Genomic DNA, 207049 nt, shown 5'->3' on the forward strand with positions numbered 1-207049 from the left:
CATTAATTCGAACTATACTTATATCATCTTATATACACACCGGATAAAAGTCAAATGGTCTTGAACATAATACATAATTTTTTTCTTCGTTCTCTGAGATCATTTTATTAGCGATTAATCAATATGATGACTTAACTATTTTGATATTTATTATTTATTTAAAAAAAAAACTAAGAAGCATTTGAATCTAAGATTTGAAATTCTTAATGTAAGCACGAAGGATCATCTTTTGTAACAAACCTCGCTTCAAAAGCGCGTTCCCATTTCTAAGTCTCCCTTTATAAGGGCAAAATACAACGTAATTACTTCAAACCATAATCGCACTTGTAGCTTGTTAACTTGTTATTTCTGACTAATCGTGATTTTCACGCAATCAAAATGAGATTCCAGAATTCTTGATCCGGTTCCTGGCAAGCGTGACTCAACGAAACGCTTGTCCATCAAGATCAGGTGCGCGCGGGAAGTTATTAAAATCGAATTAGAGTGCAATCTGGCAAAAAATCGTCTGGCAACGATCGAAATCAATTTTCCCGATGCACACGCACTCGAAACTCGCGTGCAACGCTAAATGAATACGCGTTATCGAGCGGCGGATGTTAGAAGGAGAATTTCTATGGCGATTACGCTCGTCGAGAAGAAAAATTAGTCATCGGTGCGAGACTAGCGATTATATGAACGGTAGTATAACTTATTAGACAGTAGATTTATGATCGGTATACTTAAGTCGTGTTTTCGTTACATACACTCGTAATTGCGATTCTGTTAAGTCAGCAGCTTGTTATTAGAACAGTGTATAATTAATGGAATTCTGTCTTCTCTATAAGAGTTTCAGAATTAATTAAGAAATAAATTAATATCTTAATTTTAAAATTTCGATTAATAGAATCTTAAAATTGGAATATTTATATGTAATTTATTCTTTAATTAATCATTTCTTATTAATTTTTTGACATAACATGTAAAATTATAGAGAACTAATGACAAAGATAGTAAAGGAGAAGCCTTTTATCGAAATATTATAATTAAGAAAATCAATCTTCATAAAAAATATGATTTTAAAATTCTGAATTAAATAACAATTTAAAAATTAAGCTATTATTAAGCTATTATTAAAATTGAGATATTAAAAGTATGTAGCGATGACAAGATTAAATCTACTTTTTGCTTATTTTTGTTCTTTCCTTATCTTCATATTTTCATCCATCATGCAAACATAAATATCATATAATTTATTAAACATAATACTAAAAATTTATTAAACATAGTACATAAAATATTAAATTATAACATATTAAACATATTAAACATAATCCACTGCTACAAATAATTGTTTATGCCAAATTAATGAATTTTGCTTTTTATAAATTTTCTGTGAAAGTATATTATTTCATAATTTAAAATATGATAATATTAAAATCATTCTATATTAATATTGTAATAAACTCGTACAAATTTATAAATTATTTTATCAAGTGATATATTTTCTTCATCGATCACATTTCTATCGAACGTTTCTGTGAATCAAGTCTTTTTTTCTGTTACGCATACGGCTTATACGTGTTGTATGTGTGAGTGATATGTGTGAAACCACTGTTGGGTATCTCCGCGTAAATAATAACAATCCACGTCGACGTAAAGACTTTATAAGCTGTCTTTTTCTAAGCGCAATTTGTGGGAGCATAACGCTTGTTTCTAATTACTGCTTCTCATCAAAACAATTAAATGTTATATATAATGATTTCCTTGTCGTTATCAGTATACTGTACACTTCGCTAACATTCTTCTGATAGAAAAAAGTATGAAGAGAAATTCAATCATGGAAAAATTAATAATGGATTAAACATGATGAACAATGCCGTAAAAAGTTTTAACAACTTAGCAATCAGTTTAAGTGTTTTTAAAACATATATAATTATTTTGATAATCTAACAAATATGTTTAGATGTTTTATCTAACTGAATTTTTAGATACTTCAGCAAATCGTCCTTTCCTTGTATTTAAAAAAGAACATTTCAAATAATCATAAAGTTTAAAAGCTTTGATGTAGTGTATCAAGAAAACATGATTTCAAAATTAGTGTGTAAAATTGAACAGAACTTAGGGTTCAGAGTTTATAGTGCCTGTCATAGAAACCGCATGTGGCGCAAAGCAAGCCTGGCTAAGATCAGACACAGGATCCCCCGGATAGACGTTGTATTGTCCACTTGCGAACTGCCTCTGTTCCTCATGTCACGCGGCCACCCACGCTGATTAGTCCATTATCATTGCGGTCATCACTACCGTCAACTCATCACTCATGTTTACCATTTCTCGGTGACAGTAGACAGTGACGATAGACTTTAACAATAGTATACTAAAGGCGTGTCATATCCTTTCAGAGCGCGCAGACTGCTAACGACATTCATTAAATCGTGTACTACATAGCAGAAGCTGTGCTAGGAATAAGCAGCGAAAGTGATTTAACACAAATTTTACAATTTAACACAATGAATGAGAATATTAAGAATCATTAATCGATTATGCAAGTCCTGATGGCAAAAATAAAAATCGGAGCGTAAATCGAATGTAAAGAGAGAATAATAGAAGACAAAGCTTTTAAGAAGAGAAAACTGAGACAGCAAAATATCAAAGAAGCGTTTTCTGTCCCCGATTATACGTTTTGTTGTCTTAATTTCCTAAGCCGATATTCATAGTCTTATTTCAAGACTGTCTTAAGTAATATCTTAAGATGATAATACGGTTCTCTGATGCATCTTAAGACTTTACTTAAGATAATCTTATAATATAAGAACTATGAATACCATCCTTAGAAGTTCATTTATAAGAGACGCTACTTGCAACAAAACTACAAATAAAAAGAGAACTAAAAAGGATAATGCAATAAAATCTCACAAAAAAGCTATTATATAATAAAATTCCAATAGTATTTCACACATAAAAGATATTTGTTCCCTAGCGTCAGTTTTAAATTTATCTGCAATGAAGATAGCAAACGGATTCATTCTCTATTCACGCGTTTTAGTGATGAATTCGCGAAAGTCGCGAATAATGAAAGCGCGCACGTTCGGTACAAGTGCTAATTCGCCCTGGTCTTCACTTTATCGTTTCGAGGCGTCGTTTCCCAGTCTCATGGGACAGTGAGGGTTCTTCCGTGAGTCGTGGTGACACGACGCACCCATCATCACCACGTGACGCGGGCATGAACCGCCGACGCGTGCCGGGCGCGTTTAATTTCGCTAAAACCTGGCGCGAATAATAAACTTGTCGGCAACGACAGCGACAGCCTGAACGCAAGGTCTACCATGGTTGTTCGAGGAAGAGCATTGCTATTTGCCGGGCGTGTGGGCGTCCACCGTGTGGGAGTGCCGCCGGACACGACGGAGGGAGACATCGGCCGAACGGATGAACGAGCGTGCCATATTTGTATGTGTGGGTTGTGGTTTCCTCCCTGGAACTAACTGAAACTCAGAATTCAGGAATCGGCACGATAGAAGGAACAACGATGAGAAGGGCAAGGAAAGTATTTGGGCGTAGGACGCGCGGTTCGATTAACTTCCTCATCTGGTAAATGCGCCACGACGCTGATAAGCTCATCGTAGAAGCGACAAAATTTTCTCTTGAATATGTTCTTTGGAGAGCAAATGGATGGAAATAAATTACGAAAGATCGAAAAGAGATGTACAGAAGTTCCAGCGTATAATGGTTGACACAATGACGCTATGTTAATTAATCCGATAAGTCCGAGTAAAGAAGTTAGTCTCTTAAAGAGATCAAACAGGACAACAACATTTCGCTAATTACTTAATCTTATTGGACGACACTTCGAAGGTTTCCTCGTAAAGCACTAGCATTATTCTCGAGCAACTTAATTACGTAAGCTTCGTGAAAAAAATGTTATTGACGCAAGTTGCATCTACGGTGTCGAGTATTCGTATAATTTTTATATTCATACTGCGAGGAAATTATTGAAAAACAATCTTTATTTACACAATCGCGTAATACGATTTAGTACGGTATGCTAAATTCTTGCTCTTCTTTCATTTCAATTTGCGATTCAAGTGGCTCGTAAACATCATCCTCTTCCTTCGGCTCTTGGATATCGAATATTGGCATCGGTTTCGACTTCCGAACCGCTCTCTCTATTTTTTGCACTACAATGATATCATTCAAAGTGCTTATAAAATTGTCCACTCTGCAGTCCTTAACGTTACCGACTCTTCCCGTTCTGCCACATCTGAAAACATACACATATTATAAATTATATACATGTATATAAAAATTCTATCATAACTTTATGTGAAAATTTGTGAGACACACATTTGTGAGACATGATATATACATAAATATTATGTATACCTGTGGATGTAATCAGCAGTGGCATTTGGAAATTCGTAGTTCAACACATGGCGTACCGCCACTGTATCCAAACCTCTAGATCCAGCATTTGTAGTACACAATACACAACATTTACCGCTTTTGAAGCTGGCATACTTGTTTTGCTTCTCATATAAGTGCATATCACCGTTCAAAGAAACTGTTTGTATGTTGCTATTATTTAGGAACATACTAACCCAATTGCAGGTATTACTGCTGTTGTTAAAAATAATTACTTGCTCCTTATTAGCTACTTTTGGTTTTATATATTTCAGAAGTGCAGCCGGTTTGTCGCTTGGACCCATCCTTATAAATTTTTGAGGCACGAGAATGTGATGCAATTTGTTTGATGTCACATGTTCCAACGATTCTACCTACAAAAATATAAATAAATCATGCACCCAATCTTAATGCTATCTTATAATTTTAAGAATATTTTGACGCTGTCTTACATTTATGATATCCTCTAAAACTTCTGCCATTCTTGAAGGCATTGTTGCAGATGCTAATGTGAATTGAGCACTGATTGGTAATTTGTTATCATCCGGATTTTGTACGAAGCCGAGCTAGAAATAATATTATTGCGTTTGGACATATATATATATAGGATTTCTTTAATATTAAAAAAATATAAACATACTGGCACTCTTCTCAAGAATACTTGCAGCTTTTCTTCAAACGTCTCATGAAATAGAGCATCTGCTTCATCCAATACAAGATGTCTAACCATGTCCAATTTATAAATCTTGGTTGTAGTTAATTTGCTGATGACTCCAAAACTAGCTATAACAATATCAACTTCTCCTATAGGTGGATCTAACATCATTTTCTTTGTTTTCCCACCAGTAATAGTTTTTGTACGAATACCGAGATATTGGCATACCTTTTTTGCTTCCAACTGAAGAAAAACGTGTGATTTATAAAAATCTGTAAATTACATTATATACAAAATTAATTTTACTGTCTGTGATACAAACTCCTATTTGAAACGCCAATTCTCGAGTAGGTGTTACAATTAATCCCAATGGACTATTGTATGGACGATTCTCTACTAATTCTTTCCATCTTAAAATTTCATCTATCATAGGTAGAAGATAAGTTAATGTTTTTCCACAACCGGTTTCTGCTGCTATAACAGTATTAGCTCCATTTAATATTTTGGGTATCCCAATTTTCTGTATTTTTAAAGGTTTCGTTATACTATATCTTTTCAAGATATCTATTATTTGTGGATTTAAACCCAAACATTCGAATGAATCATGTGCTTCTTCTTCTTCTTTTTCTTTTTGTTTTTCTTTTTCTTTTTCTTTAAATGATTCACCAAACGCCTCCTTTGTTACCTAAAAATTTCAAAGTATATGTTTTAAAATAATTAAATGAAAACAACACTGGAGAATAATAATGGAAACTTAATAAATTATAATATGTACATTCGTGAGAGGATATATGCAGAAATAATCCCCTTTGGATTTATAATGATGCCATCCTTTGCTAGCCAATGGTATCGGTTTATACTTGAAATATTCTTGCCCTTTATAAAAATTGAACTCTTTTCGTTTGCAGACGATTATCGGTACTTCTCCTTTTATATCTTTTGGTGCTTCGGTGCGCTTGATATAATTTTTCTTTTTAGAACCTCTTCTCTGTATGCAAAAGAATATAATATACATATTTGCTCCTATAATGAAATAACAGGCGAACAGTGTCACACTTACATAGCACCTTTGTAGTTGAGTAAACTGGATAAATACAGTTCTTTGATACAAGTTATAAAATCTGGAAAACATTTTTCAACAATTAACTTGTGCTTCACGTTTACACAACAAACATCGTCAAAAACATGTTGTAAGCACGCGGTGTATATCAAGCTATTGCCATCTTGAGTGCCGGTGATAAAAATTTCTTTAAATCGTGATTAGCAAATGATTGATTCATAAACACATAAAAAAGTACTTTCTAAAATATCGTGTATAAAATGTTTAATTTTTTTAGATATAATTATAGATATAATTTTAGATATCGTTTTATTTTTCTTTTTGAGGTTAGTCCCACTAAGGTGATTTCAACTATGAGGTTATTGATAATGCAGAATGTTTAGTGAGACTTCGGAAACTTTTAGTACAGAAATCTACAGTAATCAGCTCATCTGATAAGTCAATATAATTTCCAATGCTGATAATGTAGATAGTAAATTGATAAAACTGAGTTGTCAACGTGTACGTACAGATGGCTCAGCCTGTTCATTTTTGAGCTTTTCGCTTCGATGCAATGCACCTTGTACAATTCTGGTTTAGTCTCCTTTTATCTTTTGTTTTATCTTCCTGTGCTTTTATCTTTTGTTTTATCTCCTGCAGACAAAGTTTAAAAAGACAGAATTTTTAATAAATTTGTGTTATTAATAAGGAAAAAAGATAATTACAACTTTAATAAGTTTTTATTTTTATAACATAAAAGATATACATATAATTTTTCCTCTAAAAATAGAAACCAATTACAATGTTAAGAAAAAAAATTAGTATTTTAATTCAATAAATTAATATTAATAAATTTAAGAAATAAAATGATTAAAAATAAATTAACATTGATAAAAATGACCATTAATACAAATTATTGAAGATATAAATAAATATAAATTATATTAAAAAACATAAGTTATTTAAAAAATTTAAACTTTTTGAGAGTGGCTTAATAAGATAAACATGCAATTAAGGAGCACAACTCAAGATGTTCCAAGAGAGAAAGTAATGTATTTCGAATTAATATATTAAATAATAAAAATCATAAAAAATTAGTACAAATTTTATTATTTAATGTATTAATTCGAAAAATACATTACTTTCTCTCTTAGAACATTTTAAGTTGTGACTGTATATTTCTTAATTGTATGTTTATTTTTAAAACTTCGTTATATATCTTTAAATATATTAATCGATATTGCATTTCAAAGAACAAGCGCCGTATTATACTTTCTGATATGCAACTGAAGTAAACAATAAAAAAAAAAGAAATTATTTGTGATTTTAAAGAGATTACAAATTGGGACACTTCGATATAAATGTCTTATTATCATTTATCCATTTATTTTATCATCAATTATTCACTCAATATATTATGGACATGTCCCACATGTCATGTAAATATTGTAATCACTATTACAATAATTCAATCAAATTGGAATCACTATTATCAGTAACATTTGTTTTAAAATTACGAATTACGGCTAAGAAGATAAACCAGCTTTTTTTTTAACTTTTCATATACAAAATATATTACAAGATCAAAAACACTTCTGCGATGAAGTTCCGAAATTGCGCGAGAACGGATATCGTGAAGGCAAAAAAATTTCAGAAAAGAGATCATAATCTTTGTGATTCGTGTGAATCCAAGCAGAACACAAGTCATCATAGATCAGCATCTTCGTTTTCTTTTTTTTCAACATCCGGATATATATTTATATCTTATTTTAACTGCAAAAGTTTTTGAAGATTTCAACCTAAACAATCTAAACAAACCTCATAATATCAAAATAACTTCAAAATAATCACTAAAATAAATAAATCACGATCAACAAGTTTCGATCATTTACGTCATTTTATTCATTCAGTTTTAATGTTTAAGTTTTAATTTTGACTTGTTCTGTTTGAAAAGAGTCTATCCACGATCTCCGTAACAAGAACCGCGCTTTCTGCCGAAAGAAATGAAACCTCAGCCCTCGCTGAAGGAAGCGCGCGCAAAGAGCGTGGCACGCGGCCGTTTTCTTCGGATCGATGGGCGATTTCGATCGGCTGGCCGCCATCGCGACGCACGTCGGTGTTTCGACGACACCGTTTGGTGCGGAGGCGCCTCGTCGTCGGTGTCGCCGTCGCACGCAGGGTTGTTCGTTATTGTACGCTGGAGATGTCATTCTCGCGGTGAGGTCGTGCCGTGTGCGTCTCTCTCGTTTTTTCTCCGCTTGCAGAATTCACACGGAGGCACGCGGTTCGCCAGACGTTCCAGGACGGAAGTGGGATGGCGTCCGACGACGTCGAGACGCAGGAAGCGCGAGAGACGGAAGAGACGGCCGAGGAGGACCTAAGGATCTTCGAGACGCTCCGTATCTCCTCGCCTCGGAAGGTCAATCGATGGCACCTCACCACCCCTTCTCACACCGTCGCACGCGCGCGTCATCCGACGGTCACGTTGCACGCATACTATCGCGAAAGCACACGCACGCACGCCGTCGCACGCGCGAAACGTTGCTCTCTGCGCGCGTGCGATAGTAGTACAGTATATAGTATAATAGTACAATAATAAAGCCCTAAAGCCATAAGTCATAATGCGAGGCAACAGCGATAGTGGTAGAAATAGCGATAGCGATAGGAACAGAGAAGTGCAACATATTGAAATGCATATGTCAATGCACATAAAAACATAGAATAAGGCAATAGCGATAAATTTCCAACGAGTTGGAATTTTGTGTCTATCGCCTTATAGTCTATCAATCAGCGTTCTGATTTTTCATTCTATGTGTGCTATAATCTTGCAGAAACAGATGGAAGGAAAAATATATTACGGTCTATATACGAGATTGGGTGGCATTTTTATTTCTTTCGCGGTATTGTGCAACGAGAGACGATAATTACATATCGCTTATTTCTATGCTATTCCTAGCTGTTCTTGTTGCTGTTAATCTCACACTGTGTTTAGGGCTTAAGGATTGCGCGTGGAGAACCAGCAATGTCCGCTGGAAATTGCAAAATTAGAGTGTAAACACATCCCAAAGAACACCAAGTCAAGAGAAAGTCAAAACTTTATTTTCATCGTCATGCAAGTAAAAAAAATGATGACTTTTAGTTACAAAATTTGCCTGTTTATCGACATTAAGAATAAAAATAAAGTCATTTTGATTTTTTGTTAACTTTTTCTTGGATAGAAGAAATAAGGGATAAGGGATAATAGGGAGTTTTTGCAATATCGTTTATCCAGATGAACGCTAAGATCAGATTATTTTCTTTTTAACAACTTAATTAAGAAAAGGATAACACTTTAGCGTTCACTGTACCTGGATTCACGTTATTGCAAAAATTCCCCATTGATTTCAGCCTATCAGAGATCAATGCACAGCACTTTCTGATAGGTTCGAGATCAATCGTCTGTGAGTTTCTATTCCTTATTCCTATCATTGTGTCTGAACCCTAAATCTCCGAAATACTAAAGGGAATGGAATTCTCACATTCCTTGCTCCGCCATAACAAACTTTGTAATTACATGAATGCTGCGCCAATGATAGATGTACAATGCAAGTAATAATGTATAATTAAGGCTTATACTTACAATTAGGCTTATTACGCTGAAGCTTACTTATATAATTAAGGCCATCGTGATTGAGATCATGCTGGCCTTTTATGTGTATAATAACTTGAGCACGTACTCCAATATGTGTAACAAGTTGCTATCTCTTATTGCGAAATATACCTCGTAGGTACACAGAATGTCGCAAGCTCGAGCGAGTTTGTAGATACGCTATACCGTGAACTGCATCAATGGCTTATCGTCCCTCTGCCGTTGCATCACGTACATCCACATGCACATGCACATGCACACACGTATTCACATGCTAATCGCACGTGTGGTCACGTGCACATCCCGTATCGCTCGCCACAAAGCCTCTCATTGTATACATGCCTGTACGTACACGGCGTGTCCATCGAAGGGCAACAAATCGATAGCGGAAACGTGCGATATTGATCATACAATCAATTATAATTATTTGATTGATTCGCCACTTTGAGTTCGATCATCTGGTCAGCTTTCGGCGAAGCATATAGAGTTCCTCAAATAAGAATTTGGACATTGTTCAAATAATTTTTGATTGATTGGCCATGTTTCGGGCTACGAAGAAATTTAGATTTTCTCCTATTATTTATTATAAAGATTTATTTACTTATTATAGTGATAATACTATTCATGTGTGGGCGTAACAAATTATTGAATTAAATTCAGTTTTTATTATTAAATTACATAGATATTAAATTAATTGAATTTGAACATTTTTGAAAAGCATACCACAGTTTTTGAAAATACTGAATGATATTCACACTCTTATTTGAGAAATTTTAGACAAATCCATTCATAGTCGGAGAGTTTACGTAGCAGATTTAAGGAGTCAGATTTGAGCAATATAAACGTGTGGTGTCTGGCGACGAAAAGCTCGCAGCATTTCTCGTTCATCTGGGAGGTTTTATCTCGTGACACTTCTGCATTCTAGAAAAATACGGGAAACGCGTTGTTTTCTGTCGTTCTAATGCTGGGTAAAAAGAACAGGATTTAGATTATGCAAATTTCTGTTGGCCAAATACGCTTCCTTCTTTCTTTCTTATGCATCCAGCTTTTAAAGTAAAATTACTCTGTAGTGTAGAAATCACAAAGAATATATATGCGAAGCATCCCGTAAAGGATTGTGCAATACTTACGGATTATTCATTAAATTTCATCAATGAATTAAAAATAAGGAAATGCACAGAGAGTGATGTCCAATATTTTTTATTCATTTATTTCATGTGACACAAACTCTGTTACTATCATAACGAGACATGTAAATCATATTTATTTAATATTTCTAATTATGTAGGGAAAATCCTATTTCCAATTAAAGTGGATCTTGTTTAAATATTTCACGGTGTAAATTTACAGACATATTCAATTCTGCAAATTGCGTGCTGAAATATTTTCAATCTTAAAACGCAATCATAAACAGAACTGGAGTAGTAATATCACATATTAAATATTTAAGCACCGAGAATCGCTTTGAAATAGGATTTCTCTTACTTAATTAGATTTATTCTCATCAGTCGAATTTCGTATTATTATTATTTCTAATTGAGAATCGGGGGATTCGTGATATTCCTCGTTCGCTCGAGAATGTATCTTCCAACGATTGCGCTATTATTTAATTACACAACTCGCGCATCGAATTGCACGTGGGATTCCGTCACGTTCGTCATTAGCGCTCCCTTTCAGTCCCTTTCAGTCTCTTGCTCAACACGCGCGAATCGCAAGCGCATATCGACTCGCGCGTGAACAAGGGTTGCGTTGCCATAGCGTTGCATCGAATCGATTTCACCTGTCGCTGCTACCCCAACTGTCGACCACTCGCGCTGTCGCGTGCTTTCGATCTTAAGTTATCAGGCACGGCTGATAGAAGGGACTGACATGTCTTATTTCGGCGCGCGATTGGAGGAAGGGCTCCAATGGGGCCAGGATTCATCAAATCCAGTTTTATCGATGTCCCGATATTTTTAATTCGTCTCAATTTCTTTCTAGGTCGATCGAACACTTTGATTTTTGAGAATACGTGCATGCTTTCCTTTCGGGGACATTTTTGATCCTGTGGATTTTGGAAATTTATCTTAGCTTGCTCTAGTATTTTATTTATGATAAATGACGAGAGAAAAATTAAAAGCATTTTACTCTACTTATTTTTGCTCTTTCTTTTTCAATAAAAATTGCAAACGTTTTCTGTGTATATGTTATTGTTAATAATGTTATTCCATTTCTATAATTTATTTACAAAAATGTGTATGTACGTAGTAATTTAACGAAATGAAATGTTAATAATAAAATAATTTGCTAAATAATTCATTAATTAAATGCATAAAAATATGAATGTAAATTACTCTCGTTTCTTCTTGAAAGAACTGTTAATATTCCGATATTTTCCTTATCTTAATTGCGTACATTACTCTTTTTAAATTATCTGTAAATGTGATATGCATATAAAAATTATATTTATTTTGATTAAAGATACAAATGTATTTATTGATTGTTTAGGTATTGATAACTGATTATTTCTGATGTATTTCCCTTCTACAATCACGTGAAAGAATAGATCAATATTTTGTATTTGCTATCATATTAATATACCGATATTGTAACTTTAATTAGGAGATTCCGGCTTATATCAGTAATAAATCCTCTCCTGTTGCTGCCTGTCCGATCAATGTACGTCATAATGTTTAAAATATGTAGTTGTACAAGAGAAAAATGAAGAAAAACCTAAATAATTAAATAATATAATTAAATTTTTTTGCGTAATGTAATTAAAAATACAGGGATCCACGTTTTCGTATTTCGTTGTAATGCTAAATGGGATGCTTTAATATCTGGGGAATTTTATCTGTTTATATAACACACGCAATACGTTGTTTTTCATATGAAACTTCAGCGAAGGGAGTTCACTTATGTATTTTAATAAAAAGAAAAATGCTGATAAACCTTCATCGGCGAAATGCAAAAACCGAGTAAGCATAATCATGCACTGCGTTTATGCTGCAAATTCTGCTTACATAGAGCAAAATTCGAACTATCCGACATATATCGCTATTGCAATATCATGCTGATCGAACACGTTGGTATATTGCGTCAAAAATAGATACCATCCGACCGCAATTTTCTAAAATATCGTATATGCAATATCGTATTTTGACCATTATAAAAATCCTTCGACTTAAATTCACAAAAATAACATTGCTTCAATTATATTAAATATATTAAAAAATTTTCTTTTATATATTAGTCGAATATTGAAATTATTTCACTCAATATTTGATAGTTACTATCAGACTCTTTTTTTTTTTTCAGTGCAATTACATATCCATTTACGTGAACATTATAAAAAATTATATTGCAGGCACGTACATTCGTTTTTTTATTTTAATCGATCCTTTTAATGGACTGCAAGATTATAAGACACACGCGGGACATCAGTCAGTTTTTAGCGGAGATCTAAATTATTTTACCAGTATTGCATTTCTCAACACGCTCACGTACTCTCATTGTGATTTTACTGCGGTGTTATTACGGTTGCGCGAAATCACGAGTTCGCGCGTTACTCGCGAAATGACACTGCAGGAAACCGTCTCCCTGGTGGCAAATTTACAATTTTTTTTTTTTTATTTCTTTTTTGTACTAGTACGTGCACGGTGTATCTACCAGCGAGCGAGGGATTCGCTGTAATCCCATGCGCGCTTTGAGGTAAATACCGGTGGGTAAATAGGTCGGGCTCGCACGCTGATCGTTTTCCCGCACGGATCCCGACTGTCCCGAGACCATTAGGATATTTATGATTCGGTGGAATAATAGGTATTCAATATCATTGGACTTAACCACACCACGGAAATTCACGGTATTCCGCGGGTTGCGGGAATATGCGCCCCGTCAAAACCGTACTACCCTCCCACCCGCGCAACGAAACTATTTTCGGGTCATGCAGATAACGATAACGATCCCATTCGCGTATTTCCTGGTCGATGACCTGTCGCGTAATTAAATCGCGAGATAATTGATCGTGGCGAATGTAGGATCCAGATTTCAATTTGATTGCCGGGAAAATAAAGCGCGTTGAATTAAATATCCTCCTCGTTTAAACGCGCGATAGACATTATAATTCATCCCCTGAGCGAATGCAACGTTTGTGCGAGAGGGATTTTCCTTTTGACGTGATCACACTGATGTGCAAGTACTGGAAGCCTTTTTTAATCAGCGAGGAGTCGTCGAAAAGAAAGTAGGAGTTAGATACCAAATGAGCAATGATAACAACATCTTGAGTTAAATAACATTGTTATTTTTAACTTCCATCTATGTCAAAATGTGTAAATTAGTCCATTTTTGTAGTTAGTTTCAGAGTAAACATCGTCTATATTAATTATGCACTTAGTAAACTAAATTTAATACTTATTTTCTTGAGTTAAGTCAATCAAATTAATGTATTAGGTGTTGGAATTAATTCGTAGCGTTTTACAAGTGATGGGAAGTACTTTCATTAATGTATTTTTTAATGCTCATGTGAAATAAATAACATTCTTTCATTAAAAAACGCTACGAATTAATTCCAACACCTAATATATTGGATAGGAGCAGTGGCGACCTATAGAAATGATTAAAAATAACTGAAATTGTATCTAATTTAAAATTATGATTTTAACTATTCGTATTATATACACTCTAAATCCTTTAAAGTGGAATCTCACAAGAAGTGAAAATGGAGCTGGTCTTAAAAAAGAATGGCTCAATCTTCAATCTTTAAGGGCAAGACTTTTTAAAGTGAGCTTTCGCTCTAAAAGTTTTAGAGAGTACATGTCTTCGTATCTTTATATTCGCATTAGTAGTCAAAGTAGGCATTCAGGTTTACGATATGAAATCAATAGCGATCACCATCGAGAAGTATCATTGTGGAAACGCTGACCTGTAAATTTGAGAAGCGTATTCCATTGAAGCTGAGTTCCAGGGTAACATTCTTGCTCTGGCAGCTGACGTAGATTTCGCGAGCATAGATTTTCGCGTGCAGATACAAATACCTGGACGAGGTCGCGAAGGGCGACGAGGGTCGTGAGGGTTGCTCGTTCCAGGATGGTAGTGGCGGCATCGGTGGATTCGGGTCACGTAATCCACTGTCGTAGGCAGACGAAACTTTGCCATCGTAACTGTCTGTGCCGCGCGCATCCGATTGTCCTGGAAATTGGCGATGGTAGAGGCTTACCTTCGATGCGCGCCCTCGTTCTCTCTCTCTTCTCTTCGCGCAGTCGGAAACGTTATCCACGATTCGGACTTCGAGTGCGAACTCCGTTGAGTACTATCTGGATCAAGAGCACGGGGTGCTTCGGGAAATACGAAGCGCTGTCGCGCACGATCGTGTAGCGGAAATTCCTGCGGGAACCTGCGATATGGATCCGGCGGGCAACACGAGGTAGAGTTGATCATGTTTTTGAACGAGCCTTGTTACGTGGAGCGAGTTATGTCGACGAGATCGATTCGACGATGGGAATAATTGGCGAGACATGCTCTACGTAGAAACAATTTTATAAAATTATTGAAAATACTAACGTGTTTATAATATTACTGTATACTATTGTAATATATTTAATAATATATATAATATTGTTATTACATAATATCATAAGATTATAAGATTATTAAATTAATTTGCTTTTTAAATTTCTTTTAATTCACTGCGTGAAGAGAATATAAGATTCGGATTATCGTGCAAAATATGCTTTTTCAATGCACATACAATTCAATCAGCTTCAAGTATTATAGATGCACCAGTAATAGAATGAATACGTAATTAGTGAATTTCGTATGCATGAAAATACCTCCATTTACAAAACTTCGCACCGTGTTTATTTCACGATGATTCTGTTTCTACTTTTTGTTTGCACGAACTGAGATAGTTATCACGAAGTTATATTACAGTACGCTCGCGTTTGCAAATTCGCGGATAAGATCGAGAGAAATGGATAAAAAAACAACGGACATAAAAAGACTTACTTTTTACATGTTAAGCTTTAAATCCGTTTACGATTGTAATTAACGGCGAAACGAGTTTGAACGCGTGTACTTGGATTTAATTTTAGATCACAAGAGGGATTCGACGGGATATATTTAATTCCGTTGTAGATCCCGTAATGAGTCGGATTTGTTAAAAAGTAATTAATCGCGTCGAATGTAAAACAGCATAAAAAAAAATAAATAAATAAATAAAAGCAATTGGCTCCGCATGAATGGAGATCAGTTATCGTCGGTAAATATTCAATTAGAATGGCAATAATTGACGCCAAAATTGTCGATATAAATATATTTAACTGTATCATTGTGCTCTTAATAATTATAATATGATTCATCCGTCTCATTTTGAGTGACATGCGTCCTTCTAATTTAATTAATGACGATTTAATCATTCTGCAATTATTTATAAATTTAATGTAAGATTAAAGCATAACTTTTCAGGGGATGGATGGTGATCGGTTTTTATATTTAAAAAAAATCAAAGGTCAGAACTATCGTATTTTCAATCAAAGATATTATACTTAATATCATATCAATAATGGAATTTATTCTTAGAATATTATCGTCTCGAAGTAACTAGCGTGAAAGTTTTCTAATTCAAGCCAAGAATTTTAAAATAGATGATTCGAAATACCATTCTAAAAATAGCTGCCAACAAGCTGTAACTTACCCATCTTGCGACCGATATTCTCCGGCAATTTTCCAAACAGGTAGACAGATAGATAATAGCAACGAGGAATATGTTGAACTGTCTTGTAAAGTCTTCCTTCGTACACGTGGAAACTCAAATGAGTATTATTACGAGCCGCCGGTAAAGACGTCATCAGTATCTGCGATACTTGCGAATCCTGCAGTCTCTCCGAACGAGAGAAAGGTCAGAACTTCAGAAGCCGTGCCGCGGAAATCGTCGTTAATCTATTCCCGTTTAAAGCGTTTTGCCATTAAAGCCCTCCATCTCGCAGGGAGTTTCGAGAAATAAAATGACTCTTTACGATGAAATCTCCTCGCCTGTGATAAAATTCAACATTACAGTATACATTGTACGGTATAAGATAATTTAAAATAATTAGTATTCCGAGTATAAAACGTAATCATACTTGGAAAATTCATAAATGGAATCGCAATAAACAATAGTAAATAAGTAAATGCAATCACTGGTCGACTCACATTTTTGCAAGCAAGATTATTTAATCGTTTAATGTAGATTCAGACACAAATATGAATATAATTTAATGGCTATCATGATAGTTTCAATTTCACCTAGATAATTCAAATTAGCATTTGATTTCCTTTTATAAAAATCATTCGTGATATGTTGTATATGTGAAAAGTGTATAAAATATAAAGTATAAAATATATATGATACGTTCATATCGATATTTTTGATAATGAATAATCGAATACCTGGTTTTAGGTGGACCCAGATGACGCTATGACTCACGATTTAACGACCACTTTGAGGAGCGAGCTGGCGGCTCTTGAATATAAACGGGACAGGCTTATGTCTGAGGTAAACCGATTATCGTTTCACCGCTTCGATAATCGTTAGTAATCAATTCGATCCTCATTTAGCTACAGGAAATGAAAAGCACCGTGAGATCGCGGGACCAACGGGTTGTGGAGTTACAAATAGAGACGGATCAGCTTCGCGAGCAAGCAGCCAGGCAGAATGCCGTCATCTCCAGTCTCAAGAAACGCATTCAGGTTAATTTTCTTCCCTAACAAGCAGACGATTAAAGGGTTCTTGCGTTAATGGGCTTCAAGATAATTCGTTTCTTCCATCTCAGCTATCTTTCGTTAAAAAAGATAACGAAACTCGCGGAATCTGCAGTCGACAGATCATATATATATATCTTGTAGAATTCAATAACGATTTCAGGAATTGGAAGAGAGGGAAAGAAACCTCTATGCGTCCCAGGGCAGAAATGAGATCACGATACAGGGTCTGCAACGTGACGTGAAGTATCACGAGGAAAAGGTCCGAGAGTATGACAAAAAAATTCGACAATTGGAGCACAATATATCCGAGGAAATTCAATTGAAGGAACGGGCACGTCTAAATCTGCAGGTGCCATATGTTTCAAAATGCATTCCTCTCTACATTCCTGTCGACATCTCCATTTATTCCTCGTAGAAAAATCGTATCAATTTTTCCTCTCTGTATTCAAACTGTTTTTTTCGGTATATCCTCTATCTTTTCAGATATCTTATATCTGTTTTCATAAGATTTCTACTATCTGTTTTCATAGGATTTCGTGCGAAGGTTGGCACATGCATTGAACGTTGAGTACTGCGAGACGGTGCATCACAGTCCGGAGATGGTGATTCATAAAGCTGAGGAACTCGTGCAAGAAGTGAATCGTTTGCGAACAAAGAGCACAAATGTCGAGACGCAGTTGACGGGCGTCGAAGTAGATTTTAGAACCTGTAGGGACGCTCTTGATCGCTCCACTACGGAAAAGGAACAATTACAGAGACAAGTGTCAGTTCAGTTAATCGACATAGATCGTTTGCGCCAGGTATGATGGTTAGATTTGATTTACGATTAATTTTGAAAGGACCTCTTATTCGTAAATTTAATTATATAAACGCTACTACAGAAATTGTGAATGCAGCATTATTTTAATTATTTCAAGCAATTATTTAAAATCCATTAATCATCAAATACTGTATCATTTATTTTCCATTATTCCAGGAAAAGGAATGTCTGGAAATGCAATATAGGGTTGCTGAGAAAGACATGAATGATCTGAGAGACAAGCTCGTCAATGCGAATAGGAGTTTAACCAGCGCGACGGGAAACATATCCAATCAAGAGGCGCTGATTTGTCAATTACGAGGTAAATCACATTGATTCACTCTTGTATCTTAACTGATAATTCTTAACTGTATCATTCTTGCAGACGATCTGAAAGTTCGCGAAGAGAAGACGCAACGTGTACAAAATGAATTCCGTCACCTTCTAGAGTCGGTTGCGATTCTTGTCAGTACACCAAGTCGATTCGTCGAGTCTCACGAAAATGCGATCAAAGATCGCATTCGAGAAATTCTAGCTGACAATAAGGATCAGTTACTGGTAGTTATTTAAAAAAATAGAACGCACGTGTGTAACTTTATACTTTTGCTTGCAAAAGATCAAGATTTAAAAAATTTTAAAAACTTTTTTTATTTTGTCATTTAAATTGTTTAATTATTAAGAATTTCATTGAAATTCTGAGGAACTTTACATATTGAAACTTTTTTCTTTTTATATAATGTATACAATATTGCGAAATTCGCTATGTCCTTTTCTCTTTCTAGAAAATACAAAGTCTTCGAGAAAAGGTGAACACGGCGACGGAGTCAACGAATCGACAGAGTGAACTGGTCGAATCCACAATGATGAAGGTACGCAGTTTAGAGGAGGAACGCGCAGCTCAAGAAACTAAAATACACAAACTCGAATCTGAACTCACGAGCAGCGATCTCTCCAGAGAGTCTTTACGCAGAGACAAGCAGACGGTAATTTCAAACGCTTCTATCTCTTTGAAATGTTAAAACAATTTTGACACATATTATCTATAGAGAAGGAAATAACAAGGATTTAAAGACATTACAATTAACTATTCTCGTCTCCTTGAATTAATATAGTAAATCTTTATTTAAGAAAGTAATTTTAATCATTGAAACAATATTTCAGAAATTTCTAATTTGACTTTTTGGTGTCATAAATTTCCAACTTTTGAAAAATATTTATCTCTAAGCTAACGTATTGTTTATTCCTTGAAGCATTTTAAAGCTGATCTTGTAAACTTGTTCAGTTCATGACCTTTCTGGATCGATTGAGTAAGGCGATGCAAATGGATGAGATCTCGCAGGAGATCGGACTCGATCTTCAAACTGAATCATTGTTGGTACGAGCCGAGCAACTAGCCAGGTTGGAGACCGACAAACTAGTCGACAAGGTGAAGGGCGATCGATATTACATTTTTTTTATGCCGCTGTCACGTTGCTAACATTTTCTCCTTTGTTTTGTGTTTTTTTGTCGTGCAAATCGTGTGTACTTACCACACGTCGCAGTATTTGTACTCCAGCTACACGATCTTACCGAGGATTCGGCGCGAGCGATCATTCCACGAGCTTCCCTGTCTCAAAGAAGTAAGCCCTTGACGCAAGCAAAGCGCCTTAGAGAGAAACTTCATAGAATTTTCAGGCATCCTCTTCGTAGACATTCATTTCATTCCTTCATCGTGAAGCATCCTTAACGTAAAGAGAGAAAGAGAGAGAGAGAGAGAGAGAGAGAGCGCTTTTCATTCCTCTTAGATTTTCCGATATACTTTGCGGTTGAGTTGGACGCTGGTCGAGCTTTGCTTGCGACGTAATTGTTGCTTCAAATTGACAGTTTATCGGAAATACCGCGTAATGAAGTTCCATTTAATACAGCTTCTATGGTGCTGTCAATGACGCGTCGATATTGCGGTCGCTCTTTCCAACATAAAATTGGTCGGCGTACTAACTTTTAATTAAATAATCTCCGATAACGTGTCAGCAAAAACAGACTTTTCCTTTAACAGAACGTTCCCTCATTTCGTGAAAATTCAATTTGTATTTTATACATTGCTTATTTAACCTGACATTGCTTATTTAACCTGATAATAAAAAAATCATAATACGCATGAAGAAGTCATTATTTTCAACACAAATAAGCGAAAAAGGCTATATTCGGTCAAAGCAGAGCTTATTTAATAACTTTTTTTTTGTGTAAACTTTTACAATATTATTTTTACAATATTATTAAGCACCAAGATTCGCTTTGATCGTTAAAAAATTTTTTGGTCAATTTCCACTTAATACTTTTCACTATTATTTTTATGTCACTCGTCATTTTTCAAGACTTATGTGTTGGCAAACCCAAATTATTGATTGCACGAGGAACTAGATGATGTCGATATGTTTGCGTTGTGTAGTGATGGGTATTTGCACATTGCTACATTTGAGAAATTTATCGTCTTTGCCGCTAAGAAGAACTCGACAAATGTGATCTTCTTTTTCTTTGTTTCGCAGACATCAGTCGTTTATCAGTTGCAACGTCGCGTTCGAACCCTACGGGAGCAACTACAGCGCAGGGACCTGCATTTGGACCTTCTACGTAGGAAGCTATCTCTACAAGAGGACAGTGTGAGGATGAAGTCGCTGTTGCAAAGCGAGAGGGACGAGGCGAATATACGGTTTGTTTTAGAATAGTTTTATAATATGGGGCCGGTTGCAACAAAATTTTAAACAAACTTTGAATTTGTTTTTCGCAGATATATTGAATAATTTATAAAAACTAATATTTGCACAGAATTATTCTTCTTCTTTTTCTTCTTTCTCTCTCTCTCTCTCTCTCTCTCTCTCTCTCTCTCTTTCTTTCTGTTTCTCTCTCTTGTACATCACGCGAAAATAGATAATTACCGCGAGGAATTATGATGTTTGCGAAGACAGAGACTATCCATCTATATCCTGAATAATTAAAACTAACTATTGCTAGTGTTGCAATAATTAATTCGTGTTACAATCGCCTCTAATATTTACTTTCTATTGAACACGCAATGTTAGCGGATACAATTCCTATCGATTAACTGTTCGATGGGAGATATATAGAATCGCGGTTTATTGGAAAATTTTACTGACCGATAGTGCGTGGCTTTATGCATCCGAGATGTGGTGTGATTTTTGCACGCAGTGATCGCCGGTGATTATCTATAATTTCTGACAGTAGTTCGATAGTGGTTTATTTCAAATGTGTCGAATGTATCCCTCTACGTTCATTATTGTATGTTAGGCATCGTTTCTCTTAATGCTCGATGAGCTTCTTCCTTCTTTTCTTTCAGCGCAAAGAAACTGGGGAAACAAGTCGATCGACTTCAGATCCAATTGTCGGACGAAAAATCGAGGAATCGGGAATTGAGCGCACAACTGACAGAAGCCGCGGATTATAAGGTATGTAATTTTAAGAGTGTCCATACTTTTTTCACAATCAGATAAATCCGAGTGCTCCGAGGAATACATGTGGAACATAGTGCGGTCTAGTCACTGTAATTTCACAGCTGCATTAAACAATTGTTAAATCAACATCCCAATTTTTTCCGAAGTGCCATAGTATACATCCCGAAGATTTTTTCGCGCTTCATCAGAATTCACGTTAGAAGTTTTTAATACACTGTTAAATATATAGAGTCAAATTTAATTTAATGTTAATCACTGCTCCTACTAAATATATCGTTATTTTTTACCAAAACGATAATTACTATATAGTGTCAAATATAAGCATTGTTTTAGTATAAAATAACGATAAGATTGAGTAGAAGCAATGACGATTCACATTAAGTTAAATTTGTCCCTATAGATTTAAGTGTGGATTAAGAAAAAATGAATGAAAAATTATCCTAATTCATTATTACTAATTTACTAAAATGTGTCTTGACATGCTACTTAAATTCTGCCATTGACATCATATTTATAAAAAAATCTTTGAGGTAGGTATGAGGCACTTCGAAGAAAAAAAAAAGTGATTTATTGTTGAATAGCGAAATATATTGGCTGCATTAATTTTTAATGCATTCGTAAACTTTATTATTCCGTTAAGATTTTATTTGCTTTCAGTAAACGAAATACTTCATTCAATTTTTTAAACAATTTAAAATTTCTAGGCTTTTATAGAAAGGCTTTTATAGAAAGCCTCGTTAAATCGATTTTATGCTCGAGAACGTTGCGAAGTGGCGTACGTCGGGAAAACAAAATTCCCGAATAAATTCTCTTCGCAAACCGCGCGAGAAAGCCTTCATAATTTGCAGCCATCGATCAGATATTTTAACTCATTTTTCGATATTTTCTGCGAGCAGATAGCTGCGCTGGAACGCAGCCGGAAGATAGAGGAGCTTCAAAAACGTCTAGTCGAGAGCGAGATGTTGAGGACGCGTTACAACAGAAAGTTGACGATGGCGAAGGAACAGATGAGGACGACTGCGGAGACAGCCGATCAGGAGAGATCGATAAACGACCATTCCCTACAGCTCCTCCGCGACGAGATGGCTCAGGTCAAGCAAAATCTCTCCGAGGTCACGAGGCGAGAATCCCAGGTGAGATGCATTATTACTTTTGTACGTGTCAAATATCACCCGTGCTATTCCATCTCTTGAATTTACCACTGTCTATAAATCCGCGTTGACGTCCCATTAATGAAACCAAATAAAAGTGATATATAGTATTATTATTATATAAAAAGTAAAATAAATTTGTTAGTCGAAACGAATGCTGAAATGAATTAATATTAAGAAATTGCGTCGTTGCGTTTGCTTTATCATTCGGAAAACGCAAAAGCCGCGTCTCAATGCCAGATTGTATATTCGGCACGCGTATTGGTATTCACGTAATTCTGATTTATGATTGTATACGAATGCGGATTTGCGAACGATTAAATTACAAAAGAAGTCGCTGTCGAAACGACCACGAACGTTCGTTGCATCGTAGACAAACTGCTCCGATGCATTACGCATGTATTTCTTGAATTTCCATTTCTCAAAGAATACGTAAGTCTTTCCTAAACATTGAAATAATACACATTTTCTCCCGAGAAAGTGTATTTAAAGTTGCTTTAATTCTTTGCAAAAGAGCGTTAAAGAAAGCTAATTATGATACAAATTTACTTATTTTGCAGAAATCGTCTCGTTATTTCTCCGTAATCCACAAATACTCTGTTGCGAGTTTAAAACACTTTGATCTCTTATTAAAGAGGCAAGCGCCTTTAGCAAAGCTTATTTCTATTATTCCTCGGAGGTAAAGATCAAAAGAGACTCGTTAATTCATTGTAGCAATTTCAATGACTCGCGACGACGATCATTTGCGTAATTGTGATCTCTCTCTGTCTCGTTGGGCGCATAACGTTCGTTTAGAACGATTTGGAGTTGACTCTACATCATAGTAATTCGAGACACGTTCGCGCGTCGCCGGGCTGTAAAGAAGATAGCTCCTTGGACTTAAACCCGCGCTGCGGCATACTCCGTGAAAGGACTGTAAATCTTGCATGCGATTTCGCGAGGCTTTATCCCGTCGTTGCCGTAACTTCGCTTTTCGAAGCGTCGCGAAACTTTGATTTAGTTCGAACAAACGAACATTAATTATAATAAATTACACGTAAGACACTTGAATCTTAATACCCTCGTATTTATCACATAAAACTGTTAAAACAATTTTAAAACTTCAGAAAAATATGAATAAAGAAAGACAAATAGAAAGAGAAATACTATACTTCAAATGGAAAAAGTTTGGTACTCTGAAATGGTTGGTACTCTAATATAAAATAGTAAACTTTAATCAACAACGTACAATGTTATTAAATCTGCAAAAATAATTGGATTTCGTGTACAACATGAAATATAATGTAATTTAATATAAACAAAGTGTTATATTATAAGATCGTGATGCATGAATATACAATTAAGTAACGAAAGTTTATGGTATGAGCTTAATATTTGAATCTTAATATTTGAATATTTTAATTTTATACATATATATATATATCCAATTCTGTAAACTGAGCGAAATAAAATAATTTCGTTCTAAGTTATTTATATTGTATAATAGAAATATTCTATAACAATTGAAATGCTTACGTTTTGCCTGTATAGTTAGAAACAATTGTATAATCTATAAATGCGCAAAATTTGTAATAGAATAGTTGATGCTCGAATGAATCGCGCGACTGTCCGAGTACCTATAAATTACGAGCATGATTCAATTCGCAAATTGGTCATTTCCTGTCTCAGCTTCAGAGCTTCCGCGTCTCCGTGGCGAAGTTATTGTCAGAGCCAATCTGCACGCCCGATTACGAGATCATTTCGCGACTACAGAAAATGGTCGCAGCTCATCGAGACTTTACGATGCTCTCCCGTAGATACGACGAGCCTTTGGAAACGAGTCCTTCGAGATGCACCAGGTAATAATGAGATAGGATAGGCAAGTGCCATTGTATTTTTCACAATTTAAATTTTCTTTTGACTCTACCGATGTGTCACTTGAATAATATCACATGATTTTGTTTCCACACTGCTTCCAAGAAATATTTATAGAATTATTAGATGATTGATTCTTGCATTTATGATACATTTAAAACAAAATTTTGCAAATATAATCGTTACATGTAATACGTGATTTTTAGGATAAAAATAAAATTATTATTAATACAAATTTGCGCTTGTACGAGTTATACATTATATAATTTTTTATGTTTTTTTTCTACATCTCCGATTCAAGTACTTGCATTATTCTCGGTTCTCCTCGTTGCAGCATTCATCCAGTCCATCCGCCGAGATCGCCCGGTTCACGTTGTACCCGTTACGAGGACAGCGGTTTCGCGGACCCACCTGATCTCCACGACATAGACGATGATTATAACAAAAGGCCAGTGAGAAGCAGCCTTCTTCCGTGACACCGGCCAAAGTTCAAGTTTTAAGCATTCCCGGAGGACATTGTACGATCCCTATATTCAATCCACGTACTAAATGGTGACCTCGAGTTTCCGATCTCACGTAGGTGAATAACGTCGCGAGTGGGAAAACTGTTCCTCGCACAAGTGTCGTAAAGCGTTGCGTTTATTTTGCGTAAACGAGCGTCTTGTACGAAGAGGATCATTGTTTATCGACTATCGTCGCTTTGTGAATTAAACAACAGGCCATGAGATCGCTCGCACGTCGATCGAGCGTTGTCGATGGCTCGCCCCAGCATCGACTCCGATGGAGTAAGCATTGAGAAATATAATCATCGATCCGTGTTATTACAAGGGAATGGAAGAGGAAATCGACTCAACGCGTTCGCATGAAATCGCAATTTCGCACTAATTATTAACCGGCAAGCGTGAGAAATTTACAACGGATCGTGTGAAAGTGCGATAAACCAAACGTATAGAGCATTGGCTGTTGTAAACGAAAATTGTCAAAAGTGTTCAGTGAAAATCACGCGACTTAACTGTCGCGTATAGCTTAAGATAATTTATTTGGAAGTATTTACGAGCTGGCCGCATGGCGTAGACTTTGATTTATATACGAACAAAATAGCGAATAAAATAGCGAATAAAATAGCTATTATATACGTCGCTCCCGAAAAAATCGCCTGGATGTGCCATTTGAAGCAAACAATATTCATTAATGTGTATCAAGAATGAACCGTATCTAATAATAAGACTAACGTGTGAATCATGTGCAAATGTTATGTGAAATAATGAAGAATTTCTGTTTGCAAAGAAATCAGTTTGCGAAGAGTTGTGAAAGCAATACTTGGAATTAAAGACTGATTAATAGAATCTCCTTTTGTGAAAAGATTACAGTGTCTCATTACAGTGCCTCATTTTTCTTTCTTTGACTTTATCCTGCCGAATAAAAATGCAACTTGAATAATCTTGTATTATTACGTGATTATATACAATAAAAATCAATACGTGTCTGTTTTAAGAAAGGTATACACACACACACACACACACACACACACACACACACACACACACACACACACACAAGTGTTTTATAAAATTTTTTATAAAAGAATATCGTGTAATGCTTAATTACATGATTGTATTACCTGCAGCTGTTTTTAATCTTTCGCAACAGACAGATAGAAGAAAATAATTTTAATTAATTAATTAAATTTATGATCTTTTCACTAATTCATATGATTTATTTTTTAAATAAATATTATTTGAACAAATTTTCTTTGTACTTTATTAAAATACACACCTGATCTAAAAATTATTAAAATAATATGTCAAGTTAAATTTAAAATCTCATATGAGATAATAAAGTATTGAAATAATCCGATAGCCACTCCTACATTTTAATGATACTTCGACCTCGATACCGTAAATCGTTTAACGTTCCCTTTTAATCAATTTGAAACAATGCGAAGGATGTACAAACTGCGCTCGCACGAATCGTGTGAAACATTTTACGGTCCGATGAACAAAATTCTAGGCAATCTTTTAAATATAATCCTTTAAATATAATATAATCATTTAAATATAAATACTATTACGTTAGAATTATTTCACAGTTACAATTACATAGCATATGGTCTGATATCAATGATCTCTCGTTGATCAATAAGTGCAATCCCGATTCAAGATTGGGTTATTCATATTCCAAATCGTGTTATTAATTGACTTCATGATAATTACATCAAGCGCCGAATTGATGAACGAGGGATTTCCCGTTTGCGGTGTCTGTAGAGGGTTCCAATACGTTACTCGTTATACGCTCGCCACTACTGAAAGCTACTTCCGGTGACACGGTTCCAATTTCCATGATCGTCAATGAACGCTCGAAAGTGACGGGCAGGTAACGGTATATCTTCGGTAACATCGATTGGCGGTCTCCTATCATTGTGCGAGTCTACGATATTGCAATTATCTGATCGCTGATCGGTAAACCCTACAACTGCATAATTAGCTGGGAACAAGGTTGCAATGACGTTAAAATTGCTGCTTGCATCGTAACCTAAGTAAATTGTCTAGGACTTTATCAGGAGATTCTTTGTCTCTTAACAATTCACAGAAAGACTTTAAAAAGTTTTAGGATTTCTATTTAGGATCACTACTTGCGACACCTGCATGGAAAAATTCGTTTACTCTTACGTTATGATAACAATAATGTTTATGAGTTTTTCTTAATTTGGCTATAATGGCTTTCCTTATTCTCCATTCTCTTCTAAAGTCTTTTTAGGTCTTTTTTAAAAGAAGGTAACATGCAATTTCTCAAATAGTAGCTTTTACGAGTGAATGTATACGTTGATGGTCTCTCTCACGACCTCAGACAAACAGTGTACTTGTGATGCGAAATCTTCGCAAAGTGCAATAACCATGCTGCAACAAATTATCAGGAACAATCAAAATGTGTGGTCACGAAAAGGGAAAAAAAAAGAAAATTAGGTTATTTATGAATTCTTTCGGGGCTCTTTCTCGAGAGAATTCTCTCCAAAGAGTATTTTTGCTTCGTAAAAATCCTCCTGAGAGATTGATATTTCTTTCAAGAGATCTATTTAATATTTTATAATACAAATCTACAGATAGCAAATTATTTACAGATATTAAAAATCGATACAACTTGTCGCGGCTTTACTTACTTTTTCTTTCTCATTCTTTTTCTTCGAATTTTTTCTCGTTTCGTATTATTCCGTGATTTGTGATTTGATCTTCTTCAAAGATGATAGTTTTCTCACTTAGGTATGGGGAAATTCTCGCGCAATAAGCCGTTGACCCAGCGGCATACGTGAACACGTGACTAACACGTCTTCGTCCATGAATGATCCTGGACAAGAGTATGCAATGATAGAAGCATTCGACTCACGCAGTCTGGGTCAATACGGGGTTTAGAGTCACGTCGATAGTAGCTCGAAAGAACCGCAAGTAATGATTCTTCCTTTCACACAAAGTGGGACTCGCAGGAAGTTGGTTTAAATAATACTCATCGTTACTGGCACATGAATAATCGGGCAATATCATCATGCAAAAAACATATTAATGCGGCAATAATAACGTAAAACTACGGTCTCTCTAACGTATATGAAAGACGAATCGTCGTAAAAAGAAACTGTTTTGAATAATATCCGATACGATGAAAAATTCAAATAACTTCTAAAATCTAAACGATGTCAATGTCGATTTCTTTAACTCATTATTGCTAAATTTATTACGAATTAATCTTTGCAATTTTCTAAAATCACTCATATTTATACATCATGCTCTAATTAGGCACTGAGAGAAATGTTTAGTAATCATTTATTTAATATGTAATTTACAAAACTTTCTTACTTTCTCTAATTAAAAAATTTTATTGTTCTCTGATTAAAATTTTAATACTTTAATTCACGATTCCATAAAGTCTAATTAGAATAACACAATTCTAAAAAATAAGAAAATTCATTCATATCAAACATTTCTCCGAATGGGATTGAACTTGTATTGCTGAGCGTATCAAAACACAATGAATGTAAAATGCAAAATTGCGATTTTTACACAGTAATAAGGAATGCATAATCGTGGATATAATTCTCGCATTTTTTTTCAGGCCAATTAAACAAACAAAAGTATACCGGACGCATCATTATTCTATGCTTTCCCGTACTATCGTTGACCACGTGCTTTAACAGACTTAATTGTTCTTGCGCAATCTGCATTCCGTAATGTTCCAACGACATAATTTCACGATTACGTGCGACGAGGACTCGTTACGGAATTTATGAGCGAGTTGATTCATTACGTGAGCTGACTGCCAGCAAATTCGAATTGTTCCGCCACTTGCCTCTTGCTGTGATTTTTACAAACGAATTTTGTTCTGTATCCCGGCGTTCAGATTAATCATCGTTTGCCAGTTAGTGGCCGATCGTACTTTTTAATTGATCAATCGAATCAGACAAAATCACGCCTGTCATCGCCTCCTTTCGTGATAAGCGTGTGATTATTCGAACTTCCGCTCTTTTCGTGTTTTTCTGTCTGTACTAATCCGAATCGAGATATATTAAGAAATAGATCATAATGAAATATGACAAATAATTAAAAAAGCATCAAGTACAGAGTTGTTAGGGCGCAGAAATAAAATGAATATATAGAAAATTTAGTCATATGCGTATAATAACGCACAACGAAAAATATCTCGTATTAAAATCCTTATGGCTAGATGATAATAAAATCAAATAGATGGGTAATTTATTTAGAAAGTAAAAGATATTTGACGATGTGCATATATGCAGAATGAGATGTACATTTGTTAATTTCTTGAATGTAGACTCGTATATATTGAAGTTGCAAGACTCGAAGTTATGACTCATCAGTACTATTACTGATAATATACACTCTGCATGATACATGCCATTATATGTATGTGCTATCAAAACATGATTGCACTCATCACAAGTTGTATTTACGCGTCTATAGACGTTAAAGACATTTTTTAGCATGTCTTCGAATACGTTAGGTAATTTAATATCATACAAGCTCAATCTGATAGACACGAATGATCCTTAAAAATTCAATGTGTATAATTTAAAGTGTATAATTTAAGAAGTTCAAGACGTCGCAACAAATCGCGATTGCAGGTACTTTTCTGATAGAGAATAGCTACCGTAATGACGTTGTCGATTTTAACGTGTCTCTGCCAACACGCATTTGCGTGTCGCTTTCTCGTCAACTCTCGCATGCGTCCGTGAACCTTCCTAGTTGTAACATCTCGTAAACCCAATTGCGTCTCGCGGACTTCGTACCCTGCGCGCAACTTTATTGACCCATTAGCTATTTACGACTCGTTTTCTAAATATTCCTAGGAGCGGGCGTTTAACGCAATCAGCTGACGCATCTCTCAAATCGAAAGCCGTTTTCTCCACACATGTCTATGGTTGAGAAAGAGAAAGAGAGACCATGAATCGCATCTGTTTAAAATCGCCATGATGATTGGTTTCGCGAGACAGATTGACGGCATCGTTTCTGAGATTTTTTCTACCAACTGCAACTATGACTATTGTGCTAAAGATAGCTCGCGGGACTCTGGGAAGCATATGCATTTGCTGGAAAATACATGCATGCGAGAGACGGTAAAAGCGGGTTACAATTATTATCAACAGAAATATATCCTACATCGTCCTACATTTTCCGATACATATGGTGTCCCAGAATCAGTTTATTATCACAACTGAAATTAACTGGGAGGCAAATTTGTATATTAGAGATTTAATTGGTTAAAAATGTCCTTGATGGATAATCGTGCGATTGCTTTGAGGCTCCTCAATCAATTATTGACTTATACTTCTGTATTTATAATTAAAAGATTATGTAGTTCGCTTTCTCTTTCTTTCTTTCTCTCTTTTGGTTGGAATATGCATCGTTGTGTCTCACCAAATGCACATATAATGAAAACAAAATCTGTTTATTTAATCGTGATTAAAAATTTGATTTTTTTCGATTAAAGTAAAAGATAAAAATTAAAAATTTCTAGCAGTTTGATGGAAAAATAAGTCCAGTCTTGCTTCCAAGCTACAGAAGATCATCAGCTATCCTCGTGACCAAGTTCAGGGCTAACAAGATCTCGTCTCATTTCTCTCACTCGTTCGAGAATAAAAGATTTCTCTTTCCTCTGCGCAAGAGACGCGCTTCTTACAAACTCTTCTCTGTAGACTCTCCTACCTATTTTCTCACAAGCTCGACCGGCTACTCTTTACTGCGTTTTATTTTCAGCGGTCCAGGCCACTATTCATTTATCCTTGTTTTAATCCTTCACAACTTTGAACTTGTTTTTTAGTGTATGCTTCTTTTTTTCTTTTGCATCATCTACCATATTCATTTCAGATATTTATTGGTATATTCAACTTTTTTAAATCAAATTAAAATTTTAAATTTTAAAACAATATGGAAAAATTTAAAGATAATATATTTGATTTTATAATTATTCTACAGTAATATTTTTCAATATTATGACAGCAGACAAAAATGATACAATTCTTAACAAGTAATTATTTAAATTTCTTGTATATAATAATAAATATTTATAAATTATGTAAAAATTATCGAGTCATATAAATATATGAACTACACACATATATCATTTTATTTTGAATATTGTTTAAAAAATATTAAAAGATTATTAAAAATATTAAAAGAAATAATAATAATAATAAAATTATAAATGATTGTGGAAAAATATACAGAGCAGACTTTTTAAAATTAATTTTTTATGAAATGTGAAAAAATTGAAAATATTTTCGAATTTATAAACAATAGAGTATGTGAGTGTGTGTATGTATGTATATCTGTATATATATGTATATAAAATTATATAAACACGGAGATAACCCGCGAAATGCACATATGTAATTTTTTTATAAGATTTTTTACTTTTGTAAGAAGTACCCGTAGATATTTATACATAAAAATTTAATATAATCTATGAATAATTAGTATTAAAAAAACGGCAGAATAATAAAAAAAATGTGTTTAACAAATGTATACAGAAAATTTATCAAAGTTTATTTTTAATATCAATATGTGCATAACATTTTTGTGCATAATCTGTTGACATAAAAGTAGGGAAGTCATTTTACAGCAATTTTAACTTTATTGTGTATCAATAAAAAAATGTTTAAAAATTTAATGTGCACGTAGTGTGATATATTTTAATACCTCTATATATAATAGAATCGTAATTTTTTAGAGTATTTTTATTCGTGTAGTACAAAAGAAGGGCAAAGAGCCAATAATGTAACAAAGAACTTTAATTTAAATTGAAATTAAAAATTCATATAACAATTACAATTGACAAATACAAACATTTCGACTCCGATCGAGTCATTTTCAATGTTGTCGTAATATTTAAACATCGTTCTAAACCAAAAATATATACATGATATTACAATACTATTATAATTTTTAATCCCGTATTCTTCATTTCGTGTAGTACGCTGCGAGTCATTTTTTTCCCCGTCATTTATATCCGTATTAATCGGAAACATTTGATGTTTCAAGTTTCAACATGAAACATATATTTTGCTTTGTTACACTTAAAAATTTTGCATGAAATACACAAGATGGTTAATCAACTTAATAAATAGGACATTTATTTTATTATTGTATTTATTTGAAATTAACAAATATTTATTTTTGCAAACATAGTTGACAATATGTTATATATTAGACATTAACAAAATTTCATTACTTCTTATTTTCATTTATATATGTAACGATATTTTTGATCTTTGCATTTAGCATGATCTTATATTAAGGTTTCTTTTCCTCCTTCTTTTCTTTCCTACAATATAAATGTATATTTTTTAAATAAATCTCTTAGAAGAGAATGGAAAAGTTACTCTTCCGTTACCATTATATTTTATAATAACAATTTGATAATGACGTTGCAATTTTTTATGATTATAATGATAAATAAACGCTGAGATTGCGCTAAGGTTGGAAAAGTCACTTTAAAAAGTAACTTACATCGTTATGCGTTTACTTATCAAAAAAAGTAATTTGTAATGAATAATGATTCCTGCATACTGGTCACGGAAATGCTTACCACGCGGCAAAATGCGACGCGATAGTCAACACGCGAGTGTTAGGAACTGTAAGCTTATTGACTATCGCGTAGTAAGCGTTTCCGTGTCTAGTGCCATAACGAGTAATGTTACTCGTTTCAAGTAACGACTGAAAAGTAACGAATTCCAAATGTCGAATTAATTTTTTCAGTAGCGAGTAACTTTTCCAACTGACTACAAATAATCGAATGATTTTCCATCCTGATGTTACAACCATCCTTTAGTTACAATCATAAAAAAATTCGTCATTGTCAAATCATTCTAATGACAAAGTAATAATAAGGAAAGCAATTAGTAAAGATGTTAAAAAAATTAGTTACTTTCTCTGTCTATTAATTGATTTATAAAAATTGATAATATAAAAATTTAACATTAATATAAAAATGATATTAAAAAAATTAAAAATGTTATATCATATTACTTTTTTATTTATTATTACCTTACATTTCCCCATTTTTCATTTGGTACACGTTTCGGCTTGAATAACTACAAATATACATTTCTTAAAATTAATTGATTCATTGATAACATAAAATTTTACATTAATAAAAATTATGTTACAAGAGCCTTAAAATATTATGTCACATGTGATTATTTTTAATTTGTCATCTTATAAAATTTTTTAAATATGTATATCACGAAATAAAAAAATTACAAGATTAAACATGATTCGATAGTAAAGAACGTAAAAACATTTCAAATGATGTATTTTTGTGCAAAGATATAAACAAATCTTTTTAATTGTAAATTAATTTAATTTTTCATTTTCTGGCAACAATAAATGACAAACAATGGACAAATTATAAGTTATAGACTTACAAAGTATGAAAAAATATTTGATTACTTATCTTTATTTTTATATATAGACAATTGTAAATAAATGAATAATAAAATATTCTTAAAATGCAGAGCCGATTATTTTAAATTAGAGAAATAAAATTATTTATTTCTAATTTATATCGTAGATGCTATTCCTTATACTGACCTTAAATTTCTCTGTAAAGAACGTAAAAAATGTTTTTGGAACAGTTTCGTGATTAGTTTCAGTAGTTGTTTCAGGATTAGCTTTGGCAGTAGTTTCAGGATGAGCTTTCGCAGTAGCTTCGGTAACAGCAGTAGATTCTCCATTAGTTGAAATGATAATTGCGACAAGTCCAAATAAGAAAATTACAGTCTTCATACTGTTTTTTTCGTTTGAAATTACTGTGTGATATGTCATGTAGCGTCTAAAAAGTTAAAAGTTCTTAGTTGACTGGCAATTTATAGAAAAAATTGTGCCTTATTATCTCCTATTGACATAATAAAGCATATCAAGAATATAAAAAAAATTGATCGATGTAATGGCGTAAAAAAGTTGTATTTCTGTTAAAATTGAGTTTTATAACATTTTCATGATATCTTTAAATAATTATTTCTTAATAAAATAACATTTGCAATATTAATAGAATATAATTTATAAAAATATACCAAAAAATCCCCTTATATTTTAGCAATCAATAAATAATCATATACATATTTAAAATTAAAGTATGCTTAATTAAAAAACGAAACAAACTGTGTGACAGGTATCAAATTAATATACATATAATTAATATAAATATAAATATAATTTTAATCTATTCTGAAATAAAAGAACAGTTTTGGATTATTTTACAAGTAAATTTTATCAAATGTAAATATTGATTTGTTGAAAAATATTTTTATTTTAAAATATTTTGTAAGAACTTTTAACATATGTCTTCTTGCTTCTAACATCATCAAATTAAATATGATAAATTATTAGGTGTTGGAATTAATTCGTAGCGTTTTTAATGAAAGAATGTTATTTATTTCACATGAGCATTAAAAAATACATTAATGAAAGTACTTCCCATCACTTGTAAAACGCTACGAATTAATTCCAACACCTAATATAATAAATAAAAAGACAAAGGGCTACGAGCCTAAAACAATTATCATAAAATAACAAATTTGTATTAAATAGTTAAAAAATAAAATAAAACATGTCATGTGTGAAATTAAAAAACATGAAATATAATTTGATCGTCAGCAAGTGAACAAACACAAACGTTTCGATTCCTGTTGGATCATTTTCAATGTGACTCAAAGATAACAATGGAAATGTTATATAGATAAAATATATAAAAATTAATTAAAAATTTGCTCTCGGACGCAGTCCGAGATCAACCATAAAACTCGTTTCAATATAAAAAGAAAATTATATAAAAATTGTAGTTGACGACAATGTGTTCCTCTGTGATAAATTATATTTTTATGTGTTGATATAAAAAATATAAAGTCGTCTTTCAGCAATTTTAACTTTACAATTCTTTGTTGCATATCAAAAGATAAAATGCATGCACGATGTACACATAAAATTAAAAAAAAATATTTAAAAAATTGAATAAGTACATCGTGCGGAACGTGCATTATCTTTTATGTGAGACTCAACATCATTATTTCGTTGACAATATGTAGCAATTTAAAAATAGTGATTTAAAAAAACAAAATTATTATGAAAAACATTACTTGTAATCGACAAAATTGAGGATACTGATGTTTATTAAATTGGATCCCCCACCATCGAAAATCAAGTTCGGAATAGGTCAAAAATATAATGTTTTTCAGGTGCTAATTTAGTACCTATTCCGAATTTTAATTCCTCAAATTTCGTTTAGCAACAATAAAAAAAGGGGGCAAGCTGGACCCCTATAAAAAAAATATATATATTGTATAATGCATATATACACAAAATAAGTACATAGGGATTTTAGTGCTAATTTAATGCTTCAAAATAGAGTTAAAAAATTCAAATATAGCGTTAATTCAAATATTCCAACATGTATTAAACACTACACCGTCATATACGACACCTACATTTAGAAAGCTCGCATGATATTGGTGTGAAAACAATCTTTAGACATCATAGTATCAAAATACAATATATACATTTCCAATTTTAGTGCTCACTCTAAATTAATGAAAATAATTAATACGTCAAGAAAAGAAAGAGCGCGCGCCGTGCTCTAAAGTTCGTTACTTAATCATCAAAAAATTCGGTATTCGCATGATATTGATATGAAAACGTCCTTAGACATCGTAGTATCAAAATATATACATTTCCGATTTTACTTAAAGTGACTGAAAATAATTAATTTGTCGCGCTGCGGCCTAAAGTTCGTTATTCGATCGTCACGTTTATACCAAAATCATGGCGCATCTTTCGCGACTTATTAATTATTTTTAGTTGCTTTAAGTGAGCACTAAAATCGGAAATGTATATATTTTGATACTACGATGTCTAAAGATTGTTTTAATACCAAAATCATGCGAGCACCAAACTCTTTGACGAGCAATTAATGGAATTTAAGCCTCGTCATTGGTCGGAATGAGTTTATTACATTCATTTTATTTTTTTACGGTTAACAACAAATTGGAATCTTATCTTTCAAATATATATAAAATCATTATTTTAGATGTCAATACTTTTAAAAATATATGCACCACGAGCTCTTTAAATGTAAGTATCGTATACGACGGTATAGTGTTTAATATAATTTGTATTAATTTTTTTAAATTAATTTTATAAAAATTATCTGACAATATCATTTTTTATTTAAATATCTGTTTTTAATTTTTATTAATAAATTTTTGTATTAAGAATTCTAAAAAGTTCTAAAGTTCTAAAGTAATGATTTTTTTTAAATATGTGCTGTTTTATAATTATTAAAAAAACACAATTTTTTTCATTTTCTCTTATATCTACACTTAATAAAGTAATACAGTAGGAATAATACAGTAGGAATAAAAATATAAAAAATAACTTATTTATTTTATATGCTTTATTTATCTTATATATTTGCTTTATTATACAATTTTATATTTTAAATTGTGATATCGATAATAATAAAATCAGTTACGATCAAAAAATTTAGAAATTATAATTTTTACAAAATTGTTATGTATCTTTATTATGTTATCATGTCATACGAATAATATCTAAAAATATTATGTGCTAAATTCGTGCAGTGCATGTATTAGCTTTTCCAACACCAAGTCATCAGCTTCGACGTTATTTAGATTCAAAAATGTTATATTCTTCTATTAAAGTTGAGTTTCTCGCTGTTTATTTAACGTCTTCCTACAACACAAATATATTGTATATTAATAAAGCTATTAATTGATTTATAGATAACACAAATTTTAGAGTAATAAAATTATTAGGTGTTGGAATTAATTCGTAGCGTTTTTTAATGAAAGAATGTTATTTATTTCACATGAGCATTAAAAAATACATTAATGAAAGTACTTCCCATCACTTGTAAAACGCTACGAATTAATTCCAACACCTAATATGTTTAAGAAAAGTTTCAAGATGTTATATCATGTATTACAATTTTCTTTTTTATTTCTTGTTATTTTAGATAATTTTGTAAATAATATATGTAAAATAAAAAATTTGCAAGATTAAACATGACCCAATGGTAAAGCTGTATAAAAAAATATTTTTTAAGTATTTGTATTTTTGCGTAAAGATATAAACAAATCATTTTAATTATAAATTTAATATGATAATTACTTTAATTACACTATCCGATAAATTAAAAAATTTGTCACAAATCGGACAAAATTTTACAGATTTTTTAATCATTGGAAACGCATTCATTAATGAAACAGCTCTATCGCATCTTGAGTTTTCTTAGTTCACAGGTCACATTTTAAAATGCTATTTATAGTTCTTTGAGTTCAATTTTCCCAAAAAATCTATAAAAATAATTTTATGATCTAAATTCCATGTTAAGCAGTATTACTAATTTTCTTGCTAACAATGAATAATAAATAATTGACTTAATAAGTAAGAAACATTTTGGAATATTCCAACAACACTGTAGCAATATTGTAATCAAATTTTATAATTATAATCAATATTTCATAAGTTTATGAATTAAGCCCAGTTCCACAATTCACGGTTAACTCTTAACCGAGGTTCAACTTATTCATTGTCTCTTTCCAATTCTAAAATTGGAAAGAGATAAGAAACCGTTCAGAGAAGTTCAACCGTTGGGGAATTGAGTCTCCAGTAAGCAAAAAACATATTGGAACATATGTTGTAATATAGATTGTAATGTTACTAGAATATTCTCTGCTTACTAAATTATAAACTCACAAAATACAAAAAAATTTGTTTGCTTATCTTTATTATGACATATAAATGACTAAAAAAGTATTTAAAAAATATAGTCAAATTATTTTAAATTAAATAAAATTTTATTATTATACCTTAGATGCTATTGTTTAATATGATGTTTGGAGTGTTTAACATTGGTTGAATGATGTTGTGTTGCTTCAGAATCAGTTAATGTTTCAGAATTAGCTTCAGGCGTAGCCTCGGCAATTGGTTCGGGATTAGCCTCGGCACTTGTTTCGGCAATAGGTCCTCCATTAGTCGGGATGATAATTGCGACAACGAGTACAAGCCCGAATAAGAAAATTACAGTCTTCATCCTAATTTTTTCGTTTGAAACTGTTGTATGTTACGTAGCTTCTAAATTGTCTTCCCTTAGTGAACAGACAATTTATAAAAGAAGTGATATCTTACTATCAATATAATAAAGCATATCAGGAATATAAAAAATGGTTTGACTTTAATGACTTAAAGAAATTGCATTTTTGTTAAAATTGCGCTTTGTAACATCTTCATATCATTAATATCTTTAAATAATAATAATAATTCGATAGATAAATTTGTATTTAAAATCAAGGATGTAATGTATTTTACATAAATAATTAGTATTTTTGTAAAATATAAAAATTTAATGTAACTCATAAATGATATAAAAAAATTACGATAATAATTAATATGCGTTTAACAACTGCGTATACAGAAAATAAGTCAACGTTTAATTTTATTATTAAGCATCAATATATAAATTATATGGATTTTTATACGTGATAACTGTTAATATTAAATTATGCAAAAGCACTTTATATAACAATTCTAAATTTGTTACATATCAGTAAAAAAATGTTTTAAAAATTTAATATGTTTGTCGTGCGGCACGTATGTCGTGCATTATCTTTTATGAGTCAGTACCATTACTTCGTTGCAATCTATAAAAATACAGAAATCGTAACTTAATAAAATGAAACATCACAAAAAACATTACTTATAATCGATATACTCTTCATATCTTCTATAGCATTGTCTATTTTTTTATGATTTTTGTTATTCGAAAATGATAGATATAACTCACAGAAACTACGCATAAAATGACTAAATCCATGACTATAATAAAGTTACTCTGTCATTATCTATAATGAAGTTACTTCGTCGTTATCTGCCAGCAAATTATTAGTTTATTGCAATTTTATAAAAATAAAAGAAATGCATTTTTTAAATTTAAATGTTTTTAGTTTTTTTAAAAATTATGTTAATTGAGAATTTTAAAATTCTAAAATTGCGATTTTTAAGGCGTCTTTTTAATAATTATTTTTAAAAAAATTTTCAAATATCTCTTATTTGTACATTTAATAGAGTAGGAGTAAAATAAAAGCAATTTATTAATTTTTTTACGTTTTATTAATCTCAAGCTTGCTCTATCATGCAATTTTATATTTCAATGCAATTTTATATTTCTATGATATTTATAATAATAATATACGAATAATCCGAAAGAGGTATATTAATATATATAAAATATTGTTAAATTATCTTTATTCTGTTATCATGTCACCTTCCTACAAATAATATCTAATACTAAAAAATATTATATGCTAAATTCGTGCAGTACATATATCAGTTTTTATTTCAATCTCACGTCATCAGTTTTAGAAATATATATAAATATAAAATTTATTATTTTATTTACATTAGAATAGAAAATAATAAAAAAAACACAAAAATTTTATAAAACTGAGCATTATAAAACTCAGCGACTTATTATTCTTTATTGTAATTGTTGCTTTAGCTATCCTTATGACGACTGCAGAATTTGCAAAAAAGAATAGATTTAAGAGATCCAGTTCCTCTCAGATTGTAAGTCTTTAATATTATATTTGTATCTCTAATATATTGTATTAGTGAGGATCTTTATATGTACAGGGTGCGTCACCCAAAATCTGGAAAAATCGAACAATTTCTTTAAACAAAATGTTTTTAATAAAAAATTAAATATTACAAAAAATCCTTTTACATGGCACTTGGGGGATCCCTGTAGAGGGATATTACAATTATTACTAATCACAATTATTCGATATTCCCCATAGCTTGAATGATGGCCTCTATTGTCAGTCTGAAGCGTTCGCTGCTAATGTAGCGCTGTCTATGCCGACGAATGTTGCCTCAATAGTGGTCCTTAATGACGTCACATTGGGATGCCGAGACTTGTTTGTGACCCTTTCAACTACACTCCATGCGTAATAATCCAAGGGATTTAAATCTGGGCTATTGGGAAGCCAAAACTCCTTGGACCAAAACATATCGACGTCGTCTGAGAGCCAATTTTAAATCAAATGACTTATACGAGCCGGTGCACCGTTCTGCTGAAAAATATATGGCCTCCCGGACGCCATAGTTTTCACCCACGGCTTCACTACATCCATCAGAATGCGCAACGGCATTGCTCTGGGTCATCCGAAATCAGCGCTTGAACCCTTTCAATGATTGCGGAAGTCTTCGTGGTGCGTTCTTTCGAGTGACTTTTCTTCGCTGGCATACTGAAACCTTCGTTGGACTAAAGCTATATATTTTGTCACAACGTCATAAACGGTTGATCTCGGGTATCCAAAGAACCGAATTATTTCCGTTGCTGGGCGAGCGTCCAGTATGAAAGCCTTCGATGATCATGACTCTTCGATTATACTCCGCACTTGGTTTCACGGCCATTTTGAGAATATGACTGTTTACTAGAAGCATCAGGCTTTCTCGGATGCCAACAATAATCTCTGGCGGAGGCATAATATAGTGGAAAATTGAAATTGAAATTTGTCCGGATTTGGGTGACGCACTTTGTATGTAGTATCGCGCAGAACGCATTTAGTTACACGTAATTAGTAACTCTTCTTTGATACCACGTGAAATTCAAATTGACATAAAGTGTTTTAATAAAAAAAACATTCAAGATGTTTTACTCTCTATTTAGTCGGGTAATATGTTTTCTCTCATATTCATTGTACGTAAACTTATGGCAAACTCATATTTCTGCGAGCGTGCATTATCACGATGCACATTGAATTTCCCATTTTGCTTATTGCCAGAGAATTAATATTGCAGATATATTATTACTCGTTTAGATAGACGTATCGCTGAAAGTTTTAAACGTTAATGGCATTTTCCTTTGGCAACGGAAATAACATCGACCGTTCGAATCTACCCTTTTTATCAATTCTCTTGTACAGTAAACCAACGTGCAGTTCTACGGCAATTTAAAAAGGAATTTTCCTTTATGCATCATAAAATCACGGTACCAACGTTATCATCGTCAAACCATAAATTATGGTGTATCCGTTGTGCATTGGTGATAAATGATAATTATACCTTTGTAGTGATTCTGATGCTAGAATGATTCTTCATCGCGGCCCACGTATGCCATAGCTATAAATGATTTTAGAGAGCATTGTCGATTTCATCTAGTTTTGATTATGCGTTTACAAATCATCTTAAGCAACAACAATGCCAATATTAAATTTATTAGCGATTATTGTTGAAATTGAAAAATGAAATTCAGCAAAATACAATTATAATTTGAAGATATACAGTGAGTATACACAATATTGGATATATAAATCATTAATTTATTAGCCTTATTAATCATATAAAAGAAATAAAATATTTATAATATTTTATAGTATTTTATATTATGAACACGGAAATTTGTATAGAAAAAAATTGCGGAAGACAATGTTAATATAATATAATGAAACCTTATTTTCAATTTCCTTGATGATAATAAATTTTATTAAATCGATCAATGTTCAATTAATTTTGCTTTGGCAGAAAAATGAATAACTAAGAATTACGTATAATTTCTCTTGATATCAAAAGATAAATTATTATAAATGTTATCTTATTTATATTTTTAATATGATATTTTATACACGGTAGACATCACAGAAAATTACTTAAATCTCTTTAAAATAGTTAATCAGGATAAACTAATATTAAAGTGGATTCATCTTTATCTTGCAAATAAATGATAAATCATATGAATTGCCTATAAAATCTTTCATGCATATATACAAAAAACTTTTATAGCGCAATTTATTATAAATTGTTGAATAAAAATATAAAAGTAGAAAAGTCTTTACACGTTTTGAAAATATCAAAAATATAAAAGTAGAAAAGTCTTTACACGTTTTGAAAATATCAATCAAAACATCCAATTTTTACGAATCGTTTATTATTTATCAAGTAATGTGCACAAAAATAAAAATATTTTTTATAACTTGTATATGTGTAAAATAATTTGTATATGTGTGTGTGAAAAGGTTAATTTTACCTAAGTTATATTACATGTAAAATATAATCTTGACAATAATATTTTATTTGAATAAAAAATGTATGAATGTATATCACGAATTGAGTTAAAAAACAATTTTGAGAAAATATTATTTCACGCCAAATATATGGCTTTTTTTAAAAATAACTTTTTATACGCAAATTTATTTGTATTAAAAAAACAACGTAAGAGAATTGTATTATTACGATGTTATCAGAAATTGTGCACATTTCGTGAAAGATTAATTTTCTAGGCTTCCGCGCGTAATCTTTAAATTTGCTATAAATATTCACGAATCCTGCATGACGCACGCTTGTAGAACATTGAGGTGTCGATATTAGAGAGACGCTGTCGATTTGATCCCGGTGTCCTCGTTTCACCAGAGTAACATCCTGACAACTCAGTAACTGGCATACAATTGGCATATAGCTTTACATCTCTCTTATCTTCGTACTCCTTCCTACCTCGGAATGTGTTTGTACGCACCCACGTGTTCCTCCACACCTTCTTTTTTTGACATTTTACACGCATCTTTATGCATCGCAAAGGACAGAAATCCACGAGGAAGTCGCAAACCTTATGAACACAAAGTACAAATATAAATTCAAAAATCGCTACAATGACAAAACTTTCAAATGAATAAAAAATTTAATCGAGGAAAAAATAATTAACTCGGCTATAGACACTACAAAATTTAATTCAAGGTTGACGTGAATCTAAACCGCATATATGTGTGAGATACAATTACCTTCTTTTCCCTACATACGTTTTTAATGATCTTCCATTTAATTCTTTGTGCACACAAAGAATTTCTCGGAAATCTTTTTCAAAATCAATAAAGATTTGGATGATTATTGCACGATTCATTAGAAGAGACTCTTTTCAAGGAATTGATAAGAAAGTTTGCATTTGATTTAAGAGCTATCTTGTCTTAACTTTTCATAAATCGCTCCGCGATATTGAAACCGAATTTTCATGCTAATAATGATAAAGAAATGAGGCAGGATACAACGTATAATAAAAAAAAATAGCCCAAGATTAATTTTAATGTATTGACAATACTCCACGCTTTCACCGTGTCTAATAAATCTAAACTTTGATCTAGACTTTGATCTATCGAAGAAAGTATAATTAATGAAATATGGAAACGCCAGGATTTCTCGTAAATGTATGGAACATTTTCTTGATGCGTCAATAGTGTCATAAATTTACTCGACGTATCAATTATATTTCGCATCATTGCAACATAAGGATGAAACTGATAGTTGTACATCCGCTATTGATATCAATCAGATACTCTTATCTCGCTGATACAATTCTGTATGATATAAATGCTATTGTTCAAACATAGCATTATTCGGATTGATATCACTTCCGTGAAAACTTGCGGAACAATAAAAAAAATAGAATAAAAGAAGAAACAATAAAGAAACGTATATCATATTGCTACCTAGGATTACTAACAAAGATTATAGTTATAAGATATAAAAAGTTATACAGCATCGTTTACGTTTCAAGGAAATATCGATCATGCGCAGCGGAAGAAGAAAAAGAAGAGGCAGGAGAGAGGGAAAGAGAAAAGGAGAGAAAGAGAAATTATTATTCCACGTTCTAGTGCCTGATCAAAAAGGGCCGATTTTGCCAAATATGGGGAAGCAAAATTTGAAGAAAATTTGAAGCGGAACACGTTGACGCCGAGCAACTGGAGGCGGCAAGGATGCGCAAGCAACCGTGAGCATCATTGTTATTCCACTGCTTAAGCGTGGGAAGCGAATACCTTCATGCTCTAGCGAACACCCACAGGGTTCTCCCCTTTCACGACATAATCATTCCCTGGTTTTACCGTTTCTCGTATTGTCTTTGAGGTAATTTCGAAATAATTATTATCTCCGATATTTTCGTGCTGGAATTTACACAACAAAAATCCAAAATCCAAAATATTGGTCGATGCAGCTAAAATGTCGGATTATATTATTTGCGAAAAAAATTATTCGTAACAGCATTAAATTATAAATCAAATATACATATATGTGTGTATGTGTGTGTGTGTGTGTGTGCGTGTGTGCGTGTGTGTGCGTGTGCGTGCGTGTGCGTGTATGTGTGTGTGTGTGTGTGTGTGTGTGCATTGTATATTTCTTCATCCGTATATTAAGTTAAAATTAATATATATATAAATCAATAATCGTGTATTATCTTACTGATAAGTGCATTCTAAAATAAAACATTCTAGAGTAGATATCAGGCAATTATGTAATAATTTAAAGTAAGGCATTCTGCTGCTCAAGCTATGCGAAATATCATGTTTGAAAAGACTGGCGTTAATGAGCATGTAGTCCAATGATGGTTCAGCATTTCCGTATCGGAGAGACGATCTGCAGAACTTCAGGCTATTCAACGGGACATCATCAATTTTTCAAAAACACGAACATTTAGAAATAAAGTATTTATGATTTAAAAAGACTTTAAACAATATATAAATTCGAATGAAAAATGATTTGAATAAATTATAATTATAAATTTTAAAAGTAATGAATTTTTATTTTTATTATGTATATAACAATATATAGACACATTGTTATATACATGAATTATTAAAAATAATGGATTCTTTACCTTTAAATTCCGACATTTTGACTTTAATCCAATATTATGCTATATTATATAGCATATTAATAATGTCCATCGACTATTCGTTGACCGAAACAATGATGTAATTTTTCATGTTTAGATATGCAAGGACCTAAAGATTACATATATCTAACAGAAAATTACTTACTTCCTTGTAATAAATTCTCTAAACAATTTTAGAAGTTTTATACTTTGTGCAAAAAGAGGATTTCCAAAGATAATATAATATCGGTCGCTGCGAGTTTATGTAAATAATTATTAGTGATATCAATTGATATCTCTGTCTCAACGATAAACGATAAATGATAATTTATAAATCAATTCTTTATTAATCATTTCAAATCCGATAAATCTCAAAATTAATGATAGATTTATATTTAAAAGAATTTTCTCGCAAATCGTTTGGACAATCACGAAAGTCGATCGTTTCATTAAGAAAAGTTGAATATACGCTTTTAATGGATTAATAGACATAGACGTATAAATGAAATTGAAAGGTCCTAAATGGGAAAGATTCCATGGTAGAGAAAAAAGAAAGAAAAGAAAAAGCCGTGGGAGACAAAGAGATAAATCAAGCATTCACCAGCTCGCTAATAATACTTTTAAATGATTTTTCTTTAAGCTTTATTTTCGAGAAACTTATAAAGTACGTGAAAAGAAATTGAAAGGAAATTCTGTCAGTTTCTTTGTAGAAACTTTAATTAAAAATAAAAAACTTAATTTGTTATATTTATTTATTATATTTGTATCAAGATATAGCAAATATAAAACTTCATATCTTGTATCGATCAATGATATTCATATCAACTATATATTTAGTTGTTCGATGAGTATAGTTTATGATTTTTATTATAATTGTGGTGATGAAAATGAGGCGATGAAAATGACATATAGCACTACTTGCGTTAACCTAACGGTCTTTCTCGCTTGAATGCACAAAAAATGGATGTTACGTGTACTCTTTGCAATGTTAACTATAATTCGTAACTGAACTTAAAATGTTTCTTCGCGCGCCAGTCGAGCGACGTCACGCTTAGTCGTCCATGAAAACGATTGCTAAGAATGTATCCTCAAATTTATCATACTATTTATATAAATAAGCACAAAAATTATTAGATATTACTTTTTTTCTTTTGTACTAGATTTATCTTTATTATTAAAAATCTTTATTTTTATTATTCATTATCATTATCTTTGTTATTAACCTTTATCTTTATGATTAATGTTCTTTATCTTTACTATTAAAAATCTTTATCTTTATTATTAGATATTCTCTAATTATTGACGAAGAATTGTCAAAATGGATAAGTAAAAATATTTAATAATTATCATTTTAAATACATTTTATCAGAATAATTGTACTTATAATGTCAAAATAGTTTTCAATATTAATCCTAATATAATTCTAATAATCCTAATAAATTTGTTAGAAGTATTAATTAGTCACTAAATATAAGTATTAAAAAAAAACACACACACACACACACACATTAACAAATGAGAATAATTATTTCACGCAACTATTGCTGATTTGGTATTTTTAACTTTTTATATGACAATCAATTCTATTAACAGAAATCTTTTAAAGTCGGAACAAAATAAATTCGTAACAAATTCTGATGTGACTAATATAATTTAAAGTCATGTTTGTTTTAAAAATATCAGCATACAATTGTGACATAGTCATAAATCAAATCTGCTTTATCTTACAATTACTTATAATTTATAATAATTATTCACATAATAAAAATCAATTATTAACATATTTTGCTACTCTGTAAAACTAATATTGTATGCCTACAAGAAAATTATTTTTGTTAACTATTTTTATTAATCTTTAATAAAATTTTTTAATCAAGAGAAAGTAATTTATTTCTAATTTTATTGTATGTTTCTTATTTTTACTTGCGATAGAAATTATAACTGCAACAAAAATATGATGATTATCTGATAATTCATTTTTTTACATCTTAATTGAGATTAACAGCATTGAGGGAGGTTCATGCTTGCGATAATCCAAGTTTATCACAGCCAGTGCCAGTGTAGTGAAAATTGATGATAACATTGTAAGGTATAGGTTTCTCGAAGTATCACGACAGTTACTGATTCGACGTATCTGACAACACATCAAAGATGGCAAAGCAAGTTCACACTTTTATAATCATCATTGTAGTAGTTACATCCACTATTTTATACTCAGGTACGAAATAAATTTTCGATGATTTATTTTATTATATTATTAATGTTGTAATTAACAAAGAATGAAAAGTTTTAAAAAAACATCATTTTATTATAATAAATTATGATCATTACAATAACATGTCGTATAATAATAAAAATTTTTCTTTTAATTAATAATGTAATTCTTAAATTTATTTTTCCAAACAGAAGAATATTAATATAAAATTATGAAACTATTGAAAATTTATTTGTCTCTTGTCTATCATATTTTCTTCTTTTTATTGTAGTACTTCCTGATTTAAATGAAATTTAGGGAAAAATATTTATGTTATAAAAGAAATTGTAGTAATTTTGCTTTTTTCACCATTAACAAATACATTAACAAAACGCAATGCCAATATACGTCTTGTGCTAATCAGTCTCCTATATAGTCTCTAATGCTTTATTTGTATTTATTTGCTTGTGCTTATTTCAGATGCGTCTTAAAAAATTTGACAATAAACGCTATCATTTTTTTCATATTTCATTATTTGATATTGTTACTTTATATATAAGGATAATAGTTATAAAGTCTTGATATCAATAAAAACTGTATAACATGATCATATAAAAATATTTTCGTTAACTTGTTCTTTTAAAGGAAGTGCATTGAAATGTTATCAATGCAACTCGCTGGAAAACAAGGACTGTTTAGAGGGTCCACTGCTAGATACAATGATTATAGAATGTAGATTACCATCAACGCCAACGAGCAGCAGCGCTCCACCAACGGGCAGCAGCGCTCCACCAACGGTCAGCGGTCCTCCACCAACGGCCAGCGGCCCTCCACCAACGGCCAGCGGCCCTCCACCAACGGCCAGCGGCACTCCACCAACGGCCAGCGACTCCCCACCAACGGCCAGCGACCCTCCACCAACGGCCAGCGGCTCTCCACCAACGGCCAGCGGCCCTCCACCAACGGCCAGTGACTCTCCACCAACGGCCAGCGGCACCCCATCAACGGCCAGCGACCCTCCACCAACGGCCAGCGACCCTCCACCAACGGCCAGCGGTCCTCCACCAACGGGCAGCGGCGCTCCACCAACGGGCAGCGGCGCACCTTCAACGGGCAGCGGCGCTCCACCAACGGGCAGCGGCGCTCCACCAACGGGCAGCGGCGCTCCACCAACGGGCAGCGGCGCTCCACCAACGGGCAGCGGCGCTCCACCAACGGGCAGCGACGCTCCTCCAACGGGCAGCGACGCTCCATCAACGGGCAGCGGTGCTCCATCAACGGGCAGCGGCGCTCCACCAACGGGCAGCGACGCTCCACCAACGGGCAGCGACGCTCCTCCAACGGGCAGCGGCGCTCCACCAACGGGCAGCGGTGCTCCATCAACGTTCAGCGGTGCTCCATCAACGGGCAGCGGTACTTCACCAACGGGCAGCGACGCTCCATCAACGGGCAGCGGTGCTCCATCAACGGGCAGCGGCACTCCACCAACGGGCAGCGACGCTCCATCAACGGGCAGCGACGCTCCACCAACGGGCAGCGACGCTCCATCAACGGGCAGCGGCACTCCACCAACGGGCAGCGGTGCTCCATCAACGGGCAGCGGTGCTCCATCAACGGGCAACGGCACTTCACCAACGGGCAGCGACGCTCCATCAACGGGCAGCGGTGCTCCATCAACGGGCAGCGGCACTCCACCAACAGGTAGCGACGCTCCATCAACGGGCAGCGACGCTCCACCAACGGGCAGCGACGCTCCATCAACGGGCAGCGGTGCTCCATCAACGGGCAGCGGCACTCCACCAACGGGCAGCGACGCTCCATCAACGGGCAGCGACGCTCCACCAACGGGCAGCGGTGCTCCATCAACGGGCAGTGGTGCTCCATCAACGGGCAGCGGCACTCCACCAACGGGCAGCGGTGCTCCATCAACGGGCAGCGGTGCTCCATCAACGGGCAGCGGTGCTCCATCAACGGGCAACGGCACTCCACCAACGGGCAGCGACGCTCCATCAACGGGCAGCGGTGCTCCATCAACGGGCAGCGGCACTCCACCAACGGGCAGCGGTGCTCCATCAACGGGCAGTGGTGCTCCATCAACGGGCAGCGGCACTTCACCAACGGGCAGCGACGCTTCATCAACGTGCAGCGACGCTCCACCAACGGGCAGCGACGCTCCTCCAACGGGCAGCGGCGCTCCACCAACGGGCAGCGACGCTCCTCCAACGGGCAGCGGCACTCCACCAACGGGCAGCGGTGCTCCATCAACGGGCAGCGGCACTTCACCAACGGGCAGCGACGCTCCATCAACGGGCAGCGGTGCTCCATCAACGGACAGCGGCACTCTACCAACGGGCAGCGACGCTCCATCAACGGGCAGCGACGCTCCACCAACGGACAGCGACGCTCCATCAACGGACAGCGGCACTCCACCAATGGGCAGCGGTGCTCCATCAACGGGCAGCGGTGCTCCATCAACGGGCAGCGACGCTCCTCCAACGGGCAGCGGCACTCCACCAACGGGCAGCGGTGCTCCATCAACGGGCAGCGGCACTTCACCAACGGGCAGCGACGCTCCATCAACGGGTAGCGGTGCTCCACCAACGGGCAGCGACGCTCCATCAACGGACAGCGACGCTCCATCAACGGGCAGCGACGCTCCTCCAACGGGCAGCGGCACTCCACCAACGGGCAGCGGTGCTCCATCAACGGGCAGCGGCACTTCACCAACGGGCAGCGACGCTCCATCAACGGGCAGCGGTGCTCCATCAACGGACAGCGGCACTCTACCAACGGGCAGCGACGCTCCATCAACGGGCAGCGACGCTCCACCAACGGGCAGCGACGCTCCATCAACGGACAGCGGCACTCCACCAATGGGCAGCGGTGCTCCATCAACGGGCAGCGGTGCTCCATCAACGGGCAGCGACGCTCCTCCAACGGGCAGCGGCACTCCACCAACGGGCAGCGGTGCTCCATCAACGGGCAGCGGCACTTCACCAACGGGCAGCGACGCTCCATCAACGGGTAGCGGTGCTCCACCAACGGGCAGCGACGCTCCATCAACGGACAGCGACGCTCCACCAACGGGCAGCGGTGCTCCATCAACGGGCAGCGGTGCTCCATCAACGGGCAGCGGCACTCCACCAACGGGCAGCGACGCTCCATCAACGGGCAGCGGTGCTCCATCAACGGGCAGCGACGCTCCATCAACGGGCAGCGGTGCTCCATCAACGGGCAGCGACGCTCCATCAACGGGCAGCGGCGGTCCACCAACAGGCAACATTTTATTAATGAGCATTTCGGAAGATCCGAATAAAAGTAAGGAAAAGTTATTGCGCTTTCTCTGTCGTTTTTTTCTCTTTCTCTCTCATGAAATTTATACTTTTAAATTAAGTATATTCAAAAAATTAATTTTAAGATATCCATATTTATAAAATAAAAATATATAATTATTCAACAATATTTATTAAAGATTAGAATAGAAAGTTTAGAATACAAAAAACCTTTTCGAAATTTAATATATTAGGTGTACAACTTTGCTTCCACCGTTTTTTTTCCCGAAATTCGAAGCTTTATTGTAAAAAACTGGTTATACATTTACAATTCAATGTATTGTCCATCGCTGGACTAGTTTTTCCCATCTTTCGGGCATCGTACGAATCCCACGTCGAAAAAACTGGTCATCTTTTGAGGCGAATCGATCCAATTTTTTACTTCTTCATAAGATCGGAAGTGCTGGTCAGCCAGGCCGTTGATCGAAACAAGTGATAGTCAGAAGGAGCAGCGTCTGGAAAATACGGCGGGTGGGGTAGGACTTCCCATTTCAACGTTTCCAAGTATGTCTTGACCACTTTCGCAACATGGGGTCGAGCATTGTCATGCTGCAAAATCACTTTATCGTGTCTCTCGTTGTATTACGGCCGTTTGTCTTTCAATGCTCGGCTCAGACGCATCAATTGTGTTCGATACTGATCGCCTGTGATTGTTTCAGTCGGTTTTAACAGCTCATAATACATTACGCCGAGCTAGTCCCACCAAATACCAGAGCATGACCTTGGAGCCGTGAATATTCGGTTTGGCCGTCGACGTGGAAGCATGGCCAAGAACTCCCCATAATTTTCTGCGCTTGGGGTTATCATAATGAACCCATTTTTCATCCCCAGTCACAATGCGATGCAGAAATCCCTTCCGTTTTTGCCTTTCAAGCAGCTGTTCACAAGCAAATAAACGCCGTTCAACATCTCTTGGCTTCAACTCGTACGACACCCAATTTCCTTGCTTCTGAATCTTTCCCATGACTTTGAGGCGTTTTGAAATGACTTGTTGAGTCACTCCCAATGATCGTGCCAATTCTTCTTGATTTTGACCAAGTAGTCTTGATCAAGTAATGCTTCCAATTCTGCATCTTCGAAAACCTTCTCTCTTCCACTTGTGCCGATCTTCGACGTCAAAATCACCGTTCTTGAAGCATTGAAACTACTCACGACACATTCTTTCACTAATAGCGGCCTCACCATAAGTATTTGAGAGCATTCGATGAGCCTCAACCGCAAATTTTTTCATATTGAAGCAGAAAATTAAAACCTCCCGCAAATGACGAGAATTTGGCTCGTAAACTGACATTTTCAATCGAGAATAACTTTATGATGCAGACACTAATGTTTCTATGGGATTATGTTGATAGATGCCCAAATTTATTGTATGACGTCTATGATCTATTTATTTCGACCACCACTTACCGCTAAAGTTATCTATAGGAAAACGGCGAAAGCAAAGTTTTACACCTAATATTATGTGTCGCAAAATGTTAAATTTAATTATATCGTATTTCATAAGAAAGAACTTTAAATATCAATAATTTTAATTTTTGTTAATTTTAATGTTAACACAATATGTTAGTATAAATGAATGTAAATTTTAATTAATAATTTTTAAAAAATTTAATTAATAAATTTAATTTATTCTTTATTAACTTCTCTATTCTTTGAATTAAATTCTTCTATTATAGAATAATTATTGTTTTTTTATATTTACTTTCAATTTTTTTATCACAATACGTATTATATACGATATTTATTAAAATTTCACTTTTTTAGTGGCAATAAACCACCATAGTAGACTACGAAGGAGTGTTCTTCCATACATTCAACGAAATACATATGCAGAAGAAGAATGGAATTGTGCTATAATTAAACATTGTAAGTATTCCAAATTTATATATTATGCATATTTCTTTTGCATGGCAATAAAGAATAATAATGTCTAGTAATAAATGTTTTTTTTTCTAGATTACAGTAACAACACTGAAGCCACTGAACGTACTTGCATTCTTTCCAATTTTACATGTACTGATAGTGATGGATGTAAAATTGTAAAACAATGCAATACAAATGAGTGCAATAATGCTAATGTGATATCAGTTAATACGATGACTTTAACGTGGCTTATGCTTTCGTGGGTGGCTATTAATTTTAACTCTTACTAATTCTTATTAATTTTTGAACTTGAAGTGCAGTGTCATTGTATCGTGTCTTAAAACTAAAAAATATCTTAAAACTTTGCTTAAAAATCTTCAAGCAAAAATCTATATTTAGGAGCTAATGTAAATATATTTATCTAGTAAATTTCATCAAGTCAAGCGTTATGTATCAAGCAAATATAAAAATAAAAGCGTATATTCCTAAGAATAAATTATAAAATTTTTCTTCAAGTTTTTAATTTGTTAATTATTTTTAATATTATGTATTTATAAGAAATTCGAATTATAAGTGTAATCCAGACAGTTACGACAATAAAGAAACCGACAATAAAGATACCAAATATTTTTCAACGATGCAACTGTAGATTGTTTCAATACTTTCACAAAGATTATTAAATTTATTTATTTCAAATTTTTCAGTTTTATAATATATTTTATATTATAATTAATCTCATTAATCAAAGAGATAATTAAATCAAAGAGTTTTATTTTTCTTTATTAATGTACAAAGAACACGTTTAAATTTTCTTAAATTTCCTTTATATTGTATGATACAATTTTTTTTATTTGAAAATTACAGTATTTAGTACGCTTCAAAAGTGTGATTTACTTAAATCGCATGTCGATAATCATAGTACTTTTACAAATTGACCTCTATATGTTATATGTATTCACTCTGAACGGATACGCATTCAATTAATTAAAGAATACTTAGGCAAATTCTATTGTTTTACTGCTGAATTCTCTCAACAGCTCATCTATTTGCGCCGCAAGACGCCCGCAGTATGTTTACAACGACGTTACCGGATGCAGTAAATGAAATTGCGTTACGCTTACATGGATAATGTCATGAAGTTAGCAACGATAAATTTCGCAGCCAGTTTCGCATTTTGGATTGTAATTTAAAAGTAAAACATTTTTTCCCCAGAAATAATGAAACTGTCAAACGTAGATGCGCTATTTCCGACTTCTGTCAAATTTTTAATAGAATTTTCAAATTTGAAACTTGTCATGAATACAGATTTGTGTAATATATTCGCTGAATGTGGCATCAAGTATCATAATAATAGCTTTAAAATTTATTATATACGCTATTATAGACAATTCATTGTTTTTATAGGTTATATTTATGATTATTTAATCTTGCATCTCGTTGTATCATAATATTTTTAAAAATCTGTTAACATAAAGTTATTAAAACATATTTATGTTTTTGCAGCTAGTAAGCTGTTTTTCAGCTAAACATTATTTTATAATTCATATTAAATATTATAATAAATTGAATGCTACAAAGAAAAAATTGTATTAAATGTATTATTTATAATAATATAATTAGATTTTTAAATAGTTTGTTAATGCATCAAATGTCTATTTAGATCAATATTCATAAAATATATTCTGTTTCACAGAAATATATAATAAATTTATAGGTAAAAAATTTTAATTCAAAATTCGAATTTAATACAGCAATTGTGTAATGATGTGTACAAGAAGGTACGAATTTTCTGAAAAATCGAGTAGACATTTTCTTGCTTTTCCGATTTAATGTAAGACATTTAAGAACTTTTCTTCAGAAGATGCATTATGCAAAACTGGGCCGTAGCAGTGTGGGAAATTCTGTTCTGATATGCCAGGAAGAGTGCATACGAGACCTTATTTCTTTTGCGAATCACAATGAGCGAGGGAATTCTCAAGGTTCCATGTCCCTCTCAACGTTCGCAACACTTTTTCGCATTATGATAAAGTGATCTAACTGTAAAGTCTTAGACCGCTGGCTACGCAATGAAATTGCATAAAGACCATTCTGCGATGCTGTCTTAATCTTGTATTTCGTTATACATATCCAGTGGCTGAAGAAAAATATATGTATTTTTCTATTTAAAAAAACTGTAAAAATTAAATAAAGTTATAAAGACATAAAATTAGGATTCTTTTGTCTTTAATGAACAGCAATCTACGCAACATGTATTTTTTATGACCAGTTCACATAATTTGTTATACAATAGAAAATTGTTCAGTCTTTATAATGCAATATAAATCTTCTATGTTGATTACCATCTAAATATAGGAAATTATAAAACTAATATATATAAATAATATTAATATATAAAATCTATGTATAATATTAGGTGTTGGAATTAATTCGTAGCGTTTTTTAATGAAAGAATGTTATTTATTTCACATGAGCATTAAAAAATACATTAATGAAAGTACTTCCCATCACTTGTAAAACGCTACGAATTAATTCCAACACCTAATATATAATTATTAACTTGATGTATGGTATCATTTTATTATTTATAAAACTAATTTAATTATAAAACTAAAATATTTTTTTGAAGTAACTGAGTATAATAAAACAAATTTAAAAAATTATATTTTGCTTGTGCTGCTGTTTTTATACAAATCGTTATACAAATATGTAAGATGCACGAAATAATTTAATCATTTCAACAGTGCTTAATGCTGCTTTATCTCGCCATGCAATTACTATGATAAACATTTTTCTCACGATTTCTGTGTATATTGTTTATAAATTTATATAGGTACTTGGATATCATTATAATTTTCATCCCTTGACTCTTTTCATTTGTGCGAATAATTGTTACATTAAAATGAACTTATTTTAACATGTATCTTACCTGCAGAATATTGATTCATGCATATTAATTATACATATAAAAAAATCGCTAAAATATTAATATATGAAATAAGATATATGTTTAACTTGTTTTTAGTAATTGTATTTCTGATATATTTCCTGATATATTGATATTTACGTTGATTTATTCTTATTTTATTTTATTTTTGTATTATATTTCGCCCGGTCATTGCACTTCGCGGCGGAAATTGATCGTAAACGAAAGTTTATTCGGAATGGTTAATTAGTTCCTTGATGTGCATATAAAGTAATTAACCGACACAAGGCGAGAGTAATGTAACCATCGTGCGTTCCGCTCATTATCTGCTTATACTTCGAAACTTAACTATAAGTACAAATACTTGGTTAAATTATGACTTAAGTATCAGTTTCGATTTTAACTGTGCAGCCGTAGCAAGTATGTTATGATTATGATATAATTAGAACAGTAAATTTTAGCATTTTTTGGTTTCTTGCCGCTCATATACAATAACTGTAATTTAATCATGATAGAATTAAAATCAAAGAAATATTTTCTTTTTTTCTTCAATTTTAGTGATAAAAATCGTAACATTGCAGATAAACTTTTTCTTGACTCGAATTAATTTTCTCCTATTGAAAGTGCGAAATCTCGTTTGTTTAAAACGTCATCAAACTATAGTATATCACGCGTCATTTCTGGTAAGGCTCACATTTCCGTGACATGTCGTCAACGTCGCATTGGCCTCTAGCAGATTGCACTTTCTGTGGCTGTACAACGAGATTCGATTACAGCAAACCTCGTAAACTTCCAATATTACGGCTGAGAAAGCAGTACTCACAGTTGGGAGGCAGATTTCCCCGTTTACTTCCTCGATCACTCACCTGCTCCGAGTTTCCTCATTTCCTTTTGCTTCTCGTCATCGATGAAAGAAAGTGTCGCCGAAGCTACTTTTCTTTGTCATTCAGTCATAATATCTTCAATCTTCACAAAAGCATCTTCACGGTATCGAGATGAACGCAGATCGATTCTTTTATTACGGTAAATTTTTTACGGTAAATTAAAATATATATATAATAAATAAAAGAATAAGCTTTAGCATTCGCTATCATACTTCATCAAACTCACAAATTTTTTTATTTTTATTTTTATGCTTATCGTTATACTTACTAGATTGTATTTTGCTTTTCCTTAAATGTTTATTACACTATCGCTTACAGAAACGTTTGGATATATATACATAATGTGAGTAATATATTGCACTTGAAAGTCCATATAGATAATCCCTATGGGATTATTATTATACAAACAGCGAAACTAAGTCATTTTCGATTAACGATATCTTATTTCTAAAGCTCTCAAGATAATGTTCCTTTTTGAAATTTATTATCTCGTTAAGACGTTAAAACGAAAGTTGTATGAAAATAGAGAAAATCTCGTATAATCTTAACGCAATATTAATTACGACAAGGTCACAAGCCAATTTAGATGCATGTCGCTTGATTGATTTCCTTCGTATATCACAGATGAGAAACGCTGATGCTAATGCTCATACATGGTTTGACTCCAATTAGTAAAACCCCAAGGGATTTACCTACCGAATCGCTTATATACGCAAATCCTAAACGCAATTAACACTGACATGGCTGCAAACCATTACTTATCGGTAGGTGAACGTAACTTTGTCCTTCATAAAGCGTTTGACTGGCTATATGAAGTAGATGTATGGCGATACAACTCGGCGGGTTGCGAAAACCGACAAAAGACTTGAACAAATCTGAACTCTTAATTGCGTAGCACTATAATAGTTTCGCACATACGAGCGATAGGAGATGAGTACAGAAGATGAACTTAATGGAAACATATTGAGTTGTTGCGCGATGCTTTCATGGTGTTTACGGTGTTATTGCGGCCATCTCAGATTTGCACGATAAAATATATCCCATCTTTCAATTGTACATCCGCCGCGCATATGTTATGGCTATGCCAGATTAATCGCAAAATATTAGAAATTACGATGCGTCCGCAAAAAATAATATTCAATTTTATAAAAAAAATTTCATGAAAAAAAAATTTATTTTATGACAACTGATATTTAATTTTATATATTTTACATTTTGTTTTGTTGCTTTCGATGAAGAATTTTCTTTTTTATCTCTTTCTCTATAAATTTTGTGTCTGTTTCAGATCCAGATAATTATAGATCTCAAAATTGTTCAACAATGCTATGTGTATAAATCTAATTTGAATTTATTATACATTTTTTTGCATTTAAATATGTTGATATGATACGTTAATCTACTGCGTTGAATCCAGATGTCACAAAAATTCAATTATACTGACATTGGAAATCTAACACCTTTGTGCAAAACCGGTTCTGAAGAAATATTACATTTTCTGCATACATTTTTACTACTGCGTTGCACATTGGTTGCATTTACATCTTTCTTGCACTAGCTTTTATTACCTTTTCGCCACAATTTCTTCCTTGCGCTCTTTCTATCTGCAATTAGAAAATTTCATTCATTATACTTGCTAATTCTGTCATTTCGCATCCATTAGAGAATGCTGTAGCCGTACATTTTTCATGCATAAGAGAACAGTTAACATGACAGTATACAAGAAGAGAAATTTAAATAATAATTTCGGAAATTTATACATATTTAAATTATATTACATGTTTTTTTGCAATGTAAAGAAAATCTAAGAGACGATTTTCGTTCCTAATGATAGAAAATATATCATCTCTCTTTTGTATGGATAATATATAAAAATAAATCTTGGATTCATCAATGTACAATTAAGCAATCTTAATATAGCATTTTAATCTCGCATTTTTTCATTGCTTTTTGTTAACGTGCGACATTATCGGATTGTGCGCAAACGCGTAGAAACGATTTTAATTGCGTGCAATAATTAAAGGCGTTATTGTTTGCCAAATATCCGGCTCGCGCACAGTCAGAAAAACATGCGGCGACGAAAAGGTTGAAAGAAGCGGATATTCGCGAATTATTCACCATTCGTGACGTGCAGAGTTGCATTTTATGATTGCCGTGACGTTGACAAATGATTCGTGATTATACTTTCCTGTGTCATAATTGACAACCAATATCGCGATCAATGAATAACCGGTTAAGAAATATTGTTTAACAATTCTGTACATATGTGACCTGGCTAGATAAAAATATTATTTTTGCTGCATACTTAAATTTTCAATATTATATATGTCGTATAAAATCGATAATGAAAAGTATAAATTAGTAACAAAATAAGAGATAAATTTAATATCATAAAATTACTCATTTATTACTCATATATAATATTTTTCAATTCACGGTGGATTAATAAAATATATAACGATAGCGTACTTAATAGTGCATTCGCAATTACGATTTGTTTTGTTTTCCATCGCGAGAATGAATCCACTACCTTGCAAATCCCTTCGCTTCGTATTCCACAAATCTTGAATCGCTTAATACCTAAAATACGGGACCGCTTAACAGCGCATCGAATCCGCAATACACATGGATAACTGTGATTTATCGATGGGAGAGAATCAAACGATGCAATTCGACGGGTGTGTGTGCACGGTATCGTAAATTTTCGAATAGATTTACGATCGAAAGCGAAATCTTCCAGAAGGGACTGAAGATTTGTCGCCTAAATTATGCGAGATTCACTTGTATCATTTTACTAATTAAAACGTTAATCTCATCAAAAAAACAGAATGCAATCGAATTCTATTTTAATTTTCCATCTTGTTTTTCTCTTATTCATAATTATAAGCGCGTACGCACATATTTTGTATAAAAACTGTAAACCTTCCATGATACGTTTTCCAATAAAAAAGCAGCAACAAATCGTTAAATTTCATGGATAGTTTCGCATTTAAAACGTAAAGGTAGCGCGACGCTTACTACCAAAAGTAATGTCTTGCAAAGAAAAATCCGAAATTTTTCCATCACTTTCGACACCGACTGTGAAATAGAAAAATTCGAGATCTCCACGTTCTAAATTACAAGATAAATCATTTGATATTGACAGAGCTTTTTCCTCCAATTTCAATTGTGTATAAAAGATGGTTGTCCAAATGGTGGTAAAATAAAATTAATGTTCAAAAATGTAAGGATCCCTCTTCATCATTGTTTAAAGCTTAATTATTAAATTAAAAAAAAACAATTTACTTATTAATGTATAAAAACAACTGATATTTATTTGACTGTTTGTTTCAGGAATTTGTTCGCAAAAAACAATTTCTAGAACATCTTGTATATACATGAATAAGCGGTCACACGATTTTGTTGTTAATGTCTTCCGTTCTCTCTTTTTGTTCAATAATTATTTCATTTAATAACAAGAATCGCCGCGGAAATGGCTTTTATTAGTTCTATTCATGGCTTTTTACTGTGCGTTTCACTGTGCGGTATAAGAGAAAGAAGAGAAAAGATGTTTTCAGAGCTCGCATGCGACGGAACTCGCCCGGGAAGTCAAATCGTGCTAAAAATGCTTCTTTATAAAAGAGTTTCTTTCTTTAAAAGATACTTTTATTCACTTACGTGAAGAAATATACAAATCAGCGATAAAGAACAATTTATAAAATAAGTATCTCGTAATACATCACGTTTCCTGCAACGTGTATTTTTACATTTTACACAGTCACAATGCGGACACATTGACCCCATTTTAAATGTATATTCCCTATTCAAAATATAATAAATGCGACGCATAGACAGTCACGGAATGTCAAAGTAATCTAAAAATATCTCTTTATCGCATTACGTCACAATACATGAACAATAGAAGATAAATTCCTCCGGGACTAAGTAACAAAGCTCGCTTAGACAAAGCAGCTGGATCGTGCAAGAGGATTCGTCCTAAATTCGACTTGTCGCCGGAGGGAACAGAGGATGAGAGTTGTAACTATAGTAACACGTGTTTAATCGCGACTGAACCGCAAGAACAAGCAAAAGCACCGTACAAAGCAAAAGCTTCCCGACGTTAGTTCGGGACATTCCGAACAACACAAACGGACCGCCGTGGTGCGTAAGAGTGGAGCTGAGAGATTCGCGAACGTCGGGCACTGCGACGTGGAGCAGTAATTGTGCGAGTGCGTCTGCCGTTCTCCGACGAGGTCCGTACTCCCTCGCCGTACGTATGCAGCTATACACGCACGCGGGCCACGCAGGCACGCGTGTGTCCGCGGATCGCACGGCGATCGGCCGTAGCAGCGAGCGCGGGAGGTGCACCGAGCGAATGCACGACGCACGACGAGGCGCCTCAGTCGACCGCCACCCTTCGAGACCGACGGTTCGTCGCCGTTCTCCATCTCGTCGGAGAGAAGGAGGGGAGTCCACCTGTGTCGGAGTCCTGTTGTGTGTTTATCCTCTACCTCGCGCACGAGCATCAGCTCCGAGAGAAACGTTCCCATTGAGCGAGATTTCGAGGTGCGCGTATCTCGTTACGGTGTGAACTTACGAATCGTAGAGGGTGCGTGCTTACCTTCGTAGCGGTGCATTCGGATTGATCATTTCGCTGTTTCTTTTTCCCCTCTGTATCTACCTACCAGGGCGAATTATCATGCGTCACTACTGAGTTTGAGGAATCTCCAAGAAACGCTGAAACTCCAGAGGCAGAATTTAAGCATCGTGATTAGCCGCTTCCAATAGTGAGTATTGACAGAATTATTTTTATTTTTCATCACACTTTAATTAATTTAATTGTAGCAAGCGTTCTTTATGCTAAACATGCTTTATCCAATATTGGTACTAACTTTGTAATTTAATTTTTCTCGACAATGCAGGCAAATACGGTGTTCTCTTAGATAAATAATAATTTTCAAAAATGAATAGAAAAATTGAAGATTTTTGTATTGCATCGTGTAATATAAACGCTGTTACATATTTTAAAATACTGTTACTGCTACAAAAAAAGTAAGAGAAATTTCTTATAAAACTCTGGATTAAAAAAAATTAGAAAAGGTTAAAAGTTATAATATTTATGCACATACATTGTTAGCACGTTAAATGATTATTTATATTTTTGGAATAAATGTCATAGTTTATTTTGTTAAAAGCTGCAATTTCAATCAAAGATTTACATTTTCGACGGATTATTTTTGATTTGCTATTATTATTATTTTGATGTTTCCTCATTAATGCAGTTCATTAACATATAATATAAAGTGATTTAAAATGAATTTGTCGAAGAATTACTGCATGTAATAATTAGACTAATTAGGACAGTTCAATTATAACACGTAACAGAACATAAACACGTGGTAGAATATAATAAATATTATGATTTATAGCGGCAATTAATGAATGCTTTAATCGACAGCCAATTCATATATTAATAAATACCACGAATATTGCGATATCACGTACAAACGCCGCAACTATGTTTCGTACACGAAAATATGCAATGAGCATATTGATAATCAATGCCTACTAATGAATAATCGATCTATTTTTCCGATAATGAAAAATAACTTGGTGATGCGCGTCAAAAATTTTCATATTTTATTACGCGGGATTTATTAAAATCCCAAGAACACATCAAATTTTACGTGCGAATCCGTGTTCTCGTAATCACATGCATTATACATTAATTGTCTGGCTCGAGTCGGATTGAGAGAACGAAGAAAACGACGTCGCGTGTCGTCGCAAACGGAAGAAACGAGTTTCGAAAATGAGAACACGCAATCGTTTCCGCGAGACACTCGGCCGTAGTTAAATTCCAAGTGTCTTAGATCTTAAGAAGGAAAAACTGCGCGTGCTGTACGGATTACGTACAACATCCGTTTCACGGTAACAAAGAAAATCCGATGACACTGACTCCGATCTCCCTATTCACAGGATGCAAAAGCAATTCGCACAAAGACTTTCTATTCAACTATAACATCATACGTAGCATTCGAATTCTTTATCTCTCAGCCACCATGCCTCTTCCGTGTTACACTGAAAGAAAAGATTAGTTGCTGCAGCAAATTAGATGGTAAAATATATAAATTAACAGAAATTTTCAAATTGTATAAAAGATTGTCACTCAAACATATATATAATACACTCAAAAATTTAAGATGTGAAACAATCTAAAAGATTGACTGCTGCAACAAATTAGATAATAAGACATGGCATTTTTAATTGGCTGCAACAGCCAATTTTTGGTTGCATTAGCCAATCAAAATTCTATACTGATATCGCGAATAGGCTGACACAATCCAAAAATGGCTGCAGCAACCAAAAATTAGCTGTTGCAGCCAATTAAAAATGCTATGCCATATTTTACTATCTAATTTGTTGCAGCAGCCAATCTTTTAGATTGTTCCACATCTCAAATTTTTGAGTGTATTATATACATATATTAGAGTGTATTGTATATATACTACGACAAAGCAAAGACAATCTTTTATACAATTTGAAAATTTCTATTAACTTATTCAAAGTACTTCACTTTACTCTAATTTGCACGTTTTTTATTGCGTTAAATTAAAATTCCGAATAACAATGTTCCTTCAAAGATAACGTGAATAACTATTCGAGCGTAGCCGATTCTTCTTCTCAGGAAGCGACGGATTTCATTCATTCTCATTTCCGGAATTCAGTGCATTCACCGATTCAACCTGCTCACAGATGTTTTATCGGCGTGAAGATTTCGACGGTGCTTACGAGCATCTGGCGGCGTCGTGCTTTCCACCAAATTACTTCTACCCACTCGTGGATGAGAATATCGGGGAGAACATCACGGAATCGAAGCTATCTGGACCGTCGAGCTCGTTAGAGATGCGAAATCTGCATTTGTGCGCGCGTACTTTCCGCTAATGAGGATAACGAAGCGTGCGTTAACGGGGAACTAACGATCGCCATTGCGCCTGTGAAGGTGATCGTGCACAAGTGGATTCTTCGACGAAGATACGCGTTCGTTCTTTCATCCCCCGCATCACGAAACCGTCGTTATACGAAGAAACTTCTCGGGAGATCGAGAATCAGTCTCCGTTCTAAAATGAGGGTAATTACTTCATAAAAGTGACTGCTCTTCTCGATACGTCCTTATCTTGGAAACTTCAAACGTAACTTTTACGTAACTTTTCCACCAATGTTTCAAGATAAAAAGGATTGGGGTGTAAGAATCTTAAATTATAAAGCACGAGACGAAGCGAATGAATTTTATGCGTTGAAAATGGTACACTTCTCATAGATCGCATTTGTTTCTATATTTTATCTCGCGAATAACACAGTTTCTTAACTTTGAACACGTTCGAAAGTTCTCTCTAATTTTAAAGCGTAATTACTTACTCGAGTTGTAATTATTAACGCGAATGTGCATACCAAAGGACGCACGTTCGAGCCAGCGGTTTCACAATGAAATGTTCAACTCTCGAGTCAATATTGTTATACCTTAACGACTAGGAAGCAATTCTTTTGCGTTACGCAGGCAACTGAGAACAAATGTGGACACGTCTACGTGCGAACAACTCAGTCTCTACGTGCGGAAAAGATGAAACCGGATTTGTTAGACTTTCGCGATCGGTTCGTCGTGCTTTCTTTCCTTCGTTGTTTCTTCGTTGTCGACCGCACCTCTCACGGCACGTGTGAGAAAACGGATATCCTGCGGACGGTCCAGAAACGTGTAAAATATCGCAAACACTGCAGGAGGAAAGTTTTCCATGGAAAGTACTTCCGCACGATTGCAATGCAGATCGGATTTGTTTCTCCTTTATTTTTTGCGGGCAAAGCTACGTGACGTGATGTGCTTCTCCATTTTTACACATAAGCGTGGCGAAAAAAACATTTTTCAAGCTCGTCATATCCAACGATTCAACGAAAAGAATTTCGCCACATAAATTATTGAAGCAAATTATGACATAACGAAAAAAAAAAAAAAAACATTTATGATACGACGAAAAAAATTATTTGATTCGATAATCGACTTCCAAACTTGATTATCTCTAATTTCCCCGTTGTACTTAATTTCCTTTCATGCGCACACAATGGGATGCTGAAATGACGTTTGCTCATAAAATTTCGCTTTAACGCCATAACGATTTTTCATGACGCTTGACAAATATTTCACGCTTAATTCGATTAAGAATGACGCGTACGTTTCGAGCGAGCGTAACAAACACGGCGATCGCGTGCTGCCGCAAAAGTTCATTAATTGCACCTCTCCATTTCAATTCTGCGTCGTGGCGAGAGTCTGAAATCGAATGGGCGCGCGCTCTTTGCACAAGCAAAGTCGTTTTTCGCTCGTAAATCTTAACCGCAGTTGTTTCGCCGCATGAAACGAACGAGCGAGCGAGTACGAATTTCGCAACTCGCACTACAATTAAATCGTATCGAAAGAAAATATTATCCGCGAACAGATACCGTCGAAATGGCTCCGCACCGAGTGGTTAGAAAAATATCGAGAGAAAAAACGGGATGCTGGTAGAATAAAGAGAGATCAATCGCGGCGTATCCTGAATTGTTAGGCCAATCTAATGCAATTACGACGGTATGGGAGAAACCGCGAGTTCGCGTTTCCCGCTGTTGGGCCGTAACGCGCACGCGAGAAATCGCCGGATGGCAGGAACGAAAAAAGGAGCAGTGTGGCAATAATTATTCCCAGCCTGCGAACCCCAGCCTGTGTATACACGTGCGTATGTATCTCGGTATCTTGAATATCCTTATCACGGCCGATCGGGATTAACACGGCTCGCATAATCGGAACGTGTCCGTGCAATTCGTCGCAATTTAATTAATTCGCCCGCGATTCCCACGGCAAATCGGGAACGAAATCGTACATTATTATTCGCAATTTCGTGTCGATGTGTCCGATTTTGCGAAATGCACTCTGAAAACACGTTCTCTAGATCCTTCGCGTTGGATATGACGAGCTTGAGAAATTTTTTTTTTTTTTTTATTACAAAACGTACCTTGATTCTTTCTCTTTCAGGATAGGACAAGGAAAGATAAAGTTCGCGTGATTCTATGCGCTTGCATTAGTTTTTGTTGTTTCTGCAATTCCGTTTATTTTCTAGTCGCGTCGTGTTAACAAGAGCACCAGGGACATTGACAGGACTACGTCGCTGGAAAAAAAAAAAAAAAAAAAAAAAATAGGAAAGCGCGAAATCGCCGCGCGAATTCTGCACCACACATTTCACTTGCAAACAAAAACTTGCGGGACACTGGGGATTTACCGCCTTTTACCAGGATTTCTCCTCGCTTCGGCGATGGACGCGATTCATTATCGGCACCGATAACGATCGCGAGAGTCGACGTTTACCCTGTCGAATTTATTACACTCGATCAAACGTAAGCGAATCGCTGGTTTCCGTTGTGGCTTTCGCATATTTGCGTTCGCGATCCTGCGAGAGAACTGAAGCGTAAGTCATGACGATCGGTCGGCCGAGCGTGGATCGATCCCGATACGCGCGTAAAGTGTGTGAAAAATCACGATTGCGAAAAGGAAGCAAAAGATAGGCGAAAAGTAAGCGAAGCGAGAGAGTGATGACGCGTGGAAGCGCAAAATCGTATCGCATCGCTACGAATAAGCCGCCGTGTGTTTGCTTCTGACGTACATGGAAATTAGATCACCGTGTCACAAACACCTACGCATCCAGGATCCGCAATTTCGAGTCTCGCTGAATCAGGAATCACGTATCGAGATGCTATTTTACGATGGTTATTGAGGAGCGAATTGCGAAAGAGAGAGAAAAATCAAGACCACAGTCGATACGAAACAGCGCATAAATGTTGAAAATAATTCGAGGCAAAAATTAGATTGGATGGTCCAGCAGAGCGACAGCTTGCTGGACAAGTTCAACATCTATAATTAAGATGGCTTAACAAAGGAATAATGTCTGTAAGTAATTATCAGTATGCTAATTCAGCTAATTCTTTGCTACAATGAACATTGCTAATGTAACAAGTTTTCTTCATTACAACAGCAAAAGTCACGCAAAAGTACATTTGCTATGCTATTAAAATAAATATATCTATAATCGCTAATTTTATTCAGCTGTATAATTGTGCTACTTTAAGAAAACTGGCTGTCCGTATATTTACTGCAGATTTGCTGAATCAGTCAAGTTTTTTAGTTGGTTTAATATTTTAATCAATCCTTTTTTCCGTGAAAAAATGTAGAAAAATAATGTTTTTTTTTTTCAATACAACGTTTGTCCATTTGAAGAGAAAAATGTTTATATAATCAAGACTGTGAAAATTATATCTTTGCAAACGGGTTTGTCGACGTATTTATCGTCACCAGTGTTTGCTGTCTCTACCAACGATTACGTCTGGATTACTCCATGAAATATGGATGACACCGAATAAACTCTGTAACGTAACAGTTTCTTGTCGTGATGACTAGACGAATCGAGAAGTAATCACCGGATGATTGAGCTATCGTTATGATGGGTATATCTTTGATGTCTCCTTAGAGCATTGCACTTTTCCCATGACGCTCGTACGCGGAAAGCGGAATTGTGCGCCGACTTCCATCACTAAGTATAGCGGTAACTTTGTTCATTAATACGTTATTGTAGTAATATTAATTAACGGTAACTTTGTTCATTAATCATAACAAGTTTGCTGTCCCTATAAAGGTGGAAGTAACCGCATACAAGCGTATCGCGAGCTCGATTTTTTTCTGCGTAATTAATCCGCTACGCAGGATCAAATAAAATATTGGTATTGGTGTGTGAGGTTAAATAAATAACTTTATAGAATAATATCGATGATTTCGCGCCGCGGCACCGAAACGGAGTAATTTCATGGCTCTAGCTTGATTTTGCGCCACGCATGACCACAGAAAATTACATTTGTTCTCCAAGCGTGTACCGCAGAAATTCTCGTTTAATATTGCTAATGCACACATTGTGCGCGATCGGGATATACGGTGCAGCGCAGGATATCAAACATGGGCGCGGCCGCGTACGTTTATCGAGACATTAACAAATCGTGATGTCATACCCTTGATGCGATGAATAAACGAGGGGGGGGGCCATTTCCAACGACACATAGCGTCCTGAGCTAACATTGGCATAGTTTATTATACCTGTGACATCTAATGTTGCGTGCAATGGCTGAGCAATGGCTGTCACAGTATAGCCTAACGTTGATAAGATAACTCGAATGTGGCAATTTGAGGCTCCGGAATGCGTCACGAAATTAGAGGATTACTTCCCGCATGAGAAAGAGAGAGAGAGAGAGAAAGAGACAGATGAAGAAGGAAAGAGAGACAAACGTTGTCGTGACCAATTATAGCTCAGCGCTTCGGTTGCCATAACTTTTTCTCACTCCTGTCGGGTGCATCGAGATTACTAAAACGTCTTGACGCAATACACGTCAGTGGTACATTTGCATTTTGTGTAATCTAAAATTAACAGCTACCTAGAAAAACTCAGAGGTGCGAGTAAATGTTATGGTAAAATAGAAAAAGAAGATTCTTTTATATACTCTCTTCTTAGGTTCTAAACCAGAAAATTTGAGCAAAGTCAGCACGTGTAATTGCACGTTATGCGGTGCACATTATTTTCTAAGTGCTTTTCTTCTCGCGTTTTAAGAATCTCTTTAGTACGATAACATTTATGTGTAATTGCCACTTTTTCAGGAGAATAAATCGTAAAAATGAGCTTTAGCTTATCCTGCTCTATCTACATCAAACATATGAGGCTTGTTTTTATTCTCATTTTAATGCTTAATCTTCTTAAACTAGGTCTCATGTTGTTATTTCTTCTATTTAATGCACTATTGTTTACAAAAGTGTACATCACGTGTAAATATTATGTCGAGTTTCCCTAGTATAGCTTGGGTCTGTGGATTCGCTAAGTCCAAATGACTCTACGGATCGGTCATCCTTGCGGAGGCAATTGCCACTTGCCGCAAGAAGATGAGCGTTCTCTCTCTCTCTCTCTCTCTCTCTCTCTCTCGTTAGCTAGCAAAAAATATTGTCTCGTAACTCCGACCGTAATTACGACGAAGCACCATTACGGTCGTTTGCAATTTCGATTACTGCAAAACACGTAATGGAAATGATAATTGTTTACATCTTGCATTTCATATGTACTCGTACATGGAAGAATAATTTTACTGAAATATTAAAAAATTAAAAATTAGTTAACTAGATACAGATCTAAAAGTAATTTTGCTGGATCAAAATAATTATGCAGGAAACTCAAGTATGACGAGCTGCAAAAAGTTTTCACATTCCATCAACCAGCGACCTACATAATTATTTTAATAATCCAACAAAATTATCTTCAGAGATATTTCTGTGTCTATCTAGTTAAATCTTTAGATACTTCAGCGGAACTCTTTTTTGCGTGCAATGATTTTTTTTCTTATCGGGATCAAGGCAAATCGCTCGTTTGATTTTTTTTTTCAAACATTACGTCACTAGGCAATGTTAAAGAAAAGAAAATTAATGAAAAGGGAAGAGGAAAGAAAGAAAATCCAAACGATGCCAATGAGATAAGTAGCTCAGTTCTTTGAGTTTTATTGGTAGAAACGTATTTTCTTCTCCCAACATGTGACACGTCATTCTTTGTCGTAAATTCGACATATCGATGAGAGAGGTAAACCCGGCGAATCTGCACTGGTAACTGGTACGTCGGTGTTCGACATATATTTCATTGACGGAAAGCGATATCGCCATAGTGCCTCGAATATCACGGAGCTGCGAGATAACGGGCTAACGTTCGAGCTGTGACATAAAGTAAACGTTTCTCTTCTATCATACGTCTATCGACACTATCGGTTGGATTTTGTTGCTTAAGCTCACTTCTCTCTCTCTCTCTCTCTGTCTCTCTCTGAAATAACTTTCATTTCTCACCTCTACTTCAATTCTTTTTCGTTATATGTTGACTCTTTCAAATCCACAATAAACCATAAAAAACGTATTCGATTCCCATTAATCCTAATAGCGTGCGCTAAAATTTGGTTATATAGGGTAACTCCGGCAAATACATCGCGCTGGGATTTATGCCGCAGAAATAAAAAAAAATAGAAGGAGTGGGAGTAATTTTCCCCAACTACTTTGTTACATGTCTTTATGTTATATCAGCATTATATTGTGATTTCAGCTCTTTACCGTTAATATTAATAAAATTGTGAGTTGAATCGATTTGTCATTGTAATAAGTAAGGCCATCATAAATCATAATCTACATAAAATGATTGCTGTAGGACGTGTAAAAGACTTAAGTCTGTAAAAAACAATAAACGCATTACATGAAATATGTACCTCATGTAACACTTGTAATACATGGGAAGATTATAATTATTATTTATTACTTTATAAATATCATATTTATCATTTTTATTCCTTAATAAAACTTTATAAACGCATTTTATATTATAAGTTATTGTGTCATTTTACGTTTTATTTATATGCATTATTTGTAAACTTTTTATGAACCATACATATCCCTCATCTCTCTCTGAGTACTATGAGTAGCCCCACCCTTATGAGATATACGGCAAAAATGCAAGGGTTTAAAAATCCGAAAAGTACATTTTTTAATACGAAATATAAATATTTCGGATTTTTTTTTTCATAATAGCAAAACAGTACAAAGTACTTTACTGATATAGTTCATTTACTTTAAATATAATAAATAATACTTAATAAATTAAGTTTTTGATAGGTGCGGCATATATACCGGAGTTATCCTATAGCGTTGACATTCAGTAAATCACAATGAGAACGAAACCGACTTGGTAACTCGTTATCCAACTCAACGCGCACGCTTGCGCTTCTTCTTCACATTGTTAGATACAAAGCCGCGCACAGGTGACTGGTAATCAGATAACATTTAAGTAGGAAATAGAAATCTTGGTTACGCGCACGTGCTTAAAGGTTAAATGATTCCACCGTCGTTGATCGATCTCTGTGTTCGCGTCGTTGATTAAAAATCGATGAATGCATTGCTCTAACGGCTACATAATCGAGTTCCCGTATAATGGCCAGGTGATCGTCCATTGTGCACTGGTGGAATTAGTTTCATCGACGAGTATGTATGTGTGTTCGCACGTAACGCATCGCGTGCGATCGAAGAGGCCATTATACCGAGTTGTAGGAAAAATGTTCGGTGTCCATCGGGAGGGATTAGTCGACGATTGAACGCGGTACGATCGACATGAAGAAACGAAGAGGAGGAAATTCACCGATGTATGGTGAGCAACCGCGGAAGATTGCGTTAGATTGCGAGAGGAGAGTCCCATTAACGCTCGATTCCGACGATCTTTGAACCGGCATTGCAGCGACTTACGTGCGTACTTTAGCCGCACGCATCATTACCATCCTTCATTCCGCTCTTACGACCGAGCGAAGCACGCGTAGAGGAAAATATCGAAGAATCGTCTCGTTAGAGATTAATTAAACGGAGTCGCTAACTAGTCGTGACTAGGCACGATTCGACGGTCGGAATCATGTAGAAAGTCAGAGGTGTACGTAGAAATCGCTAATCGCGATTTTTTTTTCGCTTCTTACCGTTTCGCAGACGGGTAAAAATCGCGCTGTAGGAAAATTGGTAGCTGCGGGAGCTCGTAATCTCCGCCGTGTGATTACGTCGAAGAGGAAAAAAAAAAAGGAAACCACGCCGCGGGAAACTATGTCAAGGGTCGCTAGCTGGTTCGCGGCATCGCGCCTTCGAAAGCTCGAACTGCGATTATGTCTTGTGCGCGATGGTGCGTGCACCGGGTACCGTGTCTCTATAGTACAGCCCATAGTCTTTACGATCGGATAAATTCAGGATCTGGAATTTCGTTCGCAACAGTTAGGAACGGGACAACTTCCGTCCGCTTCGTAATCCGGATTTTCCCTCGGGTTGCGGCCGAAACTCGCGAGATACGTACTTAAAATAGCTCCGAGAAGTTAACCGATGGAATCGTGGCGTTCAATTTGATTTTATTGCGCGATACAATCTCACAAGACCGGTTAGTGCATAGTCTACGCGGCGCGTAACTGATTTAAACAATTCGACTACCCGGCTTCCGACGAACTTATTCAACAGCTGGTTCTGAACAGTAAGATTTTCGTGAATCATAACGTTTTGTTCATATAAACAGGTGACTACAAGCCGTATTATTGTTAGAAAGAAGCAGATAAAATAATTATTATAAATATAGAGAGTATATACACTGAAAAAAAATTTGTTCAACGAGCTAAACATTTTCAGTTGTTTGCAGATTTGGTTAATTCAACAAATTTTATTTAATCGAATTCAACCGTAGTCTGTTTAACAAACTGTTCAATGTTAAGCAGACTACGGTTAAATTCAATTAAACAAAATTTGTTAAATTAACCAAATCTACTAAATATTAACAAACAACTAAATATTAGTTCAACAAATTTTTTTTCAGTGTACGTACACAAGATTGGAAATTAACCTTATAAGCATTTTTTCTTTCTATAATTATTTCGTATTACAACTTTCTTAAATTGTTTGTGTATTATTTAATTTTTATATTAGAAAAACATATTTTTCTTCATAAACTTTCTAAATAACCTGGCTAACTGCTGTTGATCTGTAATATAGATTAAATCCATAACGCAATTGTAATTAGAAGAAGAGAAACTACTCGTACATTACATATATAAATTTAAAAAATAATGAAAAGACGGAGCAGGAGAAAGGAATAGTGCAAGAAAAGCAGCGGAGAGAAGATAAATAAGAAGTTAAAACAGAAAGATTTTACGCAGTAGTGAGATAAGTTAATCGTAGATTTGTACGTATTTATTGCTATTAATAATTAATTGCGTAGTAAATTACTCAATCCAGTTTAGCCATGACGACGATAAATTCTCGCGATGAAGGCTGCCGAGCTGCTAAGATGCCGACTTTCTCGCGGTGAGCGTGGCATGGCATCGATTTATCAATTAATTATAGCAGTACGATGTTAAACGCCAATGAAATTACAATTACTCCCTCGCTTATTTTGTTCCGTTGCAATGATTGTACGACTGCAGAAACAAGCGTAGTCATCACTGACCGGTGGTAGAGTATTCTCGTGAGTAAGCGAGCTGAAGCGCGAACTTGAATATTTCCTCAAGACGCGCAAATGATTGATGTTAAGTTTGCTAGTAGCGCGTACACGATCACTATATTATTCTCCTAGGGAATACGAGAACGGCCACCTGATCGGCTACTTTCTTCTCCAGTGTTCGGCGAGAGAAGCGAGAGGAGTAAAAGAGACGAACCTGACCGACGTTTTAAATTCAGGTGCCGTGACCGGTATGCAAAAATTTACCGAGAAGTAATACGAGGAAAGCGGAGGGAGGTGTGCGAGGTGAGGTACAACCAGGGGCCCCGGTGTATGGTCAGTTGGTTCATTGACCGATCTTTTCTCCTCTTCTTCGTCCTCCTCACCCTTTGCACCGCGATTCTCTCTCGCCCGTCTCTCGCGTTGCGATCCTTTTGCCTTCCAGCGCACGAGAAAGAACGGGATTCGAAGGGAACGAAGAAGGATCGTGCCTTCGTATCGGGCATGTGCCGCGATCGCGTTGAGATCTCTCGAAAATCGCGACCGCGCAGACGCAGAGTTACGACGTTCGAGTTCAACTTCCTCGATCGCCGAAATAAAGATTTATGTGCGACAGACGGAGAAATTCGCCTTTCTCCTGATTGCCAGCTGAAGACGCTTGGCTAACCTTTTTTTTTTTTTTTTCAGGAAATAACCTATTGAATTGCACATTTGATCAAGGAGATTCTTTTTACGGGGCTCGTCGTACCCTCGAGAAGAAGCAATCGACGACTAAATAATTTATGCTCCAATGGCTTGTGAAATGAGCTTTTAGAACCGTCTCGTCTAGTTATCGTGTCGCCGATTTAGGGGTACAAGTATAATACAAGGTAGCTCGGGAAAAATCAGAGAACTTCCCATTGTTTCATTAATACTCGTAAGAGCAAAGGGTGAAAAAGTGTAAGAAGCGAATCCGCGAAATGAATATGAATCGCCACCAAAAGCAATTTCATTAATTACCATGTGCATCTCCTTCAGTGCGCACGGAAGAGTCCACTTCCGGTCTGCTGGTTCCCTCGAGAAATCGATAGATGTGGCAGCGATGTGCGCACAAGTCCCGGGACGGGTCAACGAGCTGTTGGCGTCTTCGGTCGTAATTAAGTGGGGATTCGTAATTAAGTGTGAAAGTTATCAACCGTATCAATTGAAAGCGCTACTTCGATGCGTATCAATCAAACCGACGCTATTACAACTTTCGTCGTTTATGAAGTAGTTATGATCGAAAGCGTAATGTGGTGAAAGGAATAATTTGAATCTGATGAGCTTTTAATGATAAAGTTATTATCTTGTGATAATTATTTGATAATCAATACAAATATTTATTTTTGTACTCTCCTCATTTCTTTATAATATTATCAAGTTATTTTTTTTATAAAGAAATATACTTTGTCTCATGTATTCAAATATTAAATTATCCATATATTGTTTACGTTCGATATTGTTACGTTCGGAAGTAATTATTTTATTTTGTGACTTACAATAATAATGCAAGTGCATGTATTCGTCATTTTTTGAATTCTTACAATAAAGCGCGATCTTTATTTTGCACTCGATGGGGTGTAGTTATTGAATGTTCCCTTTCGCGCAACAATTATTTGCAATTATTGGAAATAGCATCGCACATACAATAGCACGAGGCCCAAAAATTGTATTTGCAATTGTTTTCAACTGTCGTTTCATCCTCAATAGTGAACTGTCGCTTTTGATTCCTTTTCGATATATCATATATCTACTTCCATTATTTTTAATGCTGAATCGAATTCAATTATTCCATACGGCGTTGGACTATAGATTTTAATTAATCAGAATGCTTCTCTCTCTCTCTCTCTCTGTTTGGCAAACTTATTCTATCATTAAAAAATAACATTCATTAATCAATACTGTAATAATTAATTAAGTTTACGGCTCGATTCTGACGAAAAAAGTAAAGTTCAATATTTAATAAAATATGAAATTCAATATTTTAACAGATTAACATTTTTAAAGAATTAAAAATTATTCCTTCGAATTTTAATTCTCAAACTTGGTGTACGAAAAAAATTTCATTTACACGTATATTATACATCATGCACTTTACACCCAAGTGCACATTAAAAATTGTGCACTGCCAGCAGAATTCCCGTATCTGGGAACCCGACGTCTATTACGCGTTCATTTTTATCTTCGCTTTTTAAAGAGACACGAAAGAGGTCGATACGTGTAGAAATGCTCGGCGTGTGTAAATGCATTTCTCGCCTTGAATTTTTCTAAAGCTTCTACCCGCTCAAACACAACCACATGATTCCTCTTTCTCTTCTTCTCTCAGACAATATTCATGGACGCGAGACCGCCGAAGAATAATTGTACGAGTAAAGCCGGGATGCGCTGTACGCATCGCGTGCGTGATTAACCGACGCGAAATTGAACCGGTTTTCGATGCCTCGCAGTAAATCGCGCGGTCCGATAAACGAAATTAATGAATATCGATTTCGGCTTCAACGAGAACGACCGTTTCTTCCGAACAATTGTAAAAGAAAAAAAAAAAATACACGAACAACGTGGAAGAATCGTGATACCAAGTGATTCTTGAAAGGAAAAATGCTCTAAGATTAATTTACATCCTAACGTTACGCACCTATGCAACACGCGTTATATTTCTTTGGGATGCCTAGTAGCGTTGCTGCGCTAATCCATGTTTACACGTAAGCAGGTGGAGCCGAACTAAAGCCTGTTACACCAAGATAGGTAAGAGCTTCAACTTAGTTAACTAAGTTTGCTCACTATCCGTTTATACTGCAGGCAAGGTATACGAACGGAGAGTAAATCTCCAAAGTTAGATAATCTGGATTTTTAAGTAAAAGTTAGTGTCAGAAAACTCGCACGAAAAGAGGTGTAAATAAATCAAAATATTACGTTAAAAATTAGATTGATTTTTCAGCGGACGCCAATTCTAATGTCTCTACTAACGATAAATAAATTAAGCAAAGTAGGATACGTGTCTTAGATCGCTAATTTTCCGCCTCGAGAAGTATGTACGTATTGATGTATCGTTAAATCGGGACGTCGGCCTAACGGTAAGGCGAAATTGAAAAGTCCGACGGTTACCGCCTCTCGCAACATGGTTATCAACCATGAAGGATTAGACGAATGGAAGCGCCCAAGTTTTCTGTGTCCCAGTTTAGATCATCGCCGTGGGATACCGTCACGTAATTCTCGGCATTCTTCGCATTTTTCAACCGTGACAGGGTGCATTCACGATTCAGAGCTTTCTTCCATGATACCTTTTCTTCCCTTTGCACCTTGCATTACCATGGAGAGACATTCTTCCCCGACGCGGTCAGACGCACGCAAACAGGTTTACTCCCACTCAGTATACCGGCGCGTTGCTCCACATTCTTATCTCGGCAGGTGAAATTCGGAATACTCGATCTGTCCGGGGAGTTCACTTGACGAAATAATGTTCCGGCATGCATGATTCGTGACAGTGACAATTACGTGCACGCAAGTTGCAAATGATGCTGTTAATTTGTAGCGAATGTAGCGCGCGAATTCCGGCCGCTCTCTCGATCCGTATATTTATGAATGGTAAATATTTCAGGCTAATTGAATAAATGTAAATTTGTGAGATGAAATATTAATAAACATTGCAATTGTAATTGGATATCTAATGCTCCCTGACTATTCTTGTTTTCTCTGACTATTCTTCGTAGCAGAAGAGAAATTGGACGACTAACGCGAGTTTAACTGAATTTTCTGTCGTCCAACTGTCCTCAGACTGTCTTCGCCAGTCGGATTCGCTAAAAGCTTCCAACTTGTTTCGCGTCTCATTTCGTACAATGGCAGGTAGTCAGTACTGTTCTCGGCAGCCGAGAAAGCATGTCGTGCTTCCCTTCCGCGACAGACGATCTACCGAGTTCTACTTTCCGTGGAACTTCAAAGAGACGACTTTTTCTCAGACACGAGAAAGAGATGATAGCATTCTGTTCTCGTTCTTCGAAAGTTACGCGGGTGGTCGAAGCATGTCCACGGAACTCGAGAGAGAAAAGAAGAAAAAAAATTGCCACGTAGTGACAGAATAATTAGGTCGCTGTCATTTGAATCGAGTAAGCGCGCTCTCTCGTAACGAAGTTCGGTTTGCACGAATTTGCGATCAGAGGGAAACGAAAATTTAAGGGTCAGATATTAATGAACTGACCGACAAATATTGATTTTATTGCGACTTTTCGATTCATGGAAATGTAAAATATAATTTGATATTTCTATTTTTTAATTATATTAAGTAATTATATATGTATGATTATTTGATATGATTTCAAAATAAATACTTTTTTACGTAATAAAGTATCAAAATGGGCTCAAATGAAATTATTAACAAGTCTCAAATATCCGACTTTAATCAGAAAAATGATCGTCGAAACAGAAGAGAAAAAATATTTACTTTGAACACAATTCCAACATGGTCACCTAAATATATATATATATATATATATATATAATAAAGCTTTGCATGCAATTATTTCGGTAAAATTTTGCGTTATTTTTCGTAACGTAACATTTGTAACGTGGACATTTTATTTAGATAAGACTCAATATACAGTCGTGTTCCGATTTTTGTTGCTCGCGCAATTTTTGGGAAAGCTAGGAAAATGTAAAATAAATCGTACACCGCGCGCTATACCGATGGGCGTGCATGAAAAATAAGAGGTATTTCCTTTCCCTGTTCTACAAACAAATTGGAACATGCCTGGAAGCCTATACTATACGCCGTAATGGAATTTTTTACGAGCGGATCACGCATCTCTCCGCGTGTTCCAAACGTATCTATGCTCCGCGTCAACGATTTTGCGAATATCAGCACCGCCATTTTTTGATCAGACATCGCAAAGTTATACATTCACGGTGCTGGATGCATCAAACGTTCATGCTGTGGCGCGTGAGGTATGCGCCGTATACGGTGAACAAAAGATAATGGTGCGATGAGAATTCGAAGCGTGTCGATAGAGTGTCGAAATTCAAAGTGTGTCGGTGAGCCGAAGAACGATATATAACGATATATAAGCAGGCAATAAATCAACAAAGTGAACTTTCAGTTGTGTGAATCCCATTGGATATAATACCTTAAAAAGCAAGCCAGAATCATAACTTAATATTTATTACGTGAAATATAAAATAAATAAATTCGTTTTAATATTTCCGATTATTCGAAGGATCTTATAACAATAATTTCTTTGTTTTTCTACAAAAAATATTAAGCCTAGGATCCCTTCTAATGATCGAAAATATCAGCATTTATTTATTCTTGCGTATTATTACAACACTATTATAACATTTATTTATTCTTGTATGTTATTATGACATTTTCTGAGAAAATAAGCCTTTATAATCCAAACTATCGTGTTTTAAATGCATTCTGATTTTTATTTAAAATACGCAATTTGAAGCTGTTAATTTTCGTTCGATTACTAGTAACGGATAATTATAAATCGCAGAATCGTGTTAGGATAATTGCATTTGCCGGTGATCCTAGCTAAAGCGATCCTCGACAGCGGATCTAATTCTTGGTAAATGCCAAGGATCGAGTTAATGTTAACGAGTGATCTTTCTCGATCGCGACATCGCGTTTCTACCCAGTAACATCTGTTATAATCGAAAATAAAAGCGTACGAAGGTTAAACGTGACGCATCCAGGAAACATTAGGAGACGATTTCTAAGCTTTTACGAGGTAGATAATCGCACATGTGGTACAGTCGTGTACAAAGTATTTATATTTATGTATTGATAAAAATTCTATGTGCGTTCACGGTAAAAAATGCAACAGCACAGCGGTCTCTCTGTTTCCTGCCGCCGAGGTCTCCGTTCCTTTTAGGTAACATGTCAGGTGTCAAGACCCTGAAACCTCTTTCGCGAAACAGGAAGATCGAGTGAGAAGGCTCGGACAAGGTTGGAACTGCAATTTATGGCCCGACTGGTTGCAAGCGCGCAAGAAGTGCGCTTCTTGATAAATATCATGCCGTTAATATGTACAGGCACGACGTGGGCATTAAAACCTTTTCCTCGGCACGAGCGTCGCTTGCAAATGAAAAATAACGAAACGCCAATAACGAAACGTAAGGATACTACGAATAAATTATTGTATCAACGAACCGAAGTCGTCTCGACAATTCGTAGAAATGCGCTCAATAATTATGAGACGAAATTGGAATCTCATTGAGTTGGCTGCTTTCCACGACTAATCCTTTATCTGATATCGCGCCCGAAAATAGAAGACAGGGTCTTCGACCTCTCGGTTGTATCGGATGTTGACACTGCGGTTGACGTGGACTCTGTCGTGGAAAGTTAGTTGATATTAACGTACTGGCTAATGAACCATTAGCGTCCCTATTAGCCCATTAATGTCTCTTAACCTCTAGAGGTCTGTGCCATATCCGGTTGGGTTAACCGCATGGGAGCAGATGATACTGGATGCACTTACGTCACATACACGACTGCATCGTGCATCGGACTTGTGTGCACCAACTGGCTGCATGGCACTTTTGCATTTTTTTTCTGCAATCTTTTTATTATTGTCGTAACTGCTTTTTTTCTGCCACATTTTCTCTTTATTACATGACTTACAATTTACTATCAATTTAGACTCGTAACTACGAAGAACTTGTATATACAATTTCATATTCACTTTAAATATTGTATTATTTAATTTATCATCATGTAAAAAATGTAAACAATGATCACGATAAAAAAAATGTGGGAATAGTTGTCATAAACTTCTTAATTTTTTTATTATAATTCTTCTTAACTGTTAATTAAATTTATTCTTAAACATAACGAATAGCCTAATTTAAATTAGAACGTCCACTTAATTCATCCCACTTTATCAGCTAGACACTAGACGTAAAAAATGAAATAATTACGCAAATCCCGTTCGTTAAACGACAGAGGTGAGTCGAGTTTTTACCGAAGCTCCTACAAAGATGCTCGCCCTTGACAAAAATTTCCAAGGCACACGTACAAGACCGTACAATTACGTGATTCCGTTTTGTTCGTCGGCGAATTAAGGAAGTTATCTCGCTCACTCAAGATCGCTCGTAAAGTTTATGATAACTGTTTCCATATTTTTTTTTATCGCAAGCCATTACCGAGCTCCAGCCAGATACGCACGATTCTTATCTCCCGAGAACGTCCCGTGCTGCGCAGACACCCCACGACGAATTTCTCGTTCTGTCTCGTTATTGAAAACAACCAGAATATAACGCGGCCATAAAGTTTCTCGTAATCGAGTTCATCTTCGTGCGATTTATTGCTGATGCATCCGATTCCCGTCTTTCTCTCGCGGGAACACAGACACATTACGTGCTTTTTCTCAAGGATTACTCGCGCGTAATGGATATACATGCTGAAAAACGGTCGACGTGGGAATTTGCGCAGTCCTACTCCAATTATGCGACCGTCTCTCTCGAGAGAGAGAGCTCGCGGGAGTCGACGAAATCACTCTCGAAGCAAACCGAGACCTGGTGGAAATAATAACTGCTAAATACAATACCGACTGGATTGCCGCACGACAATGATTCGTCTTGAACGTGTACAGATAGATAAAGTTCGTGCAACGGTCACGTCAACTCCGCCTCGTATTAAACGACGGCCGCGCGTGACTCTAATATTCATCTCTGTCAAGGACTAAATGGAAATCTACGGGTTATTCGGCCTGTAACCTCGACTTTCGCACGATTCTGAGTCACTATTAAATAAGATCGACTAGCATAGCGGCGAATGTTCATTCTCCTTTTAGATTAAATATAAGCAGTCATGCTTCTCAAAGTATACGTCTTAAAGTATTTGTTATTTTTGAGAAGAAACTTGATTGAAAGTTGAGAGAGGGAAAACAAGAAAGGAGTTTATGGTTGTTACGTTAATTGTTAAATTGTTAAAGAAGAAATTGTTAAAATAATGAGGCACATAATTGCAACAGATTTTCTCAATTAAAGCTATTTTATGATTTAAATGTCATACTAAATTTGAATTAGTCGATATTAAAATTTTAATGGAAATGATTTTTAGAATTAACATTAATTTTTTAACGCTAGTATTCCACCGCCAGGAATCGAAATTTCTGTTTCACAACTCTGGTTCTGCACGATCAGAAGCAGCCAGTCAGCTGCGTATCGCAAACTTGGCGTACGCACGTGTTATTTATCCTTTCTCAAGGGTGATAAGCCACGTTCGTTGAACGTGATCGTCCTGTCCAACAGCTCATGTTTCCAGGGTGGTTAAACTACGCCTGACTTGCATCGGACGAACGCATTTGCCACAATGTCTGGTTTCGATTATTCATCCTCTCCGAATCAAAATGAATTGATTATTGCCTTATGCAAGCGTTTTTTTCCGCAACGATTAGTCATTGGGATTTGAATAAGCGCATAAATCGCGATCTTGAATACGAAATCAGGAATGTCATCAGCGAGAACTCAATATACGTGTATAGTTAATAACGTAAATAATTAGCATAATTCGTAAATCGCGAATTCTTTAACCATATAATTTTTAAGCAAAAGTCAGTTAATTTGACAAGCAAGAAGTTGATCTGTAGAAGTTAAAAAAAACTTTGGCATGTCGTATATTACTAACAATATTGAAATAACGATTAGATAGTCTATCAAATTCCTGGTATCTTCGGAGTTATTAACGTTAGGTGAGGCCCCATGGACGACCGTGAGCAAGAATCTGGTCGTATACGAGAGAATGACGTCATGCGATGGCAACCTCCGGCAAGCAAGGTCCGACATCCTCGGTCTCTCTTCGCCAACGATAACCTGTTTTAGCGCTGGAACTAATCGGCAAGTTCTCGGGGTCGTCCGACACTGTCTCGCTTTAAAGATCTTCCATGTGCCCGGTCACGAACGCAAGTTTTTGTACAGCGGAACTGTTCCTTAGAAGCACTACCGCTCGTCGATCGTCCACTTAATTCTTGATACTTCTTCAAATAAATCAACTGAAGACATTATTATAAAAACACAAAGATAAATCGTTATTGCTTCTGATTATATCACTCGAAAATAAGTTACATCAGTAACAACTTGGATTAAACCTTTGTTTATCTTTCTTTGTGTTAAATTCCAATAATAAGTATAATAATACAGATGAAGACGATAAGTTCGATCGATGAAAATTTTTATTTTCGATAAGAAAGAGTGTCCGATAAGTTCAGATACAGCACAATGTTAACATTGTGCGCAAGTGTAATAAATGGAAAAAAAAAAACATTTGGTTGATGCGCGATCACTCGCAACTACCTGCGACTCTCGCAGCTTGTTATCTTTCGTACATTAAAATTAGTGACGCTTTGCGTGCCTGCTAATTGGAATGTATACAATGTAACGTAGAACACACATTCGAAAAAACTCGCTGATGCAGCAATGCTATCGTCCGCGTTACGTCAATTAAATTCCTCCTCCCTGATTGTTTTCATCGAGTCGCTATCGAGTTTGCGACGATCGAGTCTGCGTATTCCAGCGAGAAATAAATTGCGCTGGCTGACGCGGCGTCATTATGTCATCATCCGTGCAGGTATTTCTGCGCAGTTTAGAATCGACTTCAGCTCGAAACCGGCGGAAGGTGAGACGTGACATCAGAGTTTCTGGGAACAGACTATTCCTTGTTTCCCGTTCGCACGGCTCGGTGAGGTACGTTGTAAAAATATGGACGGACACGTCTTGAAAAGCCTCTAGGGCCTCTAGGGCCAGTCTACGTTGTCGAATATTCTTTTTTCATCATCCAGTGAAGTGAAGCTGATTCTAGCATACACGACGAGCGCTCGCTTATGCCAATAAAACTTTAGAAAATTATTTATAACACTTATCAAGTAATTGTTAGTTAAGTTTTCGTTAAGTATTAGTTCATTAAAGTCATAAATACATATTAGATTTTAATACATATAAAATATATAGATATTTATGAAAGAAACTTTAATTATTTATAAATCTACAGAAACTAAAATAAATTCTGTATAATTAGTAGTCCAAATGGATAGCATTATATGAATTTAAGGCGACAATAATTGCAACTCTCTGTTGCATGATTGCAGCACGCGTCATTGTTGCAAGTAATCGCTGTTCTCAGATCTTTGTTAGAGAGCTAAAATGAGAGCTAGTCTTTTAAGGCGTGATTTTTTTTTTCACACGGAAAAAGACTTTGCTATAGTGACGCGAGAATCTTCCATAATTGTCGCCGTAAAGTGCCCAGACGAGACTTGCAAATATCGCTAAGGACTTCGCTGCCACTTACTACACTCGGAAGGTTACTCAAAAGATTTCTTCCCTGAGTCCCGCGACACAAAGCGTTTTGCATAATTTCTGACACGAAGAAACTAAAAACGTTTTCTTTAATCGACGTAGTTTCTAGAGACCGTGAAAAAATTTTGTAAGACCTTGTTATTTACATAGTACAGCGCAATGTTATCTATCCATAAATTATTGTTCTATTTCTGTAGAAGTGATTTGCCAATGAGTATTATTGTAAATTTTCTATTTTTTTAAACATAAAAAAATTCGAAAAATTACATATTAAAAATCGATACTTATAGTTGATTCTTATATTTAAGATTATTTTAAATACTGTTTTAAGACGTTATAAGCCATTCACAAAGCTGTATTAGCATCTTAAGATATTACTTAAGACTGTCTTAAAATAAGAACTATAAACATACCAACTTAAAACTTAAGAACTACAGAAAAATTTTCACTATTTTTTTTATTTCGCAAATATATAACCGATATAACTTCAATGCTTCAAAGATTACACATATTTTATAATATATGCAAGTTTATTGTTGGAGCCGTGACAATGTTTGTTATGACACTCCCAGTTATATAACTTACTGACGTTTGTCGATAATTAATTATTCAAGCTGCGTCGTTTGGCGATAATTATCATTTATTACACGTATTTATCATTCATTCAGGCACAAGTAATTTTCCTTTAAAGAAGTCGCGTCGTCAAAATAAAATCAAACGAATGAACTCGTGAGGAAGCAAAGTATTTTCGCAAATAAAGGAAATTGCTTGCGTTAACACAACGTACGTATTTATTTTCAAATCGCATCGATATTCGCACAGTGAACCTAATTTAATCGCAGATTTACCATCATTTATAAATAAAACATTTGCTGTCGCAATTTCTCAATGTATTTGGGATTAGAATGTTTGCGTATCGCAAAATGATCTTGAAATTGCGACACGTGTTACAGAGTTATGCATTTATTCGAACGCGCTTTGAAACGTTCCTAACGATTAATATCTGCTAATGGCTGGTAACTGACGTGCACCAATAAAGATGACTAACGATGTGAGTGAGTTGAGGACACGTGGGTGGAATTTAACGACCTCCCGCATTCGTTAAGAATGACGAATTTATCGCCGTAGGACAGTAGCAAGTTATCTCAAACATATCAATTCCATTAAATTTTATTCCATTTTATTTGTACATATTACAATTATAAAACTGAAAATTTATTAAAACTCGATTTAACTAGTTAACGTTACTTCTAACAAAGCTCTTTCATTTCAATACTAACTGTAACTAGTTAAAGCTAGAATTTAATTCCTAGATATTGAATTAGTTAAAACCAATATTGACGAAAGGGTTTTGTTAGAATTAATTTTAACTAAAATATGGTTTTAATAAATTTCGATTTTTGACTGTAACGTACCATACGTCAATGTTTAGACTATTTAAAAATTTGATATAGAAAAATATATACGATAGAATCATAAAATCTGTTCAATTTCCATGCCGCAGGTAAAAACTTCGTTTGCGAAGTGGTTTTGTTTTTTAATCATAAAACAACATGAGGAATATCATCGCGACCGTGCATGAAACACGCAACGACTCTCAATATGCAACACGACGGCATATGCATGCGACAAGATGGCGGAAGTGAATTTTTGCGGAGAGGCATCTGTTTGTTATTCGGCAGCTGTGTCGAATGACTAAGAGGCGTGTGTGGGTGGAAGCGAATCATCAGCCCTGAATTGATAGCGCGTGCATTCCCCGAGATAGAGATTACCTCTACATACCTTCTTCGTATGCGGACTGCAACTCTCGCGTCTAGAGTTGCAGTCGCGATGAGAGCGATCTCTCTATTCGCTATCTCTGAGAATCGCTTATCTTTCACAGAGACTTTGCGCTACTCGAGAATTGGTCTTTCTTTTTTAAGAAAAAAAAAAATCACAATTATTTAATTAAATTGCAACAATGGTTGCAACTATATATTTAATTTGTTATAATTATAATTAAACCTGAAGGAGAAAGCTAAAATAAGAGCGATTGCTAATTACAAAAGTTACATAGGGCAAATTGCGCTGAGGGAAAAATTTCTCGATAAAAAAAAATTCACGTAAATTGCGAGAGTGCAAAATGCTTCATAAGACGCGTCTCGAATTTGCGTCTCTTTCGTCTTCTCTCGACGAAGTTTTCGCGCGGAAAGTTCTATCAAGCTTATATAGAGACAGTCTCTTTCGAGTTCTCTCATTCACCAAGTTGAACGCTCTCACTTAACAAACGTTGTCTAACGAGTTCCTCCCATCTCTTTTGTGTCGCGAATCGAGTCGTCGCTGTCGGTTGGTATTGTCGAAAATAAATCGAGTCGAGTAGGTCGATCGTTTCGCACACGACAATCAGCAATTACGTCTCGTATATTCAAGCCGCTTTGCTACAAAATTGACTGCCACTTATATAATTAGCAAACTATCGATGTCTATCGTCGTTCATCGCTTACTCTCGATATGAACTCCAATTAGAATCGCGATGATCTGTACGAGATCGCTTTATGATATTTTACTTATGTTGTAGCAAAAAACAGCATTTCTAATTTGCTTTCAGATAATTTTGAAGTAAGTTTAATCACGTTTAATGCATTTAATAAAACACGAACGATAATTGACGTCGTTAGAGGTTGCATCAGTAAAGATATTAATTATAAAAAGTTTTAATGACATTATTATGTACTTGTACAGGATATTTCCGTCAACGTTTATGGATTGAAAGTCAGTTTGCGCGGTTCTTATTTTTCTCCAACAAAACTTTTCTGCAAAGTTAATTATTATTACAAATTTTAATTTTTCAATATTAAATTCACTAAAGATTTGTTACGGTTATTAACAAAGAAACACGTAATACGACGTTCTTCATGCAATCATTTCTCGAATCATCCGTGTGTAATGGTAGACTAAAATTGAGTGAAAGCAAGATAAAGCCACACTTGAAGTATATAAAGGGCACGTATTCATGCATCAAAATCTGGAATGCGTGAGAAGGCATCTCTTTGTTCCCGCTATCTCGGTTGCCAAGCTATACGAATATTCGCGATATTAATACCGCTCGCAGAAACTCCAACGCCCACGAAAAGAGAAAGAGAGAGAGAGAGAGAGAATTTAATACAAAAATATTCTCTCTTGCCGCCCATCGAAATTGTGTAAGGATTTCCTCATCAATCCCCTTCAAATTCTTGTAAAATATCCCGATGCATGACGTGAATCAAAGCTGATTACAATGAGAGCGTAACTATTCTATAATGAATCGTGTCGAATTTCTTTATTCGACTAACACAACTCGGCGTTAAGACCAACCAGAAATTAATTCGCCGGACCGGAACCAAGCGGCGAGGAATTAATCTCATTACATTGCCGGTTCGTTGCGCCGTTCCATTACGCTGTCACATGAATCGCACGCTATTATGAATTACGCAATTGGCTTTTGCATTACCGCGGCAATGTGTGCATCTCCAGAGGTGAATTAGCCCTTATCTGTGGCTCGTACACAATCATTTGGGAAAGGAACTTTATTATACGCGCGTGCCTATTACGGAAAAAACGATGGTACGACCGAGTTGCTTTATTTTCATACGCCGCCTATATCCCGAAGCTAATGAAAATCCACTGCATCATCCACAACTTCTTCCCCGTATGCGCGAAACTCTCGAAACATGCATAGTCGCGTTATCCTCTCATGAATTTAATCCCTCGCGAATTTTATTCTGGATATTCTGGTAATATAATCCGATATTAATCCCAGCAGCCGCTGCTTTTTGCCCGTTCGTATAAATGAACTGACGAAATGTGGACGCGTGTGCGTCCGTAGCTAATAAGTCCGCGACGCGTGCACGCACGTGCACGTGAATGCGCCCACGAGAAATTCTTCGTTGGCAGAATCTGAGGTACGACTATTGCAGAATCGTACGTTCGAGCTTCAACGATTGTTAAACACATTGGCGAGTTAATAAAATAAATAACACGTACGCTGCAATGATATACGCAAAAATTTTAAATTTTCGAAAGTGTGCTGTCACATCCGCGTTTGCATAAGAAGTACGTTTTTAATTAAAGTATCTAAAAATTTACGTGTTATACTGAGAAAAACATTGAAATACTTGCAAGCAAATGTTACGTGTGATATTTTCTTCGATATTTATTGGTTAAAAAAAATTTGTGATATAACGAAATATGTATTTCTGTAAAATATATCTCATTAGTGGTAAAAAAAAATAAAATAAATGATTATATATTGTTAGGAATAAAATTCATTTCGCTGTATTTAAATATGTTTAAATTGACTTCTCTTTCTTTTCATTTTTTTACGTCAAAGATCGTAAATGTACTTATACAAGTGAAATACAAGCGCGATTTCACTTTATGTGCATTTGATTATCTCCCGAGCTGTAATTTCGTTGTGTCAACATGATGAAAATGACGCGTTTAATAATTCATTGATGCATTAATTGTGACACGCTCTATTGGCCAAAGATATTGGCACCGTTTAATGGCTGTTTTATGTAAAATTTCGCGTTGCCTTCGTACAATTTCAAATAAATTCAAGCATTTAACTACCAACATTGGGAACATTTATTGAAAATCTCGCGACTGGTTACAATGTAGTTCAGAGTTAAATGCAATGTATGTGCATTCACGTGCGGAAAGTGCAGTTAGGTCAAAATCGATACAGCTACATTTGTAATACATTAGGTCATTAATTATTATTTTATAATTATTATTTTATAATTAATTTACATGTAAATGATTAATATCCATTAAACGCAATGATTAATTGAATAATTCACGGATTGATACTCCGCCATATTTCCGGGAATCCAATAAGAACATGATTGATTTCGCAATGCGACATTATTCAAATGTAGCTACGCTACCTTCCTCCCCGAGGGAAACGTGTTCTATAAATTTTAACCTGATTTTTCATAGATTTTTCCTTTCGCTCACGTGCATTGTTAATGTCTCGAGGGACGGCATGATCGTCGGGCTTTCCACGCCACGTCGATACCGTCCACATATCATGTAAATAAGCGTTAACTTTTCGCCGTGGCGACGTGCACGCGTGCACGCGTGCACACGTATTGCGCACGCGGATATTGGAGAGGCGAGAAACAGGCTGTCACAGCCCGCACGATCATTTCGATGTCTGTCACCGTGACGCACAACTGTACGCGTACGTAACTCCACGTAACTCCACGTGAATTATTGCACGCCTGCACAATACGCCTCTCGCTATAGAGCTCCATCGAAGTATGCGTTCCGTAAAGGTAACCGTAGGAGGCTGAATATGCAGATCACGCTCGTATATGCTCGTATACGCGGGGAGGGAAACGTCTCCGCGATCAGCATCCGACGACGTCGGGAAACTCGACGACCATCGACGACCCGATTACGCCGATCGTAAACGCGAAATTACTCGACTCGACTTGCATTCCATATCGCGCTCCGGCTTACAGAGGACGTAACTATCCCATCGATTTGCCGATCGCGATATCAGTTTTACGCGATCGAAGCGTAACATGCGAAATAGAATCTCGTTTCTCATGGAATCTCTTGTTTTTCCATTACTCAGCAATAATTCTGTCACTCAGTAGCTACTTTATTTATTTTAATGATAAATACTGCAATGATTCGTCCATCCAAGACTGTTTATTATTTTAATGAGGAACTTAAGCAAATAAACTATTGAAAAGATCTAATTTATTTCTTCTATATACGGCAAATTTAAAAACAAAAGTACGAAAAAGTATTCCTTGTAAATCTACTCTTTACGTATCGCCCGTTCTCGTCTCAGTTTCATACGAGTGAGCCATACATTGACGACCGATCTAATCCAGATAACGTGGTCGATTACGTTCAAAATACTGGCTATGTCAAATCGAACCACGCATTTCATCCTACAAGAGTAAATACGACGAGAGAAGATTCGAGAACCGTGGAGCGATATTACGGTTTCATCTTGTGGAATTTCACGGCTCAGGGAGACCCATAAATCCCTTTATTTATCGTTCGCCTTTAACGCGCATACGAATCTGGACTCGATCACGAGATGCGGTCGAGAGAGAAGAGAGTCCAGCCGCAATCGATTGGATCCATGGCATATCACGACCAGCGACATTCGCGCCTTCGTGTAGCATCTTTTGAATTTATGTACCTCGCATGAGACGCCTTTAAAGGGCGAAACAAGTTCCGTACATCTTTTGTGTGTATATATTTGCCCTTTGCGGTCCAAATTCACCCTACTCTCTAAATCTGAATCAGTGGATAGTTACTAATTACTGAATGACATACTTGGCACTGATGATCCGTGAAGTTCAACTAAAAAAGGAAGAATGTTTGAGCATTAATAACTAAAATACTGATATTTGCATATTAATTTCAATCTTCCAATATCATATTGAATTTAAGCACTAAAACAAGTTTTGTTAGATCACATAAGAAAAATTAGGAATAGGTAGGGATCTCACATCTAATTCACTATTATTCACTGATTACCAGTGGCATACTTGACACTGATATCGGTAATTATCCATTGATTCAGATTTAGAGAGTTTATGCAAATAAACGAAGATACTTTGTTCAACTTCATCTAATTGCTTCTAAAATGAATCATAGAATTATTATTAATTGAAAGAATTTATGGTGATCCGCAAAAAAATTGTTTATTATAATACTTGTAATTTCAGCGATGTAAATCGAACGATCATTCGCGTTCCAACAAAACTGCGAATCGGGATGAGCGATTTGCCGGGTAATCCGTCTCGCGCTATTTTCAGGAAATTTTTTATTAACTATAACAGTAACGTATTAGCAAACCGTGCCTATTGATCGAGTAAAAAACGTAACGTAACGGTAGTTTTTTTCAATCCTTAGCCATATTGATACACGTGAGAGGATCTTTCTTACGATAGAAGCTGAAATCACTCGATGAAGATGCGTGAAAACGTGCTCAGTGCGATGTAAACTTTCGTATAATATTACAATACATAAAATGGATATTTGCGTAACAACTGATGCTATCTATTGATCGTGGATTAGCATATATAACGTTTCCCTTCCATCGGAAATAAATGCAAGATGTAAACGGCAGCGAAATTACGACCGATTACGTGAGTCGCCTTTCAGCATGAATGAGACGCACGCCAAGACATTCGCGTCCTGATGAAATCTCTCGTTCATCGGACACGGCACGTAGCACGTGCTCCGATCTGACATGGCAATACGATCTCGTGATTTCTAACACGTGTGGAGAAAGTGGGTAAATCAAGTACCGGACACTTTTTCTTTCATCTGACTCTCCAGCTAGAACATTATGATCACCGTTAAAAGCATCGATAAATTCGAATTACATGAATTCTTAAACCGACGAGCAAGTAAGAATTACATACTTTACAGAGATATACACGACTTACAACACAATGAGATTAATCGAGATAAGCTTTATAGATAATGATGACGAAAATAGGGCTATCATGTTTATTCTTGATACGGCGCGTGTGTCACTTCGAAAGATAAATTTTATATATAAAAGATAACAAGTTTTATATATCGCGTATGGAACGTTGATCATGTAGCAAGTTGCGAAATTCAATGAAAAGGAGCTGTCGGACAAAGTTCTATTCAAGATTTTTACGACCGCGCCAAATTTACAGGGATCCAGAATGAGTATTGTTCACTAGACAGAGAAAAGATCGTCTTTATCGACTCGATGATTTAACGGAGGCAGTTGAATCGAGCGAGAGGATCTTCACAAACAAGTGGTTAGGGCTATTGTTTGCGATGTGCCGCGCGAAAGGCAAATGAATTTCCAGCTCGCCGTTCATCCCGGACGTTTAGACCGCTCGTACTACAACAGGCTGCGGCAATCCCGATGAATCTACCTATCTGCCAGTTTGCAGAATCGCGTGCGAGTGGCAGAATGAGAACGTGACGACCATCATCTCTCTCTCTCTCGCAGGATCGTGTACGTATATAATCTATCACTGGAATTGTCCCACGCAAGCCTGGAAGAAAGCGACTTCAAATTACTCTCGATTTCCCCACCGTGTGACGATATGTCGGCTTCTCGTCGCGATCGTGTTGTCTCAATTGCGTGCATCCGCTCGACTCGGAAAACTACTGGGTAAGGTTCCAAGGCTTATCCAAGGATAATTCTCGTCCGCGAGAATCCTGGCGCCTCGGAGACGGTTCAAGATTGCATGCGACTCGTTTGCGTGTCGATGCTGCGTATCGAGAACTCGCGTAACGCTCAAAGCAGAGTCCTATTCGTTTTATTCGCGTGCAAATGAGAATACCGAAGTACCTACCGTGGGATACCAGAGAGAGTGCAAAAGTGTCTCAGAGTTTATCGACGCGATCGTATTTGCGACGAGTGCTGTTTGCGCGGGATGGTACAAGAAGGATCCTTGAATCCGTAATAATCGTGAAATAAAATTTGCATAGTCGTCTACGGCACAGATCAGGTATTCATGGATCGTATTCACGAGCATCACCTTTCGACCTTTTAGAAACTTATTCACAACTTACCCTAATATATTGAAATTTTATACGATATGATACTAAAGATACATAAACGTTATATTATAACTTAACAGAATATAAGAAAAATTTTATTTTTCATTCGTTAAGCTTGTATTATTCTCTCTAATTTATGCTTTATATGTGCACGCAGAAGAGCAAATGTAAGAGAAAATTATAACAATTACATTAGTTTATTAAATATGAATTTAAAGAGCAGAATAATGTTAAGTGTCAAAAACACTTTTCGCGATTTTTTTCATACTTTTAACCTTCCTATAATATGCAGAGGAAATTTAATTTATTTAATTATACTATACTATTTCCACTTTTTTTTACTCGCCATTTTGTTTTTATCAACAAATACGCAGCAAAATAATTTTTTTACAACTCTCCCGGAAAGAATTTTTGAAGGGATCGTCCGCGAATCCCCATTCATGTTTCGCAACCCATTTTATATCGACATTTATCGGAGCGAAACGAATTTTTCAAAAGGAGTACACGATATGTGTTTATCGGAGTGTAACGAGTTTTCGAGTAAGAATAACTGGATATCGGAATGGATAAATAAAATAATATTTGAGCAAAGGAGAGAGATCCTCTTCAGGATCTAGGTTACACGTGACTTCTTAACGACGTCGTTTCATTTCGAAATAGAGTAGTCCGTCCAAACAAAGCTATATGACGCGTATGATCACGATTAAAGCAACAGAATGCACCGGTTGAGAAATCTTCGACTGTTTCGAAGTGATCCTGATGATCGTCACGATAATCAGTGAAAACGAAGCATTATGGACTGCTTTCTCGCTACGTGCTTATTTGATGGTCATATATACTATCCCTCTGCAATTATAGCACGGCAAATATACGTTGGTTATATTCCACTTTATTGTTGCATAATCCATGAGTTAACTGTAATGAACATTGAAAACGGAATAATGGACTGATAGTCTTTCGTAGGGAAAGAATAGGTATAAAATATTATTAGAAATTATTATCATTAATATAAATTACAGACATATCAAAAATATATTATATGCTCTAAAAAATATTTATATGGACTTAACATCATGAGGTAATCTATATATATCATTCTCACTCTATTGGTGTTAATAATGTTAATATTAACACCAACACACACACACACACACACACACACACACACACACACACACACACACATACACATGATGAGAATTATATAAATAGCGCATGATCTAAAACCCACACTGATATTTTTTAGAATGTAGAAATTGTTTATTATTATAGAAATTATAATAATCAAAATCTTTAGGTAATTAATACAATATGTTAAAACATAACTTGTTTACGCGATGTACTTCAAATTATTATTTAATTAGTAATTCAATGAAGATTTAATTTTATTAACGTACTAATATTTGCACGTTGCAATTTCAAAGGACCTAATAACCCAAATTTTGTTATTAAAGTACAAAGAAGATCAAGGTTCTAAGAAGTTACTTACCATGGCTTATTATCCTTGGTAGAAGGCAGTCAAGCAATTTAATATCTTTACAAGAAATGTACAGCGTCATGAATGTTCAAGAGACTTACGAGCTGCTATTGCATAAATGAATCACGTAAGAAACAAAGATCAAGATAGTCAAAGATCAAGGATCAGAATTTACATGATTTCTGAAAGATAACTATTATTTTCTAATGAAAGATTTACACAATAATACATTATGCCAAAATATTATTTTAAAATCATCAAATTTATTTGAATATTTCAAAAATTCGAAATAGCGTTACATATACATTTCTCACAACATATAGTTACACTTTTATGAAATATTTTAATAAATATCAAAATCATACATGTTTCCAATTTATTTTTATGGAAAATTTAAACAAAATTTAATTGAAATTCGCAAAATTTTACATATTAACATTTTGTAGCAATTTATTGAATGTACATAAAATCAAACAAAACAAGTTTAAAATTAATATTGTAGTTATTGTAGATTTTAAAGACATTTAAAAAAAAAAATAAATATGATGACAAGTTTATATTGTATAAAAAATGTAACTTCATTGACTATCTGGATCACCGATTTATTACAATGATCGAAGACCGTGAAATTTACATGACGACCGTTCGAACATCGATTACATTACGATAAGTCTGTTCGTCAAGTGTGATGAAACACCTCTCCCTTCAGGGAACTAACTACATAGAAACGAACCGATAAACCAAGATTTACAACTTTATTACTTCCCCAACGCACGACCTGATTGGAGTGCGAGAAATTCATTAGCTCATAATCCTACGCTATAATATCGTTATAAACATCCGCTTGTAATCAAGAATGTCGACGAAACGTTTGCAAAAAAAAAAGTGCATTCTAATTCAATTCAGACATTACCATCTGCCTCTGCGTTCGCCTACGATTTCGTCAATTTCCCATTAAAATGGAACAAACTACTCATATGATTATTCTCGATAATAAAATCTTCTTCAAAATCAGATTGAATATTAAATTAAAATCTTTTAATATTAAATAATTAGTTAAATAAATGATTTCTTCCTTCATCTTTTCTTTTTAATATTAATCCATTAATTGTAATCTACATGTTTTTTTCTCGATTAATCTATGTGAATGTTCAACGATTTAAACATTCGCTGCTAATACACGGCCATCAATAATAGAAAATTCCAAAACCCCACAAGCTTAGGAGACAGCTCGTATAATTCGTGAATATCGAGATACACTCGTTGGCGATTCAGACGATATCTAAGCCGAATGCCAGTAAGTGAAATTAATTCATGAATAATTTTCCATTAATGATAGCGTGATCGCGAATATTCGAGGACTTCAAGCACGAGAAAGTGATGATGCTTGCCATTCGATAATTGACTACGAATGCCTACTCGCGTATTGAAGATTACTATGAAAATCGGTCATAATTTACATTACAAATAATTCCCGCGATTCATGTCTATCGCTGATTCCATTTTAATTCTTCAACGCAATAATCGTTAACTGATTAACCTGAATATACATAAGATTAAGTGAGATGCTTTTCAATGATCGAGAATAACATGATAAAGTGTATCTTATTCAATAATGTACATTGGAGAGTATACAGTACACGATATATAATATACATAAAAATATATATAAATACAAGAAATAATCACGACAAGATTGCTCCGCCGGCGTTTGCTTCTTCTGGATTTCCTCCTTTCAGGATTAAAAGCTTCTCCTCGCGTTGCACTCACACGACACTCGTGAAAAACACTCGCGAGTAATTACAATCGCGTAAATTAATTATCAGTAAGAGTTTTGCGCGATATTTTACGGCACACATTTCCGCTTATACAGTCGACGATAATATTCAGTTACACTGAATGAGTTTGCATTTCGAATAAATTGGAACACGTAGTAATTTCTAGTAAGGCTTAAGAATTCATGCTGCGATGCATCTGGCGTAAGAACGTTGCTCAGAAATGTTTCAATGAGATTTCATTTCAGCATATCGGAAGCGCAATCGATTCGAATTAATCGATTGAATCTTAGAAAAGTATTTCAGTTTGATTTATACTTGAACGGTACTTTAAAAATTAATGCGCGTCGCAATAAATCGTCTGTGGTTCATTTATTCAGTTAAATTGGCGGCGACGAGTATGTTAGTTTCCCCATGAGTTACTGAGCTTCCCATAATACCAAGCACTCCCACACATCTTCAAGATTATATCCACGGGAAAATTTATCGCTCGCGAAATGCCGTGTAATTCAATTTTAATTGCATTTTAATTTAATTATCCGTAGCTTCAAAAAATGAGTACCAAGCATACTGTCAATTTATCACTGCTATTCTTCATTACTTCAATTACAGCATTTCGCGTATTATTTCACACTCTCGCTCTGGATTACATTTCAGTGCCGAAATTAAGTCGCAAAATCAAAGCGAGATGTATATAAAATCAAGTACTATTTAAGAAACAATTATTGTCCGTAAATGTCATAATAAAAAAATAATAACTCAGACATCATATATCACTTATTCCGATTCTTTTAACTATATTTTTAACTATATAAATGAGTATATTGCGTAATATAAATGCTCGTTTTTTGATAAATAATTATCGTTTCAAATACTGCAGTCAAGTCATTAATCACAGCAGTTAATAACGCGTCTAATTGCTAATTAATCGTAGATGCTTGTATTCAGAATCACGTACTTGTGATAATATCTCGAGGGATAGTGCGAAATAATAGGTTTGCACCGTTACCTATTCGATCGAGTGTCGTCGTGCGTATGATGATAGCTTTAAATACGCATCGTATATCGTTTTCAAAAATAATGTCAACAAATCGGTTGTTAGCGCGTCGAGCCAACGACCGATTTGACGTTTTGAAATTTAATTGTTTTATACAATACATTTATGCTGAATATTATATCTATACACATTTTCGTACATTTTAAATTAATTTTGATGAATGAGTTATTATTGCATATTAAATTCAACATTTATATGATGAATAAATTTTACATCATTTGGAATGAAAAAATATATTACATAAATTAATTATATTTTACTTAATGTTAAATTTTCGATATAATTTAACATTCTGAAAAAAAAACAAAGTTATAAATTTTAATAAATTGAGAAAAATTAAACTTGGTATTCATAGATTTTAAATTTTTATATTTAAGATTATCTTTTAAATACCATCTTAAGATATCTTAAGATATTATAACATAAATTGACAGTCATCTGAAAATAATACGTAAGATGATCTTATAATAAGAAGAGTTTACCGGTCTCATGAAAGTATTACTTTTTCTTCCTTGATTTATTAAAATCACATTCTGTTTTCTGTAATTAAAATTTACAAAAATGTGAAAAACACAAACAATTATAAAACAATAAATTAAAATTTCTATATATTTTGGCATAAAATAATAATAGACTTTCTTTTACAATTTCATATTTAAATGTGCTAGTAAAGTACAATATAATATTTACAACATATTAATCTTTAACGAGAAGTAAATAATAAGAAGAAACGTATAATCTAATATTCAACGAGGAATTAGACTAGCGAGCTTACAGATCACGTTGGGTCAAATCCGATCCGCTCATGTTCGCTCACCATTAATCATGCGCTGTGATTCATGAATGATTGAATATCCGCGAAACAGAGACGACTACGAGAAAGTGAGTGAATCCGATTCCTCTCGATTTCTCCACAAGTACCGGCCGTTTGCTGATGGAAATGACGCCATCTCTCATTACAGCCATTCATGTCCCTCGTAATAATTACGCTACTACGTGAGTAGTCACGCGTCTGGCATTTCTGTATCCCACATGCAGCCGGCCGACACTTGTTTTCGTGAACAACGTCGCACGCTTAATTGGAGAGATAATTACTGCCGAGTTTCGGACATGTCAGAACAAACGTGCCTTTTCTATTAGTTCTCTCCCTGACATAATTAAGGCAATTTATCAATTAATTCGTTCAAAGATGTGATCCGTTAATACTTTGTTTCTTCTAACGAGTAAGATACATTCGTGTGAATTCAACGAATTGATATAAAAATCTCAAACTCAATTGTCACTATAATATTGTATTAATAAATATTTAATAATAACTAAAACAAAATTTTCATTAACCTCAAATCGTGAATTTACACGTGAATTTACAAATTTATGTATACTAAACTGTAAATAGAATTGCAGATATTCCTTATAATTTTTTTCTTAAATCCGTAACTATCCGACTACTGTAGAATTATGCGAGAAATTCATATGACAGCGCAGATTAACGATTGTAACGTGAAACTGAAAATGACGAATGTAAAATAAAGACTGGGACGAGTATTCGCGCGTTGGTTTAGTAATGTATATTAAGTAGCGTGTAATTAACGCGAACGGAGACGACGCGCATTGTCACAAAGTTGCATTAATCTCGGCACACGCATCACGTCGCATCAGCGTGGCAATTGCCGTACCAGCGACGCTTTTCAAACCGACGTTGCTGTCGTACTCGGATAATGTTAGCCTTAATTCGCCCGTCGTCTTCCCGACATTGCCTTCTTGTCACGTAAAATATTAAGACGCGAAATATCTCGAATATCTCGCGACGCTACGTATAACAAGGAATGTGAGACAGAGCACTGCTCCTCTTATAATTTTCCAACATACTTTTAAATTAAAGTCCGAGAAAAGTAGAGCGCAGAGATAGCAATGGAAAACATGCGCGAATGCGCAGGATAATGTATTGTAAAAAGATTGATGTTACTACGAAATATATTCTAATTTCCCCTTCAGCGGTTAATAAATACATATATTATAAAATGCATTTCATTTCTCGACTGAATATTTTTTAAATGTGACAGCAGTGGTAGTTCAGGACGCAGTGGAAGTACGAAGAACATTAAACGATACGAAGAACATTTTAATCCAACGTTATCTACCTCACCTGGGCAAACTACCTGCGATTCAACTGTCACAACGTGTTATCGTGGTGATACATTTTGTACATTGAATTAACATGTACAATATAATGCCACTTTCCTTTCTATTAACTTCACTCGTCTACTGCATTGTCTTTCTCTGACTCTCTTTTTCTTCTGTCCTTTGTCCTTATTACACGCTTCCCTGTAACATGAAGGACTTTCACGAGTCCATAGACACGTTAACCATTGGGAACTCCAAAGTTTCCCGGTGCGTCACGCGCGGAATTCTCGCCGGTCGTTGCACCGCTCAACCGCATTTCCGCGGCGCGAATGCATCTCGCGTGCACATGCATCGGTAGCTAAGGGGTACGTTACGGTGTTTAACAGAGGGATATAATGCAGGGAATGCAATGGAGCATCGAGGTAGAAAAGACAATGTGGTAGATAGCGCAGAATGACAGAAAGTGAGAGATAGAGGCGGAGAGAAAAGGAAGGAGAGAGCAGCCGAGACTGGCTGATAAAGCTGAAATACGGAGAGAGTGAGAAATAGACGAAAGACGTGTCTGCTGAAGTCGTGTCGATGGATTCCGTTGTCGTTTGTACTCGCATTTATTGTGCCGTTACGACTCTCCGTTCTGAGAGACGGTGCGAAGGAGAGGATGCTTCTGCCAAGAGACGAGAGTAGAGAAGAGTTTCACGCAACAGGCATGAGAAATATCCGAGAAGGATGTCACGAGCAGAGAGACACGTCTGAATCTCTCGTCATTGTAGGGATGGTTTTACGAGATGCATTGCCGCACCTAAAATAGCATTCTGAAAATGTTCGAGTATCGGAGTCAAATAACTTTAAGTAAAAAATGAGAAAATTACCGAAGAATATTTCTATATATCTTAATCACATTATGTGATAATCAAATTTTACAAACAAAAAAGTGTCATTGCTTGCAATTCGCTTCCACATTTATATTAGAGTTATATTATAGTTTATATAAATTTTACTCAAAGTCAACCGAGATTTGTGATAATCCTACATGTCTGTTCACTTTCCTGTTTCTCCAAAAAATATAATAAAAAAGTAGTAGTATCAGTTAAACCACGGTTTAGCGTTAACCAATATTTATGGTGTTTTGGCGAAACAAAGGTTCGCCAAATTTCCGCGTGACTTGTGAAAGAAAGCAATTAAACGTACAGCTAATCAAAACGAATGACCCGCGGAAGAGTTGGCGCTCTAACCCGGACAGGCCGACAATAGAGCAGACAAGGCCTCTGGGTTACCTACTTTTAATTGCGAGCACGTTTTACGCTCGACGGAACGCGCGCGGCACCGGACGAGCTATAAATTTCCAGCCCGAGTATGTATCCCCGCTGCAACCACAAAACTAATTAGTCCGGCAGTAATTAATCTTTCATCCACAATCAGACGACGCACTTGTCTATTGTCCTGGGAACGAAGTAATCGCCGCGCGATTTCGTATCTCTTCGGCCAAACGATCGCTCGGAGAATTTACTTAGAATAATTTCTCGAGATTGTGACATCTCGATATTGTGTTTTAAAGAACTACTTAGGCGGGACACAACAACTCTGATATCAATAATATTTCGATTACTGCGATACAATCACAAATAGTGTTTTTAATATATTCGTTATCAAGCTTTACATGTGTGTGTATCTCTCGGAGAGATCGATATCGTATATGTACAATTTAGAATTATTCTTTAAAATGTATATAATAAAATATATAGAATCTAGAAAAATATATAATAGAATATGTAAAACGATTATTCAAAGCACTCATGCTAGCTTTTTTTTACTAAATTCTGAATGTGAATAATTGTAATCTGCATTACGTTGAATACAATTATTAAAAATATAATATGGTCTGAGAGACAAAAGTTTTTCCAATTCAACCATGTTAAAAACTACACCCCATCTTAAGGTTCATTTAGCATAAACAGGTTTTCACTCACGAGTGAATTCGTCTCGAGTCTCTAATGATGCACAATTACCACAGCGGCGTCGACTTCCACCGGATTGCCCACGACGATTCGCCGTCCGGATGCATCCTGCATGCGCGGAATTTTACTCGCAATTAACCCAACACCGTCGCGTCGCATTCTCGAATTTCCCATAAATGCATTTCGCGTTGTTTATCACTCCTTAATTGACACAAAGCGATAAGATACGTTGTCCCACTTTCTAATGCTTTTCGCAATCGCCCCACGAACGTTTATGTAATTTCCGGTATCTGGGACAAAAAATTTAGACGTATTTGTTAAATGTTAACTGAGCGAATTTTTTCCACGTCAGCACATTGAAAAATCGGAATAAAAATGATGCGTTGATGCGTTTTAAATTATAATTATAATTATACAAGTAAAAATGAATACGCTTTTATACATTTATATATTCCATTTAATAAATGTTAGTTATTTCAGGAAAAGGATTTTTCTTGTAAAAATCTATGAATTTGTAATATATTTTATATTAAATTTATGAAGTTAATTAATTAATTTAATTAATAGTTAATTAATTTGAACACATCTGAACGATTTGAATGATTAAAAAATATTATAATTTTCTAACTTTTTTTTATCTAGTTACTAATAGATAAACATCGTTTAGGAGTATTTTGACTAAATAAAAATTACATTTATATAATATTTTTTTCAATAAATTAATTATAATTTGTTTAACAGTATTATTCATACTTTTATATTATTCGCAATTTCTTACTGATGTCAATTAAGAATTTAATGCAAGGAATCTATTAAAAGTGGTAGGAAAATTATGGAATCTTGAAATACTTTTATATTCGAAGAAGAAAGGAAGTCTCATAACTACGTCTACCGCTGCATTGCGATCCAATTAATCCACCTGATAATTATTTTCTGCCTCCCAAGCGAGAGCGTGCGCGTCTGCTTCGTGAGAATACAGAGCAACGGTGAGCCATCGTAATTATCTGTACTTTATCTAGAAGCGAAACGAAGCTGGGCTCTTATCACAATAGCACATCCCCTATGGTACGTAACGTGGACAATGCACTTCCGGTGTGCGTTTCTCGCACGCGGGACATGGACCGGTTCGTATTTCAATTTGTATCGTTATACTGCACCACCGTGATATCTCATCACACGCATATGATACCGATGTCTGGTATCGGACCGATAGATGCGGGTCGATTGTGAAAGGGAGAGTCGCTCTTCTACCGGTATTCCCAGTATTTGTACGTTCCTTCCATGAATACGATACGAACGTATCAAATTTACATAAATCAATATTGATATATTAATCCGTTACCTACAATACAGAATTGTGTCTAACGCGATATGTCATGGATATATTATTTAAACGATATATTATTAAGACTTTCCTGTTTGATTTACATAATTAAGATAATGCCTTGCTAAATTATACGTTGTATGATGTCAACTGACTTAAAGCAAGTCTATTTATTTCCAGCTTATAAAAAACAAGTTTTAGAAAATGCTTTATCACAATTTAACATATTGTTCAATATTATTCCAATCGTATACATTCAAGAAAAGAAAGCAGCTCTCGAATTTCTCTTTATATTTGTTAATATTTAATTTAATTATTAGGAAGATTCAACTTGATACTACACGTCCTATGATTATTTTTTAAAATAAGTTTTTGTTGATTATACAATCTAATAAACATTCAATATGACATTTTTCTATTTTACCGACCCGAACTGAAAAATTTAAATTATCTATTATTTAGTGAAACAAATATGACATGCGGTTAAAATATGTATGTTTTTACAGTACATGAAATATAAATAAAAACTAAAAAGAGAGAGAATTTTATTCTCTGTGCAATACATAAATAATTGCATCGTTTTACGTTCCATTAAGAAAATAAATTTTTATTAGCATTTCTCTATTCGTTCGTTTAAGAGTTAATAAGACTAGATTTGACTAGATTAGTAGCAATGCGTTAGTAACGATCGTGAATAACGAAGGAACGCATTCGTCAAGTGCCAGGGAATTGTTAACATGATCACGCATCAAAGCGTCATCATCAATGAATGAGAAGGGATACGAGGTCGTCGTCGTCATCGTCAACCTGTAGTAAAATTACTTCCTAGAATCGAACCAATGACACATATATATATATATTATATATAGCGAGATTAGTCATCCGGCTGATTCATTAATGCCATGCCAATCGAATTAAGGCCGGGCTTTTCTCGCGTGCATTAAGTAGGTCGACCCTGGATGCTGCTGGCTGATTAGCTCTCTCACGGAGTCGGCTGCCGGCATCTCTCTCCCTCTCTCATTTTATATATGCGTATATATGTCTCTTTCTCTCTTGCGTCATCATAGTATCGAAGTCGATGACCTAGTTTTTCTCACCTCTGAGGTCAGACGTCGGAGGAGCGTGAAGGGGTCCTCCACCCCTGCGAATGCTCTCGTTCATTTACAATATTTACATCATACTCACGTCATTACATCATTTCACGTAAAATTTCATCGACCTGATTTTATTATTTTGCAAATTTTGTTTTTATGCTATGACACGTATAACAAACAATTTGCAGTATCTTTTAATATTATTCAATATCATGACAAAACATTTTTTAACATTTTATTGAATTTTAAGATTTCATTGACTTGATTGAGTTTATACACGGAGAAAATTTTCTTTTAAAATTTATCCTGAAAATATAGTAGTTGTGATACAATACAATATTTTAAAGATTTTTACCATACACTTCAGTAAAATTAATCAAACTTTCTAAAATAAAAGTGGTTATAATTTTAAAAATTAAAAAAACAAAGAACATAAAAAACTACAGCACAGATTGTCGGTTGTGATGATTAAAACTTTATTCAATAATGAATTATTCAAGCGTTAATCAATACCCATATCAATAAATAAGCGATTAAACGTTTCGGCCACAATCTGGCCATCTTCAGTAATTAAACATCCTTTCAAAACGCAAAAATGTAAAAAATTTTTGCGTTTATATTATTTTTATATTAAAATTCTCCCCGAAATACAATGTTTTCTCACGACTATCATATTTTCAGGGTAAACTCTAAGAAAAAATTCTCTTCTTGTATTAAAAATATTTTTAAATTTTTTATATGTACACTCTCGAGTAATTACTAGTTATAGTATTATATATTAGCGTAAACTCTTGATTCTTAAAGTAATAGTTAAATATGTAAATAGATTAAATTATGTTATAATTGTAGTTTTGTTTCGATACTCTTGTTTCGAAACAAATCCATTTTCCGATGACAGTTTCAAAATTTTTGTGCTTAATAAAAGAGGTCGCGGATATTTATAGGATGGTACCAGGGTTGCTCGCACAATCCAGGGTGTACCAGAAATCGATGAGCTTTCGTGCGCGCTCGCAGAAGGCAAGCAGTTTCCCTCCCTCCGCAAAATAATAAACTCTCTCTGTACCTAATGTATTTCAATATTGCATAATGAATATTAAGTTACACAATAAATTCCGTAGAAGTTTTATCTTCGTCTATAAAAGAGCATCGCGTAATAAAAAAAAGTGTATAATAAAAGAGAGAAAATTACTGTCATAACAAAACAGTCGACTTTTTATTTATATTATTCGTCTCCTTTTTCTTTTACTTGCAGAAAACAATGAACGGACCAGTTTATGCGTCATCTTGTCCCGCATTGCAGTCGAATCTGTCGCTACACAGCTCATCCTATTACAGCGAATATAGCGGCACCACGCGAAGACGATTATCCTCGACGGGCGAGGCGGATACTTCCGCAACGTCGAGTTACGAGGGTAGTGACAGCTCCGAGAACAGCGATGAGTCTCGTCTCGATCCAGTTAGCCAGGTGGAACGAGAACAGCTCGAGACTTTCTTCCGAGGATTAAAATCACAGGTGAGCTTTGCACAAAATGTAATAAACTACACGTCCAATAAACGCGTTGATTAAAAAAATAATAAATTAAGAAGGATGTATGAAATGAATCGTATAGATAAGTACTATAAAATCTAGCCGCGAGCCTGAATACATTGTTTAAGGGATAATATCTCGTGTTTTATGATTCGCAGGTATTCGTTTGTGAATCACTGGCGAATTTATATCTCGGTAGCGCCTCTCAAACAGAGAGGTGGGAGCTCCGTTTCACTGGAATTCCCGTGGTAGTTCTCGATCTTGGGGAGACACGATCAAGATCCAAGAGACGGATTCAAATATTATTGGCAGAACGCGGTACTTGCTTCACTCTCTGGCGTGAAACTATCGACAACCTCTCATCGTACAAGGTATTATCGTTGATTGTTCACAACATGCTTGCCTCTAACAATATGTTTTCGAAAGGAGGATTATTCTAAATGTATTATTATATAATATAAAATATACATAATCTCCAGTATTAGTAGTGACAAGTGATTAGTATTCTCATACTACAATGTAACATTCGAGAGGTAATGACAGACTACAACCTAAATAATTCATTTACGTGTTCAAGCTTGTTTATCTCGTTAGATAGATTACGGAGTGCTACATTACAAAGCGGATTAAATTTCAGCATCGGACATTTAATGCCGTTTCAAATTTCTTACGTGCTTGCCAGACGAAATAAAACACAAGTAGTAGTACGGTGTAGTATGAATCGTGCAAGTATTTTTTAAATCTTTAGAGCGATGCGTCAAAGGAATTGCTCGTAGCGGGAAAATACGATTTGTATTACATTATCTTCGATCTTTCGCGATTTCACGAGATAAAAGCAATCGGAATATTTGCAGGTGTCAGGACCAGCTTTCCACACGATGTGTCTCTCGTCGGATCACACTCGCTTAGCTGGGCTCAGTTTCGATAACTCAAAGGCGGCGAACGATCTGTGGCAACACATAGAGCGCCTCGTGTCCTGCCCAGAGAACATCAGCCTATCGGCTCCGGGTAAGAAGAAGAAGAAACCAGTGCAGAAGAAGATAGTGCTACCGGCCAAGAGCAACATCAGTCAGCCGTGTCAGTTCCAGCATGTGACCAGCGTGGACGCGGCCGATCGTTCGCGTTACTTCTCGCTGCAGACATTGGTACCAGCGTTGAGTGAGCTGGAGAACTCGCTGGAAGCGAACTTCTGAGACAAGCCTGACGCCTCCAAGCTCTCATAGGGTCGACGCAGCGCGACGCCTGACTCCCGCCTTCTTCTTCGGAAGTAATCGCACCGAGGAAGAAGGATCCGGTTAATATCGCGTGCGAGAGAAGAGATAAAATCTATAAAGACACTCGCACACAGGCGTCTCGGATCGCGAATTTTGAGAGCTGTCGAAGGGAGGCGAATAATAGAAGGCGACACCGCCAAGAATTCCATCGGAAATTCTTTTATCTTCTTGCTCTTCCTCCAAAGTAGTTATAGAAGGTCTAAGACCCAAGACGGGGAGGAGATATATCGACGAAGCTTTAACGACAAAAAGAGAAGGCGGATACTTTTCTCGAAGAGCCTTCGCGGCTCTTGTAGTCTTACTTGGATTCATCTTTATCTTCTCTCGTATCTCTCCCGATATAATCAGCCAACTAGTTAGTAAGAATTAAGTCGCGCTGAATTTCGATTCCGCGTCATCCTCGTTCTCGCGCATCGACCGAATCAATTTCGCGATATATGAGGAACCAAGAAATTGAAACTCGAAGGATCTCGAAGAGACAAAGAAGCGCGAACAATTTTGTGACGCGACAAGAGGAAGGAGATTTGTGTCTTCTCCGAAGACTAATCCGTTAGTGTCACGCGCGCAAATTACGAGATTGTCCGCAGACCAAGGCGGAACATTCATCAATCCTTCTAAGTACTCTTGAAAGTGACTGCGATTGATGTTCACCCGGCTGTGAATTCTGACTGCAGCTTCGGGCGAAACAGAAAGTATCCTCGAGGCTTTCTGATGAGACTCTCCAGTCTCATCCCACTCTCTTTCTCTTCGGAGAGTCCTTCAAGTTGTAACTATCGATGTCGTGAGATTTATTATAGACGCAAAGAAAGTCTTTATCGAACATTACGGCGATAAATGATCTATTCGTGATAAATCGTTCTCGCATCCGGAGAACACTTTTGATAGATTATTTCATTATTATTAATACACCGCATGAATATCTGGTGTTAAACTTTTAATTTTTGAATAAAGTAAAGAAAGAAAATTAATCAAAATAAAAAATTGAAGGTAATGATATGTAAATGATAGAAATAGATTCACTTTAATTACGTATATATAATACATTTACGGCCTTTTTACTTTGTGTAAAGTAGAGAAATTTTTCTTTATATTATTTCGCGTGTACGATGGTTCTACGTACCTATCTTAAAGGATCTTTAGAGATTCAAGAAAGCAGAACGGCCGATCGTCTTGTCGCACTTTACAATTCAAATGCGGCGATGTAATGTGAGGGGAAGAACAAGCGCTTTCGTAATGGAATGTCAAAGACGCGAAACCTTGACACAAAAACCAAACAGCGGAGCATGCGATTAGAAAGAATCATGCAAATATATGCAAAATGTATTTCCGGGGGCATCGTATCGGTTGTACGCACATTGTTGCTATTCACTGCGAAAAGAAAACTTTCTCGTTATCGAGTGGAAGAATTGTATGATTCTTCCGTATGGTTTGTAATTAAAGACGCGCGCTGCCGCGGTGAAAACGACGTTTAAGAAACTTTCAAAGCATGAATAATTGTATCATTACAAAATTAAGTTTAATGCTTTCCGGTCACAAAATTAAGTTTAATGCTTTCCCGATTGCATTCACCGTAAAATGCCAATAACTTTAAAAAGAAAGACTTAAAGATGAAATGGCAATTATCTTCATAATTGAAGAAAAAAATCTATTTGCTTTACTGTTGATCGAAGAAAGACAAGACTTGCCGCTAATTCGCTGTATGTTGCAGCAACATGATTTAGATCAGCGAAGAGTTGAGGCGTTTCGAAATATTATGACATATAGTAATTGAAATAATGTTAGACAAGACGTCAAAAAAGAAACTGACACAATCGAAACGAAGAGCCAGTTCTTCGTAATGTAGAATGTTAACGTAAAACAAGTCATTAACGTCTCTATGTTGTGGATTCGTAATTATAAGTACGTAAGATTGATGCGCGATTTCAGTAAGCGACATAGGAGTCGATAAATCAAAGAACGAAATACTGCCGAACATTGAAATGCAAAATAAACTAAGATTAAAAAGCGACGGCGAGTACTGGAAACAATTATTGTGCCAAAACAGTGATCGAGTCAATAAAATAACAGATTAATTAATTGATATTCGAAAGTTCGAGTATCATGCGCTTCCACTTGATATAAGACTTGAAAAGCCACAATCCACATCATAATTAAGATTATTACAGCAAATTGACCAGCGTGTTTCCAGGCTCGTAACGCTCGCTTAACACATTACGATGTTAATTAGATTACTAATTAGGTAGAATTAGTCGGATTGACGTGTCCATTTATAGCAAATCCTACTTCCTTCGAGTCGTCGTTAATGTGTCCGTAGATTTCGGTAGAAATTCTCGATCTTGATGTCGACAACGTGTACGCTTGATAAAATGTTAAACTATGAAGATCTACAATCATCAATTCTATCCAAGTGAAATAATATTAAAGAACTGATTTTTAATTAAACGTTCTTGGGTCAAACTGGGACGTTCCACATTGCAGTGTAAATGTTATCCTTGCAAAGACAATTTAACTTTATATCTCGAATTTATAGTTCTCCACAAATATTCTTTTAATACAATCGATTATATCTTAATTTCATATTAAGTAGCTTTTTTCAATCTTTCTTTCGTATTATTTCACTTAGACGTACTTGGTCCATAACTGAAAATAAAGATAAGTATTTTTCCCAAGAAAGTCGCGCGAGAGAATGTCGTTTTACGACATTTGTAAGAAGACTGGTTTCACCATCCCGCAAATATAGGAATAGTTAACAATAGGTACCTATGTAATAATAGTGTCATTAAAACTTGATTTTTATCCTTGCGATCATATACGCGAACGTCCCTTCAGCATCATCCTCGTTTATCGCTTCGAAACTTCTGTTTCGCTGGGCGGAGAAACGCGCTTATATCCATTGCGAATCAAACTTTTACTGATTAAGATTAATTAGCGTGTCACTATATCTAAGTTAGGCTCGCCCGGAAGAATTTTTTACCATATTATATCCGAGATGTATGTAATGGTTTTTGCAGGATTTGTACGCACACTTTGTGTCACGTGAGTCGTAAGTTTTTTTCAGGAGAAAATCTGGGCGATTATTCTAGGCATTTAAATAAAAATACTGTAACTTCGAATTAATACTAATTTCATTATCTACGACTGTGATATAAATATATGTATTTGTATCGTTACGTTTCGTAACATGTATTTGCATTAATCAATCACTTGGAGACATAAGATTATGAATATTCTATGTAACGATAATTATTGTGCTAATAAATAGTAAACTTCATGAAACAAAAAAATATTTGTTCAGACTTACTTACTACCTTTTAAATTGTTAACTAAAAATTTATATACATTTTTTTCCATATAAATGCAGCTCTGCGAAATTATCATTACTAATAACAGTTTATAAATTAAATAAAAATATAATTTTTTTCTACATTTTTTAAATTTAACACATATTTAAATTATACTTTTACTTCCTTCTTTTCATTTTATAATTGAAAAGAAAGAGATGTATGGAAGATTATAAATATAATGTGAGAAAGTAAGAACGTATATTTATAACGTATAAATATTATATTTATAAATATTATATTGAGACTGATTTCTCTTAAATTTATATTGAATTTTAGTTTCCGCTTTTACTTCATCTACATCAACTGATACTATATATATGTATAATTTATTCTCATTCTTAGTTTTCTTGTTTTAATCATATTGCATCTTGTTTTCCATCTTTGTTTTCTATTTCTTCTTAACCATTTATTGCTTAATCATTTATTATTAAAAAACAAGTGTATGATATAAATGTACATAATGAATTATATTCAAATCTGTTATATATATATATATATATATATATATATATATATATATATATGTATATACATCTTAAATTTTATACAGATTAATTATCTTTGTAAAATTTTTAATTTAATTTTTGTTAAAATCATGTATGTTTTTCTTGATTCATTAGAATAAAAGAGAAAAAAGAAAAGAAATTTTTTTTATCTCATTATTCTCCTTATTCTGTAATAATATCTGTCGATAGGATATCAGTGGATACAACAACAATTATTTTCCATTCCTATCGGTGAATGTACCATTATTCGGTATCATATACTTCCTACAAGATAAAAGCACGGTTTGTTGACTAATCAGTTCCAGAGATTCTGCAGAAACCAACTTTATCGAATGGCGTTGACGTTCGACTACGAAAATCTATTATCCGAATATCGCTATTCAATATTCTACGGATTCCATCTATAATGATACAGTCGATTAACATTTTCGACATCGTTAGTGAAAGACTAATGTTTTGAATAACAAATATTATAAAATAGTTGAACTGATTTTACTGTATTTTACATTCTACTCTTTTAATGTAAGATAAAATGGAACATCACTAAGTTCTTTTCAAATTGTTCCATGTAGGTGTAAATTGTATCATTCAACTTATCGTAAAATTTCATTAATAATTCTTAATTTTGTTTCAAAATCAGAAATAAAGAAAAGACTAATATTCCTATAAGCTAATAATCATGATTTATGTAGCTATTATTCGTTATGAAAACCGATACTTGAACCTATAGTATAAGAAGGCTCGATAAATCACGATAACACATATTAAAGATATTTTCTCCATATCGATCTATGGCGAATAAATCATAATGGTATCCGCAAATATATTACGCACCACCTCACTGCCAAAATCGCGATATGTATCTCACATTTTGACGCGCTTGTACTTTATACTCATCACATATAGGAGGAGGCCGCCTATGTATCTGGGTGCTCCAGATAGATGCGTCTGATATGAAATCGGTCGGTTGTCGAGCCAGGTCCTGAACCGAGTAATGAGAGACCCAGTGCCGCCTCCCGTGTATCTCGTTCTCCCTTGTTTATAAGAATCATCGGATTTACATCAGAGCGATCATGTGATCATGTGAATCTCGAAGGAGCGAACGTGAATAAGTGGGTGGATACGATACACTTGTTCTCGAATGTTAGATGTATGGGAAAGTTCTTAGCACGATGGCTCTTAAAAATGTTTTACGTTTATCTCTGCACAGAAAATTATTAAATTAACGAAAATCGAAAGAGAGGAACTTAATTAAAATATAATTCTTTTTCTTTCAGAATAAATAAGTATAGTATCCATGACAAGGTTTTTTAGGAAATGTAACAATATTTAAAACAGATTGAGGTATAGTTATATAAATCCAAATACAAATATATTTTTCAGTTAGTACGAAAATATCATTTCGCTAAATTTTATTTTGCTAAATTTGTTAAATAAATACCGCGAAACATGTAGAACAATATTCACTGACAATAATTCATTTACAGAAAAAAACCGTTAATACAATTTTTCAATTTTGTTTTAGTTAGATTAAATTTAACTGTTCTGAAAATTTAATTTGTAAATTTATTCTGTGTATGTTTGTTAACATTTGATAAACACTACAAATGGAATTATATAGATATTTAAAGACGATATAGGTATAACAAAGCCGATAAATTCAAGTTTTTTTTTCCATTTACTCGAGTAGATATAATGATAAAGTATTCTTGAATGTGAATAAAATTAAACTTTTCACCTAATGCACTTGTTCATTATATATTTATATATTCGTGTAATTAAAAAGCGGTGTGTATAATGCTAGCATCATTTTAGAAATATTTAGAAAAAATACAATACTTAATACTGATTATAATACATGCACAAACTCAGACCAAATATCAGAAAAAAAATCACAGCATGATCGAGAAAAAATAGAAACAGTCATTAACGAGACGCGTATATAATTTATAGATATACTATAATAAAAAAGGTTTTTTTCCCAGAAAAACAGCTCGTTGTATATTGAAATTAGTACGTTAATCAATGCACCGATATTCCACAACGATTATTCGAGAGGGCGGATACCATCGGCAGTATCCTCATAAAAGTTAACGATCGACCAATGTTTTGGTTCTCATCCTCCACAAGCCAACGAATAAACGTCGCGGTTAAGAAAAAGAAACGATAGAGTATAATATAAAGAATTCGAAACCCTTAACTTTTTATTTAGATTTTAATGCCCGTGAATAATGGTTGGGATATTTAATGTTATTAACGCTAATTTTGGGAATGTGTGTATGGCCCTACATCAAAGCGCACAATCGTTACATATGCATGCCTGACATTTACATGATGTTTACGTTAATCGTGCTTTGCAGCAAAATACTCTTAATGTAAGCTTCAATCAATGCTAGATGAGATATGCTTTCATAGACATTATAATTCGTGCGTATATATAACTAGTAAACTAATGGCTCATCTAACATGCATCTAATCTGTAGCATAAAAATAGTTTATGTTTTTATACTTTTTTTTTTTAACAAATAAATAATTTTCTAATAGTGTTCTAAAATTGAATCGTAAAAGATCTTTAATAATTTTACGCGAGATATAAATAAGGGGAAGGAGAGAGAGAGAGAGAATCCTGAAAATTGAATATCTCTTCAGGTCGAAGAATTTACCGTTCGTAATTGTGTACTGAAGATAAATTTGCGATTATGTGACATGAATTAATTTCCTCGCGTTAAATAGGACATTTGTTTTATGCTGCCGCAGAAAAAAAAAAGAGAACGACGCGGTTCGTTTACGTGTAATTTGCAATTCTAAAGCTCACGCCTCGTCAACCTCGTCGAAGTTTCCGGTCACGGTTCATTGGCGCGAGCGAGATGAGTTTGAGTTGGCCCGATCATGCGGTGCGATCGATTAGCACTTCGCTGACGAACAAGTGGCTAATTATTCGTCGACAAAGCGCGGATTGTATGCAAAAACCGACTCGGTCGTCGCACCCGGAATTGCAAACGGACGCGTACACCTTCATTGCCAATTCGATTTGGTTGACGTCGTTCGATTCTCTTGCCGCATCTCGAAACCTACATTCCTAAGCGAGATAGCAGATCGCACGTGAAACCGCATTAATATTCTTATTGCGTCGTATATATGCGACGACTGGGGCTTTGTCGTCAATATCCTGCAATGTATACAGGGAAAGTAAGGACGGAGCAGTATTGAATATTCTCGTTCTAAAGTGTTAGAAAAACTAAAAAGTACATTACGGACAATTTACGCAAATCCCAAAACACATATATTTTAAGCCGGCTAAAGAGAACAAGCTTTTCCGTTCAATATTTACACATACAAAATAACTAAAAGTATTCTGTATCTTATTTCTGTCCAATTTATTCTATGCATTTTATACTATTGCAGATTATTCATACATGCCTAGATAAACAAGTTCACCGCGAATAAAACGTAAAATGTATCAAGATTCAAGATCGTAGACACACGGAATTTCTACTATAAAGCGGAACGTTCGTCATTTTCAACGGCAGTCTTGAAAGCCGCGTTTCACAGCGCTAGATCAATCCTCGATTCCTAATTCGTCGGGAGACCGTCGAGATCGATCTTGCGCGGTGGGACCGTCGTAAATCGTTCGCAAGATTAATCTCGCGGCTCGATCCGCGCCGGTGATCACGATCGACTTGCGCGTTAAGCTCCGTCGTAGATCTCGCTTGAATTTACGATCCGCGCGCGTTTCTCGATCTCTTCGCCATCGAGAAAAGATCTGTTTCTCATATGATTGCGGCATTTTATGAAAATTCGTCGTTGTCGTGCGTGACACCCGGCGAACAGCGTGAATGACGCGGGCGCGTAAATGACGTACGGCGGTGCATGCGGGTCATGTAACTCCGTGGAAACATGATGGCACGCGATGATCGCTTTTATATTTCATATTCGTCACGCATCTCCGACGCGTCGCCGAAAAGTGGATAATAAATCATGCATGAATTGTAATGCCCAATAATTTATATTTATTTTTCGGTATATTAATATTTCAGGACAAAAATGTTGCATTTGAAATGAACTGAAATAGAATGATCTAATTAAATCTAAATGTTGAATTTCTTTACAATTTTATTGTTAAATATATTAACTGAAAGGCTTTTTATATTCAAAAATTAAAAAAATATCGTATAAAAAGGCAAGTAAGAATCAGGCGCAGTTAATGGAATTATATTTAAAAATATCATACAGTAACTTGCAAACGTTTTAGCTTCTCCTCGGTTCTCTTTAGTTTCTCTTTTCTTCTATCCTTAATGAAAAATGTCATAATTTACAAAGAGATTGTTTCTCGAGCTTTAAGTGCAAGTTAAAATGAATTTTAAGAGAATGAATATATCACTCACACTGGTTACAAAAGAATGAGCGACACATTATTTAATTTACACTTGGAGCTCGAGAAATAACCTGATTTATAAATTATAACATTTTTCGTTGAGGATGACCCAAAAATTATGGTATCTTTAAATATAATTGATTTAATTTTTTCTCCACTAGCTGCAATGTGCTTGTGACTTTTACTTGATCTGTACCGATTTTCTTTTAATATCATTGCTGTTCGTTATTACAGAAAGCTACATTTCTATACAAATTGTGCTATTGTGTAATATTATTACTAAAAATTAATATTTATTACAAATATTACTGTCAAAATATTTATAAAAATAAAAAATATTAATTTATTCGAAAGTTGAAAAAGAAAGAGAGAGGGGGAGGGGAAGAGAGAAAATGGATACAAAATGGAAATGGCACATAACTGAAAGCTGCATCTATCTTAATTAATTTTGCATTTGGGAAATGTACACATGTTTTGAAGCATTTTCTGGATATATGACACTCTCTGGAGACTGACAATTATTTCGAAACCAACTCTTCATCGTAGTTCAAATGCTGCAAATGAGCAAACCGATGCAACCTCAACCCAGTGCGGTCTTATATAATCCTACCAAACCAAATGCGCATCGCTAACTCTTAGCAGACCTAATATCAAGCTTCTCCGGTGGAGTAGATTCTTATAGCGGCGCGTAATCACGTCTAAATCCTAATTACGTTGATATAACGTGCAATATAACGAAGTCAGTTGCTCATAACGCTAAATTGGAAGATGCATTAAACGCTGCTAAAATATTTCACGTCAGACTGGAATCACTCGTTAGTCGGATACATTTCCTACATTTTGAGATTAATGAAAATTGATATATTAGATGTGGAGAGATGTAAAGATGTAGACTGAAGGTATGGCTATCTCGTTGCTATCTATATTCAGACAGCAACGTGACATCTCGTTTCTCCGGACTGCTCATGAATAATTGAAGGAAAAAGGAAGGGTTTTGAAAGATTCAGACTACCGGAATGTTCAAAAGCATCATCAAATGTGCGCACATTTATGTTCCACTCATTCATTTTAATTAAATACGAACGATCCGCGCGTTTAATCAATTAAAATGACGACGAACTATCAATGTCCATGATTGTCGGGAAATTATATTAGTACGCAAGATGGATCGAATGCAAATTGTAACTTAATAAATAATTAATAACCTAATTGGGTGAAGAGTAGAAGGCAGAATTTTAGCCTAATTAATAATCTTATAATATTAAGAGAGAATGAAAAAGAATGAGGAAAAAAAAGCAGAAAGAGTATTTTTCCCTTTTCGCAAATAAACGCACGCGAGATGATTGAAACCTCAATTTGAGGTAGGCGTTTAACCGCGCTCTATGATCATCGTTCATGGTTTTTTTCTCCATCTCTCTTTTTCTTTTCCTGTTTGAGAGCGTGAATTCATTTTTCAAACCGACAGATGTATCGTATAGTCTTCGGATATCGATATCTGCCGGATCGACCTTTTTTTTCTACCCGATTTCGTGGGCAGTCGGGCTAATAACTCTTTGCAAGTTCATATCTCATAGCGTTGAATATTACGTTGTCTGGCGAATAAATAGTACAGGGTGGGCCATCTATTGGTACGTTTTTAAAAATGCGATCAAATGAGCATACATTGATATTTTTATTAATTTTTTTTTTGTTGTGAAGCTAAAAGTATCCGCGTCAAGAATGAAAAACGATTTCGTTCATGTGGCTCCCTCTACTGGCCTTACAGTATGCCATTCGGTCACCCCAATTATTAATGACATTTTGGACTACCTCGGCGCCAATTTCACTCAAAACAGTCGTAATATAATGTCATCCACTAACATCCCTTTCTCACGAACTTTCCTCACCAATTTGCGTATAGCTCCTTCGGTGGGTGCTCTATCACGACCCATATTTCTTTTCAAAATTCGTACAGTTTCGGCGACACAGCACTGACTTTGAAAATAAGTTTTTAAAATTTCAAAACGCTCTTCAAGAGAAAACATGTTGTTTCGTGCCGCGGACGGTATGACTAATAAACTGTCAAAATTTCGGGTCTGTAGCTCGTTCGGTGTTGCCATACGACGAAATTCAAAAACGTACCAATAGATGGCCCACCCTGTATATCATCGTATTCTCTTTAGTAAGAGTTGAAATATGTAGACAGAAATATAAAGGAAAATCAGTGATTGTAAAGCCAATCTTCAATTTCGAAGAAATTATATCACTTTACAGAATAAATAGACAAATAAAAATAGATAAAAAGAAAACGATAAAAATCTTATTTGTAAAGTGATTTAATTTGTTCGAAATTAAAGATTGATTCAATTACTGATTCTTTTTTTGTGTTTCTATCTACATATTTCAATACTTACTAGGGCAACACTTGAGAATTCAATATAACAAATCAAATTTCAAAGGATACACGTGTCCAATAAGGAATAAAATTCTTTACTTCGGTCTTTGCAGAACATTAATTATTTAACATTGACAGTTTCATACTGCAATATATTCACATAAAAATAACGTATTATATATGTTTCCATTGGATAAATTAATCGTGAATAATAAATGATTCATCGTTTGGACAATGTCAATACAATTTAATGCAAGTTATATATCAAGAGAGAAAGAAAGTAGCAATGTTCTCTCACAAGAAGCAATGAAAAAGAGGCAATAATTAAAAAATATAAATTAAAATCTTAGAAATTTTTAAATACTTCCTTAAGAAAAAGTATTATGTACGAACAAAGAAAGAGCCCCAATAATGTCCACAAAGAAAACGATGAATCTTATAATTAGTAATTACTTTTTTAATCTTTTTATTATTTTTTTATTAAAATTTATATTATTTTATTTTTTAAAATTAATTCACAGACACGAATCTTTTCGTTTTTTTAATTACCAACCAATTCAAGATAATATTTTGGAAACATTTCATAACACATTAGAAGACACAATGTTGAGCAAAAGGAATAAATCGATGACGTCATTGTATTTGACACATCCGCGTATTTTAATTCGAAAGTGATCCACATGACTGAGAAAGTAGCGAGAAAGCAACGATGTAAATGCATACGGTATTCTCGTGACACACGTCATGGTTTAGATTGTATAACTTCGTAATTTACTGTGAAACGTGTTGCAAAACTGGGTTGCGTTATAATTGGATAACCCGTCTAAAGTATCCTACACATGGCAAACTGACGGCACAGGGGGTCTACGAAACGTACGTAATCTCAACGGATTTGCAGGAAGGCTTAACCGGACTAAAGCAAGCGCATCTAGGTCTCACTTAGTTGACCATAAATCTGACAACTGCAAATACACGCCGAGATGAACTCTCGGAGAGACTTTAATACTTTATATCACGAGAAAATATTAAAACCGTTATTTCACTTTCATTTAATTACAAGATGCACGCGAAACGAAATTTCTTCTCGTTATTTTCTTCTCTTTTTGAAGACGGAATTCGAGGAAATATTCTTTCCCCGAAGAGTGTTCACTCGGCCTACCGCCGAGTTTCTCATCAAGTTTATAGGGTCAATGGCATTTTCATGGAATGCTATGGTAAAAGAAGGAATCCGGCGGTATTCGTACGACAGGAAGCAGTCGACGTGCCGAGCCCGAGTGCCGCAAAGGAGACGGTACAAGAATCAACCTGCTTGCCGTCGATATCGCTACGAGGAATCGGTAAGCTGTCAGTGTGTTTCTGGAACTCACGTACCATTCAGACAACGACTCGGCCTTCGTTTCTTCTTCCCGTCGTCGAGAGATCGCCGGTCTAAGCAAGCATCCCGTGCTCGCTCACTCGTAGTGCATCATCCCATGGTACATTCAAACGCGAGTTAAGCGCATTACTTGACTGCCGCTTGCTTTGGCGACAGGAAAATTAGTTTAATCGTCTGCATGATGAGTTTAAACAACTGCGTATAAATGCGAGTTCTCATGGTTAAGAGATTTTCACTTGAGATTTTCACTTAAGATTTCCACTTTACTAGATCTGACATCTTATCGTGGTATTACGTACAATGACTTTATTTCTGTAAAAATTAAGTTACTTGGGGCAGAAGTATGATTATTAATAACAATAATAATATTCATTATCACATCTTTGTATCTGTAATGTAAAATTCAGAATCAATTTAAAAGGAAAATTGTGTTGTATGCATATATACTAAAGTTTGTTAGTTTATCCCATCGTATCCCTTTTTAATTATTCACAAATCAAAAAATATTAATATGGGAGAATATTAAATTAATTATAATTAAGTTTAATTAACTGATTAAATGATTTTTATTTATTATTATTTTTTTTACGGCAAGATTTGCAAAAGGCATGAAATTACTAGAACGTCTTTCGTGCATTTCCTTTCAAGAGAGAATTCCCGATGTACAATTGTAATTCGTTGGCAAATACATTACAGGAAGAAGCAGGTTGTCGAGGCAATTCTAGAGATAGTCTAATCGGATTCGTTACCGCACGTCATCTGCTCGTACTATAGTAATAGTCCGCTTTTCTTACGGACATTTCGATGCTTTCACGGTCGTTCCTTGGACTTAATTATACATGCAACACATATACACACAGACACTCTCTAGAATTTCACTCCGCGAAAGACCGGCCACTTGCGTTCCGACTGTTGTCGACCGGTAGTTAGCTGCATTCAGTAATGCGTTACTTGCGTACGCACGCACGCACGCATGCATGCACATTCCTCATTAAAAGACGCGTTCGTTAAATTCTAGTTTATCTCGCGAAAAATACGTTATTATTCGGATCCGAGATGAAAGCCTGCGATTAGAAACAATAGATTTTTTAACTTTTAAACATTTGCTAGTCACTTATTCTTTTAATATTATCGTACTTTTTTAATAGCACAATTAAAGAAAAATAATAACAAACGCTATGCTTAAAGAAGAAAAAATTTCTTCTTTAAGCATAGCGTTTTAAGTTAAGCTTTGTATTTCAATTATATTACTAATCTACACTTAGAAGCTGATAAACGTTTTTGACAATTTCTATTAGATGCTGACACACAAAGATTGTACATTTATACACTGACAAGAAACATTGCCTCTCTACGTTAATTTTATTTTGTTAAGAAATAAAAAATTAATTTTGATAATAGAATTAACTAGATTGATCTCTTTTTTCTCTCTCTCTCTCTCATATTTTATCATCAAGCTTTCTGAAAATCCAAAATCTGTAATGCCAAGCGTTTCACCGTGGAAATTAATTGATCAAAGTTGGTTCGCGTCATGCACGATACATTAGAACGAAGTTTAAAGTGAATGTAAACTTTGGATTTCTCTAGGGGGATTGCGCTCTAATTATATTCCCCGTGGAACTACCGTATCACTTACGTTTGCTTATTTGCGAATTATCTACATGTTATCCTAATATCTCAACTTGATGATTGTACAATAATATTTACTATCGTTATCGCAGCTATGTAAACAGCAATCGATATCAAATAAATTTATTTATATGTGAATGTAAATATACTGTTCTAGTACTCATTGATTACGAATTTACAGTTGTACAAATAGACGAACTCGTGTGGATACTGGAATGCACTCTAAAATACATTATAAATCAGCTTTAAATCGGATTGATGCTTTATAAATTTACACACACAAATGGAAATATATTTTACTTTCCTGAATAACGACATATATGAATACAAATTGATCAATCTATAAATTGTAATCTTCTGCAAAATGTTATAGAACCGGATTATCAAATAACAATTATGTTTTATCTTTTATTGAGATGCAAATAAAACTAATAACATTAATTTACGCGTAAATTATTTTAACATACACACTTATCATTTCGTGATGACGCAAGAATGAAGCATTTAATTATCTCTTCAATTTTTCATGCATCTCTTATCTAATTAATTCAATTTACAAAACGATTTACATTTATTTTTGACAAGAAAATGAGAGATAACATCAAAGAGCTGCGTCTCATCCAGTCTTTTGACGATTAATTAATACATCTGCAAGCGTACAAGACAGCGCGACGACTTACATCCATCGTACAATATTTCTCTACAATCTCTGATCTTGTTGACTGTTCATCGACTCGTTTACTATGTCATAATGTCCCTCACGATCGTCCTTTGAGCACTGTTATTCATTGCCGACGCGGTGATAAAGACAATTTATTGTCGTCATACATTTTACAAGGCTTTAATTGATGATGAAAGACATGTACGCAGGCTAATTTCACAAGTCGCTCGTAACATAATTTTACGTCGCGAACCAACTTTTGCACGAACAATGAACATAAAGCCCGATTTAACGGACTGCAATGGATAAACGACGACACAATGGCATTCTCTCAGACTTTATGATATTTCAGAAAAAAACACAAAATGTATCCTCACATTTATCCGCTAAGTTAATTACAGCAAAGAACTCGTTTGCGATTTATTTTTGACAATTCAATAATAGATAAAGAAACAATAAGTAAGACAAAATTTAAGCCAAACAAGTTCATTTTAGTTTACTTTGTTCCGCTCTAATTTTTTAAGGTCATTAATTAATTTTCTAAAATAATTAGGCTAGTATAATATTGTAATCTAACAAAGTAATCTTTTCAGACATATTACAATGTATTTATTACATAGCGCAAATACTCATAACCGTAAATTATATGCACGCGAATAAAAAAGTGTAGAATGAATAAAAAATCTCGAACGGATGGAAATAGTAGAAACGCGATGAGATGTGAAAAATATGAAATTGCTTATTCTGTTTATCTTTAATCGTTCATTTTGGATGAGGTTCTTTAATTATTCAATTGGCGTCAAAGCGACGGAAGAAACTTGCTCCAAAAATCTATTGCAGATTCGGTCGACGTTGCCACCTTAAATAATGTTCGTGCATTAGTACCTAAATCTCAGACCCCGCATGTAGCATCGTACGTGGCGTAAAGTCGAAAGACAGATATTTCCCCGTAGATATACCGTAAAGATAGTTTCGATCGGATTCGACCAATCTTCTTGAGTGCAACTGCCAATAAACTCGCAAAATCGCGCTCCCTTTTGCGACAGAAATATGACATTTGCATACAAATGCGACGTTTTACGGAAGCTCCTGCACGATTATGCAGATTCGCTACGAATTCGCGGGCGAGGACACTTTCGACGTGTATCAAGTTTCCCTCGAAAAACTTCACATTCGAATCTATGCATCGCCAATATAGGACGCGATGAAGAAAATATTTTATTGGTAGTTTTCTAACAAAAAGAAAAGATTTTATTAATAGATTTCTAACGGCTCCCAAAAGATCGTTGCAGAGCCGTGCCATCGACGTGTTGAAACTTTGAAAGCTCGGAGAGTACGAAGTACTCGAATCGAGATGACAGATTACCGGATGTAAAGGATGTGGTACGTGTGTGTCGCAGAGGCGTGGGTTCTCGGCAGTGACGTGGTACCGAAGGCACCGATATCGGGTTACTAGTTTTTCCGGAGGTTTCTAGTTTCCCGAGTAGTGCAATGAGGTCTGCGCACTTCCCGTAGACTACCACGTTCCAGATTGAACTCGCATGGTGATCAATTTCACTATTTTAGCAAGACAAAAGAGCAAGAGCTCGACCTTAAGTTCCCCAACACGCCGCGTCTCCGATCGAAACGACATATGACTTGATTAATGATATCACAGAAATGGGTGATGCATTGCGGGTGATGTTACTTAGAAGAGCGTTCGTAAAAAGTTAGGGCAGGGTGTACTTTGGATAGATGGAACTGCAACAGGATGCAGCCGGTGCATTCGCTCGACCGCAAATGGCCGGACGACTTTTTCCATCGAATCGCCTAGAAATAAATATAACGCTCTCTAGATTTAATCGGCTCGATCGATTCTCATGAATCGAGGCACTCGCAACAGCTTGAAAATTCGTTTCTCCATTGAATATGTATTAACGTCGCAAAGATATCGCAACGATATAAAATTCACGTTTAATATATAATTTGCAAATTTATTGAAATAGCTGAATTGTTTATACTAAGAAGCTTAACTCTTTATCTAAATGGCCAATAATTGGAATTTCTGTTACTTATAATAATGATCGGGAGACGATTTATTCCAAGATTCATAATCGTTATTTTAATCTTATTTAATGATGAATCAATAAATTTGTTGAAACTGAAATTCTTCATTCCTCCGATTAAGGGATGCAATTCATTCAACGTTAGAAATGCTTCGAAGCATTTGATTGATCAGAAGAAAGAATTTTACTAATAATTGACCAACCAAAGAATACTTTAAGTCAAGTGGACTGTAGCCCTTATTTCATGCAAATAAATCTATTGAAGTAAAATAATATAATTTTATTATTAAAAGGAAAGAAAAAAGTTGGAACATGAAGTTATCGATAATGTAATAGTGAATTTCTCTCACGCTCGTCATTGACTCATTCGGTTTTAAAGCTTACGCGGAGGTCGATAACGGTATGGTAATGGCGTGAATACACACCATCGCCAGGTTTAACTTTCATTAAGGTCGGCAAGTGTGACCTTTCCATCCACTGGTCCCTTATCTACCTGTCGACGTACCGAAACTGACTTTTTCTCACGTCCAACATCCTCCTTTAAGTCGGATGTGATTACAGCCACATTTTTCTGTGCGAGTAAAATTTCGCATAAACAGTGACAGATTACTATGCATCGATAGACGGAGGACCGAGCCAGAAATAGTGATCGATCATATCGATAAATCTAAAAATAACGATGACACAGATAAGATGGACTAGTTTTAATATTCGAGTAAATTTTAATTTCTCGATCGAAAAGAGAAGTCATATATAATGAACCGTTAATAAAAGAGATGGCGCGTATATAATTAAAGAAATGTAAAGGAAGAATCGTCATGAAGTGACAAGATTCGTAAGTTCTAGATTCGGTAAAATAGAATACGTGATATGAATTTATATATTTTGTGAAACAAAGCGGTCTGTGATGATAAAAGAATTGGAAGTAGCATCTTTTAATTCTTTTCCTCGAATCTCAAAGAACCTTAGATGGACATACAAATGTCTTGTGGTCCCTCAAATTTTCTCATTAAGCTGCTCAGTATGCATTCGCCGTATACGACAGCGTATACAATGTTACTTTTATACACGGATGACGCGGCCCACATCACGCGAAGGCCGTCGACCCATAAAAAGGGCGAAACAACTTGCCCGAACCTGATAGCCACGGCAATCAATCTGTTAATATCGACTCGGGGCACCGATTAAGGTGCCGAACAACCACGAAACGCGAATAACCCGCTTGCAAATAATCAACGATGAGAGGAGACCGATGTGAGATTATATTGGCAAATTACTACAAGTACAGAATATCCAGAATGCGTCTTCCTATGTGGAAAATTCAAAATCAAAGATACTAAATTTTAGTTATTAATTACAGGCACAAAGAAAATTTAATGTTTGATCCAGCAATTAGATCACGATATTCTTATGCATTTTAACGCTCTGAAGTCGAATCCGATGTTCAAATTATTACATCACATCACAATTTCTCTATTGACAAAAAATAACTCGATTTTTCCAATATTTTTATAGTCGTTTATGCTGATTTTTAATATGCAAGCTGATGTAAAAGACAGTAAGTTTAATGAAAACGTTCAAGTATGTAAAGTCAATATGCAAGCAGATAGATTAAAAATATTGGAAATCAAGATATTTTTTGAAAAAAAAAAAATTATGATATGATGGAACAATTTGGACTCGGTTTTAAAACATCAAAATACATAGAAATATCATAGATTTATTTTCTGAATTAAAAATTTTTGTGTTCCAATGTTAGTAAAAAATATATAAGCATCGCGTTGACTTGAAACTCTTACCCTCTATTTCTCTTTCATAGTGTGATTAAACCATAAACTTCCATCATCATAAAGAACAAAAAATTAAAAAAAATTACTTTAGCTTCACATTATTAAAACATACGTGCTAAATAAATCGTCACTCTAAAAAAATTGTTCCTTCGAAATCAAAATAAATCTTCTGCACCAAACCAATAAAGCGAGGTCGTATCGCATCCTCGATGCTGTCCATTATCTAAATGCATTCAATATCGAAACATCCTGTACAAACCGCTCTGCACAAAAACCTTGTCCTGTGTGAATCCGACCATTTTTCATTGCACTGAAGAATTTCTTCGCCGAGCGTGTGAAAAATCGCACATGTGGGTGGCGATATAGCGAAGCATTGTCCTCTTCGAAGCGACCCATGTAACGCTCTTTGTGTTAAAAACGAACAAGATCGGCGCTTTTAACAGTCCGAAGCGTTTTTAATGGTCCGAACAGCCTTACATAGGCAGTCCGCGACACGAAGATCGACGATGACATGGTGAGAACGGTAAGAAGACTCTTTTGCAATATTGTGTTCGCGTTCGACCTCGAAAAAAATTCCTCAATACAATTTGCACGTCAGAAACAAACTTTTATCGATTATATATATATCTATATATATATATATATATATATATATATATATATATATAATCGTGTCACAGAATACACTTTTCTTGCCAATTATTATTTCTACGAGTGATTCACTCACTTTCACGTCTCTATAAAAATTCTCGATGTAATTTATATAGATATATAAATTAACACAGAGATTGGAATGCGCAGTTTCTCAAGTTTGTATTGCATATTATATATACGTATAGTTGACTTAAAGATTAAAGGTTAAGTTAGCTTTAGTAAGATAAAGTGAAATTTTCAAATTTTAAATTTATCTTTATACTGTTTGCTAATACGAAGAAAGCGTCTCCAGTTGTACACATTACTTTGTGCGAAGTCGAGAATAGAATGGATTAAGCTCGTTTATTAATCATCTAAATTCAGAGTCTCAGAGAATTTTGAGTGAAATATGAAATTGAAAAACATGAAGAGGGTAAGAAGTAGCATTGCTCGATGACCTCGAAAGAGTCCTTAATTCGCGCTCTTCGCGGCGATTCGCCATAATGGCGGGCTTTTGCGCAAGGGAACCAGATCCCAAGGCGTGACTTCGTCGGAAAAAGCCCGTGAGAGATTGCAAGAGAAGGAAGAGAAGGAGGGGAAGGAGGTAAAGCAGGAGAGAAACGAGATAGCGGTCCTGTCCTCCATGGACTTTTCTTCCATCTCCCTTCTCCCGTTCCTTCTCTCTTTCTTTGCCGTACAATTTTACTGCAACTTTGTTTCGCCGGCACTTTCAGTCGGATGTCATGAGACGTCATTTCCGATGGGAACGATACGCGTTGCAAAGATTTAACACGTTGATGGACAACCATAATGCGCAAAAGTCAGGAGAAAGTCAACGACCGATTTGCTTAATTCTCCTCGAGATATGTATTACATGTGTATATAAAAATAAATAATGGAGAATGTAAAATTTTTTTTTATTTCCATGAGATTTATTTTGGATTCGACAAGAAAACCGACGGGAATCAAGAAAGAGTAGTCGGAATGAGCGATATTCTACAACTTTGAAAGTCGCTACTATACTATATACACCCATCTCTCTCTCCACTTGTCCGAGGATAACATAGAGATATTAATGCACGAGGGTTGAAAGAGGGGACGATGACAAAGAAGACGAGATACCGGTGCTGCAGTTTTCTGTCCCTTTCGGCGAAGAACTTTGTTGCAGGAACATTTTTCTCGTTAATCACGCAATTTTTCAGTCTGACAGGAAACACCCTCTTTCGAAGCTTCATCGATTAATCTCGGAGCGGAGGCTATATCTGCTCGAATCCTCGGCGTTACTTTAGAAACGAAGACATCCACGACAATTCCGCGTACAAATCCTAAACCGCTTACTTCTATGATTAATTTTACCAATTACTCACTGGCGACACGCGTAAGCTTGCTACTGAATTCTTGAACAAGTCATCGTGGTACCATTTAATACTTCATTTTTCATAGTAGATTACAGACGAGATCTCGGAAAAGCAGTCGATGTCTTGAGAAATGATAAGGCTCGGTCATCGTTTCGGTCATGAACTATTAACTGTTCCTCTCTCCTGGGATGTTCCGTACATATTAGTTTAAGTAGGGTTATTAGAGGTAGAGTATACAGGTATTACAGCTGCTTGTAGAGAAGCTTAACATGAATATATGTAGTTTATAGCGATAGAGAATATGAAAATTAAATAATTATTTGACCTCGTTCACCCAGGCTTAGGTTCGCTCGTAATTATTAAGCAACAATTTATATAATGTAAGACTCAAATAATGGATTTTCATTTAAAAAATGAGAAAGCAATTATGCGAAATATCAATATCATACCTTTTTTCAGATCGTTTATATGCGATTTATATTATATTTCATCTTCTCCCTTGTAATAATAATACATAAATTCTTATCGTATATACAAAAACTTTTTCAATAAATTACGATGGAGTTGGCCGTATTATGCATGAGTCTTTTCTTTCCTTTAAAGTGCAGGATATGAAATTTTAATGAGTTCATATTTTCTCTTTTACACAGATAAAACAATCTCATGTCATAATTAATCATAATTAATTATAAAACAAGAAAGTAGATATGAGCTTATAGCATATATTGTGCAATAATCTTAATTACAGCAATTTAAAAGTCCAGAAAATCGATAGAAGCTCGGTGTGAGAGAAAAACTTCATTATAAAATAGCGATTTCGATCAATCTTTTCCTCTTTTAAAACTTTGATAATAAAAAAGTAGATTTATCGATCCTTGCCTTGTTTTATCTCGCCGACTTTTTTTTCTCCCCGAAGCAAGCACGTCGCGCGGGCCTCAGACCCAGGGCCCCTGTCCTCGAAAGATTTATGTTACTGACATTGAAATTAAATTACAGTATAAATTAACTTCAAATTCGTGCTTTCGATGCACCCCGACTTACCCGTTCCCAAGGCCTCATTCACTCAGACTTGTAATTGTTAAAGGGCCCGCTTGTAATTGTTAAATAATCATAGAAAATATGCTTGCATTCGTTATCTTGTGGCATTTCGAGAGGTAATACAAGCTACGGAGTAATTCACTGCTATCTATTCAGTCGAGTGTCATTATACGAATGATAGACCTTTTAGTAACAGCAACTCTGCCGCATTAATTAATAAGAAAAATAATTACTTTTAAAAACAAGTGTACACATCGAGTGCCGAATTATTAACCGATATTATTTTGGAATGTTTAACATTTAATAAAGTTACACATACCGAATATTCTGTATATTTTTTCTATATATTTCAGACGTATTTTAACGAATGAGCTGTTGTAGCATATTTCAAATTTAAAGTTTATTTCAAGAGTAAAATTTAGATTAATATTATTTTAAAATATGTAAATGTATTAATTATGTAAATTAATTAATTTGTTTCTTCTCGCCCCAAACTTTTACGTTCCAAAAGATACAAAATTGTATAATTTCAATAAATCGAAACTTCTTGTGATTTCTTAATTACTTAAAAAAATTAACAAAATATATTAAATGAAATCAATGTAGCCAATGTAGCAAATAATATTGTTTTTGTGATTTATTAAAATTATGTAGTTACGATTTTTACATTTAAATGTAAAAATGTGTATATAATAATTTAATTTAAAGGTTTAATATTAGATTTATTAATTTTTGTTTATATGTAGGATAATTAATTCGTTTTCATTCAAACAAAATTTTCATTAAACAAAAGGTTAAATTCATAAAATTATTAAAATTTGCTATTAATAATGGACTGTTTAATATCATCTGTTTACTCTGTACTATGACGCATGTAGTACAGTGTAACGGAACGTTAGTTTGTAATCAAGTTTCACATTTAATAAACAAATTGCGAAATTTATTTAATTAATTTATCGCACACTCTAGAAAAATATTTTATACTAAAGGGAGTCACTTTGATATCAAATTTATGTTAAACGGTGCTATTGAATGAGCCAGTATCATAAATCAGAGAGAGACCCAGTGGGAGCTAATAATAGCAGAATTTACGGAATCACAAACACCGCGTGAAATTGCAAACGCAATCAATTCGCGCTTGGAAAATTTGTCATTCTCATGTACCAGTTTGACCGCTTCAATTAAGGATAATCGAGATAAACGAGCGACGCAAGTTTATATGGGTCGCGCGTGCTTTATCACGTAAAAAGCATTGCATTAATTGCTGATACCGTTCAATCGCTAATTATATTTACATGTCGATCTAAATATTACAATTTCCATGATATTTCGTGGGCACTCACTAAATTGATAAATTAAGCAGACAGAGTATTATATTTTTTATTCTCCCTCTCCCTTTCTTTGTCTTTATTTTAAAAAATTAATTTATAATTATTAAATTAATAATTATACTCTTTTTATAGCCCCATGTTTTTTTAAATAGAATAAATCGAAATTAAATTTGCTATGCGATGCACTTTCCAACTCTTGTCGTACTAGAATACAAAGAATTGATTTGTTACGATTTTAATGACCGATTTTAATAGCGCTTTTAATGAACCATCCCGATGCACTTCATCGGACTATATCGAAATTTATGATCCCTTGTTTTACCGTAAGATCGTTATCGATATAACTTCATCCGTCGTCGTAGTCGATTCTGGATGCGTTGCGTGTTGGTCTATGCCGGGTCTCTTTGACAGATCCGCATCCTGTTATACGGAGGGCCGAAGTCCCAATGTAATTTATGATTGCTGCGTGCAACACAGCGTATACACAAACGCACACGCACGCACACAAACACACGTTAAATCAGAGGAAATAACTACAACAGTTGATAGACGATCGCGCTGTTGAATATCGTATAATTGATAGTCGCGATCGATTCTCTTTTTTTTAAACCTGCAGTCGGTTTCCCTCCTTAATAGGGTAACGATAGTATGGGATTGAAGCGGTTCGAAGGAATCCTTGGATTGATAATAAGATGCTTTATTAATAAAAGGGAAGAATCAACATAATGCGTGCGTGACCATCAGGTACAATTTATCGTACGTAAACTTAATGCACGTAACTTAACGCGTGCGAACGTAACGCCGAATGCGTAAGGGTGATCGCGATGTCGTGCGAGCGCGCTCACATCGCCGAATATACATATAATTTATTCTTATATAAATAAATACACCGCGTATGTAATGTATATTATATATATATATATATGCATATATCTATATATCATGTATATGTGCGTGAGTATACATATTGCGTGTGAGTGCATGAAACTTCGACTATGTCTAATTACGATCGCTACGAGCAAGAGGGTCGTGATATAGTCTGTGAACTGTTAGTACGTACGCGATATGTTTGGTAACTGGTAGAGTGTAAGACTAGTGTTAATGTAAGTTTCATATCGTAGCGCCTAAAGATGTAGAGTGTTTTACAGAACATTGCGGAAACCTCGAATCAAAGACAGTTGGAATCCTTTCTGAGCTTATAAATATGGAAAAAATGGAGAAAAAGTCGTTGCGATTCTCATTTATACCGTTCGATGTTTTTATGCTTTATGTAATTCATTGTTCGATGGAGAATTCGCCTAAGGGATGAATAGAGATTTTAACGATGCAAGAGAGGATGATGATATCTATGTGAGCGAGAATCGAAAAATTTGGCTGCCGGTGATTCGTGGTTGGCTACGACAAATACTTAAGTTCTATAGGGCGACAATGTTTATGAATGTAATAAATAAATAAGTAGATCGTAGTGAATAAAAACGGAATTGAGGACGAAAAATTTTAACGCAAATATCAAGCGTCAACTTAAAATAAGCACGAATAAGTGTATGAAACAAACTGGATGTAACTTGGAGCGATTGATTACGAGACTTTCCACCTTTGATTTCTGTATCTAGCGCAATAAATATGATGCTAAAGAGAAAATCTATTCTTAACATCCACGAATCTATAAATTACATCGACGTCATACGTGTACAAGATGTCTTGGAAGTTGCAAGCTTTCTCTCTCGTAAGAGACGGATAAAATATCTGCTCCAATATCAAGTCCTTAATTGATTATGAGCAACAAAAGATTTTACATAATTAACCGTCAGTAATATTTATACTAATGTTATCAAATTTCATTAAGATAACGATCATTTAGGATCAAGGATAAATATTTTTAAAACTTTGATAATCAGCCGTTATAAAATTACAAAGAAAAGGAACGTCAATCTGGTCGAAGAGATCTATTGCCTCTGAGACATCCTGTATTTCTTTTGTTTACGTTGTACGATAAATAATATTATTGTATGTATGTAGCACGATAATAAGCTTCACGTTTGCGGTGCAATTAAATCGCGCAGACCGGTCCAGAGTCGATCTGAGATGCTGCTTTACGCCCTCATTGATAGCTATGCAGCTAGCGTTCCGCAATGATATCGCACCGCGATAATCATAAAACGAGTTCGTTCGATATTTAGATTGTGGAAGAAAGCGCGTACACGAATCGAGTGACGCCATAAAATAGTGAGTGAAACGCGAATTCGTACACTCGCTGCATTCGCGATCGCGATAACTGTCGTTGAGGACGCAAGCGGGTCGAATGCGCGATCGGAATCGTTGAACGATTGTTTATTCCGCTCAGACGTGTAACATGTGTAAATATATATGTATATATATATATTTATATACATATATATATGTATATATCTACACTTTTATATATTTATGTATATGTAATGTAATTATATATACTGGCACATATGAAATTGGCGCTTTTTTTTCATCGTGGATGAAAGCATGGCAGGACATAAAGAGAACTGCCTGGTTGAGCCTCTGTTATGTGGTGATAACAAGAGTTTGTTATCACCGCGAGTGACAATCGTCGATCTCGAGCAAACGCAAGGTAAACGAATATTGAAGCGACGATAATGAAGATGTAAAACCAATTTTCCCACGTATACAACTACAAAAAACTAAGAAAGTGACCATAAATTCATTCTCAGCCGTAGCGTGATTTTGTAAAAAATCTGAGAATGATTTTTCTTTTCGTAAAAAATCAAATGCAGATTATTTGAAAAATTTCAGCACGTGAAACATGCGCATGATTCGCGATTGTTCTGTATAGCGCGTATAATAATAATGATCATTGATATGAAAAAGAAGACATCATTAACTGCGTCGCTAATTACTTCGGATTTCAATTGTTGCACAATTATATAATCTCATTGCTAATCAAATTACAGCAGTAACGCTTGTTACAACGCAATATTTTATGCACTTTCGCAGCGCGCGTAAAATAAAATAAAATAAAGAAATAATCTATATATATATATGTATATATTAAGTGAAATAAATAATAAAATAGATTAATTAAATCTGAAAATTAAATTATGCATGATCATGACGTATGCATTGAAATATAACAATTATAATAATTACATATAATGAGTGTCATCAACATCGAATTATTTCGATGATTTAAATAAATAATCAATATGATAAACATACATTCGTATATCCGCTTACCGTAAACTCATCTCCATGTACTATAACTCAACCGTTATCAGCAAATCTATAAATACATAAATTCGTTTAGATTGTTCAGTATTAAAGAATATATAGAGGCACTCAATATCACGAAAATAAAATAAATAACGCAAATTCTCGACACCTCGTTTGTCAACGTGTTGTGGTTATGCATATCTCCCAGGTAGCTCCTACACTGAAAAAGGATGCTGCGAGAGTCAGCCATTACATCCCTCGAGTTCCCATCTCTTGCGCGTCTAACAACATTCAGCCATCGATTTTCACCTAACGACTTACGGTACGAACCGCGCATAAGCAACGAATAAATCGACATCGTTCCTAAGAAAATTCATCTCTACTGAGAATGGCGGTTGCTCATCCGCCAACGAGCGCAACGAGGATTCCCACGGATGTCCTCAGCTGCCAGCATCCGCCTGTCAAGCTTGTTTCTCCTACACAAGAGCTGTCGCAAAACAGCGGATCTTTAATTGATCTCGATGCTCGTAACAGAATTAGACATGCGACGTTCATCCTCTGCTACTGTCGATGATGGTACGGTGAAGCCATTCAAACCGCTTTCGACCAGACTCATGAGGGTCTCTTTGCGCGAGGAAACGTGTTTTTCAGCGCGTGCCTTTTCTTCCAATTTTCTCTTCTCAGCAGCTAGATCGACAGCGCCGTTCTTTGTGTTTTCTCGAATTAACTGTTCCAATTTGGACAGTTGCCGTTCGGTCGCGCTCTCCATGATCTCGTTGTTTTCCACTGGCACACCATGTTTGTTCACCGTGGGTTTATAAGTCTTTACCTTTGAGTGACCCTGAATAATGAGATACATTGGGCCACGGATCGGTTTGGATGGTTGCTTGTAATGAGAGAAAATAGGATCGGTGGTGAGACTCGGAACGGTCGTAGTTCGTGGTGGGATCATTGACGACGGCGTAAGCATCGTCTTCATCTTCGAGGTTTCTTCAACATTGAGGATCTTAATCAGAGGCGATTGATTGGGCTTTGTGTTTTCGTGCTGATCCATAGTGTCCATAGTGGGCGTGTACTCCATAGTCGAAATTGTCGATGTGAAAGACGGCGAGGTGGTCACAGTTGTCGCAGGTAATCGAGACGGTCGATGGTCGATTAGTTGCTCGTTGGATTCAGGAATCTGCGTGCTGAAAGTCGACGGCGATGGCGGGTTGGTGAACGTCACGGGGAATGGTTGAGGTAATCGTTGATGAGTTTGTTCCATGCTCGGCAATGGTACCATCATATTGTTCATGGACGGCGCATGCAGGTGCGTCATAGGTGGCGACATGTGAGACATCGATACGGATGAGGACGGTCGGAAACTGGGACGCATGCTGCCGATGAAATGTATCATGGTGTTCGGTCTGATCTGAGGACGCATCATGGATTGAGCCGCCTGCGGAGAGACGTACATATTTGAGGAACTATCTATGTGTCTGGGTGGCATTACTGGAGCAGATGGCGGATGCAGAGGCTGATGCTGTGAGGGTAGTATCATTCTCATCGGCACGGAGGAAGCGGACGGATAATTCTCCGAGAGAATCGGCGAATTCGTTATCGCGTTCCTTATTGGTTGCGATTGAGACTTCGGCACTTGATGAGTCGTCTTTGTTATTTCAGAGGTAGTGAGATTCTCCCAAGCGATGTTATGCATCGGTAAATCCGAAGAACTTGCAGAGAAATTTTTCTCAATGTAATTCGTCGGAATTACCACGGCAACTGAACCCTTCTTTGCTTTATGTGTTTCCAGATCTATAGTACTGAATGGCGAATTGGCGACAACAATATGCATCTTTTGCGAGGATTGCACATCGGTTGTAGTTTCTTCCTCTTGCTCGGTGGAATCCGTAGTCGTAGTAGAAGCGGTAGAAGTTTGTGCGACACTTTCCGTCGTCGAAGATGTCGCCTCGGTGCTGATCTCCTTCTGACCTATGACCACTTCTTCATTTTCGTTTTTACTGGCATCCACAATAATGTTCGCGTTCTGGCTGATAACGACCTCCTGATTGGACGAAGCCGCGGCGTGATGATCATAATGGTCTTTAGAATAATCCGAAGTCTGCCATGTGACCTGGTTGATATCCAGAGGAAATACTGTGGAGGATGAAGTGGGTCCGTTGTTGCCGAGCCATCCGCCAGACAGAGTCTGCGTCGATTGGTATATTAGATTTGACTTCTCGAAGGACACGGACGGTGCGGTAGTTGCTTCATATCTCGATTTCGTATTCTGCGATGTGGACGGCAAGTAGACGCTCTTGATAGTCTCGACCTTGCTCGGTGGTGCCTTCGAGGAGTACGGTCTTGACGAAGATACAGGGGAATAGCGTCCATAATCTTTCGATGGTGTTCCGTAATATTGAGTATCCTGAAGAACAGGGCCTTCCTCTGTTTGCGTGCTAAATGAGGATGATGTATCCGGATAACCGAGTATCTTATCTTTAGACGTGCCAGCGTTAAAACTGGTAGACGTTTCAGCCTTCTGAATCATCGGCGGCGGCATCATCATAGTGTACGGTTTTATCTTTTGACTGTAATACGAGCTCGAATAATAACTAGCCGGCAATGACTGTAGTCTGTTCTGATTTCTATAGTCGATCAAACCGTTCCGGAAGTTAGTAGTGCGCACAATTTTAGGTGGTTCAGCGCCAGTGCTGCCAGTAAAGTCATTCCTGTAGGAAATCGAATCTTGACTACCGGTTCGCGTGAACTTGGGACCATCCACAAACTTGAGGAACTGCTCGGGTATCTTCGGGCTGATCTTCTTCGCGGTCACACCCAACACAAGAATATCGCGCTTCGATGACGGCTCCGTTGTGTGCTGCTGCGAGTCCAACCAGTATTGTACCTTGTCGAGGACCGGTGGCACGTAGTCGAAGGTCGGATTGTTCTTCAAAGGGTCGCCGCGTCCCAACGGCGTCCACTCGTCATAGTCCATCCTGGGAGAGAATATCCGCGGCCGGCTGTCATTCTGGCCGCCTGCGAACAGAAATTTTGAAGGTCGTCATGACCGATTAAAGCTGGCGAGGTTTATTGCGAGTCAATGGTGGAAACCTTCGTCTCACGATGACGCGCGAAAGATATGGGAGAGGAGACCGATGATAGAGAGAGAGTAGCCAATTATACTTGATCGGCGTACGAGAACCTGATACTTTGAGTAATGAGCTCCGTCGTCGTGATTAATTGTTCTTAATTTTATTATATTCCTCTCTTGCACCGCGCGCGGCACTCTCGCCCGATTGATTTATCCTACCGGCATTACGAACGTCACGATCCTCTAGGCTGCATAAATTTATGGGACACTAGGTGCACTCATGAGTGAGAGGATGACCATAGCCGACTCGATGAAATACGATAAACACGCGCAATAGCCATGTCATATAAATTTATACGTTTCTAGGATACACGATGCCGCAATAGTCTGCGTCGTCTACTCGCCCGCACTTTCGTTTAACATCATCGTCAAGCTAGACGATGTCGTATATTATGGCGCGCACCATTTGATATCTCTGATATAACTCATCGTCACGCGACGATAATCTGAGAAAATGAGATATTGTAAATATCTACAAAATTTGAAGACGACAATTTTAATTTATGTTATGTCTCGAATTACCTGTTTCTTGAAAGTGCACTAAGTTACCGGAGATTACAGTGATAATGTGTGTCACGCAATAAAATATAGCTAAGTATTTCTAAGTAACTCCTCAATGAATAAACGGATAAAATCACACTATTAGACTTGACTATATCATTACGGTCAAGACGAAATGATATTACGGAAATACGTTTATGTATTTTACTTCCATACCTACGCGAAGAAAGAGAATTAAGTACTCTCGAATAAACGTCCCATCCAATATAGCAAAAATCTTCCACCTGACAGACAATGCCACTTTTGTTTCCAAGCGCGATGTAAACGAACACGTAAGCCACCCAGGATGATAACGTTAAGTAAGTAGTCCCTCCTGTACACATCCGCTTTCCTATACGTCACGAAGCAAGAGGATCCAGTTACGAAGTTGCAATTCACGTCGCGTCGTATCTGAGGTTCCAGCATAGCGGGCCCTTCCCCACGAAAACGATGAAGGCCCGTCTTCGCGAAATAAAGAAAGAGAGTCTCTTAACGAAGTCTTGCTGAGAGGAGGAGGAGCGTTTCTTTTCAACGTCGAAGGGTGACGTATGAGGCGCCTTCACTTCGCATATCCGAGTGCTGACGGACACTCGCGTTTGAGTAAGGTATAAGATATCGGTCTGCTGCAGTTCGCTGTACTTATAACGATCGGTTATCGTTAAGCGTTGATTGCTATCTTTAGCGACCGTTCGTCAAGCACGGCAACGATCTGCCTTTCTTTGCGATTTATGAGAATAGCACGGTAATTAGGAAGGATAATTCACGGGAAGGTGGGAAGACTGGAAGGCAGGCACTTTCGCGTGGTTAAAGTTTCCCAGGTAGCCTGTCAGCGATTAATTCTGTAAACTTTTCCAACGGCTCAAGGGATATGCGATCATCCCGCTAGCACGTACGAACGTATGGCGGTTAGCATTCAAAAGTGGGCCGAGCTGTAAAAAGAATAATGATAAGGTTTTCATTTAATTCCCAGTCGGGACTTGACATATAACGTTAATTGACCACGAATGCTGTTCAGATGCTGCTCGCGTACGTATGGCGTAAGGTTTCATGCGAGACTCGTAGACGTGGGCAATGAAGACAATATTCACGCGGCGGATGTTGCCATTCACATGCTCACATGCACACCACGCTCGTATGTACGCCCAATATCTCGCGAGAAAACGTCCTGATAATGGCTAGTCGAGAGTACGCGTTTTCTCCGGCATTATCGAGGCAATCGACGTTTCTATCTCTACGGTCGGCGCCGTAAACGCGGTAGACGTCGGGTATTAAAGCCGCTCGTGCAAGCTGCAGGTGCAGCCAGTTATGCACGAGGTGATGCATAATGCGCCATATATGCGCTCCGCGCTGACGGAAGTACCGCTGACATCTCGAGTGCCGGAGAGCTTCGAGAGCCGAGAGAAATCTTACCATCTCGTAATCGAGACGGATGTTCACCCATGACAACATTTCAAATGGGAATAAAGATTTTCAAGCATATCTTTCAGGAAATAATGCACCGCACGTTAATTAGGATTATTAAACGAACATGAGGAAAAAATGTATTTCTTAAAATAAGAAATAAATTTACAATAAAGTTAAAAAATTTATAACAACATTGAAAAATGTATACATTTATTCAGGAATTTTTACAAAAATTTAAAAATCATAAGGATCTCTTGTAGGAAAAGTTACAAAAAATTTTAGAAAATTTCAGAATTTTTATTTCTCTCAAGGTTGAGCTTTTAAAATTAGAAATTAGCAATAAAATACTGAAGTACGAAATAAAATGTAAAAGTAATAATTTTAATAACGTGGCAAACAGTGCGCAATCTATGAATGTTTGAGAGACGTCGTCGTTTCCCATCATTTTCCTTGCGGTGCCTCATTACGATGTAACGAACGAGCATTACGTCAGGACGAAAATGCGAGACGCTGTGTCGGAATGTCCCGAGGCTGCACGACAGTCGGCAGGCGCCAGTATTCTCCAGTCATGTCGCATAAATACACGTGTCATGCTTCGCGTATATACTCGCACGACACGGGATGGTCAGAACTCTTTTGGCTCGTCACACTCGCCGTCTCTTCGTCTCTCGTGTTACTTGTCTGCATAATGCACGGTCGAATCCGCGACCTCCGCAGTTTTCCGCTAGCATATTTCAAACGAGGGGACAGGTGACGCCTAAGTAATTTCTCGGGGAATATTATGTGCTAGGAAATTTCGTTCGAGTCCCTGCACAGAGCGGCAGCTTGAATCGAGCGCATTCGGCATTTAAATCTTCGCCCTTTGCAAATTTCATCATCCGAAACCCATCCCGGCATATGCATATATGAATGTTGAATCAATCTTTTATATTAAATTCTTAAAATATCAAATATTTTACGAGTGCAATTGCTTGGATGTCACGTAAATTTATGTCAATTTATTATTAAATAAGATCTTTATTCATAGCACTAGAAAGCCTTACAGCAATTCGATTGAACGCACAGTGCGCATATTAAAGCACTGATTTAATCTGACAATGAATGTAAAAGTATTAAAATGCAATATATTGAATTATAAAATATATACTTATAAAGATTTCACGGTTTAATCTGTTTTCTATATTAATTATCTGTTTTATATTAAATCTACATCTTTACGTCACAATTTGTGTTCGGTTTTAATATGCACCGAATTGATCGCATTCGCTATTAGAAATCGACAGACGTCGTAAAATATTTAAACATCCGAAGTATCTCAAGGATAAAGTGCGGACGTTATATTAATCCTAATTCAAATCAAGCAAACGAGAACGAACGAACAACTTACTTCAATAAATGTAAAAAGTGCAACCAGTATGTACGACGCCGTTCGTATTCATTGAAGCGAATCGTTCATTCATTTGTTTCTTTGTTCTTGATCTAGACCCGGTTTTATATTAAAAATTGATACGAAAGCGCTCACATACAAACATGTAACTATCCTACGATAATCTTTCACTTTGAGTCTTGTGACGTCTTGTTGAAATAACGAAAGACACCCGTCTCAAACGTAGCGCGGTAGGAGCTATTTTGAAAGAAATGCACTGGCGGTTGACAACCGAGCAAAGATTCATTAAGGTTAAGAGACTTGCGAGTCGCGACGCAGTAATGGACTCGTGGCGAGTTTTCTTCCTAGATTTATTGTTCACGGCTCGCGAACCGTTGCCCGCCGGAAACACACGTATTAGCGGAGATGCTGTGAATCATAGAAATGATCATGAAAACATTTATCTTGTATCTGTATTTCTGTTACAATTAATTCCCATTGTTTTCAAGCAGTGTTCGAGCCGATACTCTTTATCAAGAAAGTTCCGGATCTTTTAATCACTGTGACAGCACACGCGCCCTAAAATTCTCAACAGTCAAAAAAAGGGATACCATGGATTTGCATTCTGTAACTTTGTCCAAAAGACTCGCTTTTATGAGAAGAATTAATCCGAAGAATCCAAATGGCGAGAGCGATGTGAGACATGCAGATGCTAAAAGCGACGCGTTATTCTCTCGTAGTTTTATGCAGAGCTTCACGCGTTATTGTTTGAAAATGAAGTGATGTGCGCGAGGACTGAGAAGAAACACGGGTTATATTTCTCAACTTCAATTGAAACAGACGTGAATACGAGCCGGGCGAGCAAGCAGGCGAGATAAAATGTGGCGATTGTTACGAAGCTGTTTCTTCCTATTATGCAAATGATTATTATGCATTTCGATTCAAGAGAGTCATGCGAGATGTAAAATGACGACGTAATGTGGATGTAACATAGCAACAAAAGTATGTAGCGATGCAATCGAGGACGAAACTTGAGCGAAATCTCGTGTATGTTCATACCAATAAGCGATTCATAAAATCTCGGATTTGATGAATGATTGTTTCATATTAAATTGTAAAGATAAAAAATAAAAATAAAAAAATAAAAAATAAAAAAAATTAAAGATAAAATATATCATTTATAAAAGCTCGCATTGCTGAGCGATATTCCACATGATAATTAAAAAGATTTACTCCATAAAATTAACTAAGACTCAAAGAGCGGGTATACAATTTCTATTTTATTATTGTATTAACAAATTCTTATGTTTATATGTAACTACATATAATCTCGTAACGTCCAACCACAATGTAAAAAAAAAAAAAGAAGGTAAAATCTCTCCATGACCCGAACAAAGCGTGAGAAGCATAACATAGCTGCGATGCAAATGCATAAAGCCACCGAAAGCGTTATTATGTTTTTGCCTGTGTGCGCCGTGTTTATGTCGCCGTGGCGCGTGGGATTATTTTCCCGCTCGTTTGTACATATTAAGCTTACGCGACACATATTCTCGCATTCCCATGCCGCTTTTGTCGGCGGGAAATGGTACAATGCCGAATGAAATCGAGCGTATAAAATGTGCAGTCATATCTTCTCCCTTTTAATTTCCACGTCTCGCCGATATGCTCCGCACGCACATTTGAGCATACGTTACCCTTCTCCCATTTCGCGCAAATTTATGCTCGCCGTAATACCTTTGGGTGAGGTACTTTCGATTGTGGCAATATTGAAACTTTCAGCAAAAATTATGAACATAACCGGAATACGGAAAATAAATGATTTCGCTACATTCATATTGATGAAAGCAGGGACGAATATCATTCCCTCCTTTTATAAAAATTAAAACGTAGTAAACTGTATGAGTTTTTTGATCAGCGTACAGCTATTAATCACAATTTAAATTTTTGAACTGACAATCAACATAATATTTATGTATATTTGCGCGATTTTTTACCTCGTTATCAATTCTATTCGTTTCACCGTGCTTCCATGTTATGGTTTAATTTTTTTCGAAAAATCTGAAAAATATTTATTTCAAGTAAAATAGCGTAGAGAAGCGACCAGTTGATTATACGGACGCTGTATATTAATGTTGCGAAAAGCAGTAGAGGAATTAATCATGTTCTTCGCGGATTTTTCTCACGGGTCAGCAGGTTTCGCGATGTACGGAGGAGGATGTTGGGTCGACGAGTTGCTCGCAACCGCATTCGGCGGAGAAGTGCAAAGGTTAAGAGGGACGTTAAATGCAAAGTTGGCTATTGTGAACGCGCGCGATAAAAGCGCGCGCACCGCGCTTATTTTCTCGTATTTTTGTGTCAGACGTTGTTGTTTGAAAGTAGAACAACGCACGGCGAGGGACAGCGAGGCGAGAAATCCGCCTAGGATGTCGTTTCCCAACGCGTTATCCTGACGTAGCGCAAATTAAAAATTACAATTCACAAACGCGGGCGGACGAGAATATGTACGAGAATACTTTCAACAATCGCAATTGGACGTCGCGTTTCCTGTGAACCTTGGCATTTCATTTATTCTCGCACCATTATGCAAATAAAAGCTAAGTTAAAATGTGTTGAAATAATTTATTTTTTATTTATTGTAGCTTTAAATCGAAAAAATATGAGTCTAAAAGCTCACTTTTGCAGAAGAATCTTGGAAAGATCTAGGAATTATGAACATACGCTTTCTTATTTAAATTGATAAAACAAAAAATTTAATTTCAAAAAATTCAATTTGCAACTTATATAAAATAATATTTAAGTTTATATGTATAAATTATTTATAGAAATTTCCTGCGACTTTCGTTGTAAAACATTAACGGATTTATTATCTTGATAGGTTATTTAATGAATAACTTTTTCCTTATTCTTTCTTTTTATAAACATCATTAATCAAATATTAATCGGAATAATTCAATTATCGATATGTAAATATGTATGTTTGCATATAACGTAAATATATGAATTAATCGAAGACATCCAGCCGTGCCGCGTGCGTGTCTTTTAACACCGAGTAGTATGACCCACTGACCCGCCCCACTGATATGTGCGTGGAGACGCACACGCATGTGCAATGTGTACGCATGACGTGCAACTAATTTTGATCAAGATTTATGCTAAGATTAATAGTAATGTTTGGCAGCTTGTGTTCCGAAGCGAAAGTGGACGGATGTGCCGAATTGATATGTCTTATTTCATTAATCAACAGAATTTTTCTTCGTCTCTGTTCATACTGAAATACACTAATCAAGTTTACAACAAATAATTTAGACATTTCAAATTTATGACATTTCCGTCTTGTACTCATTGCTTTGCATTTTTCTTCCGTTTCTTTATTTCTTCATTTTTCCGCATTGCGTCAAGAACGGATAAAAACGGAATAAGAGCGGTCACTGTCGCGCAGACGTAAAGAACTTGGAGAAAAATTGGAAAAAGATAAAAATATCTATGCCGCTTTAAGCAAAGACTTTTTCGCGGACGAGTATTCTCTAATGAATCTGTCTAAATCCGTATTATTCTTTTTACAAAGAACGCAAACTCTACTAGCACGGACGTGATAATGAGTGTATCTTTAATTAACTACTTTCCGAATTACTATCCTCCGTTCATCACTCTGAAAATTCTAATTTTCAATTCAAAAAGTAAGAAATCGGATTCCACCGAGATGTTGAATACTTGGATGCAACAGCAGCGTCGCAATGTCGCGACACGAAGTCGCTTCTTCAATGTGCCAGCTCCTTCTTCCCGCAGCTTCCACGTCCGCAATACGACGATCGAAGTACCCGCAGAGCGGTTTTTGCAAACGCAATTCAGCAGATAAGATTTGTTACAGAATCGCAAACTCGAAAAAAAGCTGCGACGATCATCATATATAAACAATTAATAATTAAATGTACATCCGGAGAGAATAATTTTGCTAAAATATCTAAAATTTAACTAGGTACAGATCTAAAAGTAATCTTGTTAAACGTCAAAATAATTAGGAAACTAAGCAATGCTTGAAAACATTTCAATATTCTAGAAATCAGATTTCAATATTCTAGCATCTGAGATTGCTAGAATATTAAAATAATTTTGTTGAACTATCAAAATTTGTCACCTCGCGTGATAATTATACTGCTTGTACATCTTGTTCACATTACTCACTGTGATAAAAAAATAATTTAATATCTATTTTTTTATCAAGCGTTTAAAGTTTCAATACAGTTCGAAATATCATATTGTAGTATAATGTGATATATCGTTTCCTACATTAAAATTTGATTTGAAACAGCGTTAAATTTTTTATCGGGGGGTCAAATTCGTACGAATAAACATTTCACAGGATCGTACAAAAATAATGACAGTGCAACGAGAGAGATCTTAGAATAGTAAACACGGGCAGACTCGCTCTCTTCTCATGTCTTTATTCGTTCGACGGAAAATATTTCCGCAGGACACGTAGTGGTAATGTCATGTTTAGGACAGGAGGACAGTGAGCAGTCGAAACTTACCGGGTTTATTCTCGAGGGAGGTAGGTACGTTCTGACAGGACGAGCAGCACAAAAGCCCCGCCAACAGTAGCCACCTGAATAGCTCGGTTAATCTCTTCGATATCATCTGAAATAGCGAGAGAAGCAAATTGAATTAACCGCCGGATAATCATATCACGTGGCTTTCTGCCCTGTTCAATGGTAGCTTTGAATCAAATATAGGGATCTAGTATCAAAATCATCGTTGGCCTTTTGCTTTATATAGAGATTATCATAATAAGAAAACAAACGACGAAAGTTCTACGATTTTTATCATTCTGCGACATTTTATTTTATATTTTTTTATCGATTTATTTTTGGCAAATTAGGGACATATTGTGTAGTCTATCGCTGTACCATCGTCTATTAAATTGATTTTCCGATACTATCGATTTAACGAACAGAATGCAGAAGTTGATTTATGGAGGGATGAGCGTTTTTTACCGCGGAGAGAACTGTGTAACACCTTTATTTTGAGAGACAGATAAATATTATATTACGTACTTGGAATTAAAAACGTCGTTATTTATATAGGTAAGCAAAAAGCTCCTCGAGGAGCTTTTTGCTTATCCACGGAACGAAGTAAACACGAGCGTGCATTTGTATTTGTGAACGAGAGATATCATGTTCCACATCGTTTAAAAGCTGCAACCCGGCTACGCGATTGCAGAAATGTGATTAATTCGTCTAATTGTGGGTATCCAGAGTACAGTTGGTCGCCGATCAATGGCTAGAATGATGGGCTCGACGTTAATTACAGTCGTGTAAATACGCGCACGCAAAATAATATCTGTTCGACAGTACAGAATAAAACCCGCGATATCCTACAGCTAAACGTAAATAATAATGGGATAAAATATTAGTTTCTACGATAATCACAAATAGCCCGTTTTCTGTTTAATATTATATGTGCGCAGTGCACGAGTGAAATATTAAAGTCAGCCAAGTACGACGATTGTTTTTTATAATAATAAATATATGAGAAATTTTTATATGTTATACTTACCACATTTATAATGTAATCCTTACGTAATAAAAGCCTTGCATAAATGTGAAAATATTCAAATAAATATCTGACGTAGATATTTACGATGCATCTAATTGTCTTTTCAAGCATTTTACACATTTATCAGCATAAATCATCTATTGAGGCCGTGCCAAAAAGCACTATTGATCCTGCCAAGTTCTTATATTCTTTTCATAACTTCTCTTGTTCTACTGCCAATGTGCTGTCAGATTATATATGAAAATGCACTAGAATGTATTATAATTATATAAAATTTTACACGTAGCGGCTCTATATCAGCATTTACCTAATATTTTATAAATTTGATGAAATAACTGCTTTCAAATTACCGAATATTTATTCAATGCATATGAAAGTCTCTGAAGAAAAATTTATTGAATGACACAGACGTGAACATCGCCGATTAAATTAAATAATTTGTCTGATACATAAGAATATCATGAATACACGAGTAACTATGGTGAGTATAGTTTATGGCATTTTGACAAAACATAAAACCAGGCAGAACTCGACGTAACTACATTTTCCGACAAACCGATGTACTTTGCTCGGCCATTCACGAAATATATGAGCGAGGACCAATGTGTCCTTTACGACTCCGTGGAGACGCGATCTCGATGTCTTGTAAAGTGAGTCGTAAAGATCGTTGTTAACTGCGCTCCCTGAAAACTCTCGTTCCACTACCTGCGAAAGGTTGCCAGGAATAATTTCCAACAGGTCGTGACCTGCCTCAATCGACTGACGGAATCGTCAAAATTACGTTCCCACGACCGAATGCGTACGTACAGAATCCTCGCCGAATTCTCGCGGTTCTCGTATCGATGAATATCCCTTGAGAGAGAGAGAGAGAGAGAGAGAGAAAGAGAGAGAGAGAGAGAGAGAGAGAGAACTTTGGCTGATAACGAATTTACCGGCGAACGAAATCTGATTAAGGAGACGCGATTGCTTGACAGCCCCGGAAATTCAGTATCGATTTTTGCGTAATACTGCAGCTGCATATTTTAGAGATATATACAAATTCTCCGAAAGCCCTGCGGACTACATAACGTCAAATTCGGACTCCATTCCAATCTTCAATTTTTGTTCTAAATTAGAATTGCACATTAAATACATAAATGGAATAAATAATACAGTATTATCTTTACATGCTAAAAGGTGATGACTTGAACGAGCAACCGTATGGTTCTGTAAGATCGAGGACAACTCCCAGGGGCTAGACGCTTCGACGTTCATCGATCGACGAGAATTCGATCGTACCTGTTAACGATCACGTCGAGAAAGTCTTTGAAGCGGGGCCAGACGCGAATGGCCGTAGCGGCTGGGTCACTGTCACTAACCGCGAAAATTATATATTCGCGTACACACAGACGGGACTTGCGACTTCAATTGGCAGAGGAAGAGAAAGATGGATAAGAGAGATCGTTTATCTAAATTTCTCATACTTTACAATACAAAGGAAATACACGATATTGCTTATACATGGCATACAGTACTTGGTCGTATATATGTATAAAGCGACAGTTTAGATATTCTTCACGCGAGCTTCAAACGAACAGGACGGTGACATGACGCGTGTAGCAACATGACATCCGTTCGCATACTAATGATTTAATAAGCAGCTATCTATAGCTTAGAGACATCAAAGACTTATCGTAATCTAGTAATGCACTCACTCTGGGGGAAAGTAGGATATCCTGTGAAACACAGCGTCCTGTAATCTTTGCAAGACTGATTAGATCGCGTTGTGTCATGTGAAGTACGTTGTGACTCTTTTGATTATATATAATATTTATTAATAAATTAAATTCAGAGCAATTTCAAAAACAACTCCGTAAATTAAGAAATTTATTCATCATAAAAAATGCGTTAAAAAGCAATAATATAATAGTAACTTGAGACTTCAAGCAAAAAATGTCAGATTTTAATAAGTTAATATCCATTTCATTTTGGCAAAAAAAAAAATGAAAATAGAATAATTAATAAGTAGCATATTCTGTATTTTTAAAATATCTTATTTTTAAATATCTTTTCAAACAGCAATGTAATTTCAAATTTAAAAATTGGATAAACTAAAATAAGTTTGAAGCTTTCTTTGAATCTAGCATATATCTTTCAAGCATATATTTTAGTATGTATGAAAAATTTTAAATTCAACTGAATTTATACATTCAACGAAGAATCAATTTTACGGAATATATTTGTTGCTTATTTAAAAAACTATTCAAGACGATATAAACAATTTTTTGCTTTGAATTACATGAAGACAAAAATGGAAATGCAAAAAAAATTTTTCGTCTCTACGTCTGTTAATCATCTCATTAAACCGATATTGCTGAATTCGATGCACTCGGAATGGCTAAAATTCTCGAACGTGCGAACGTTATCGGCGAAGCGCGATCGACGATGATACTTTCACCTGCGTCAGGTGCGAATGAATCGACTCGCTCTCGAGGCTCATCAGCGAATCATTTCCCCTGATTATTAACGCACGCGTTCTCTCAAGTAATATCGCTTAATGATGATACTTAAAAACCTAAATTTTATTGCATAATTAAAATAGATTGGGCTCTACACAAGAAAACTGTAATACAATAGAAATTTCATCATGGTAAAAACCGATGAAATATATTTTATTAAATTATCACATAACTCATTTTAAAAGATATATTCAAGATGTACCTACAATTCATTGAATTTACATAATGTCTAAAGATAATGTTCTAACAATAAGTGAGAGTTATGCAACATTGAAATTTCGAGAGAGTTTCCGAAAGTTTGCTGTTCGAATAGGATCAAAACATTATTATGCACAAAGACGCGAGAAACTGGACCATGACAAAGGGCTACGTGCTCCGTTGCAGGACGGAAGCTTGCTGAAAGTTGCTTTCGTATTTGCACGTAGAATCGTGGCATAACGAGACACACGTGCTAACGGTAGACGCTGCTTCGGGCGCCGATCTCCTCTTGAACGAGATTCCCAAAAAGAAAGAGCGAGATGGAGAAAGAAGGAAGAAGGAAAAGAGAGAGGTGAAACACTCGAACGAATGGGCAAAGGCGATCGCTTTGTGCGAAGCCGCCTTTAGAATCGATGACATCCGACCTTGAAGATCAAATCAGAATCGAATCACGATAGCCTCGATGATATTAGACTTTCCCGATCATGCCGACAAAATGCGAAGAAATTCTGTGGCTTAGAAGCGAAACTTAAAGATAGACAAGAATCTTGATAATAGCGACTTATGATAATTAAACAAATTGACTAGAGAGATCATGAAGAAAGATACATGCTCAGAGAAGTAAAGTTATAATACGGAATAGAAATTTGAGTTAAATATCGGAGAAGATAATTCTGATATGGACACTCGAAATTTCTGATTTATCCTAGTAACATACATATATTAATGGTAATTAATTATATCTTACGATAGTAATAGGGTATCTACCATATAAAATATTGATTCTGCTCTGTAATTATTTTATATGTTTTTGATCACATTCTATTTTTTATTCAAATAAACCTGAAAATTTTCCTATCTCATGTAATGAGTTCATTTCGTTATAAATAAATTTAAATCAAATATTAATCAAATCAAATATTAATTAAAAGTTAAGATTAATACATCTATAACCTCGTTTATTTTTTATATCCACGTGACTATAAATATGCCGTATATTAAAGAAAGATTTATGTAAACAAAATTGTAAAAAAGCTATCGCTAATTATATGTGTGTATATTTACGCAAATATGTAATATTTACTCGAAGCGCGTGCGCATACCTAATTAATCCTCTAAACGATCGTTAATAATTAACACTCATTTATTTTCATATTTTTCTGTACGATGTAGATTAGAGTCCGAGAAGAGAAAGTCAAAGACGTTCGAGATATGGGCTTCCAGGGATCGCGCAATTAATGATAATTAATCAAGTCATTTCTGATAAGACATATAAGTGTATTAGAAAATCAAACTATGAGAAATGTCACGCGCGTAGCTTATAATTATCGAAAAACGATGCACTTCGATACATCCATTAAATGGAATTTAATTTACTTGTCTGCCTGAAACATTTTATCAGACACAATTCTCCGACTGTCACCGCGAAATTAAAGGGATCGACAATTGTTTAATTAAATCGGTTCGTTCGACGATCAGACATTTTGCGCGCGAATATTGATGAACTCAAGTAGACTATTCTTATTCTTCAAAGTTCAGCTTTAAAATACTCTTTTTTTTTTTAAAGAAATGCCGCAATTTCACTTTGAACTTATTAAATGTCCGCAAAAAGTCCGGTAATGAATTCAAAGCACGGATGGAATACTTCCAACTCTGAAATTCCATAATGTCTCGCATCCTGCGAAATCGCGAACGCCGGTGTGAAAATTCAGTCTGCGGCCGTCTCATTTTTCATTTCATCCGCCAAATACGGTTCCTCTTAGCAGCTTTACGAGTCGTTGGCTCGCTCGGAGTTAATTTATGCGTGAATAGAACGCTCGAAAGAGAAAAGAAAATGGTCGAGAGGAAAAAGAAACAAGGAAAAATGAACGCAAAGGAACGTGTTAGAAGCTTTATAGCACGGCGATCGATTAAAAAGACTATCTTCAAAAAATTAACGCATCACTGAGATCGCAGGAACGTCAATTAGGTATACTGACGATGCTCCAATATGCAAATACCGTTAAATCTTATATACGCTATTTTCCATCTGAAAGAATCTCGATGGCGCGGCGCTGGTACTTTCTCGTCGGAGAACTGAACTTACCACCAGCCGGTGAATTAAAAATGAATGAATAAAATAAGATAACGACCCAGTAATTGACAAATCCATTCGAAAAGAGAACACGACTTAAATAAAGTAATTAATCACATGTACTCAGCGACATACTAAAAAAATACAAAAATAGAGATACGCGATAAATAATATTAAGTATAAAATAAATTTTGCAATTACATACATAAATAGTGGCATTTATAAGATATATTGCTAGAATATTGTGAAATTTCAAAATCCGTAGAGTCATATATCTCTGTAAATTAAAAAAAAAATTTGTGTAAGAATACGGGAGATTATATCGTTGAATGTAAAAGAGCTTCGCGAACACTTTCTCGCCAATTAATGCTTACTAAATGTTCCATCTTTCGCGATGTGCTAATTGCAACTGCCACTTGGCTCGTTATTAAATGAGTATCCAATGAATCATGCGTGTTCCGACATAAATCGTTATGGGAATCAGTACACATAAACCGCACATTATGTCGTCGACGCAGGTAAAAGTTCCAAGATGATGCACAATCATAGAAGGAGAACTCTTTCTTTCTCTTATGTGACTCTCTTCTCTCACAGATGTAAGTACACAATGTATAATTATCGTTTACATCGTTAGAAAAGTATTACGGCGGACGCGCGATGTAACATTTTTCTTGATTGTTCTGATTATTTTTTTACTACTCGCTTAGTTTTTTTTTTTTTTTTATGAAAACAAGTATCATTTAATATGATATATTCTCGAATGATTATTCGTTATAGTAACAATAATAAAAATTTGTATCTTATTATTTTAATATATTTTAATCTTGATAATGCTGCTCAAATTGATGCTCTCTAAAAGATACGTATATATACGTAAGATAATTAATGTTAATCACTTTATCTGACTTCCTATTTTTTCTTTATAAAATAAAATAAAAGGAAATTAAGGATTAATTAAGCCTCGATTAATGTTTCTGAATAGCACATACATACAGATATTTATGTGATCATTATCACATAACGTTCGCCATTAATTTACTGACAACAACGCTCTTTCTTGTCCCACGAGGCCGTGCATGAGTTGTCGTGCAAATTAACTGAATCGAATTTCCTGAGAGGAATCGAATATTTGGCGGCTGGCGAGGACCCAGCTGATCGAGAGAACCGATCGTTTCGAAAAATTGCGATAGAACAGAAATTAAGTAGGTCCGAGGATTAGGCCCTTCTGCTATCCCTTGGGAATCTCAGAGCACGTTGTGGGCAAAGGTTAGGCGTGTGTAAAGAAGCCAATGGTCCAGGGGAAGATCCAGGCGACCACCACTAATTTCAGGTGCGAGGAAGCAATTATCGAATCTTCGAACGAGCTCGCGCGCGTTCAGGTGTGACGGCCGGCCGCCGCTCACGAGATCTGTTCCAAGTAGTTTCTCGACTGGACTCGACCAAACGCGACCGTGACTAATTCCCTTAAGGGGTTACGTACACCTCTCACCTCGCTTCGCTTCGTCTCGCCACGCCGCGTGCGAAACGAATGCGAACGTACATCTTCATGTTTCCGCGGGGCTATAACGTTGTAACGTGTTTCTTTCAAGCGCGAGCGACCGTATGTCATAAGGAGCGCAAAGAGAAGAGCGATACGACGTCTCTCGAGATTGAGTCAGTGATGCCGACAGAAAGATGTTGGTCGAAAAGCCACAGATCTGTCTCAACCCTCGACATCCGAGACGTACTACATTTTGTGTGTTCCATTGAAGCTATTTCCTTTCTAATGCGCTTTTTATGAACTCCGTAAACGAAAGACAAAATCACTAACTATACTAAGTGATGAATCGTTTCTCCTCATTTCTTTCTCTCGTGGTTAAAAGAAAAACTATCCTTACAAAAAAATTCGTTCGTTCCTAACAGAGAGATAAGAAAGATTGTTAGATGGATGGTATTCTTAAAAAGTTTGACAAAAGAAATTGGAATTTTTTTATAAGACGTATAATTTAACATAAAATACTTTTTTCGAAACGTCTTGAAAAATTCTATGAATATACTTATAAATGTGATAAAAATAGTAATGCATTTAAAAAGTTGATTTCTAGTTATTTTAATAAGATATTTGATTGCTGCTTGATTGATGAACGATGATGTCTTGTCTGAAATAGCAGATAATAAATATCCGTTCTCAAGATGTTTTTTTCATCGATCCACAATTCTTTTCAATATTTCTTCATCGAAAGTATCTTAGATAAAGTTTCGCGAAATTATGTAATAATTCGTTTGAGAAATCTTCAAAATTTAATACGCGAATTACATTCATCATCCAATATGTAATAACTTCAGAGTATTCGAAAACATCGGTTCTTGCATCTCTTGCAGCGAAAATTTTCTAGCTAGAAAATAAAATAATTTGAACGCACAAATGTAAATTGATATACAAACAGAAAGGTAGAAAGAGAAAATGTAACGGAAATGGATTCAAGGCGAATTACGGATAACATATGCAACGGCGGGAAAGTAATGACACAAATCTGTCACATTTTTGATAACGAGCTCGATAATTTAGTACTTAAACACGAAAAATCAAGTCTCTTGAGCTCTGCTCTCGCAATTCTCAATATATACCATAGATATAAATTTCGTATTGAAATTCGACATCTTATGGACCACTTCCGTGATAAAATTCCCACGTTAATTATGTCAGTAAATACTGAACTCGCGAAAGAAGGAAAAAGAGAAGAAGAGAGAGGTGCGAATGTGCACCGCGGTTTTTCTTGACAGGCTCCGGCGCGGCGCGTTTCCGTTCGATTCTCCGAAAGTCGAACGGACGTAAGTGATGGTTTCCGACGAAAATCCCCGCGGAGGAAGAATGATTTACGATCGATTCGGTTCGGGAAGGAAAGTCAAGCCGCGGGGGAGCCGCACCGCCACGGGTCGGCTTAATGCACCGGGCGAAACCAGTGGGAAGAGCTTTAATTATGCAGGACGTTTCTGAATTAAGGCCACTCGGCTTTATGGTGCCCGTATATGCGAGGCGTTTTACATAATAGCTCCCTCGCGGGGTTGGAAAATAATGTGCTGAGGAGTCAAGTCGGTGGAAACTATGAGAACCATGAGAACCATGTGTGTGTGTACGGCGGTGCTATCTGCTTTCACACTCGAGATGAGAGAGAGCTTCGACGGAGCTCGTCTTTATCACTGTTATCGCGTGACATAAATTTTACGGTATTATTACAATACAGTATTTTACAATACATTGTATTATGTGCTATTTGTAAATAATCAGATATTTAGCTGGAACCATATGCAATATATTTCCCAAGAAGAACAAGAAAGTCAAGATAACGTTAATTGAACGTCATTTTTATTAATCGATTATCGATCCATCTTTTTTTGTCACTATTCGATTAATATGACATTATTTTGTCTCGTTCTCCTGGGATTTATTTACAATCTCGTGAACAAACGCTAAGAAATAAATTTTTCGTGCAATTTGCGCGCGGTTCCAAATTCATTGGCCGAGTGATTTGCGATCGAGAAGTTGAAGCAGATTGCGATAACAAGTTACGGTTAGAATTTATGAGTCCTATTCCCTTTGGCGTACGTGCCGAGGCCGAATTTGGAACTGGGTGGATAAGTTTCGCGTGTTAAACGACTCTGGGATCGAAGCAGGCCCCGAGACAGCGTGGCCCCACGGTTTCACTTTATCCCTCTCTCATGGTGGACCACACAGCATCGAAGGTGCGTGTCACGCACACGGAACTCGTCGGTATGCGTGCGCGAACGCTCGCGCGCGTCCAACTCCGAGCCGCGTAGACGTTCCAACACGACGACGGTCAAATCTACGTCGATGAGAACTAATGCGAGCCGATCGCGGCCGGCGAAGCACGCCACGAATTTCCGGCTGACGAAATCCCCGCTCGTGAATGAAATGAAAGTGGTTTTCCTTTGCGTATCGATTCTCGGCTTGTTCTGTGTTCCCGACGGCACTGACGAATAATCCGGACTAGCGAATTGATACCGGCAGAGCCTTTCCCGTGGGAGAGATTTAGGAGCTCCAGATTGGAGAGCGCACGATTGCGCGGATTCGACGCGAGATGCAATTTCAAGATTATCTCGCATATTAATAAAACCCGTGGAGGCACCTCAATTTGTGCACCTCACGAGATTATCGTTCTCTAACGTCTAAAACATCCGCAATATTTTATGCCCACAGTCTGACAACAACAAACGAAACTCGTACGACTTTTTTATCAAAATTCAAAAACCTCACCGTAAAAACGCGGAAAAACTGATCAGGTTTTTTGTATGTTAATGCATTGGTAAAATATTGTTGTAACGCTGTACCGTATAGTAATGTTACAAAAACAACATCGATCGAGGGTAGTAATACCAGCCATCAGTCATAACTACGTCACTATATTTTTTTCTAGTATCCAAATATTTGCATTTTTGACAGTGCATTTAATACTCTGTCTCGTAATGATATCATGGCATCATTTGTTGAGCACGTTGCTCTCCCGTTAAATATACAAATGTCTATCCTTTTGTTGTATCACGTGCATTCATACATGAAAATTACTCGCAAAATATTTTTGATTAAAATACTTCAATTTTCATAATGACATATATTTAATGACTTTTGTCGCAATTGGAACAACTACAAAATTGAAAGCAAACCTAATTCAGATCATCTGTAGCGTATTCTTTGCTTTTTTTTTGCCTCTCGAATGTCTTACGATTAATACGATCGGCCCAATATTTTTTACCTCGTTCCCCATTTACACTCTCTCTTTCCCCGTTTACTTTTATTTCGTAGCGCGCGATATCTAATATTGAATCCACAGTAGAGAGTTTCCACTCCTCACGCCACCTTGGCCCTCCCGGCCCGCTGCAAATTTAATGACTCCGCGGATAATCGTGAGACTACTTACGGGCGAAAAGTGGCCATTTACTTGCGGGAGGATATAACAGGATTCGCCTTTAATTCCCTCGCCACATTCCACCAGCCGCGCTTAACGCCCGACCGTGTGACCCGCTTACAGTGTAAAGTAACGTCGGACCTCCCGGCCCTCTCAAGCTTTTATCACTAATTTTTCGCGATATGTTTCCTTCGTGAGAAACGCGGAAATGCCAAGCTGTTAATTAATCGAGACGCCACAGAACAATTAAAATCGCTTACCCGCTACTAATTGTTCCCGCGTTATAAAATGCGAAAAAGCATTTCAGATTTATTCGTCTGCTAGCTTAAGAAGCTTCTTTTCAAAGAATTTCCTCTCATTCGATGCGCTATTATCATTCAAGAAATTCCGCTGATATTATTATTAAACGAATCATTTTTTAGCGCTTAGTCTGCAACAATTTAAAGTAAGACCTTCCATTTCTCAGTCTTAATGATAGAAAGATTTAGAGAAGTGTTAACAATCGGGAGCAGTAGAAGAGTGCGCAATTTTATTCAATTTTATCAAATTAAAAATATATTATCAAATTAAAAATATAATATATCTCGCTGTGAATACGTAACTTAGTAATTCGATTAAATTACATGGAAAATTAATTATAACGAGAGAGTAGTTTAGTTAATATAATGTAACATAAAAAAAATATGCAAAATTAAAATATTCTATATATGAGTATATTGTATTTTAAATATAAGTATATTCTATATATAGGTACATAATATAAAGTTATAGTAAATATGCAAATATAAAGTTAAATAGTCTAGACATATAGAATATTTTAACTTTGCATATTTTTGAAAAAGTATTAAAAAAGTTTGGTATAAAAAAGTTATTAAATTTATTCGGCTTTCGTTCTGGCTGGCTATAATTAATCCTACACTTGTGTATCCATTTTATATATTTATTTTATATAAACCCTTTCTTTCCATACGTGTCAAAATGGACCCCGGCGACCGAACGCAAAAAATGCGTCACGAGGAAGCCACGCATCGTCGCGAAATGCAACCGGCCTATATTAACTACGAAGGCGTATCACGTATGCAGGCCGCTGGGCCCGGGCCCACCTCGCCTCTCTTCTCTTCGCGTGCGATGAAATTTTCATCGTGCCGGGGCCCCGGCTTACGGGATACGCGAGCTCATGCGAAACCGTACTGATCTACAGTCCCACGAAATCTTTCACGCAGAGGCAGGCCGGCCGGCCGGCCGGCCGGCGCGGCGCGAGCAACAAAAGTCTGCAAAAGCGAGAAAAAGTTGTCGGTCCTCGACGAGACCATGCATTGGCGAGACGTCGAGATGAGACTCACGATCAGCTTTGTGAGCCGAATCAATTCTTTGGCTCGTCGGCGCCGAAGCCGATGTAGTCATGATTGGACGATGTAAAAAAAAACACGATGCAAAATCAAGGAACATTTATGTAATGATCGCGCGTGCGCGCATGTCCTCTTCAAAATGAAAAACTTAGAATATGTGGTTATGCATATATATTATATATTAGGTCATTAAAAAGTATCCGCGGTTTTTTGTTCAATACCGCGGATACTTTTTAAATGATTCATATATATATATATATATATATACATATATATATATATATATATATGTATATATGTATTAGGTATTGGAATTAATTCGTAGCGTTTTACAAGTGATGGGAAGTACTTTCATTAATGTATTTTTTAATGCTCATGTGAAATAAATAACATTCTTTCATTAAAAAACGCTACGAATTAATTCCAACACCTAATATATATGTATATACACGAAGCAACAATTTTCAAACCTTTCTATATATAACTCTTCTAAATTATGTTTTATGAAAAATTACTGTATACAAAAGTTGCAATCCCGTACAGTTTTGAGAGACACGTTACGTAATGTATTTTTTTTGTAGCTAAAGGTATTTAGAGATGCATTTGCATCACATATATTCTATGCGTGCTCCATCCTGTATATATATATATATATTTATATTATTCTTTAATTGTTTTCCAATAAACAGATTTTTTTCGATAAGCATATAGATTTCAAATTTTAATAATAAAGATTTATAAAAAGTGTACATACTTTCATAATTGGATTTTACGAATGAAAGTATTATCTATATAAATGGAAATACAAAGCGTAGCAAATACAATAGCAAACAATATGCATTCGAAATTAACCAATTATAAATCAGCGAAGCTGAATGAATACTAATTTATATAACATAATAATTGTTTTAGCAATTTAGCAAAACACTCCCACCCCCATCCAATATAATTTGTAAACGAATAATTCGATTTAACTAGACTTTCTCTGAACCGTTTTGATATTTCAACATGTGCAATCAAATTTATCGGATTTTAAACGTTTTGCAGTAAAATTATTTATCGCTTTGCTTTATTATTGCAGCTACAAAACTCGCGATAGAATTAATGTAAAAATGATACACTGCAAGAAATTATCTAAAAATATAATATTGTGCTCACGCTATATAACAGCCAGCTATACAATATAATATATATTCACCCAAAATATTTTATATCAAACATATGAGTATATAAATTCGACAGACAAGTAATGGAAAATTTAAAAAATTGATTGCAAATCCTAAAAATGGGAAAAAATATATAAACATGAAGTTACAAATGGATACATTTTTGTTATTTCGGTAAAACATAGTCACTGAATCGTCTGTTAAATATTCTAGTATATTGGCCAATTTTAAACGGATTCGTGCGAACGGCACGTGTGGAAGTAAATTTAATCCTCAAAAATACGGACGCGGAAAACGCGCGAGGAAAAAAAACGTTACGTGGGAGACCAGCGATGTAAGCGCTATTTATGAGTACGAGATTTTAACGCAATTTCATCGGCGAAAGCCTAACGAGATTAAAAAGAAAAGAAGAGCCGATGCGTTCTCATCGCTTCCAACAACACTCTGTGAAATGAATCGCGAAAGTGTGCAATGCGGCAAATCGGCGAATGAGAGAGAAAGAAATTGTTCCGTCGCCGACTAATGATAAAATGCTTCCTGCTAATTGTATTTAAGACTCGCCATAACATAAATTGTACGTTTACGTGCAGAAATTAGAAGATATCGCGTGGATCATTTCTAATAAAGACTCCTGCAATTCGTGTATTTATTTTCGTAGCATAATTACCGTTAATAAGTCGGTGAAATAAAAAAATATTTTAATTATTACTTCAAAATCGTCAAGTAACGAATCATACAGTTTGCGAGGATTTCCTGTGCTTCTGTCGGAATCGTGTTCCGAATAGGGGTCAAGATTTACATGTTCTCGCTCCTTCCAGCGACGAGGATTTCTCCGGTTCTTTTCTAGGTGGTCCGTCGTCTGATTGAAGGAATGACGAAAGTTATGTGGGCTCCCGTGAGCGGCATCGATGCGACGCATTGAAATAAATTCCACGCAATTCCGTCTCCGAATTCGTTTTATTCCGCCGGCAAATTTCAACGGATCGCTAATTAAATTATTTCTTCGCGCAGTTCTAATTGCAATACGCGGTCCCACCACGCGATACTTTTCAGCTGGAATTTCGTTATCAAACGCTGCTATTTCTGTAAAGGTAGAATTAATAACGCTCCAAAAATGTGCAGCAATGCATTGGAAGGTATGCGAGAATCATACGTGAATGTAAATTAAACATGTAATCTACATAATGATATATAAATAGTGAATTGCGTTTTAATTATTGACTTTTGCTTTGCATGTTGTGAAAGCAATGATATAGGATCGTTATTAATTATCGTTGATAATTAATATATTACGTAGTATATTTCTCTTTAATTAGCAAAAATAAAATTTATAGACATTTACAGGCATTTATTCCTAATTTATTTCTTCGCGCCGATATACCGTTGAAAAGAAAATAGTAGGCACTATAAAATTGCCATAAATGTCGAGTTAACATGTAATAGTAACATAAAGTGGCATAAATCTCCATCTTTTAAAGAGAATATATGTATTTCTATTTTTATTAGACATCGTAATATTGTGTCGTAATACCACGTTACGTCTTTTTACAACCAAATAAAAAATAAACTGCTGTTATCAGTATTTCCCGCAATAAATTTAATGTTATTAGTTTAGATATTTCGAGTTTTCTCAAATTTTTCAAAGCTTTAAAGTTTATAGAATCCAATAAATATCACGGTCGTTATGTGATATCTTGATATCAGTAGGGCGGAATCAACTTCCATTGGAATGCATCGTTAATAATTATTACATTTTTGTGTAATTGGCAGCTACTAATCTCGTATCATAAATCGATCACCTACGCGTATAGCATTAAAATTATTCCACTTATAAGCCCTTTTATCAACAAAAGTCTTTGATGTATTAATTTAGTACGACAGAGCGTTACAGATCGCTACGCGCGTGCCAATGTGAATTATTGTTAATGTTTGTCTGAGTCTCAGTATGGAATTTAAATTTCGAATGTGCATAACACCTGTCTTCGTTAATTTTCGCGTGTTACTCTAGTATACAATCGAGCTTATTGTTTCGACTTGCACAAATCGCATCGTTATGCGCGACCATCTGTGGACAAGAACATTAATACAGTTCGTTTCGCATGCCAGTGGCATATATATATATATATATATATATATATATATATATATATATATATGCTCCAGTTGCATAACGTTACGAATATTTACACGCGACATCAAATATTGTTCGTGCAAATAAACACATAAAAGTGACGATTTTCCAATGAATACATGGGAATTATGAATTCGGAAAATATTAACCGCTTTTTTTTATTACATGAATCAATTGTAAAAAATACATTAAAATATTTCTTGTTCGTTTTTTATTTCCACATATTAAATGCATATTTAAAAAAATCTCCGAATATTATTTTCTTTTCTTTTGTATCAATTCAATAAACAACACATATAGTAAAAAGTATATCAATTTATATAAAATTTAAATAAATTCTAATTGGAGACATTAATGCAAACTTCAAATTCTGTTAACATAATATGTAAAAAAAGAAAGAAGAAAAAAATAAAGTAACATATCTATGTCAATACTTTTCCCAGTATGTCACAAATATATTGTAATCGACTACATATTGTATTTAACGATTTATTTCATAGCTGTGAAAACAATTTGATTTATCTAGAAATACAAGACAAGGTTTGTGAGAAGAAATGCTACTTGTATGTGAAATGCTATTTGTAAATAGCAGCTTGTATTATATTGTGACAACACAAACATCTTTTTCAAGCGCACTTATTGATGTTAAGTTACGATATACAGACTGGATACTTTTACGAACCGCCTACAACATCCAAACTATTAGGATCTATTACCTACTTATTTTTTGTAACAGATAATCGCCATACAGTTTAAAACACGCCGCGTAAACGTTTGATCGACAATAAGACGCACCCTGTACATATACATATTATTCAAACAATGATATTCAAAATGTATTATTATTCAAATTAATATTCCAGAGATTTAATATAGAAAAACTTTAATATTCACATTTTAGACATTTATACGATAATTCTTAATTAATTAACGTCCCAATTCCTCTGTTTGCTATTCACCATGTTGGTAAGACGCATTATATCCACTTTTGCTATATATAACTCAGGGATGTTGTCGGAGGATGAGTAATAGCAAATATTGCAGAGCTCCCTTCTGCTCGTAATATGATGGGAAGTTCGCGAAATAATTAAGTACCCGAGTACTTAACGGTAATCTAATGTCATCTTAACGAGTGTAGGATCGATAGTAACCCATAATGAAGAAGTCTACCGCATGTCTCTCATATTGTCCCGTCGTGAAAATTGAGGAGGCGTGTTAATCGAAAATTGAGGTATTAGGGAAAACTTAATTGTCGTAAGCATCGCCATCTAACCACCTAAGAGTTGTTTCGCTTCCGTGCATCAAAATTACAGTAAAGTTTTCTTTATATAATTTGCGCGCGCGGCGAGATTAATTAAGTATATCAATATAGAATAAATTATAGCAAACATATAAGAAGACAAAACTATTGTAAAAAATGTATACAATATTTATGAATGTATAATTTTCTATTTCATGTGATTTGAAGCCGAAGTTGAGCCGCAATGTATAAAAGTATAGAATATGAATGCAATTTCAACAAACTCCATCAAAACTGCAAATTGAGTTTATAGTATTGAAATTTCGTTGTATCAACAACGCTTGGAAACGTAATCAAATTTCGTTATAGCAAATATATGCCATTCAAACTATTCGGTATAAAGAAATTTTTAAGAATAAGATCCAGAGATTCAAGAAGACAAAACTAATAATTATTAAAAAATCATTGATATCCTATTTATCGATTTTTCAATTGACGTCACTAATAGGACATATTCTAATTGAAATATCAAATTTTTCTCCGATTCGTATATTCAGAAGTTTTTTCAAGAATTCCGAGATCTTCTATAAATAATGCGAGAGACATGTTCTCTCATTTTTGTCGACTCGGCTCACTTCGTCCTGAAAATCGATTTGCACTCCTGCCTCTTGACCCATTACACTGCTACTCTCGGAAGATCTTTAGGAAGGTTAATATCATCCCTGGTAACGACTAGAACTGTATGTTCGCTTGTTGGACACACTAATTGGATTGGCAAATAGCAAACGAGATGAGGATGACGTATTCTCTCAACAATGAGACGTACTATACTATAAATTTTCAAATCGATATTGGTGTGAAGAATTCCAATAATTTCTTAAGAATTCTTCTAGAACATGATTCGTAGAATTTCTGATGAATACGGTAGTTAAAATATGGAAGTGTTTGTTATAAGGATTTTATCTTATAACTTTATCTTGCAATAAAAGAAACCATCATCCATTTTTTTTAATTTAAATTTTTTATTTAAAATGTAACACAAATCAAAATTGATGCACGTTAAAAGCTCATGTCATAGAAAAATTAACTGTACTGATCGATTTATGTCACTGCGTGGCTTTGAAAAAATATTTGCACTCTCCATAAATTCTTTACAGTTTGTTATTCTACTTAATTCTCCACCATGACATAGTCAAATGTACCCCTGATACCTAGAGATTGTAAAATACCCAGAAAAATTTGTAACAGTGGCTGTGTTATTTGCAACACCGGTTAGCCGTTGACATTAAAAAATGGAAAAGAGAGTTGGAGTTGCGTACCGACTCGCGAGTAATAAAATATAATGGCAGTTTTATTGCGCTAGCGTCGTGTAGCGCACTTACATCACTCGAATTCAACCATAGTCGAGAGTTAAACTTGTTTTGTCCCATGCGCCCTGCGGTTACCTTCCCAGCGTAAGACACTTTTTACTCCGATCCAACATTTCGTGTCGCTGTGAAATAGGTCACTCTAACTCGTGCTGGATAAAATTTTTAGTACGCCCGTCGAACTTGGTCATAATTTCCCGTTTACTGCCTATTTTGTGATATTGAAAAAACTGAGGTCATCGAGATGAGTCGAATGGTCAATATGTCTCTAATATTAATCTCATATTAATGACATTTCACATAAATAACAATTAAAATAGACTTTATCTTATTATTCCTTTACAGTTAGATATATATGTATCTTTAAAAAAATATGTAATTTATCTTTCTAAAAATTATAAATTTCTTGCACGACACAAAATCAACCTTACGTATTGTAATACTTTCTCCGCAAAAAAAATCTTAAAATACTATTCATTAAGTTTGACATAGAAACATAACTTCTTGCGCGGAATACATTCATTTATCACTATCTTACACCGTTAGATATCAAAGAAGCAATTTGCCCAACCTCTTAAATTAACATTTTGTTATTTTTTTATTTCTGTGCCAAGGTGTAAATCAATCTATTTCTGTGGTTAATTTCAAAGTAAACATCATATTAACTTATGCACTTAGTAAATAATAAAATAAGTCAAATTTAATACATTTTCTTGAGTTAAACTATTTAACTCCATTGTTTTCACGAAATTAACGATATAATAAATAGAGTAGCAGCGACGATCTATAGACGATATATAATTAAAAATAACTCCAATTAAATATAATTTGACAAGTTAATTTCAATTATATTGTATTTTTAATTAATAACTATCGTAAAAGTAAATAAGAAAAACAGAGCAAAATATATCATGTAACCTGCGTGCGAATATACATCTATCAGGATAAAAAATTATAGGATCAGGATTTGTAGCCTGAACGAGTAACAACGTTTACATTCTTCAACAAGCTGATTCTCAGCACACCATTGTCATTCGATAGCGGCTTCGCTCGCGATGAAAAGTCCAGTCTCGTTAAAAGGGAACTCAGAAACTGGGCTCGTAGTGGGCGAACAATTCGCGGGAGTTCTCGTGAAATTATGTTCGCGCAAGCGGCGTTTGCGAGGAGAAAAACTGTGAAGGAAAAGGAGATAGGATGTGCGGCACCGCTCGGTTAAATGAAAAATTGAGCTTCGCTCTCAAGTCCCGCGCACCATCCGTAAAGTCTCGAGAAGCTTTAGTACGGGTGAAGAGTTTCATCGCGTTTGGAATTCTTCGCGAAGACGAAACCGTCTCTAAGTAATAACGGTGGTAAAATCACGAGTTTCCACAGCCACCGCAAAATAATAGGAAAATAAATTGACCGCCATTCAGAAATGAAATTTCATTCGCATATAACCGTATTTTTGCCCATGACAAAATATTGGTTGCGGTATTTTACGGGTGCCAATCAATCGCGATTGAAATCCGCATTCATGTTTGCCTGCGAGTGTAAATACGGGGAAATAATTGGCTCCGTTCCCTATAAATTTCTCTACTTCGGTTTGCCAACTCGATCGGTGTGCCAAAGTTACGTCTTCAACTAAAGCAAGAATATTCGCGGACTAGATTCTGACTTGTCTGAATAATAAAGGTAGGATCGTTCTCTTATTCATTGTTCATCTTCAAATAGTCAGAAAACTCATTTTGTTAACAATGAAAGTAATATCCTTCGTAGAATAATTAATTGTACAAGAAATTCAAGGGCTATTGTTGGAAAAATCTACTAAAGCTATAATACTACTGATCTATTAACTCGTTCAGTGCGCATGTAATCGTCATTTATTAAAATACTATCAGCAGGCGATTAAATGTTCACAAAGGAATTGCAGAAAATAGTTGACAGCAAGTATGATAAGTTTGTGCTCGAAATGAAAAAAAAAATAAGATAAGAATAATAGATCAAGTTTACATTTCCGTCTAAGGAGCTTAAACGTCAAAAGCGGGCTCTATATTGAACGGAAATATCCTAATAGTGGAATTAAAATCAAGAGAGTGGAATATTATTCGTCGTTGAACGTTTGCTGATGAAGCGTATGATATAATTTCAATTATATTGTATTTTTAATTGTAACTATCGTAAAAATAAATAACAAAAAATATGGAAGTTATTGTTTAAAATAATACCGCTTCACGGATATCATAATTTCCAGGGAATGGAAATAACGTGTTACTTTTATTATTACTTTATATAACAATTGGTAATGACTTTGCATATTTTTTTATAACTGTAACGGTGATACTAGGATTGAAAAAGTTACTCGTTACTTATAATGGGTTGGAAAAGTTCACTCGTTACTGAAAAAAACTAACTTAACTAACGCGTTACTTTTTAAAACTTGTAATGCATCAACATATTACTTTTACTCGTTATTTTTTTTAAATAAACAACACGTAATAGTGACGTGTTACTTTTCAAAAATAACTCTCCTAATCTTAGCGTTTAATTAATTATTATTACCGTCATAAAAAATTACGATGTCATATCAAATTGTTACTATAAAATGTGATGGCAAAAGTAACGGCGTTAGTTACTCCCCATCGCTGACAATTCCGTCAAAATACCTCATTATAATTCCTTATATTAAAATATCCTATGATTGATTAAGCGGGATGCAGATACAAGGGATGTAGACCAGAACAAGAGAGCTAATAGCACGCAATACACGAGCGCGGAAGAACGAGATCGTGAAGGTGCAGCGGTGCAATCAACGCAAACCAGCGGAGGCGCATCGTCTGAACAGCGTGATCATTCACTCGGAAACGAGAAAACCTTTAACCCGATATCACGTAATCCTGCAACTCACGAACCTCTCCCGACGGTGAGGTTACCCGACACTTTCATATCGGCGTCAGGAGATCTCCGATAACGCCACGAGTTGCGACACGCGGTGCATCGCGCGTTTCATGCGCGTTTACAATCTTCGCTTGTATCACCTCCGTGGGATTTCGCTGCTCGTTCGTCACGGCAAGCGACGACAGCGAATCCGTATCGAGGAGTACACGCCCGCGAGTTATCACCAGCTGAAGGACGATAATAAATGTGACGATGACGAGTTGACGGCGCGCGTAAAGAGACACGAGAGTAACGACGGGCCAAGCATTCACCTCCTTCACCTCCTCTTTCCTCCTCCTCTTTAGTCTCCTCGTTGAATTTATGAATACCGCTGGGTGTAAAGGGACCGTACCTGCTTCCTGGTTGTAAAGGGAGATATATGCACCTTATGGGACATCGTACATTAAACCGAGAACGGCCTTTGATGGTACTTATATGTACACGTAATATCGCGAATGTGTTAAGTGTGTATTGGTACAGATACGTTATGTGCACTTATGTAGCAATAAGTTTGGATATATTTTGATAGCTCTTGATAGCCCTTGGTAACGTGAGGAAGATACAGTTTAGAATTGCGATAACATATAATCAGAACCTCGATACTCAAGATAATATATTACACTGAAATATACATGGAACAAACGGTTTTGTTAAAATATTTGAAAATTTAGCTAGATAAATAAATTAAAATTATCTATAAAATAAATTAAATTACTACTAAAAGCTAATTAAATAAATTAAATTAATATAAAATTAGATCTAAAAATAAATCTTGTTAAATTATCAAAATAATTATGTAGAACGTTCAAACTAATTGCTAGAATGTCAAAAGTTTTTACAGCATTGTTTATTATACACGAGTTCTTAATATAATTATTTTGACATTTCAAGATTTTCAGATCCTATCTACTTAAATTTTTTTAACATCTACTTAAATACTTTAGCAAAATACATTGTACTTTAAATGATATTAATTACGCGATGTAAAAATTTCATTTTGACATATATAGAATATGACAAACATAATTATCTAAAAAATTATGGTCGTATAACGGTGCGCATAAATATAAATAACAATGGCAGTTAAACACAAAAATAAATTTTCTTGCGCCCCAGGTGCTTTCCCAGCTCTATTTTCTTTGCAGTGTAATAATAGCAAACGCAAAGATGAGGATTGTGCACGTAGTTCATCAAACGTAATTAAGTTCGTGACTGTAAGAATGTGGCATTGTCAATAATAATATCGTAGCTGTTTTATTTTTACGGTGCGCGAGCTACACTCTGTATCGTCTTATCATGCCGCATAGTTTTTAATTAAAATTCACAAGCTAGCTTCACTGAGCGAGCACATTTCAAATTCGCCAGACAGCCGACTAATAAAACGCGCAGCAATATGCACCGTGTGAAACAATTCTCCTCTTTTAGAAAAAAAGTGACGAAAGTTAAACTAGTTTCGCAGCCGAATAAGCGCGACGATATTATGTTCGTGTATGTGTGAGATTTTCGAAAACGCTTATGGAATATTTGTCGATAGCGACATTACAATGCTATTATCAAGCTGTTACTGCTCTGCTTTTCCATTTAAATAGCAGACAGTAGTTTAATGAAGCAGGCAAATATATGTGTGGTTTCATATGTAGTTCGTATTTCGTCGCCTCTAGCGAAACTGTGTGGATATTTAATTAATCTCGCTTGCAATTAAGCGAATCTCGTATTATAATTCCGTTAAAAATCGGGAGCATGTCTGGCTCTGCCTCTCGATAAATTTTTGCATACGCATGCGCTGGCGCTTCTGTGAAATATAATATGTCCCTTCTATTGAATCGCCCTGTTAGTACGAAATTTTAGATTCTTTGAGGAACTCAAAATCAATTTTCTGCAGCGAAAAACTTTTAGTGCCAATTATTTATAACTCACATAAAAATCTATACGCGTAATTTATTTTAAACAATTCAGTTCACTATTTTCAATTTCGTTTTGCGGTGAAGTATGATTGGTAGTTTTTTACGAGGAGTAGCATTGAAAAATGTGAACGCGGATTGTTAACGTGTCACAGGAATATCCGTATAAATGTCGATCGACCACGTCGTAAAACCCTGGAAATTCTCGCAACGGAGAGACCTTTTGATATTCCGTGTGATCGACTGCTGCATATCTTCCTCCACATAGTGGAGGAAAAGCTCAAGAGCTGGAGAATTCCGATTTCCGTGGCGATCGGAACGAGACCGAACTTTGGCACTCTTCCTGAATGCCGATGAAACAGATGCAATTTCAAGCGCACGAGAAGCCAGTAGATTGGATACAAGGGTGGTGGCGGCGTCACAACTGCGGCAGTGATCGAAAAAAAAAAAAAAGATGTTCGACCTAGTTCTCTAGGCGGTTTCTGCACTGCGTATTCCGTTCTGTCGCGCGTATGAGTCTTACAAGTTTAGCGACGTACGAGCAGTTTAGCAACGTGATTGTTCTCAACAGTGCACAGTATATGCGGAGGAAACAAACGCAAAAGCTGCTTTGCACACAAGCATTTGCGGAGTCGAGACGTGTCGCTGAGATTGGGCGACACTCACGGGCGAAGAACTTGAGCGCAAAGTTTCTAACATTACTGCAACGTAGATACGCAAAGGCAATCTTAAACTGAGTGTAAACTAGCGGTGGAACAGTATCCTTTAATGCAGGGTTCCTCGCGAGTAACTCTTAGACGTCGTGCTTCACGGTATGTATTATATACAACGGTATATTCTTCTTTATTTACCTAAGGATGATATATACTTAACCCTTTCAGACCTGATTTTAATGGAGCCATGTTAAAAAAATTTTTTTTAATTCAATTCAAGACACACTTTGGTAAACAATTCATATTAAAAAATTAATTTTTTCAAAACTAATTATTTTTTCAACATATACATTATTATATCTGCTCTCAGATGATGTCGATAGAATTAAATAATTTGGGGTAAAAAATGCTCGTATACTTTTGTTTAAAAATTAACACAATATCATGGCTTATTTCGAGCTATAATTAATTATAGCTCGAAATAAGCCATGACATTGTGTTAATTAAATAATTTGAATAATGTCTTCAAATTTGACGTAAATTACTATGTACACAAGATCTGAAGGGGTTAAGTTTAAAACATACCGTTCAATTATCCTTCTATCAATTATACCTGCAGGACTTGTTCTCAAAGTAGCTTATATGTTTCCAAGTAGCTCATATGTATAATTAAATACTTCTGCTTCTTCTCTTTTTATAGTTGATGTAATCTTCACTCTTGCTTCTCTCTTTGATTCAATTTATTTAATCGAGAGTTCGATCTCCTGTACTTTGTAGAATTTTATCGAGCTAAGTGAATATCTCGATGTTCACATTTAATATCGTTTTATCCCTGCAGTTTGGGATCAAATCTTTCATGTTCTGAATAATTTGATAACTTGAACTTTCTACCGCAAACTTTAGTTAACGTTAAGTAAGGCTAGACTTTCATCGAGTTTTGTGCTGACGAAAATTCTATAACAGTTTTAAGCACAAATCGCACCAACATACATATAATTGCGGATCGTATTCGCGTACAAACGAATGACAGGCTGTTATAGTCAACGCAAATGCATTCGCAGCCGTGATTAATGCCAATCAAGCGACGATTTCGCGTTCTGAATTCGGGACCCGGTTAACGCCAGGAATCAATAGACCCGCAAACCGAACCGATTAAGGATGCACGGGCGAGTGGAACCGCAAATCTAGAAATGCAACGTGGGTGGTGTTTCGGTCTGAATGCAGGATGACTAGAATTCCATAACTAGTTACATCGTTTTACATTCCTGCACCCATACCGTAGTTCTACTGTCTTACTGGCCGAACGTCATATACATAAAATATATTCTTGGCAAGAACGATACAACGGCAAATAGCTTCATCGATTACACATTTATCATCAAACATATAACACGCGGATCTCCATATTTATGTATTTTAAATTCTTATTTTACATCTTTTAAAAATACGCGATATCGATTTTCAAAATTGCGACTTCTAACATCGTGGACGAGTCAAAATTCATTATAATTTAACTATTTATTACAATGTAAATTCGTTTAATTTCGTAAATAATTTATGTTTAATTTCTAAAGCTGAATACATTTTGCGGAAAGTTTTGTAACACTGGTGAAATATTTTTTATATGGATAAAAATAATAAAAAATGACGGGATAGATATAAAACTGATAATATTGACTTAGCCCAATTTTCCAAGCGCTTTCCCGACGAGACGATGCTTCATCCAGGAAGCTCGCTCGGAAATCGATAGTCACGGAAAAGCTATCGAGTCACGCGTGCAACGAATTAAACGGTCTTCAAGCTCATTAAGAACGATGGTATGTATCAACGATTTGCCGCATACAAACATGCGGATACACATATCTACGCACATATATTTATACATACAACGGTTCGCGATCCTTGATGAATACGCGTGGCGATATCTGTCTTCGCTTAATAAGATCGACATCGAATATCCATCGAAGAGTACACTGTCAAAGTTTCTCTTCACCCGACAACGAATACGAATCGATTCCGCTGACTAGTGGTCTATGAATAGCGCAAAATCCGGATTAAGAAATGGATCGGACGACCCTGCGAAGCAGAAGGCAAGAGTAACGTGGCGTCGCCCAGAGGACGCGTTTCTCCAAATAAGATATATAAAAGTTTGTGAAAACGACGTGACCTATATATACCGAAGGGATCCTTAAATCTTCGCAAAAACCTTCTTAGTTAAAAGAATGTATTGATTCTCTATTAAAAGGAATACATTAAGCATCGTACGCTTCGTATTACAGCGTTGTTTAGAAAGTGCCCTAAATCTAATATACGAATGTCCTTTTCGCAACCAATTTCTTCAATTCAATCAATTTAGCGTAATTACAGTTTTCAATTTTATCGATAAATAGTTATTAATTAAAAGTAAGGAGCTTCTTGCAAATTAACGTGAAAGATAGAAAAAAAAACGACAGATATGTTTGTTCTAGTATAACTTCTATAGAGATACATAAGTATGTCGTGCTAGAATACGAGTGACCCGAATAATCCTATTATTATAGATGGTTAACCATCTATTAATCCTCTTCCTGATTATATTTTCAAATTTCACCGAAATATCCACCGAGAATAAATGTCTAGTACCTTTAATACTAAGCTTCAAGCTCAGAGGAATACGGCTGTGCATCTAAATTAGAGGCGTGTAGTCTTGACAAAGCTACAGAATAGTGTGCAGAGAGCTTTCCTTAATTTTCTCCTATCATCCCTTAACTGCACAGAGAGCATCATGCGAGTTTACGAGCGCCGACTGTGCGTCGTAGCTTGCTTTGACCACTTTATACTTGTAATACAGTCTACTTTAGCTTTGTTCTCTAATTTTCAAGAGAGTACCCAAGAACGTATCCTTTTGCCTGTTGTGCAAAATCATTTTTCGTGAAAAGAAATATTTTCGCAAAGAATTCTCTCAATCACGAAAACGTAGGTGACAATAAAGTAAAAATAAAGAACATATCAGAGCAATTTCTGCGTAAATCATTTCTGTGCAACATTTTCACAGAAAAGTATTCGCTAAAAAGATTATAATACTGTTGTAATATAAAAATATATCTTACAAAATTTGATTATCGGCATGTTCGCCGATGCACAAAGTACAACGAGAGTTATTTAATTCTTTTGTTTCCAGAGTTGTCCGTAGAGACAGAAATCGTCGAAATGAAAAAAGTTAAAAGGTTTAATTCTAATTGTTTCTTAAATCATTTAAAAACTTGATAACGATGATGCAATAATTGAGACACTCACCGTGATTATCCTGAATCGCACTCTTTCCTGGAGAAGTCCCCGAGGGTGTCGGGTATCACTTGATCAGTTCAAGTCCTCTCGTCCTAGAGCACTCGCAGCAGCTTCTTCTCGCACATTGTCGTCTTTTTCTTCAATCTCTTCGCCTTTCACAGTTCTTTTCAAAAGCTAGATCAGGATATATCGCTGCCTTGTCCTTTCACGATTTCCTGGCGAACGTGATCGACACTCGCACGGGATCCCAATTGAAGGGTCGATCCCGCGCGGATCGCGGCAAGCAAAAGAGAGAGAGAAAGAGAGAAAGAGAGAAAGAGCGAGGAGATATCTCAAAAGCTCCGCTTCACACGAAGCGCAGTGGAGAACTGAGCGAAGTGCCGGCCGGTCGAGCAACCAGGCGGGCTTTTCCGAGAGCGGTTTAACCAATCGCGACTTCTCTCTCACCCCCACGTATCTTTTGCGCGTTCTCTCTCTCTCTCTCTCTCTCTCCCTCTCTCTCTCATGCTCCCTTCTCTATCGCGTCGCGACGCGATAGACGCACCGTTCGCCGGTCCTACGACGAGTTGCTTGCCACCGCAACCCCCACAGGTGTATAATCTTTCTGTAACTGGGGAATACGTGCATCCCCCAATTGAAATCAGCAGCGAAAACTCGTGAAAATTCGCAATACGAGTGAAATCTCAATTTCCACAGGTCGAGAGTTCGATTACAAGATAGAAACATTTTACTGTATTGCGTGTTGTGATCAATAGACAATTGCATTTGTACAGTCAGCTGATAATGTTAGATATATGTATATATTGCAGTTATATTTTAAGATTCTACTGCTAACAATTATTAACATTTTGGCGCTAATAACTACTGGCTCTCATTGGCAATTAGTTTGTGATTTATTCTTGGAGCCAAGGAAATAAATTTATATGTTTATATTATTTAAAATTCTAATTGTACATTTTATTTTTCGAAGCTATATTTTCGTAATTCGCATGGAAAAGTAATTCTTAACTTTCACGAGTATTCGGTTGGAAGCTGTCTAAATCCGAAATCCGCACAGCCGGAAACGCGCAATATTACCGTGGAAGTTCAACCGCCATTGTCATAAAATCACAAGATTTCCAGAACAGTTGGATTCTCTCTGGCGAAGTAGGTTAACCAATCGTGAATTTTCCACTAGTTCGGCGCCCTTCTTCTATTTCTTATCTACACTACCGTAGTCGCGTTACTCATGGAACGAAACGAATGGTTCGTCGCGTTTTCTGCCTGATGCCGACCTCCTCACCGGAAATTAAACGTGGAAACAGTACGGTGACGGACCTCAATTCGCGAGATATTTTCAGTCGTATCTACGAAACAGCGGAAGTTCCTCTAAGCGCCTCTTTTCACGTCGAAACTGACTCGAGGAAAAAAGGCGAGAAATGCTCGACGCTATCGAATATAGAATACTCTCGGCGAAAATTTGTCTGGGCGTTTCACGTAAACGTAAACGTACGTATGTGGTGTCGCCTTTCTAAAAGAAATGTAAATCCTTTCAACAGCCAACGGTTTTAGTTCTGTTTACCTTTGAAATTCAGGCGCGGCGGAATTAGGACGGGGAACATAGGAATACACGTCGGAGGATACCCGACGACACGCGTAAACGTCAGCTGATGCAGCGATTCGCGCGATGCAGTCTTGTTCGTTGCTAATAAACATAATATAATTTAAAAAATAATATATATAACTTGCTGATGGTGGTCTCCAAAGAGAGTGGAAACGTTCAAGATTTCGGAATAAAGCTGCACATCATCTATCAAATTGAAGTCAAGTTCCTACCAAGTGACGCAATGTATATGACTTCGGTTTTACTTTATGTAAATTTTTATATTATTATTGTGTAAGTTAACAATTTTGAGATTCATTGGGCTATTCATTACATAGCTAATTTGATAGTTGGATAAAGAAGAACGAACTAAATTGTTGGGTTGGTATCATCAACTTGGAAATTGCGTCATTTATGTAACTTCGATTTATATGTTATATTGATGAGGACCCGAATTGAAGAGTTGAAATGTATATTTTATTCATTCTGTTACATTCACATGAAAATAAAGAATTTTGTGCATCTGAATAGCTGATGTAGGCTCTGATGGGCTTTTTTACATTTTTAACTGATAGATTCTTTCGAGCCTCATTTTATATATGTATTCAAATTGAAGTATTTTACATAAACTAATACCTATGCGCTGACTCTCATCAGCCTTAATCTTATTGTTATTTATCATTTTAAAAAATAATCTTATTATCATATATATATAGTTTACAGTTTAACATGTTCTAGCACGTAGCGAAATGCATGACTCCTCAAATGGCAGACACCGAACAGGATATTCGCTTATTCTGCCGCTATCGATCGGGATACAATTTTACGAAGAATTTTTCGAGCGATTTCCTTTTTGAGACACATTTTATCTTCACTACAGCGACGGAGAAAATACGGTCTTCTTTACCCTCGGCTCAAATAGGCTTTTCCTATTAGCAATTGCGATTAATGATGCGATCAACGTTAATCGCGGTGTTTCGGAATGATGAAGTGCAAGAAATCGATCGAGAGAGAGAGAGAGAGAAGTCGAATGACGTCATAGAGGCGGTATGATAGTAAAATCGCCGACTTCGATATGAAAATTAAGTAGTGTTTGTTGCTTATCGGTGTAATTATCAATCGCATCATAGTCTTGCTCTAGTTTTCTCTTGTAAATGGCGTTGCAATTTTTTGCGCCGACTTATTATTTATGAAGAAACAGCCATTAGGTAATTTGATATAAAACATACTATATATAAAAAAAATATATGTATCATATACATTAAAGAAATTTCGCTCTTTATATTGAAAAGCTGCTATATGTTGATAAGCCGCTTATCTAATGAAAAGAGCAAAGCCATTTTGTGAACGTCAGACATTTTAATGAAACATTTTAATGATTATAAATCTCACACCGCATAGATATAAATTTTCATTCAAAAACTAGATTTGTTACGCCCATAAAATTATTCCTGTTACGTTCACAACTTTCTTCCTTCCTTCTTCTCTTTCTTCAGAGAAAGATTTTGCTTTTATTTTAAAGAGTTTTCCATCAGTACACGCTTGTACGAGATTGTAGTTTGTCGGGAAAATTTTCTCGTTTATAACGTCACAATATACGGAACTTCTCGCGGGAAGCCAATCGTTGCAGCCCGCATATAGCTAAACCAACTACCATCATGAAACGTTAAACGACAAGTGCAGTTCGCGCGAGCAACGAAGTTTTTCACGCGAAAAATCCAGAAAACGCTTTTCAATAACGTCGAGAAATTCCGTTTCGGATTGAGCACGATCGTCTAGCAAGGATTCACCCGTGGAAACGTGCTGCGTCGTCGTGGATTCGAACCGCGTCGTCCATCGTGCTAAGATCGAAGGGAAAAAGAGGACGAAAACAAAGCTCGGACCGTGCGCGCGTCTTACGTGCGAATCGACGTCGAACGAAACGTGATCGAGGCCTCACTTTCGAAGTCAGTGTCTACAGTCAGTCGCTTTCCTAACGATCGGCCCGTGTGCTTTTACGATGTCCGCTTTTACGTACCAATTTATTTTCATCGGCTTTGCTATTCACGCTTTAGCATTACATTTGTCTATATCTGTGATTTTTTAATACTAACAAGTAATAAAGGTGATTATTTATACTTTAAAACAATTTCTTAGAAAATCTTACGTAACGTTTGATTAAATCATAAAATTACGAAAGACTCACGAAGAGTCTGGAAATGTAAAGAGAAGAAAAGTATTTATTAAATATTAATACAAAATGTGACTTCACGTCTATTTCACTCGAAATTTATCAACAACTTCTATTTCCGAAGGCAGATTCGACCGGGAATATCGGAGAAGTTCGAGTAGTAGTACAAGTTGAATACGCGGGCTTCGAAAATGTCAAACATCATTCCGCGTTGGGAGTTACGGAATAGTATGATATCGCAGGACTTTAACGCAAGGGTGGTAATTGTTGCGAACTCGATATCTTGCTTGCCAGAGGCTTAATAACCTAGCTATGTTAGCATCTCCATAACAAACTCCTACCTTATACCAGCAATTAATTTGTTTTGTATGAAAAGCAGAATTAAACCATCAAACTAGTACATGCTCTAACATATGCAGGCAGTTCTCTCTCGCTCCACACCTTTCCATTTTCTTTTTCTTACCAGATTAAATTGTAGTATACAATTCCAATATATAATTAAAAGAGGATTAAGAGTTGAGTCTATCATTCAATTTAAATACTGCAAATTTGATGATTACAACTCTCTCTTTTTATAATCTCATGTACGATAAATATAATTATAGAATGAACTACAAGTATAAATAATATACTGAGAAAAATGTACTATATATTTTAATAAATATTTATTTATATCTTTTTTTAGTAAATATTTATTTACCGTTAAATAAATTTTTAATTAATATTATTCAAACAAAAATATTTATTAATATTTAATACATTTGTTCTCAGTGTAGCTAATCAATGTACATTAATATTTTTCTAATATGAACATTAATGAGTTAATAGATATTTATTGTTTATTTAATCACTACACGCATGGTAACAGTAGACCTCGTTGATTTCATGAGAATTTGTACCCCGAAGCTGAAAATGCACAAAGCGATTAAGAATAAAAAACATGAGCTAGAGACGTAGATGATGATTAATGATGTATCGGTCATGTATCGCGTTCACGCTACACGTCTGTCCGCTTTCTAAGTCATCGTTATGAATACTGATCTCGGAGCATCGTCCAGAAGAATAGCGGAGATTTGTGATACGCTTCGTATATGAATGCAAAATATATCGGTAACCGGAAATGGATACTCAGCTCATAGCCTCATACAAGTTATACTGACGCGTATAGATTTTACTTTCATATACTGCCGTTGCATACAGGAAACATAATTATGGGTGAAACCCCTCGGCAAGAATCAAGTTTATGAGTCTTTATATCTATTAGGCAAATTCAGCTTTAACGGGAATTAATAAATTGCTATTTATCTAAAGCCACAAGGCAAGTTTTCCGCGAACGAGGGACATGCGTATATTCCATTTGTAAATTTATCTAGCTATTTAATTTACCATCGTTAAAAAAAAAAAAATTTTAACACTGATATTCTATTAATAATAACATTTTACGTATGTTTATTCAAATAGTAAAGTACCGGTTTATCGTTGTAAAATGTGAGGTACATGTATAATTGGCGAAAGGTTTATTACGGCAAAATCACGTGAGAAACGACTTGAGAGCAAGCGAAATGTATTTCGTTCGCTTCTAGTCGCCGCAAAAATGAAATATTACGCGTACGTTTTTTTTCATTCCCAGGTACAATGTATGGTATATTCTCGTTTTGTTTTCAGCTTCCACTGAGAGGCACATCTTGAGAATTCGGCCTAGAATTATCGTGGCGAATAAAAGTAATCTTCCCGTTTTCCCGCATGTTTTCGACGCGTGACACTGATCGACTAATGGAGCAGAAATGATCGAGCATTCGATCTATATTCCGTTGTGCTCGAACTTCGCTTTCGAACACACGATCTTCCTTAATACGCGAGTCACGCTTTGCGAAATCTCTCGAAGTCTCGTCGATTTATTTTGCCAAGAGTAATTCGTATTCTTCGCAACATCCTTCTCTACTCTCGTGAAATCGAAATAGTGATGCTGCTCACCGCACGACGCAAATCGATCTTTAACCCTCTCCACGGTCAACCCTCGTATATTACTTTTCCGTCACTTCATATATACTTCGTATATTTTCACTATTGTTTGATGAAACTAGCAGTGAAAAAGTTAGGGTAATAGTATATCTTTCTCATTTCTTCTTTTTTATTTTTAATAAAATATTTTATTTAAATAAATGAGAGAGAGAGAGAGAGAGATAGAAGATATATTCTCTGTCTTCTAATATAAATATAGTTCAATTTTACATGCGTATATTTACATGGATTTTATCATATTTGCACGTTATGCGACACTGTGTCTCATTTCGATGTTCCTTCGTCATCAATTATTACAGTGACAAAAATTCGATATTGGGTAAAAATTGTTTTTAATTAAAAAACTAATCTAATTAAAATAAAAAATGCCAAATGTCGATTTAATTATATAAAATTACTTTAAATCAGATGTGTTAAGATATAAAATAAAAAAAAATAAAGCAGCGTATTTCTCCCAATTTAACTTTGAAAAAACTTAATAATGTTTATCTCTATTCTGTTCATCTGATATAAATAAATAATTTAAATATAAAAGATTTTTAATTATCAAAGAAATTTAATTAATTTTAATATCCTTATAATAATGTTTTAGCTACGTATATAAATAATATATTAAATGTTCTGACATTTTCAAAATTAGCGTCATTAAAACAGATACAAGTTTCTGCGAAGAATATTCATTCATCACACGAAAGATGACTATCGATTTAGCGTCAGACATATCGGCTATATTGGCACGAACTTCTACTGAAGGAGACGCGTGCAAGAGTGCGACGTGCGATGTAATGAACAAAACCGGTTTTCGATTTTACAGGTGGGCGATACGTCGCGCTACTCGTTCAACGAAAATCTAAAACACTTCCCCACTAGACATTCTTTGATACGTAAAGTAGGTCATATCGGAAGAAACGAAAGCGATTTCTGCATTAATCATCAGCTGATCATCGTTGCGTGAAATCCATTAGCGCAGAGCATTCACGGAGCAATTCGATCTAAATAAATTAAAGCGATAAATGCGGAATAATTGGCAAAAATTAATATGTAAATTATATGTAATATAAAATACATAATGTTGTGTATGTTATCAAATCGCCTATAGTTTAATGATAAAGATAACAGAGCTATTATTTAACGTAACAATCATCCTCTGACCTAATTTCGAATGCAACTTTTCTCTACAAGCACAAAAATAAAAATTTAATTGCAAATCAATAGTTAGGTGCAGATTTATAAATTTTGCTTTATAGCGCATAATTAATCGCAACATAATTTAACGATTGCCATTTGGACGATTTTCAGCTCTGACACAGCTACAAATTATCGTATATGTATAAGACAGACGTTACAAGCGTGAAGAGCAAAAAAGAGAAAGAGAAGACTTTATTAGCTCTTTCGATTCTCATCAATGGTTCTTAAAATTGTCGACCGCACCTCCGTTAGATTCTTCAACTCGCCTGCTGCACTTTCACCGGTCATTTATTTTCCAAAAACGTACGCTGGTTGTCGGCATACTTTTAACGACTATTGATTCAACGACAATAGAAACGATATAAAAATAACATCCGTGAAATTCAAAATGTTAACGAAATTTGTAACTGATCCAAGAAATGAGAGAACGTCACATTTCAATTAATTTTTATCGTTATTAAAAGTTAATATCAGGATTTATTTTCAAAAATATCCAAATTATTCAGAAATTACTTATATATTATAATATTTGTAACATTTTTATAATTAATTTTTAAAATCAATATTAACGATTTTAATATATATATATATATAATCTTTTCATAATCCTATCGTTTTTAACTTTCAACGTTCAACACCGTGTATATTCATAATTAAGAGCTACAGTCAGTTTTTGTGATAACAAAAACTATTCAAAATTGATATAAAATACAAAAAAAATTTTTTTTTATTATTTATTTTCTTTTCTAATGCATGGAGAGAGAATTTTTTTCAATCACGATTGTAATATAAGTTTATTTTTCACGATGAATAAAATAAACTCGATAATAAAAATACAACATAAAAATACAAAATCTAAATAATGGTTGCAAAGTTTATTCGGTAACATACTGCATGTGGAAGGTATATTCGCTAACAATTCTGCACAACGTGAGCACACAAAACGGGAGCACACATTGTAAGATAATCGATTAGTCAATTCCCGCAGCTCCACTTAAGTTAATTAATTCCTCTTGTCGTTTAAACATACCAACTATCGCTTATAAATAGCTGAACTTCGTGATCAATCCTCTCGTCAAGTTCCACGAATGTAATTTCGTAATCGGTAAATAAGATCGGTGTATAACGGTTAATCGAGGGTCAGCTAATTTACTGTCACGGTCCATGTATGAACGTTAAGACATAACAACAGCTTAGCGCGGTTCAATATATCGGGCTCATCATGAAACTGTATTAATTCGTCGGCTTTTCGTCGATCGATTGACGGTAGGAGGCTCTGAGAAAATACGAGCGAGAGACGAGCAAGATTGTTATAGAAAGCGCGCACGATAAATCTGACGTAAAGCCGCACAAGACGTGCTTTATTGCAGTATTAAAAATCTTGACGAGACTACCTTTCTCTTGATGGACCCTTTATGTTTAATGAAACCGCGAATTGCATATAACAAATGTCCGTACTTAGTTTAAATCGCGAAATTCACGACTCGTTTTTACATGCAGATCTATTAAAATTGTCATTATATTGTCTGATTGCTGAATCTTCAGTCTTTCATTCGTGTTTTATTCTTTTTTGCTACGTACGTTCCTTTGTGATGGAATAAAAGATAGTTAAGTCTAAATAAATTATTTTAAAAAGTGTTATGTTACGTCACGTAAGATAGAGCGGCGAATATAAAATTAATTTCAAAATTCTCTGATGAGATAAAAACAGAATATTGAATGCAGAACATCTAGAAATAGAACAAGATATGCAGTCAATATGTAGTACACGTGATGAACAGAATAACGCCGCAATACAATTTGCCGGTACATATGCATATGCAAACAAAAAACAGTCAATTGTATATGTAGCGGCCAAGAGAACTTTATTAACATCGGACCATATACGTGATACAATATCGTTCGTAGTATGCATGTTCGTTGTAGATACAACTGCTGCATTCAATTACGAGAGTGCATCGGTAGGTCGACGTGCTTCGCAGGAAATGTCCGAGGCGCGATCGGTGCACTTTGCAAACGCGTGAAATTATATTAATTAGTTAGAAATTTCGTTCTAGGCAATTCTGTCAATTGAAATAGAGTGTGTTAGCTATAAAAAAAATTCCCCGAGAGTTCTCGGATTTCCTAGATTTCAAACTACTAAGATTAGAGAATTTTTTTATATATTGTTATAATAGAAATGATAAATAATTATATTAAAATGAATTTTAGAATGTAAATAATGTAAACGTTATATGTATATTGTAAATTCGTAAAAAAACAAGAACTCCACGAGATTATATTTATTTTTTTCTACAATTGAGCCGCGAAATGAGGATAATACAGAAAAGGCTGACTACAATATATAATATTAACAATGAACTTCTGATGTACGTTGTTCTCTGCTGTCACTTCCATTTTTTTACATAAAAACTCGCGAGACATACTACAATATATGCATGAACATACACGGACGTATATATGTCATACTTATTGATAATCGATTGTTGACATCCAGAAAAAAATTATTGAAAAAGTGATATTTTCAAAGAGGCATAATTTAGATAAATTTAAACATAAAATTTTGAAAACTGTTCCAAGTACATTTCATAAAAATTTTATCAACCTTTAAGAGTAAAAAAATTCTTCGAAAATTCTAGATTTTTTAAGTTTTCCAGATAATAAACATCCTGATTCTTAATTAATCATTGAATATAATTAATAGGAGTATTGTATCGAATAAAACTCTGTTGGTATATTAAGTCAATTGGATATGACAAACTGTATATATGTGTCCCCGTAAGATGTCACCACTATCATGGAATATTGCAATTCTAAAAATATCCATTTGCTATTTGCGTCATTCAGCTCGACTTAGGTTGAGCTAGGTGTCATATCGACCGACCTGTAGCGTTTGACAGGTGGTACACACCTTGTCATAGCGTTGATAAAAAAGCCGATGTGTGGAAAAGGCTAACGCTCGAAAATGTTGCAGAAACGTGTATTTACGTGCTTCTTTGCGTTCGTGATTTTTTTAAAATTTACGTATTGTTATGACGTCAAGAGATTCTCGTTGCTAATGCCAAACGTGAAACCGAACACGGTAAGTATAATCTTTTAGTTTTTTGTTATAACATACGAATAACACATACATACATACATGCGATTGAGTATATGACATAATACGATGTAATTATGTGATAACATATGGCTTTTGCTACATATAAAAATAAAGTGTACAAAAATCAAACAAGTAACACTCTTTTTGCAAATACATTACATTTAATTTTAATTTCGTTTTTAAGAAGATTTATACCATTTACAGTGCTAGTTTATAATACAATAATCTTTTAATTTTTAAATATAATTTTTTTAATAATAAAAATTATATGATACATTTTGTTTACAGCCTGAATTATATTTATGTACTCCAGTTAGGATAGACTATGCAAAAAATTATTACATTATTGGTTTTGAACCAAATGCAACAATGGAAACAGCTCACCATATGCTTGTCTATGGTTGCACCAAACCGGGTAGCTCAAAACCAATTTGGAATTGTGGAGAAATGGCGAATGTTGGACATTTGGCAGATACCGCACCCGCTTGTAAAGAAGGAACTCAGGTAATATTAAGATCACCAAATATATAATATTTTACGAATATTTTAGATACTAATGAAGAAAAAAATTCGTCTGTTTATATAGATCATTTATGCATGGGCAAGAGATGCTCCTAAATTAGATCTACCAGAGGGAGTGGGCTTTAAAGTAGGCGGCGATTCTCCCATACAATATATTGTGTTACAAGTACATTATGCACATATTGACCGCTTTAAGGATGGGAGGACAGATGATTCAGGTGTATTTCTGCATTATACAACACAAACAATGGACAAACTAGCTGGAGTTATTTTGTTAGGAACAAGTGGAGTCATACCACGTAGATCAACAGTACATATGGAATCATCTTGTCCTATAATGGAGAAGAAAACTATCTATCCATTCGCATATAGAACGCATACGCATTCGCTTGGAAAAGTCGTTTCTGGCTATGTAGTAAAGCCGAATAACAAGTGGATCGAACTTGGAAAGAGAGATCCACTGACTCCTCAGATGTTTTATCCTGTTACCAATAGAGTTCCAATTACGTATGGTGATAAATTAGCTGCTCGTTGCACAATGCAAAGTACACGCGATAGAACTACGTTTATAGGTGGAACGAACGAAGATGAAATGTGTAATATGTATATTATGTATTATGTCAAGGAAGGCACTCCGCTTGAACGGAAATATTGCTTCACCGCAGGGCCTCCTTTATATTATTGGAAGCAAGAATTAATTAATATTCCTGACAAAGAGGCATCTAAATTATAATATGTTAAAGAGGGTCATTTGGCATAAATAGATCGATTCTATATTATCATAGAGAATTAGACAAAATCTAAACGTTTCTGCATATTACGTATTTGAATGCATTTAAATCTAATTCGTTAATGAGATAGGGCCCATATTTGGGGACCAAATCGTCCTAATATAATTTATGGTAGATCTTTTATAGTAACTTATTTGTTTATTAATTATTATTTGTAATGTATCTTTTACCTATTCAGTTTATTCTATCGTTATTATTTGTTCAATTTTAAAATAACTTGGAGCTAATGTTATCTCAGCAAAAGTGAATGTCTACCATTTATCCATACGCACAAATTATTTCAAATTAATAATTTTAATCCAATTAATTAATTCCAAATTAATTTTATATATTTTTAAGTGATTACAAACATTTTGTGAAAACTGTAATCAGGGTACATTGTACTTACTTTACGTAAATTTTTTAAGGACTCGATATCAATTTATATCTTAGAATACCTCTTCTTGTCAATTTTATAAATGTGACATATGATCGTTCAAATTATTATATTGTAATAATTTATTCTACAAATTGCTGATTAACTATATGTAATAATATACGTAATTCGTGATAAAAGAAAGCCTAAAAATTGTCCATTATAAACTTGCTTATTGGCAAATCAATTATTGTGTCGGACTTTACAATATTTTTAACTATAAAAAAGTTTTAAATTTATATAACTTAATTTCAAATTTCATCATGTTTCATCTGATTAAAATTATTGCATATATGTATATTAAAACGCTATGCAAATGTGATATAAAAAGATAACGTTAAATTTAGACTTAGTTCCAATTACTATTTATTATTACATGCATGATGTTTGAAAATATTTTGAAGAAATTATTGGAGGCATTGTTGTGGCACATGCTATATACATTCTTGTTTATTTTAACCAATTTATCAATATAGCAATATTTTAGAATTTGGGAATCACTCTCATATGATACATTCAAATAATTCCACGACTGATAAAAAAGAAAAAACTGTTTATGATTCGTTAATCATAGTATATATGTATATATGTATATGTATGTGATGAGGATACTATTTTCAAATGTTACAAAGTCCTTATTCTTTCAATAACTTTTCTGAACTGTACATATACAATGCTCAGGAATCTCTACGCCTTCAGACTGTGTATGTTAAATAAAAAGATATAGATATAATTGTATTTAGCGCACTTTTTTCGTGATATCATTTACAGATAATATTTATTTTCGATAATGTATAAATGTGGCAACTGTCTCTGAAAAAATCTAGTTGCGAGACATGTATATCAATAAATGACCTATGCAAAAGTTGTCTAATCTCTTTTCCGTATATTAAATAATAAGTTAATTTTATTTTTGTTAATAAAATGACGCTACTAATAATTAAATTAATCATAAATTTAATTAATAGAATTTTTTTTAAGTTCCTGTAATAATTGGATAACAAATGAGAACAGCTAAAAGTCTCACTACAATTGCTTTGAAGCATTTAATGAACCAATCAAAATTTGTAATTTTCAGAAAATGAGAAAGAAACTATATACATACAAGAAAACTACGTATTTTAAAGAAAATAGTAATATGTCAACCAGTAGGATGAAAAAACTATTAAACAAAATTGCTCAACAATTGTTAAAGATGTTAAACAAATATATTTTGTTTGTTTCTTGTTAAAAAACATAATGCACTTCAAAAATTGGACAAAACGCACTTTAAAAGTCTGCTCCTCATTTATGTAGCATCACGTTCACTGTACCCAAAGCATATGAAATTGATGACATCACAGTTTTATATTAACGTGTAAATATAATGAAATTCAATTTATAAATTCACTCACCAGCGTTGTATCCTAGCTAAATACGCTCTTAGCTGCACCTGAAAAAATTAATAATACATTCCAATTAATTTTGAATTTCATACGTCGACATTTTATTTACTTTATATGTCAATTGAGGGGATGGGCGGAATAAAAGCCTAATTACAAAATCTTGATATTAATAAAAATTAAAATAACTTGCTACTTTTTTATTATACACAAATGAATATAAAATATAAAATGAATTTATAATGTCTTTAAGAAGTTACATGTTACAATACTACTTCTCTATTACGATCAATATTACATAAAAAAGCTAATCGCCGGAAAAAGGGCCTAAGTAGAATTGTGCCTTTATTCCCCCCATCTCTACAATTATTAATATGTTATTATAGTATATATTATCTAATCTTTTTTATTTAATTATTTCAACGAATATTTTACATAAAGCGTAAAAATATTTCTTAAAATAAACATTTTCGAATACTTCAATAAATTTTTTGTAAGTAATCGCAATCGCAATTACACACATATTAATTCAAAAAGTAAATCTAATCTAAATAATCAATTAATAGCTCACTAGCTAAGATATTGTAGTTCACGTCATCTCCTCGCAAGTTCCTCCTTAGAAAGGCCAACATCAATTCCAGAAAAGAATGACTATCGGATACGGATGCTTCACTACACACAATTTCAAAACTTAATTCGCGCGTCATCGAAGGAAAAACGATTTCACGCCAATGATTGAGTACCAGACTCAACTGTTGCGGAGCAAATCCGTGAGCGCTTGCTGCTATTGGATGCTCTAGAAGAATACACGAATAACAACGAGCACTCCGCAACAGTTGAGTTAGCTAAACGCGACCAACGTTGCAACGTCCAAATGAATCACACTCGTCTTGCGACGTAAATTATTTCCGTTGAACGTATATTTACAACGATCCGTTTCTTCGACACATCACGTCTCTAACGTCGATCGTGTCCCGACTGTCCAAAAAGAACATACGACTCGGTATTGCGCGCCCAAAACAAGGATCAGCACTTTCCTTCTCGCACTCATTTCGATGTTTATATCTTGACACGGTCTCGATTATATACGACGAACTCGCGGCAGTCATACACTCATCACTTTAATCGACACTCCCGACATAAATTCGCGCCCATAATGCGTTCCCAACCGATAAATTCGCGATTAATCACGGAGCAACTATCTTCTCCGTCCGAACTAAATGAGCCGCCGAACTGTCATGGCGGCCGAAGTCAAGGTGCCTTTACATGCGAGCGTCAGAGCATGTGCAGTTACATATTAAATAATTTTATTGAAATATATTGGATTCGATTACGCGCTGCTGATAAAGGAATCTTGTAGGTTACATTACATAATGTAAACAAATGTAAATTTTAAGTACTATATGTTAGGATAGCAGTGTAATTTGTAATGATACCTATATGGCCACGCGCCTGCGCAATACCGAGATAATTTGAAATTTGAACGATAATTTGACGATTTGAATTGACGGGAGACTTTTTTTGCGTTTTTGAACAACTACGACAATTTAATCAATTTTTTTTTTTAATAATTTAAAGAAATGTGAAAATTTACGTACGAAAGATGCGAAGAAAGAGAACTTTGGGAAAAATATTGTTAATTCAAATTGGCGCACACACGTAGAACGCTTTGCAAGTCTGTTCTGCGATAGTCCTGTGTCGGTATATGTAAACTGATCAGCCAAATCAAATTCTTTACATATAATATAAAATAATTTAACGTATAAATGCTAATTAAATTTATCCGCAGCACACACACACACACACAGACAATGTTTTTAAAACGTTTTTTAAATATTTACTTAACGTAAAAATATTTAATAAATATTTAAAAAATATTTTTTAAATATTGTGTGCTAATTGGATAGTTTTATGATTGGACTTACTATAAATCGAGTAACAGTAAAGTACAAATATAATTTCAATTATGTGGATAATTAATTTACAGTGTAGATTAGGATACGTCCACAAACATGGAAGTAACTTGTCCAACTTTGTTTAATTTGTCCAAATGTTTTAAAGCAAATGTTTTTTAATTAGCTAATTAATGAAATTCTTTTAATTGGTCAATTAAATACTTTGGAGTAGACCGAATATTTGTAATAGACCACACAAAACCGAAAAGAAATTAACCAATCATAGTTAATTATTTTTCACAGTGACATACAAAAAAGATATAAACAGAGGTAAAGTAATAAACTATGAATGTGCTGAACTGTGCAATTCTCTAATGAGTATTTATTGTGGATATCATAATAAAGTATCTCTGCAAAGCTCACTAATTGTAAAACTGTTTATGAAACTAATCTAGTCAAAGCATGTCAAAAATTATTGCAGTATCTTAATTAATCATTGCGTATCTTAATTAATTACATTACATATAAGCCACTCTTAACATATACATATTATTGTATGTATGTACAAACATACGCCTTTTTACATTTTTCTGGACGAAACTGCACTGAGCTTGTAACGATCGATGTTTTCCAATTGTCATGAGACCTTTACAATTTGACTAAATAATATTATGAATCATCTGATCGTATGCTTTTTCATACTAATTACGCAGATTCAGAACAAAAGGATTGTTTCGAAACAATTCTTTCTCATAACGATAATTTTATATCATAATTTGGTTTTCGTGATGCTGGATTGCATCTCGGGGAAACGCCATGTGGAAAACACTGGTATAATTGACGTCATTAATATGCTATAGACATCGATTAAGTCGATTTGATGATACGACAGACTCTTCACCGAGAAGTATCGAATCAATCGCATCTCGTATCGTATAACGTAGTTTATCTCTTGTTGATGTATATATCGCGAATTTGATCCGTCAACCACTCGATCGCCGGCTGCAGGCCCTCGCCAGTTAATGCATTCGTTGCCCGTATGTGCCAGGGTTTATTTTGTATTCGTTCGAGTCCAAGTCCAGCGACTAATTTTACGGTGGTCAAAGAATCGGGCAGGTCCATCTTGTTCGCCAGAAAGAGAATGGGTATCTTGCGTCCTGAAAAGTTTCTGCTGAAAAACTTCTGCTTTCAAGTCTCTTAAGAAATTGTCAATTGTGAAATACGAACATTCGAAAGAATCTAAATTCTAGATCTTCTAACTGATTGTCTATTTTGTGTTTCTGTGTTAAATGAGTACTTGCTATTCGAATTTTATCATCTACTATGAAATGTACCTGCAACATCGGGATGCTGCAAGAGCATGTCCAGCTCTTCTTTCACAACAACCAGTCGCAGTTTATCGCTGCTGTCAATTATGAAGATGATCCCGTGACAATCTTTGTAATAATGCTCCCACAATGATCTATGACGATCATGGCCCGACATATCGAACGCGGTGAAACTGACATTTTTAACTGAAACAATTTCGGCTTAATCGCAATGAAGTAAAAACAAAGCCCTAATAGTATACGACGCGGACTATATATTATTATTTTATTATTATTTGTATTATATGTATCAATTTATACAATTTTGTGTTCAATTTCTTATGTCGTGTTTGGATAAGAAAAATATTTATATCTTCTTTTCCCAACAGAGTTTTTACAGAGTAACATCTATTAAAATCTTGTTTACTTATCAGTTAAGTCTGTTTCCACTAATAATTTAACTTTAATCTTGATTCTTTAGTAGATATCTTATGTCTAAAAAATATCTTTTAGATATCTTATCCAACATGCATTATTTGGAATGTTTCATTTTTTTTAGTTTTAAGAATTAGAAAAAATGAAGAGTAACCCAGCAAACGAGATTAGATTAAAATGGATTGAAATTTTTTTTTATCCGAATGCGTATTTTAAATAGCGAATATTTTTTTGGGATTTAATAGGATCAATTGGATTCAATTAGATTTAATTGGATGCAATTAGATTGAAAAACTGCATTTCCTATTCAAAATTTTGAATTGGACAGTATTCACAATGCACAGAAAAAGCTAATATTATTTTTAGATTGAAAGGCATAGAGATATGCTCCATGCAATTCATATAAATAAATAAAAATTCAGGATTGAAAAGCATTCATTGTAACATTTGTGAATCAATATTTCTGAAAATCTGAATCCATTTCAATCTAATTCAATCCATTCTCGTTTGCTGGGAAGTTGAATCGAGATTAAATGTAATCTACATTGGCGGAAACAGGCATCAGAAATTATATAACTTCAGTTTTTATAAATTTTTTAACTTTAATACAGGAAACATGATTGATTTAAACTTCATCAATTTTGTATCTCCTTATTATTTATGGAATTGATTAGCTTGACTTTTAACTTATTTATGTCTGTATAAATAAATAAAAAAATATTGAACTTTTAAAAAAAGAATTAATTTTTATAAAAAAATCCATAGAAATTGATAGATGTCTGTAATATTTTATATACAATAGCATGGATAAAAATTAATCATCTTTTAATTATTAACCGAAATTTGATCGAAGTCATCTTTAATCTGCACCAATTGCATTAGAGTTTGGTGAAACTCGCCCTAAGAATAGCAGAAACACCAATGCGCCATCTAAAAAGGGAAGTAGAGCAGTCGAGATATGAAAATAATTGAAAACTATGAATAATTTTGGCGCCAATTCGTTTGATTGTGTTTCTGTTGCAAGTGATATAACGATTCCTAGGAACGAAAATGGAAACGCAAAGTTCCGCGAGCAGTTCGAATAACGATAATGAGAATATCGAGTCGGCAAATAAAGGTACGTGAACTACATATCAAGGATCCTAACCTCACTAAAGCGGAGAAAGTTAAGTTAATCTATTTCTGACTTTTAGATGGGACAGCTACAGAAAAGACGAAACTGCGCCAAGAAATAAAGGAACTGAGAAACATCATCAAGCAACATGAACGGAATCTGCAAACGCGCTTTAAAGACATAGAGGATCATGTGACCAAAAGATCCTTGCAAAACTTCGAGACTTTCTTGACATTTAGTAAATTATTGAATGTCAAGGTTGCTCTGAAGAACGATCTGTATAGATTCGCTGGTTTTCGTTGCGTTAAATTTCGGAAGAATGAATCTGTATTTAATTTTACGTCAACAAATGAAAAACAGACAGACAATACTCAAGCAGTACAGATTTTTGTTCAGGATGGAAAGGCCAAACTGGGAAAATGGATAATGCCAGTGTCAATCGACATAAAGAATATATTATCCAAAACGCCTATTGATAAATTAAAAAAATTAACTGCCTTTATAAAGAACTGCAAGCATAATGTTGATTGTTACACTTCACGGCAAGAACAATTCCTATCACTAAAGGTATATTTTCACCTATGAATGATTATATATATGTAGAATAAATTATTTTTGAGCTATAATACAAATAAATCATGTTTTTTTTTAGGAACATATGTCAAGTATAAGGCATTGTACTTTGCAATCTGATATGGGATTTAAACAAATCAGCTTGGAATTGTATGGTGTACACAATAGTGAAAATAATAACTATATGAACTTAATAATACATTTGCTATATCATCAAGACACTGCAAGACCTTATAAAGTTCAGATTGATACAATAAACGGAAACAAATTAAACAATGATATCAAACAGAGATTAAAGACATATTTTAAGAAATTTAAAATGACAGACCTGCAAACTGCTTTTGATGAGATTCTATCAGAGGATAATTCTATATTTACATGGATGCAGGAAGACGACACTGAAAGTCTATTAGAACTGAATGTATGGCATTTAGATATAAAAGTATTTAAAGGATTTTGGTTCATGATTAAGAAATATTTTCATAATTTTATTTTTAGGATACTAGCAGCTCCGATGAGAACTTCATAACTCAGCTACAATCAGAACGAACCAGTTCATTGAGAAAATCGCGGAAGAAACGTGAACTGAAGAAAAAGTGGAGTAAAAGAATAAGACAAAAAACTACTGAAAATACTACATTACCAAAAGATAGTTTAGAAGACAATCAAGAAACTAATCATCTAAATGCAAAAAAAAGGCGCACCAAAAGTCCACAGCAAATTTTGATAAAGAAAAAGAAAACAGAGAAGACTACTTCTGTTTTAAAACAAAAGAAAATTAATAAAAATCCAATAGAAATAACGCCATTCCACAAATCTAAGGTTAAATTAAAACAGACGAAATTAAATTTCCAAACTCAAGCGGCTACGACTTCTAATGCAAATCAAATATCTTCGTCTGAATCAAAACTGGGTAATAAACCAGACAGCGAACGGTCAAAGATCCCCAAATTAATCACCAGTACACCACTACATCGCAAAATCAGAAATATACCCTTGTCACCCACTCTGGAGATTAATGATATTACACGTATAGATACGACAAAGAAAATAGCAAATAGATTGAATTCCTTAGATTTATTAGATCATTCTAAAGATAGTGATGAATTAGGAAATAAGAGGACTTCAGAAAAGAAAACTCCAGAAAAAAAGAATTCAGAAAAAAAGATTCCAGAAAAGAAGAGTTCAGAAAAGAAGACTCCAGAAAAGAAGAGTTCAGAAAAAAAGACTCCAGAAAAGAAGACGCCAGAAAAGGTTGATCGATTATTACGAAGTAGTATGAAGCCTCCTAAATCATCAAAGGTTTTGAAGGCATATTCAATGCTTACTAGAAGTATAAAAAAATAAAAAATAAATATATACGTTTAAAAAATAAAATAAATATTTAAGCTATATAAATATACTAAAAATATCGAAATATGTCAATTGTAAAAAAAAATAAATTTAATTTCTTTACATCTCAAATATCATTTCATAAATATTTATACATTTTATTAACAATTTTGTATAGCGTCATCTTCCATTCTATATCTTATTGTAAAATAAATGGACAATGCTGTGATTTTAAGATTGTGCAGGTGCAATAGTGGACGCGTGAAGATAGCGTTGAAAGCAACAGAATCTCACATTTTTGACATTATGTCGCTTTTCGCTATTTAACTTACATGCGAATTTTTCGACATTAAACCCGACAGTGGGCACTATGTCTATGCAACGGTCATCCTCGCGTTTGAAATTATTTATGACCGTTGACTTACCACTATTGTTAAGGCCCACTACTAAAACGTTTACTTCTTTTTTCCTAAGACCTAAAAGGTTCGCTAAACGATCGAATAACCCCATTTTCTCTTGGCGTTGTAAGTTTCCTCACATTTATTGGACATCAATAATCACCCCCACCCTCTTCTGCCATTTACGTTATTTGCGGACTAGAGTAGAGCTAGAACAATCCCTTCCAATGTTTTGCTTGCAAACAAAAATTCCCATTGGGAATTAACGCCAAACTTTACGTTTGAGTTGAGAATCACTGATGTGTTTTTAATTGAACACAAAAGATAATTTTTTTATTAATTAGATCATTTAAACATTTAACGTCATGAATTCCTTTATTTCTAAAATACGAAAACATAACTAAACAAACATATCTAATTGCTAGAAATTTTTTTTTAAAGCATTGTTACCAGTCTGGGGGATTTCATCTATCATGTTTGACTCCGAAAGCGCAGCACATGTTTTACTTACATTTTGTATGTTTAAAGTTTAAATAAATTGACGTGTCAGTGCTTAATTCGGATAAATACATTATATTAGGACAATTACTTTTGTTGTACTAGTTTTTGTATATACGATTAGTTGAGCAAGACAAATCAAGATGGTAAGTTTTTAATACGTATTTACAAAAATACTTATTGCTACATATATATATATTTTTTTAATCTCCACCGGCCCTTCAATTCGCCCTGAGAATTATATAGCACACAATGTTTTTGAACTATTAATCAGAAATTCTCTTTCTTTAATCTCTGGTATACGAAATTTTTTAATGTTATAATTCATAATTTCTAAACTTAACCTCAATCTTTCATCAAAGCATGCTGCTCTACCTGCTGACTACCAGGCTATGATTGATTTACACTCACAACGCTTGTGAGCATTATTTATCTTTATTTAACATTTGATAACATGGATGAAATGATTTCCAAAACATTGTGAATGTGAATCGAACCTCAGTAATAATTGACCACATTCATATTTAGCTATGCGTCACTCACTTATTTTTCTACAGTATTAATAGCTTAATAGTTATTTCACATCTCTAAAATAATAATATAATTGCAGCCAAAGGGAAAAACGAAAAAGTTTATCGACAAGAAGAATTCTGTTACATTCCACTTAGTTCATCGTTCACAAAAAGATCCATTAGTGGCAGATGAAACAGCACCACAAAGAGTTCTAGTTCCAGCTGCCGATACACAAGCGGCAAAAACAGAGAAGAAATCATTAGACAATGAAATACGCAAAAAGGAGCAGCATAAATATGGGATTTACTTTGATGATGACTATGATTATTTACAACATCTTAAAGATGTCAATACATTATCAGTGGAATGGGAACGCGTTGAGAACACAAATAATTCTAAATGCGACAAGAGTGCTCCAAAAATTAACTTGCCATCTTCAGTATTTGCGTCAAATGTCGAGGAAAAAGTTGGTATGCTTAATAAAGCAGCACCAGTTTCTGGGCCACGATTAGATTTAGACCCGGATATAGTCGCTGCAATGGATGATGATTTTGATTTTAATGATCCAGAAAATCAGTTAGAAGATAATTTCATAGAATTAGCTAATGCTGAAAATAGCGACAGTGAGGATTCTGACAGAGAATATGGTAAATTTATTAAACTATTAGGTGTTGGAATTAATTCGTAGCCTTTTTTAATGAAAGAATGTTATTTATTTCACATGAGCATTAAAAAATACATTAATGAAAGTACTTCCCATCACTTGTAAAACGCTACGAATTAATTCCAACACCTAATATATAATAATATCATACACATTCACTTAATCTTATTGTAATTTTATACTTTAGAATATGAATTAAATGAACCAGAAAATGAATATAGTGAATCAGATGTCTCATCTGATGGTCACATGGATTTATCCAACGAGGAGGCAGATGAAGTATGTAGTTTGAATGGACCTCAATATACTTTTAAGGATGAAGAAACGAAATCAAGGTTTACAGAATATTCTATGAGTAGTAGCGTGATGAGAAGAAACGACCAACTTGCATTGTTGGATGACAGATTTGAAAAGGTTTATATTATAGATTTATTTTTTCAAGCATGAATGTATGTTCTTATCTTTTCTTGTTTATTGTACAGATGTATGCTGGATATGATGAAAATGAAATTGGTGCTTTAGACTGCGACGAAATAGAAGGATATATCACTCATGACTCGGATCTTGTTATGCAATATGCTGCAGAATTTGAAAAAAAGCAAAGAGAAACCGTAAGTATTACGTAAAAGTATAATGAAAAATGTCCTATTTTCCCTAACATTTGTAGATGGAAAATATTGCGGAACTTATGAAAGACAGAATGAAGATTGTGGAACCAGAATATTCGAGTTCAGAAGATGAACATTTTGAAAAACTTCTTGTCACTACTCGTGGAAAGGATAAATGGGACTGTGAAAGTATTCTTAGCACGTACAGTAACATTTATAATCACCCTAAATTAATATCAGAACCTCCTAAGGTAAATTATTAACCAATATTATTAAAAAATTTATTCATTCTAGTAATAAATATAAATATAAATATATGTATAATTATATAATATATTAATAAATTATATATTAGTTTTTCCGCGAAAAAATGTTATATAATTATATATAAATTATATATAAGTATATATAAAATATGTCATATAATTATATATGAAACATTTTTTTTGTTGATATTACACTTATTGATTTTATGTTTTTTTTTTGTTTCTTTTTAATAGCGATCAAAGAAAATTGAAATAGATCGGAAATCTGGTATTCCGAAAAATGTGTTAGGCAATACTGGAAAATTAACAGCTGAAACTTTGGCCCAATTTGATATGGAAAATAATGCGCCAAAAGGCCCACAATCCATAGCGGAAAGTAGGAAATCTACCTTAAGCATTCTCAGTATAAGACCCAAAGGGGAAAATCCTGACGGAAGAAAAGAAAGAAAAAAGCTGCTCAAAGAATACAGAAAAGTAATTTTATTAAACATTTACTGTGGATGGGTTAGTTAAATTTTATATAACATAATTTCTGAAATTTATTTAATTTTAGGAAAGAAGGATAGAACGAAAGGCAAACACTGAAGCGTTTAAAGAGGAAAAGAAACGCCAAGAAAAGATTCGATTGAATAATAGACAAAACATTCAAGGAACGCATATAGTATAAAAAGTAATATATTTTGCAATTATGACTGCGTTCTTAGGTTTGCAGATTTAATTTTGATTTTATATATAAAAGATATGCATTGTATATTAACGTTTTTCTGATTAAATATATCTATATTACACAGAAATATTATTTAAAAAATTTTCTACACATAAGAAATATATATGTATATGACGTATAAAAATCATTGTATCAACTATGTATCTTTATCAATTTTCATTAAAACCTTTCAATTGTATTGTTCAATCTATATTCTAATTTTTAAAATGAGCAAAAGAAGAAAGCTCTTGAAAAGAGAAGTTGAGACAGTTGAGATTCACTCGTATGAATTCACAAGCCTTGAAGGGCTATTCGCTATTTTTAATTGAGAAGAAACAATGCAAGAATTACAATTATAAAATACTATAATAATGTAATAATAATATTATTTTCAATTAAAAATCCACAAAGTAATAATAATTACAATTGTTACATTATAATTATAATTGTTATAATTCTTACACCGAGATAGAAAATAGCGAATAGACTATTGAGACTATTATTATTGTTATAAGTATTATTATTATTATTATTAATTTTATACCGTTTGAGAAACTGAAAACATACTCATGCTAGAAAGAAACCTAAAAGAGATCATGCCGACCTTTTTCATGTTATCGAAATCCGTATATGCATCATTTTGGGAATTACGTGACTACATTTTCTGACACTATTGATAAAATCATATCGCCGATAGTAGATGTGGTTCGTCTCTGTACTAAATCCTCAGAACAAAAGCGTGCCGACTATAATTACTAGTATGTATCAAAGTCTCTATAATTACTAGTAATTATAGAGACTTAATAAATTCAATGTCTTCTAAATATATATTGTCCATTTAAGGTATAATTTAGCAAAAAACGAGATATAGAGGCCCTCCACCACCCCCGCCAATTTTATCGGTGGTCCTCTTTTCTTTGTATCACTCATAAAATAAACCAGTTACTAATAAATTTAGTAGTTCGTTTTTGCAATATGTTTAATTTAAGTGTATGTTTAATTTATATTTAATTTATTTTTTTATTTTTATGTGTAATTATTTTATTGTATTTCGCTAATAAAATTGCAATAACTTTTTAAATACTATTCTTTATTATATTATCTAATTTAGATGAAAGGAGAGTTACTTAAAAATTACTTTAATATTTTATACAAATTTATATTTGTTAAGATCTTTAAAAAAAGTATATAATTATTTTAGAGAATATATATAATTACTTTAGAGAATACATAATTATTTATAGAAATATTTTATAGAATTATTTAATATAATTATTTTATAGAATATATAATTATTCAAATCATTTCATTTAACAATGATTTAAAAATAATCACTGTTTTTAATTTTTAAATCACTGTCGAGTAAATTGATTTAAAAAGCCAAAAAAGGTTAATTTTATATAAGTAAAAATAATATTTACCGCAAGGTTGCTCCGTCGGTGTCTGATGCCTCTCCCAGACCTCCTCCTCCTCTCAGCATAGGGTTGACATCCTCTCGCACAGGACACTCGCGTAAAACACTCGCGAATAATACACTATAATCGCGCGCGGACTATAACTTGAGTCCGATAACTTAAACGGCACTCCCGATGTAAACGCGCGACGTGACGAACCGGCTGCGGTTTGTTCATTTTCAAGTAAATCGGCGACGAGAGTTCGTTAGCTTCCCCATCGTTAGATTTTTACACGAAGAGAACGATTTACTCAAGTATCTAAAAATTTATCTAGAAATATCATTCGGATAGATCCGAAAATTTTTAGATAGAGAAAAATCGTTCTTTTCGTGTAAATATCCTTTGAGTACTGAGCTCTCCCACCACGTCATGTTTCTTTTATTATCGATAAATAGTTCCAAATAACGTTTAATTTTTAACAGATCGTATAATGAAAAATGCACGAAAACAAAAAATTAATTAAATTATTAAATTATAATTAATTGTGAAAGCAGGAATTGCGCTAGACGTATGAGAGTATTCATATTAACATTGCTTTTTTATGACTCGTGGTATCGTTTCGTACAGACAAGTAAGCCATGTAGCGTGCTGTTCTTCTTCACATTTCTTTTTGAAATTTATAATAATCGCAAAAAATGATAGATGTAATACGAAATGTTGTATTTTATGAATATTCACATAATACGATTACTAGTATGATTAATTATTCATTAAGTACATTTTCTATTATATTGATATTCTTCGGATAAGATTTCAAAAAATAATGTGAAAGAAAGTCGCACGCGACACGACTAACTGCTTGTACGTATGTCGGTAAGGGAATAACTGCGCGATAACTAAGCGTAAACATAAACATGACGCGCCACTTCGTGCCACCTCGTACCATCCCCATCTCAAGGCCGCGCGCTAACCGTCTAACTGTTGAAATAATAACGAATATTACGAACAAGTAAAATAATATATTCTTTACATTTTTATAATATTTTCCGATTAATGAATCAATTTCTTATATGTATCTAGTTTTAGCGGTGCGAGTCGTTTAATGTGATATCATAATTATACTGTGATACACCAAGAAACATATTTAATGTTCATTTAATAATTTTAAATATTTCGTATCAATTACAATGTGCTGACAAGACAAGAAATGAAAAGAGATTTTTACTAGTGTGGTTTTTCTTACATAATTACTCACATGAAGTGCTATTGATATCTCAATATTATATCTCACTTTTTATTGCTCTTTTTTGTGATTTACAATTAACTAAAAATTAACAATATGTCATCCATCCTTTAAATGAAGATGAAAATTTAGATGAAGGCAAAAATTTATTTTAAATATGAAACAATTTCGATTAAATAGAATAATATGTATAAATAGCATGCACATACATTTATAGATATCTAATTTAAATATAATTTATCAATAATTTATCTATTTCTACTTTTCCCGTATCATAAGAATACGAAGTAACACGAAAATGACAGAATTATACGATTTAAAGTGATAAAAAGTCACGATTTAACAACAAGAATTTCATTTTTATACCGTATATATTAGAACACATGAAATATTCATCTAAAATATTCATGAACTGTGTATGTACGTAATAAATCTAAGAAATAAAGCAATAAAACCTTAAAGCAATTAATCCTTAGTATACTTCTTAGTTTTGGGCAATCTTCCGTAATTCGCGTTCGTAGATATCTAATTCTCCTTAATTAATGCGACACCCGCAATGACTCGTAAAACGCGTCCATCCCCATCCGTAATCGCCGAGCGAATGCCGAAGTGATGACGTAGTCAATCACCGCGCTACGCAGCACGCTCCCCCACTCTGTGAACAGCGAGGGGAGATATCACGCGGCGAACAGAGTGGGGGAATGTGCCGCGCGGCGCGGTGGTTGACTACGTCATCACTTTGGCATTCGCTCGGCGATCTTGGAGGGAGGTGGATGTGTTTTACGAGTCGCTTCGGGTGTCGTATTAGTTAATAAATTATATACCTACGAACGCGAATTTCTACTTCTTAGATTCATTACGCACATAGACAGCTCATGAGTATTTTAGATACTTCATGTGTTCTAACATATACTGGTATGAAAATTGTATTCTTATTGTTAGATATTTCAAATTGCGGCTTTTTATCACTTTGAATCATATAATTCTGTCATTTTCGTGTTACTTCGCATTCTTATGATACGGGAAAAGTAGAAATAAATAAATTATTGATAAATTATATTTAAATTAGATATCTATAAATGTATGTGCATGCTATTTATACATATTATTCTATTTAATCGAAATTGTTTCATAATTTAAAATAAATTTTTGCCTTCATCTAAATTTTCATCTTCATTTAAAGGATGGATGACATATGGTTAATTTTTAGTTAATTGTAAATCACAAAAAAGAGCAATAAAAAGTGAGATATAATATTGAGATATCAATAGCACTTCACGTGAGCAATTATGTAAGAAAAACCATGCTAGTAAAAATCTCTTTTCATTTCTTATCTTGTCAGCACATTGTAATTGATACGAAATATTTAAAATTATTAAATGAACATTAAATATGTTTCTTGTATCATAGTATAATTATGATACCACATTAAACGATTTCCATCGCTAAAACTAGATACATAAGAAATTGATTCATTAATCGGAAAATATTATAAAAATGTAAAGAATATATTATTTTACTTGTTCGTAATATTCGTTATTATTTCAAGTTAGACGGTTAGCGCGCGGCCTTGAGATGGGGATGGTACGAGGTGGCACGAAGTGGCGCGTCATGTTTATGTTTACGCTTAGTTATCGCGCAGTTATTCCCTTACCGACATACGTACAAGCAGGTAGTCGTGTCGCGTGCGACTTTCTTTCACATTATTTTTTGAAATCTTATCCGAAGAATATCAATATAATACAAAATGTAATTAAATGAATAATTAATCATACTAGTAATCGTATTATGTGAATATTCATAAAATACAACATTTCGTATTATATTTAGCATTTTTTGCGATTATTATAAACTTCAAAAAGAAATGTGAAGAAGAACAGCACGCGACACGGCTTACTTGTCTGTACAAAACGAACGATATCACGAGTCATAAAAAAGCAATGTTAATATGAATACTCTCATATGTATAGCGCAATTCCTGCTTTCACAATTAATTATAGTTTAATAATTTAATTAATTTTTTGTTTTCGTGCACTTTTCGTTATATGATCCGTTAAAAATTAAACGTTATTTTGGAACTATTTATCGGTAATAAAAGAAACGTGACGTGGTGAGAGAACTCAGTACCCAGAGGATATTTACACGAAAAGAACGATTTTTTTCATCTAACAATTTTCGGATCTATCCGAATGATATTTCTAAATAAATTTTTAACGATGGGGAAGCTAACGAACTCTCGTCGCCGATTTACTTGAAAATGAACGAACCGCAGCCGGTTCGTCGCGTCGCGCGTTTACATCGGGAGTGCCGTTTAAGTTATCGGACTCAAATTATAGTCCGCGCGCGATTACAGTGTATTATTCGCGAGTGTTTTATGCGAGTGTCCTGTGCGAGAGGATGTCAACCTTATGCTGAGAGGAGGAGGAGGTCTGGGAGAGGCATCAGGCACCGGCGGAGCAACCTTGCGGTAAATATTTTTTTTTCTTGTGTTAACATCAGTATCTTTCTTCTTTTAAATTTATTCTTGAGTAGTTTCATTTTAATGATTTAAAAATAATGATTAGAATAAAAGAATTATTTTAAAATTATTTTGAAACTTTATAAATATGTATTTTTAAGAAAATGTATAATTATTTTTATAAATATAACTGAATAGTGAATTATAAAAAATTCATTGCTTATAAAAATTATATATTTTGAATATTATATGATTTTATTTTTAAGAGAACGTTACATTTACAGTAAATATTTTTTTAAAATATTGGTTGATTTTTTTACTCCATTTTAATTTGGATTTCATATTCTTTTTGTTACAGAATCATCGTAGCGACGTTGCTGATATAACTCCGCTGTTGCGCATCGGATTGGTGAGTGATAAATTAATCTTTTTATTGAGGTAACGGATGTGTGGTAATTTTATTAATTACATATCTATAGATGCATATGCATCAATTTATTAAAAATATATGAATATACTATATGTATAGCATTCCATACATCCATTATCTTAAAATGAATAAGTAATAACAGATTGGGATAAACTTAATCCTGGATACCTCTTTATTATATCGAATTTATTGTGCATGTATTGTTAAATTTATAATGTCACGTTTCACCCAATAAAAAGTTTTTCACACATGTATATGTATAAATATACATAAATATCCATAAACATGTATAATCATATATGAAATATGTCCATACATCCTTCTTTCTCTTGTAAAATTACTTTTTATTGTGAAAGAAATAATAATAGTGATGTGAAAATATTAAAAATAATTAAAAGAGTAATTTTTATATTATTTGTTTTAGAAAAAAATAAAGTTTGAAGAAATGTAAAAAAGTTGCTCATGTATAATTATATATAAAATTATGCATAATTGTGTATGAGCAATTTGTTTTACATTTTTCCAACTTAGAATTTTTACAACTTGTTTTTTTTCTAAAACAAACAATGCAAAAATTAATCCTTTAATTATTTTTAATGTTTTTACATTACTATTATTATTTTTATTATACTAAAAAGTAATTTTTCAAAAGAAAAAGAAATGTATAAACATGTATGGACGTATTTCATACATGATTATACTTGTTTATGGACATTTATATGTTTATACATATTTATACATATTCATGCATGAAAAATTTTTTATTGGGGCACTTTAAATTATTTCTAATTATAATTAAATTTAACTCAAATTTTGTGTATTAATCGTAAATTCATACGTGTTAATGTGAACATTTTGTTATTAAATAATTTAATTATAATATAAAAGTATAATAAAAAATAGGTTCTTTCGATGATCGTTTTTTATTTTAAAATATTTTAAAATACATTTTGGAAGTTAAAACGAAAAAGAATAAAATATTCGTATTGTTAAAATATATGAAATACGGGAAATATATGAAATACGGGAAATTAAAAAATATAAAGTTTATATAAAATAATAAATAGAGTATATGAAATTATTTTCTATGGATACCATTATATAGAAAAATGTTTATTACAGTTTAATAATAAAATATTGTTTTATTATTTTTCCTATCTATCCTATCCTCAAATATTCATTCAGGATTAAGTTTTATACAAGTTGGTGCAGAAAAATAATACACATTATACGTATACACGGAAAAAAAACAGGAAACTTCATTGATTCAGCAAATCTACAGTATAATATACAGACAGTTAATTTTCTATGTTAAAGTAACAAAGTTGAGAACTGAATAATATTAGTGATTTGTTAAACCATCCAATTTTCTTAATTATAGATGTTGAATTCGAACAGTAAGTTATATAGGTTTGCTGTATCACCCAATTAATTTTTTTCTATGTATACACATATATATAATATGAGATATGTATAATATGTTTTCTAAGAAATCTCTTCTTTTTTTCACACTTATTTGTATATATTTTACTAATGAAATGATAACAAAAATTTTAATGTAGAGCATATAATTTATTAATCTCGCTTTTCTGTAAAAGACATTTTGCGTTTATTAATTATTATTATTTATCTTAATGCACTTACTTCAGTCTAATCTTTTGTAACTTATCCATATGTAGCTAACTGGATTTATACCAGTTAAAGTAGTAACATGATGTAAGATCCAATATACATTTTATCAAAAAATATAAGAGTTTTATCTTATAACTATTTTAATATAATGTTCAGAGTTTTGTATAACTTGAAATACTTAATTTTGAAATAAATTTAAAATAAATTATTCAAAAAATGATTTTAATAGTATACAAAATACGATATAGGGATATATTTATTGAATTGAGGGAAAATGATCCCTTCCGGATCTCACATCATTCATCTGAATTTCTCATCTCCGCATGTTTTGAGATGAGATTCAGCAACGAATCGTTCGAATCGTTAAAAATACATACATGGGCCTTGAATTTTATCGGATGATAATCTATTTAGTAATTTTCAATCATTTATTTTTGAATAAGTCTTTTTGATTACATTATAAAATTTACATTAAACAATTTAATTTAGTTTCATAATATTCGAGACTCTTGAAATAAAAACGTTATTGACATGAAGATTTTTTAAATTTAGGTTTATATTTAGTTAATTATTTATGTTTTTGATTTTGAATAAATACGAAATTTATTCGTATATTAATAGAATTGTTATTATTATTATTATTATTATTTTTAATGATATTGTTTATATCAATATTTAGTCCATTTTATTAATATGATGGCCTCTTTGCGACGCGTTCGTGTTCCGCGCATCATACAAAAGCGTAAAGTCTTACGCTTTTTGCCGACGATATTAGTCGGCAGCAGTCGGCAGCAAAAAGGAGTATTTCTCCTTGTTGTCGATTTTTGGCTTATGAAGCCAAAATTTTGGCCAGGAGCAACGAAAGGTGAGTTCAATCTGGCCAGAAGAAAGAAGAGAATCTCTACGAGCCCAATGAGCAGAATGTGTAAAATCTACACATAAGACAACTTTAAGATATCTTTAAGAATTCTTTAAGAAACATCGTTAAGATATTTCATAAAGAATTCTGAAAGATATCTTAAAGTTGTCTTATGCGTCGATTTTAGACATTCTGCTTATTAAGAGGTAGGTTGGTGTGTAACACCAATCTAAGTTTGTAAAAGGTAAACTGAATATTCGGGAGGGTAATTTGCTCGCAAATTGCGAGTTCTTATATTTTTTGAGTTATCTAAAATACAAAAAGAATCCAACAAACAACAGGGCTAATGGGAGACAGCGCGGATAATCAAGCGCAAGTTTGGTTGATTAAAAAAAATCTACAAAACTTCTACTTAATTATCCGCGCTGACTCTTATTAGCTCTGTTATTTATTAATTTTTTTTGTATTTTAAAAATTAAAAGAACTTGTTTTAATTATATTATTGCTTATTTATTATTAGTATGATCGCGTTATCCCACTAAATTTATTAGTACGCAATAGGATATATGGTTAGACATTAGCTGCGTTCAGCAAAGAAAATAATTTTGCAACTATTGTAAAATTCTTCTATGTGATTGATTTGTATATTTAAATCCATAAGGAAAGCAAGAACCAATCGTATTGAAGAATTTTACAACAATCGAAAATCTACTTTCTCTGAACGCAGTCATTAACGTACATTATATTGTATATTCGCGATGTTTGCACATTTATGAAGTAATGTAGGTAGGAATACGGGTGGAGATAGGTATTCGCGAATAGGCACGAATAAATGAGAATATGGGTAGGTAGGACAATAAATATGCACAGTAGGTAGGGATAAGTATGCACTATATAGGTAGGATGATAAGTATGGATAGATAGGACTAAATACATCATATATACTCACTTGATGATTGGAAATGAAGGATTAAAAATTAAATAAAATTTTAAATTAATTTTAAGTTTTATTTAATTATCAGAATCCCATTCCAATTATTGAATATAAAAATAAACCAAATTAATTTCAAATGTTATTAAATTTTCAGCTATCCTAAAATTAAACTTTTTTTGTAAAATTCTACACTCAACAAATTATACAAATTATACGCAACGCGTTAATACTGTAATTAACTTTATTGTAAATAAATGTACGTATAATAATATATGAGATACGTAATATAAAATTTATGTAAACTATGTCCAGATGAATGCTATAATCATACTTTTGTAATTTGCACAACAATTCCCGGGAAAAAATGTTATATATATATATATGAACATATTTTATATATAATGATATACAATTGTTTGTAAAATATGTCAATTTTTTATATGATTATGTATAATTTTATATAATTATATATAATTATTATTATACATAAAACATTTTTTCCCGGGTTATATACTAATTAATTATACATTTATTGGAATATATTAGGTGTTGGAATTAATTCGTAGCGTTTTTAAATGAAAGAATGTTATTTATTTCACATGAGCATTAAAAAATACATTAATGAAAGTACTTCCCATCACTTGTAAAACGCTACGAATTAATTCCAACACCTAATATATATATATATATATATATACATATATATATATATATATCCGTATCTATTCAATATAAATTGCATTTATCTTGTCGTAGTAAACCAAATTGTTGCGTAATTGATGTAAATTATACGAAATCGACAAAACATATAATAACAAAAATTGTTTATTGATTTAATAAGTTTGATAAATATTTAAATTTAAAACTTTTTTTTATTTAGATTTTATTTTGTATATCAATAAGTCATTAATAATTTTAAGTAACTTCTTAATAAAAATTTGTTGTTTAAATCGTCATTTAAATAACCGTTAAATAATCGTCATTTTTTTTCTTCGTATTTAGTATAAATTTAAATAAGTCATAAAAATTGGAGCTTTGACTGAGGCAATGGTTAAATATTAACTCTTACTTATTTTTCGACATTTACATTTTTAACATTATAAAATTACAAGTATATTTTTGTGAACAATTTATTATATGCAAAAACCTCATACTGCTGTCTCTCGCGTCAGATGGATGCCAGTGATTATGTAGTTTGTACCGATGGAAAGTCGAAATTATTTTCATGATGAAGAATTATTCCTCGTCGCTTTTCGTGAAGTTCATTCGCGAAGTTTAGTTTAGTGTCTCTTCGGAGATTCTTATGCAGAATTGGAATTAATCTTGGGTTTTTTCGTCTGCAGTTACTGGTAATAATTTTGTTAATGAGTCAATGATAATTGTTATATATTTTAAAGTCAAGTTGTAACATTAATTAAGCGGTATATTTTAGCATATAATTTTCACTTTTTTATTAAATGTTCTCCCACTAGTAATAATAATGTTAGCAATAATACAATAGGAATTTATAGTATTGTATGAATGATATGGATATATAATTATTATTTGTTAAATTCAAATTATTAAATAAAGTAAACAAATTTTATACAAATAATTTGCTTATAATTTTTTGATGATTGCTCTAACAAAAATATGATTACGGATGTATATATTTAATTTTCTAACTGTTATTAGAATCATTTTTAGGTATTGGACATCCCGCCATTGCAGAATATTTTTAATTATTAATTTATATGTATGTACACTTTTCTATAATAAAATACATACAGATATTGAAGTTATATTTAACGAATATTGATTTTTATCGATATTTACATAACTTTTTTCAAAATTCTTTATAGTTAATAATGTTATCGTGATTACATGAGTTGAATTTTAAATGTGTGAGTACAAAAAATTCAAGATAAGTCGAATGGGTACCCTCGTATTAACGGGATATTAATAATTGTAATTTTTGAATAATAAAGAATTGTTAAATTTTATATAATAAATTTTTCAGGATGTTCTTTAAAATCCCATTATTATCGGGTTCGGCTCATCTTGAACAGTTGGTGCCCGAGAAATTTTTGTACCCATACATTTAAAAAATTACAATAACGCATGTATTTTATTATTATTAAATATATTCCTTCGTAATCACTATTGCATAAGGAAATTATTTTATCCGTTTATTTTTAATAAGAGATGATTTTTAGTCGCATGTGGCAGAACATATTTTCTCGCGAATTTTAATATTATATTAAAGATGTGATAAAAATGGTAATTGTAATTGACATGTAAAATTATTACTATCGCTAAGTAGTCTGAAAGATTCAGGATTCACATCGCAGTCCTGTAACAGGATCACTGGTATTTGACGGATTGCTTAACTTTTTTTTGCAAATGGGTCTTGTAAAATTTACGTAAAATCAAAATACATTAAGTTCGCTTTCTACTATGATGATTGTTCTTCTTTGTATCAGATACTAATCAGTATATCACGAGGCGGAGGGATTTTGATATGATAAAATTATTGAGATAGTTATCTTGAACTTGATGAAAGTGCTGTTATAAATATATTAATGACTTTTTATATTATTAAGTTTTATATTCGCAAACTAATAGTAAATAATTAATAGTAAATAATTAATAGTAAATACGATCTATGTTGTCAGTATTTCTTCTGCGTTTATTAATATTTCATTAAACATTGGTTTAAAAAAATTTGTGTTATTATATGTATTTTCGACGTTTTTGTATAATATAATCCCGCATTACAAAAATTTGTTAATTATGCTCCTATGTTATCATTTTTATTATATTTTGAACAGCATTGATAATTGTATATTGTAAATAATTATTATAATTGTAATATCGAATTGTATGAAGGATAATACAATAAAGAATAATATTTAAAAAGTTATGCAATTTCATTAGCGAAATACAATAAAATAATTAGACATAAAAATAAAAAAGTAAATTAAAGATAAATTAAACTTTAAAGGTACACTTACCTGCAAAAAGCGGGCTACTAAATTTATTAGTAGCTTATTTTTTTTATGGGTGAATATACTTACAAAGAAAAGAGGATCGCCGATAAAATTGGCGGGGGTGGTGGAGGGCCTCTATAGCTCGTTTTTGCTAAATTATATCTTAAATTGACAATATATGTTTAGAAAAGATTGAATTTATTAAAAAGATTGAATTATAATTGCTAGTAATTATGAAGATTTATACTAGTAATTATGTTTCATAAATACTAGCTGAAAATTGCATAAAGATACATAACTTTTTAATTTTATGAGATATAAGGTAAATATTATATATAAGACAAAATTCATTAAATTAACTTGTTTGAATTTTCAGTTTCATTTATTAAAATTCAACTTTTATTTGTGTCTGTAGCAGATGCGAAATTAAAATTTTTTCGTTGAAGGACCCATTAAATTATCCCTTCTGTGGATAGTCGGCACGCTTCTGTCCTGAGGATGTATTACAGAAATGAACCACATTTACTTTTGGCGATACGATTTTATCGATAGTGTTTGAAAATATATGTAGTCACGTTTCCAAACTAAAAATGGATGTACTGGCGGTAGTGTACGAGCGATTTCGACGATAACAGGAAAAAGGTCGGTATAGCCTTTCTCAGGTTTTTCTCTGCTGGTGGAGTGGAACCACGTGAACGAGCACGAGATACGGAGCGCCGTCGTTTAAGGCGGGGCAGAGGACGGAAGCTCCAAAGTCATATGATCGATTCGTGACAGAGCTCGCCGTTCCCGACTCGCAAAGATGGCTAGCCAGACGCAGGGAATTCAGCAGCTTCTGGCCGCTGAAAAACGCGCTGCCGAGAAAGTCTCGGATGCCAGGAAACGTAAGTACACTCGTCAGCAAGTTGCGCCGAAATATTTCGGGAGAGGAAGAAAGAAATACGTGTTGCGACGTGGATGTGCTAACCGTGATCACCGTAACCTTTCACGACGTTGACTTTTTCTGAAATTGACACATCATAACGAATTTTTTATCTCTTTTTCCTGAGCCGCGAACTCTATGGAAAAATCACTTTTTACTGTATCATCCAATAATTCGCGAAATTACATTTGATAGGGAGAACATCTTAGCTAACCTAGTGCGATCTATTTATGTTATCATTGATCATACGTTCACATTTATGCGAATTCAGGCATTTATTAAATATTGTTTAGCTATGTCTAATTTTATTCATTTATTGAAGTTACAATTTTTTCATCTCATGCTTTATTATATAGATGTCTTGATTTGATGGTTAAGTTGAAGTGTTTGTTCTATAATATATAATAATATTCTATTAACATTAATAAAATAATGTTAGATAAAATTGAGCCAGAATGTATTGTATGTAGGAATCTGAAAAAAATCTGGTCTGTATCTGTCTATTATTGTAATCTCTCTTAGGTAAAGCACGTCGTCTGAAGCAGGCTAAAGAAGAAGCCCAGGACGAGATTGAAAAATATCGACAGGAACGAGAAAAACAGTTCCGCGACTTTGAAGCCAAGGTATGTGTCGTTTTCCTTATATTGAGATTTTTATATTTGAGTTTTAATATTTCAATTGATCAACGATATAATAATAATAATAATATTATTGGTAGCACATGGGTTCAAAAGAAGATGTAGCTGCGCGTATCGAGGCAGATACGCGACTTAAGATAGAAGAAATGAATCAGACCGTTGCTGTGCACAAAAGCACGGTAAGTTCGCTACATTATAGTGTACATTTAATCGATAAATTAAACAGATATCTGAGAAACTACAATATCGACTCTGTGTAATTTAGGTCATGCTTAAAATCTTGGACTTGGTGTATGATATCAAGCCGGAACTGCACAGTAATTACCGCATTGAGGTCTAAGCCACAAAAATTGCATCTAATATAGCTATAAATATGATACGTCTTACGCTCTATAAATATATATTAAATAATATTACTGTTCACCATATCTCAATATGTATTTATCGCTGTTATATCGTATGACATGTTATATTTTATCTGAGAAACTGTATACAATGTAGCTGTATAGGCAGTGATACTCAAACTACTACTAGAATTCTTTTCTCCCGCAGTTGCTACACGACAATAAATGTAATCGTATTGTTATTACCGCTGAGCTTTTCACCGGCACGTATTCGGACAGTTTGAGAATTGCTGTAATGTAGTTGCATCAAAACAAAGAGAAAAGAAAAAAAAAGTAACGTGAATTCAACAGAGTACTTTGACCCGATGCGTCAAGGCCTAGACACATCGAGACAATGTGCGATTGTTAAAATAAATACGATTAAAGCGATTTAGGGTGATGGAATTGTATATGTCGTTCAGTGTATGCCATTAGATATCATTCCATGATTCTGTTACATCGAGGATGCGCTTTGAAATTTTTCCCTACAACCTCTCGCGGTTCACGGACATGCTCCCAGTCGACGGTGGACCACGCGACGATGTAGCAATATTCAGACTTCTCATCTTTTAGCGAGAATGTTTCAAATCTCTGTTAATCTTGCGAGATGGGCAGCTTTGCCTTACATGTATATCCTTATCTTTGAGCTGGTTGGTTGTCTGTACAGTATTAGTGTTCAAAATATAAAAAAAGGAAAGAAAAACTCAAAATGTATGATTTTTCATTCTTTTTATGTACTATTTTCGCAGAATGACAACATGCTCGACATAATGTTGATCTTGAAAAGATTTTATATATTTTTATATATATATATATATATATATATATATATATATATATATACACACAATATTAATGAGAGAAGGACCTTACGTTTCCAAAAAATAAAATTAAAAAAGATACCTACTGAATTTATGTTATTAATGTGTATTGTAACGAAGATATGCTCTAGTTGATTACATAAGCATTTCGTTTTCGGTATGTTATGTAATCTTTTTTCCCCCATATGTGCCGCCAAATTTGCAGATTCGATTAATGGAATATTTAAAGAACTGTCGCAATGAAATATTGAGAGGTTCGTTAAACCTCGATCAATAACCACGTTATCGGTTTGGTCGATTATTAATGACGCATGAAAATTTGACGATGCGTCGATCTTCCTTCATGGTTTCAGCATTTATGTGAGCACGCTGCTTTATAATTTACAATTACAAGTTCAAGCTAATTCCTCTCTTGGTATAGCAATTGCACGATTATCATTATACCTATATATGTATTATCGAATTAATCTCACAATTAAAATATAAAAAAAGGAAAGAGAAATCCAAAATGTATGATTTTTCGCTCTTTTTATTACTATTAATATCAAATTATAATAGAACTTATAATTATATAATTTTCTTGTCCTAAATTAAATATTATATATAATTTTCTTATTGAAATCTAAATCCACATTCTTTTATGAAAAAAATACTCTCAAGACTTCATAAAAAGAAACATTTCTATATAAAAAATGTAGCAAAAAAATAATATATTTCGTTGGTTTCTCCTCTTTATGATATTTTTTTATGACTTTTTTTTACAAAAATAATCAGAAATATCAGTTCAATTAAATAAAGTTTCTTGAATAAATTACTGGCTACAATCGAGAGCGTTTATAACCGCATCATTGAATAAAACAATTTTGTATCTAAAAACTGATTTGAATACCAGTCTACGTTCGATATTTATAATCAATTCTTACATTTAAGATCGTCTTAATTGTAGTTTTTAAGAGTTAATTGTAG

At 34.6% G+C, this 207049-nt stretch overlaps 11 protein-coding genes and 1 long non-coding RNA gene across 26 annotated transcripts; 8 read left to right on the forward strand and 4 right to left on the reverse strand.

The window, feature by feature from the left end:
* Positions 1 to 3962: 3962 nt before the first annotated feature.
* Dbp21E2 (putative ATP-dependent RNA helicase Dbp21E2) lies at positions 3963 to 6491 on the reverse strand. Its single transcript, XM_011066321.2, has 7 exons — positions 6090 to 6491; positions 5805 to 6017; positions 5352 to 5714; positions 5015 to 5272; positions 4827 to 4940; positions 4357 to 4748; positions 3963 to 4234 (listed from the first exon to the last, which is right to left on the reverse strand). Exons 1-7 carry the CDS (start codon positions 6159 to 6161, stop codon positions 4006 to 4008), a joined length of 1641 nt encoding a protein of 546 aa, XP_011064623.2. The 5' UTR covers positions 6162 to 6491; the 3' UTR covers positions 3963 to 4005.
* Positions 6492 to 6749: 258 nt separating this feature from the next.
* On the forward strand, positions 6750 to 26415 carry LOC105152178 (coiled-coil domain-containing protein 170). 5 transcript variants are annotated; one of them, XR_015547297.1, is made up of 15 exons: positions 6750 to 8487; positions 17111 to 17206; positions 17269 to 17400; positions 17576 to 17764; positions 17946 to 18215; positions 18392 to 18536; positions 18600 to 18772; positions 18997 to 19197; positions 19497 to 19640; positions 19756 to 19833; positions 20740 to 20903; positions 21549 to 21657; positions 22560 to 22796; positions 23146 to 23246; positions 23375 to 23459. XR_015547297.1 is itself a non-coding variant. In XM_011066298.2 (15 exons), the coding sequence occupies exons 1-15, from the start codon at positions 8383 to 8385 to the stop codon at positions 25142 to 25144; spliced, it is 2355 nt and encodes a 784-aa protein (XP_011064600.1). In that variant the 5' UTR covers positions 6753 to 8382; the 3' UTR covers positions 25145 to 26415. The 5 variants fall into 5 exon arrangements, 4 of the variants coding, with proteins under 4 accessions (XP_087269180.1, XP_087269181.1, XP_011064600.1 ...); XM_011066298.2 differs by lacking the exons at positions 23146 to 23246; positions 23375 to 23459 and adding exons at positions 24483 to 24652; positions 25003 to 26415 and having other exon boundaries at positions 6753 to 8487; XM_087413054.1 differs by lacking the exon at positions 23146 to 23246 and having other exon boundaries at positions 23375 to 23957.
* Positions 26416 to 27272: 857 nt separating this feature from the next.
* LOC105152179 (uncharacterized) lies at positions 27273 to 34036 on the reverse strand. Its single transcript, XM_011066300.2, has 3 exons — positions 33764 to 34036; positions 33218 to 33264; positions 27273 to 32495 (listed from the first exon to the last, which is right to left on the reverse strand). Exons 1-3 carry the CDS (start codon positions 33995 to 33997, stop codon positions 32465 to 32467), a joined length of 312 nt encoding a protein of 103 aa, XP_011064602.1. The 5' UTR covers positions 33998 to 34036; the 3' UTR covers positions 27273 to 32464.
* Positions 34037 to 46826: 12790 nt separating this feature from the next.
* LOC105152193 (uncharacterized) lies at positions 46827 to 52899 on the forward strand. The gene is made up of 4 exons (XM_087413404.1): positions 46827 to 47103; positions 47725 to 50397; positions 52176 to 52277; positions 52368 to 52899. Exons 1-4 carry the CDS (start codon positions 47037 to 47039, stop codon positions 52562 to 52564), a joined length of 3039 nt encoding a protein of 1012 aa, XP_087269530.1. The 5' UTR covers positions 46827 to 47036; the 3' UTR covers positions 52565 to 52899.
* Positions 52900 to 55731: 2832 nt separating this feature from the next.
* LOC105152182 (uncharacterized) lies at positions 55732 to 194665 on the reverse strand. Of its 7 annotated transcripts, none has more exons than XM_087413408.1 (5): positions 194493 to 194661; positions 192822 to 193112; positions 181104 to 181141; positions 141235 to 141340; positions 127740 to 133280 (listed from the first exon to the last, which is right to left on the reverse strand). In XM_087413408.1, the coding sequence occupies exons 4-5, from the start codon at positions 141338 to 141340 to the stop codon at positions 130771 to 130773; spliced, it is 2616 nt and encodes an 871-aa protein (XP_087269534.1). In that variant the 5' UTR covers positions 181104 to 181141; positions 192822 to 193112; positions 194493 to 194661; the 3' UTR covers positions 127740 to 130770. The 7 variants fall into 7 exon arrangements, 6 of the variants coding, with proteins under 6 accessions (XP_087269534.1, XP_087269533.1, XP_087269532.1 ...); XM_087413407.1 differs by having other exon boundaries at positions 192822 to 193124; XM_087413406.1 differs by having other exon boundaries at positions 192822 to 193229.
* On the forward strand, positions 60353 to 107883 carry MESR3 (misexpression suppressor of ras 3). 4 transcript variants are annotated; one of them, XM_011066305.2, is made up of 4 exons: positions 60353 to 60844; positions 103050 to 103310; positions 103484 to 103696; positions 104180 to 107883. In XM_011066305.2, the coding sequence occupies exons 2-4, from the start codon at positions 103056 to 103058 to the stop codon at positions 104516 to 104518; spliced, it is 807 nt and encodes a 268-aa protein (XP_011064607.1). In that variant the 5' UTR covers positions 60353 to 60844; positions 103050 to 103055; the 3' UTR covers positions 104519 to 107883. The 4 variants fall into 4 exon arrangements, with proteins under 4 accessions (XP_011064607.1, XP_087269536.1, XP_011064608.1 ...); XM_087413410.1 differs by lacking the exon at positions 60353 to 60844 and adding an exon at positions 66040 to 70333; XM_011066306.2 differs by lacking the exon at positions 60353 to 60844 and adding an exon at positions 78167 to 81838.
* On the forward strand, positions 82029 to 102402 carry LOC147907413 (uncharacterized). Its single transcript, XR_015547409.1, has 2 exons — positions 82029 to 83498; positions 83952 to 102402. It is a non-coding gene; the product is annotated as an uncharacterized LOC147907413 (long non-coding RNA).
* On the forward strand, positions 177487 to 180574 carry Phm (Peptidylglycine-alpha-hydroxylating monooxygenase). The gene is made up of 3 exons (XM_011066307.2): positions 177487 to 177963; positions 178270 to 178485; positions 178568 to 180574. The coding sequence occupies exons 1-3, from the start codon at positions 177847 to 177849 to the stop codon at positions 179234 to 179236; spliced, it is 1002 nt and encodes a 333-aa protein (XP_011064609.1). The 5' UTR covers positions 177487 to 177846; the 3' UTR covers positions 179237 to 180574.
* On the reverse strand, positions 183342 to 188455 carry Arl6 (ADP ribosylation factor-like 6). 2 transcript variants are annotated; one of them, XM_011066313.2, is made up of 3 exons: positions 188173 to 188455; positions 184321 to 184500; positions 183342 to 184143 (listed from the first exon to the last, which is right to left on the reverse strand). In XM_011066313.2, exons 1-3 carry the CDS (start codon positions 188255 to 188257, stop codon positions 183932 to 183934), a joined length of 477 nt encoding a protein of 158 aa, XP_011064615.1. In that variant the 5' UTR covers positions 188258 to 188455; the 3' UTR covers positions 183342 to 183931. The 2 variants fall into 2 exon arrangements, with proteins under 2 accessions (XP_011064615.1, XP_011064613.1); XM_011066311.2 differs by having other exon boundaries at positions 188080 to 188455.
* LOC105152183 (hypothetical protein) lies at positions 185560 to 187879 on the forward strand. The gene is made up of 4 exons (XM_011066310.2): positions 185560 to 185845; positions 185922 to 186409; positions 186495 to 186836; positions 186914 to 187879. Exons 1-4 carry the CDS (start codon positions 185779 to 185781, stop codon positions 187760 to 187762), a joined length of 1746 nt encoding a protein of 581 aa, XP_011064612.1. The 5' UTR covers positions 185560 to 185778; the 3' UTR covers positions 187763 to 187879.
* LTV1 (LTV1 ribosome biogenesis factor) lies at positions 188620 to 191607 on the forward strand. The gene is made up of 7 exons (XM_011066315.2): positions 188620 to 188789; positions 189254 to 189803; positions 190008 to 190234; positions 190303 to 190431; positions 190488 to 190679; positions 190929 to 191168; positions 191248 to 191607. The coding sequence occupies exons 1-7, from the start codon at positions 188787 to 188789 to the stop codon at positions 191359 to 191361; spliced, it is 1455 nt and encodes a 484-aa protein (XP_011064617.1). The 5' UTR covers positions 188620 to 188786; the 3' UTR covers positions 191362 to 191607.
* A 9375-nt stretch (positions 194666 to 204040) lies between the features above and the next one.
* Vha13 (V-type proton ATPase subunit Vha13) lies at positions 204041 to 205972 on the forward strand. The gene is made up of 4 exons (XM_011060767.2): positions 204041 to 204203; positions 204764 to 204864; positions 204960 to 205058; positions 205145 to 205972. The coding sequence occupies exons 1-4, from the start codon at positions 204122 to 204124 to the stop codon at positions 205217 to 205219; spliced, it is 357 nt and encodes a 118-aa protein (XP_011059069.1). The 5' UTR covers positions 204041 to 204121; the 3' UTR covers positions 205220 to 205972.
* The last annotated feature ends 1077 nt before the right edge of the window (positions 205973 to 207049 follow it).

This window comes from Acromyrmex echinatior, chromosome 14, assembly GCF_024713525.1.
Source record: "Acromyrmex echinatior isolate Ae372 chromosome 14, ASM2471352v2, whole genome shotgun sequence".
NCBI classification, from domain to species: Eukaryota; Metazoa; Arthropoda; class Insecta; order Hymenoptera; family Formicidae; genus Acromyrmex; species Acromyrmex echinatior.

Coding starts and splice junctions, on each gene's coding strand:
- Dbp21E2 (XM_011066321.2), bottom strand. CDS start 6,161: ATGTTTTCCAGATTTTATAACTTGTATCAAAGAACTGTATTTATCCAG. Junction 4,941..5,014: donor TATTCTTGAGAAGAGTGCCA/GTATGTTTATAT, acceptor TATTATTTCTAG/CTCGGCTTCGTACAAAATCC. Junction 4,235..4,356: donor ACTGCTGATTACATCCACAG/GTATACATAATA, acceptor GTATGTTTTCAG/ATGTGGCAGAACGGGAAGAG.
- LOC105152178 (XM_011066298.2), top strand. CDS start 8,383: ATGGCGTCCGACGACGTCGAGACGCAGGAAGCGCGAGAGACGGAAGAG. Junction 17,207..17,268: donor GGGACAGGCTTATGTCTGAG/GTAAACCGATTA, acceptor ATCCTCATTTAG/CTACAGGAAATGAAAAGCAC. Junction 17,765..17,945: donor GGGCACGTCTAAATCTGCAG/GTGCCATATGTT, acceptor CTGTTTTCATAG/GATTTCGTGCGAAGGTTGGC.
- LOC105152179 (XM_011066300.2), bottom strand. CDS start 33,997: ATGACATATCACACAGTAATTTCAAACGAAAAAAACAGTATGAAGACT. Junction 33,265..33,763: donor TCTTTACAGAGAAATTTAAG/GTCAGTATAAGG, acceptor GTATATTTGTAG/TTATTCAAGCCGAAACGTGT. Junction 32,496..33,217: donor GAAAAATGGGGAAATGTAAG/GTAATAATAAAT, acceptor TTTATATTGTAG/GAAAGAAAAGAAGGAGGAAA.
- LOC105152193 (XM_087413404.1), top strand. CDS start 47,037: ATGGCAAAGCAAGTTCACACTTTTATAATCATCATTGTAGTAGTTACA. Junction 47,104..47,724: donor ATCCACTATTTTATACTCAG/GTACGAAATAAA, acceptor GTTCTTTTAAAG/GAAGTGCATTGAAATGTTAT. Junction 52,278..52,367: donor TTGTGCTATAATTAAACATT/GTAAGTATTCCA, acceptor TTTTTTTTCTAG/ATTACAGTAACAACACTGAA.
- MESR3 (XM_087413410.1), top strand. Junction 103,311..103,483: donor TCCGAGGATTAAAATCACAG/GTGAGCTTTGCA, acceptor TATGATTCGCAG/GTATTCGTTTGTGAATCACT. Junction 103,697..104,179: donor ACAACCTCTCATCGTACAAG/GTATTATCGTTG, acceptor GAATATTTGCAG/GTGTCAGGACCAGCTTTCCA.
- LOC105152182 (XM_087413408.1), bottom strand. CDS start 141,340: ATGATATCGAAGAGATTAACCGAGCTATTCAGGTGGCTACTGTTGGCG. Junction 133,281..141,234: donor CTCCCTCGAGAATAAACCCG/GTAAGTTTCGAC, acceptor TTCTGTTCGCAG/GCGGCCAGAATGACAGCCGG.
- Phm (XM_011066307.2), top strand. CDS start 177,847: ATGTTGCAGAAACGTGTATTTACGTGCTTCTTTGCGTTCGTGATTTTT. Junction 177,964..178,269: donor CAAACGTGAAACCGAACACG/GTAAGTATAATC, acceptor TTTTGTTTACAG/CCTGAATTATATTTATGTAC. Junction 178,486..178,567: donor CTTGTAAAGAAGGAACTCAG/GTAATATTAAGA, acceptor CTGTTTATATAG/ATCATTTATGCATGGGCAAG.
- LOC105152183 (XM_011066310.2), top strand. CDS start 185,779: ATGGAAACGCAAAGTTCCGCGAGCAGTTCGAATAACGATAATGAGAAT. Junction 185,846..185,921: donor TATCGAGTCGGCAAATAAAG/GTACGTGAACTA, acceptor TCTGACTTTTAG/ATGGGACAGCTACAGAAAAG. Junction 186,410..186,494: donor AACAATTCCTATCACTAAAG/GTATATTTTCAC, acceptor GTTTTTTTTTAG/GAACATATGTCAAGTATAAG.
- Arl6 (XM_011066311.2), bottom strand. CDS start 188,257: ATGGGGTTATTCGATCGTTTAGCGAACCTTTTAGGTCTTAGGAAAAAA. Junction 184,501..188,079: donor TAATGTCGAAAAATTCGCAT/GTAAGTTAAATA, acceptor AAATTGTTTCAG/TTAAAAATGTCAGTTTCACC. Junction 184,144..184,320: donor GCAGCATCCCGATGTTGCAG/GTACATTTCATA, acceptor GAAACTTTTCAG/GACGCAAGATACCCATTCTC.
- LTV1 (XM_011066315.2), top strand. Junction 189,804..190,007: donor GGATTCTGACAGAGAATATG/GTAAATTTATTA, acceptor TTTATACTTTAG/AATATGAATTAAATGAACCA. Junction 190,432..190,487: donor AAAAAAAGCAAAGAGAAACC/GTAAGTATTACG, acceptor TAACATTTGTAG/ATGGAAAATATTGCGGAACT.
- Vha13 (XM_011060767.2), top strand. CDS start 204,122: ATGGCTAGCCAGACGCAGGGAATTCAGCAGCTTCTGGCCGCTGAAAAA. Junction 204,865..204,959: donor TCCGCGACTTTGAAGCCAAG/GTATGTGTCGTT, acceptor TATTATTGGTAG/CACATGGGTTCAAAAGAAGA. Junction 205,059..205,144: donor TTGCTGTGCACAAAAGCACG/GTAAGTTCGCTA, acceptor TGTGTAATTTAG/GTCATGCTTAAAATCTTGGA.